General features: G+C 39.8%; 2 protein-coding genes and 1 non-coding gene across 3 annotated transcripts; all 3 read right to left on the reverse strand.

The window, feature by feature from the left end:
• Positions 1 to 18,543: 18,543 nt before the first annotated feature.
• Positions 18,544 to 138,264, reverse strand: SYT16 (synaptotagmin 16). Its single transcript, XM_054567615.1, has 7 exons — positions 138,183 to 138,264; positions 127,858 to 128,037; positions 51,506 to 51,718; positions 45,875 to 46,131; positions 40,162 to 40,602; positions 37,065 to 37,254; positions 18,544 to 18,988 (listed from the first exon to the last, which is right to left on the reverse strand). Exons 1-7 carry the CDS (start codon positions 138,262 to 138,264, stop codon positions 18,675 to 18,677), a joined length of 1,677 nt encoding a protein of 558 aa, XP_054423590.1. The 3' UTR covers positions 18,544 to 18,674.
• A 102,272-nt stretch (positions 138,265 to 240,536) lies between these two features.
• On the reverse strand, positions 240,537 to 257,442 carry SNAPC1 (small nuclear RNA activating complex polypeptide 1). Its single transcript, XM_054567029.1, has 10 exons — positions 257,266 to 257,442; positions 254,872 to 255,031; positions 254,573 to 254,713; positions 253,795 to 253,899; positions 250,139 to 250,297; positions 248,414 to 248,482; positions 247,677 to 247,739; positions 244,506 to 244,653; positions 242,815 to 242,913; positions 240,537 to 240,799 (listed from the first exon to the last, which is right to left on the reverse strand). The coding sequence occupies exons 1-10, from the start codon at positions 257,391 to 257,393 to the stop codon at positions 240,747 to 240,749; spliced, it is 1,125 nt and encodes a 374-aa protein (XP_054423004.1). The 5' UTR covers positions 257,394 to 257,442; the 3' UTR covers positions 240,537 to 240,746.
• LOC129066130 (small nucleolar RNA SNORA24) lies at positions 253,458 to 253,586 on the reverse strand. Its single transcript, XR_008528661.1, has one exon. It is a non-coding gene; the product is annotated as a small nucleolar RNA SNORA24 (small nucleolar RNA).
• Positions 257,443 to 273,332: the final 15,890 nt, after the last annotated feature.

Below are 273,332 nucleotides of genomic sequence, written 5' to 3' on the forward strand. Positions count from 1 at the left end.
CCCCAAATCAAGTCAGGTTATTTGGGGCCACCAGCTGACCACTCTCCAATGGCTGCGGGCAGGGTGGGATCTCCAAACACGTTCCCACCCTCACCCTCAATGAAAGGACTCTTTTCTGAGCCTCCAAGGAAGACACCTGGCTGGAGGAGTCCACACCTACCTTGCGAGCTGAGTCCATTCACCAGGAGATGGGCGCATGCACTTGTTTTGTAAAGGCGCGGGGTTCAGTGCTCCCTCCTGCTTTTGCGTCGCTGTCACTCTTCAGACGGGCGCTGACAGCGACAGCGGGCGGTGGCAGCAGCGCGACAGCGACAACGGCAGCGGCAGCAGCGGCAACTGCAGCACTGTCGGGAGCCCGGGCTGCTGCACGTCGGTCCCTCCAGACTCTGAAGCGCCTCTCGCTCTGGTTCCGAACGCAAGGCGGGAGCGCAGCTGTTCTCGGCTCGCATTGGACCAGAGGGAGCAGATGTTACCCGGTTGCTAGGAGCGTTGCTAGGAGGCGATGACGCCCCTCCAACAGCTCCGGCGCAACTTTCCTGTAGGTCTGGTGCACTGGCAGAGGCTGCTAGAAGCAAGGTTTGAGAGCAAGGACCGACGAAGGTCGGCGAACAGAGTCCCAAACAGGGAGGGTCTTGTCGCCCAACTTGGGTCCAGGAGAGCGAGCAAGGGATCTGAGGTGGGTGAGCACCGCAGCTTCCCGCGCCAGGCTTCTGGTGGGGCTCCTGCAGACTTGGACAAGTGATAGGGGGCATACGTGAGCCTCCCACGGCAGGGTCATTCTCTGTAGGCCCTAGCTGGGTGGGATGTCCCCTGTGTGGGACTGGGTTTGGGGATCGGAGTGGGACAGCACTTTCAGCGGCTGAGCGGCAGGACTTGGTCAGCGCTTTTCAGACCGAGAATTCCACTGGGGCGCTCCGTTGCCTTGGGGCAGGTCCCTGGCAAGGGGAGAGGTAGAGAAGCTGCACGTGTGAGGCACGTGAGATGAAGAGCATAAGATCTTCTTCTGCCTTCTGGGGCGCTCCTCCCCAGAGTGCTCCTGTTGGCGTCGGAGGGTTTGAGCAGTTGATACATTTTAAAGAGGGAAATAATAACTAATCCATGAAAATCAGACCAGAATCTAATTCCTTTTAATGCTGTCTGTGGCTGACTACTGTCATGGATGATATCAAAGATTTCAGAAAAAAACATCTCCCCTGAAAGACTCCCTTTACACAATTAGAAAGTCATTTTCATCCAATGGCTCATTATAGCCTCAGGCTAATATGCAAACTTCCTGAAAACAAAAATACTCAAGAGAAAAGGTACTTTTCACAAAGAAGAAGATAAGTTATGCATGTTTCAGTCATTTACACTTTAGTATAAATTCACTCAAAAGATTATGTCGTCACTGATAGCTCATTCAGGTTATACTTTTATTTTTCACCACTGCTCTTTGTTGTCCTTGTTGTTTTTCAGTGGGATTGTTATTCCTGAGTGGAGAGGATAATGAGAACATCAAAGTGGACAAATTTGGGTAGCCAACAAGCCAAACTGAAGGCAGGAAAATGACAAACCAAGCAGAAAAATTTTGCCCAAACGGTCCTCAGAGAAGGAATCTCATTGAAGAAGGAGATACACTACTTCTCTGGTTCCTTACAGGGTCAGGCCAGGGACTGGGAGAAGAGAGCACCAGTGGGACTCAATTAAAATGGAAAGCCGCTGTCTCTGGAGCCAGAGCAGGGCTGCTGTGCAGTATCAGGTTGTTCCTTGCACATTCTTTCAAACCAAAGGGGCTACGCAGAATGACCCTACTCCTCTCAGAGGCCTTTACTCCCTCCGGCACCCAGGACCAACTTAATATCGACACAAACCTTGGAATTAACAGTTCATTAGCCCTAAGACTTTCCCCTTTGCTCTTCAAGGTCTAGTCATTCTGGACTTTTTCAGTTTCTTTGAATGGGGGAAGTTCTCATTTGTCTCAGGTATCTTGTACATGCTGTTTTTTTCTTCCTTAACATGTCTCCCTTTTACCTGGTTTACTCCCACTCAGCCTTCAAGCCTCTGCTTAAATACCTCTTCCTCACAGTGCCTTTCTTTCCCTTTCAGCCTCCCACTGACTAGATTAGTCTCCTAATTACATTCCCAAATTATCCTACTCATCCCATTTCACAACAGTCACCACACCAGGCTACAAGCTAGTTCCATTTTGTTAACACTCTGTCCCCAGCACCTAGCTCACAGTTCCTGGCACATCGAAGGCAGTCAAGAGCACGTGTAAGTGGGTGGAGCCACCCTTGCCTGACCCCGTGCCCCTGTTTACTCCTTAGCTGTGTGGTTATCAGTCCGTGAACTTACACAGGCCGAGAGGGCAGCAACTACTTGCTATCTTTTTAGTTAATCAAGAGGGGGGAAAAGCCTATTATACCCAAAATTGTTTTCTGCCTTTAATGAGACATTGTGTGGATACAGCAATGTCTTTTCCTTTTCAAAACATCTTGTGAAGAGTGCTACCTGGATTTTCATGGCATTAGGAAATAACCTAAAAGTCCTTTATATATTTTCCTAATTCTCTTCCGTGTGCTCCAGAGTAGGTGTGAGTCCTCTGAGATGAATTGCTTCATCTTTCCTTAAAATACTCTTCTATCTCAGGTGAAAGCAGCCTCCATCATTACATTTTTTATCTTTATGGAGTAAAAAAACTGAATCTCTTTGTGGATCGGCTGGTGAACTTGACCAATATGGGCAGCACTTCTCATCTACTTTACCAGAATAGACGAGGATATATTCTTTTCTGTTGTCAATATAACTCACCAAATAATTGCCAAATCCCCTCTTCACCTAGGACCACCTCAAGAAAAATAACAGATGTTGAAAGACATGAAAGAAAGGTCAAGGTAATCTCAAGATCATAGAGTTGCTTGGTGGCAAGGCCAGAAATAGAACACAGGTATAAGAATTTAATCTTTTTGAAGCATTCATATTTGCAAATTTGATTTTTAAATTCTTCAATTCTCCAGACAAGTGATTAGAGCAAATCTTTCCCTAAACAATTTTGGATTTTAAAGTTAAATATTAAAATACCATACAATCCACCTTAGACTTCATCTAAATTCTAATCTTCTCACCACTGAATCTTGTCCCTCCTCGAGACAGCCACAGATGTGATACTAATCCTGTCTCCTACTCCTTATCTGTTTGCTAAAAAAAAATGTGATGCTTTATTATGTAGTAGAATGAACATTAAAATTCATCAGAGCTCTGAATTGTCAGCCAATCTTCCTCTTGAGTCATGTCTCTGAATGTCCCTGGAGAAACCCTCGGGAAACTGTAAAGAGAGACTAAAATTTACAAGACATAAAATGTAATTTGATTCATCAATAAAATGTTACTCAGGATGGTTCTTCTTTTTAGTTACTACAAAAGACTTCAAGAACCAGAGTCATAAATGACTATGTCCATCCTTTTAACATTTAAGGATGGGTAAGTCTTTGTGGAAGGAATGTCAGAAGGTAGCAATTATTTGTCAAGATTTAGATTCAGCAGATGATTTACTCTGTGATTCATATACTGAAAAATCTGTTTCTTCCGTGAAATTCTACTTTTCCTCAGAACTTTTTATGATTTGCTTTGGTGATTTTAATATGCATATGTCAAATATGTATGTATATACTAGTGCACGTACACAAGTATTCAACTTTGATCAGGTTATCAGTCCAGAAATGTGAAGTCAAATGATCTTTGTTTGCAACAGCACCATGCCCCTCCCCCAGCTGAAGGGCTCTGAGATGACTGGGGTGAACAAACGGAATCCTTTAACAACCCATAATGTTCTAGTGCCACCATGGGTTAGAAAGACCTTAAGCAACAGTGAGCCTGCCATTAGCAAGCTTTCTTTAAATAATCATCACTACTGCAGCATGTAACATAATTTTTTTAAAAAGAAATTGCACATGTGCTAGATACTATCTAGAAGAATCTCACCAACCTGATTTATTTTCCTGTGCATGCAAACTACAGTTCCCACCCTACTTAAATATAGGTCGAGCTATGTGACTAATTCCAACCAATGGAGCATGGATGGTAGTGGAGATGACCACCGCTAAGCCTGGCCCCTTAAATATACACTTGATTCTAAGACCTATTCTTCCTCCTCCATTTTTGGGGCAAAGGGATTCCTGAAGGACTCTGAGATGGCCCTCAATCCCTGAGATGCTGCTAAGAAAGAAAGCTGCATGGACAAAAACAGATTAGTGAGAAATAAACCTTTCTTATAGTGACTCTCTGATATTTAGGGTTGCTTATTAGATAGGTAGCATTAATTACCTCAATTCATACAATTCAAAAATAGGAAAAACCCATTGGTCAGGCATCCTCCTGCAAAACAAAAGGTCACTGGTTTGATTCTAGGCAAGGGTGCATGCCTGGGTTGTGGGTTCGGTCCTCAGGCTAGTGGAGGCCTGTGCAAAAGGCAACTGATGTTCCTCTCCCTCTCTTTCTCCCTCCCTCCCTTTCTCTCTAAAAATAAAAAAGAATAATAATTGTTTTTTAAAAATTAGAAAAATATCTTGACTGGTGTGGCTCAGTGGATTGAGTGCCAGCCTGCAAACAAAAGGGTCACTGGTTTGATTCCCAGTCAGGGCACATGCCTGGGTTGTGGGCCAGGTCCCTAGTGGGGGGTGTGCGAGAGGCAACCACACATTGATGTTTCTCTCCCTCTCTTTCTCCTTCCCTTCCCCTCTCTCTAAAAATAAATAAATACAATCTTAAAAAAAAAAAAAGAAACAGATTTCCCCTAAAACATTTATGGAATTTTCTTTTCTTTTTTGTTTTGTTTTGGGGACATCAGCCACGCATGCTTTCACTGCTGCGGAGGTAGCTGACCATAATAGCCCTGCTCGCTCTACTTCTCCTTCGCTGCATCTGAGCCTCATAAACTTATTAGAACTCGGTACACATAGAGGGAAGAGGACTCTAGACAAGAACCTCTCTGATGAGTAATTACCTCCACTTTTATACAGGAATACCTGTGTTTTGCCTCCTGAGAATCTTCTTCAGATGCAACTTAGTTACTGCAGATGATCTTTACATTTATATAGTTCTTCACTTACCCAATATTCTTAAATTCAACACTTTAGCATTTGAGTTGATATACATTGATTTGTATACATGTTCAACATAAAAGCCTATAGCACCCTTAAACCAAAATAAGTTATATGGATCATAAATGTAATGCTTGTAGTCCTAATATATATGTCTGCAGTTGGTATGATTTGGGAGTTAATGGTTTCTGTATATACTAAAATAAGCAATATCATTCAGGCCCATAAAATTTGCATGTTGATACTGCAAAAACGTATCTTTTTAACATAAAAATTTCACACATATACATATAAGCCATCTGCTTAAACTTTATTGACAAAACCAGTAGCAGCAGTTTTACAAAATTGGAATGATTTTCAATTTTGAACTATCATGAGTTCAGTTGCAGCAGACATTTTGTACAAACTGGGGCTAATGCCTCTTCTATGTTTCTGTTTTAAACAAAAAGCGATTAGAATTTATCCTCATGCATTTAAATATCTAATACAGAAATAGTTTTTAGGCTGCATAAAATATGCTTCCAAAATCATTGTGAGACTGAACATCTGTCTTAAGCATCATCTGTACAAGAAAAACAGTATAATTCTTCTAATCATGAACTTATTCTTGCTCACAGGTAAACAATTTTATATTTTTTAAAATAGTTTCTGAGGGTGATCCTAAAACAAGAGTATCACCAGTAAATATTTCACTGACTTGCGCAGTTAAAACACAAGACCTAACAGTGTAACAGTTGCACACCAAATTGTTATGAAATTTTGAACATTACAAAAGGTTGAAAGGTACTCTAGTTTTTCACCACTAATTTTTTTTCAAATCTTTTCCTATATATTAATTAGTTACCGATTGAAGTAATCTTAGAAATGGGGAGGGTCATTATATTCTATAGCTGTTTGTTCTACAGCTAGAGATACATTCATGCTTCTTAAGCAGAAGACACCATAAGTCATTAACTCATATTGTGAGAAACCCAAGGACACCTACATGGAATGTTCTGAAGATGTTTTAAAGTTTCTAAGATTAGAGTTCAACCCTTGGGAAGAGGAATATTTTTTTGTTTCTTTCTTGAAACTCTGGACCACCCAAGGATTCTCTGTTGGAAATCTTTGGATGAGGACATATTACAGCAGCCAGACCTGAAAATGCCCATGAAACAATGGGAGAGATTTGTGGCAGCTCCTACCTTACAACTAAGTCTGGCCTTGAGCGATGAATTTGACCAGAATGCTGTCCAGTGACTTAGTAATCTAAAGGAAGAGCAGATTTTATATTAAGCCATGTTATGCTAATCTGTCTTCTTAAGTGAAATCCATAGAACTATTGACCATTATTCACAAGCACCAAAAACTCAGGGCCATCTAGTACATACAAATAACTCATTCAAATAAACATGAAATAGAAAAGGAACAGGCTTACAATATTAAGAAATCTTCATCATCCAGCTGTGAGTAGAACAGAAATACAAACACACTCCCTGCTAAGAGCAGTGTGTTCCATGTAGAGTAAAACCTCTTGAATACATGTGTTCAAAACAAATGAATCATTCACATTTATATTTTTAATGCAAGTTCTTCAAGGACACCCATCAAAATTGAGATAAAATGGAGAACCAATAAAATATTTCAAAACAATAGAGTTGCACACAGTATGTATATGGGGAAACATAAATGTGTGAATTTGAACAACTGCTTTGGATGCCATATGAAGACCCCCTCAAAAAAATCAAGAAAGATTTATCTTGCACTGTGAACACAAAATATTGTTATGAAATCTTGGATGTACCTTGAAAGTATTTTTTTATTTTTTGTTTCATCTTTTCATTTATTGGTACTCTTATAAATACCAATAGTAAATGGTATTTGGGGAGAAATGATTATATGCTTGAAGAAAGTCACTTGGAGCAGAGAGATGGAGGAGCCTGATTTCTTAAAAGAAAAAATAATAACATAGATTGGAGGACCTTTTTTGGTGGGCGAAGCATCTTTCCAAATACTGTATCTAAATCGTATTTAATGAGGGGGGGGTGTGAAAAGCTCTTCAAATGAATATTTTCCCTATACTCAAAGTTAAATTGTTCTTTAAAAAGAAGGTCGGTGTTCAATTCAAACATTGGCAAGCCTGCTGAAAGATGGATTTTCAATTTTTTCTGTGTTCAGCATGTCTGAACAAAAGAATTAGAACCTAATACTTTATTTCCTCAGAGGCAGAATGGCTGAAGACCATTCCAAAGTAACTTTTAGTCAAATTACCTACGTCTTGTGAATATAGCTCAATGATTGGCAGATATCTAAAAGTGTCAATTACTTTGATATATCAGCATAAACAAATGATTTGACCTTAAACTAAAAATAATAAAATGTCTTGCCTCTTAAAAACTCTTAATTCCGTGAAGTATTTTTCCATCTGTTACCTTGTCATGCTACATAGTGGGGACTCAGAATGTTTAGTATATTAATGAAGGAATGAATGAATCTTCTTACAACTATCTGGAGAAAATAAGTGAAATAAGTATCACTATTTTCATCCAACAGATGCCAAAATGAATGTTTGGAGCCCTTGTGAGTTGACATTCATTTTAGAGCTCATTAGGGAAAGATCTGGTACTGGAACACAGGGCTCATTAATTTTAATCTAATCCAATATTCTTTCCACAACCACATCGTCACCTCGGCTGTCTCACCAGGTTCCACAAGTTGCTGCAACTACAAAACCAAGGGCAGTCAGTACACATGTAAATAATAGCAAATGTTCACCAGATATTGATCATTAGTCAGGCCTCCCCACTTGCCCAGTGTGATTATCAATGTGATCGCAGCCACACCCACCCACTTGCTCAGTCAGGGGTCAGTGTCACGGGCCACCCTCCGCTCAGAATTCAGAGCTGCCATAGGAGCCAGATGCTCACATACCACTCTTAGTTTGTACATTGACCATGACAGGGCACAATCACAAAGCTTCCTTTCTCTTGGCAGCAGTAGGAAAGGCATATAAACTAGTATCAGAATGTGGTCGTCTATCATGAATCAGTAATAATGCAATTAGCCCTTTTCTTCAATGTATGTTGAAATCATTGCTCAACAACAGAAAACACTACACAGTCACTGATTTGGGGATCACATTCTCACAGCCTTCAGGTCATCCTCTGTTTAGATTCCAATGACAGGTTAACACAAATTATGAAATTGTGATATTTTTCATAAGACTTCTCAGATGTAAAACAAGCCTAATATCAGCTGAAATAGATTCCAGACTGGAAGGTGCTACATTTTATTTGATGAATCATATGAATTAATCCAACTATTTTTCTTGAGAACATGCACATTAACAAAATGTACCTTAGCAACTAGCAATTAGAACTGCAAGTAAAGGTAAATAAACAAACTGGTACAGCCAGACAATGATATTATCATTCAGTGCTAAAAAGAAATGAGCTATCAAACCATGAAGAGATACGGAGGAAACTTAAATGCATATTAGCAAGTGAAAGAAGCCAATCTGGAAAGACTACATACTATATGATTCCAACCATATGACATTCTGGAAAAGGCAAAACCATGGAACAATAAAAAGAGAGACATGTGGACCTAGAATGTGTGTATATTATATAGAATAACATAGATGGAAATATTCTTTCAGTGTACATGTTCCTCACCCATCAGTTTTTATCGGCAGCCTTCAGAGATCTTTTCCCAAATATCAGGTCTTCATAAATAAGAGATGTGGAGTTCTTTACTATGGGCTGTCAATGCGGCAACACTAAAAAACTGTCTTCAGTAAGAATTTCTAGGACATTAAAGATTCTGCTTTAACTCACATGGATTGAGACTTGTTTAAAAGATAATTGAGATATGTTTTATAATATCAAAAATTGCAAGCAATAAATCCATTAGCAAAACTTCTATTTTTGTCTCCTGTTATAAAATTGAAAGTATTAAGAGTTAGATCCAGGCAGGTTTAAAATTGTTTGAGACTGGAAAATAATTATTGGTCAACCTGCTAAGGGAGGGACACTTCCAATGTTGACCTTTACCAATGCCACAGAGATGCCCCAAGTGTGTACAGTGTATAATATCTAAGAAAATTTGATCAAAAAGCACAGAGAAATATGCAGCGTTCATTGTGCACACCATCAGCCCTTTATCTGGCAGCTACTGTCTCCAGTTCACTCTTTCTACAAGTAAAAGGTAGCAATGCCTTTCAACTATTGAAGTGCAGAGCTTACAAGAAATGTGTGTGTCACATTTGTTTGTACACACCTAGCATTCCAGGGTGATTTAATATTCGATTATAAAAATAAAAAAATACTGAACATCTAATTTCTATTTCATGCCATAACTCATTTAATTACTGGAGTGGAATGCTACACTGATTCCTTCAGATGCAAAGGATATCGCTTTATTTTGAAGGGAAGCATAGACTGACAAAAAAGTATACTTCTTAGAGGCAGAGTAGTAACTTCCACTTTTCTTAAATCCTTTCCCCTTTAATGAGGGGTGTTAAGAAGAAGGAGAAACCAAGATAGCCAGAGAGAAAGGTTGGGGGTGGTCAGAGGCAGGTAAAGTGGAGGGAAAAGACAAAAGGAGACTCTGCTGGGCGCACAATACAGCCTGCCAGTGATGTTTTATTGAATTGCACACTTGCAACCTGTATGGTTTAGTGAACCAATGTCACCTTAATAAGTTCAACTTAAAAAATAAAATCAATAAAAATCAATAAAAATAAATTAAATTTTAAAAAAGGAATATTTAGAAACAAAAATGATTGTTAAACTGTTTCACACATCTGCTATTCTACAGTCCCTAGCCCAAAGTCTGTGGCATAATACACTTAATAAATGTCCTTTGAATGAATATATTTTATATAAACTAATGTAATTTAAAAAAGCAAGTAGACACTTTAAGGGGAAAATGAAGTAAACAAATCTAATGTGCAAACATGGTGACAGTAATGGGAAGGCAGCCTCCTCACATCCTCAAAGCAGAATTGGTAGCACTGACATGACGTAAGAACTGCCATGCAGAGTGGAGGCACCTCAAGGCAGCCTCAGTGAGCAACAGAGGGCAGATGGCAACACCGGTGGTGGTTTTATTCTAGGAAGGCCTCAGGCCTGAGGCCTCCATGGCTGCCCCTGCATTTGTTTTGTGATGCCTCAAGCTGTTTTCCAGGTTCCACTGTGGCCCCAAATAGAGCTGTTTCTTGTCTGTGCATCTAGGATGTTGCTTTGGGACCCAAGGGCAACACCAATAGTCAAAGCCCCATGAGAGCGGAAACTCACTGGGAGCATGCAGATGTTCCCAGTCACCTAACCAAAGCCCCGACAGCAACTCCCCAGAGAAAATCTTGTGTGATACAGAGAAAAATCAATGTGGATAAATGTCCGAAGGGGAAGAGGACAGGCCTAGTGTTGCTATTGTTGATTCTGATTGGAGGTAGAATATAAGCTCTTAGGAGGGACATTGTTCACGGCTCTCTTCCTGGGTGCCCTCTCACTCTCCTGTAGACAGAACCCACAGCTCATACGGATGTTCCTGTTTTAAAAGACTTCCAAAGATGGCAATTCTGTGATCTCCCTTGGTGATTCCCCTTCCAATGTGACCGAGGCTTACTTCAAGTCCCAGGCTTCCTAGACATTTTCTTCAATAAATTTAGTCAATAGATTTTTACCTCTTTCCAATAACCCATAACAAGAAGTCAACTTTTTATGCAACATAATTAGACTAATACGTTGGTGAGCACTGCTGGTGTTATTATGATGACTAATGTTTCCATATGTTGTCGCAGCCCCCAAAAAGATGTTACGTGCTGTGCTATCCCAAAAAGCCTGGTGTTAGACACAAGGAAATCCAATGAATACATTTTTAGTTAATTCAAAACAACCTTCACATAACTCTGCTTATATCTTAAACTTTCTTGACCTTGATTTAGGTGGAAGTGCTGACTCTGCCCACATGGTCAAGAAGAGAAAGAAGGCACTGTCCTCTTGCTAAGAACTCCTCACATCCTGAATAACTGTTACCAGAAATCATTTCACAGCCTCCTCAACTTCCCACCAACCACTTTAACTTTCCTACATGCTGAATTATTCCCAACTAAAACCCCTAAGCTAAGAGATTCTTCTCCAATTTCTTCATTTTTCTCCCGAATTCGGAAGCCCGGAACTTGAGGCAGCATACTGACAATTTGGCAATGTTGGGAATATAGCCTTACACTTCCCCATTCCAGAATCACACTTAGTTTAAAAACACGAGTAGTACATGACTGGCTCATGGCACCTGGTTACATGAAACTTGAGGAGGTTAGTAAGTGACCACTTCTTCAGATCAAATGTCCACAAAGCTTTTTCTAAATTCTCAGAAAACTCTCCTTGTAAGGTTTGAATGCTTGAGAAATGAACATGCTTTCTAGTATATCAACAAGTCACTCTTAAAACTTTCCAAAAATAAGTCAGTATCAACTCTGATGAAGCTCACTTCATTAAGAGCTCTTAAGGGAAACAGTCATAAATAATTGACCCTAATTAGAATTTCTCAGTCCAACCAGTTAGATAAGTTTTGATAGTTGCATTACTAGATCCTCTAAAATTTTTGCCTGTAAGGATATAGTACGGACGTATAATATTGCCCTCCAAAAAAAGTGTTGTCTGTTTTAAAAAGGGCATCAGTATAGTGCTACAACATTACAATATATTAGTTTTTTAGAACAAAGTTGAAATACAAACTGAAGTTGCCCTCTTCACCAACTCTTTTTGATGGTAACAAGGTGCTCAGTCCAAGTACAAATAGTAGAGAACACCTGGGCATGAGTAAAGGACTTCCATGTGATTTGTTAAGATGTACACACAAGCACTAAGGTTTTGCATCTCCTCCAAACCAAAGTGGGGGGAGGATAAAAATTTGGTTATTATACCTTTTAAGGGATTTATTAAGACTCAATATCCTCCTTATGCAAGCTTATCTCTTGTCAGGTTGCCCCAATATAGACTTCCTTTTTTCACAAATTCAGACTAGTCTTCCTCTAATGTTACCATTACTTTCACTAGCAGTAGAAACACACTCTAAATACTTTTTTCTCTTTTTTAAGCACAACTGTGAGGGGGAAATATGGAATGCTTACAATAAGCTGCACTCTCTGCTGTTATTTCCTTAATGTATTTTTTAAAACTTTATGAGGTAGATATTATTTCCATTTTACACTTGAAAAAACTGGGACACAAGCTGGATCAGTAGTTTTCTTAAGGCTACACAGCAGATAGCAGAGTTCCACCCAAGCCCAGGCTAAGACCACAGTCCATGTCAACTTCTGTGATTTGTGTTAGATCAGCCTCATATCATCCATCTTTAAGTATTTTCCAGAATTCCACTAGATGTGAAAAAATGATAACTAGTTAGCATGAAATATCTTTTGGATTATTAGTTTACTCTTTTAGAATATATGCTGGTAGATGCTGAAGTTTTCCAATTTATTTATTTGTTCTTAAATTCTTCCATATGCCTACTATATGATCATTTGTTTCTTATAGTTTGCATAGATTTTTTTTCTTTGGAATAAAAGAATGATTTTTTTTTTTTTAGAAGAGTTCTGGCCAAGATGGAGTCGTAGGTAGATACACTCTGCCTCCTCGCATAACCCAAAGAAGGACAACCACCAATTTAAAAACAAAACACAACCAGAATTGCCAGAAAACAGAACTGTATGGAAATCTGAAAACCGAGGAGTTAAAAAAAGAAACATTCATCCAGACTGGTAGGAGGGGCAGAGTCAGGAATCTGGGGTGAAGAGGGTGTGGTTGTGGTGGCTGGCAGACCAGGCAGTGCCACATTCACATGCTGATAAACTAGGAGTAATAATTGGGCAGTGAGATAGGCTAAGCAAGTCAGGGTTCTAGCACCAGCAAGATAAGGCCTCAGAACCTCTGGCTGTAAAAACTCATGGGAGTTGTGGCAGCAGGAGAAACTGCCAGTCTCTTGAAAGCGGGGCAAGTGCAGATCAAGGGGCATTGTTCCCTCTCTGACCCCTCCCCCACATACAGGACCACAACTCAGCAAAGTAGGTTGCCCCACCCTAGCGAATACCTAAGGGTCTGCCACTTACCGTGTAACAGGTGCGCTAAGACAAAGAAATATGGCCTAAATGAAACAGATCAAAATTTCAGAAACAGAACTAAGAAATGATGAGATAGATGACCTATAAGATGCAGAGTTCAAAACACTGGTAATCAGGATGCTCACAGAAATGACTGAGTATAGATGTAAAATGGAGGAAAAAGTGAAGGCTATACAAAATGAAATAAAGCAAAATATACAGGGAATCAACAGTGAAGGGAAGGAAATCAGGACTCAAATCAATGATCTGAACAGAAGCAAGAAATATTCAACCAGTACAGAATGAAGAAACAAGAATCCAGAAACATGAAGAGAGGCTTAGGAACCTCTGGGACAACTTTAAATGCTCCAACATCCGAATCATAGTGGTGCCAGAAGGAGAAGGGGAAGAGCAAGAAATTGAAAACATATTTGAAAAAATAATGAAGGAGAACTTCCCCAACCTGGTGAAGGAAATATACATATAAGTACAGGAAGCTCAGAGAGCCCCAAAGAAGTCGGACTCAAGGAGGAACACACCAAGACACATCATAAGTAAATTACCCAAGATTAAAGATAAGGAGAGAACCCTGGCTGGTGTGGCTCAGTGGACTGAGTGCCAGCCTGCAAACCAAAGGGTCACCAGTTTGATTCCCAGTTTAGAGCACATGCTTGGGTTGTGAGGGCTCACAAGAGGCAACCACACATTGGTATTTCTCTCCCATGCTTCTACCTCCTTTCCCCTCTCTGAAAATAAATAAATAAAATGTTTTTAAAAAATTAGACCACAATTACAAAATAACATTAAAAAATAAAAAGATAAGAAGAGAATCTTAAAAGCAGCAAGAGAAAAGAAGAGGGAATACCTACAAAAGAGTTCCCATAAGACTATCAGCTGATTTCACAAAAGAAACATTACAGGGGAGAAGGGGCTGGAAAGAAGCATTCAAAGTCATGAAAGGCCAGGATCTACATCCAAGATTACTCTATCCAGCAAACTATCATTTAGAATGGAAGGGCAGATAAAGTGCTTCCCAGATAAGGTAAAGTTAAAGGAATTCATCATCACCAAGCCCTTGTTATATAAAATGTTAAAGGGACTTATCTAATAAAAAGAAGAAGATCAAAACTATGAACAGTAAAATGACAACACATTTATAACTATCAACAACTGAACCTAAAAAAAACAGAAACAAAAGCAAAAACAAACTAAGCAAACAACTAGAACAGGAAAAAATTCACAGAACTGGAGATCACATGGAGGGTTATCAGTGGGAAACGGGAGGGGGAAAATAGGGGAAAAGGCACACGGAATAAGAAGCATAATTGGTAGGTACATGATAGTCGGGGGGGCTGTTAAGAACAGTATAGGAAATGGAGAAGTCAAAGAACTTATATGTGCAACCCATGGACATGAACTAAGGCAGGGGATTGCTGAAGGGAATAGGGGTACTGGCTGGAGGGGCCGAAGTGGAGAAGAAAGAATGGGACAACTGTAATAGCAAAATCAATAAAATATACTTTAAAAAAATGATTTTAGAGAGAAGGAAAGAGAGGGAGAGAAACATCAATGCAAGAGAGAAACATTGATCAGTTGCCTCTTGTATGCGCCCCAGCCAGGGACTACACCCACAACCTAACTTGTGCCCTGACAAGAAATCAGGGTAGCAACTTTTCACTTTGCAGGATGACACCCAACAAAGTCATGCTGGCCAGAGCAAAAAAAAAAAGATTTTTTTCTTAATGGCAAAAATACTTTCCACTTCAGGATTACCTATCAGTTGCTTTTGTTGTGAATCAAATAGAATGAAATGTATGTTATTTGGCAATAGTTTCCTCAAAGGTAAGAGGAGGTGATGCCAAATGAGTTTTGTAGTTATTGAAGAATATGCACTCATTAGGTTTTAAGTCATCTCCAAATAATCCTTTTCTACTCAGTTATCTGATTTTAATATACTAAGTCCTCTGCTGCAAAAAGATAGCCAGGCTTGGGGGAAACTCACAATTGAACGTCCACACTGAAGCATCAATGGATTCAATTCATTGGCTATCAGAGAGGCACTTTCATGTAACCTGATAGTAATTTCAACTTAAATAAGGCTTTATTTGAAAAGAAGAGAGTTTTAATTTTTAGATAAGACCACCTAGTACAGACAGGATGTAAAGTACAGTTCCTGGCTTAGGTGTCCACAATTTGTAAAATTTGTGTGAACCTGCCTGTAGCACCTAGCACTGTGGAGGATCTTGATGTTTGAGGTCAATTATTGTCTTTGAAGGAGGAGCAGAGGAAACAAATGACAATGCAGTACTACAATCTCTTTTCCCCTTGAAATTATGGCAAGGATTCTTGCTCAAACATTGTGCAGGTAGAATGCTGACTATAATAAAGCTAACAGCAATACAAGTACTTTTGTTAGGAAGATGAGACCTCTATCACAGTTATGTAACATCAGCCAAAACAGGGTCCCAAACAACTGCTCATTACACTGGGATCCAGTGAAGGAGGGAGGAGAGAGAGCAGGTGCTCAGCTGCCTGGTGAATGGCCCATTTACAAATCCAGCAGTAGTCAGAAGGGTAGCAGGGAGCACGAGAGCCACCACCATGATGGGTAAAACCAGCACTTCGCAATTCAGTTATAAACTGATGCCCTGCAAGAAGGCACGCTAGAAAGCCAGTTTCCATAAACCTAGTGCGTCAACGTCTCTCAACAATCTCATTTAAAAAGCACCTCTTCAGGAAAAATCATGGAGAGAACTACTCATGCAACAAATACTGGTGCTTCCTCAGTTTCAAATGTCCCTATGTGATATTAATTATGAGCTAGATAAATACATAAAAGCAGCTTTTTTACTTCAGAACCAACTAATTATCTTCCATAAATCTTTTGAAAAGCAAATGTACACGTAAAAGCTCGAGTGAAAAACACGTTCAATGCATCATGTCTAGGCTACCAAGAAAATAAGGGAGTTTAAGTGCACAAAATTGAAAGATCTTACTAACCTAGAACTTCAAATTAATGTTCAAAAAAATTCAGCCTCATATTTTAATGTATCTTGTCATTAGCATTTTATATTTATACATCAGCTTTAGGGTGGTTGTTGCTGTATATTCAAGATGTACATACATCCCACCTGCTGAGTAGCACCAATATTGTAAAATTATAAAAATAAAAAATGCTTTTCAGGCATCCCTTCCCTTAAAATGCTGACATTCCTGTAACTGTACGTGATAAACAGACTATTGGGAAGCAGATCAAACACACAAAGATATCTTGACCATTCCAGCAGAAAACCTTAAAAATGGGTGGGTCAAGGCAACAGAAAACAAAGTAGCGGTGATTATTGGGCACCAGGAGATAGGGGATGCACCGAAACATAAGGCAGGGAAATAGGAGGGGGGAAGAAATCTAGGACTGTCTGTACAATATATGCAGATTTTTTCAAATGTAAATTTTAAAGTGAATGCTGCTTTTATGTGATTGCATAAAGGAAGGCATAACAAGGCTGCTCCACTTCCCTTTACACACAAGCGCATAAAGAGAGTAAGGGATGTGAGAAGCCAATTCTTTGTGCCGCTACTTAATCAATTGCACTCAGTTCTACTTATTGACACAGCCACACTGCACAGACCACTCAGCAGTTAATGGATATAATGTTGGAAAAGCACTTTGAGGACTTCCAAAGGAAGACAGGGCAAAAACCCAAAGGAGCAGGGTTTTATTAGTTATTCCCAATTAACTGAGCAGCATTATATGTGAAACTCCCAAGGCCTGAAAATAAATTGAGATAATTTATTTTGCTTATTCTGATTATCCCACATGAAAGCACTTCATTCCAAAGTTGGTATTTGAAATCCTGGTAGGGTTATTCTGTGCCCTACTCTGGTCTTGTCAGGATAACTATTATAGGCTGCAAGGAATAAATACATTCTTCAAGTGCTACAGGCTACATTTGCAATCTGTCAAAATGGAGAGCTGAGAGGGAGTTATGTGTTTTTAACTGTATACATCCATCACTAGCTCTCATCCTTCCCATAGACAGCAAAAAGTCAACAATGACACATAAAAGCTAAAAATAAGTGACTGAGCAATTGCTCAGAAGAGCTGCACATGGGCACAGTGTTTCATATACACACATTCCTTCCATTTTTTAGTACTGCCAATTTAAAGTAACTGAAATTAAGGGCTCAGGCCTAAGAAAAATTAAGTAAACATGCACTACAAAAATATGTAAAAGCCAGTTGGAAGTAAGATTTCATGCTCATAACCATACAACATCACTGTACCAAATGGCACGTGCCCAGATACAGGTAGTAACTAATAAATGTTGCTGTGTCATGAAAAAAAAATGACAACTACAGGCACATCAAATGCTCCAAGAAAAATTTAGTGTCATTCCATACAAGCTGGAAATATTTCTCCACTAACAGGTATTATAGCATCCATAGTTCATTTCTAGGATTCAATCGAATCAACTCTATTAAAGACCTATTGTTTACAATTTACTATGCTCTAATGATTGAAAATAGTGCATAAAAAAGAGTATGGTTTACATGCAGGCATACATTCAAAATATATGTCTGAGTAAATAATTGCATATAAAAAAGTATAATCTAAAAGGAAAGCACTAGATTCAGAAAATAATCAATAAATTCATGACTTAAATAGGCTTTTAGGTTTTCTTCTCATTCTGTAAGAATTTATTCCATGAGAAAGAGAGCATAAAAATTTTGGAAGTTACAAGTTTGAAATCTTATATATTCAAAGGAGACAAGTTGTCTTGCAACAGTTGTTCTTTTTTTAACAATTTTTTAGCTTCAAAATGATTTATCTAACCAAACCTCATAGGAAACCACAATATATAAGTGAGATAAAAAAAGGTATTTAATTAATACAAATTTGTTTGGTAAGTGCAAGTTTATATAACATTTATTTGTTAGGTAAATAAATGAGGGGGTTTTTTGATGAAGAGAAAAACATGAAATAGGATACTACGGGTGGCAGATGCATTCCTCTTCGAGCCTCGGTGTCTGACTCATTTCTGTAGTTTGGGGTTTTTTGTACCATATTAATAAAATTCTGAATCATACACACAAATGGTTGCAAATAGTAACATTTATCAGCTCCCCTGCAATCTCAGGTTACTCTTCAAGCAAACAGAAAAGGGAGCAGGAGAAGCTTCATTCCATAGCCTGAACCAAAACTCGATAACCTATTAACACGAATTAACTCATCACCACTGCTTGCAACTATGGTAGCATTTCCCACATGGTTGACTGTATATGTAGAATTTTTTAAAATTACAATACTTAAATCCAAATCAAACTTTTGAGAAACCCAAAGATCCCCATCCCCCCCACCACACACACACAGAATGTCCTAGGGGTTAGTGGAATTCAATCCCTATTTGAAAGCCTGTCTTTAAAAAGCCTGCCAGCTGTACACTGAGTGATGTTGGGAGCCAACACCTAGGGCCACCAGAGTGGACGTAGCATATAGACACCTGTTGATAAACCTAGGATTCAAGCAAACTATGCCACCTGCAGACCTGCTGGCCTTTGGTCTCCTTCATTTCCTCCCAATGGTCTTGTTCTTCCTCTCCGCTACTGTTTTGGCCCAGGGCAATCCAACCAATCATCTCTTTACGCTTCATAGTACGCCTGTTATAAATGGAAATCATCAATGTGACATCAGAGAGCTGAAAGAGGGCCACCTGGAAAACAAACGTCTCCTTATAGACAGGATTGGGCTGACCACGTCGAATGGATGTCTTGCAGCGGGACATCTCTTGACCCACAGAATTGAGGAGAAAGAGTTTTCCATATGTATCTAAGAAAAAAAGCAATGGAAATGAAAAGACATCAGTGCTTTTTTTTTGCCAGTCTAGTTGTCATATTTACATGGGGAGCAAATTTTTCTTTTAACATACCAACCAGCATTCTTAGGCCTGACACCTGCTATATGACTAACACCTTACATGAATGGGTAAGGAAAGGGATTACCTTGAATGTGTAATGTTACATGCAGCCCACTATTGGGCACCTTGCCATGTTCATTAGAAGCTCTATATGTGCAGGAGTCTGTACATGCATAGGCATAGTGCAGTGGTGTTCGTGGACATGCATAGTTTTTTATCACATTTTATTTATGCAACAAGATAAATATATACATTTTGTTCTACATGTTTTTCTTTCCATAGTCAAAATACTGTTTTATGCCTAAGTTAAAGAGTCTCTTCTTTGTCTCTCTGTGTACATATTCTTTGGACCATATCATCTCTTCAGTGACAACAACCAGATCTGTGTCTCCAGACTAGACTTCTCTCTCAGACTCAAGATCCAACTGAACATCACATTTCTCTTCGTGGACATTGCACACACATCTCACACTCATCATTTTCCCAACTCTTAACAACCTGCCGCTCCAATGTTCCCCATCTCTGTGAATGACAGCGTCAGCCCCTCAGTGTTCCAAATCAGACATCAGGACTACGTTTTTGATAAGACTGACCTCCTCACCCGGGCCCAGCTAATCAATCACCAAGTATTATGGATTCTACCTCCTAAATAGCTCCCAAATTGGCCCACTTTTTTCCATTCCCCATGCCACTGAACTCTCAGTTTCTACCGTAAGCTCAGATCACCAGCATCTCTCACCTGCATGACTGCACGCTTGCGCACCAAACACCGGTCACTGGGTAGAGCGATATTTGTAAAATGCATATCTGATCGTGTTACTCTCACTAATAAGCAAAAACTAAACCTTCAATACTTCCCACTCGCCTCAGGATAAAACTAAATTTCTTGGTAGAGACTACTTACTTGGGCCCTGTTTTTTCATCATCTTTGCCTTTATAGTTGTAAGCCAACTATTTTGAACTACCTTTATCCCTCCAACCCATCTGCTCTCTTATGCCTTCACTTTTGCACTAGCTATCCATGCCCTGATATCCCAAGTGATATCCAGCTCCACATGCCTTCTATTCACTAGTTTGGTTTGGACATTACTTTATCCAGGAATTTTTGCTGACCACTCTCCCTCCCCACCAACCCTCATTCAGATAACCCTCCTGTGGGCTTCATCAAAATCAAGTTTTACAGATTCAAAGATACAGAGATCAGACTGATAGTTGCCAGGGAAGAGAAGGGTTAGAGGAGTAGGTTAAAAAAAAGTGAAGGAATTGAGAGGTACGGATTGGTAGGCGCAAAATAGGCACAGGGATGCAAAGTACAGCATAGGAAATGTAGTCAATAATATTGTAATACCTACGTTTGGTGCCAGGTGGGTACTGGGAATATTGGGGGAAACACTGTGAAGTATGTGATTGTCTGACCACTATGTTATACACCTGAAACTAATTCAAAACAATATTGCATATAAACTGGAATTGAAAAAAGTTATTTTTTTTTAAATCAAGTTTTAACTTACTTCAGAACTTACCACCAAGTATTTCATTGCCTGTTTACTTGTCTGCAAGACTATCAGTATCCCAGTGGTGAAGAGAGGAGTGGCCTTGTTTACCGTTTACCCCAATGCCTGGCCCAGGGTCTAACATGTAGTAGACATTCAATTAGAATGAAATATTTTATAATAAATATTCGTGACTGGCCAGGACACTCAACTTTCTTTTTTCATTTGATCTCAAGCTTTTTTAAACTTGCGAAATACAGCTAAACGCCTTGTTTCATAATCCTTGCACTAGAATGCTATAAAATGGCAACTAACATCATATATTTAGTCATTTATAGAAAGGAAAGAAAATATCCAAATCACTGATATAATCTACTACTTTTGCTAAAATTTCTGAAAGGATTATTACAAAGAACATCATCTCCTAAGACCATTCTATTTTTACTAAATATCATTTATTCATTTCTTGACTTTTTTCTAAACTACAACTTTTACCAACTTATGTGTTCTCTATTCTTTTTAAAAATCCTAAATGTTAAGGCGTTTCACAAATTCTATTTTTCTGTACATCTGTTCAGAAAAAAAAGCTGATTATTGTTTACTGCTCACTTTCCCACATAAAAACCAGTCAAACTTTTAAAAAGTATAAACACCCATGCCTCTGTAATTTACTGTTCTCTACAAAAGCATTGTACGATAGGAAACAAATTACAACCTGCAGTTTTCTTTCTATGTTGATCTTTTTTCTATTCTGGTTTGATGTGTTATTTTATGCACTTATCTGCTGAGAAACACAAGGTGTGAAATTACACTTCAGGTGAGAAAACACTTCTCTGTCTCAGAAACAGGGCTCTCCACTCTTCAAACTGCTCTATGGAAAAGCTATCAGGAAACCTACAATGGGGGAGTGAATTTGCATTTCCGTAGCTGTAAAGGGCTCCCTGATTCCTGAAGGAAAAGTCACTTCAGTCGCCAGACGGCTCTGGGAATTCTGCTGCCCGTACGGGGTGGGAGTTGACTTAATCTGCAAAGACCTGCTCATTTCACAAAGGGCAATTTCAAACTTTATCCTGTCACAAGATTGTTTTCTAATGATGAGAAGGGCCACTTACAACCAAACCTCCACCTCTGAATCTGCATTGTTAAGTGACAAAAAGGAAAGATAATAATTTTATTAAAAATCCAGTCTGAGGACACCTGACTGAAAGAAGGAAATATTGCTGATCATTATAGCTCCAAGGGGAACCTTTATCACACTGGGGAATGATCATCCCAGTAAGTCTGGTCATCATCCATGACCGCACAGAGTTACAAAGTATTTTGCCTGTGATGACAACTTTTAAGATCTATTCTCTTAGTAGCTTTCAAACACACAGTAGAGTTTTGTTAACTACAATCACCATTCTGTTCATTTCATCACCAGGACTTATTTGTCTTACAATTGAAAGTTTGTACCAGTTTGACTATCTTCACCCATTTCACCCCACACAGCTCCCACCTCTGAAAACCACCGATCTGTTCTCTGTACCTATTTTTTTTTAAAAAGATAGCACATATAAGTAAAATCTTACAATATTTGTCTTTCTCTGACTCACCACATTGGATGTTTAGGACACCTGAAATTAATCTTTGTGTGTGGTGTGAAGTAGGGGTCTAATTATTTTTCCACATGGGAAGCACTGTTCATTAAATAGTCCATTATCTGCCAGGGGATTTGCAATACAACATCTGTCAGATATAAAGTTTCTAAGTTTGTCTGTCTTCCCCTAAGCCTCATAAAATTAATTATCACCATTTTATAATATATCTAGGAAGAATCCTTCTATCATCCTTTTTTGTTTTATTTTTTTAATTATTATTATTTTTTTTTTTTTTGCTCAAATACATTTGTCTCCATTTTCCCACGGCCACTTCCCCCTGCTCCACCCCACACCCACCTCCCACCCTCAATCCTTCCCCACTTTGGCTTTGTCCATGGGTCCTTTATACATGTTCCTTGACTTGACCCTTCCCCTTCTTTCTCCTGTTACCCCTTTCCCTCCTTCCCTCTCCTTACTGTCCATTTGTTTTTTTTTCATTGTTGCTGGTTATATTTTTCTTGCTTGTTTGTTTTGTTGATTAGGTTCCACTTATAAGTGAGATCATATGGTATTTGTCTTTTACCCTCTGGCTTATTTTGCTTAGCATAATGCTATCCACTTCCATCCATGCTGTCAGGAAGAGTAGTAGCTCTTTCTTTCTTTCTGCTGTGTAGTATTCCATTGTATAAATGAACCATAGTTTTTTGATCCACTCATTAACTGTTGGGCACTTAGGTTGCTTCCAGCACTTGACTATTGTAAAGTGTGTTGCTATGTACATTGGGGTGCATAGGTTCTTCTGAATTGGTGTTTTGGGATTCTTACGGTATAATCCCAGCAATGGAATCGCTGGGTCAAAAGGCAGTTCCATTTTTAGCTTTTTGGGGAAACTCCAAACTGTTCTTCACAGTGGCTGCACCAGTCTGTATTCCCACCAACAGTGTACTAGGGTTTTCTTTTCTCCGCAGCCTCACTAGCACTTGTTCATTGATTTGTTAATGATGGCCATTCTGATGGGTGTGAAATGGTATCTCACTGTGGTTTTAATTTGCATCTCTCTGATGGCTAGTGATGCTGAGCATCCTTTCATATGTCTCTGGGCCCGGGTATGTCATCCTTGGAGAAGTATTCAGGTCCTTTGCCCATTTTTTAATTGGGTTGTTTTCCTTCCTGGTTTGGAGTTATATGAGTTCTTTCTATATTTTGAAGATCAAATCCTTGTCCAAGGTATCATTGGCAGATATATTTTCCCATACAGTTGGTTCCCTTTTCATTTTGCTAATGTTTTCTTTAGCTGTGCAGAAGCTTCTTATTTTGATGAAGTCTCATTTGTTTATTCTTTCCTTTATGTCCCTTGCTCTAGGGGACATATTGGTGCAAATATTGCTGGGTGGAATATCTGAGTTTCCTGCCTATGTTCTCCTCTAGGACTTTTACGGTGTCACAACTTATATTTAAGTCTTTTATCCATCTTGAGTTTATTTTTGTGTATGGTGTAAGTTGGTGGTCGAATTTCATTTTTTTGCATGTAGCTGCCCAGATCTCCCAATACTATTTGTTGAAGAGATGATTTTTACTCCATTTTATGCTTCTTCCCACTTTGTTGAATATTAACTGACCATAGAGACATGGGTTTGTTTCTGGGCTCTCTATTCTGTTCCATTGATCTATGTGTCTGTTTTATGCCAGTACCAGACTGTTTTGATTACAGTGGCCTTGTAATATATTTTGATATCAGGTATTGTGATCCCTCCTATTTTGTTCTTCTTTCTCAAAATTGCTGCAGCTATTCGGGGTCATTTATGGCTCCATATAAATTTTTGAAGTGTTTGTTCTATTCTGTGAAATACGTCATTGGTATTTTAATAGGGATTGCATTGAATCTATAAATTGTTTGGGGTAGTATTGACATACTGATGATGTTAATTCTTCCAATCCATGAACACAGTATATGCTTCCATTTATTTGTGCCTTCCTTAATTTCTTTCATCAGTGTTGTGTAGTTTTCTGCATACAGGTTTTACCTCCTTGGTTAATTTTTCTTGTTGCTATAGTAAATGGGATTTTTTTCCCTGATTTCTGATTCTGATATTTCATTGTTTGTGTACAAAAATGCCTTTGATCTCTGAATGTTGACTTTTATTCCACTGTTTTGCCAAATTCACTTATTAGGTTGAGTAGTTCTTTGGTGGTGTCTACAGGGTTTTCTATGTACACTATCATGTCATCTGCAAACAATGACAGTTTTACTTCCTCCTTTCCAGTATGGATGCCTTTTATTTCTTTTTCTTGTCTGATCGCTGTGGCTAGGACTACCAATACTATGTTGAATAGAAGTAGTGAAAGTGGACAACCTTGTCTTGTTCCCAATCTTATTGGAAAAGCTTTTAGTTTTTGCCCATTGAGTATGATGTTGGCTGTAGGTTTTTCATATATGGCCTTTATTATATGAGTTATGCCCCCCTTTAATCCCACTTTACTGAGTGTTTTTATCATAAATGAATGCTGTACCTTATCATGTTTTTTCTGCATCTATTGATATGATCAAGTGATTTCTGTATTTCCTTCTGTTTACATGATGTATTACGCTTATTGATTTGCGAATATTGAACCATCCTTGAATCCCTGGGGTGAATTCCACTTGATTATGGTGGATAATCTTTCTAATCTATTGTTGGAGGTGGTTTGCCAATATTTTGTTGAGGATTTTAGCATCTATGTTCATCAGTGATGTTGGCCTGTAGTTTTCTTTCTTTGTTGTGTCTTTATCTAGTTTTTGCATTAGGATGATGCTGGCTTCATAAAAAGAATGTGGGAGTCTTTCCTTCTTGGATTTTTTGGAATAGTCTGAGAAGGACAGGCCTTAGCTCTTCCTTAAATGATTTGTAAAATTCTCCTGTGAAACCACCCGGTCCAGGGCTTTTGTGTGCTGGGAGTTTTTTGATTACTGCTTCAATTTCACCAACTGTTATCGATCTGTTCAGGCTTTCTTCTTTTTCTTCAGTCAGTGTTGGAAGGTTGTACTTTTCCAGAAATTTGTCCATTTCAACCAGGTTTTCAAATTCCTTGGCATATAATTGTTTGTAGTAATTTCTTACAATCCTTTGTATTTCTGTGATACCAGTTGTAATTTCTCCTCTCTCATTTCTGATATTATTTACTTGGGTCTTCTCCCTTTTTTTCTTGATCAGTCTGCTTAGAGGCTTGTCAATTTTGTCTATCTTTGGAAAGAACCAGCTCCTGGATTTGTTGATCCTTTGAATTGCTCTTGTAGTCTCTATGTCATTCAATTCTGCTCTGATCTTAATTATTTCCTTTCTTCTACTCATTCTGGGCTTTGTTTGTTGTTGTTTCTCCATTTCTTAAAGATGTAGGGTTAGGCTGTTTATTTGAAATGTTTCTATCTTTTTTAGGTAGGCCTGTATTGCTATGAACTTCCCTCTCAGGACTGCCTTCACTATGTCCCATAGGTTTTGGACTGTTGTGTGTTCATTTTCATTTGTTTCCAGAAATATTTTGATTTCTTCTTTGATATTATTGACCCATTCATTGTTTAATATCATGCTATTCAGTCTCCATGAGTTTTCATGGTTTTGAATTTTTTCCTTGAGGTTGGTTTCTAGTTTCAAGCCCTTGTATTCTAAGAAAATGCTTGTTATGATTTCAATTTTCTTGAATTTGTTGAGGCTTGTTTCATGTCCCATCATGTGGTCTACTTTTGAAAATGTTCCATGTGAATTTGAAAAGAATTTGCATTTTGCTTCTTTGGGATGAAAGGTTCTCTCTCTCTCTCTCTCTCTCTCTCTCTCTCTCTCTCTCTATATATATATATATATATATCAGTTAAGTACATTTGATCTAACGAGTCATTCAGTTCCACAATATCCTTGTTGATATTTTGTTTGGAAGATCTATCCATTGTTGATGGTGAGGTGTTAAAATCCCCTACTATGAGTGTGTTGCTGTCTATATCTTTCTTGATGTCCTCCAAGATTTTCCTTATATATTTGGGTGTTATGTTGGGTGCATATAAGTTTACAATGGTTGTGTCTTCTTGATGGATTCTTCCTTTGAGTACTACGAAGTGTCCTTCTGTGTCACTTTTTATGGCCTTTGTTTTGAAATCTATTCTGTCTGATACAAGTGTTGCTACTCCAGCTTTTCTTTTCCTGTCCATTTGCTGGGAATATTTTTTTCCATCCCTTTACTTTCAGTCTGTGTAAGTCCTTTGCTCTGACGTGGGTCTCTTGTAGGCAGCATATGTGCAGGTCATGTTTTCTAATCCATTCAGCAACTTTATGTCTTTTGATTGGAGCAGTCAATTGATTTACATTTAAAGTTATTATTGATAGGTACTTATTCATTTTTTTCCCTTTGTACCTGTGTTTCTCTCTTTCTCACTCTTTTTCTTCATCTTCTTAAAGCAGTCCCTTTAGCATATCTTGCAGTGCTGGTTTGGTGGAGGTGTATTCTTTTAGCCTTCTTTTGTCTGAGAAACTCCTTATTTTGCCTTCCATTTTAATTGAGAGCCTTAATGGGTAGAGTAGTCTTGTTTGCAGGCCTTGGTTTTTCATTACTTGGACTCTTTCTTGCCATTCTCTCCTAGCTTGTAGTGTTTCTGTTGAGAAGTCAGCTGCTAGACTTATTGGGGCTCCCTTGCATGTTACTACCTGTTTCTCCCTTGTTGCCTTTAAGATTCTCTGTTTGTCTTTGATATTTGACATTTTAATTATGATATGTCTTGGAGGGGGCCTCTTTGGGTTCCTCTTGAATGGGACCCTCTGTGCTTCCTGGACTTGTGTGACTTTTTCTCTCCTCAAATTAGGGAAGTTTTCCATGATTACTTTTTCAAACAGGTTCTCTAGCCCTTGCTCCTCTTCTTCTCCTTCTGCTCTCCCTGTTATATGGATATTATTATGTTTCAGGTTGTCCTGTATTTCCCTAAATGCCTCTTCATTCTTTTTGAGTCTTTTTTCATTTTCTTCCTCTTTCTGGGAGTTTTTTCTACCTTATCCTCCAGCTCACTGATTGGATCCTTTGCTTCATCTAGCCTGCTTTTGATTCCTTCTACTGTGCTTTTCAATTCAGAAATTGTATTCTTCATTTCCTCTTGTCTCTTATTGATAGTTTCGATGTCCTATTTCATGCTGATATAGTTTGCAGTAAGGTCCTCATAGTTTCCCTGTAGTTTGGCAATTCTCTCTGAGTTTACTGAGTTCATTGAGCTTCCTTAGAACCATTGTTTTGAACTCAATGTCTGACAGTTTACTTGCCTCTATTTCATTTAGTTATCTTTCTGGGGATTCCTCCTCTCCTTTTGATTGGGGGGTGTTTCTTTGTCTTCCCATTGTTCATGAGGCTCTTCTTGTTTTTTTTCTTTGTTTTTTTTTTGCTTATGCTTCTTAAATTGATCTGTCTTGACTTCCTCCTTTGTGGTGTGAACTTCTATGGTAGACCTATGAGATTCAGTGGTGCTGTCAGTCTCCTCGATCTCCTGAACTTGCTACTCAGGAAAGAACTTTCAACACAGCTCTGTGTGGCTGATGTGATGGCCAGAGTTGCAGAAACCCACTGTGACCAGGACATAATCTTGAAGATGGAAACTACAGGCTAAGGATGTTGACAGTTTTGCTTTTTTTCTAGCTGAATTCCCTGCAAAGGCCTTCTATCATCTTTTTAAAAACTAAGTTATTCTAAGCTTTTGCTTGGTAACTGACTCTTGCATATGAATTTTAGAAACAGCTTATCAAGTTTTATTTTATTAATTTAAAATGGCAAAAAATCCCAAACAATTGTTGGGATTTTGACTGGGATTATACTGAATACATGAAGTTGGGAAAAGATATGGAATGTTCTCACCAATGAACATGGTATACGTATCTATTTAGCTTTCTGTTGTATCTTTTTAAAAGTTTTATAATTTTTCCATAATTTTTGTATTCACATTTTATTGTTACCCTTTAGCTTATATATGCATATATGTAAATGTATATATATCATAGATATTTTATTACTGTTTTAAATAGTGATGTTTTAAAACTCTACTTTGTAATTGTTCCCAATGTATTAGAAAAAATTGATTTTATGTAACAAACATCTTAGTTTAAATTTATAGATTTTCTTGTATTTTTTACATAGACAACCATATTATCGACAAATAATGATAGTTTCATTTCTTCCTTTCAAGCTTTAATTTTTCTTATTCTATTGCATTGCCTTCAGCCTCTTGTGTAATATTGAAAAGTGATACTAGTAGGAGCCTTAATTTGTCCTTACTTTGAAGGAATTTCAGGATTAAGAATGATAGTGAGTATATTTTTTCTTAAAATGCCCACTATTGAGGTTAAACATGTTCCCTCTGTACAACCTATCAGCTGTTGATATGCAGTACCATTTTTACATCTCTAAGCTCTTTCCTGTAAAGAGGTGTAAAGCCTTAAAACTACATTTGCCTAAATCTCTTGCCTATAAGACCCCAATTAGTTTCCACTAATGAAAGCTTCTTTTATGAGACTGGAAAGCAGAAGAAAAGATGATTCAACTGTCCAGACACAGCTGCAGGCATGTGTGCAGCATTAAAGACTGCAGAGCAAGGGTTTTGCCCAGGGTGTTCAAGCATCCTCATGAGCATCACCCCTTCCGTGTGCTCAGAGCTCAGACCATGCTGGCATCTTTCCTGGGCTACCTGTATCACTGGATTTCATGTAGAAAGCCTTTCTGACATTTCCTCTTCAGTTCCCCCATGCTTAAACACTATCATAAACAACTTCTGATTCCAAATATCTAGAGTATTTTCTATTTTCCTGACAAAATCTGGCTGACGCATTGATTGGTCATCTGAATTGGAATGTTTCCATGAAAAAACAATTTTTAAAGACTGAGCACTGGCCTAGAAGTTCGGTGCCAGGTTATGAAGAAACTGATATCAGAGGCTGGAACAGTGGAGATCCATAATCCATATTATGTGATGCTAAAAGCCGCCATCTGCTATAACTTGGAAAGACGAGCATATGCCTAATGAGTTTGTTGCTCTCGGGAAACAGATTGAAAAACAGAATGTTAGACGTGAGTATTCGGCATGGCTGCCTTCATTTGGAAGGTGCAGGGAGGTGAAAGGTAAGCTTGGTGAAGAACTGACCAGTGTGCAAGGAGAAGAGAGAATACAGGAATTCAGACTATTTTGTGTTTGGAAAAACTGAGTGTTTCTAGACCTCCCAATATTAAGAGATAAATTTTAAAAGGCTTTGAACAACAAAGGCCCAGTAAACCTTCTCAGGTAAATAATGTTTAGTGATTCAGGTTAAGTATCAAATTGAGGATGTAGGCTTCCCACCAGGTTTGAGTTGACTGGGCCATGGGACTAAGTTCTGAATAATGCAACATGAGAAGAAATAAAGGTTATCTTTGGTCATGGTAACCTTCCCACCAAGCAAGAAGTTTCCTACGCTGCCTCCCCGGCCCTTTCATGGCAACAATAGAGGGCACATTTGAATATAATATTATCCCCTATTAAAGAGCCTGAATGACCCAGTCACAGATTGGAGGAGAGTCACCTGGCTCACTTTGGAAAATAACGCAAAGAAGAAATAAACCTTTGCTGCGTAAGCCACTGAGACTGTAGGATATATTTGTTATTGCATCCTAGCCTAGTCTACACTAATATACCTGCTATTACTCATCTGCTCAGAGTACTTTTTATCAACAATGGATAATGAATTGTATCAAAAGCCTCTTTTGCACCTATTGAGAAAACCATATCGTTTTTCATGAATCAGTTAACATGGTGAACTACACTAGCAGATTTTCCTAATGTTGAATGATCCTGCATTCCTGAGCTAAGCCCAATTTGTTGGTTATTAGTTTGTTGTTTTTTTTTATTAGGATGATTGGTGGGCCCAATATAAACCACAGTGTGTGTGACAGGTTGTAGGGAGGAGGGAGAGGGAGAGATTGAGAAGAAAAATATTAATCTAATGTTATATCTATGTTTTTACATAGCAGTCCATTTACATTGATTATAACCACTGATACATTTTACTTTATTTTTCTTGTTTTGGTTTGTGCTTTCTATGTATTCTGCATTTTCTATGTTTTTAAATATCTTTTTTTGCTTTCTGTTGGATTAATTGAAGTTTTTATTCTAATTTATTCCCTTTGTTGGTTTGAAAGCTGGATTAAAATTTTAACACATACACTTGATGTAATGTGTCAAGTTAATTGATATCCCTTCAGCAACATTAGGACTTTAGAATTCTGTGATTCCCACTCCTTCTCCCATACGTACTGTTATTTCTTCCTAGAATTTCATTTCCACTTTGTGGTTGCACTCCCAGTGTTGTTCATTTGTCCTCCTGTTGCTGTTTTTGATCTATGCAGTCTCCATATGCTTATATTTACCTAATGTTTACCATTTTTTGTTCATTATCCCTTCTTGCACTTCACTTCTTCCAAGTTCAATTTCCTTCTTCCTGAATTATATCAGTTAGGAGCTCTTTCAGTGATAAATCTTTCAAACTTTGTTGAAAATATTTTTATTTTATTTCACTTGCACAGAATTCTAAGTTGAGAAGTTTTCCTCTCAGGACTTGGAGGACATCCTCCCCACGCTCTCTGGCTTCTGTCATTGCATGAAGAGACCTGTCCTCTATCTTACTGTTATCATTCTGTGGGTGACTGAGGTTGTTTATTGTTTTTTCTTCTTATATTGTTATTTTTCTTTTTTCCTTGCTTTTTAAACAGCTTTATTGAGATATAATTCATATGCCACGGGAACTGTGTTTTATCTCCTGATGCTTTTCATGTTTTCTAACTTTGATATGGTTGTAAGAATTCAATGAGTTAATGTAAGGAAAGGAGTACCACTCATGTACTCAAGAAGTTAGTGTCGTGTGCAAATCTTCCTATGAATTGGTCATAATTCTGAGCACAATGGGGTTATTAATAAATATCCATTGTATTTAACTGAAACCTGGACCAGGATTTTTAAAGAAAGTGGGTTACCCCGTATCTTCATTTAGTCCTTTTCTCCCTGCACTTCATTTGTAGAGTGCACCCCTCCATCCCACTTTTATTTACACTAAACATGAGGCAGCTTGATTTGCTTTTTTGTTTTTCTTTCCTCCACTCTCTGCTATTGTGAGTGCCTAACAAGGTCAATATGCTGTATTAACATTTGGGATGTAATTATCACACACAGTCACTTATGCACGTGCTGAGAGGCTCAGGAACTTGTTTTTAACTGGCAGGGACAGCTTAATGATAGTTTGACAAGGCCCATTACTTGTGCATATATATATATACATATATACACAATGCAATAGTAGCACGTTGGAAAAGGAGACGCAGTGGAGATGGGGATGGAGTGAGAGAACCTGCAACAGAGAAGCTAACATTCATTTTAACTAGCACTTGTATCAGTAACACTAGCTTGTTAACCTCATTTAATAGGGAAGAAAATGAAATTCAAGGAGGTTAAATCAAATGTCAAGCCATGCAGTAATTTGGTGGCAGTCACAGGAAAAGGACAGAACAGAGCTGCTAAACTGATCGTGAGCCAAAGTCAGTAGATAATCAAATGTTTCTCATTCTCAGTGGTGACTTTTTCAAAAAAATTTTAAGTGCATGTCAGGATTGCAGATGTCTCCCAGACACTATAAGCTGCTTTTTCATCCTAGACCATTCGCCACCTGCAGACATGGAGACAATCAGATTTGTCATCAGATTTGGAGACTATCTTGTACTATCTTAAGAGCAATCTTGACAACAATATTTCCGAGCACCAACCACGTGTATTAAATGAGATGTTACCTTGAAAGTGCCTGGAATGATTCTTGGTACGTTGTTCCGTGACATGGGCTAAGATTAGTTTATGTTGCTACCTCATTTATATATTGTTTCTGAATAGTATCTATGGGCCAGTTTCAGTAGTTTTCAAATAGCCTACTTTATTTTTCCTAGCCCATCTATGATTTGAAAAAACACGGCAATTTATAACATGATCACTTTCACCAAAAAGATGGATGGATGGATGGATGGATGGATGGATGGATGGATGATAGATCGATAGATAGATAGATAGATAGATAGATAGATAGATAGATAGATAGATAGATAGATTTTATATCTATATCTCAATCTACATTATCTATCAATCTATGTACCTATCAGATAAACAGAGAAAAGGTAGAACTTGGAAATGGAGAAAGTGCCCAGCCACACACTTTTTCTTGGGATGAATTTGGTTTACAGAGGGAATTTCAGAAAACATCCTCTGGTTCAGCTGCTTGGCACCCTGTCTGTCCTGTCCAAGGTTGAGTCAGGGGAGTAGGGTTCAACCTTGATATGTCATCATAATAAAAAACAGTGTAAACAACGCCAACCACAGAAGCCCCTATGTATGGCTAAGAATCTTGTTTTATTTTTAATCTTCCTAACTCAGCTGTACTATTCCAGACCATTTTTTTCTGCCCAGTATTTTATAACTAAAATTGTCAAATGCATTAAAAAATTTGAAATAATTAGTGGACACCCTTATATTCATCACTAGATCCTTCAGTTGTTATGTTTTGCTCCATTTGCGCTTTGGACTAAATGCATGTATTTTCCTAAAATTCATATATTGAAGCCCCATTCCTCAGTGTGATGCCATTTGAAGGTGTGTTGGTACTTGGGGCCTTTGGGAAGTAATTAGGTCATGAGGGTGAGGCCCTCATGAATGGGATTAGTGCCATAAGAGAGACAGGAAAGAGATGATTTTTTATTTCTCTTGTTATGTGAAGACATAGCAAGAAGATGCCTGTTGGAAAACCAGGAAGATGGTTCTCAGTAGGATCGAAATTATCTGGCACCTTGATCTTGGATTTCCTAGCCTCTACAACAGTGAGAAATAAATTTCTGTTGTTTAAGCCACCCAATCTATGGTATTTTTGTGATAGCAGCCTGAGTTAGAACAGTTTGCTTTCTTGCATATCTATGCATCTCTCTAAACATCAATCCATCTCAGCTGTAGCCATCATTGCTCCTTACCCTACATATTTCAGCATGCATTTCATTAACTAGAGTTCACTATTTTATGGTTCTTTTCTATTTCTAGTTAAAATTTACAAACAGTGAAATGCACAAAGCCTAGTACCATTAAGTTTTGACAAATACAAATATTTATTTAACACACGCCTCTTTCAAAATATGATGTGTCTATCACTCCAGAATAGTCCCTCATGTCTGCCCAGTCCATCCTGATAGTACAAATCCTAACCCAACCACTCTTCTACTTTCTGAATTCACTATAGATGAGTTTTGCCTATTTTAGAACTTTATATAAATGAAATTATGCGGTAGGTACTTAATATGTTTTTGAGACTCCTCCATGTTGTTAAGTGTCTCAATTAACATCATTCCTTTTTATTGTTGAACAGTATTCCACAATACAAATACATATATCTTAATTTGTTTATTCATTCACAAGGACACGAGGACTTTTGCAGTTTCTGACATTATGAATAAAGCTGCTATGAACATTCTCACACAGATCTTTTTTAAAAACATAGATAAATGCCTAAGGATGGAACTGCTCGATTTTTCAGTGCATGTTTAGTTGTATAAGAAACTGCCGGGCGTTTTCCCAAAGTCTTTGTTTCATTTTCCACACTTGGTGGAGTTGGTCTTTTTAGTTTTAGCCATTCTGGGTTGGAGGCAGCGGGAGGGGTGCGGTTAGGGGCGGGGCGGGGGCATGGCGATTCCCAGCTCTAGGCGGGCTCCCACCAGCTCCTGCTCATCAGAGTAAAGCCCGCCACTCACTGAGCCTTCTCCCCAAGGATTCACCTCAAAAGTTTGGGGAGGGAGGCTCATATTTCAGAGGCTTATTTATTCTAAGACCCTAATGGAGGAGAGGAACTTCATCTACTATTTGTCCAGCTCTTTGAAGACTAGTTTAAAATACCAGAACAGTCACCTGACTGAATCAAGCTGGAGATTTCAAAGTTATCTTCTGTTTCACGATATATCTTGAGATGGAAAAAATTCTCACATCTAAATCCCAGCCTTTGTCTCTGTTTCCAGCAAAATTTAGAACGGCCAGTATTCCAGGGAAGGAAAGTTCCCAATACGCAGGCTCAGCCTATCTTCCTTCAGCTTCCCTACGAACTATTCTTCACACTATCATTGCCATCCCGTAAGACAGGATTGGTGTCCCCTCTTCACAGACAAAATAAGTGCACCTGTGCCCGGAGTCCCAAGCATAGGATTTGTGACCCACGCACAGATATGTTTCTATACATGTCTCCCCTGGCAGGCACCTCCTTCATGTTGGATGCTGACACGGGGCTTTGGTTCCAAGCCCTGGCCTCCCTCCACCTTCGCCTTGGAGGCCAGTGCGCTTGGCAAGGTCCCTCCACCACCCCCAATCCCCACCCCATTCAGCTCCCCACTAGCATCCTCTCTCCTTCTCTCTGCCCCACCCCACCCCCATTTCTTCCAACTCTGCTCAGTCACCTCATAAAACTCTTGTTCCCTCCCCCTTTCTCTCTCTTGTTCTCCTCCATATGGGAACTAAAAATGTACCCTAAGCCTGCCTGACGACTGCCAAAGTAGTGCTAGTGGCGTAATGAAGTGAGACATAATGAAGAACCAATGCAGCCCACGTGTAAAGCCCTTGAAAGTACCGAGAGGTCCCTTTCAGAATCTCCACAAAGGAACCCTCTACTTTCTCAACCCTTCCTAATTAAGCTGGATTTTCCTCAAGTACCCACATTATACATAAACAAAAAACTTCTGTCTTCCCTATTAGGTTTCTGTTTTAATTACTAGCATCGCAGCAACATTGTCTTCTATTACTTTGATTGCAAAGACACAGTATGACAGTTACATTTTAAGTTAAATTGCAACACTATGTCTATGAAAAATAATGTCGTAAAGGCCAAACTGACTTAAAACTTCTAGAATCAAATCAATTTCTAAATTAGAACTTGCGTTTTTTCCTACTTTGTTTTAAACAAAGAATTTTCCTTTGGAGTATTTTCTTTCATATAAAAATGTATGAAAATACAATAGTATCATCCTCAGTATCACAGCTTTATATGCAGTATGCCAACTTAGAAAGTATCTACTGTTATGATCTCATTTTACAGATGAGGAAACTGAGATTCAGAAAACTTCAGTAACTCACAGCTGGTAAGCGGTAGAGCCTCAATTCACACCTCAGTTTTTGTATCTCCAGCTGATGTTCTCTTAGCCACCATGCTGCCCTCCCTCACCCCTGCATTGCCTGGTATCACCCAGAACACGAATCAAATCTTCCCAGCATGCACTGGAATGAGTCATGACTATGTGATCCACCTCCCCATCATTCTCTATAGCACCACCATGTTCTTCCCCCCAAATAGTTCAGATCTCACCAAACCTCAGGAAGACAGGAAAAGAGACCAGCAAAAACTCTGAAGATAAAGCAGTAAATCCAGATCATTTATAAATCTAGAGCTATTTTAAAAAGCAAAGCTGTATCTAACAAAGAGAGCTTAGTTATACAATTAATAATCAGCATCTATTACACATTTTTTAATAGCTCTCATCTGACTCTGAGTTCAACACAGATTATGGTTTATGCACCTGTCCAGAGTGCTGGGCTTTCCTTAGGAACTTGCTCGAATGGGCTTAATACAGGTGGGCTACCAAGATACCATTGAACAGAGACTCCATGGGATGTAGCACAGTTAAAGGCTAAAAAGAATAAGAGCCCATATTTTGTTGTTGGAGTCCACCTTTTTCTACCAGCTCTGCTGGCTCTTCACATGATGCTAACATGTGATGCCAGAGTCCATTGATTCATGCAGCCTCCCGTGTTGTTATTGATTTCATTCTTATATCAGGAAGATTTTGGTGTCAATGAGGAACAGGCTCACTTGCCCTCCACCCTATCCTCTTTTACTTTACCTTCCTTTATTGAAAGGCTGGAAATTCAACAACAACATTTTTCAGACTCTCTTGCAGCTAGCATTCTGGATATAAATTAGGTTCCTCTGGCTCGATGTACTTATATGAGAGAGCCAGAAGGCACAACTAAAGCAAAAATCATCGTCCTATCTTCCTGACCCCTTTTAAGCTGGTGTTTGTTTTTTTTTTCTTTTGCTGACAAACAAGATCATGAAAGGTAAGCTCATTTTTAGCAGCATCGTTCCAGTGTTCAATCTCCAACTTCTTGGGTACTGAGAGGTAGTTGGCAGGAGCTGCTTTCTTATTCTGATTTCCTGAACCCTGGACTGCCAGTATTGAGTATGTTTTAAGCCCCTTTTTCCAGTGGTGATCTCAGAAGTGGTGAGTCAGTCCTGTATTGCCCAGATCTTCCTCCTTCACATCCTCTTTCATCAACACCATAACCATTAACATTTCTAGTATGCTCACTATGTGTTAGGCACTATGCTAACATTCTATATAAATCATTTCATTTATACACCAAAAGAATCCCATGAGGAAGATACTATTAATATTCTTTTGTTCTAAATGAGCCTACCAAGATTCAGAAAAGACAGGCAAATTGCACAGATCAAAGCAAAACTAGTGGGTAAGTGAATAGACCTGCCTCACTCCAACACCTGAGCTCTGCTTCTTTAAAGGTGTCTGAGGGCCTGGAATCTATTAGCAGATTTTAATTGCCCATACACATTGTGTTGCTGAAAAGACATCATTCCTGTCTCTTAAACAATATACACAAAAAGGTCAGCCTATTTCGTGTCAAGATGTGTCTAGATATCAGAGAAGCCTTCAATCTAATTAAATAGAAAGGCAATTTTAAAACCCAGAGGCATCACTTTGTAAAAACTCTCTAAGCCACACCAAGATCACTTTTATTGTAAAAGTTAAAGAATTAAGGTGAAAGCAGACACAGCCTTGTACTTGCCCCTGGAAGGAGCATGTTCACTTACCAGGAGCTCTGTTCACAGCGAGGTTTCGGAAATGGCTGCCTTTGATCATTTCCACAGATAATCGCCCCGTTGTGGCATTATAGGACAGCCCCACCAACAGCTCTGGCGTCCCTCCATGAGACAGCGACTGCGTGGATGAAGCACTATCACTGTGAGAAACGGCAGATGGGCTGAGCGGAGACTCTCCACTCTGGAGGGGAAGAAAAACAAAGAATCCATTGGCCCACGCTCCACTACTCTCCCTTACAGAAAGCCAATATTATGTTTGGTGAAATTGTGGCCCAATCTCAGTGGCTGCCAAAGATTACTAAGGAAGGGCGCACTCCGTGTGAATGATAATGGGTCTGGGGAGCACAGCAGTGGAGGAGAGCCCTTGCATTATTAGCTGACATCTTTGTTTCAAGAACTGTCTCCGTTCAATATTTCCTCTCAAAGACAAAACGAACCAAGATGTTATTACTAGCATAAATCAAACCATCTAAGATACATAGAGAACTAATGATACATTTAATATAGACCCAAATTCCCTCCTGTGTAATTTGTGCTCCAATGTTTCTGTGGAACCCATCCACTCTGTTCTCTGCAGCTTTGGGATGAATGTAGCAATTCAAAGGGCATTTTGTCTTCACCAGGAAAAAAATAACCATAGGATGCCTACCATTGCATGGAACGTTTGGCCGCTAGTTCTGCTTCTTAACATCAGGGATATGCCAGATGCTATATATTTTTTCCTAAGAAGTAAATTACATTGAAAGCGAGCCCTTTTACAAATTTTTGATACAGAAGGTGACTCATGACTGTGATTGTAGAGACCTTGCAGGCACCAGGAGTGCCGGGGGAGAGCCCACACCTTGTGTTATGTTTATTCACAGGCATGCTTCTCCAAAGCACCCACTTCTATGCACCAGAAGCATCAGGAGGAGGAGAGTGAAGCAGATCCCCAAGCTGATTCTCATTCAGGAACAGGAAGTAGGAATCAGCTCAGCAGGGGAAACCAGCCAGCCCCCTGAGCCACCACCTCCTCCACCAGAAACAAGTGCATTGGACTTTGCTCCAAACCTTTCTCCTGCACATTGAAAATCATTTCCTAAAACTTCTTATCAGAAACTCCAATGAATCAATGCACTGAAAGTCACTGAATATTTTTTACATTTGTGGGAAAACAACCCTGTTTACCAAGCCATGGGCATCTAGAGCCTGGGCTTTCATGGAACACAATTTGTAAACTACAGGGCTGGGTGGTTTAGATAGGTGCCTATAGCGCATGCTGGATGATGATAACCCAACAATGGAATATTTGCTAGGTTTTGGGTGAGGGTCACCCCTGCCCCTCTGCTTCTACAGAAGCATCTACTGTGGCACCTGTTGCTGCATAGCTTGCCCCTCCCATTAATCCCCCAGGCCCTTTTGTGACACCATGATTTTCCCTAAGCTGTGCCCCGCTTCAAATGCCATTTACTGTCTTTGTTCACTTGGGAAACTCAGACTCTCCCAATTCTTAGAAATCTCTCAGACCACAGTCCATACATAGTCCAATGTCTGGCATAGAATCATGCTCAACAAATAACTCGAGAAGAGAAAAATTTTGACCCTCAAAGTTTTTTCCTACTGACTCATTCTCCCCACTCAACTCTGTGCTCCCAGCACACAACACAGAGACTGGCACAGAGAAACAGGGGTGTGACCATACCTATCCCTAAGCTCTATTGTGCAGGTAGGACTCCTGATGTTCCTGCAGCTTCTGTTTTCCCTTGATTTCAGATGTGCTTTACTCAGAGCTTAAGAAGAAAAGAGGGATTGGAAATGAGACGTGATCTGGCTTATATTTTAAAGGCTCATTCTGAGCTCATGTTGGGAAGTGTCTCAGGGGGCAAAGGAAGCAGGGAAAACATGAGGAAGCCATTTCACTTAGCAGACAGTTGGGTTCTGGTAGTATTTTGAGTATGGAGCCAATAGAATTTTAACCTGAGCAACTAAAAAAGATGAAATTGCCTTTTGCCATGATGTAAAGAAAGACTGTAGGTGTTTACAGATTTAGGGAGGCAGAAGTCAGGATTTCAGTCCCAGAGATACTAATTTTGAAAAATCTCTTAAAATGGCAGTGGCCAGATCTCTCACTGCTGCATTCCAGCCTTTCTGGCTCCTTTCCTTGTCCTGAGACCTGAGGAGCTCCTGCCCGCCCCCAACACCTGCACGTGCCCCTCTCTCTCTGCCATCCTTGTCCTCCACATGCCACCAGCTTCTTCCCTGGGTTCCCTGAGTCCTGGATTTCATCAGCACCTCAAAGAAACTTTCTCGGACTCTTCTAAACAAATGACAGCCTCCGTCATTCTCTTCTCTCCTTCCTGCCTTGGTTTCCCTAGTATCACCCTCCTCCTCCTTGGGGATTGTAAGCTCTCCCAGAACATCACCCATTTGGTTCTTTCCTGCATCCCCTTCCTGCCAGACAGTAGGCACTCAGTTGGCCCAAAAGCCCAAGATAGCTACCTGACCTTTTTACATGGTTTTTTAAAAGGTGACACTCGTACTAGATGACACATTACCCATGGCGATAGTGAGCTGCCCATCTTGTAGACACACAAGCTATACAGTCTTTCCTTGACACACCAGGAGATGCAGAGGATGGGGCACACAGAGAAGCTTGGTCCTATAAATGGGAGGCCTTGGAAGTGGCTGGAGTTCTGGGCTACCGTTTGCAGCCTACACAGGCACCCTTGTCAAGGACCTCACCTTGGCAGTTCCATCTCTGAACTTCATCATAATGCCTCTTGGTGGCAGAGCAGGGGACGGGGAATGGGTGGTAGGACCACTGATTAGCTAACTAGAAGGCCTAGCCACCTCTCCTGGTTTTCCCATGCCCTCCACACACTGTGCTCTTTTTCCCTAAAATGGACATACATCAGGTTACAGGGAAGATGGGCACGAAAAACCCACTGAAGCATAAAGTGCAAATCGTGGCTTAGAAGGATGAGGAGTGCCAAATGGAAAATTAAATTAAAGTGCTTGAATTCACAGGCTGAATGCACTAAATCAAGATTTGACAATTCCACATCCTCGCACACACTGCATCATTAACAGCGCCACTTGACATACTCACACTGATGTTACTTCTTGGCTCCAGAACCAGAGTCACTTTCGTTTCCCCTTCTGGGTGCAAGTGGCTGAGATAGAACAGCTTCTCTCCCATCATTCTCTCACGGGTCATCTTGCGGGCAGCGTAGAGGCGGAAGCGGATGGCACAGGCAGCCACATCTCTGGGTTCCAGCTTGGCAAAGGTGACCTTCTCCTTGAAGACAGGGTTGGGCCCTCTCTGGATGCTTGTCCTGCCCCTCTGTTTCTTACTGGGCAGCAGGACCACGTGAACTTGCCAGGAGTTGATGCCACTTCGGTCCTTATCAGGGAGGCCTTGTGCTCTCACAATGGTCACTGTGAGTTTCTGGCTGGCAGCTCTATATTCAAAGATGGCATCCAGATCACCGCATTTTGAGATGGGCTCTGGGACCCCAGATGGCACCTGAAAATTGGCCCCATCCTGCTCCTGTTGCAGACAAGAAAGAAAGATTAGGAATGGAAATGATAATGCCCGACTACATTTTGGCAAGATGGTGCCCCTCTGTGCAACCTCAGAACCCTGTGCTTTCTGATGTTCAGATCCCTCTATAATAGAAAGGTCTGTTTGCTGGTCTATTTATCCATCGGACTGTGACTTTTTTGAGGATACAATGCCTGGCATAGGGGAGCCTTCATGAATGCTTTTGGAACAAGTGAACAAAGCTCTTATATTTTGCAGTATTTTCATCTACACTGCCTCTCAAAAAACATGACTGACCATTACCATTGGAACCAACTGAGATACAAAGTCTAAAATTATTCAACTACACCACTGCCAAGGGGTAACTACCATGAGTCCCAGGAGAAATGGTGAAGCCTGGGACTGCATTTTACAGGCCAGGACCTCCTGAAGACAAGAATCCTAATAAAACTGGGGTCATGGACAGATGATCCCTCAGTAGATATTCAGTCTACATAGGAGAAAAGTTTTGGGCAGAGCCTCTCCAATGTTCATGTGCATTTGCATCAGCCAGGGATTCTGATTCAGTAGGACTGAGGTGGGGTCTGTGAGTCTGCATTTCATAGAAGGCTATGAGGATGTCACACTTGGAATAGCAAGGGTTTAGGGAGGCATTCCCAGCAAACACTTAGTGAACAGCAACACTGGACTTGGAGACAGGACACCTAGGCTGAATATATACATAAATGCCAAACATAAATCATAACTCTACCACTGACTAGCTTTTTGACCCTGGCCCAATAAGCCATCCTTTCAGTACTCTTGCTAGAAAAAAAAATGAGCATTAAGATGTCTACTTGATAAAGTGCTGTTGTGAGGTTTTAATAGATGTGAAAAAATACCTGGCTCAGAACAGACTCTATAAATATCTATTCCCATCAGTAGACTGGTGCTACCTATTTTCAAACAGGCTCCCATTATGAAATATCACCCTTAGACAGCAGTTCACCTGTAGCCAGTCAGATCTGATGACCTCACTGAGAAAACTGAGCTGAACTGCATTTACTGTAATGAACCACCCTCCAACAAACTATAAATAATGTCAACCTAATTTGATTTTTCCTCTGAAGGCATGACTCTTCGCCATAACTAAACTTTGTTCTGATTTCTTATTGTAAATCAGAATCAGTTCTTACTTATGTAATGGAACACCAGACTTTGCTAATTTAAAGATCATATATATATATATATATATATATATATATATATATATATATATATCTCAAAAGTGCACTTGCATCAACATAACTTCCCAACAGAGCTCAAGTAGAAGGGCATGGTTCTCTGGAATGACACAGGCTTGGAAATCCCAGGTCTACCACTTGCTACCTCCCTGACATTGGGCAAGTTATTTAATCCTTTCCACTACATGTTTTCCTCAACAGTAAAATGGAGAGGGTACCTACTTTACAGGGTTGTTGTGAAAATTAAAGGACTTGACATATAGGAGACATCTAGTAAATGCCCTCTCTCTTAAAATTCACATTAGTCTAGCAAGAAAATTTAGGCTTCTTGCAAAATAAGGGGAGCTTCTTCTCTTTTTCTCGGAGCATGCATGCATTCATGTGTGAGTGTTTCTATTCAGAGGTACTTAGTTTCAAGTGATAAAAGTGGTTGCTATAGAGACTTTTGAATACAACTGACTGGTGTAGATATAATATTAGAAGCAAGTCTCCAAGGAGTTAGGCCAACTCAAAACTCAAGTCACAGTCTTCTGTTAAAATTTCCATCTATTTTAGCCTACTCTTGATCATCTCTATATTGCTTGCCAGAGCATACTAATAAGAAATAGCATACCAAGCCCTCCCTTATGCCAGGTACCATAATATATCCTTTATAGATTACAAAAGCCCACTTTTATGCACTTCAGACTTTCTTGGCCTTACTTCTTATCCATCTTCCCCTACAGGCACAGCCTGTCTGGGCTTTAAGTGGCTTCAGCCTGGCAAAACTCGATAAAGTCTCCCCTCCTGCTATGCTATGTGGCTCTCAGCTGCCACCACAGGTTCTCTGTTGATGTCAAGGCTTAGAAAGTTACAGAATACTGCTTGGCACTCATGTATAGAAAGTCCAGTGTATAGGGGGCGTTAATGCCTCATGAACTAAACTTTCCTCACTCGGAAAGATGTCCTGAGATGAGTTTATAAAGCTTCATAGAGTACAGTCCCACAAGATCAAGATCAAGCCGTGAGTCACGCTTAGTGGTGCCAACTTGATCATGCTCATAATGACTTTTGGTTCTTCCCTGCTCACTCCCTTGTCCCTCACTCTTTCCTATGCTTTTTGGGAAATGCACCTAAGAAATATCATCTTTTAAAATATTCACACTAACCTAATGAGGTAGGTGTTTTAATATTTCCCTTTTTATGGGAGGGGGGTGGAATTAAGGCTTAGAAAGGCCAAGTACCTCTAAGGTACTTAGAAAGAAAATTTAGGCTTCTTGCCTAAAGCACTCCCTGCATCCAACATTGTAAGCCCAGCCAGGACTATCTAGGATTTATCAGCATGAATGCTTAAAATCCAAAACCTTACGTTGAACATGATGTCTCCCTTCTTTCCCCCAAACCTTTCACCATAGTTACTTATATGTATAGTAAGTGCATGAGATAAAGAGGGAGTAAGATAGGGAAAGGGAGTTGGAAACACACACTACTTTGAATTTCACACCCTTTTAGGCACCCATTCTTAATATTAGTTAACAGTTTCCAGTTTTATCATCAGCTTCAATGCCAAGGTAAAAATATCCTAGTTAATGACTCTCTCTGCACTTATCCATCAGGCTGTCTCTATGCAGGTAAATGCTCACTGCACCTGCAGGTTTGTGGTAAAGTCCTGGGTAGGGGTGAGGGGGGCTCTGAAATAACTAACAAAGGCACAGCTCCAAGCAAAGACCAGGCTCTGGATGGGGTCAATCCAAGCAGTGTCCCATGAATATGGGGGTCTGTGGCCCCTGCCTGGGTTGATCTGAAATGATTTGTGGAGGCTGGTATTTTCAGAGCAATTAATCATTTCAACACACATTACCTATCACCGGGCAACTAAAGGCGCTCCTCATGCGGGTTCTGTTAATATCACTAATCCATCTGACCTTCCTGCAAGGTAAAAATCTCTTCATTTTTATCCCCATTTGGCAGATTTTAATTAACTTCTCAAGGCCAACCAGTTAATCAGTAGAAGCAGGATGCAAAGTGGGACACCTGCCTCCCTGCGCACTCGGCGCCACCAGCAGCCTCCCCGTTGTCTTCCCCACAGAGCTTTGGGTTTGCAGGAAGAAGTCGATGGCTGTTCCCCGCAGAGAACAGCACATGGCAATCTATCAGCCTAACACACAGTCACACAGCATGACTGGTTTCCTTCCGAGTCAAAATAAACGATTCCTTCAGCTCTAAAAGCCGGGGGGGTTTCTGTAAGATGGGAATACTTGTGCCACATTGTCCAAAACCCATGTAGGTTTAAAGATTTTCTATCCAATTGAAAGCCTTTCTGTTTTAGTAAGATAGTGTTGATGTCATCTGTGTGGCCCAAAGTGAAGAGACCCACAATGTGTTCCCGATGCCAGATACACGGGGGAAGACAGGGTTCTTAACACAGCTAAGAGGCAAATAAATCAATTCTTAAAAGGCGAGCTAAGCCTGCCAAGCAGGCAGTTACAGGAACTGCCTCCGAGCTGCATTTGAGGTTCTACTGTAAGAGCACAAATTACAGTTTTTGTCTTAAAATAGATAGGAGGTTGAATGGAGCACACAGAGATGTCTGGGTATTTTTGGAGTCTGAGAACATTTAGTGCCCTCGACACCAAGTCTTCTATTTAAGCTCCACAAGGCAGGCAAATTCCCAGGCTAATGGTTCAGTGATCAAGGGGATGGAGTATCAGAAGGCAGGTAAACAGTTCTGTTTTGTTTTTCTGGTGGGAGAGCCAAAAAGAATCTTTTTAAATGTTAAATGTTACTATGTGGGATTTGATATGACTCTTAGCAGTAAACTGACAGGGAAGCACTTTTTTTTTTTTTTTTTTTACAAAACTTATAAGGTTAATAGCTTTGGGTGTTTCTATGTGAACGGCTGCTTTTAACAAGCCACACGGCACATATCTGAGTTACCATCTTCTGTCCTTAGCGGGAACACTAGCACACGTGCATGCACGCACACATGCGTGCCTCCGTGTGCTCTCTCCACATGCCCCGGTGCCTTAGCACTGAGGACTTGGAACGTGATTTTCTGTGATTTTTTTTCTTTTCCTTGATGAGCATTTGTGTGTATGACAGTCCAGGCCCTAACAAGAGATTCATCCTATTTATTTTCTTGGTCAGATTGATGCTAATAAAACCTATTCACCCTTCTTCTTCTTCTCTCCCCACAAATTACACTAAAGTTTTATATACTTACATGACATTGTATCAAAACTAATTTCAGTGAAGGTATTAGACACCATTACTTAATGACTTTTAATGTCATAGAATCATTATAGGAGGGATCTAGCGAATAAGGAATAACCATAAATGCCAGTACAATAAAATAGTGTTTGTAAAGTCCTTATCACAGTGCTTAACACGTAGTAATTGCTCAATAAATGGTAGTTTCTAGCATCATCATCTCCAGTCACATTTCTGGTTAATTAGGCATATTCTAGAGTAAGTTTTAATTGAAAAATAAATTTAGAAGGAGCATATTTTATCACAGATTTATGTCAAAAAGCAAAGTCAATGGCCAGAGGGTCGTTCACAGACTAATACCATGACCTTCAATTCTATTAAAAGCCAACAAATACACTGCAAAATCATCATAGTATCTTGTATAATTTCATTTGGAGGGCCATGGTATCTTAGTTTAATTTGCAAATAATTCTCATATTCAAGTAATCATAACTCAAGATATGGGGTAAATAGACTCCAATTAATAGAAACCATAAAGAGAAAAAAACAGTCTCCCTAAAGAGCAAAAACTCCTCTATGTAAAAAAGAAACCTGATTGCTGCTGAGCCCATTCTGCCAGCATTCTGCTTCCTGTTTTTCCATTTTGATAGAAATGTTCTTATGATTCTTTTCTTGGTCCACAGAACAGTCAGACCTTGGTCATCTGAACAAAAATTTATTTAAATAAAGGTTCCTTAGGTCTTTGTATTTCAAAGGCAATGCTTTCTTTCGGGGGCATTTTTTTCTTGAGGGATAGAGGAGGGATGGGAGCAAGAACTAGACATAGCACAAAACTCTGAAGCAAGCATGGAAAACAAATAACTTGCCTCTGGACTCCACACAGAGGAGCTGTCAGTGGCATAGGAGTCTTCGAGCCCCCGGTTATTGAAAGCAGTCTCCGTCTCCAAGCTGCCCTCCGTGGACTGGCGGCGGAGGCTGCGCACCACGCTGGTCTCCTGGGGATGTGCACCCTGGTGCCTGGTATTGCCCGCCTCACACGGGGACTGTGAGGGGGCAGAGATGGGGTCCTCTTCACCGTAAGACAGGTTCTCAGAATAATTCAGGTGGCTGGCTCCATCCAAATCTGAATGTACAATGAGGAAACTATTTCAAATATGTTATTATTTTATACCCTTTTATCTAGAGAAATTGGGCAAGAGCAACTACACCAATCAAGATCACAAAATAACACCTGCAGAAACATAATTCCAATCATATGATGGATAAACTTGTTCCATAAAAGCAAAAAGCCAATTAATTCATTATGTGGGGTAGAAGGTTAAATATTTTCTAATAATATTATTATAAAGGATGTGTGTTTATGTTAGGAGAATAAAGTAAACACATTAGCATTTTGGTAGAGCTAATGACTACAAACAAAACTTTGGGGGTGGATCTAGAAAATAAGAACAGCAATCTATTATGGATGCCATATGGTCTCCTGACTCTACCATTATTTCTTTTCTCTTCCAAGTTCAACATATTACCCTCTGCTCAAAAGGCTTCAGCAGTTTTCTCAAGTAGAAATTTCTCTACTTGATTCATGCAAAGAACACTAGACTTGGATCCAGATGATCTGGGTTTAAGAACTTAAACATTTAATTTGAACCATCTGAACCTTTGTTTTCTTATCTATAAAATGATGATAAAAGTTATCAGAGAGGCACATCAAATATTAATAGTATCTGCCTGGTAGCCACCAGACCTTCCATAAATATTAGCCTTGGTTACTTGTATGGCCCCAATTGGCCTCATGCAACCCAGCAAACTTCATTTTCTACCACCTCCCCACTCTCTGTCACCTGCAGTCTCACTGGCTCATGAAAATGCTTGTTGTGTATTTCTGCTCACAGAAAGTCTCAAGCTCTCCCTCCTGTCCTTTCCTCCCTGCACGTCTAAAGCCTCAACAACAGCTGAATCTTCCTTGGCTCCTTCAAATTCCGTGTTTTTCTCAGACCTCATCCTTCTCCTCCTCTCCTCTTCTTCCTCTCCCTCCCTCCTCCTCTCTCAGTATTCCCTTACTCTGCTCATAGCTCGCCTCTCTTTCAATGTCTAGGTTACTCTCAGATAGTAAGGAAAAGCTGACAGTGTCTTCCCAAGCTGTTGCTTTCCCCTGACTTGACTCGCCCACCCAAAAAGTAGCCAAGGAGGCCTTATCTCTTTGGCCTTGAGGCTCCCCCAGTAGACCCCATCCTAGGATGACAGAAAGTTAGAGATACAGACATAATAAGTGAGTGGATGACAAAGTTTATATCATCAATTCAACTCTTCTTGATACAACGAACAGCTGCCATTGTTTCCGCTGTTAGTCTTAAAGTTTCAGGTGGAACATAACCTCCTTGACAGAACTAAGCCACATATCTCTACCACATAGTCTTTACCAGTGGACTTCGCTAAACCCTCAACTAACCGCAAAGGCTAGGGAGGTAACAAACACTGGAAGCAGCCAAGTATGTAGCGTTATAGACTGATGGTAACGGCGGTTTACCGCACAGCATAGGGCCTACCATGCAAACTTAAATATATTGTCACCTTTGCAAACCGTATGAAAATGTTTTCAGGCAGACTCGATCCTCAGTGCACAAAGTCAGACTCCTGATGTGGGATTTCGCAAAACTGGCAAGCCAGTAAGTTCCCCTCTCTGCCTTATTATTCTTAATAATTCAGTTCAGTCCGCTTGAAAATGCTTCCATAGGATACCATAACATTTTTACATTCACATTTCCAGTTATTTGGCAAATACACTTTTAAAAAGATCACAGAAAGTGACAGAACAAGGGATATTCCATGTGCAAAACCCTACAACATAAAGCAGAATTTTCTTCCAAGGCTCTAATTAGCACATCCACTCCTCACACACACGAACGCTAAAATGTCCTATTAAACAGTGGGTCATCCATCAACATGCTTAGCAGCCAGCAGGATTTCAGCACAAAACCTAACTTTGCCAAGAAATTACTCCCATAGAATTGTCCCATGATTTCAACTCCTACAGTGATAATACCTAGATCAGTAATAAGGGAATTTTCAAAAGCTACATCAAGCCTTGAAAAGCTATTCATAACTGAAAAACATAAGAACTATATTAATATAACAAACCATTTTCCTTGACAGACATTCAAGGATGAATTAGACAAGCAAACCTGGGGTACAAGTCAAGATGCGAGCAGCAAGAAAGAGAAAGGTGATTCACCGTTACGTAAAGTAGTCTTCCCATGCTTTAAATTAAAGAAGATCGTGTCAGCTTAAACACATACAGAACAGTAATTGCCTGTTGTCAGAGAAATGTAACCTGGCTTCATAGAAATATAGGGCATAATTATGTCACATACACCATATTAATTTTAGCAGGGAAATTCTTGAATTTGTTTAGTCCATACCGTACTTTGACAGAATGTAACCAATTACTTTCTTTTGCACTCCCAAACGCCTCTCTCCCACCACCATCCACACACAGATACTTTTGCTTACCATCTACAATGGTCAGTTTTATGTGTCAATGTGGCTAACCTATAGGCCCAAATTGTTCAATCAAACACTAATTTAGGTGTTGCTGTAAAGGTACCTTGTAGATGTGATTAAAGTCCTTAAGCAGTTGACTTTAAGGGAAGGAGATTATCTTACATAATCAGTCCATTAAAAGGCCTTAAAAGGATAACTGAGGGTCCCTGGAAAAGAAGAAATTTCATCTGTGCACTGCAGCTTTGGCTCATACCTGAGAGTTTAAGCCCAGCCTTCCCAACAGCCATTGCTGTGCATTTCAGAACTGTGTGATTCTGTTGCCTAGCCAGTCTCCATCAGTGCATATGCAAATTCCTTGCAATCTCTCTCTCCTCTCTCCCTCTCTCTTTCCTCCCTCTCTCTCTCCTCCCCTCATCTCTCTTCTCTCCTCCTCTCCCTCTCTCTTTCACCCCCCCATATACATATTTTGTTGGATTACCTCCCCAACAAAACTGAGCATAGATTCTGGAAATAATTGAGCTATTTTTAATGACACCAGGAAGGCAATGTCTAGCTTCTTTGTAAAATCCTAAAAATGAAATATTCCACAAGCAAAATTAAGGCTTGACACAAAAGTTGGGGGACGAAACCTCCAATGAGTGAACTATTATTCTGTAGACCACCTTTCATGTCTAAAGATCTGATGCACAGCCTGTGATCCAGATCGCTTAGCCCAAATCCTCTTTGACATTTTCAGGAATGCAGTGACAATTAATGCAAAATAACACTAACTCAGATACATGAGACGAAAGAGAACTTGGCTAGAATACAAAGATAGCATTGTCTTGATTCTAAAATAACCTCACCAATCTAGAATAAAGGATTTCTCTTGGGCTGAATCATGAAACAACCTACCAGTAACTCATTTGTGGTTCAGATTTGACTTGAATTTGGACCTTTAATTTCACCAGTCCAACATTGTGAATGTGTTTTTAAATTAAGAATTGTCTAAAATTAAATTTGATCTTAGAAAATCATGTTTGAAGTAGAGTGAAAAAAATAGCTAAATAGAAAACAGGCAAAAAAATCCTCTTGGGTGCACACTTAATCTCTTCATTATTCTTTATTGCTGAAACAAATTCACTGATCAAAAGATGAACAAAAAGAAATGCCACAGGAAGATCATCATGCAATAAAAATTACATTAGCATTTCCATTACATTTGATAACCTAAAATTTAGCATGTAGTTATTTATTCCTATGAAAATCCTGCCGGTTTTCTTCAAAATCTACAGGTAATTCATTCACTGTAGTGGACTTTTCCCCCTCTCCAGTAGAGAAAAATTTACCTTTTCTACCACCATCTATCAAAAAATTCAGAATCACTGGTTATGACAAAAGATGTTGGCTAATTTCAGGAACAGTAAATGTTAGAGTGGTTGTCAGAAGTCTCGGAATATCAGCCTGTTTTTATAAATCAGAAACTAGACACTTAGACTTCTTGGAAATGGGGCCATTAGCTTCAGAGTTAAACAAGCTACTCCTAGGGAAAGAACTGCTATTACCTGTCATTAGCCAACATTTGCCCTCTCCGAGGACAGAGAGGGATGCTGTGATGTAACATGACAGAGAAAAGCAGGAGAAGTCATAAGGAACTGACAGAGGGTCAGTATTATGCTTTGGTTACATGAGGCATTTATTTTCTGGCTTACCTTGGGCAAAAAAGAATAGCAAAAATTATGTTATGTTGCCCATATCGGTAAGCAAAATTACATGATAAATAGCAAATTATGATATTTTCACTGGAGGAAGGAGCTTTTTGTTAATTCTCCTTTTTTCCCTTTGTACTTTTTCTGCCTGGCTCATCACATAACAAGTGATTTCCTCTCTGTTATCTCCTCTCAATTTTGCACTTTCCTTTTTCTCTTTCCTTTTTCTACCACTGTGTGTTGGAAAACCATGGGAGAGCTACAGCTATGCCCCCCTTGGTTTCACAGACCACAATCCCAAAAGGAAAGAAAGAATAGATTAAAGAATCCAGATCATTAAGACCAGGTGGCTAAGGTGGACAGTACATGTTCTCTAGCTTTTTACCAAATAGACTTCACAGACCCTTCCTTTTCCCAATGCACTGCACCTACTCAGGGTTCTGGGCATAAAAGAGTCAAAGACATTCCTGACCTTCACTCGGGAAAGCACTAAGAAATATCGCTCTGTCATTCGGTGCAAGTGGTGCGGAAGGAGGAGGACTCTTAACAAGACCTTCCCTCCACCACTCGCTACACTTATCCTGCCCAGGAGTGTCCTTCCCTCCCCTTTGTGGAAGGCAAACTCAGTACAAAGATGCTTGAGGGTGGCCTAAGACCTTGCTCTTGCCCCGCAAGTCTCATGTGAAATGGGGGTGGGGATGTTCCAAAACTACAGGGAACGAGGGAGAGGGTGCAGGGCATGTGTTGTTTGAGAGAGGTTATCCAATATTATTATAATACATGTTTTGGTTTGGAAAGTAAAACATACCTATTGTTTTTAATAATACGAACTATTAAAAGAAAGCCTTCAAAAGTCTTCTGAGGCTACCTCGCTATGTGGGACATAGGCTTGATGACTGCAAATGGGAGAAAAGGCACAGAATCTCAATGTTGGCAGGCGGATACATGAAATGTTTGCGCTTAACAGAAAGCAACAAGATATTATAAAGCTTGATAAATAGTGTTCTGGTCATTAGTGTTAAATATGCATAAAGTAGTAACTATGCAGAGGGAGGGAATCCCACAAATCAGGAGTCAAGGCTCAGAACTTCTGATCTCCCCTGCACCCCAGTTCTCTGCAGGATGACCCTCCCACCCCCCCCCCAAAACTTGGAGCAGCCCTTGCTCCACCCCAGCCTCGGGGTCCTGCCCCATTTTCTCTCCCTTTTGGAAGTCTCAGATGCCAGGGCAGAGGTTACATGATGCAAAGACATTCTACCCCTTGGCCATCCCTGGGCTAGATGAAGGAAGGTTTGATGCAAAGAATACCTTCACGGGCGGACACCTGTGCGCTGTCCTCTTTGCTGGCAGAGAGCAAGCGGCGCAGTTTTGGTTTCTGCTCCAAGCCTGTCTGCTTGCCTTTCTCGGGTGCTCTGGAACGGAAACTCTGGGACCGGGACACAGAAATCTCAAATTGTTTGATCACCTCCTCATCAGAGTCAGAAGATGTGCACAGCTCTTCATCATCTCCAAAGCTGTTAACTGGGAGCAAACAAGAGCCATGAGTGTCCTGCAGAGCCCTCAGGAATTCAGAGATCGACAGTCAGAGAAACAGAAGCGCGTGGGCCATTAGTCTGGATCAAGCCGTGCCAAGCTGGACAGAAACAATTTAAAGCAAATTTAACAATTAAAACAAATTTAAATTTGAGTCCAAATCAATAAAACAGGAAAGGAGGGTGCATGAGGGTAATTGGTAGTAGATGGCTAACGCCCAGGAGAAACCAGTGGGATGGCCCTAATCAACACAACGAGCCCTCTTGTTGAGCCGGGCAGCCCTGCTGATTTATGTCGCTGACACGTGCTCATAACTGGGAAGGGGACAGCTATCTGTGCCCGTGCCTTATGTGCAGATCCAGTCAACCATGACAGAAAATATGCTCTTTGCTTCATCTCAGCTATTAAAACACACAGAGCCAAATGATATTTGCAACTGAGATTTTCTAAAAGCTTCCTGGTTTTGAAAAAAGACATCCATATTGAGTGTGTGTGTGTGATCCTATTTCGACTAGAAATGTTCTGATACCCGTCTCAACTCCAACAACCCAACCCAAACAACCCTTGGAATTATTTATGCCACTTTCTCCACATTCCCCACTTCTAAGCACACTGGTCCTCCTTCAGTTTCTCCAACATGCCCGGATCATTCCTGCCTTTGAGTTCTTTGACTTTTTGTTCCTTCTGCCTGAAACCCTCCCTCCCCTGGCTTCTCTTACCATTCAGGTGTCAGCTCAACTCTCACTTGACTCTAATCACTTTCTTGATTACCCTACCTTAAGCAGTTCTCTTTATAGAACTTCTTATCTTTATCTCTCTCTTCTCTCCCAGAACTTTCATAAAAATAAAGACATCACCTGTCTTGTTAACCAATGTGTGCCCATTATATAAAATAATGCCTGTTGCACAGTAAGTGTTTAATACACACTTGTTAAATATTGAATCAATTGGTGAACACCCAGTGTTTTATCCCAACCTCGAAGGCCCCCCAGGCATGCAGTTCCCACCTGGAATACTCTTCAGCCCCCATCCAGCCTAGTCAAGAATCTAGCTCACCTTTCAGGCCTCAGCATGGACATCACTTCTTCCAGAAAGCCCTTCCTTGACCCCTTATATCATGTTCAGGGTTCCTTACATGTGCTATAAAAAACTCTCTGCCCTGCTCTGGCCATGCTTCCTCCAATACTATGACAGAATTCCCTATTTAATTGCCACCACCACCCCTAACCTGTGCACACCAAGAGGGGAAGGGGCACATCAGACCACCCACCTTCATATCCCTCCAGGCTCTATTTCTGTGCCAGGAACATGGCGACTACTCTGTAAGTGTTTTCTGAATGTGAATTGGAAATGATAGATAACGGGAAATTGGTTTTTGAATATCTCCTCCTTCTACCCAAAGTCACATGATGACTTTTCTTCTGGGGAAGAATATGGTGTTGATTCACAGATGGGTCCTAAAGATCACTTCCGAATCAGAAGCTAAGAAAAAATTTAAAAGCCATATTTCAAATGAAAGAAAATACTTTAAACACCAGCCTGGTCAAAACATTTATTCTCTGACTTATTTAAGAATTTATATTTTTGAGGTTCTTTAGGAGACTAGTAATAATAACAAACACTTTTGGAATACTTTTTATGTGCCAGGAATGGTCCTAAGTGCCTCACACATATTATTTCATTTAATCCACACACAATCTCTAATTACTGTTCCCATTTTCCAAGTAAGAAAACTGAGGCAGAAAGAAGTCTACAATGGGCAGAAGGTCACATTGCCAAAAAGCAGCAGAATCAAGACTTGAACCAATACAGACTGTCTCTAGAGGCCACATTTCTAATCCCTATGCTAGAGAACCAGAGAGAGGTGGTGGAGATAAGTCTTGTTCTCTATATTCACATTAACTGGCTGAACCCCAGCAGCCGAGTCCCTTCACCTCTCTGGCCATGCTTCACCTTTTGTGGATCATTTCTAACATCTGGGTCATCTCCCAGGTCTTTTCTAGATTTAAATTTTCTGCTTCCAAACTTCCTGCCTACCCGCGTGAACATTTTATGTTTCTCTCTTTTTTGGAGCAGCTAATCCAAGAATAGAGAGCCCATCACTGTCAGCTCTCTCATCTCTATTGGCTGCGATCGGTGCCATGGGAGGGCCTAAAAAGTTAATTGTCAGAAGAGACTAGATTTCCCATTAATACTCCAATACCATCCCAACAAGTAGCTGTCACAATGAGAAGTCTGCTTGTGTCTCAACATGCTGGGCATTGCACTCTAGAACGGGGCGAACTATCACATATGGGAGACATCCAGAGACTCACTGGAGTAGACTTAAATTCTTTCCACCTGTTGAGGATAGGACCCGCTAAGCACCCGGGAGGGAGTCCGGGGCATATATACACTAGAGGGGCAGCTGAATTAGATATCCGCTTAGTGCTCTTTTCAACTCTGAGATTCCATTCCACTTGTATTGCTGGGCAGGCAGTTTTTAAATTTAACTAATCATAAGTCATCAATTTCAAATTAAGGGAGTTAGCTCATGGGTATTTCCCCACGTATAAAATCAGTAATTAGAATTCATTAATTTACCAGCATGTAGTCCTTGATTTTTTCCAATGAGTCACTGATCACCCACAGAGAAACTCTCCTCACTTAATATAATAATCATAATAGTAATTATAACACCTCCCATTTACTAAACATATACTATGGGCCAGGCACCTTTCTTGGGACTTTGTGCATATTACCCCATTTAATCACCATAACGACACCAGGAAGTAGAGATGATTATTATTATTCCCATTGTAGAGATAGGAAACAGAGGCACAGAGAAGTTAAGGAATTTTATCTACTAGGCAAAAAAGTTAGCAAAGTAACAAAGCTGAGACTTAAACATAGAACCTATATTCTTCACCACTGTGCCTATCATCACACATCATTGTATCAGGACACTGCAGCTGTATGTAGCTTACTTTTCACAGTAAGTTGAGATGGAACGCTGCCACTTCCACCCTGAAATCTGCCAGGAGGCTGCTTTCTTTGTGAGAAGGGAAGAGCAGTGGGGAAAATGGTCAGTCTCCATGGGAGTGAGTACATATAGGCAAGCTGCAGTCTAACTGGCTATTGCTCCTTATGGGATTAAAAATACACCTGCCATGCTATTCTACACCTGGCTACCCAAGGCTCAGGGAATTCTCTGCCTAAAAAAACAAAACAAAACTCTCATTCCTCCTAGAAACCACTGAGCAGCAACAGATGTCAATGGTGATACTACAAATCAATCCCTATACAGCACTTATACATGATAAGAACCACATGCCAAACATTGTTCTAGAACTTTATATATGTTACTCTATTTACTCCTCACAAAACCCTTAATGAAACAGGTACTTTATTATCCCTATTGTATGAATGGGGAAGGTGAGGCCCAGTGAAGTTAGTAATTTGCCACAATCATAACAGTTAATAAATAGTGCAACCAATATTCAAACCCAAGCTGTCTCTCTCCAAAGTCAGTGTTTTGAATGACCATCAGCTGCCTCCAGGAAAAAAACTTCTTAAATCCTGGTGAAAATCTACGTAATCCTGTTTTATCACTAAGAAGACCGAAATCACATTGGTTGGACTGGAAAGGATATTCATAAGCATCCATCTATTCCCTCACTTTCACGAAGAGAAGCCAAAGCCAAAGGAGGCAAAGTGCTTTGCCCACAGTTATACCACATGGTCTCCAGTGTTCCATGTCAAGGGCTTTGCTACATTCTCTTCCAAGCTCTGTTTCCACTGGGCTGATTTTTCAAATTCAAATCTTAACTCTTACCTTTTTGAAAGATCCCAGCTACTCACTTTGTAATGAGTCTATATCAACAACTAAATACATGATGTAGGTTTCATTTGACTTAAATATTTGAAAATCACAAAGTCTCATCTAAGCTGTGGCACTTATTTCAGAGGTAAGATTATACTTCCTATAATACCATGTCAGATACCAAGTTCAAACCCCTTTCAAGCTGAGTGCCTGAAAAACAGCACAGTGGGGATTTGTATTAAAATCCTCACCCCTTCTTCATCCAATTAGCTTGCTAAAATACCAGGGAAAAGTTGCACAATTACTATAGATATGGAAACATCTTGAGGTTGTGATTGGTCATTTCACTCATTCACAAGATGCAGAGAGATCTTAGGTACCACCTAAATGTCAGACTCCTGTAATCCTTCTGATGCACAGCCAGCCAGATTCATCCCTTCTTCACATACTATGGAGATGCCGCCGTGGGCTTCTTACACGGCCAGAAAGCTCATGACTTTGACACTCAGAGAGACCTATTTATAGACCCATCAATATCCAGGCCCTACTCCAATGAAGTCCCTCACTCTAATTTTAATGATTTGTTTCTATTTTAAACAGATAGGGGCAGAGGAAATGATATCTTCGTCTTGCACATTTAAGAGAGGAAGATGGGTCCCCAGCACCATAGAAACTGCCTGTCAAGTGTAACATCAGTTAAAGCTGGAGCGATTGAGGATGTGGAATCTGGAATTAAGTTGCCTGAGTTTGAATCTACTATTTGCTATTTTGAGACCTATGAGAGTTCTTTAATCTTTCTGAACATCACTGTTCTTATTTTGATATTCCTTCTTAAAATTGTTGAGAGGACTAAGCGAGGCAAACCATAAAAAGGCACTTAGCACATGGGTGGCATATGATACGTTACCTATTATTATTATTATTATTATTATTATTATTATTATGCCCCATCATGGCAGTGCCCTGTGTGGAAACCCTTTTATGAAGTTTGCATTTACATGCAAAGGAAAGAATGTGCCTGTTTTTGCAGTGCCTCACTTGAAAACACATCATCAGAGTTGTCGTGGGAGATGGCTGACAAAAATAAGGACTAGACAGGGGAAGATTAATTGATAATGTGGGTTGTGTGACCTTCCCCACCCCACCACTCTTTTTCCCAAGTCTGGAGGTAGGGCACTCTGGCAGAGCTGGCGATGCTGTCTGGATGTGGGCGGTGCCCAACACCTGCTCATTTTGTTGTTCTCTTTAAGACAACAAAACCACCAACTGGCAATACAAGGAGATTATTTCTTAAGCCTGCCTGCTGCTATTTTACAGATAGAGAAAGAATTTCTAAATGATCAGCACAGCTCCAAGATTATTAATTCCTTACCACCCACATAGGAGCAATTAGGTGGAGGGAAGTACTACTCACAGCCTATAGATGGAGAGTGGAGACCGGCAGGGGTGGGTTGTGCATGGCGGTGCCGTTCCGGAGCGCTACTTTTTGCTACAATTGCAGGAAATCCCTTATGTACCATATTTCTCAAATACTCACAGCAAATATCTGCTCGTGGTGGCTGGATAAAGATAGGAATAAGAATAAAATGTTGGTGCCCTAGCTGGTGTGGCTTAGTGGATTGAGTGTTGGCCTGTGACACAAAAGGTCATCGGTTCAATTCCCAGTCAGGGCATGTGCCCAAGGTGTAGGCCAGGTCCCCAGTTGGGGGCACGTGAGAGGCAACCAATCAATATATCTCTCACACATAGATGTTTCTCTCCCTCTCTTCTTCCCTCCTTTCCCCCATCTCTAAAAATAACTAAATAAAATCTTTTAAAAAATAAAGTCTTCAAAAAACAAACAAGAAAAATATAACCAGCAACATTGAAAGGAAAAACAGACAGTAATAAGAGGGAAGGAGGAAGGGGGTAATAGGGAAAAAAAAGGGGAAGGGTCAAATCAAGGAACATGTATAAAGGACCCATGGACAAAGCCAAAGTGGGGAAGGATTGAGGGTGGGAGGTGGGGGTCGGTGGGGCAGGGGAAAGTGGTGGCGGGTAAATGGAGACAAATGTATTTGAACAATAAATAAATAAAGTCTAAAAGAAGAACAAAATGTTGGTTAAAGTGAAAAAGCAGAAGGGAGGTCAAAGGTGACAACTACACCTTTCAGATCCTCAGAAAATGGCCACATTTCTAGAAGCACCATCCAGCCATTCTTGGATTCAGGCAGAATAGGAAAAGATTTTTATAAATCACCCAGTCTTGACTTTTTTCAAACAACACTCTGTGGAAGTCTAGGGTTCCACAAGGGAGCTTCAATGCTGCTGCTCAAATGGAGAAGAGGGCGGCCGCACTGAGCAGGCTGAGCTATGCACCATCTACAATCAGGATTGTTTTACATTAATATGGTTTATATTCTTGTAAGGTTCTGTTGGCAAGTAGAAAAAAATGGAAATCCTGACACTTTTTAAAAGTTTAAATATTTTTTATTATAGCCCAAATCCCTCATTCTATAGAATAGAGCCTAAGAATGAGACTACTTAAGAGACTTATTTACAGTCAGCTAGTTAGTGGCAGAGGAAGAATTAGCATCTGGTTCTCCTGGGCACACCTGTTTTGTCGCCCTACACCTTATATGAAATGTTTTGACAGCTCCATTTCAAATGTAAACAAAGAGGTGACACTTGTAATGGTTAAATATGAATGAGTCAAACAAAATATTTTATAAAAAATAGTAACATACGGATCACTACTGCTAATAGTATCTCAAAGTCAATGAAGCACAGGGCACCTACGATTCAGGCAGACATGAGGTACACAGAGCTCTGGAGAGCCATAGCAGCTGGATAGTGGGAGAAATTTCAGAAAGGAGGGAACCACAAAGAGGGAACCCCAAAACCCGCATGTGAAGTTATTTAGAACACTTGGCTAAAACTTGAACTATGAATGCTTAGAGGAGAATCCAGGGAACCCAAAAAAAGTAACAGCCTGAAGGCTAAAAAAAACCTGAACAGACATTCTGGCTGTATCCTACCTCAGGGAGATCAAGTTAGGAGCTTAAATTTGGCCAAGTTAGAAGGGTCTGGTCAGCACACCAGGTTTTCCATGAAAACCTTAGAAAGATCAACCTTAGAAGTAAGACTAAAAGAAAAAGTGAAACGAGGCCATTAGAACAAAGTATAAAAGCCAACACTGCACAAACACAAAGGAACCAACTAGTAATTTAATTGTGGGCTAAAACAAAAAATAACATTCTTTACAGGAAGATGAAAGAATCCAATGCCTCTTCAACATATCATCCTTCATGTCCAGTGTATAATAAAAAATTACTAGACATACAAAGAAACAAGAAAAATTAAAAAAAGAAAAATGTGAATCATCAATAAAGGAAGCAGTCAACTGCAACTAGCCCCAAGATGACTCAGATGTTAAGTATAGGAGGCAAAATCTTTAAAGCATCTATTATAAACATGCTCAAAGAACCAAAGAGAAAAATGATTTTAAAAAATATACAGTAGGATAATCTCACCAGAAAATAGAAATAGAACTAAATAAATATCTAAAATTGAAAATAAACTCTCCATAATAAAAAATAATACTGGCCTGGTTTTATGGCAGATTGGAGATGGCAATGAACTTTGTGAGATCTCAATATAAAGTAACCAATTGAAGAATATAAATTTGAAAAAAATAAATAAAGCCTCAGTGAACAATGATGGCATGTCAAGCTGTCTAAAGTATGTGTAATTGGAGTGCAAGAAGGAAGAAAAACAAAAAATATGGAAAAATATTTCAAAAATAGTATCTGGGCATCACCAAAACTTAGTGGAAAAAAAACAATTAACATACAAATTCAAAAATTATGGCAGCCTAGTTCAAAAGTTAAACAGCTGGTGCTGGCTGGTGTGCCTCAGTGGACTGAGCCGTGGCCTGTGAACCAAAAGGCCACTGGTTTGATTCCCCACCTGGGTACATACCTGAGCTGTCCCTCAGTGGATGTTTCTCTCACACGTTGACGTTTCTCTCTCTCTCTTTTTCCCTCCCTTCCCCCTCTCTAAAATAAAAAATAAATAAAATCCTTAAAAAAAAAACTTTGACAGCTAAGCATGTCATAGTCAACCAGCTGAAAATCAAAGATGAAGTAAAACAATTGAAAATAGGAAGAGAAAATAAACATTATATAAGGAAGAACAATAACGCAAATGAAATTGACTTCTCTCAGAAAAATGAAAGCCAGAAATTACATGTTTAAGTGCTGAAATAAAAAATTGTTAACAATGAATTCTATTATCTGAGAAAATATCCTTTGAAAATGAATGTAAAAGAAATATATTTTATATAAATGAATAGAAAGTTTATTAGACCTGCACGTCAAAAAGTACTATAGGAATTTCTTCACATGAAAGAGAACTGGTAACAAAATAAATCTCAGATCCAAGGGAAAGACTAAAGAGCAATAACAGTAATGGTACATATGGTAAATACAAAAATGTATTTGATGTTTTCTCCTTTTACCTTTTCTAAAGATAGCTGAAGAAAGTATATATTATTGCCTTGTGGGGTTGATTAAATGTGGAGAAGTAAAATATAAGATGACAGTATCACAAAAGAGAGAAGACATAATGATGTACACTATTATAAAATAAAAATCATTGTTAAGTGGTATAATGCAAACAGTAAATATTGCAAAGTGGTAGAATATTAACTCAAAATGAATTGCAATAAAGTATGGCTATGTACATAATTCCTAGAACAACCACTGAATAAAGAAAATACAAACACAGCTAAAAATTTAATAGAGAAATTAAAATTGAATGCTAAAAACAACAGAAGTAACAGAAGATAAAAATCAGGTGCAACAAATAGAAAACATCAAAATGGCATACCTAAACCCAATAATATTCATACAGTATATACAAATAAAATAAATACCCCATTTGAAAGCAGAGATTATCAAACTGAATAAAATGTAACACTCAACTATAAGATGACTAAAAGATACACAGTTTACATATAAATACAAGATAGGTTAAAAGTAAAAAGGTGTAAAAAGATATGCTACAAAAACTGCAAGCATAAACAACCTGGTGCAGTAATAGTAACATCAAAGTAGAACCAATGCAAGAGTTTTACCAGAGATAAAGAAGGATATTTTACTTAGCATAATACCCTCTAGGTACATCCATAGTATTACAAATAATAAGATTTCACTCTTTTTATGGCCAAGTAATATTCCATTATATATATGAACGATCACATTTTTATCCACTCATCTATTGATGGGCACTTGGGTTGCTTCTATATTATGGCTAATGCAAATAATGCTGCAATAAACATAGAGTACATATATTCTTTCCAATTAGTGTGTTGGGTTTCTTCAGATATAAACCCAGAAGTAGAATTGATGGGTCATAAGGCAATTCTATTTTTAATTTTTTGAGGAACCTCTGTACTTTTTCACACAGTGGCTGCACTAATCTGCATTCTCACCAACAGTGCATGAGGATTCCAATTGGTAGTAACAAAACAGTCATGAGGATGAAAAGTAAAGCATAGGGAACAGAGTCAGTAATATTGTAAAAACTGTTTGGTGCCAGGTGGGTACTGAAAATATCAAGGGAACCACTTTGTAAAGTATATGATTGTCTAACCACTATGTTGTATCTGAAAGTATTACAGACTTATATTGAATGTAAACTATGATTGAAAAATACATTTTTTTAAGAAATAGAAAAGAATGACATTGTAATAATAATAAAGTGATCCATTCATCAAGACACAAAAATCTTAAGAGTGTATGTCCCTATTAACATAACTTCAAAATGCATGATGAAAAAACTAATATAAGTTATAGGAGAAATGGACAAATCCAGAATAAAGTTGAAGATTTTAACACACTCCCTTTTCAATAATTGATAGAGCAACTTAAAAAATTTTGTAAACATATAAACTTGGATTATGACCCAACAAATAGATGATTGTAGTAATGTAAACCTGAAAAGATATTCTGTAGTTTTGGGGTATAGGGTTCTAAAATGTCAACTAATGCCAATATCTATGCTACTCTCATGGCAAGTAAAGAAAACATTTTTAAACCTATTTTATGAAGCCAGCATAATCCTAATACAAACATCTGCAAAGATATCGCAAGCATAGAAAATTATATACCAATATAACCTATGATCATAGTTACAAAAATCCTTGGCAAAATATTGAGAAATGGACTTCAGTAACATAGTAAATGTATTATACATTGTAACCACACAAGGTTTATCCACGAAATGCAAATTGGTTTAAAAATACTAAAATCAATAGATGGAATTCATCAAATTAACAATAAAAAAGAAAAACCAAATAATTATCTCAACAGTAACAGAAAAGTTGTTGCCAATATTTAACATCAATTTCAGATAAAAACAAAAATATCTCAGCTCACTAGAGATGTGCATTAATCTGAAAAAAAAAAAAGGGAATCTACTAAAACTCTATGCTAACATCAATGATGAAACTACTTAGTGAATTTAGTAAAGTCATTATATAAAATCATTTTCTATTTCTATATTCTGGCAATAAGTTGAAACTAAGTTTTTTAAAAATTATGTTTATAATAACATAAAAATATATTAATAGTGAGGAATACATTTAACAAGAAGTATTCAAAACTACTACACTAAAAGCTACGACCTGAGGGAAAGTAGAGAGCATTCAATATTAACATGTTAATCTCTCCAAATCAGTCTACTGATTTACTGCAAATCAAAGTAGATGTTTTAAAGAATTTTACAAGTAGACTCTAAAACATATAAGGAAAATAAAGGATTTAGAATATTCAAAATAATTTATAAACAAGGAAAAAATGGGAGTACCACATACCAAATTTTAAGACTTATTACATGGGTACATTAATCAAGACAATTTTCTATTGGCAAAAAGAATAAATCAATATAATAGAATTAGAGTCCAAAAATAGCTCCATATAAGTATGGTCGTTTTTTTGTAAAAGGTGCCAGAGCAATTCAATGGAGAAATTAAAGTCCTCCAAAAAAATTATGTTTAAGCAAAATGAATATTAATATGGAACATCAATCCATCTCTCACACTGTGTGTGTACGTGTGTGTGTGTGTGTGTGTGTGTGTGTGTGTGTGTGTGTGTGTCTAATTGTAAAACTTTAAACTATAAAACTCCTGGGGGAAAAATGGAGAAATTCTTTCAACCTTAAGATACACAAAAGCATGAACCATAAAAGAAAACACTGATAAATTAGACTTCATCAAAATTTAAAACTTTGAAAGATCATTAAGAAATGAAAAGACGAGCCACAAACTGAAAATATTTACACATGCATGTCAGATAAAAGACTTGTATCCAGAGTATTAAAAAACCTTTTACAACTCAGTAATATATAACAATACAAACAACCCAATACAAATTTTCAAACCAACACTACAAGTGACCTGTAAACAAATAAAAAAGATGTTTAATATCAGTGGTCATCAGGGTAATAAAAGGTAAAACCAGAATGATATGCAAATAAAGTTGTTTTAAAGTGACCATATCAAAGGCAAGTAAGTAAAGTATCTGTAGTGTTTATACATTCCTGATTGAAATGTAAAATGGTAAAACAATTTCAGTAGTTTCTTAAAAATTCAAACATACATTTGACCATATAATCTAGCCACTCCACTGCTAGATATTTTCCCACAGGGGCGGGGGGGAAACACATGTCCACACAATTACTTTCACACGAATGTTCATAGAAGCTTGTATTTGTAATAGCCAAAATCTGGAAGTAACCCAAAAGTGCAGCAACAGGTGAATGGATACACATTGTGATGTATCGATCCAATGGAATACTAGTCAGCAATCAAGAGGAATAAACTATTTATAATTGCAACAATATGGATGAATCTCAAAAGCATTAGCTGAGTGGGGGTAAAAAGGCAAAAAAGAATACATGGTAAAAAAAAATTAAAAAGAGTACCAATTATAGGAGTCCATTTATACGATATTCTAGAAAATTTAAAATAATGTACTTTGATAGAAAACAGACCAGGGTTGCCTAGGGTGGGGTGAGAAAGAGGAATGGATTGCCAAGGGGCATGAGAAAACTTTGGGAGTGATGTAAATGCTTGTTTTCTTAATTCTGGTGGTGGCTTCTCATGTATAAGTCAAATTCGCCAGACTGCACATTTTATATACATGCAGCTTACTATATTTCAATTGTGCCTCAACAAAGTTTTTAAAAGGTGGTTGAAGTAAAGCTATATCTCAGAGCAGACTTGCCTCTCCCCACTGCAGGGCATAAGGACCTCCCCTGTTGACTGAAATATTCTCAGCCTTGAGCCATTTCTGTGCAGTTGAGAAGCCTCCAAGCCAGTGAGGTCTAGAACTTGTCCCCCTACTCTAGCCCTGGAAAAGATGTCCAAGGGCCAGAGTGCCCACCAAATGAAGCACCTCTCTTGTCCCCACTGTGTCTGCCTGGGGAGTTATTCTGGCTTTCTGACTTGCGTTCTGAGTTTCTAGATAAGACTTGAAATGCAACCTTCATTTAGCTCTTGTCTGACCATTCTCTAGCCCCCACAGCCAGCAGCTGCTACCTGAAGACGAAGCTAGCTGACCCTGAAGACGGGCGATGCTGCCACAATCTGGGGTCCCCTCTTCCCTACTCAGCTCGCCACATTTATCACCAGGAGGCAAGTGTTTGCCTGCATCAGCCCCAAACTTTCCTTGCATTTCTGGACAGGAATTTGTAGTTATGCACCACCTGAGGGATCAGCCCTCTATCCAGGGCTACTTTGCCTCTTTAAAATTTTTTCTCTTCCCCACCAGGCCCAACCCATTCGAGGTATGAGAAGAGGCACCATGACAACATTGAGGGGTAGGGTGATTAGCTCTGATGGTGGGGATATTCTGAAGGGACAGGTATTGTGCTCACTGGGCCCTCATTCCTCGCTATTTGGACTCTCTCAAGTACAAATGTTTTCTAAACGGTTGGCTTTGACAATCACTCTAAGCTGTTTCATCATTGCAGCAGAGCTGACCTGGACAAGAGCAAATGCTAAATTGTCAACCTCCCTGTGGCTTTCAAGCTCAGCTCTCTAATTTGTATGCCTCCTACAATGGAATTTCTTGATAGGACCCAAGTGTTGTGTTGTTTTCCTACAATGGTGGCATTTACATACAAATTAATGGCCAAGACTTCAATTCACTCTGCTGAGAAGTGAGGTGACTTGATAATTAAATTTCTGCACATGCAGAGAAAACATAAAACCAGCGTGGTTTTTCTTGCTTTTTTCCCCCAACCCCCAAGAGCTCTCTCCATCAGTCCAAAGAATTCTTACAAGCAAATGTGAATCAACATTTTAATCTACAAATGTTCTGATTATGAAAACAAAAAACAATCCCATTGCCATGGATACTAAAATTCAGGGCCTGAGATGTGTAACCAAGACTGAGAAAGATAACGAACAGATCTTGTGATTTGCAGGTGTTGCTGCTGAATTTCTAGCCGTTCACTTCATTCCCTCGTCTTCCCATTCTATGCTGCAAATCATCCTCAAGTCAGTCTTCAAAGTTTTGTTTTATCTTGCAATAGACCCCAGCCAAGCTACAGAGATAATTACTACAAGACAGTTTCAAGTCTCCTCAACACCAAATCTACAGTAAATATATCCAAATATATCATGACAACTGAAAAGAAACAGACTGAAATACTTATTTAGCTAAGTAACAGCTTTTCAGAAGAAAAATAAAAGCCATATTCCCCAGAAAAAGTCATGTTCAGTGGTGGCTTACATACATCAGAATAGCAGCCCCAAGAGATGCCCTGAAAATCAGGAAAATAAATGGAAATTTTTCTAAAAGTTCCATTTTCCCAAAAGGTTTCTGTGCCTCAGGTGCCTGTTATCATACATGCTGACAAGAGCCCGCAGGTAATAAGACAAATGAATATTAACAAAGAAATTGCTAATCATGCTTCCTTCCTCAGCTTGTTTTGTTGCGAACATGCATACTCACAGCTGTGACTTTCCTTTGACTTACATAATCTAGTCATATTCTCCACTGGGAAAAAAAGGATTCCTGATGAAAATAAATGCATTAAAATTTCATGCGTTGCCACAAAAATTGCCTCCATTTTCAGGCATTGAACCACCTGAACAAGGGTGGCACCACTGAATTCAATATGTTGCCCTGGATATAATACCCTTTGTTCCACCCATATTCTTAACTCATGCAGAGTTTACCTCCTATTTTTGTTCTTACTTACATTTTCTAAATGGGTTTGCGTAGATGTGACCCTTCTAACATTTTTAAGTAATCTGCCATCTTAATTCATTCTTCCCTAGTCTGTCCCCTTAGTGTCTAATATGCTATGAGGAAAAAACAAATGCTTCGATAATCAATTTAAAAAATTAGTTTAAATTTAGTGCCATGGTGTAGTAGTAAGGGTTCTCCAGAAAAAGAGAACCAACAGGAGAATGAATGTATATATATGGATTTGACTCACGTAATTATGGAGGCGGAGAGGTCTCAACATCTGCAGTTGGAAAGCTAGAGACTCAAGAGGGCCACTGTGTAGTTTCAGCCTCACTGAAGGTCTGAGGACCAGGAGAGTCAACAGTGTAATTTCTAGTTGAAGGGCAGGAAAAGGCTGGTGTTCTAGCTCAAGCAGGCAGGCAGGCAAAGTTCCCCCTTACGCAGTTTTTTGTTCTGTTCAGGTCTTCAATTGATTGGGTAAGGCCCAGACACATTAGCAAGGGCTATCTGCTTTACTCAGTCTACTGATTCAAATTTCATTCACAGACACCCTTCCAGACACACCCAGAATAATATTTGGCCAACTATCTTGGCACCATGTGGCTCAGTCAGATTGACATGTAAAATGAACTATAACAAATATCATTCAAATAAAAGCTAAATGCAAAGCAGGAAGAATACCAACAAGAAGCAGATCACATGAAGGTGTTAATCCCAGCTCTGACACTTTCCAGTTGGGTGATATTGGATGATCACTAACCCTGTTTATTCATCTTTAAAGAATTAGGCCAGCTTTTGGCTCCTGCTATGGAAGCCTGAGACCATATAAAAGCCCTCCTGCTACAAACTCATAAAATTAGATGAAATTAGAACTGGTGTTATTCCAAAGCGATAACTAACTTGTTTGCAGGTCCTATAGGGTGATATCTAGGATATTAACAGTCTTGGGTTCATGCAAGCCTGACTGGATTCAGGATCCTAGCATAAGGCTCCTACTTATTCATAAGGGCTGCCCTTTCTTGGAAAAGGGACTAGTAAAATTTCATATAACAGTTTGGACCCAGAGAAGTGGCAAGAAATTTTGCTATCTGTTGGGGCTGTAAATGAAAAAAAAAAACCCTTGAAAAATAAAAACATCAAGTCTTTACTTCTCACAGAGATATATTAACAGCACAGCACATATATCTAAAGGCAAGGACTTAATCAGATAAGTAGTTAAGCACCTATGGAATCCAGGAGACCCAAACAGTACAAAGTGCAAAATTGATCTATAAAAACATCTCCATAACCCAAGGAGGGATTATACCCCTCACTAAGCACAAAAAGACCCCTATTGAAGATGAGCTCACCCCACAAACACACAATATAATACGCAAGAGGGATTAAACTACCATAAGGTGAGAACAATCTAAGAATACACAGTAATTTCAATCATGTGAGAAAGACTTACAAAAATGAGTCATGTATTAGGCCACAGAGGAAGCATCAAAAATACAATTAGACCACATTCTAATTTTGAGACAGAAATAAAACAGTAGACTTTTTAAAAATTATAAAAATGCTTTTGGAAAACAGAAACCACACTTTTAAATAATAGATGGATCAAAGAAGAAACCCTAATTAATAATAAAATATTTATAACTGAAAAATAATGAACACATCACATGTCATAAACTGTGAGGTATATTTAAAATGGGACCTAAAGGAAACTCATGAATTTAAGATATACTAGAAATTAAAAAGATTAAAAATGAATATGATAAATAGCCAATTCAAGATGTTACCAATCAACAGATTAAACCAAAGGACAATACAAGGAAAACATAAAAAAGATAAAAGCAGATATTAATAAAAATACTAAGATAAAGAAAACATTAAAAACAAGAGATGATAAAAAGTCTTCTAAAGAAAAATCCTTGACAAGATTGACAAAGACAATATATTTATAATCATAGTGGACACTTAAAAAGAGAAAAAAAACAAGTTTAAGCAATTTTTAAAAGAAAAAGTAGAAAACAGACTAATAGCCACTAAAATATAAAATATAGGAAAAATTTTATTTTTTAAAAGATTTTATTTATTTTTAGAGAGAGGGGGAGGAAGGGAGAAAAAGAGAAAAACATCAATGTGTGAGAGATACATCAATGAGTTGCCTCTCACACACCCCCAACTGGGTTCCCAGCCCACAACCCAGGCATGTGCCCTGACTGGGAACTGAATCAGCAGCCTTTCAGTATGCAGGCCAGCACTCAATCCACTGAGCCACACCAGCCAGGGCAAAATAGGAAAAAATTTAGAGACCTATCACATCAAGATGGTTTTATATGATTCCTTCCACCTTTGAAAGAACAGACAACTGCTCTTTCATACAAGGTGTTCTAAAAGAAAAAATTTCCTGTGTCCTTTTATAAGGTTGACATAAACTCAAGTAAGTTAATTTATATATCAATCTCTTATGATAGCAGTTGCAAATATCCTAAACTAAATAACAGCAGTCAAAATTTATGATGTATTAAAAACAAACACATCAAGAATAAGAATTTATAGCAGAAAAGCACAGAAGTGTCAGGACAATCTTTTAAGTATAATCTAAACGTAATCTAAATATAATCTTCAATATAACCATGTTAATAGATTAAAGAAGAAAATATAATCATCACAGTAGACTTGGAAAATCATTAAATAAATTTCAACATCCACTCACAGTAAGAACTCTTAGCAAACTAGGAATAGAATAAAACTTTCTCAACCAGAAAAAGAAAATCTATCATGCATCATACTCAAAACTAAACTTTTTAAAGTATAGTTGTTATAGAGGAATATAGACAATAATATTGTGATCAATTTGTAACAGTAATAGATGATTACTAAAATTAGTGGGGTGATCATATTGTAAGGTATAAAAATGTTGAATCACTGTATTGTACACATGTAACTAATATAATGAATATAATATTGTAAATAAATTATCAATTTTAGCATTCTTTAGAAACAATGAAAGACAAGAATTCTTCTATCATCTCTTCCTTGCAGTTTTGTACTAGAGGTCTTGCCAAGTGCTATAAAACAAGAAAAATAAATGAAGAATGTCAATTGGAAAACAGGAAATGAAATTCCTAAAGATGTAACTTCCCATGTTAAAAGAAATCCAAGAAAAACCAAGCTCAACTTTAAGTTATTAAGAGTTTATCGAGGTCTGCCTTTGATCAAGATGGAATAATAAGTACCAAATTTACCCTCACACATGAACCAACTAAACACCTGAACATAAACAATTATTCTCAAGATACTGAACATTACACAACAAAAAACAGGAACACCTGTGAGATTAAGAATGAGCAAACATGCCCCATGATTGCCCAGACTGACTGCCTGGAGAAAGTTTTGAGGCCGCCATTCAGGCAAGGGGAACCCAGGCAAAGCCAGTGGTCTCCCTGAGCTGGGGAGATGGAGCCAGGAGTCCAGGGAGGCCAAGGCTGTGAGAGCTTACCAAAGTAGTATTAAAGGGGAAAGCTGCAGAGAGAGAGAACTGCAGAACTCGGCTGTTTTGAGCACTCAGTTGAATATTGGTGTGTGCGCATGTGAGGAAACTACCATATTTTGCCATGTATAATGAGCACTTTTTGCCCAAATTTTTGAGGGAAAAATAAGGATGTGCATTATACACGGGTAGTACTAATTCCATATCTATATAAACGTCTTTCATTCTTTTATTTATGTTTATGTATTAAAAGCATAACTCTAGAATGCTCTAACAATATTTGTATGCAAAATAATACCCTGGAATACGATAATTGGCTTTGTTTCTATAAATAAATAAATAAATAAATAAATAGATGAATTTAAAAATTAAAACAGAAACTTTTTTTTTCTGAAAGTTTGGGCCAGAACTGTGGGTATGCATTATACACGCCAAAATATGGTACCTAAAGCCATGGAGAGAACCATTAGGAAAGGCTGGAGGTAGCAATACCTGGAGCTCAGTGCCTGGCTCAGCTAGAACAGAAAACCTCCTAATCAATGGGGCATCAGCTAAACTACTCAGAAGGGTTTTATTTCTGTAGGGAAGAGCAATCAGCACTAGATAAAACAGTACTTTGGTCCTACCTAACAAAGCTTAAAACCAAGACCTGAAAAGACCAAATTTTATCCAAGTAACTTAACCACATCTCAGAACAAAGGTCAAGAATATTTATATATCCCGCATGCACTGAGGTAAAATTGAAAGTGTATAACAGCAAATCAAAAATTTCCAGGCATGCAGAGAAGCAGGAAAATATCACCAATAGTGAAGGGAAAAGTCAATCAATTGAAATGGAGTAAGAAATAACACAGATAATAGAATTTGTAGGCAAGGACTTTAAAACAGTAAATATCACTTCATTCCATATATTTAAAAAGCTAGAAGACTGAACATAATAAATAGAAACATGAAAGATTTCAATGGAACTCAGAGATGAAAACTACACCAAGATGCAAAGTATGCTGATTAGGATTAATTGCAGGCTGAGCAATGCAGAAGAAAACACTAATCATCTTGAAAACATAGCAATAGAACCTATCCACAATGAAACCCAGAGAAACATGATCACTGTAAAAACATGAAGAGAGCAGCAGTGAGATCTTTGGGCCACATAAAATACAAGTTAAGTGGAGACACTGAAGGGGTGAGGGGAGCAGAAAAAATATATGAAGAAATCATGGCCAAACATTTCCATATTTGATGAAAATGATAAACCCATCAATTCAAGAAGCTCAGCATATCGTAAGTCTAAGAAATATTCTGAAAACTACCCTAAGGCACCTCATAAGCAAATTGCTGAAAACCAGTCAGAGATAGTCAAGAACAAACGAACACAGTGAGCTCCAGCATACACTATGGATTATAGTTAGTAATACAATTGCTTCATCAATTGTAAAAAATGTGCGTCACCAGTCTGAATATTAATAATAAGAGAAACAGGACAGGAGGAGAGAGTATTTGAGAGCTCTCAGTAGCTTCTGCCCAATTTTTCTGTAAACCTAAAACTGCTCTAAAAATGGACTATTATTTTTTTAAGTAGAGGGAAAAAAGATATTATAAACAAAGAAACATAAATAAGGATGACAGCAGGCTTCTCGTTGTGAAACTCAGTCAAGAAATATTTTTAAAGTGCTGAAAGAAAAAAAAAACTGACAGAATTCTATACCCAGAGAAAATATCTTCCAAAAACAAAGGCAAAATAAAGACTTTTGGGAAAGAATTCATCACCAGCAAAATAAGAAATGTTAAAAAGAAGACCTTCAAAAAGAATAAAAATGATACCAGATATGAACTTGCAGCTACACAGAGAAATGAAGAACACCTGAGATTACTATGTTGGTAAAAACACAGAAAGACTTAGGTTCTTCTTATTTAAATTTCTTTTTAAAGCCGTCCAAGTTTTATATATGTATTGTACTATACCAATGTTAATTTTGACTCCCTGGAGTCTTTCTTTCTCTTTAAGTGATGATATTATGATTTTGTTTTTAAGGCAACCACGCCTCTCCAAATCTCAATCCACAAGGATGGAGTGAGGCTGATGACACAGTTCTTCACTTCATGGTAGGCATACAACTCAAATCTGGCCAATGACAGCCCGCCTCAGGACTTCGTTAGAAATATGGAAAACTACTTCCTCCTAGCTTATCAACCCTGCAGCTGGGCTTGGTAAGTTAGAAGGATATGAACCTGTATCTACCATTGTCTAGAGGATAACCTGCCTGAGAGAGAAGCCAACACAGAATAAATCAGAACGAAGAATGGTGGCTTTTTGATACTAACACCCACTGTGAATAGGAGTCCACCATTCTTATACCCATTACAACCCACTGGGCTTTTCACTTACGTGAGCCAATAAATGTATGTGTGTGTGTGTGCGCGCGTGCGCACCTGCAAGCCCGTTGTGAACTGAGTTTCTGTCACTTGCACCCTGAAGGATGCTAATACATGGGTAAAGTGTAGAGAGCATAACAGGTGAAAACGAAGGGACCTCCATTCTACATCTGCCTCTGTCAAACGTAATTATGAAATCTTGGCCAAAGAACTGTATATCCTGTATGTTGCTCTCTCCTCTGAATTCCTACAGTGAATGCAGTCTGCATAATTCATTAAGCAAATATGTATGTAGTGCCTTGTGATATGCCTTCTCTGACTATATTTCAATATTTATTAACATTTTATTCACTTATATCTTATTTCCCCAATCAGATTATATGTCCTTGATTTCTCTCACACAGCTGATGCTGTTCCCCTGAACTTAAACACACACAAAGCATGTCTTGCATGAGTAGGCTGATCTATGAGGGCCCTTTCTGTTTAAAATAAATGTATGATTTTGTAAGAATACTGTGATCCCAAATGTCAATGACTTTTCTGATTCCACAGCATTTCATTCACATTGACCAAGCCATCCCATGCCTTGCCCCTGAAATACCACGAATCCCCAGAAGCAGAGTCTGCCTTAGGCTTTTAAAGCCCCCAAGCTAAAGTACAGTGCCCTCGATGCTGACAGCTTGCTGGAAGCATTGGCTGAATTAAACTGAATTCCATCTAAATTTCCCTTTATGTCCAGAAATATTTTCCATTACTGAAGACAAGCAGAAGGGAAAAGCAAAGGATTTAGGATCACAAGGCCCCAGTTTTAGCTCTGGTTCTGTCACTTGTTAGCTGTGTACTATTTGCCACTTTTTACTTAATGTCTCTGCGCTGCTATTTCCTCACAAATGAATGGAAATAATAACCCCTGCTTTGCCTTTTAAGGTTGTTGTGAGGAACAAAGCAATAATTTGCAGGCAAAGTACAATGATGGTGAGCAATATTTACTAAGCATTGTGATGTACTCATATAAAACTTATCATAACCTCACTTATTGTATCCTTACTTGACAGACGATGTTAACAAGGCCCAGAAAAGTAAAGTAACGTGTAGGCTCTGTGTGGCTCCTGAATCCATATTACTCCCATCATACCATTCTATTTGGTAAACACAAAGATGTACAAATAACCAGTCCTAAGGGGCTGTGAAAGACAACAGGCTGGTCTTCAAAGCCAAATGGAAAAGGGGAAAATAGAATCAAAATGGGACCTAAAGAATCCCTGTTTATCCCTAGTAGCAGGATTGACAAAATCGTGGAACATGTGTCACTCTAACTCAATCCTCCTGTACCCAAGTCAGAGGGCACTAACTGGTTGTGGCTCTCTTTCCTGATAAGCTTGGCTGTGGCCTCAGAATCTGCAAACTTCACTCCAAATGGCAAAATCCACCCCTCAGAGCTGCCTGCAAGATGAAACTGCTTGTCCTACTTGGGCCCTGAAAAATCACTGCCTCCCTCCTATTTATAGAGTGCAGAGTGGAACCATAGCCAGGCCAGGATGCGGGATGGGAAAAGGAAAGGAAATGGAAGGAAATTCACGTACTAAAAAGTCCATCTGTTTAATAAACAGCATTAACCATACAACATATAAGGCCCAGAGCCTGATGTCAGGCACACATGTGAACACAAGCAAACCTTGGCCCTCAGCTGGTATTTATAATCCCACCAACTCTATCTTTTATGATACCACGCAGGCAGGAAAAGTGAGCTCACTTAAGAAAACAGAAGTAGCCCAGGTGGGTAGACAACTAAAGAGACTGCCAAGTCCCTTTAGAAACCTTGGGAATATGTTTCAGAATTTGGGTTCCCTTAGATTCTAAAAAAGCAATATGTTACACATACCATTTATTATTTAACACTCCAGTGGAGTCTTGGGCAACACCTCCTAATAAAACATTAATAATTAAAACATGAATATGCACTCAGAAGGATAAGCTCTGAATAGCCTCATTCCAGTTCAAGTCACCTCTGATGTTACAAAAACTATTTCTGATGTTTTGAATGTTGGCATTCCAGATAAGGGTTAGTATGCATGTATTAGGATAACGTTGAATGTATCAGTTTACGATAAAAGCTAATTTTGTGTATTTGAGTTCTAGAAAAGATATCCCAAGTCATATTTTGGTATTTAATAAAGATATGAAAAAATTTTATTCAAATTTACTCATAAATTAATACATTTTTAAGATGGAGGAATCTCAAATATACTTAAAAATTCTTGTTTTAGGATAGTAAAGTGCATTTTCAGGATAATACACAGTTATAGGGTCTGGAGATAGCACAGAGTAGGTTAAAAAATTATACAAAAACAAGGAAAACAGTAGAAAACTAAAAGGGCCTTGTAAACAGGGGTCCTGCCATAATTAAGCTGAAGGGACAAAAGCTCATGCCGATATCTTCTCCATTTGATTGGCTGTCTTGTTTTGTTGATGATTTCTTTTGCTGTGTGGAAGCTTTTTTGTTTGACATAGTCCCATTCATTTATTTTTATTTTTATTCCCCTTGACTTTGGGGTAAAATTCATAAAATCCTCTCTGAGACCAAGGTCCATAATTTTAGTACCTATGTTTTCTTTTATGTAATTTTTTGTTTCAGGACTTATATTTAGGTCTTCTATCCATTTTGAGTTAATTTTTGTATATGGGACAAACAGAAGTTTAATTTCATTCTTTTGCATGGAGGTTCCTCAAAAATAAAGAATAGAGACTAGCTACAGAAGGTGCACTTAATATAAGCATGAGAATAAAAGTGGACTCCTCTTGGAATTCTTTAAACAGATAGGTGTATGTATGTGTAACACACCTACACACAAATATATATAATTGTTTAAAAGTGGAACATTAGATGATGACTCTATTGATATGTCTATGTAATAAAATGGTATGTTTTGGAATTAAAAAAAAAAAGAATAGAAGAGAATTACCATATGACCCAGCAACCACTTTTCTGGGTATCTACTCAAAAAATTTGAAAACATTTATTCACAAAGATATATGTACCACTATATTCATTGCAGTATTATTTATGGTGGCCAAGGCATGCAAACAACTGATATATGCTTGGATAAAGAAGATGTGGTGCATATATTCAATGGAATACCTCTCAGCCATAAGAAAAGATGAAATACTGCCATTTACAAAAACATGAATGGATTTTGAGAATATCAAGCTAAGCGAAATAAGTCAGATGGTTTTTCCATGTGATTTCACTCTTATGTGGGATATAAAACTGAAAGCAAAAAAGTGAACTAGCAGGACAAACCAAAAAAAAATGCTCATGGACATAGACAAGAGCATGGAGATTACTTGGGGGGAAGGAGTTTGGAGGGAGGTAGAAGATGGTAAAGGTGGGAATAAATGCTGACAGAAATAGATTTGACTTTGGATGGTAAACACAGAATACAATATACAGGTCATGTATCATAGAACTGTACACTTGAAATCTATACAATGTTATTAACCAATGTCATCCCAATAAATTCTTTTTAAAGATAGAGCTCATGCTCCTGGAAGTCACTTAATGCAGGGAACAATGTCCTCAGAGCATCTGAGACCTGCCTTTGTAACTCAAGAGGCCAAGGTGTCTAAGAAATGCAATGACTTGTCACTTGTTGCTGCACACAGAGGATGTTTGCTTTTCAGCCTTACTTGGCTATCCCCTCACAGGATGCGACACCACTGACAGTGCACCTTACCTAGTCTTCCTTTCAGGACAACGTGGCCTCATGTCTTCCTTCGTCCTCCCTGCTCGTCTCTTGGCACGGGTGTTCCTTAGTGTTCTACCCTGGGCACTTTGCTCAGTTCTCTTCCTGTCCCTGTGTATCTCGAAACACAATTTCAACTACCATGTCTGCAAGGTTGACAAGCAGAACAGCTCCCCCACCCCTCTCTCCTCAGCTCTGCAGGAATGCATTCTACAGGTGCCTCTAGCCAGGCTTTCTCTACAACCCCGCCCCACCCTCCTGCTCCCGTATACTCCTGACCTACGTGTTGTTACCTTTTCCCTTCATTCACATCCTCAAGTCTCCATGCCCAGAATGACCTCTGCTTCTCCCAAATTCCCATTCCCAATTTTAACTTGATTCTTCAAAATGCTTCTGGCTTCACCTTTTTCAGGATCTATTCTCCCACTCCCCAAATCACAAACCTGAGCTTGGGCTTCTTTCCCTCATTCTTGTGACCCCGGGCATCTGCATTTACCCCTACCTATGGAAGCACTTACCAAAGTAATTTTAAACTCTGTTTACTTGCACATGGCCCTCTCTGCAGCAACAGCCTTACAAGCAGGAGCAGCGTCCCTCTCTCTGCATCCTCAGAGCCAAGCCAGCACAGTGTAAGGCCCACAGCACCTACTCAACATATGCTTATTGAATGGAAACAGTAATTAATAATTAGTACTATCTTACTGTAGTGAAAGGAGTTAGAACCCCAAAAGCATCTAACAGGGAAAAGCACCTATCACCATAATCAGGCACAGAGTGAGTGCTTACCACAGATGTGTTAAATAACCCAATTACATATTTCATTAGCATTTATGTGATTCTTCATCCTGTTTTTCCGATACACACAGATTAACTGAGATTTTGTGGTCTGAACTTCAGCCCTAACTCCTTAGGAAGATGCCTTTCAAGTTCCAAATAGCCTACCAAGCAGCTCTTGAGACACACCCATTGGAAAGCAGGGACTGGGTGTACAACAACAAAACATCATTTATTAAATTTAGCTTATATTAATTTTTTTTGGCTAAACCTGTAAATAGCTACCTTACTGTTTAATGCAATTACAAATATTTTCCCTCATTATTTTCTTTAAGTAGTCTATCCTTCCTCTCTTTATCTTTATGAGTTTATTTCTCTTAATTAAGTGGATTCAATATTGTTAAGAGCTATTATAATATGATAAAGAGATGTACAGATCATCTGAACAAAATAGGACAAGTTAAAAAAATCAAAACAGTATATAGCACAGATAAAAACAATTCACATTTTTATTTATTTTTAAATATATTTTATTGATTATTCTATTACAGTTGTCCCAACTTTCTCCCTTTGGCCCCCACTGCCCAGTACCCCCGTTCCCTCCAGCAATAACCCCCGTAGATCATGTCCATGGGTCGTGCATATAAGTTCTTTTGTTTCTCCATTTCCTATACTATTCTTAACATCTCCCTGTCTATTTTGTACCTAGTAATTATGCTTCTTAATCCCTGCACCTTTACCCCCATTCTTCTCCCCGCTCCCAGCTGACAGCCCTCCAAATGATCTCCATATCTATGATTCTGTTCCTATTCTGGTTGTTTGCTTAGTTTGTTTTTTAAGGTTCAGTAGTTGGTAGTTGTGAAGTTGTTGCCTTTTTAATGTTCAACGTTTTGATAATCTTTTTCTTCAATAAGTCCCTTTAACCTTTCATGTAATAATGGCTTGGTGATGATGAACTCCTTTAACTTTGGGGAGCACTTTATCTGCCCTTCCATTATAGATGATAGTTTTGCTGGATAGAGCAACCTAGGTTGCAGATCCTTGTTTTTCATCACTTTGAATACTTCTTGCCAGTCCCTTCTAGCCTGCAAAGTTTCTTTTGAGAAATCAACTAATAGTCTTTTGGGAACACCTTTGTAGGTAACTCTCTGCTTTTGAAATTCTCTCTTAACTTTAGCATATTAATTATGATGTGTCTTGGTGTGGTATTCTTTGGGTCCAACTTGTTTGGGACTCTTGTGCCTTCTGGACTTGTGTGTCTATTTCTTTCACCAAATTAGGGAAGTTTTCTTTCATTATTTTTTCAAATAAGTTTTCAATTTCTTCCTCTTCCTCTTCTCCTTCTGGCATCCCTATGATTCAGATGTTTCTGGGACATTTGGAGATGTCCCAGAGGCTCCTTAACTATCCTCATTTGTTTTTAATTCTTTTTTCTTTTTGCCATTCTGGTTGAATGCTTATTTCTTCCCTATGTTCCAAATCATTGATTTGAGTGCTAGCATCCCCTCCACTGTTGGTTCCCTGTAGATTTTTCTTTATTTCATTTAGTGTAAACTTTCTTTATTCCTGGGTATTTTTTGTGTTGTTGCCATACTCAATAAGTTCTTTGAGCATCCTGATCACTAGTGTTTTAAACTCTGCATTTAATAGGTTGGTTATCTCTGTTTCATTTAATTATTTTTCTGGGGTTCTGTTCTGTTCTTTCATTTGGGCCATATTTCTTTGTCCCCTCATTTTGGCAGCTTCCCTGTGTTTATTTCTGTGTATTAGGTAGAGCTGCTTTGGCTCTCTGTCTTAGTGGTGTGGCCTATAGTAGAAAAGCCACCCGTAAATTGTGAGGGGCACAGCCTTCGATAATCACCAGGGTGGGGCAACCCACTTCACCACCTTGCGGTTCAGTGTTGGGGGAAGACTCAGAGAGCTGACAATGCTGCTACCTGGCTTCTGGAGGTTTGCCCAGCACTCACCCTGTTTCCAGTCACTTCACTTATTCCCTGTAAGCAAATGGTATCCTTCCAGCTGTTACCCTGGTACTGAATCTCAGAGGGGGTGGGTCCTTTAAGAGGAGTCTCCTGAAAACTGGCAGTTTCTTCCATTACCCCAAACCCCACTGTTTTTTTACAGCCAGAAATTATGGGGATTTATCTTCCTAGTGCTGGAACCCTGGCCTGGGCTGTGTGGTCTGGCCTGGGGCTGGATCTCTCATTCCCAATATATCCCTCCCGATTTCTATCCACCACACTCGAGTGTGGGGCTTCCCATTCCAGCGCCACTGCCTCTCCACGCCACACTGTGTCTCCATACCTCTCTGTCTATCTCCGCATCTCCACCCCTCCTACCTGTCTGGATGAATGCAGCTTCTTTAAATCCTTGGTTGTCAGACTTTCATACCACTCCTTTTTGAGATGGTCCTGGGCATTATATGTTTTGAGGTCTAGTTGTAATTTTTTCTGTGGTTCCACGAGAAGGTAAAGTATGTTTACTATGCCTCCTTCTTGACTGGAAATACAATTCATTTTTAAAAATAAGATGCTAAACAACTGGGCTATGTGCCCTTAGAAGTACTTCATGCTGATTTCTGGAATATTGCATCTGTCAGAAAAGCCACAAGATAAACTAAGAATCCTGCAGTCTGCAAGTATGATGTTCGGTCAACTCCACCTTTCACAGTAAAGTTTTTGTAATTTTCTGGAAAAATGACTGTTTAGAACAGTTTGAATTTAAGGGGTGAAAGTTTGGACTGAGAGTATTTGGGCTTTTTAACACAGCCTTATTGAAATACAATTCACCAATTTTAAGTGTACAATTCTAGTTTATAGAGCTATGTAGCCATAACCACAGTTCTAGAATATTTTCATCATCTCAAAAAGAAATTTTGCATCTCTTACCCATCACTGCATTCCCCTCAGCCCTAGGCAGCCATTCATCTACTTTCTGTCTCTTTGGATTGGCCTACTCTAGACATTTCACATAAATGGAGTCCTATAATGTGTGGTCTTTTGTGACTTGGTTCTTTCACTTCATATATTGTCAAGGTTCATCCACATAGTAATATGAATGAGGACTTCATTCCTTTTTATAGCTGTATAGTATTCCACTGTGTAGACATAGCATATTTGTTTATTGACTTGTCGGTTGATGGACAGTTGAGTTGTTTTCTCTTTTTAGCTATTATGAATAAGACTAATGTGAACATTCATGTACAAATTTTTCTGTGGACATATGTTTTCATTTCTCTTGGATAAGTACTTAGCAGTGGAATTGCAGGGTTATGTAACAACTCCATGTTACCAAAGAGGCTACATCATTTTATATTCCAACCAGCAGTGTATGACATTTTCAATTTTTCCAAATTCTCATTAACACTTGTTATTACCTTTTTTATTATAGCCATCCTGGTGAGTGTGAGGTGTTATCTTATTGTGGTTATTGAAGTTCCCTGATGACTAACAATGTTGAGTATCTTTTCATGTGCTTCTTGGCCATTTGTATATCGTCTTTGGGAAAATGTCTACTCAAGTCCTTAGTCCATTTTCTAATTGAGTTGTTGCCTTTATATTATTGAGTTGTGAGAGTTCTTTATATTGAATATATTCTAGATGTAAGTCCCTTATTAGATATATTATTTGCAAGTACTGCTTTCCTTTGTTTAGGTTGTCTTTTCATTTTTTTGGTATCATTTATAGCACAAAAGAGTTTAATTTTTATGAAATCCAATTTGTCTAGTTGTGTGTGTGTGTGTGTGTGTGTGTGTGTGTGTCACTGGTACTTTTAGTGTCCCATCTAATAAGACTTTGTCTAAACCAAAGTCATAAAGACTTACTCCCAGGTTTGTTTCTAAGAGTTTTCGAGTTTTAACTTTTACAGTTATGCCTATGACCCACTGTGAGTTAATATTTTTGTGTGCTGTAAGATCTTGTTTTTCATTGTATATTACTTACGTATTTATAAATGATAGCTTATCTCTACATCTTTCGTTTTCCTACATTACTAACCTGCTCCTTCTCCTCTCCAGCTGGCTCTTGCGTTCACATACTCTCTCTTAATAATGGCTCATGAACTTCTCAAATGATTCAGTTGATGCATGATGGTTAAATTTCTTTCATAATATGTGTCCTTGCTTAGAAAATAAAAAAGTGAGGTATGCTATTCCAGTTTCTATTCTTTAAGCATTGAGGTGTGGAAGGAGGGATATCCCTGGTCAAATGACTACAGTTTGTGCTTAACACATTTATTTGTCATATTGTCCAACATTTTATTTACACTTTTGACCTTCAGGAGGGAAAAGTTCAGATTATTTCATTAATAACAAAACCTGAAGATACATGTTTATCTTTGATTTTATAAATTTCTATATTACCTAGTTTTCAATTGTCCTATGATTTTAGGGATGTACTTTGCCTTTATATTTTTAAAACAAATTAAGTATTTAGCCTTCTAAATTTTTGAGGCATTATATTTTCTGAAATATTATATTTTCCTTGAATTTATTATTCTAACTTAACATCTGAGATTCTTTTAATTTCATGAAATATCCTCCAAAGGTTACTGATACTGTAAGTTGTGATCTAGTGTTAGATTTACATTTAGTAGTGGTGCATTTCTAAAAGTACAGAATTCAAAATAAACCAAATCAGATGCATACACCTGAAATAATTAGGGATAAAAATTTCATCCACCAGAATGACATGCATTAAAAAATGGACTTTAACAAATTCCATTTACCTAAGTAGTCTAGTCCTGTAAAACAATCCCCACTTTCACCTCTTCTCAATTAGTTGTTTTAAATTTTGTTAAATTTACCTTAGTGAGCTTTTTTTTACTTAGATGCTCCTCGATCTATCAATATTATGTTTAATCAGATTTTCAAAACTGAATAAGAGATCTGCCTGCAAACTAAGTAGGTATTTAAAAAAAAGATCGTTATCATTATTTAGTTTCAGTACCCTACATGGATTCATTTTGATGAACTCAAATGAATACTATATTTATACAATGAAATAATACTGTGTTGTGTATTAGGTAAACAAAAGCATCCTAACCTAATCAACATTACAAAATAATAGACTTGAAATTATCACTATATGAAGGAATTTTTAAGTACATGATCCCTGATTCTTCTAAATGTCATAGAATAACAGACCTTTATGATGGTACGCTATTTTAATTCTTAACTTACAGAGAAAGGAATTAAAACCCAGACAGATTAAGATGGTTTTTCCATAGTGAAGGAAATGACAAAAACTATCTTTGCAGCAGCCTACATTTCTATAAACTTTAAATTTTATTAAGATGATCGGTTTCTAGCAATAATGCCAACACTTACCCTCTTTATTTTTAGGCTTCTGCCATCTTTCTTTTATAACTTGACTTCCCTTCCACTTCCCATGCTCCCCTTTCTTTCAGCTTACTGGGTCATCTATCTCATCATTCCTGATTTATTCGTCCAGGCCACTATACCCCCTCCTAACCTCTCAAGCCATTGTCAAGGTAATTCACCTATTATTCTTTACTTCATTAAATTTCCTTCCATTTTTATAGTTAGAAAATTGTGCTGCTGCCCTTTCTAGATGTTAGTGCCTGCAGCCTCTTGCTTTTAGGGGTCAGATGAAGTCTATCTTTCCTATATAGGCATTTTCTCATGTCTCAAATCTCTTAAGTATCAGATAAAGCCTTCTTCTTTGGGCCAAACTCAGATACACACTGACACACAGACACCATCCACTCTTACCTTTCGTGTGAGGCCTGGCTCCTTGGTGTGAAGGGTCACTTAAGTCACCACTTTATCAAGATTTTCAATTTACCCAGAAAGGTGAGTTTGATATTGAGTCATTTATGAGTCATGATGTATGTCCCCTGTCACCACCTATTCATGTAATTTAGAGCAAGTTCACCATGCCCTCTGGGTCTCAGTTTCATGGACTGTAACATAAGGGGACTCTTCTGGTTTCTAAATTACTTTTAGCCCTAAAACACGATCACTTATCTAAGTTACTGGCTCACATTTGCCTTTCTTGTTTTCATGATTAGTAGAAGTAAAAAGATGCCCAAAAGTTCAGCTACCTTTTCATGCAGATTAGTAACTATTTGCCTTTCAAATGAGGTTGAACTATTTTTTTCCACATTTAAAATATACTGTGAACATCATCTCCATTTCTGAATAGCTCCACAGTGTTTTTCTAACTATAGTGTTTGTGCTAAATGTGAATAGACCTGCAAATTAATGCAGTTTAGCTCACTAGAAACCCAGATTAGCAAGTCTCTTTCTCTGAACTCAACCAAACAAGAGTCAGTTTTGAGGACATGATTGTGTTTAATATAGACAGGCCTGCATTTATTTGTGTATTGTGACCTTTTATCTTTCAATACATTGAGTATATTTTCAAAGGGACTTTAAAGCAAACTTTTAAAATATTAAACTAAGTCTAGTTTAATAGTTCAAGAAAATCTATTCTACATAGCTTGTGTGCTTTATAATATTTTATGTAATCCTCACAACAATTCTATGAAACAAGTACTATTATATCTCCCCATTTTATTAATAAGGAAACTGAGGCACAGAGGCAGTAAATTAACATGCCCAAAGTCACGTAGGCCTTAAGTACAGACACTCCGGTTCCAAAGCACATGTTCTTTTACTTGAAATCAAACGATATGGCATCTCTGGTTCTTACTGATAAACAAATGCAAAAAAAAAATTATGGCCTTAATTTTCTTTCTTTGCAGATTCCATGGTTAAATACAAAAGGCCACTGTCTGAAAATCCATTCTAGTTCACCTATGCTTGACTTCAATTAATGATAATACACTCTAGTCACTAACCAAGAAAAAGTTAAAACCATCTTTGAATCTGATCAACAAACGGCAAATGAAATCTCCATAACCATGCTGTAGACAGGTCAAAGCTATATTCTGCCCCATAGCAAGGAAGAGAAACAGGTAGTTCAACCAAAACTGTATGAAAGAGAAAGTGAGAGTAATCAGCAAAGTTATGGCCCACAACTAGACAGGGTTTGGACTGCTGTGGAGTTGGCCTATGGACCTTTCATTTTCCAACAACTTAAGTTGAAGCCACACTTGTCTCAGTACAACTCGTCATTCAAGACCTTTTAAAATGATTTCTACACATGGAATTCATCACTTTTTGGTTGAATTTTCAATATACTATCAACAAGTTCTGTTCACAATCGCTTTCAAAACTAACCTATTTCCCTAGCAGCACAGGATTAAGTGGACAAAGGTACCATTCTATTAAAAGGCATTGATCCCAAAAAAGAAGTCAGAGAAAGATTGGCAAAAATGGCTTTCATCTGAGCAGAAAGAACCATTTCAATTTGGTTTTGATTGAATCTTTCCAATAATTGCCAAACTTTCCTACTGTCCAAACCTCCCTAACAACGCTAAACATTGTTTAGCATTTCTGCACTATCTGCTAATGCCCAGAGGAGGAACAGGGTGAGGGGAGCTGGTGGTGGAGGGTGGTCACCTACCAGCTGCTGTTAAAATCTGTCAACTGGTAAATAGAGCCTACTGATTTGCAAGCAATTCCCCCTTCCCCCAAAATGAGAACTACCATCTGGGAAGTGGGAAGAAGATACCACTTGGCAAAAATTGTTTCAGGAAACATAGGCAACCACAGAAACACACACAAACACACCAATGCGTACACACACACACACACACACAGAAAGAAATGCAATTCCCTCAAGCTGATAAAACTGGCAAACACTCTCTACTGCTCAACTTTTTTTCCAACTACCCTAACATTAAAGGGAGGTGGGAGACTTCCTCCAGAGAGTCAGTGAGGGGCAGAACAACTGGATTCTATTCAAAGTCCCACTGCTGACTCACTACCTGACTTCAAGCAAACCACCTGTTATGAATTTGGGGCAGAGTTTATCAATTTGCAAAGCAGGTGTGAGCATTCTCACCTTCCACAAATCATGAAGCTCATTTAAATGAGGATTTCAAAGAACTGTGCTATTCTGGGAGTAGAATTCCCAAAAGGAAGTGTAACATATCATTTTTAGAGCTCACATGATCTCCATACGCTCATCAAGAATTTCACAATCAAGATAAAACCACCGGTGGGCATCGCTATTTGTTCACACAGGTGCAACGGAACAGCCTGATGTCTGTTCCCAGGGTGAGGTGCGGCTGCCACCAGTGCTGGGAGAAAGTGATGGATGCTCTTTATATTTCCTTTCCACCTCCCATTCACCCAAGACATTGCTCCATAAGGGCCACTTCATTCCTAATTGTGATGTTCAGGCTGGACCTACGGGAGCCACTCTTATTAAAGGTAATCGTGCAAAGCATCACACACTGCTTGAAGCTCTGGCCCCTGAGTGAATTTTCACTGAGGAACAGACATAGCTACATTCACTTTAAAGAAGGAGCTCCAAAAATCATATATTGAAATGTTCTAGATTTGTTTTTTATTGTACCTGGTAAATTCCACTAACTTTCTCCTACTTTTTTTCTTCAGTACACTTCAAAGTACTGTCTATATACTCAGTACTTCCAAGTCCACATTTATAGAATAATTTTTAAGTTCTCTTCTTATTTTTGAGCCCAACCCAAAAATATTAGTCTAGTTTACTTTAAAAAAAAAAAACCCTTTACTTCAGCACTGGTTATAATAATAAGATTTCAGCCTTTCAGATAGTAACACTTTGGTTACTTTTCCTATTCAATCATAAAACCTGTTCTCCTTAATCAGCCCTTTCAAGTTATTTTCGATTTTAATATACATATAAAGCAGTTAACAAATGCTTTATTTATTTTAAAGCAAAATAAAATATCAATTTTATTTTGATAACCATAATTAACCCAGGAATTCATGTACAATATTCTCCAATTTACATAAAAGTCTAAACAAACAGAAGAATGCTATAGGTTAATCATTTACAGAGGCAGCATAACATTGTGGTTGAGCGCCACACTACCTGTGTCCAAATCCTGCTGTGGCACATACCAACTATGTGACTCTGGGTTTAAATACATGCCTCAGTTTCCTCTTTTGTAAAATGGAGTCAATAATAGTACTTATAGAATTATTAGGAGGATTAAATTATTTAATATACTCATAAAGCATTTAGAACTGTTGGATATACAGTAACCTTTCAGGAAATGATATGAATTATAATCCCCATCATCATCAGTATCACTAGAACAAAGTTCAGTATAACCCAGTAATATAACCCACTGTGTCTGAGGCTCTGATCAAAGAGCTGCAAGACAACCAACTGAAGACAGAGGCCAAACATAAATGACTATTCAGGGCATGGTACGGTAGCACAATTCAATTCAGCAACTCCTGCCTTCCAAAGGCCAGCCAGGCCAAGAACGGCACAGTGACGTCCCCTGAATAAAAAGAAGCTCAGATGGAGCACCAGAGCCTTCAGTATTAAGTAGATAAGAATAAAACTCAGAGGTTCCTCCTTCTGCATTTGATACAAGCTCCAGCAGTAACAAAGTTTGCAGTTACGATGAACAGCTTTTCAGAGCTGCTCGGACTGCACAAAGTACAAATTTCCCTCTGAAATAAAGTCTCTTTCCAAGCAACCTGAGGGAGGTAATAAATGGAACAGAAGGCTTGAGTTAAATATGGCTGCCTTGAGACTTCTGAGTTGTGTTTTCAATCCAGTGCCCCAGTCTGATTCAATGAGAAGGTCAAGTAGAGTTAAACTCCCAGCATAACATTGAGCATGCAAGGTCATGAACGCTGTAGGAACCAAAAGACATTCTGAGAGTATTACTACAGTGCAAATAAGTCTGGGTTGAAATACAATGAATGGCAAACTCATGCTTCAATCTAAAAAACATAATAACATAGTGAAAGGAGGATATTACATATTTTTAACAGCCCATGACACATAGGCAGCAATCAATTAGAACAGCCTCCGGACAAAAAAGCTCTTATACCCATCCCTGCCACGTAAACTCAGACCTGAAGCCACAAACAAGAAAATGGGCTCGCTCTCCAGCTCAGGGCACAATTCCCCTTATTGAGCTCTACTTGTGTGGTGGTGAGAGCCATTTCTCTTTCCTGGTCCCACATCAAAACCATTAGGCCTACATTCATTTCAGAAAACACTGCTACTAGAGATGCAACATGGCCAAGGCCGAATTGGGATGTGGAACCATACACTGCATCTTACAGATAAAGTCACATGGACTAGGGGAGGAAAGAGGAGGGGAAAGAGACTCAATATGCTCTCAGGGGAACTTTTCCCCATTTTCTCCACAGTTTTTAATGAAATAACTTACTGGCTAATTTCAGGAAAAGATGAGCTAAAGAAAAAGAGCATTAAATGGATAGGAAAGTTAGTATTACAAATGATAAAAGAGAAAATACGCAATGAAGACACCGCCATCATGAACAATATTTTTGGAGAACACAGAGAATTTAAATGTGTAAAATATTTTACTATATACATGAAATATTTTTTAGTCTCTGGAAGATCAAGTAGGCAAAAAAGTAGTTGAAAATATAAATATGTTTAATAGCTACATGTCCATCAAATGTCATCCCTTAAAAGCAGAAAAGACAACTTATTTTCAAGTGCCAATACAGTGCTTATAATGGATCATATACTTTGGTCATTAAGGAAAGCCTAACCTACTACCAGAAAAAAAAAAGTTACTCATTTTTTCAGTAAGTATAATCTGAGGACTTAATATAAGCCAAGACTGTGCAATGGGTTTGCCATTACTGTAGTAAACAAGACAGATAGGAAGCCTGCCTCCACAGAGCTTAGAAACTACAAAGGAAGAAAAGACTGGGTACTTAACAATATAGTTTGAAATATAATTTGATATGGAAAAAAGACAAGCCAGGGAAGACCCCCACCAATCCATGTGAGATGTTAGGGAAAGGGGCAATTTGCTAATCAAACAAAAGAACAGGGACAAAGAATCCCTCCAAAATTTCAAGGTACATACCTTACATGACATGTAATAATTTATCCCAAGACACATAAAAAAGGAAAAGCTATCCAATTTGTTTTGTGAAGACAACAATGTGTAGTAAATTTGGAGAATCATTGCATATAAACAAATGAGGTTTGTCTCAGGTATTCAAGGATAGGTTGATAATACTAATTAATATATACTTATATTAATTTATAATATAATTATATGTTATATAATAATATAACATATTACTAATATGTTATTATTATATAACATATATAATAATATAACATATAATTATATTAATTAATATATACTTATATATTAATAGAAAATTATATATCTATAATACTTTAGATATAATTTGACACAATAGAAAAATGTAATTTTTGTTTTCTCTTAAAAAGTGATTTGCAAGTGACTATAGGAAGGCTGCAGAATACCAGGTTAACATATGAAAGTCATTTGCTTTCCTATGTACTCACAATGAACAATTGGAATTTAAAATTAAACACACAATACAATTTATATTTGTACTCAAAAAACTGAAATGCTTAGGTGTAAGTATTTCACTGGAAGCACAATTCACAGAAGAAAAAAATGAAAAATTGGATTTCATTAAAAAATAAACACACTTGCTCTGCTAAAGACACTGTAAAGAGAATAAAAGGCAAGTCACAGATTGGGAAAAGATATTTACAAAAGACATATCTGATAACAGATTATTATACAAAGAGTTCTTAAAACAATAAGAAAGTCAACAACCTGATTTAAAAATAGGCAAAAGATGTGGACAGACATCTCACCAAAGAAAACACACAGGTGACAAATAAACATATGAAAAATGCTTAAAAAAAGAGAGAAAAAGAAAAGGAAATATGCTTAACATCATATGTCATCAGGGAACTCATGTTCAAACGAGATACCACTATACACCTAGTCAAAAGGTACAAACTGACTGGTCAGAGAATGGAGCCACTGGAGCTTTCATTCATTGTTGATGGACATGCAAATGGTACGGTCACCCTGGAAGACAGTTTGGTAGCTTCTTAAAAAACTAAACAGCCTAGAATTTTCCAAAATGAATTAATAGCAAATCACTTATCCGAGTTTAAATAACACAAACCCAGATAAACTAAATACACACACATATCCCATAGGCAAACTGCTGAAAAATAAGGTTAAATCTTGAAAGCACTCAAAGAAAAGAACACATTATATAAATGGGAACAGAAGTAAGAATTATGGCAGATTCTTTGTCACAAACTATGTAACCATAGACAATTGAAATGATATCTTTAAAGTGCTGAAAGAAAAAGAAAACTATCGACCACTGAAAATACCTTCCAAAAATGAAATAGAAATATAGACATTTTCAAACAAAGACAGAATTCACTTGCAGCACACCTGTACTATAAGTTCTTCTGAGTGAAGAACTATAATACAGATGGAAACCTAAACAAAGAAATAAAGACTAATAGAAATGACATATGTGAAGGTTAAGTTTAAAAATTCATTTTCTTATTTCTAAGTTTTCAAAAGGATAGGTGTCTAAAGCAGAAATAATAGTAATGTATTTGACATGTTTAGAGACTATGTTAGAACAGAATGTGTGATGATGACAAAGGATAGGAAGGAAGAATTAGAATATACTGTTGTAAGATTCTTAAGCTACATATGAAGTAATAAAATATTTAAATTATAACTTAATAAAAAATTACAATTCTTTCTGTATTTAAAATATTTGCAAAAGTAAAAGGTATGACAACAGAAACACAAAAGTACAGAGGTGGATGTATAAAATTAAAATGCAGGTTCAATTCCTGGTTGGGCACATACAAAAATCAACCAATGAGTGCATAAATAAGTGGAACAAGAAACTGATGTCTCTCTCTCTCTCTTTCTCTCTCCTCCCCAACCCCTTCTTCTCTCTCTCTAAAATCAATAAATATAAACTTCAAATAAATTAAATTAAAATGTTACAAAGTCTGCATTGTTCAGGATGTGAAAAATTTCGAGTAGGCTTAAAAAAGTTAATGATGAATAATATAATCTCTAGTATAACCACGTAAAAATGTATATATTACTAAAAAGCTAATTTAAAAAAGACTTATGCAAGTAATTAATTCAAAGTCAATAAAGGAAATAATGAAGCAAACAATCAAAAAAATAGGATGGGTAGAGCAAACAAAGAGTAAAATGCCTTAACCCCACTTACATCACTAACTACACTAAATGTAAATAAACTGAATACTCCACTTAAAATATAAGTATTGTCATACTAGATAAAAGAAAACCCAAGAGCTACTTTAAATTTTATAAAACTGAAAAGAAAAAAATCTAGCATGTAAATAATAACCAAAAGTAATATGGTACAGTTTTTTTTTTTTTAGTAAGTTTATTGTTGTTTTTGTTTTTGTTTTTTTGAGAGAGAGAGAGAAACATCAATGTGAGAGAGAAACATTGACTAGCTGCCTCTCATATGTACCTGACCAGGGGCTGAATCTGCAACCTAGATATGTGCCCTGACCAGGAATTGAACTATTTTGGTGTACGGGACAATGCTCCAACCAACTGAGGCACACTGGCCAAGGCTGGTACAGTTTTACTAATGTTATTATAATGACATTAAAACTTTAAGAAGTATTACTCAAAATAAGGAAAGTATTTTATAATAATCAAGTATTTTTTATTAGGCAGAGAAAAACCCTAATATAACTTCAAATTATATAAAGAAAAATAGAAAAATTTGTAATCAAATTTAAAATTTTTAATACTAAAACAACTATAACAAATTGAAAATAAATCATATTATACAAAAATTGAACATGATTAACCAAATTATCCTACTATAGATAATATATGTATAAATACACACACTTTCATGACAGGCATTCTTTTCAAATTGTAATGGAATATTTACCAAAAATGGACTATGTATTGGGCCAATAAAGAAAAGAACATAAATATCAAATTTCAAAGGATTGAAATTAAAAGCATATTTCTGACCACAGGGCAGCTAAACTGGAAATCAATAAGCAAACTTGAAGCAATTAGAAAATATGTTGAGCATAATTTTAATGAAAATACAACATCTTAAATTTGTAGGTGGCAGCTAAAGCAGTGTTTTTAAGGAAGCCTAACTTTAAATGCATGTATTAGAAAAGTTATACATCAGAAAAGATCTGACAGAAGAAGAGAACCTGAAAGGTCCATAAGGTATTAAAGAAATTTAATCAATTATTTAATTTCTTTCCACAAAGAAAATTCCTGTTCCAGATAGCTTCCCTGGCAAAATATGCTGAACTGTAAAACAGGGAATAATACCAAACTTACATAATAAGAGAATAAAAAAAGAGTCAGACATTGCCTAAATCATGTGATGAAGCAAGAGTCACCTCAATAGTAAAACCTGAAAAGGGCATTATCAGAAAAGATGACAGGCCAATATCTTTCATGAACAAAGATGTAGAAACCATAAGTAGGACATTTGAAATTCAAATCGCTTTATATATAAGAAGAATAACACATCATAACCAGGTAGCATTTATTACAAGAACACAAAGTTAGTTTAACATTTGAAAATGAACCAATAATTATCCATTCAGTAACAGAATAAAAGAAAGAAAAAATCATATGGTTATTTCATTAAGTGCAGAAGAAGTATGTAATAGAAGTTATCTGTTCTATTGCCAAATAAACTAGGCATGCAAAGAAAGTTCCTTAATCTATGCTGATAGAAGTTAGAGCTGTGGTTACCTTAGGAAACAGGTATAAGGAACCCATCTGGGATCTCTAACTTGATGCAGGTGGTAATTACAAGAGTAGAAACATAAATTCAAACTGCACACTTAAGACTGCTGCATTTCATTTGATAAAATTATACATCAATAAAAGAATAAATAAAAAGAAAAAACACAACAAAACAGACTGACAGACAGAAGAACAAGATAAATGATAAAGGAAACTCTACAGCTTTACAGAAATCAATGGGGAAGGAGGAAGAAACTGTTCAACAATTGGTACTGTGAAAAATATGGCCCATCAGAAAAATCTCCAAGTTAGAACTTCATCTTACACTATATACCAAAATGAACTACTAAGGGATTAAAAACTTAAATATAAAACCAACCTTCCCTCTCCCAACACATACTGTCCCTGAGGGCAAAAATGCTAAAAGAAAATGTAGCTGAATATTCAAAGGACAGACCTACATTTGGTCAATGTTCACTAAGAGCTTCCCACAGGCTAGGCACTACTATAAGTGCTTTGCATACCGCACACAATAAATACTCATAAATAGGAGGTAACAATGGCGCGAAAACTGAGGCCCAGAGAGTCCAAGTAATTGGCCCTAGGGCCACACAGAAAATAATAGGTTGGACCAGAATTCAAATCCAGATTTCTCTGGCTTATTTTCACCATGGCATCATGCTGTTTCAGAGTGATACCTTAGAAAATAGACCTTTCTATAAAAATGATTTGGGATTTTTTTTTTTTTTTTTTTTTTTGGTAAATGATTTGGGATTTTATTCTTGCCTTCTGGAGCAATTCTGAACATAATGGAACAGTCACCTCCCACAAATGACCAACTGACACTGTATAACAGCATGTTTGGTAAGATTTTTTGCAAAATACTGCTAATGTTTTACTGTTTGAGTTCTTAGGAGGGAGTGGATTAGGAAGAAACCTCCCAACAATGAATAAAACCAGTAAGTAGAAGGACACCAACACAGACTGTTAGTAGATACAGGGTTTCGTTTTCTTAGATCACGCAGTTCATACTCCAAGAATGAATAAAATGTCGCCTCTCATGAGTGTGAACCATCACAACTTTTATTTTTCTCAAACCACCTGCATTTGAGAATTTAGGACGCAAGATTCCAGCGAAGACACGTTAGTCGCATCCGTGTGAATTTCCAAACCAGCGGTCACCGCCAAGGGGCGCAAGCTACACGTACCAGCGCGGGGGACACGGGTTCCCAGATCCGCGCAGTGGTCATCTTCGCCGCTGAACCTGTCAGGACCAAATTTCCAGCTCAATTAGAGAGGTCCAGCTTGGTCCTGAGAGGTTTCTGGTGTCCACTTGGAATTGTAGCTCAGCTTGGCGGAGATTCCGCATGTTTGAACAAAGACGCGTTCCGGGTAGACAGAGCCTACCGCAAGTGAGGCTGGGGTCTGCGGTGGGGTCTGCGGTATCGTCTGCGGTATCTCCCCGGAGCCAGGGATGCTGGCTGGTGAAAACAAATTGTGGAGGGGGAAGTGAAAATATGGAAGCTTTCGGGGAGGTGAAAGGGAATTGCCATTATTTCCTGCCCTCCTCTCCCCTTGCAAAATTAGCAAAACTTTGAAGTTGAACCCTCCAAATTCAACTCAACTCAACATTTTCTGGGTGAATATACAGATAAATTTTGGAACTCTCCAAAGATCTGAAAAAAAATAAAGATTTAAAAACAAAAGAGAGGAAGGTATTAGGATTGTAGCCATTCTTCTACAAAAGATATAGAGTGATGGGGATTTCATTTTACACACACACACACAAATACATCCTGTAGTAAACATGAGATCATATGTTAATTTACTTTTATCTATCTACTAGAGAAGGAGGGAAAACCTCTTTAAGAAAATAAAATCTTGAAAATTTTAAAAGGCCTCAGATGCCCTAAACTTCTTTAAACCTACTAAAATAAAAGAATCACAAAATAAAGAAATCTTCAGAATTTAAAATAACTCTAAGATTGTCAAGTCAGTTTCTACAGGAACATTTAAATGTGATATATGAAATGACCCAGATAAAATTATCTGCCATGGCTAATCCAAGTGTATCTCTAACTAATAAATTAAGGGTAAAAAGTAAAAAAAAAAATCCTTAATTTAAAAAAAAAATTCCCTTTATCAATTCCCATAGCTGTTATCCCCAAGGCTGGTTTCTTTCTCTCTCTTTCTTTCTTTGGTTATAGCATTATTTTTTATTTTTATTAAATTTATTGGATCTCATTGGCTAATAAAATTATATAGGTTTCAAGTGCACAACTCTATGATACATCATCTGCATATTGCCTTGTGTGCCCACCGCCCAAAGTCAAATTTCCTTCCATCACCAAGGTTTCAAACACAGCAATAAAAGTCTTTGATGGAATTACATAGACTTAGAACAGGATGTTGGATTGGCACGTTTAAATGATGCCGTTGGAAGCTCATCATCATCAGGGGCCCCAGGAAAGATATCTAGTACCCTCTCCGCTGGGCACACTCCTCCCATAGGGTGGCACAGGGGACATCCCATGACCCTCCTCCAGCTACTGCCTGGATACATAGTCAGCTTGCAAAAAAGACTCACTGTGTTTGCAAATGTATCACGTGAACAAAGAAACGCCTGAGAGCCCAGAGCATTCCTCTGATTCTAAGGCCGATCTTCTGTGACATACCTAACTCTCTGCCTGTTTTGGGGCAGGTTCTCACATTTAATAGATATTGCTACGCCACGTTACAGATGAGATAAAAAGAGAAAGAAGAAGGGAGTGAGAGAGGGAGAGAAACATGGATTGGTTGCCTCTTGTAAGCCCCCGACTGAGGACTTGGCCTGCAACCGGGTATGTGCCCTGACTGGGAATCAAACTGGCAACCTTTCGGTTTGTAGGATGATGCCCAATCCATGGGGCCACACCAGGCAGGGTAAGAGAGGCCTCTTTAGGTCAGGTCATTTGCCAGTGCTCGCTCAGCAAGAAAGTACTTGTCACACACAAGGTTCACTGTGATAATTTAGGAAATGGAACTGACTTGTTCAAGAGGAAAAGGGTACAAGATATCTCCATTTCTGTTTTCTTCCATGCTCTCAGCTTCTTTCAAGTAATAAGTACATGCTAATTCTGTTTGATTGTCTGTTAAAATCTAAGCTTTAAAAAAGTATTTGTAGTGCTACAGTATTATTTCTTCTATTAAAGTTTTAGCCTACTTCTTTCAAATACCTTGTGAAAAGTGAAGAAAAGCTAAAGTTCTTCCATTTCAATAGGTTATATTTTCTCTTAATACAAATCTGAACGCGTCTCATGGCAAATTCAGTCACTCAATTTGTGAACGCTGTCAGGATAAACTGAAAACAGGGTATACAAAATATTAAATTTTAAAAAGTATTCATTCATTTATTTGAAAAATGTTTAGTTATTTCCACCATGAGGCAAGCACTTCTAAATGCAGGGGATACACCTGTGAAAGAAATGAATGGGAAGGGGAAAGTCAAGGAACATATAGCAAGGACTCATGGACAAAACCAAAGGGGAAGAGCTGAGGGAGGGAGGGGGCAAGGGAAAGTGGTGGGGGGTAGGCAGAGACAAATGTATTTACAAAAATAAAAATAAATAAAATAAAATAAAAATCTATTCTGTAACCTGAAAAAAATTTAAAAAATTAAAAAAATAAAAAAGAAATGAATGGAAATGCCTGCCCTCATGGAGACAGATAGACAAGTAAGTAAAAGAGGTTAAAACATGATAAGTGGTGTGGAGAAAAAAAATGCCATTGTAAGGGGTTGGGATGGCTGGAGAGTGCAGAGAGGTACACGTTAAATTCATGTGATCAGGGAAGCCTCTGAGAAGGGCCATTTAAGCAAAGATCTGAGGGAAGTGTCGGAGCCAATGTCCGAGACATTTAGAAGACTGGCAGTCACAGCAGAGAGCTTGTGCAAAAACCCTGAAGCATGAGCACAGCTGGTGTTTCAGAAGAAGATCTGAAGCAGCCAGGGTTCCTGAAGCAGAGTGAGAGAAAGCATTAGTAAGCGGGAAGAGAGGCGGGGCCGTGGGGCTAGACTACCATGAACCTTGTACCACATGAAAGGGTTCTGGCTTGGACTCTAAATGAGATGGAAACTGTAGGGTGGCAAAAGCAGGTTTACTGTTGTGAGTACCCAAAGCACAGAGTTTATTCTTGTGTTATTATTTATTAATTATTGTATTATTTTCCATACAAACAGCTGTAAACCTACTTTTGCCCCACCCTGTATTGACAGCAAAGGAATGCAGTGCTCTAAGTTTTAAAAGGAATGTTAAGCGTGTTGTTGACAAGAAGGCCTCGGAGAGGAAAGGTGGATACAGAGAAATCAGGAGGTAGTTCAGTAATAGAGGAAAGAAAACCGTTGCTTAGAGCACCAAGGTAGCAGGGACAGTGGGAAGAAACACTCTGATTCTAGATATGTTTTTATGGTAAAGCCAACAGGATTTGCTGACAGATTATACATAAAGAAAAAAAAGGAAGGGATGAATGATGACTCCAAGATTTTTGGCCTGAGAAACTGAAAGGATAAAGTTACTATTTAGAAATAGGCAAGATTGTAGAAAAGTACAAGGTTTTGAGATACCGTAATTTGAGAATTAGACATATTAAATTTGAGCTGTCCAATGCATAGCCACATACTTGCAAGCAGGCACTTGGATAATTCAAAAGTAGGTTGTAGATTAATTAGCATATGAATGTTATTTAAAACCTTGAGATTTGATAAAATTTAAAGGAGAGACAAGTCCAAAGACTGAGCCCTGGATGATGATTAGCATTTAGAGGAGACATTAACAATTAAGCAAGGGAGACTAAGAAACTGGCCAGTCAAAAAGAAGGAAGAATTGCACTGGCTGGTGTGGCTCAGTGGATCGCATGCTGGCCTGCAAACCAAAAGGCTGCTGGTTCAATTCTTGAGCAGGGAACATACCTGGGTTGAGGGCCAGGTCCCGAGTTGAGGAAGAGGCAGATAGTTTCTCTCATACATCCGTGTTTCTCACCCTCCCTACCCCTCTTTCTGAAAATAAATAAATAAAATCTTTTTTAAAAAAAAAAGAAAGAGGAGGACGCATTTATGTTGCTACACCAAAAATGTAACCTTTGGATCTGCAAAGAATTATTAATAAAACAGATATTTGATAAATATCTGTTGTCTACAATTTTTTTTAATTCCCACATTTCAAAAATCCCTGGCTACAGAATAGGCAGGCTGAAGGAGCCAGCACGCAAATGTACTTTGGACACATCCACAGAGTCTTCCATTTTGCCTGACGAAGCTACGCCAGAACCTCAGCAAAGAGTTCTTCCTAACTTAATTTGGGAAACATTTATTGTAAATATAACATATGAAAGTCACAGTGCTAAATACAGTGAGGGTGGCATGGATAGGGGAAGATTAATACATGGTCCCTGTTCTGAGGAGTATATACAGTATAACAAGGAAGCTCAAGCATCAGAAAAAGTGAGACATTAATGTAGATGAAATCATAGCAGTTTCAGAAACACATTCGGGGGTCAAATACTTACAGTTTGAAAGGAATTCCATTATAATCAATGACATAACTGTAAACCAAAAATGTCATTGAACTAATTTAAAGACTCAGTTGATAACCAGCAAAAATAAATTCTTTTGCACTAATACTGAATAACAGTGACTTTCTGGTATATACTCGTATACCATTTCTCCCATCTTAGCTAAAAATCTCTTGACAAGGAGACACCTCTTTTGAAAATGACTTAGGGCTGTGCCAGTGAGGGCTGAAATATCATGACTTCATTTCCACGGCTGGGTGCCAAAGGAGAGTTATTGCTCCCTTGATCTTTTGTCCCTGGTGCAAGCTCAGGAGATGTTGCCAGGACCTATCAACTGGCTCTACGTTGTAATGGTCTTACTACTGCCAAGTTGACTGAGATGGGCCTATTTACAGCTGCTACAGATGGCGCTGCTTCAGTAGCCCCTCCTGTACAACGGGAACTCCCTACTTCAATTGCAAAGGCAGGACTCATTATTCCTTGCCCTGTATCTCAGAGAAACAACTAACCACTGCAAGTGAAGGCTGACACAGTCACATTCCCAATTCACTTTCACTTGCCTTTTAAGTCTTCATTAATGCAGGGTGGTCAAGGTCAAGGCAAGTCTTAGGATACTGTCTTTTGCCTGTTTTCCAACACAGTGTCAAAAGAGTTAAGCTGGGGTTTGCTTTGGGATATGCAAGAATAAACACTAAAGCTTGAGTTCCAGCCAGTTGGCAAGCACAGAAATCTTTGACAAATGTAAAGTGAGAAAAAGGAATGTAAAGCTTGTTGTATTGAGTGAGAGTAGGAGCCTGTGGAGCCTGGCCAGCCAGTGGGAAGGACCAGCGTGGGCAATGACAAATGCTTCTCCCAGTGGAAGAGCATTCAAAAGGGGCACTCCATCTCCATGATCTACCCTGAGGGACACTGCCAACTAGAGATTAGCCAGTGGGGCTGGAGGAAAACTTTGGGTAGAGAGTATCCAACCTGCTGTGCCCTTGCTGGGATCTGTGCATGGTTATATAGCGGATCCCCAGCTGGTTCACAAGTGTAAATGAGGCCTTTACATATAGAAAGAGGAATAAGGACAGGTTATTTCCTTACCTCTAAGGCCTTTTGGGAGAATCACCGTGCAATGCTAACAATTATTTGAAATACTTTAAGCTCCCTCCTTGGATTCCTCTCATGTCCTTGACGAATTAGATGGCCAAGAAGCCAGAGACACCACCCTGAATTTCCCCAGTGACTAGTGAGTGAGGCTAGACAAGAAAACCTGAGTGGTTGACTCCTCTGCCTTCTCAGAGACACCAGAATGACAGACTGGCTTGCACTGTTTATGTTGTGATATTAAATGTATAAAAAGTCATGCATTCTTCTATTTTCTCACATTTCAATATTTCTGCTGTGTAGATGAATAAAATGAAGTATGCAAATTATTTGAAAACCCTGGAAGGAAGTACTTTTCAAGACAGTATTCTTTTTAACCAATACACTTACTATTCTTACAGCAAAAAAAAAAAAAAAAGTGTTAAGAAACTTGGAGAGTGTTCTTGACTAGATTCTTCCTACGATGTGTAATCTATAGTTACTTGCAGGATATTTACTGGCTGATCATTTTCCTGAAGGTAATGAGATATAGTGATGACAGCTAAGATTAGGTTTATTTCATTCATTAAGTCATTCATTTTATTCATCGTGTTGTGCTAAATGCCCTTCCACCAAAGAGCCTACACACTTGAAAGCACAAAACCCTGTCATCAAAAAGCCTACAGACTTGTAAAAAAAGAAAGCTAAGTACAATATAAAAACTGTATTATTGAGAAATGCAATGTGCTATTGGAACACAGGAGAGGAAGCAGCAAACTCCCAGGAAAAGGCAGGGCGGGGAAGGAGGTGTGCATATGGGAAATATGATAGAAGCTGGAGAAAGATAGGGAAGGCTTTGGTTATGAACTGAATGTTTGTGTCCCCCACAAAATTCACAGCTGGAAATCCTAACCTGCAATGTGATTATATTAGAAGGTGTGATAACAGCAGTCTTAAAGTTCTTCACCTGGAATAATCTACAAAATCAGTAAGGACTCTTGGCAAGGTCTCTTGGGTGCTTCCCATAAAAAAGCACGTGCCAGTGGTGTTTTCCTGTGAAGTCTGTATTCCCTTTACACTCTTGACCATTTCAAATCAGATTCAGGTCTATAGATTTAGATTCTAACCAAATCTTTTTATGAACAATTCCTGGATGAAACATTTGTAGAGCAACCAAGAGAAAGGAGCAGCTGCCTTTTTAAGACAAAAATATAATTTCCTCATTTTGAAAAAAAATATTTAAGAGCAAATAACTCACATGATGGCATGCAAGTTGCTTCTACCTTTGGTGTAATAGCTCTACTTTATTTAAATGACCAATCTAGAATCCTGTGGTAGGCAAATCTAAAGTGGTCATCTTCTCCCCCATCCCTGCTTCCTAGTGTTCATACCTTTGTATGATGCCCTCCCCTTCAGTATGGATGGGGCCTGGTCATGTGCTTCTAACCAGTAGAATATGATGAAGGTGATGAAATGTCCTGCCCATGATTACATTGCATAATATAAGATTCCTTTGGTCAGCAGGCTCTCGTTGCTAGCTTGATGTACTAAGCAGCCACACTGGGGAAGCTCATGTGGCAGGGAACAGTGAGCAGCCTCTAGGAACTGCAAGCAGCCTGCCAGAGTAAAGGGCGGCCTCCCGAGCCAGATATGGAAGAATGGACTGAGCTAAGAGGCAACAGTTTAGGAGCCAGCACAAATGCAATGCATTTCTTCAACTTTATTTTCCGAGAAGAAACAAACTGCAAATGAATTGGTACAATGATTGACTCTTGACTATTACCATGAGCTCTCTCTTACAAACCTTGTAGATTAATCTAGAGTGAGTGAACTTTGGGCAGTACATGAACCCCCGAATTTTTTTTTTACAGATCATGCATGTATATTTTAAATAAGTAGGTTTATAACTTTCATTTAAGTCTCAAAGGAGCCTGTAACCCTCCCTAAAATTAGATAACACTGCCCCATGTTCTCACTCATTCATTATTTAAACTTCCTACGAAAAACACAAACAACTCATAGATTCTTTTACTGTCTTAAGTACACTATTCGTTATGGTTCTCTGAGTTACAGAGAAAAGAAACCAATTTGAGTCCCCTCAAGAAAAAGTGGGAAAGAGCAAGAGAATCTATTCAAGGGACCTCAAGCCCTGAAGAAATTACCGAGGTAAAGAAAGGGGCTTGAGATAGGACTATGTCTTTTACACACCCCATCTAAATAAACTCCAGTTTATGTGCTCAAAGATGTATTTACATTGCAGAATTACTTGTAATACTGAAAATTTTGAAATAAATTAGATGTTCATAAGAATGGGTACATTAAATCAACATAATAATGGATAAATTGTATGTTAATTAATACAGTGGACTACTATATAACCATTAATGTAAACCAAATCTGCATGTATCTGAATAATTCAAAAGCTTAATATTGAGAAGCAAAAACAAGTTGCATAAAAATATATTCAATATTTTATCATTCGTGTAAAGTTGTAAAACATGCAAAATTATCGTATGTGTAATTTATAAATAAATACTTGCAGGAGAAAGAACGAAAATACAATGAGAATCATAACCCCAAATTTAGATTTATTTTACTCCTTGTAAGGAGAGAAGGGAAAGAAAACAAAGAGATGTTCTCAGGGAACTCTAATTATATCTGTCCTAGATGGTTTCTTTAAAATAAACTGAATTAAATATGGAAAAATGTTAAGATTTAGCAAGTTAAATTGTGGGTTTGTGGGTGTTTGTTATATCATGCTATATTTTTCTATGTTTTTGAAATGTTTGATAAATTTAAAAACTAGGAAATATAAAGGGCACTCAAAACTCCATTGGCAGTGTGGCGTAGACCACCCCTGAGCAGAATTAACAAGACCTCAAAAGGAAGAAGAACTTATCATCACCTCTCAGAGCCTCTCTCCATTGTAAGGCTCTTTCTTAGAAAAGACTCCCCCTCCTCAGGAGCGAACGGTGGAAGAGCGCCGGGGGTGGGGGAAGGGGATTTACCAAAGAAAGACGACTGAAAAGGGGAGAAGAAGAGAAGAGGTTAATATTTCTATGCTATTTCAAAAGATAAACAACACACAAACACATAGGTAAGAATATCCCTCAGGCAAGAAGAAACAAGATAAATGAAAAAAGGTCTTATTAAGCTCTTAGTTCCTACATGGATCCAACTTCTTCACCTTAGGCTGGATAATAATAAGAAAAATACACCTGGCTCCATTATTGTCTAAGTCGCAGGGAAAGGAAAAATCCTGTGTCTTTTTATTACCAAGTAATTCCATTTGTAATACCATTGTTAAAGAAAACCTTCTGGTTCCTTGAAAGTTGTTAAAATGGAATTTAAGCTTATTTGTAGTATCTTAACTCTAATTCCTATAATCCATTCCTAATAATGGTAAGAATGGCATAAAAAATAAACTTTATTTTCTCATTTAAAACCACCTTTAAAAATGTTCTAGCATTTATTATAATAACTCCCTGAAATCAACATAAAAATTGAATCAAAATTTTGACCATGTGTATCAGCCACATGTTCTAACTTCTGTCCACATAGGATTTTTGTCACATGCCTGAAGTTCCCTTTAAAAATGACAAAAATTGCAAAATAAATAACAATGGCAAGAACAAACTCCTTGCCTTAAGGCCAAGGCTTTGAAAACTGTCAGCTTTTAGCACATTCATTAATACCTAGCTTTTCTAAAATGTGCAAGTCAACATATAAGATAATTAGCTTCATAAGCTTTAGAAAACAAATTTTGAAACTTTTTCAGGCTAAACCTTTTTTTCATGGACAATTCCAGATAACTGAAAAACATGATGGAAAATGCTATCAAATGGTGGACTAACAAATGAAGACAAATTTAACCAGAAATAGATTTACTCTCAAGAAAGCACTTGTGCAATGAAAAACCTAAGTGCCGGTAGCACAAATAAAGGAAAGGCAGGTTGAAACAATTTATGTGCAGTGATGCATTCTATAGAAAGGCAATGAAGCCTGTATGATTTATAAATAAACTGCATTATATTCCCTGATACCATTTAGTGTCAACCTCCACAAGCCACCCTAAGAGCATCAACAGAACAAAATACCTTCAATCCATAAAAGCTTGAGGCCAACCAGCAACTAAGTACGCTGTAGGATTTTCCCTTCCATGTCATACTAACCTTGCAGAGTAATCTGATTGAAAATTCAAATTACCACCCTCATTTCAAAGCCTACTGTTCTACTTCTTAAATGCATTGCATGTAGCCAAAGAGTGTTTCTACAGTTCTGTATGACAGTATACTTGGAATACATTAATTCCATTAGCAGGCTATTTCAGGAAAGAGTGAACATATTTTTTGGAAACAAATACATGTACTTAAAAAAACAGCCTCAAAAAAAAAAGTATGAGGTGAAAAACTGAAAACAAAGATGATTTTTAAGTGCAATTAGAACTCCTTCCCATTACATATCAAAGTTGTCACAACTGCTTCTCAGCTGAGAAGTTAGTGTTTCGGATTTGCGTCTTTAAACCAAAAAGCCTATCTTGAGATGGCACCGTAAGGAGTCTATCATAAGCAACTGCTAAACAAAGTGTATCTTAATCATAGGCAACTGCTAAACGAAGTGTATCTATTTTCTCTGTTACATTACTATTGGCAACCAGGTCCTCAGTAAGTGCCCAGAAATGTTTCCATGGTTACAAAAAGCATTCAGCATCCCTCTTGTTTTAGGCCAATTTAGCTGAAAATCTATTGTGGAGAAAAATATGGCACATTAAGGGACCATAAAATCAAGGCACAACGTTATGAAAAGAATTCAAGGTTAAATGGGAAAAGCAGGCTTGACAAGGCTCTTTAAAAAGTGAATATAAATCACTGATTAAAATGCTGCCTTTTCCTAGCGTATCTCCAAATGCATCTATTTATAGACTGCAAAGCAGCCCATGTATTCTGTCTGATATGGTCCCTTGGTAAAAAGGGGAAATAGCATGTGAAGATAATTTAAGACTGTTAACCAGCAGGTTAAATCCCCCCCAAAAAAGTATTTTAACATTCATACAGCTGAGTCCAGTCCCTTATTCTAGTTTCATAGGGTTCTGAGGTATTTAAATATTTTAAAGAAAAAGAGGAATAAGAGCTTTTGTTCATTTGCCATAAGCATTTGAAGTTAAATTAGCGCGCTCCATCACATCAGGCAGCGAGACGGACACTCCCTAGAGGCAACTTGGTAGAGCTCCTCCATCTATAAAGTCATGAGTGGATTGGGACAAAGGGACTGTCTCACTCTGGGTCCCTGCCGCATTTCCAACTCCAGCTGCCACCAAAGAGCAAGGGTGTCGAAAACATTTTTGCAGCTTCTGGAACATATTAAACAAATGGTATAAGCTTTTCAATAATCTCAAGAAGAGTCCCGTGGCTTATCCCTGTGCATACCTGTCCATTCCCCACAGTGCTTTGTACATGGTAGGCATTCAGTAAATACTGATTAACTAAGAAGGGCCACCATATAAAACCTCTCTTTATAGAGAAATGTTTCTCCCCATATTTACCTATACATATGCACCACCTTTTTATCATTTTCTATTGTTCTTATTTTCACTGTGAAATGGAGAGAAGTGGTGGGATTTTAAATATAATGCTGATTTTATTTTTCCAAGATGGCTACAGAACAGGTGAAAGCTATACTTACTTGCTCCTGGGCTTGATCTGGATTTACAGCTAAATTATAGAGCAATCAACCTGAATAATCAAGTAAAGGCTAGCTGCACTGAAGTATTATAACCAAGGATTTACAGAAGAAGCCTCTTAGAGACTGGTAAGAAGGGCAGAACCAAAAGAAAGGGCTGTCCGAACCCCTGCACCCAGGTTTGGTGGTGGCTGAGAAGCTGGAGGGACATTGCAGCTGCAAAACTCCCTCCCCCTACCCCAGGAACATGCGGTCTCAATCCCACTCAGGGATCCCCAACCCAGAGCAACAGAGATGGGAAGAGGAGCCCACATGGCCTCCAGTGGTGAAAAGCAGTGGGGATGCAGTCCTCCTGGGAGACCCAGACCTTACCCTCCCAGGGAAGAGCACTCCTATTGTAACTGCACCAGCCTGGGGAGTGCTCTGCCCAGTCTCCAACTGCTGGCAGACCCACTCTGCCATACTCGGGTTCTACAGAGGAGTCTGCTGGCTGCAACCAGGAGTGACTTTTGGAGACATCTTTTTCTGGCAGAGACTCAGACAGTGAATAAATTGTGTGGCTTTGGAAAAAGGATCAGTCTCCCCTACTTTGGACACACAGCCAGTGCCCCTCCCCGCACCTGTTGAATCACTGGCAGGCCCCATCTGCTGGGTGTTCAGCAGTGCAGGGAGGCAGGAGTGCCGAGCAGAGCTGGGACTTTAGAACCGTGTCTCCTGGGGAAGCTTTTGTCCAGGAACCAGACAGGCTGGGGCTGGAATATATGGCTACATTGTGGAAAGGAGGGAGTCACTCCTTTCTCCCCATGAGCTCAGCACCCCCTACCCCAGAAAGGGGAAGAAGTATCCACCCCTAACCTACAGGCTTGCAGACACCACCCCGACAAAAGACTGTTTGGATCAGCCCTGCCAAGTCCTAGATATCCCACCCTGCTGGGCTCAGCTCCATGGGAGGAAGGGGAGAGCAGCTCAGAGCTGGGACATACAAACTGTGAGGCCCTCAGAAGCAATTGTTTGGGACCTGGATGAAGTGCATGCTTGGCCCCTTTCTGTGGGCTATGTCAGCATCACCCTTCAATAGAAGACTCTTTTGATTTGTCCCCCAGCTTGGAGTAGCTGAGCTGGCTCCTGCAGTGGGGGTGGCTGGCTGTACCCAATCTGAACATGCAGTGAGCCCCTCCATGGGGAATTAGAGTTGGAGACTCTGGCAGAGACTGAGTGGTTTGGCTCTGGAATAGGCACCACTTTCCCCTCATTGGGTGCCTGACTACATGATCCCCATGTAGGGGACCCACTAGCCCTGTCCTCCTTACCCAGGCTACCCCACCCTACCAAGTTCACAACCTGTGGAAGGGAGCTTTGGCTCATGGCCAGCCTAGGCCCACTCTGCAGTCTTTCCTCAGAAGGCTCTGGAGGAAGACCATGGCAACCTCAGGGAGAGGCAGAGTAGCAGCAGGAGGTGAATTTCTGGGAGCCCCTGTCTTTGTATGGATCTGCCCCCAGCTCTCACTTGGAGGAAGCCAACTCTTACACATAGATTGGCCCCTCCTGTGTGCACCGAAGTCCAATAGACACAGCCACATACAGTGAATAGTGTGGTAGCTCCAGACAGGTAGCCCAAGGCCAGACACATGCAATATCTGATGTCAACCTGTACCTGAACTTCGCCCAAATGGACCCGAAGCCAAAATAACCAGTGGTGGGCTTCAAATCAAAAGCCAGAGCTCAACCCAACTAGCCACACAAGTAGCACACCCAAAGGGTGATTCCGGCAGGCACCAGGCCCTGCTAGGAACAACTCTACCTCATGAGAGGGCAATCCCCAAAAAGCATCTCATACACAGTATTGGAGGAGTACCCTTATAGTCAGCCAGCCTGAAGAGTTACCTCCACCCATGAAAGGGCCTAGAAATTCAAGGCTCCACTACAATAAAAGGGTGCACATAATCCACAAGAAACGTTCCTAGAGCACAGAGCTCAGGTGATCCGGAAGATTGTGCCACTGAGCCCAAAGTCACCTTCATCATAAAACCATCATAACAAGTTTGGCAGTCATAGCCAATTGGGATGCTAACCTATGAAGGGTCTGAGATTTTACCCTATTTTCATATTAACAAGATAGCCTGATAGAACTTTATGGACATTGGCAGAAGACACAAGACTTCTGGGTCAAAGACAAAGGATAATGTATTATTCACAGCACAGCAAGCAACATGAGCAACACTGATTCCCTGTCCTCCAAGTACCACAGGGGAAATGCAGAGGCAGGTCAAGCCAGGTCTGCGCATGTAGTGAGTGTATGTGACAGCCAAGGAACACCAAGTTTGGTAAACCCCTACCATTTGCAAGCAAATCTGCCTCAGCTTTGCCCTGAAGAGGGACATATTTGACTGGGCAGCAAAAACAAATCTTTCCTCTGCTTCGGAGGGAGACACTATCTCTGTCTTCCAAGGCTTTGTCATACAAATATCCTTTAAAAGATAATCCAAAATAAACGGTGTTTGCGACTGTGCTTTCAGGGCATACAAAAATGCAAGAGACCAATGGAGAATTATCTCCTAACATGAACTACCACTATACACTTACAAGAATGGCTTTAAGTTTTTTGTACATAACAACACCATAAATTGCTGATGAGGACACAAATGACTGGAAATCTCACAGATTACTTTGGGAATGCAGAATGGTGCTTTGGAAAACAGTGAAATGTTTTTTATAAAGTTAAACATATATTTCCCATATGAACCAGCAATCCCACTCCTAGGTATTTACCTAATTGAAATAAATACTTATATTCACACAAAAAGTTGTTTTACAATGTTATAGCAGCTTTATTCATATTGCTAAAAACTGAAAACGATCCAAAAATCCCTCAACTGATGAATGGCTCAACAAATTGTGGTGCACCCATGCCATGGAGTACTATGCAACGATGAGAAAGAAGAAAATTACTGAAACCCAGAACATGCAGGACTCTCCAATGTATTATGAGTGCATAATGAAAGAAGTCGGATTCAAAAGGCTACAAACTACACAATCCCATTTATATGACCTCCTGGAAAAGACAAATGAAAGCAACAGAAAATACATCAGCAATTGCCAGGAGCTGGATATAGGGAAAAGGACTGACTAAAAAGGGACTTGGGGGAATTTTTTTGAGGTGATGAAACTGTTTTATACCTTGCTGTAGCAGAGGTTACAAGACTAAGTGTGTATGTCAAAACTCAGGACTATACTAAAAAGAATGAATATTACTGTACATAAATTATATCTTTAAAAGGAAAAAAGAGAGAGAAAGAATATGTGTAAATTCGAGTCAGACTTCCTGAGCTCTGCCTCTTTTTTAATGTGAATCTTGGGTATATACTCAAACTCTCTAAGCATCACTTTTCTCAACCATGAATTGAGAATAATAATAGTATTTAAATCTTATGGGTATTAGCTTTCCTGTTGCTGTCCCATAATTAATTAATTATTATTATTATTATTACTTAATCCTCACCTGAGGATATGTTTATTGATCTTAGAGAAGAAGAGAAAAAGAGAGAGAAACATTCATGTTAGAGAGAAACATCAATCAGTTGCCTCTCATGCACACCCAGACCAGGGAGGGAAACCACAACCTTTTAGTGTAAAAGATGATGCTACAATCAGGGACCACCCAGCAAGAGACATTAATTATTATTTGATGTTCTATTATATACCTAACACTGTGCTTGATTTTAAGGATACAGAACTGAATCTATGGCATTGTCCCTGGCTTCCTGGAAGCTACAATCTAGTGAATAAACATCTCCTGAATGGACAAATGAAAACAGCTGTTTCATATTGTTTTTAGGTTATTACAATGCCTTTGAATTATTACAATGATTACAAAAATTGACATGTGTTAAGCATCTATTGAGCCAAATTTATGTTAAATTTTTTAAATATAGTTCAACTCTAGGATGAATTTTCTAAAATATGAATAGACATCTCAAGTCAAATCTAAGAAATCCTATTGGTAGCCCAGATATTTCTAGAATTACCTCTACAGATAATTTTAAAACGCTTGAAACTGCACTTACAGTTTATCAGATTCAGAAAGAATATCAGCCTACCTTGTTTTTACCAACTTATTCTAGCATTTGATATTACTTTAATTTTAGTAAGAGTATCAAAAAGCATAAAAAGGACATGAAACTATTTCTTCATTTTCCAAAACTTTCTATATATGAGTAAAATATTTTCTTAAAAAGATAAAGCTGACTTTCAATCAAGATGGTGGCGTAGGCAGACATGGCTTGCCTCTTCCACAATCACATCAAAATTACAACTAAAATATAGAAAAACCATTACTCAGAACCATCAGAAATCAAGATGAATGGAAGTCTGATAACTACATAGTTAAAAAAAACCACATCCACCCAGACTGGTAGGAGGGGCACAGACACAGAATGGACTGATACATCAACAACGTGTGGTAGATAAAAATTCAGGACTGATATCTCGGGAGCAAGGAGTCCCAGTCCCACACCAGGCCCCCTAGCCCAGGATTTCAGTGCCAGGAAGAAAAGTCACCACAACTTCTGGCTACAAACACCAGCAGTGATTGAATCGGTGGAAGAAACTTCTGGAGCCCCAAGCAGTTCCCCTTAAAGAATGCACACATGGACTCACCTACTCAGACTCACTCCCTCTGAGCTCCAGCACTGACGTATAGCAGCTTGAAAGGACCAGTGGTATACAGAGAGAAACTGAAGTGTCTGGCATCAAGGTGAGCAGAGGCCATTGTCCCTTTTCTAAACCTTTCCCCCACAGAGCCAGCAAGCTGGTGCCATATCTGAGACTCCATCAACCTGGCTAACACCGTTTGACCTTCCTTGTAGATCCACAGAGACTGCCCCACCACCCCATCCAACTTATGGGCTCACCTAAGCTGCTTTTCCATAAGAACAGCTAATCTTGACTCATGCTTCAAAACTTCCTAAATCCTTTCAAACAAGCAAGAGCAGGCCTCAGTGAGCCCCGAGCCTGGCACTAGCAGCAGCCAGCCTAGATTCACAGCTTGGCTTTGCCTGAGAATCTCCAAGCCCAGCACAAGTAGCAGCAATCTCGGACTGCTTTAAGATCAGTCAGGATTGCCCCGGGGAAAACACAGGTGGGTGCTGTCCTTGGCCTGCACCAGCCGGGAAACCCCAGGGCCAGTGTGCCCAGTGAGCAGCTACTGACCACGTCAGAGCACCACCACCCTGCCCCTGCACAGCTGATCCTCCATGGAGAGTGGAAGCTGGTGGTCAACGGTCACAGCCAGTCCTTGCAGCTGACTGACCTGGATAAATCCCTCCTATTGATCTGTCAGTAGCAACCAAAGCTCAACTATAAGAGGGGGATGTACTTAGCCCACATGAAGGGCAGACCTTGAGTACCCAGTTTTGGTGACAGGGGAGGCTGTACCACCAGACCCTACATGACACCTACAACATTAGGCCATACTACCAAGGCATGGAGTCAAAGCAACTCTACCTAATACATAGAAAGAAGAAGAAAAAAAAAAACCCACTGGGTGGGGGGCTACCAAAATGAGGACACAAAGAAACATGGCCCAAATGAAAGAACAGATCAAAACTCCAGAAAAAGACCTAAACAAAATGGAGATAAGCAACCTATCAGATACAGAGTTCAAAACACTGGTTATAAGGATGCTCAAGAAATTTAGTGAGGACCTCAACAGAATAAAAAAAAAAAGATCCAGTCAGAAACGAAGGATACACTAATTGAAATAAAGAACAATTTACAGGGAAACAGCAGTAAAGTAGATGAAGCTGAAAATCAAAGCAATGATATGGAACATAAGGAAGCAAAAAACAACCAATCAGAACAACAAGAAGAAAAAAGAATCCAAAAAAATGTGAGTAGCATAGGCAGCCTCTGGGACAACTTCAAGGGATCTGACATTCACATAATTGGGGTGCCAGAAGGAGAAGAGAAAGAACAAGAAATTGGAAATCTGTTTAAAAAAATAATGAAAGGAAACTTCCCTAATTTGGTGAAGGAAATAGACATGCAAGCCCAGGAAGCACGGAGTCCAAACAAGAGGGATGCAAACAGGCCCACTCCAAGACATATCATAATTAAAATGCCAAAGGTTAAAGATAAAGAGAGAATCTTAAAAGCAGCAAGAGTAAAGCAGTAAAGCAGTTAGTTACCTACAGGGAAGTTCCCACAAGGCTGTCAGCTGATTTCTCAAAAGGAACTTTGTAGGCTACAAGCGATTTGGCAAGAAATATTCAGTCATGAAAAGCAAGGACCTACAGCCAAGATTGCTCTACCCAGCAAAGATATTATTTAGAATCAAAAGACAGGTAAAGAGCTTCTCAGACAAGAAAAAAACTAAAGGAGATCATGTTCACCAAACCATTATTATGTGAAATATTAAAGGGATTTATTTAAGAAAGAGATGATCAAAACTATGAACAATAAAATGCCAAAATAATGCAAATTTATCAACAATTGAATCTAAAAGACAAACTAAGCAAACAAGAACAGAGGCATAATCATGAATACAGAGTGTTTTGATGGTTGCCAGATGGCACAGGCCTATAGGGGAATGGGTAAAGAGGTGCGGGGATTAGGAAGTACAAATAGGAAGTTACAGAGTAGCCCCAGGCACGTAAAGTACAGTATAGGACATGGAGTAGTCAAAGAACTTATATGCATGACCCATGGACATGAACAATGGTGGGGCGATTGCCTGAGGGAGTGGGAGGTACTGGGTTGGGGGACAAGGGGGAAAATCAGTACAAATGTAATAGCATAAATAAAATATAATTTTGTAAAAAAGATAAACCTAAGAGGAATCATGAAAACAGATGAAGAAATTATGAAATATTCCAGAACTGTCTGTTCCCCCAGTAAGAAAGAGAATTACTTCACCTTTATATCACATAAAAGATCCAGTAGTCTGTAGGAACTCTGTATGTATTACAGCCACACATCATATATACACACCCAGCACCTTTCTCTGCATAGCATGTACTGCTCTGTCCTTCAACGAGGTAAAATGTCCTTACTTCTTCAGACTTACAGTATTAGAAGTATGAAACATTTATGCCAGAACATACTATAGCTACTTTTATAGAGTTAATTACAGTCTCACCATATTCATTTTACATTTATTGAAGGCCCATTATATGCTCCGTTCTGACAGGATAAGCTTTATGGGCAATTTGTTTTAAATATGTCCTTTCTATTCAAGGCTAAAAGAAAATCAAGCTATTCTTATTTCAAATTTTCTATCTACTGTCATCTCACATCATGTCTCAGTGAAACATTGTGAGAAGTGTTCTTGGAGTGTTATCAACTAAAAATTTTGCAACAAGTATGGCTTTTTGCACAGGATTTCACACTGAATAATATAGTAACATCTAGAGATTCCTAACCTAGTGAAAAAAAGAGAACAATTTAAAAGATATTTTAAAAAGCATAACATGCACAAGGGGCTTCTCAAACAGAACCCACAGGCTCATTTTCAATGTTTCACTTGCTTGGAACTCTTGTTTTGGAATATGAATCCCACAAATATGGACATTCCAAAATTTACATGTTGAAAATATTCCTAAGGATTACATCACTCAGTAAAAAGCCAGCATATGGAAAGGTATAAGAGGGAGAAAAGTAAAGTCATATGACAACTAAAATAAATAAAAATAAAATGAGTAGAAATATCCTTTGGAAGAACCCAGAGAAAATGATTACTGGCTAGCTTACCTTGCTTTTTTCCATAAACATTTTCTAAAGTACCAGAGAGCTGGCTCTCAAAGCCATGTTGAAGGCCACTCCTTTGCTTTTCAAGGTGATGTTCTTCCTCAGCAATAGAAGAAAGTACATGTGGTGGCTTTTGGTCATCACGGGTCTGATTGGGCCATTGGGATATTATGGAACATGAGTCCTTTGCATGTTGGCTAAGTCTAGGGCTTGAACTTTGGGCAGAGTCCTGCGAATCACTGTTACAACAGGAAAAATGATCCACTTCAAGAAACAAGGAATTTGTGTCCTCTTGACTCCAATCATTGCTTTGTTCTTCATCTTCAAAGTAAGTTTCCTGCATCTGAATATTATCTAAGTCCTGGTCTAGCTTGTCATTCAATTTAGAGTCTTGTTTGCTTAAGTTAACCAGTGAGGCAGATAACACATCCCCTGCTTGCTGGAGAGTTTCATATACCCGAGAGATCCAGGAAGAGAAAGGCTGGAAGAAGTTCTGAGCATCCTGAGACGCCATGGCAAACACCATGGCCAGCAATCTGACGATGTCTAAAAGTCCACTTGTTCAGTTCCTTCAGTACTGTGGAGTTAATATGAACTACAGAAATTAAATTGGAGGTCTCTTAATGGCTGTGAGCATTTCACTCTCAAAACTTCTCAGCTGAAACAGAGGAAAGAAATACTTACACCTGTTAAAGTTACAACCTCGGACCCATCACCAAATGCCTACAATCAATGTCAAAGAGCAACTGGGGACTAAAAGAGATCACCGCTGAAAACTTAAGGCAGCTAAATAAAAAATGACTATGAAAGTTTAAACATAAATTATTTCAATGCGTCTTCACCTCCACAGGCATGTGCAAAACTTCCATTACCAGTAATGGGCTCTATTCATGAGGACTGAGAGAAGCCTATCCCCATAGATGATACCTTACAGTGTGAAAGGAATAAATGAATCTTCATTAAAAAGCAGTTGGATATGACATTTCAAAATACAAGAAGGGTTGGATGCTTCATCTACAAACATGCAGATCCCAGAGAGCAGGCTAATAAGCATCTCTGCTTCATGGCACAAAGATTTATCCCTTCAAAGGAAATGTGTGCCTGGAATAAAAACCTTTTAACAAATCTTAAAGTAGGATTTTATATTTGTATGCAGTTTCTAGAAATTATATCTATTCTTGAGGCACAAACAATCACTGAAAAACTGAGGATGGCAAATGGATTATGCAGCTTACTGGAGACACGTGCCTAGCATTTGGTTGCCTTTGTTTATATTCCAACCTCCCCAAGATACCCCTCCACAAGCTAGGAGACTCCTGAGCCACTTCTTCCATCAGATTCACAACATGAAGGAGGCAGCTCGTGGACACCAACAGAACAACAGGGCACAATGAAGGCTCAAGAGCTAAGTATCCATGCTTTTACACATATATATGCATACAAACATATACATACATATACACATGTATATGTATGTGATATATATTTATATATGGCTCATTATATACTGCTCATTAACAGCTCAAGATGAATGTTATAAATGTCAGTGTAGCCTAAATTCTCTGCTTGTACTTAATTACCCCATCTCTTTTATAACAATAACTTCCTTCTGACCAAATCTACCAGCAATCCTGTAAGTTTCAGGCCTCTTGACCTCAAGCTAGTGCATTTGACATGACTGCCTATATTCTCCTAAAAATTTCTCCTTTGCTTTTGTGAAAACCATGCACATGCACTGATTTATTCAATAAACCAATATTGATTAAATCTCTGTTAAGTGCTGGGTCCGATGCCAGGTAGAAGGCAACCCAGAGGTCTCTGTCCCCATGGAGCCCACATTCCAGTTAAAGGGAAACTGAGCTCTCTGCACTTTCACCTTATGCTGAATAATTAATGCACCTGTCTTTCAAGCTTGTTCTTGTCTCCCCAGCAGCTGCATATATGCATCCACTCATTGTACTCTGGTTTCTCCGCCTCCCCCGTTATACTCATCAGCTGGGAGAGTTGATCCATCTGTAAGTCTCAATGAACACCTGTTTTAAAATTTTATAATATACCTCTCCAACCCTTAGCTCCTTCCTCTTCCCAGGCTTGTATCTCTGGTTATCTAAGTCAACGGTTCTCAGACTTTGCTGTGTCTGTACCACCAGGCGAACTAATAAATAACACAGAGGCCCAGGCTGGTTGAAGGAATGGACCCTGGACCTTTGTATTTCTTTCGTTCCCCAAACAATCCTGACAGCACCAAAGTTTCAGAAAGGCTGATCTAAGAGAATATACACATGGGCGTCTCACTGAACTCTCACATTCAGTTCATCAAAACCTAGCACATCACTTTTGCAACCACAACTGTTCAGCACTCTATACTCAAAACATTCTGGTGGTCGTGAATTTCTCTCTTCAACACTTCCCCATTCCATTCCAAGTTCTGCTAGTTTAGGGTCTGTAAAAACTCTCTTCTATTATGTTTTGTATAGTTGTTGCCTTTCCCTGGTTGGTTTCCATCTCTGGTCCTCCCAGCCTCAACCCATCCTCTAGGTCTGCTTACCACAAACTGACCTGGTATCAGGCTTATTGACTTGTTCTTCCCCTAAAATGAAAGTTCCATGGGGCATAGGGATAGTAGATACTCATAAATAAATTAACAAATCCTATTTAAAATTCTGCCTAGGACAGTGTCTAGCATGAGTATATAGTCAAATTTGTTAAATCAATGAATAAAACCTACACAGAATTGTTGAAAACATCTTCATGCTCCCACACAAATCCCCTGCTTGGTAACATTCAGGACTTGTTTCAGCATTTGTTCCACCTCATTTCACCACCCACAGATTTTTTGTTTGTTTTCTCTCTACAAATATTTTGCTTAAATTAATACACTTCAGGACATCCCAGACCCAGAACATTCTCAGAAACCATTGGATTTAGCTTCTATCCCTGTCTTTTAGGTACTTGAAACTTTTAAATACAGAAATGACATATCTTCCTTAATAATTCAATAATCCTTTTTATTATTTTATCTCACGGGGCGGGGGGGGGGGGAGAGAAAACCCTTTGTTGTCATAGGCAACAGAAAATCTTGGAATTTAAGCCCGCATTTTCTTGTCTACTCTTTGAACTAGAAACAGCCATACTCTCGGTCTCATACCTCCCTGTCTTCTGTAATCTCTGTCCATCAAACCCTCAAGGCAATTTTTAAAAATCTTGTATCACTCACCTAGTTTTAAAAAAAACGTGGTTCCCTATTTCTTATGCTGCAAAATCTGAGCACTGGCAACCATTTATTTACATTTGTTGACACAGAGTTCTTAAAAAATTAGTTTTTGCCCAGACCAGAACGGCTCCGTTGGTTGGGCATGATCCCACAAAGCAAAAGGTCACTGGTCCTATTCCCAGTCAGGGCACATGCACAGGTTGCCAGTTCAGTCCTTAGATGGTGTGAGTATGAGAAGCAACCAACCGATGCTTCCCTCTCACATCAATGTTTCTCTCCCTCTCTCTCCCTCTCTCTCTCCATCCCTACCCCTCTCTCTAAAAACAAGTAAATAAATGAATAAATAAATAAATAAAATTAATTTTAATGCCTCAGATTCACCACAGTCCTCCACTTTCCCTGTTCTGATACTCACCTGCTACACTCATTTCTGTGTAGCCTCCCTACCCATGGAAACATTTGAATTTTCAAATCCTACTGTGTAAGATAAAGTTTACATTCTTTACTAAGGCAAATGAAAAGAGAGATGCTTTACAAAAAATTAATAATCAGCCCAAACAAGAGGAAAGATGCTCAAAAAATTAATGATCAGTGCCATCTAACTGGCCTAGAAGGCCCCTGTGAGTGTCAACTTTTTAATTCCTGAATCCCTGGGCATGAGGAGGCCTGCGGGATGCAACAAGACCAAAGGGCCTTATATCAGTGGCTATTTATCAACCAGTTTAGGGCTATTTCTACATTTTCACAACTCAGAGAGCCCTTTGGTCCTGAATGAACGTGCAGCTGTGCGTGAGCTGTCCCCAGTAATACTGCCCCACAGTGAGGACCAGCCATTTCTCACCACTCATCACTGCACAGCCACACCCGGCGTTTTCCAAGGTGACTGCTCTCCCTAGACTGCCTGGCAAATCTTCATTTTGTGCAATGAAACTCTTACGTCGACTCTTCACCTATAATCACTGGTGTGGCTTCAAGTGCCTTGAATGTGTCTATATGACAAAATGTTCGACTGAGCACAGTAACTATTTTCAATCTTCCTATTCCAATGAACTGTGGACCCGTAAGGGCTGGGAGAGTGTTTATACTTGGCAACTCCAGTAGTCACACAGGGTAGGAACTCAGTATGTTTGCTGAATGAGTGGATGAATGGTATTAATGAAAATGTTTAAAATAAATAGGCCTCATTCTTTCCATTTTCTTCATCTGTAAAGTGAAGTCGACTAACTAGATGACCTCAAACAAAGCAGAAAGAAATTTCTTTCTGCTTTGAAACCCATGAATTTACCAGTGTGGACCAGAAAGCATTATAATATTGAGGCTGGATATATTCAGCAGCAAGTTGCCTTTTCGGGGGTTGAGTCTGTTCTTTTGTCAATAACCACTGTCAGATGATCTCAGAGTGACTAGAAAGAGACCAAAGCTCAGTCTATAACTGAAACAATGTTGTTATATTGCAAAATATTAAAAAAGGAAGAGCACCTACAGCTAGAACCTGAAAAACAACCTAGTTAGCAACACTGGAGACCTTTCATTTTTTGCTAGAGCAGTCTAAAGCCAAAAGGGCTATGCCCTGGCATAGTAACCATGGAGATATCTTTGCTGCTTAGGTAAATTTCAATTTGGTAGAGCATGCCAAGTGTGACACCAGATTTATACCTGGTAACCAGATTTTGGGGGCCTTCTTACAGCTGAGAAGATAAAGTGGCTTCTGGTATTATAATAAGAATAATTTTTTTTAAATGAGCAAAGAAAAATAGACAATAAAAGACAGTTCAAATCCGTGGGCTAAAAGGAAAAATACATATAAGGTTTGTGGTAGTTGAGAAGTCTCATTGTTTGAATTAAAATAGTTCATGACACTTCATTATTATGAGAAATTAAAACAACAAAAAGTATATGTGTATATGTTCATGTGTATATGTTTAACATACAAGCTCCTACCAAAAACATGTCCAGGGAGGGTCCATGACCTCTCCAAGTACTAACTAAACTAGCAATCTAATAAAGAATTAATAACAACTGATAAATAAAGACGGAAATAAAGCCATTGATGTATTCCTAGGGGCCATGTTCTTTAAATCCTGCTTTAATTAGAATAATATTTTAGTTACAGAAGTATTTAATTTAATTAATGTGATTTTAAACATAGAAAACAACTAAACAGTAAACATTAAAGAGTTGTGTTTCTCTAGGGGGAAAAAAAACTATCAAATTCCTGAGCCATATGCTTTATCACATATTTTGATCATCCTCACCAAGGGTAATTATAAACAGAAGTGTTTCATGCCCAGAGTGATAATGCTCATGGTCCTCCGAAGGCTGTTTAGTTGCATCTTTTTGCCCCCGTTTTCCAGCTGATGACAGATGCTTGAAGGGAGGCAGAGAGCTATGACCTAAAAAGAAATACCAGCTTCTAGGTACTATGCCTAGGTAACCAATCCCCTAATCAAAATTATATACAAGTTTGTCTACTAAAGAGCGATAACGTTTAGCATTTTTTTGGGGGGGGGAGGAGAAATTACCTTGGAAATCTACTCTTCTCATTCTCACCCAGGATCTGCAGGGCAGAATACCAGGTTTAAAGTGTCTTCTTGCAACCACCCATTAACTTCCTTATGTCATCTAATACATGTAGGTTGTGTATTATTGATTTCGTAGAGTGGTCGTGGGGCTAATTAAATCTACAATTTTTATGACAATTATCATGCCTTTCAGAGGAAAGTATTTTGCATTACCTAGTATGAACAAGAAGGCTTAGAGAGATGAATAATGCATGGAGTCCAAATAAGAACTATAAAATGGGCTACAATCCATCTTTAACATGATTCAAAAGAGTCTACAGGTGTTTTCTGTTAAGAGCAAATTTGTTATATAGGTAGGAATATGTGCCATTAAGATGAAATAGCTTTCATAGCATTTGACCAAAACATGTTCTAATGTTGGAATCTTAACAAATTTAAAAAGGGACTACTGAGAACTCTTTCTTTCAACAACATAGATGTGATACAGTCACGTTGTCATTGCTGGGGCACGGAGAATCCAACAGGCCTTTTACCACTGAGCTTCAGAAAGTTAATGTAAAGCTAAATGTAAAACTAACCTATAATCAAACTATGCTTTCATCAGTAGACAATGAGAAAAACGAGACAGTGGGAAGAAAAGAAGTAGCAATAGCTTCAGAATCACACAAAAACAACAACAAGGTTCCGTGTTGGACTTTCCCTCAGTTATGCCACAGCAGGGGGCAAATCATGACACCTGGGACACCTAAATGTCTTCGTCTATCATACAGGGAGCACTAGCCCCTGGCTTGCAATTCACTGTGAAAATTACATTACACAATGTTTCTAGAGCTCCCAGAACAGAGCCCAGTACAGAACAGGCACTCAGTGTCCGTTATTATTGCTAAACCAAAATCTGTGACATAAAAGGCGAATATATGTTAAAGTCTTGTAGTCATCTCTGTACTGTGCTAAGAACTCAGAAAAATGGCAGTATTGTTATAGCTAACATTTGCCAAATGCTTTAGAGTATGCAATTCTTTTTGACAACGTATAAAAGAATAAAAATTCTTTGTGAAGGAGATTAGCCCTCCCATTTTACAGTTGAAATAGCTAAGACTCAGAGAAAGTGACCTGCCTCAAGGTTCATACCTAAAAAAAAAAAAAGTGAAGCTAGTATTCCGATTCTCCTTTATTGAATTCCAAATTCTTGATTTTACTGCTATTCTAAATCTTCACAAAATGCCAATAAAACAGAGAAGACACTGGAAATCAAAAAGCGGAGGTATTTCCTTAGCAAGTGGCCGATGTGGGGTTCAAATCTAGGTTTGTCTGACTCCAAAGTCTATTCTCGTTCTGCTCCCACTATCTAAGCTGCCTACTTCACTAATGAAGCTCTTTTAAAAATGAAAACTTGCAATTACTTTTCCAAAATAAGTGTAATAAAGTAAAAAAAATCTAAACTACTTCTTAAGTCAAGGAATGGTTATTTTAAAATATACTTTTCCAACTCTATCCAGAAGACAGCTTTGGATTTCAGCATGATGAGCTCAAAAAGGCTAGGGCCGGCTCAGCAGACGTTTAAATTGCTCAAGGGTTTTGCCGTCATAACAATAGCACCTTTCAAATATTCTCCAGATTTTATAAGACCATTGAGTATTTTGGAACAACTATTATATCCAAGGCAGAATCTTACACATGCTCCACAAATACTCAGTGGTTATATAAACACATAAGGTCTTCAGTGCTCCACAGAGACTATTTAAAGTAGCTTTAATGACACGGTTTCCTTAAGAGACTCTCATTGCCCTTGCACAAAAACCCATTTTCAGTCTCACATATAATAACATTGTAATTGAGAATTTAAGAATGAGCTATATCTAATTAATATTTACCTTTGTAAAGACCCAACAAAAATAAGAAAGAATCTCATTTTGCGTCACCCTGGCTGAAGTGATCACAGCAGGCCCCTGACAAGAGTGCACCTGTGTTCCACTGGTCCCAAATAAAGGAGATTCAGAGATCTCAAATGACATCCACAGTATGAAGAAATGTAATTAGAAGTTAATGTAATGAAATTGAGGAAGGCAAAATGCAGGCACAACTAACAGGAATTACTCTCAGACCAGGAGATTTACCAGATTGTTGGGTTTTATCCCAAGAGAAGAGATAGAAATATCATTTGTATCACTTGACAATGTAAGCTCAAATGTAGAATGAAATAAGGGACAAAAATGGAACAAATGTAATTGTAGCTCTCTGGAGATAGATTAAACAACTTTCTAAATATCACCAATCTTTCAGTGTTTGTTAGATTTTTTATTAATAATGGAAGCAATATTAGCCTTATAAAAATTTGGTTAAAAAGGTGGGGGGGTATCATTTATAATCTCTCCACTCTAATACAACTCTGATTTTTGCACATTTCTTCTATCATTTTCCTTGTAATTTGCAGAGTTGTAATATTATACAGGAAACTTAAGAGTTATCTTTAACAACCCCTTATCCTTTACCTAGAATTCATCACCAAGGCCTACCCATTCTTCCATCTAAATAGCTACTGAATCTACCTGTCTTTTTTCACCTGCACAAGCAATACCTGAATCCAGGTCACCATTATTCCCATCTGAACCACTTCTTAGGTGACCTCCTTGCATTTCATTCCTACCTCATGTTTCCACAGAATAGCATTTGTGATCTTTTTTAAATAGAATTTATTGGGATGACATTGGTTCATAAAAGTATATAGGTTTCTGGGGTACAATTCTATAATACATCATCTGTATATTGTGCGTTCACCACCCCAAGTCTTTGTGATTTTTTAAGACACACATTTGATCAAGTCATTCAAGTAATTGATCAAGTAGTTAAAGTGATTTTAAATTACTTCCCATTGCTTCTGGGATAAAGTCCAAAATCTTCCACAAGACTCAGAAGGTCATGCCTGGTATTCTCATTTTCAGCCACTCTCTATTTGCTCTCTGTTGTTTAGCGGCTCACCTCCTCTTGTCAGTACCCTACTTCACTAGGCTTCACCCACTGGCTGACAAATCCTTCCTCCCTCTAGGCACCCTTCCCTTGTCTCCCAATAACCATTCATTTCCTTTCAGGGCTCAGTTTACACTTCACTTGATAGAATGCTTTGCCAGACAACCAGCCCCACCCTAATTTAGACTCCAATATGTCCCCCTGAAATATTCTGTTACAGTACCTCTTACTTCCTCTTAACATTATTACTATTGTAGATTATTGATGACTTATGTAATTATTCCTTTAATAGCTGCCTTTGCCACTAAACTAGCAGCTCCATGAGATCAGAGAGCAGGTTAATTTTTATCTTTTCCCTGGTGTCAGCAACTAGTTGAGTGACTACCATGGAATAGGCAACCAAGTTTTGAATATCTGAATACACATACACACATTACATCCTGCTTCTTTCATTTAACATTTTTATGCATTTTTAAAGTTTTCAGTCTTTTATGTTTGCCATTTTTAATGATTTAACATTTTAAAAACTAAATTTTCAACAAGGACCTAAATACCTTTTCCCCAATTCAAATCTATGAAGATACCTATTCTTTTACATCTCAAGAAAAAATATTCAGTATTCTCCACTAGAACAAGAATATCATTAAATTATATTAATTCAGACATCATAAAATTGACATTCATAAGGGCTCTGACTACAGCTCAGCTAAATCTGACTTCTGTATTTACTATTAATAATAAAACAAAAAGGTATAACTGGCTAAACAGGATAACAATCATCATCATAAAAATATTTCAGAGGGCTATTCACCTTACAATTATTTTCTTTTTCATTAAGAGGTTATGAGAGGAGGCTAAGGTTTTCTCTTCCATCAGCTCCCAGATCATACTTATGCTGCTGGTCCATTGGCACACTTTGACCAGCACGGTTTTGCTGAGGTATGATTAACAGGTCATAAAACCTACCCATTCTCAGGGTACAGTTCAACACTTTTTAGCAAGTTTATCGAATTGTGCAACCATCATTATAACCCAGTATAAGAACATTTTTATCACCCCAATAAGATCTCTCATGACCATATATATAATTAATCCCCATTCCCACGACAGCCCCAGGCAAACACTAATCTACTTTCTGTTTTTATAATTTGCCTTTTCTGGGAATTATGTATAAATGAAATAATACAGTTTTTAAAAGGTTATGAGACATGGAAATAACACTAGAGGCTAACTTCCTATAAGACCTAGGGATGATTTTTATAAATTTTAAACTATTTTCAAAATATTAAATGAATAAGCTTTTCCCTGTATATGATGTTTCTACTTTTTGAGACTCTCAAAAGGGACCCTTATCTCCCAGTGTTACTGCTATAAATAGCACAGATTGGTGAGGTTAGTCCATTTCTGAAAGATACCCTGCAACCAACAATTACACAAGTTTTAATCAGGTTCCCACTATGTGATAAGGAAAATATAGATCTTTCATCTAATGAAGTTTTCACTTAGAGCCCAAAAACTACTTTAGGACAAATTATTAATCCATTGTACATGTTACCACTAGGTCCTAGGACATGGCCTTACTTTCTTACTTACACTGGCCCCCTTCTGTCTATGAATGAACACATCAATACTCTTAAGGTGGAACTCTCAGCCTAAATCATGCTAGCAAGAGCTCAATATTTTTCCTTCTGTTTTCCTTTCATTTGTTTACACAAGCCTCAAGCTAAGCAGGTATTAAAATTGTTCATTACCAAAATGACTATTGCTGCAAATTTTATCTCCTTCATTAGTGGTTATCAAAATAACTTCTCCTGGGGTCCCTGATGACTGGGCTCTTGCAATAGTAATGCTAATAACATGACAATGTCAATACTTCTGTGTCTGGCAAACATTGATAATCAGAGTCCTCTGGGACCCCATCAAAATCAGCAGACTTAATGGGATGTTTGTGGTTGCAGACATAAGTGGGTTAGGTGGGTGGTACATGCCGTCTCTCAGGTCTGCCCAGCCAAAGCGGCCCCAGTCAAAGAACATTTGAAAACAATCCTACGTTTCCCTTTCCATTGTCAGGGAATTTCACAAAAGAGCGGGGAAGCACTGTTTTCTAAGCACCATAGTGGATCCAAATGTCCTTCACTAATTCTATATCCATGGATGACCTTTTTTATAGCATTATATATAGTTACACCAATTATATATATTCAGTCAAAACAAAATGCAGTTATATTTCCATTGTAAGCCAGTAACACCTGTCTTTTATTTTTTTTATTCTCCTCTTTCAATCCTTCCAATTTCTCACTAAAATGTACAGATGCTTACTTGCTGATGAACAGAAAATACCTCTATGGTCTTCTGTTAGTACAGTCAAGTTCAACTAGGATTTAACTACCATTAACCATAATGGGTGGGATTCTACTTTCTGGTAGCAAAATACTAACAACACATTCCAAAAAATTGCGAGTTTTTATCTGCAATAAAGCAAATACTAGAAAGAAAAATCCCCCAAATGATATGGAAAACAATATTTCATGTTGGCATCCCATTTCTAAACATAACCCCACACAAAATGCACATTTGATTATTTACAGACTCTAAATGGAACCCTTTCCCTGAAATGTTCTTAAAACCAATTATAGTTAGGTCTTGAACTATAAAGCCAACCCATGGGTAGAAATGTAGCCTGACTCTGGTATCTTTCCCACACAGAATAATAAACTCCCAAGTACAGCTTTGGTAAGCATGCTTGTTTATGGGCAGAGGAGTGATGAAGGGATTTGGGAAGATCAAAGACCAAGTTAAAAAAGAAAGAGCTTTGTGCTAAAAAGAAAAGACTTTGAGAGTTTCACCATACTTTCCATAATGTGACTTAAAGTGCCATGATTTGTATTTTGCTTTAATATAATTTAAAAAGAGCCATGGTCAGTGTGGCTCAGTTGATGGGGCACCATCCTGCAAAGCAAATGGTCACCTGTTCAATTCCCAGTTAGAGCACATGCCTGGGCTGGGGGGTCTGTCCCCAGCCAGGGTGTGTGCAAGAGGCAACCAATTAATGTTTCTCTCCCTCCCTTTCTCCCTTCCTTCCCCTGTCGCTAAAAATAAATAAATAAAATATATTTTTAAATTATTTTTAAAAAACATTCAAACAGTTAATGCCCTCGAAGTAAGGTTTTCTCCATCACCCTCTCTTATATCAAATGGCCCACACTTCTGTGGAATGACAACTATGAATTAACACTCAGTTGTCAGTGCTCCCTGGGGAAAAACAAAAAAGAGCAGTTTTTAAGCAGATAGCAATTTTATTTTATAAGACTGTCATTAATTGTTCTTAAGTATTAAGAACTGTTTTTGAGGATTCAAAGTACAGAAACTAAGAAAAACAAGATTCAAAATGTTTTTGGAATTCCTAAATTCACACACTTCAAATAATACCTGTCATCTTGTCATTAAACCTCAGACTTCCTGGAATAACACAGGCTTGAAACTATTGTGAGAGCTTCTGTAAATAAGGCATTTGATGCATTTAAGTGGGTTTTAGATATTTTAATGAAAACCTATAATCACAGACATACTCTTTCTTTTACTTTAATCTGTCAGAAAAATAATGAGATTTCAAACCTATTACTCCAATAACTAGTTTACAGCAGATTACTCAAATAGCTAGTTAAGCATAAAAACTCATAGACATCAATTCAATGCAGAAGCAGTGATCTGTGCTACTAGCTCTTCTACTCAAACAATAAACCTTTTTTTCCTGTTGCCCACACATCAACTATATATTTTTTTTAATTTAAGGCATGTGTCCCTTTAAAATATAATGATCATTATTGTCTTGCTGACAAAAGAAGCACAAAAACCCAATATTCTCTGATAAATGTAACTTATACCACCCATAGTATCCTCTAGGCATGAGATATCTCTGGCAGATATCACAGAGAGAACGACTATTGTTAATGATGTCATTCCTTAGTACATGCAAACAAATGCACAAGCTTTAAACTAATGAGCCATTTCCTCATCTGTCAATGAGGATGACATGTTCATTTCCACTCTATCAAAATCCCTCAAAGCTGCCCCAAAAGTTGGTGAGATAGCTTTACTTCCTCCAGCAAAAGGATGCACGATTAAGGCTTCCTCAGATCATCCTGGGAACCCATGCTGCAGAATTAAATAAGAACTTCAGTTCATGAAGCCATACACATTTACTGGGCACTTCTACCAAGATCTACCAAGGTTCACTGAGGTCTACTTAGAATGCTTGGTCATAAAATTCCATGCTATGGCTATTTAAAATACAAAAAGGCTCAGTTTCTGCCAAAAATTAAGACCAAACTATGTATGTTAGAGATGGATAGATGATAGATAGATAGATAGATAGATAGATAGATAGATAGATAGATAGATAGATAGATAGACAGATGCTCTACAGTCATTGGTAAAGTAACATTAAACCTTTCCATGGTACTTTGTACTTACAGAGAACTTCAGACTGATTTTTATTACTATCCCAGTATCACAAAGGAAGCTAAAAAGCCACAAGAAGAATATGTTTGCAAGGTAACTCATGAAGCACTGTTATGTAAATACCTCAGAAAGTAGACCTGCTTATATTCCAACGGTAACTGTGCCCAGATCTGTCAAATGACCCCACCCTACATCTGTCATCCTTCACAGGGTCCAGGCAACATTTCAAGCCCTTGGACTCTATTCCTCTGTCATCTTTCCAAGCCACTGACTGCACTTTCCAGCGGTGAAAGTGCTCCCTTCTTCCCCTCCCTACCTGGGGAGTGGCAGGGGGTCTGCCCTCCTAACGCATCCTCTGTCCTTTCACATTGTGCCTCTTAGAGAAAAGCTCTGCCTTCTAAATTTTGCCTTTGATATATAAAGAAAACTTTTCAGGGAAAACAAAAAAAAAAACTCTCTCTTTTTATCTCTCAAAGCTAGGCTTGTTTAAAAACTATTATCTTACCATGGAACTTCTATTTTTAATAAATAGTTTTATCTCAAAGTTGAACAATGGCTTCTTTATTCCAAGTGGTATCTACCCTTCCCCCAAAGCAATCACTGCCAATGAATAACCAAGTATTTTACATAAAGAAACCAAATAATGCATGTAACATACCTAGCAGGTGCCTAGCAATAGTAAATGCTAAATAAATGTTAGCAACCAATTATCTTTATCTAACTATTATCATTACCTGTGTTACTAGGAAGAAACAGTTTCCGTTTCTCTCTCTCCTTACCTAAATTTAGGTAGAACAATATGTATAAATTCTTTGAACTTTGAAAAATATGTAGCTTACAGGAAGGTAAGGTATTTTTGTCAGGTAAATTATTTTGCTTAGTAGGTTCAAAAGCTATCACTCCTGCCTCTCTGATATCACCATACACACAAAAAGAATTATTTTATTTCTTAGAACCTCACATATATTAGACTATAATGATTAGGTTTCTGATATTCAGCCATTTTTTAATCTATAAATACAGCAACTTTATATGGTTTGACCTAAGAATAGGATGATATAGTTGATTTTTAAATCATTTTTATCAGGACTCTTTCATTTATAGATTGAGACCTAGGGAAGAAATTGCTAGGGTAACTGTTAAGAATCGAACAGGATTGCACAGTAGGAATTGGGAAAAACCTAGTACAGACTCATCAATTTGCAAGGGAGGACTTAAGGCCCGGAGAGATGAAGTAAGCCTCCTAAAATATCACGGCCAATTAGTGGCAAAACGAAGCTCCGGCTGTCTGCGCTGTGCTTCTCTCCACCACATCGGTCTGCCTTCCCTCCTTCTTTACGTTTGTCAAAATATGTTAAGAACATCACAATTTCACTGAGAAATCAGTGCTGCAAGGATGATAATTAAGGCAAATATCAAAAGTAAGGTAAAATCTGGGATAGGAGCATGTTTTTCAAAGACTTTTGATCAATGATAATTGAACTTTTCAAAGAAGGATTGTCAAAATAAAGGTGTTTGCTTCTTAGACATTATAATTTGGAGATTCTCCTGATTAAACTAGTTTTAAAACCCCCTTTATGACCCTCCTCTGAGTTTTTGAGACATGGATTTTTTTTTCAGTATTTCTTGGGCTAACGGCTTCTGGTTTGTGCTGTATTGTTATTATTTCAACATTATCTTCAACCTTCAACTTATTTACAAGTATAATTCATAATTGTCTCTAAAATACTATAACATGTCAACCTAGACAAAGGGAAATATCTTAAATAGCTCTAACCTTAGTTCTTTGTAGCCTTTATAATTTTAAAAGAAGAAAACATCACCAATTTTAATCTCCCAATCTCAGTAATGAGTACAATGTGTTTGCATGGACACCATGCCTAGAAGCCATTACTGTGACTGGGATAATATTTTGTTAATGCTGCACAGCTATGGGTAAAGTTCTATTATGACTTTTTGCCATCGGCACCATGCTGGTATCTATACAAAATTGATTCATTTAATCTATATCAACTCTGTAAGGGCTGTACTGATAATCCCATTATGCAGATAAGGTAACTAAAGTTTAGAAAGGTTCCATAATTTTCAAAGGTCCCACAGCTAATGACGGTCAGCTACTGAAGGGAGTAGAGCTGAATCGCTATGAATCCTACCTCCATGCCACCTTGTGACCAAACAGAAATCTATACATCCTGCTAACTGATATGCCAAATGTGACAGTAGTGGCTAAATCATTTGCAAGTCCCAGATTTCACATGGCAAATTCTACTTAAAATATGCCAGTCTGTTTTCAAAACATAAAGCCACTGCAACAGCAGTACTGCCAAATCGATTGCCCAGTCTGCAACTTGTACCCCTCCCATCATCATCTCCTATGGTGAATTTTACATAGGTCCACACACTTTTTGATAGTCTTCCCTTCAAAAGTGGAACCTACTTCCCCTTCCATTGAGTGTCAGCTGTACTTAGTGAATGAGCAGGGTATGGTAGAAGTGACAATGTATGACTTCCCAGACCAGCTCATTAAAGGAACCATGGCTTCCTGCTTGCTCTCCTCTCTTGGATCACTCATTCTGGGGAAAGCCAGCTGTCATGTCATAACCACATCAAGCAGCCCTGTGGAGGGTCCCACAAGGGCAGGAAGGGCAGCTTTCTCCCATCCTGGAAGTGAGGCCATCACTCCCAGCCAAGCCTTCAGATGACTGCAGGAGGAATTCCAACTGCAGCCTCATGGAAAACCTCCATCTAGAATCATCCAACTAAGGTGATCCTAAATCCTTGAACTTCAGAAACTGTGAGATAATGAATATTTGTTTTAAACTTGCAAATTTGGGAGTAATCTGTTATGAAGCGATAGAAAATTAATGTACATTTATGCCTAAATTATGTCTTTTCTTATAACGAAGGAAAAAGTTGAACTATCCATGACAGCAAAAGCTACCATATCAATAAGCCAAACATTCTCCTTGGTCCATGTTCACATAGAACATACCCAGGAGGTGAGATGACTAGAGGGTGTTCTCCTCAAGGCTTTGCCCCTGGTCAAAAATACAATGTAAGAACATATATAGTAAGATTGTTCCTCCACCAGTTACATCACGCCCCATACTCCAGGAGAATCAGATTGATTAAAAAATAAATAAACATAAAGAGCAAAACTGTTACCCATAAGATACCAGCACTATCCTGGAACACCCAGCATGTTGTGTGTGATGATAAGCATCGCCCTGTGATCACAAAATTCTATATCACAAAATTCTACACTTCAGCAATTGAAAATAGAACATGTCCTTTAAGAGCAGGAAGCCAGTAATTTCTTTAAATATGTTATTTCCCCCCATCAAACTGAAGGCAGTTAGTTAATGATGTAGTAGATTCAGTGAACTTCAAGAGTAAAAACCTCCATTTGGAAAAGAGGCTGTCGCCCTTGTGAGTGAGGAGTGGGCCTGAAAAAGCTCAGAAGTAGCTAACTGAAGTGCAATGTCAACTCTGTTCCAACATAATGAGACCCAAACACATCAAGCCTCTTGTCGATCACAAAACATTTTTTTTTCCTTCAAGCTTTAGTCAGAGGGAAACTCAACACAGACATCTGAAAAGCTAAGACGGGAAGTGATAGTCAGCTTTTTCTTATCTGCTCTTCAAACTTGAAGCAGAGCATTACTTTCATAAAGCTAATGTACCCTTTAGTGATGTCCATTCATCATGTCCACCACAGTGGCGGCCAAACAGCTCATGTGTGATTTCTTAATGGAGCCCATCCTGGAAAGTGACATGCCCCCCCGACCCACAGCACAGCACGTTGCCGTGCTCAGGAGAATGCGAGGCGTGATGCTTACCCAGCCCTTCGCAGGTCCCAGTCTTGTCTTTGGAGTGCTTTCTTTTCCCTTGTTGTTCCAAGAATGGAGGGCCTCCTATCTTTTCAAAACATAGCTTCTTGTTGATGAAGAGGAACAGGACAGCCAGAAGAACAATAAAGATCCCAACTGCAGACAAGAAGCCAATGGCTTCAGGTGGGACTGGCAAGAGAACACAAAGGGAAAAAAATATTATCATGATTAAAGTGACCCAACTTCAGTTCTAACACATGATCAAATGTATTCAGAATCTTTATGTTTATCAATGAGAGTGGCAAATACTCTACTGACTGGCTGGCATCCCCAGGACTGTGTACAGGGCAAAGGAAAAGGACCTTTAGCAAGTACATCCTGCTACGCTGGCTCCTTATATCTTTGCATGTGTGGTTTCTGCTACCTGGAACACAACTCTTCTCAGTCCTATTCTCAGCCTAATATTCAACCTCAAGCACTCAAACTATAAAAGAGATATCCATCAAATGTATTGAGCTGGAAATGGTTGACCAGTGTCATAAAAGCAAGTCTCTTAATAATACAGCTGCCTAAAGCTTTAAAAATAATCACTTGGGACAAACTTTCAGACATATACATCCATCAATATTAGTGATTGAAACAAAAGTCATTTCCTGGATACACATTTGCAAATCCAGCTATGTAATATGACAATGATGATTATCAGTGATAACAACAAAGTTCTTAAGCCATGCTATCTACATAAGAAATTAGAATTATATTTTGACTGCTAATATTTTAAAATTTTGGAAGATGAAATTCCATCTTCCTCCTTCTCCTTTTCAAAAATTCCTGAGCTTTAAATAATGCTGATTAAGTGTTGTCCAGTATGCCTTAGAGTCCCAGCCACTGTGTCCTCCTATGAGGTGTATACAACAGGGAAACCAGAGCTAGTTTCGGGGGGGAAAAAAAGACTCCTCTAAGGAAATGATATCTGAGCCAAGAAAACATTCAGTAAAAAAATCCAGACATCAGCCAGTACAGAGAAATCGCATGCAGAGCAGGTGTCAGTAACAGTTATCCAAGGGAGTTGGGTATATGTGAAAGCTTATGAAAATGAATCTCCTGAGAGCAGTTTTGATCCTTGGGCAGATTTAATATTTGTATTATTAACATGAAGGAATAATATTCACCCTACCCTACCATCCAGATAAACATAAAAAGGATGAATCAAACCAGTCCTAACTCCATGAAAAGATAAAGAAAATTAATAGCACTGCCTCACGAAATCTATCTGGTGGCAAGCCGATAAAAGAACAAACAGAAATAGCAGGTAAGATAATAGCTTTGTGGTCTGCAAAATGATAATAGTGCCTGCTATCAAAGCCAACATAAACCATGAAAAAAAAAAAGTATGCACATAATAAATTGTTCCCTCGCCCTTCGGAGGCAGCACAGATAGCGGTGCTTTCTGGCCATGGGTGGAGCAGTCACACTGCCTGGAGAAAACCACACTACCACTTCTTATCTGTGTGGTCTTGGGCAGATTATTTTACCTCCCTGTGTTTCAGGTTCCGAAGCAATTAAAGGAGATAACAAATGTAGCACACCAAAGATTAAATGAGGTAACACAGGGAAAATAGTCTGTGTGGTCCCTGGCACAGAGAGAGTTCTTAAGCAGGAGTAACCATCTTCCTCAGTATCACCATCATCATCTCTACCGAGCTGTTAAGCTATCCAGAAGCAGCCATATAAAGGATGGGCGTGTTGGTTATGCACATCTTGTGCTTCAGACCCATCTCCCTCCTTTTCACCAAAACAATTATGTCTGCTTTTTCACCCCTCATTTCTGTATTTTCAACTACTTTCCCTTGTAGATATAGCATCTTCTCATCTGCATTAAAAATGCACCAAGTATCTCCCTTCCTTTAAAAGCCCCTCCTTACCACTGTGTTCTCCTCAACCACAGTCCTCTCTTTCCCCCTACACAGCCAACCACCTCTGGAGTATTTCCTACACTCATCTCCACTTTCTGACCTTCAAAGCCACTAGCATCCTATACCCAGACTCCCACTGGTCTCCATGTGCCCAGTCTTACCCCTTCGAATCCCTTTTCTACACGGTAGCCAGAGGGGTCCTTCCGAAATACTCGTATAAGTCTGATTTGCTCAATTGACCTCCTACAAGTGTCTCTAGTGAGCTGAATTGTGGTCCCCCAAAGGACATGCCTACCCTGAATCTCAGAATGTGACCTTTTTTTGAAATAAAGTTCTTTGCATATGCAATCAGGGTAGGATCTTAAGATGAGATCATCCTGGATAAGAGTGGACCCTAATTCAATAAGTTTCACCATAAAAGACTGAAAAGGAGAAGACACAGAAGAAAGTAATGTGAATACAGGGCAGAGACTGGAGTTATGAAGCTTGTAGATGAGGAAGGCCAAGAGCTGCCAGGTGCCACCAGAATCCAGGAGACAAATATGAAACAGATTCCCCTTCCGAGATTCCAGAGGAACTAACCCTGCTGACACCTTGATAGTGGACTTCTCTCCTTGAAAACTATGAGAAACTAAATTTTTGTTGTTTTAAGCCATCAAGTGTGTGGTAATTTGTCATGGAAACCTTAGGAAATTAATTCACTCTCCAATGGCTTTCCATGACCCATAGGACAAGCTTTGAATGCCTTTTCTTGCTTTAGAAGGCCTTCCATGACCCAGCTACTGATTCCGGCCTTTGTCACTGGTCACTCACTGACATCAAACTCTGTTGTCAGTGTATTTCTCTATTTCTGGTTCCCCAAACATAGCTCACCTCCAGGTCTTTAAAATAGGCCATTTCAACTCTGTGGGACACACACTTACCTCTCTTCTGGCTTCTAACTCTGATACTGTACTTCCTCTGAAAGCCTTTCTTGTTCCTCTTGACCAGGCTGGATGCTTGTGCTGTTTGTTCCCACACACTGAGCCCTTGACAGCTTTTCAAGAGTTTTCAAATGTTAAGTTCTAAACTTCATAAGAACAGGAACTATGCCTCAGTTACTCACTGTACTCTCAACAGCTAGCATAGGGTAGGCACTCAATAAATATTTGATGCTTGAATAAATGTTGAACTCTTCTGTATTACAACATGTCACAAAATGTACCTATCAATGAACATTTTTGGAAAGAAAAGATGTACCTGAAGTGAGTTAGCAACACTAACAACACAGGATATGATTTGCATAAAACCCAGTCTTAGAAAAAAATAGGGTTCATATCATTCATAAGCAGAAATATTTGCACCTAATAACTCCATTCATTAATGAAAGCCAATTTTTATTTTTGAACAAAGTCTGTTTTTTCATTATAAAGAAACACGAGGCTCATCATATAAAATCTGCAAAATATAGTAAAAGACGAAAACAAACATTGTAATTGTAAAGACTTTGTCCACCTCCAGACTTCTGGCCAAGATGGAGATATAGGTAAGTACACTTTGCCTCCTTGCACAACCAAAAGAAGAACAATAACAAATTTAAAAACAAAAAAAATAACCAGAATCACCAGAAAATCGAACTGTTTGGAAGTCCAACAACCAAGGAGTTAAAGAAGAAACATTCGTTCAGATTGGTAGAAGGGGTGGAGATAGGCAGCCGGGGTGGAGAGGATATGTGGCAAGGCAGTGGCTGGTGGAGCAGCCAGCCCCACATTTGCATGTGGAGAAACCATGATGGACAACTAGGGAGCAAGACAAACCATGCAACCCAGGGTTCCAGTGAGGGGAAATAAAGCCTCAAAAGCTCCGGCCGTAAAAACGTGTAGGGGTTGTGGTGGCAGGAGAAACTCCCAGCCTCACAGGAGATTTCACTGGAGAGACCCTCAGGGTCCTAGATTGTATACAAACACACCCACCCTGGAATCAGCACCAGAAGCACCCAGTTTGCTTGTGGACAACAGGGGAAGTGACTGAAAGCAGGGCAAGAGCCAAGCAAGCAACATTGTTCCCTCTTGGACTGCTCCTCCACATACAGCGCTACAACCCAGTGACATGGGTGCCCCAGGCCTGGTGAATACCTAAGGCTCCACCTCTTACAACATAACAGGCACCCTGAGACAAAAGAAAAATATGGCCCAAATGAAAGAACAGATCAAAGCTCCAAAAATAGAACTGAGCAATGAGGAGATAGCTAATCCATCAGATGCAGAGTTCAAAACACTGGTAATCAGGATGCTCACAGAAATGGCTGAGTATGGCCACAAAACAGAAGAAAAAGTGAAGGTTATTCAAGTGAATATACAAAAAATATACAGGGAGTCAACAGTGAAAGGAAGGAAACTGGGACTCAAATCAATGATTTGGAGCAGAAGGCAGAAATAAACATTCAACCAGAACAGAATATAGAAATAAGAATTCGAAAAACTGAGAACAGGCTTAGGAACCTCTAGGACACCTTTAAATGTTGCAACATCCAAATTAGAGGGGTGTCAGAAGGAGAAGAAGAAGACCAAGAAATTGAAAGCTTACTTGAACAAATAGTGAAAGAGAACTTCCGCAATCTGGCCAAGGAAATAGACTTCCAGGAAGTCCAGGAAGCTCAGAGATCCCAAAGAAGTTGGACTCAAGGAAGCACACACCAAGGGGCATCATAATTACATTACTCAAGATTAAAGATAAGGAGGGAATCTTCAAAGCAGCACAAGAAAAGCAGAGAGTAACCTACAAAGGAGTTCCCATAAGACTATCAGCTGATTTCTCAAAAGTAATCTTACAGGCAAGAAGGGGCTGGAAAGAAGTATTCAAAGTCATGAAAGGCAAGGATCTACATCCACGATTACTCTATCCAGCAAAGCTGTCATTTAGAATGGAAGGCAGATAAAGTACTTCCCAGATAAGGTCAAGTGAAAGGAGTTCATCATCACCAAGCCCTTATTATATGAAATGTTAAAGGGACTTATCTAAGAAAAAGAAGATGATCAAAAATATAGACAGTAAAATGACAACAAACTCACAACTATCCACAACTGAACCTAAAAAAAAAAAATAACTAAGTAAACAGCTAGAACAGGAAACAAATCACAGAAATGGAGATCACATAAAGCATTATCAGGGCCGGGGGGTGCGGGAGTGGAGAAGGGAATAAGAAGCATAAATGGTAGATACAAAATAGACAAGGGGAGGTTAATAATAGTATACAAAATGAAGAAACCAAAGAACTTATATGTATGACCCTTGGACATGAACTAAGGGCAGGGGGTAGGGGAGAAAGCTGGTGGAGGGTCATGCAGGGCAGAGTAGAATAAAGGGGAGAAAAAATAGGATAACTGTAATAGCAAAATCAATAAAATATATTTTTAAAAATTTAAAAAAAAAAGACTTTGTGCACTTCCAGTCATTTTGACTTCTCAAGTTGGTGGAGAATACTAGGAATTAAGTACAAATCTGGCTGATGCATAAAGAAAGCTTAGTTTGGCAAGTTTGGTTATTTCAACAGAGTTCATTTTCCTACCAGAATCTGTCAATTCCAATTTCTTCTTTTTCTATGTGTTCGGGAGTACTTAGTGGGAAGTTTGAAGGGGCATATAAGGGGCTGATAGCCAAATGCTTTCTTAAATGTAGGTTAGCTTATGTACTTTCTACATGCATAGAGCATCACAGAATGGTTAAGAAGTTGGCAGTGACCCCAGACTTGTAAGAATTGCTTAACCAGGATTGTATACAAACAGCCCTCTTTAAAATGCCAAAGATAACCCAGCAATTCCACTTCTAGGTATTTCCCAAGAGACCTGAAAATATATGTTCACAAAAAAATGTGCTCATGAATTTCATGATAGTATTATTCATGAGAGCTAGAAAGTAGAAATAACCCAAATGTCCATCAACTGAAAAATGGGTAAACAACATGTGCTATACCCAAACAATGGAATATTATTGTGCAATAAAAAATGAGGTCCTGATACATGCTACAACATGGATGAACTTCAAAAACATAATGCTAAGTGAAAGAAGTAAGTCACAAAAGCCCATATATTATATGATTCCAGTTCTATGAAATGCCCATAACAGGTGAATCCATGGAGACAGAAAGTATATTTTGTTGCCCCCAGGAGCTGAGGGGAGGGAGAAATAAAGAGTGACTACAAATGGGTATCAGTTTCCTTTTGTGAAGTAATGAAATTATTCTGGAGTGGGATAGCAATGGTAGTTGTGCAGTTTTGTGAATATACTAAACCAGTGAATTGTACACTTTAAGAAGGTGTTAATTTTATGGAATATAAATTTTATCTCAAAAAGAGTTTAAATTCTAAGTATATCATTTTAATAAAGATTGGAAGAAAATACGAGATAACATCATTGTTTTCTTAGATTTGGTTTGAAAGTGACTTTCCTCCTGTTAGAACACTCTGTAATTTTATTATTCATTATGTAGAATTAAAAATAAAGTTTAAACATAAGAGGTTAAGACAACTATAATCAGCACAGCTCTACCATCGATGTGTAACACTGAACACAGCAAGCCAACAGCTCTGTCAGAATAAGCCAAAGTGGGTTTGATGCTGCATCTGAATCTAAACAAAATTGGAGAATTTGGCAGGGAAGTTTAAAGTCATTTTGCATGCCATATATACAAATGCTATAGTGAAGAACAAGCATCATATGTATCATTTGCAATAGATGACAAGGGCACATATGTCAAAAAACATAAGTGCCATCTGCAGAATAACTCATTTAATTAGTCCAGTAATTACTAAACTGGAAATCAGATGGCTGTGAAATTCAGTCACATAGTTCAGAATGAAAACTTCCTCAAAGTTAAATATATCTTCCATGTTCCAATGGATAGCCCCATCTGTTGAATATCAAGCCATGGCTCAAGGAGAGGACAGAGCATACACTGACATCAATAGAGGAGCCTCTGCATGTCATGCAGTCACTAGACGTTTGTAGATTTCATTCTACAGTTGGTTGAGAGGTAAAAAAAAAAAAAAAAAAGCCAACCAACTGCCAATTGAAGCCATTTGATTCACAAGAACTAGCAATAAGATGAGAAGTAGAAAATTTACTTAATAAAATGATAATGGGGGAATCAGAACTAAATAAGCAGTGACAACAGAAATAATTAAAAAGTAAACTTATAATTTCTCAGGAATAAACTTTCTTGGCACCACTTTGAGGTACCAAGATATTACCTCCTTAAATACATAACTTAGGGTAGGCACTACCTTGAGGTAAATCTAAAACTCACTCATACATCCTTACCATCTTTGAGTATCTAACCACCTGAAAGTCCCATTTTCATTGATATAATTACAACTGTGTATATCCCTTGAAAAAGCAGCATGACTTTGAAATTGTTTCTATGAAATTTTCAAGCATGGTCATGCAGCAGAAGTTCCTGACTTGAACCTAAGTTTTTTCATCTTAGCATTCCAGGATTGATCTGATGTACAGCATAATGATGATAGACAACAATACTATACTATAAGCTTCAAAGCTGCTAAGAGACTAGACCTTAATTGTTCCACCACAAATAAAAGAAATGATAATTATGTGACATGATAGATGTGTTAGCTAGTGATAGAGTGGTAGTCACATTGCAACACCCAAGTGTATCAAATCAACATGTTCTATACTTTAAACTCATGCAATGTTATATCTCAATAAAAACAGATTTTAAAAAGAATTCAGGATTGCCTGGGAATGTCTACATCCTCCTCCAGGGATTCAGCCACCTGAGGACCTAAGAAGCTCTCCAGGAAGAACAGTGAACAAGGTCAGAGTAAAGGTGACTGAGCAGAGCACAGATGTCTACAACTCAGGTTAACCCAAGCCCAGGCTCCTTTGGTTGCAGGGCTAGGGGGTGACAATAAGACCTATAGCATTAAATAAGAGCAGCTTTTGCAAAACAAGGTCATGTTCTCGAAATCAATTTTGGCACAATAAGAGTTGAGGCCCTTGATGTATAGTTTATATTCGAACTTTCTTTGACACCTCCAAAAGGAACAGAAGGTAAAAAATAAGAAACTTTCAAGTGCTGAATATCAATGTGCCAAGTTCACATACAGCTACATCAATGCTTAAATTCAAAATATATGTACAGTTAGACTCATTTACTTATACCTACCAACATTTACATCAACTACAAAATTAAATGTCACTTAAAAATTAATACAGAACAAGTTAAATTGAGGGCTTTAATTTTCATTTCTTCCTACAGCGATGCTTCTGAAACTCAAAAATAAGAGAACAAAGCCTTTGATGCTTTGCCGTTTATTATTTTGTTAATGTCATAAATTTAGGTTTAGTTAAGCATTATAACCTCAACAACCTTTGTGGACAATCATTTTATTTTAATTTATAGAACTATGAAATATAAAATATATATTTAATGTAAGAAAAATGAGTGGTTCCCTTTAAATGTTCTTCCTAGTAATAGCTAAGAAGGATATGTCAACTGCATATTCAAACAAACTCTTTGGAAGGAAAAAAAACAGACCTTTCAAAAATAGGAAAAAAAATGGTTTAATGAAACCTTAGTGAGATTTTAACATGTTCCAAAATAAAACATAGCAACATATGGAGTCACTAGCAACCAACCATTTCTCAAAATACTTGAGAACACAGCATTTGGGGGTATACAAGGAGTGCTATCTTTCATGTAGCAATATATGTGTGTTGAAATATGTGTCCATCTTCTGAGAAATAACCTAACCTGCCTGCTTTCCATGTTTAAAATATAAATTCTCCCTTAGCATCAACACACACATGTGCACACACACTTCTAAAAGCCAAAAATTGTTAGTAAGTGTGTTCTCCTTTCTCTTAATCCTCAGATAGTTAGCTCAAAAATTAATGATGAAAATAGCTGAAATGCAAAAAGAGGTCCATGGAGGGAATCTTTGAGATTTTCTTCACTTGCCTTAGTTTCTCTGAATACTTTAGTGATTATCCGCTGTCCCCAACCTCTCCACTTTCCTGTATCTTCCCAGACGGGGAAGAAGATAGAAAAGAAGCAAATGGAATTAAATGATGTTGATGGTTTATAAGCTTACAGTCAACAGTTTTGGATTGGTAAATTTTTAATGGCATGCTAAATTGCTGAATTTAATTGAGCGATATATGGGCCTTGTACGATTTATATGTCATTTGCCAAGTAATGTAATATACTATTATATATAATTATGTGATAAAATTAGGAACATATGCCTAATAAAAGCCCATCAGAGAATATACTTAGATGTTTTTGGTAAAATGGCTGTTGAATCAATGTGGCAATTTAGCTTTCAAGTAAAAAAAAAAGAATATTTTTATAAATGAGAGAAATTGAGAGACAAATCTACTTCAGAAAGACAAAATATCTTAGAAGAAAGATATCTTATTTTCTTCAACTCCCCAAAACAAAGGCATTTGGAGAGCATTTGGAGTGAAATATAATTTTGATTTGTTTATAACTTCTTTACTTTCCAACTTGTGGAAGGCTGCCCACACAGACTGAAACTTTAACAAAATTGTTTTTGCCAATCCAATGTCCTCCAAAAAAATGAAAACATTTTTACTTGCAGTCTAAAACAATTAAATATTTTTAATGATTATTATAAAGATTCTTCAAACTTTAACTATTGACTCCAAAGGTAGTATGTAGAGGTTTATGCTCCAGGACTAGGCAGCATATGGAACATCTAAAAATGGAAAAAAGATTCATGGGCAGTTTACATCCCCAGTTTCTCAGACAAAAGAAATATTTCCTTGTGTTCAGAAAGTTATCCATTCACAGATGTACAAGTTTGCCCTGCAACTAAGAATTTGTTGAGAAAACTCAAAATCCACTGACATTTCAGCTAAGAGTGTAAAACCCAACAGTAAAATCCATTCTCCAGTGCTAGCTACTTTTCTAAAGTTCAGACCACGTGACACTATTTAGGTAACAACAAGTAAACAAAATTATTATTGCATTCAAACAAAATCGGTACCTTTTACCTACTCTGGTTCCTTAATAGAAGCTTAGAAACTTCTCTGAGGTTATTTTCTGAAGAAAACCCCCTTCCAAAACAGATCAGATTCTGTTCAATTCTCAAATTTCTCTACTAGAACTGTTTACTGGTTCCTTTTAATTACAAAAAAACAAAAAAACAACAAAACATAAATTGTCTGTTTTACTGTCTGTGCTAATTTCATTTCATTATATTCTTGGAGTAAGCTATTATTTTCCCACTGGTTCCCATGGCATTCTTCATTATCAGCTGCTAATTGTCTAGCGTTCACAGAGGACTGCGAACCAAGTAGGCTGCTGCGTGGGCTGAAGTTCTAGGGGAAGCTGAACAGCACTAGGATTCTGCATTGTTATTATTGTGACACATTAGAAAGTTTCCACCCACTTACGTGCCCACATCACTCGGCTGCACAGCATCCATACCCAGAGGCACTGTACACTGAAGCATGGGAGGCCATCTGCACTAGGCATTCCGCTTGGTGATTATCAAATCACACCCATTAAGGGAACAGTACACGGAGCCAAACTGTGGCAGCCATGAGAGCCAGAGGTCTGGCTCCATATGGCGGGACTGAGTGTTGATCTTAAGCACAACTATGACAGGTCCATCCAAAAGGGTTCCTGTAATCCCAACCTGGAGCACAAGTACCTGGCTCAGCCCAGTTACTCCCCCAAACTTCTCATTTACCCTCCCAGAAAACAAAGCCCGGTTAGAGATTTAAACATTTCTTTTTTTGAATGATACAAAGAGGTTAGAGACTTTTAAGTAGATTTTGAGATGTACTGCTCCTTGAAATTATTCCCAAAAGGAGACTTAGCTATCTGGAGCTAATTACATTTGACCTTATAAATTCAGAATGTGCCAAACAAAAGCTATTAGAAGAGCCAAAACAACAGGCAACATTTCACACATTTAGGTCAAGAGGGAGTTGTGAAAGTCTCTTAATTAGCAAAGCAAACAAGAGCTATAAAAGTGGGACTTTGAGGCACAGAAGGTGGTGCTTTTATTCTTCGTGCTTTGTAGGCACCATGTTGCAAAGATTTGTGAAACATGCCATGTTGCAAAGATTTGTGAAACAAAGCTCTGATTTCATAGCACGCTATGTGCTGATCACTTTTCTCAGGAAAGTGTACCTTTTGACCTGTGTCTCCTCTGGGTATATGCTCTCAGGGTACAGAGCTACCCTCACCAGATCAGAGTCACAAGGAGCTAATTTTTTTTCATGGATTAACCAGGGTCACTCCAATGCAGGAAACCATGAAAGAGGCAGGGTGATATTAGGGGTGGGAAGAGGTAAGCGTCAAGCAGAGCCTCACTCGGTGGTGGTGCACCCTGGTGCGGCCGTCACAGTCCAAATACTATTCCAGGGCTTTAAAAATATAAGAAGAAAATGATATTTATAGTTTACCTCAAGAAACTCAGCCTCTTGAGAACTAGTTCACTCTAATTAAACTAGCCAGTGGTTAAAAGACAGAGAGGCGGAGTAAATACAAAAGAGCCCTGAGTTAGCCCAGCATTGTACCACCTAATTCTATAAACTAGGATGATGTGACGTCCTGAGGGAAGAACTGTGTCTTGACTGCATGATATCTCTGTGCTTTTTTAACGATAATATATGTGATAAATCAGGAGGGCAACTTTTATATTTATAATGATTATTTCTGGTCCAGGAACTAGAACCAACCTTGTATCTATAGACCTACAGTCAACCTTGTATCTTGGGGTGGCTTCACTTAAGATGGAATTACAGGTCAAAGGGTTGCCTGGTGAGCAATGAATAAGAGCAAAAGTAGTTGGATCTTCTTGAGGTCTACTACCACCCATCTACAGGGTAAATGACTCCACCATTTCTCCCAAGGACCCTCTTGCTCAGATCCCAGAATGGCCATTAAAAGCAGAACACCCAAACATTTGGACAGTGCTTGAACCCACACCACTCATCCTTATTCAACTTCTCTTTCTATGTGTCTGAGTCATCGCCAGAACTTTTTGATGTAGGGTTCTCTTCTTATCACTTCAACCACTCTCTCAAAGCTCCACTTCTCTGCTCACCTCTCAGAGATTTTACATTTGGGTCTTATTCCCACTTTAATAATCATTCCTTTAGATACTTTATGTTTTCTCATGGCTTCAGCCATCATTGAGATCTACCAAGCATGTGCGTATAAGCCAAAACTCTAAATGGACACATTTCTCTCTACTAGGATGTCCTGCAGGCATTCCCCCAATAATGAAGTCTAGTAGTTAATGCACTTCCCTCTTCAAAAGTCCTCTGAAACCTCCCGCATGACCACCATTCCATTCTCAGTGCAGTGCTTCAGTCAGACCCTCACAGGCTGGACTTCAACAAAAGCTTCTAAAGTGATGTTGTTCTTCCATCTCCTTGCTCTTGTTTATTTTAGATTTTTTTTAAAACCTAGCTCAATTTTTCCACTATTTAATTTCTTAAAAATATAATTTGGGTCTCTGGCAGACAGGACTTAGCTGGGCTAAGCTACTTTAATACACTTACAGCATAGTGACATTCACATAAAAAATTGCCATTTCCACAGCCATATACGGATGTCTAAACAGTAATATGCAGGATTCATCAACTGAAAATATTAGCTGAAAATGTTCTGTTTTCAAATCAGTTTATATTTTGTAGAGACCTAAGGAAAAGATACTACATTCATTAGGCAAGTACTATCTAAGAAAATAAATCTTTTTTTTTTTCTAGGATAGGCTACACTATCCTAGAACATAAGCAAATTAAACTAAAATTTTTCAGGATAAATGAAAACATCTCATGGCACTGGCCTGCTAACTCCATTGGTTAGAGCATCATCCCAATATACCAAGGTTGTGGGTTTGAGGGTTTGATCCCCGGTCAGGGTACATACAAGAATCAACCAATAAGTACATCGATAAGTAGAACAACAAATCAGTGTGTCTCTCTCCCTCTCTCCCTCTCTTCCTCTCTCTCTCTCTCTCTTTCTCTCTCCCCCCCGTTCTCTCCCTCTCTCTCTCTCTCTCTCATATATATATATATGACATTGTCTCCTATTTTTCTCAAGACATTCTCTCCTATTTTTCTACTTTCAACTACCATCCCAAGTTTAGGAAAGCACTCACTAAAATATCAATTCAAAACCAAAAATATTTGTACATATCTTTGATATGAACACAACCATCTAAGCTCCTGCAGAGATTCTGTTTCAGAATCCTTCTGTGAGTAGAAAGACAGAATAAGAAATTTCTCTCAGCTTATCTAACACCCCTTCCAGCTAAACTTCCATGATTTAAACCTAGTAGAGTCCCATTTTGATAACATCACTGATTTCTCCACTGAAGAGAATAAAGATTGAATAGAGCCTGTTCTTCCGCATAGAATACCAACCTAAGATTATTTCTCTAATAAATCAGCTGTTTACTGACTAGAGTTGATTCCTAACTCAAAGAAGCTGAATAAAAATTTTCAAGGAAGGCTTTATACATTTAAAATTTATCCCACATAAAACAAGACTTGAAGAAGGAGATATAAGAATCAATCGTTGTAAAGTAAGAAAAATTTCAAAGGAGGCCGAGTGACTTAACAAGAAGCTCTCCAACAACTTGATCTAAAAGCATTTCATTTTGACATCTGTAAGCAATGCTTTACCTTATTATTAATAGTTCTAAAATAAAAATGAGACAAATATCTGAAACTTATACTTTATATAATATACTCTGTCAAAATGCAGGATGGTAGTATGCTCTGTCAATTTTTTGAACATCTTTAATATTGATAAACAAATTAGTTTGACTGATGAGTAATATTTCCAAAGAGGCCTTGCCTGGCAAAGGCAAAGAGCCTCTTCTTCCATTGCATGAATTTCACCTGGCTCCAGATATTTTCTGGAGTGTCTGTTGACCTGTCTTTGGGTACCAGCTTTAATAGAAATCATTTCAATTGTCCACAAACTGGAAATTAAAGGCCTTCCCACACTTCACTGAGGCAGAATCATGACAGTTTGCTGTGGGGACAGGGACACATTTGCAGCTCTGGTAATGGTGTCCATTCATCTAAGGAATGGATGGAGGCTGGGAAGGGGGCACTGAGGTTAGCATCAGAGCTGGCTATGAATAAAGAATAGGGAGATTCTGTTTGACTAGGTAGGGAGAAGCCACAGGCCAGCACAAGAGAGAACAGGGCAAAAGGTGTCAAGCAGAAGGCTCTATCTCATGGAGGACAGGGGCATGCTGGAGAAAGGAAGGAGTAAGAGCTTCTCACAACTTCACTAAGGACTACAAGAACCCCAGATTGCAGGGAAGAAGTGGGGGATTAAGAATGCATATTTCAGCCCTGGTTTGTGTGGCTCAGTTGGTTGCTCATCATCCTGAAAACCAAAGGGTCAAGGGTTCAATTCTCTGTCCAGACACAAGCCTGAGTAGCAGGCTTAGTCCCTGGTCAGGGCACATACAAGAGGCAACCAATGGCTGTTTCTCTCTCACAAGAATGTTTCTCTCCCTCTCTCTCTCCCCCTCTTCCATTCTCTCTGAATATCAATAAGTATGTCCTCAGGTGAGAATTTAAAAAAAAAAATACTATTTCAAAAACTAAAAAACTGTCACCCCTTCTTAAAGCAAAGAATAGCCTGAAGCATGAGGACATCATGTAGACCTGAATTATCACTGACTTAGGGATGAGTTGGTGCCTTGAGGTGAAGCTGTGAATGTCAGAGCTCTTGGCAGTCCTGTAATAATGAAATTTTTCACTAAGGGATCCCCAGTGGCCAGTTAGTGACTTGTAAGGTCCCTAGCAGTGGCAAGCCCAAGGCAGGCCACAGGCACAGGGAGGAGAACTGTTCATTGTGCTTTATGACCATGATCGAGCGGAAACCTGTTCAACCTCAGAGAGGCAGGCAATCTTACCTTCAACATCAACAGAAGGGTGCTTGTCTTACAGATCCCAACTAGATTACAAGAAGAAGTATAACCCCTCCTCATTGCTAAAGGCTCCCAGCTCCAAAAAGTTGACAATTCTGCAAGGGTAAGTGACAAACATCTGAGCTAAGGCCTGGGTAGCCCCTCCTTTCTGTGGTGCTTTCAAGGGCCCACGGTGGTTTTGCAGGGAACTGTACTCTGTGCATTGGCCTGAGGGGAAAGCAAAAGCTCCAGCAGAGCCTGTTTGTGATCCTTCCAGCAGAAATGCCCCCAAGGCAAGCATAACTTATAGACCTTGTAAACTACTTCCGGTGGCCGGTGGTACGATACAGGAACAACAGGTCTGCGGAGGATCCCAGGGAAGCTGCCCACCTCTACGTGGGTTACAGAAGGGAAGCCTGGTAGGGAGGAAGCAGAGAAGGGGCCACCAAACAAGATCTGAACCTCCAGGGAAGCTACTCAGAACACAGGCAAGCGTAATAATACTTATTATATTTTTACATTTACATGGCATTTACTATGTGCCAGGCCCTTTATGCTTATTTAAATCTTACAACAGTCCTCTGAGGTGGGAACTATTATTATCATCACTTAACAGATGAGAAAAAAACTAAGATCTGGAGAGTGATTCATTTAAAGTTGGAGGGTACAAAGTGTCAGAGCTATGATTTCACCCTGGCAGTCTAGGATGGATCGAGTCTCCTGTTTTAACCACTCTACTATCCTGCCTCATCATGGTTTTGCTTTGTTGTTTTTGGGGGGTTTTTTTTAGTACTGTTTTGTTTTGCACTGTTTTGTTTTGTTGAGATTAGAATGCAATAGACTGTCAGTAGGGATTCAGGTTGACTGCAAGGAAAGCAGTGACAACCTCATGTCCAGAGTGGATTAAGAATTTAGAAGTGAGACCATGAGGACCTGGCACTCAGCCTGAGCCAGCCGGTGGCAATAGAGACCCCTAAAAATAAAGAGGACGTCACCTCTGAGGTCGAGGTGAAAGAGGGCAAAAATAAGTGTGAACCCTGTAACGAGGGCACTAATGAAAAGTAGCTTTAGCCTAATGCACTTGTTTGTTCTATCTATTCTGTTCATCTTCAGAGATTGCCCCCATCATTATAAAAATTACCATGCACATAAACAGATGACTACATTAAATATGGTAAGAAACAAGCATTGCCAGGAAAGTTAAAAGAAAAAAAAAAAGGAGAAAGACTGCTAATCCTAAAATTGGAAGTTGAAAACCTCCAGATGAATGACAGAAAGCTGGCGCAGGGCACTTTCTCTCTGGGGAGGGCCGTTTCATCACAAGGGACAGAGAGCAAGCACCTGGATAAGGGGTCAGGAGAGATCCTTGGCCCCTGTCTCCTGCTCTCCCCGTATTATTCGTCCTTGGCTGCTATTATAGGTTGAACTCTGTTCCTCCACAATTCAATATTGAAGTCCTAACCCCTAGTACCTCAGAATGTGAGCATATTTGGAGATAAGGTCTTTAAAGAGGTAATTAAGTTAAAATGATGTCTTTCAAGTGAGCCCAAGTCCCCTACAACTGGTGTCCTTAGAGGAAGAGAAAATTCGGGCATATATATACGCACAGAGGGAAGACCGCGTGAAGGTAAAGGAAGTGTACGGCCATCCAGATGTCAGGGAGAGGGACCTCAGAATGAAATTAACCCTGTCCACACCTTGCTCTGTGATTTCCAGCCTCCAAAAGTGTGAGAGAATACATCTTCGTTGTGTAAGCCGCCCAGTCTCTGTTATTGTTATGCCAGCCCTAGCAGACTAACAGAGGTGCCTTCCCTTGAACTACAAATGTACATGAGAGAATTATTAGATGTCTCACCGAATGAACATGCATCTTTCCTAACCCTAAAACAGAGTGACAGAGGAGAAAATGATTAAAGTGCCTGCATGCTTCTGCAGGCTTCTGCAGCCAAGTCTCCAAGGGCCATGATGAATCTCTTAAGAACTACCACCAGGACCCTTTAGATTGTTTCTATGCTCTCCTAGTCCGCGGAATTCATCCTTCTTAGACACACCAAATTCACCCCCACCAAGTGCTGTTTTCACCGTGTCACTCCCCTTCAGCTGGTGTTAATGGTTTCTCATTAACTGCAACATAAAGCCCAAATTCCCTGGCTTGTCTCTCACAGCTACGTGCGGTCCAACCCCAAGCAACCTCTCCAAGCTTATCCCACGGTGCCCCCCAAGGAAAACTTCTAATTCAACAAAATTAGCATCCTTAACTCATGGCCCTGGACAGAGAGGTACTTGCCCACTTCCAGGCGTCTGGTCCTGTAACCCCACCCCCTCCCAGACAATACCTTCCTAGTCAAATGCTGCTCCAAGTCCCCTCTTACATGCCTCCTTCCCAACTAAGCCTGAAGGTGGCTATATTACATTTCCCCACCACTTTCCTGGTAAACATTTAATACCTGGCAAGCTGGGCAGCTCTCTATAATCCACACTTTATTCACTGTGTAGACCTTGAAGGTAAATGTCTAATGTTCCCCGTAACCCGCCCCACCCCGGACCTCTTGCAGCACCTGGCGGGGTCTCTTTGAACAGTGAACGCTAGCGAAGGGGATAAGGAGGAAAACATGGAGAGAGAGCCTGCAGCGGTCCCTGTTCATTTCTTAAAAGTTTCTTTATCCTTAGATAACTGAAAGTGTAAACTAAACGTACACTTTAGATGTGTGTAATCTATTCTGTTCAAGTTTACTCCCTGAAATACTGTACGTGTATGTGGAGGCGGAGGGCCCGGATGCTTAGAAGAGGATTCGAATGAAAGCAGGTATTCCTCACTGGACCACAAGCCCCTTGAAGGCAGGACAGTTGTGTTCATGCTTAACCCCTATTACCTGTGCAAGTGTATATTCCTTCTGTATATATCAGATGGATTCAGGATGATGGATGGAGTCTACGCCTGACTACAGACATGGGACTCTCTGGGGTTTCCCACTGCCGCCGCACAGACACGGCCTCATCCTTACTTTTTCCTCCATTTCTCTGACCCAGCAAACCCAGAAGCCACATCCTATCTGGGAAGTCTGGTATCTAATACAGACCTCCATTTCTCCCACTGAACCAACAATAACAATGACCTACTCGTACTGGAAATTGTCCCGATTCTCCCCAGGTCGGCATGGAAAGGAGAGGAAGGGCTTCCTGCCCATTGAAAGAAGCTGTGTGCCAAGACAATCACTGTGACTGCTCGAGGTCATCAGCGACTTTGTCAGCAAATGCTCTGGTAATTTTAACAAAAGAGCAGAAAGAGGTAGAACATAAATAGTTGGCAACTGTTAAATAAAATTTGAAAGCTCAAAAGTCGTACAGCTCTTATGTCTGCTGTTTTCAAAGGCCTTCCCTTCACGGATTGGCAAGGTAAAAAAGTTAGTCTTCTCCTGAGGCAAAGAACTCCTAAGTCACTTAACTCTTCGTTAAATAAGCAGAGATAAAATTTTCAAACTGTGAGGTATGGTTTCTATTAACACTAAGCAATTATGAATGATAATCGACTTTAAAAATCATGATGGAATACTACTTCAAAGCAAATGTAAACTTAGAAGCTCTTGCAAATGGAATCACAGAGACATCACTGCCACTGGGAAGTCCCCACCCAACCACCAGGGAGGCGAGTGATAGCGTTGCTCCTGGCACAATCATTTCTGCTGGCATTGTTGTCTGTAAATAAGTCCACACCAACCTGGGCAGCTGCTGAGGAGGCTTTTTTAGTGCCTCAAAATTTGCCAATGGAAACAGTTTGTTCAGATTTAACAAAACGAGGATGTGCGGGCAACCCCTGTGACATAAGGTAAAATGCTACTATTTTTAGAACACCTGAATGCAGGCTGAATTGTTACAAGGAAGGAAACATGCCGGGCGTGGCAGCCTGAGGGTGAAGAAAAGATGTGGCATGTGACCCCACTCTCCGCACTGCTCTCTGAACAGACATGGAAGAGAGAAGGAGAGGGGATGGGGCAAGTAGCAGAGGGGAAGGCCAAGGGAAAAGTGTGGAAAAAGAGAAAAAGTGAAAGAAAGGAAGAGAAGGGAAAGGGGGAAGATGGAGAAGGTGCAGCAACATCAGTGTTTCTTCAAATGCAAACCCTCTAGTGAATCTCAGGAGCAATATGATAGGACGCCTACCTGTTTGATACCTCGTATTTCTCTGGCATTGCCACTGGATGATCAGTAAACACACTGTCCACCTTGTGGACCGGGAGTCAGTCACATTCAGTTGATAATACAATACTCTGCTCTGCCCAAATCCCAACAGCCAGAACAAATTTAGAATAATCTGCTATTGTCTTTTTCATTTATACTAAACCGCAGTTACCAATGCTCGTCTCTTTGCTGGGAAATCATGGCAGAAAATACGATTCCTAATGCATTACTATGGAAACCCTAAAACTTCTTCTAGAAAACATCAAAAAAGACAGCACATAACCCCACTCTGACTTTCAATCACGATTCTCTCAAAGGAAGAAACTGAAAATTAGATGGATTCATTCCAAGTTCCCTTTTCCAATCAAACAGATGGGATTTAGATAAGCTCTTAAAGCAAATTGTGATTCATATAATAATATGTAAACTTATCTCAAGTCTCAGAGGCTTTCTCTAAAGAAGACTCCAATAATTAAAATGTTCCCGTAGAACTCAAATTCCATTAAAGCAATATAGTGAAATAAAGGCTCTCTCAGCTAAAATACTTCCAAGCGCTGGCCAAAGGGCCAGAATATTTGTGCCCTTTGCTAAGTTTATTAAAACGCTGATGATTATGAAAAGTGTAATTATAAGAACCTGTATCACAATTTTTTCCCATGTCCTTGTTTAATGTTTTCTAAGTCATTCAAAAACATGTATTTAGAAAACACCTACTGTGTGCTGAACATAATGCAAAAAAACAATCAAGAACAAACTAAACACAACTATCAAAAATGTCCTTCTAAATTTGTTGTTTTGGGTTCATACGTGACACATTCAAATGAAGGTCCTAAGTTCATAGGCTAAGCACTTCCCCAGTGAAAACTCCACGTTAAAGAGGAACCAGCATTCATCATGCTCCTAACGGCGTGCTGACCCTGTGCTGGCAGTGTCACACGGCCAGTTCTATCCCCTGTTAGCCACGAAGGTCTGGCCAGCGGCAACGTCAAGGCTAGGCCAGCACCAGCAACACAGCAGCGAAGTTTTTCTGGGGCAGACAATGGTATCCAACTTTGGCAAAAAAAAAAAGTGACACCAGAATATCATGAAAAGCCATGCATTGTCCACAGATTGGAAAAAAAGAGACGACGTGAGACCAGAAAACAGCCAGAATGAGAGCAGTTGGAGCATCTGGATGGAAAGAAAGAGTGAGAGCCACTATCAGCACAAATCCCCCTCTGTTACTGCAGGGCCCTGGGTCTCTGCTGAACCCAGGCCTCTTAGCTGGAGAGGCAGGACCGCGTCACAGGCAATACCACCCCAACTGCCTGCAAAGGGGAGTAGTGACTCCCCAGGCAAAATGAGGAGGAAAGACAGAATGGACGGACAGTGGGCGAACAAAAATATTCTTTCACTAAATAGTATTGAGTTCATTGCAATAAAATTGCAGTAATTTGCCCAGGCCACAAAGTTTTAAACTCTAGGAGCTACATTTAAAGGCCCATGCTGTTTCTTCACAAGTTACTCTAAGTGAATTAAATACAGCGGAGTCAGCTTCAGACCACAGAGGTTCAGATTGAAAGGAACGTCAGAGGTCAACTAGAACAATTCTATCACTTCACTGGTAAGGAAACTGAGGACTTGTACAAGGCTGGGCAAGCTACTTAGTGGCAGAACCAGGAACAAAGAGGTTGTCTCGGTCCCAGCAATCTGTCCGCTCTGCTGCACCACATGCTCGGGGTCACGTAGTAAAGTCTCCGCTCAGTGAAGGGCTCTGGTCGTCTCCTTGGCATTGGTTGGCATCTGAGGCATATTTTACCCACCAGTGTAGTTCCAAAGCATATCATCTCTTCCTGAAGTTTCTTTTGTATAATCATGCCTCAATTCTGGAGCGAACATGGCAGCTTTAGGATTTAAACATTCATAAAGCGCTCTATGTTTTCAGTCATTAGAGAGATTTTCTCAGGCTGATTCACCAGTTTAAAAAAAGAAAAAAGAAAATTTAAATAACTTGCTGATTTGCAGGGTACTTTTTAAAAGCCTATACATCTAAGTAAATAAGAATGTAAGCCCAGATTGTTTAAAGAAAGAGACAATCAGAAACAATATAGGGTCAAACACTGAAGGAAGCAATTTTACTATGTTGCTTTAAAGGAATTTGAGTTCTACGAGAACATTTTAATTATTGGAGTCTTCTTTAGAGAAAGCCTCTGAGACTTGAGATAAGTTTACATATTATTATAAGTTTATATATATATAAACCAGATATATATATGGTTTAATCAAACCATAATATAGCTATATGATTTTTTTAAAGCTTATACAATGATTAAAGTTATAGGTATGGAAATATCTGATGCATGGTTGAATGAGAAATGTATGCAAGAAAAGTATATGCAGCAAAATTCTATATTTCTACAAAAACAATAGCAATGTGCATAAATGAACACATGCAAATATATGAATATACGTAGACATACACATATATGAACATACACATATATGTGCACTTATATATACATACGCACATACAAAATTGTACAAAAAATGTTAATTTTGGAGGTAGGGGAGTGAAATACAGGTGATTTTTTAAAATTTTCTCCTTATTTTTCTAATTGGAGAAATGTGTGTCCCTGCACACAACCAGCTGCCTTGGCTGCAGAAGGACCACACGGTGGGTGGGGGGTGAGACACACTCTCCTCACAGCACAGGCAAGGAAGGGAGGGGTGAGTGGGGCCTCCCCGCCAAAGAAAGGCCAACTCTGTTTTGTTAGTCCCGGTATCTCTTTTGTTGCATCATCCATGGATCTGTGGATTGACTAGAACAGCTCTTGCACCCTTGGGTTCTCTAGAGAAAATAACTGTCCTATATGTTCCCACATCTAGGGATGGGGGTGGAGGGGTGGGAAAACAGCATGAAAAAGACAGGTTGGGGGGTTCCAACTTTCAGTGATTTCCTCTTGCTATTTCAGGGACCCTGAGTGTACCTCTTGCTCCAGATTTAGTGCCTTGTTTCCAAAGCCAGAATCTTTGTGAAAGGAGACAATGAGAAAAGGAGCTTTGTGGCTGTTCCTGCCGCCTTCTCCCTGCCCTCCTCTCTGACAGGCAGCCTGGTGATTTAACTGTCAAACAAGAAGCAGCACATCTTCTTTCAAGAGGCTCCACAGACCACTTCAGAAACTGACAAAGGAATATAACAAACAAACAAGCGCCTGAAAGCTTTTGTGTTGCCATGGCAACTAGCTTAGCTTTCTAACTCAAACTCACAGGGTAAAAACTATTCCACAAAAAAAAAAAAAAAAAAAAAAAAAATGAAGAATGTAACTTATAAGCTTGATGTTTTTAATGCTTCTGTACATGCCAGAACAGTGTTTCCAGAAACAACCATAACCAAGGCTAACAACCAACCAGGTCAAAACTTCCCTGGACCTGGAAGTCCAGCAGGAGGTTTTTGCTGTTAATGTCGAGTGATCAGAGATGGCCCACTCAGCAGACCATTATGGGACTTACAATCCACCACATAAGGAGGCTTCTATACTCCCTAACATGCAGCCCCCATATATGTGAATCATTGAGTAGCTCAAGTTCATGAATAACTAAGGTCTGGAGTAAAGATGGGGGGAAGTTCAGGAGATAAGCAGGTCTGTCTGTGTGGTCCATACTGTTTTATTTACAGGCTCCTGCCAATGACCAGAAGCCTATCAAAACAGGTAAGGACTGTGAATTCTGCCCTTGGTTTCCGGCATGTGATAGGAAGTGGGAGGCCAGCCCACAGACTTTTCTGAATAGTAATGGTACGAATCCATTGGAGGGATGATAGGAAGATGTCTCAGATACAAAGGAGCCGGGTGTGCTGGTTGGGGACCATGGTCTGTGTCCAACTACTTCAAAATAAAATTTTCTTTTTGCTACCTTCAATGTCATGCTCTCTAGTCCTCCCACATATCCAAAAGATGCAATAGCATGAAGGTCAATTTGATGAAAGGACACTGCTGGTGGGAAGTACAAATTGGTATGATTTTCCTAGAGGGCATCAAACACCATAAAAATTCCAGAGTCTCTGACTCAGCTTTTACACTTAAAGAATGTTTCTAAGGAAATGACCATTGACATAGACACAGATACTGCAAAGGTATTAATTGCAGTGCTGTTCACAAAAGAGGAAAATGGGAAATAACATAAAAGTTGAATAATATAAGAAAGGGGTTAAATTTTAGTACAGCCAAAAAAGGAATTTGCGCCACCCTTAAAATGGCTATAGGAAAATGTTCATACTATACTAAGTCAAAAGTTATAAAACACATGAAATACACTTTAAAAAAATATATTTAGGTGTAGATATATAAATGACTAGGAAGCTATGAACCAAAATAATTAAAATAGTCCTCTCACCCTGACCAGTATGGCTCAGTTGGTTGGGCATCATCCCACAAAGCAAAAGGTAGCTTGTACAATCCCCGGTCAGGGCACATGCCTGGGTTGCTGGTTCAGCCCCAGTTGGGACACCTATGGGAGGTAACTGATCAATGTTTCTCTGTCACTCAATATTTCTCTCCCTCTCATTGTCCCTCCCTTCCCCTCTGTCTAAAAATAAATTTTTTAAAATTTTTTTTAAATAAGGATCTGAGTGACTTCGTTGTAGGTTTTTTTTCATTTATCAAATTGGCTACAATAAAACACTATTATATAATTTTAAAATAATAGAATTTTTTTTAAAAGAGAAAAAGAAATTAAGTACAGAACATATTTTTATTTTATCATGTTCCCAGCATGATATATGTAAAAATAAGGTAACTAATTGATTTTTAATTTATCTTCTCAAATTAAAAATCATGACTTGGACTAAGGTGCTGGAACACGAGCTGTTTTCATTTACTCATTGCCTCCTATTTATAAAGTGTTAAGATGCTGAGGAAATAATGACAATGTAGGGGTGGGGACCACAGAAAGGTTGCAAGGACAAGGGAGTAGCATGAGGTCTACAAGTGTCGGGAATGGTGGCACAACAAAGGTAGGGAGATAGGTGTGTTAGTTCTCTATTGCTGCTGTAACAAATTATCACAAATCAAGTAACTGAAAATCACACAATTTTATTTTCTCACAGTTCTGTAGGTCAGAAGTACAAAACGTGCCTCACAGGGCTAAAACCAAGGTGTCAGAAGGGCTTGCCTCTTTCTGAAGGCACTAGAAGAGGGAGGAATACATTTCCTTGCCTTTTCCTGCTTCTAGAAATAGTTCAGATCCCTCTGGTTAATGGCCTTTTCCTCCATCTTCAAGGCCAACAAAGGCGGGTCAAACCCTGAGGTCATCACCCTGAGGCCCACGTCTGCTTCACTTTTCTACTTGTATGGATTCTTGGGGTTATATTGGTCCTACCTGGATGATCCAGAATACTCTCCCTATATTAAGGCCAGCTGATTAGCAAATTTAATTACCCTTTTTCATGGAACCTAACATATTCCCAGGTTCTAAGAATCAGGATGTGAACATCTTTGGGGGCAGGGCCCGTTATTTTGCCTCCCAAGACCAGTTAGAAAATCATTACAATGACCCCAATGAGAGCCTGAAGAATGGCAACAGAAGTGGTGATGGGGCGAGAAGGCAGTTCCATCAGATATAAGGTTGAAACCTCTAGGATTTGGCTGCCAGTTAGAAATGGGGAGTGAGTTGGAGCCTAGATGCCAGGCTGAGCTGTTGCCACTCTCAGAGACAGGGAACAGGTGACAGGGGCTAGGCGAGGGAGAAAGAACACAGTGTGCATGTAGAACTGGAGGGGCTCCTGGGGCATGGGGGGGAACGTGTCCAGCAGCGTCTGGCTCTATGAGCAGGTGGTCTGGTGGGAGATCTGGACTGGATTCAAAGAAGTGGGAGACAATGAAATCTACGGGATGAAGCAAAGGAGATGACCAGGACGAACTGTCTGCTCTACTATGAATCACATAGAAAGAACAGAAAAGGCTTTCTTTATGGATATCTTCATTTTGTACTTAGCATCCACAGATTGAGAAGCCCTAGGTCAGATGTGAGCACTACAAAGGACAAGAAAGATTATCCTCAAGGTGGAATAATCAAGCTGGCCCCTTCTTGCTCAGTTAAATCCATAGGAAAAAGTGTCTCATGTTTCCAGAAGTTCGAAAGTACTTTTCTAATTCGGCAGGTACAAAAGAGGCATGGAGTGTGAAGCACAGCGTAGGGAATAGAGTCAATGATATTGTAATAACTGTGTACGGTGCCAAGTGGGTACTAGACTTACCGGGGGAATCACTTCATAAGTTGTATCAGTGTCTAACCACTATGCTGGATGCCTAAAACTAATATAATATTGAGTATCAACTGAAATTTTTTTTTTATTTTTAAGTACTTCTCTAAGTTAACCATACCACGTAACTGCCTTATATATAATTAAACCTGGTGAACTGTGTTATATTAGAAATGCTACAGTATATTTCCAGCAGTCTTAACTACTTTTTAAGTTTTAAAAAAGCTATTAAACAACAATTAAAAACACATTTAAAACACCATAAGTTCTAAATCACTCTTCTAACTAATTTGGGGAACACCTCTACTAAGGCACTATCTTTTCAGAAGCGCCCATGGAGAGAAATTTTAAAAACTCATTTGATCTCCCAAAGTCACATTCAAGTTGCCCACATATTGTCCAGGGACACAAATGCTCTAGTGATGCAGTCGTCACATAAACCTAAGATATTTCAGATGTGCCTTCACTGTAAATTCAGGAACCAAAGACAAAGGAAAAATATATTGTTTAAAAAAAGTATTGGCTGTATCAATTTTAGTTTTGTCCACTCACTAATGAAACATACATTCTCCCCTGAAACATTAAAGTCCAGAAAGGGGAATGTGGGTAGCAGTTAGATCCCGAAGGGTCCTGAGAGATAATTCAGTGAATTCAACCCCCTCTTAAATACGAGACCAGTGAGGAACAGAGAGAACGAAGGTCAGATGGGCCCAAGGTCATGTTACCAATGGCAGCGCCAGCCCCAGGATGCCGGGCCCCGCTCTCAGGTTGGAGTTGCTCACCTGGCCCTCTATGAATCTCTCCTCCTCACCTGCCCAGTACCTATGCTCCGCTGCATACAACCACCACCTCTTATCTACTGCTGTCCATCTCTCTGTACGAAATTATGCGTGCCTAGAATTTTCTTTCCTCATTCCATACCCACCACTCACATCTCCAACAATGATTTTCTAGTCTGCCAAACCTGAGAGGTCAGTGAGCAGGCTTGACAAGCAAACTTCACAGAATCTGCTCTGCCAGTTCTTAGAGAGACACACCGAGCGTAGCTGGAAGAGCTTACTACATAAATGATAACCATTCTTTATTAGGACTCTCTGGATCGCTTTCCTTTGGGCCTCGGAAAACATAGAAAAGCAGAATTAAACCAATGCTGAAGAGGCAAAGCAGAAAAAATTTGTAGTACAATGATTTTTCATACACATTTAGCAATGTTATTGCTCCATAGTAGAAAGTACTTTTCCCCCACACTTAAGGTTGTCACTAATGACTACACACACGGGAAGTGTCAGGCTTATGTCTGTTAAATCACCTTGCTTCCTTCAAAAGACAGTGCTTTAGGATGTGCTTTCATCCTTATTTATGTACTTAGCCTCATTACCATGTTCCTGATAACAAGCTCTGTGCTATGCTCTAGCCCCCAAAGGAAGCAGTGCTCAGTTCTTCACCCAGGTTATTAAAAAATATCCAGGCGCTTCCAGTGTGCCTTTGACTACAGCAGTATCCAATGTCTACAAATATGAGCCAGTCTTAGAGAAAAGAAACAAGCTTTGCAGATGAGAACAAAATGTAATTGCCACCATCTGCTCCTGCCAATCCCCAGAAGACTGGCCTTCTCACTTAGAGGTAAAACAATCAGGTGTCCACAAATGCCAGACCATGTTGCCATGGGATTTCTGATGACTATAGATCACTAATCCTCACATGCAACCCCACCTGGCTAGGTATTCGGCCACACAGAATGGAGGCTGTACATAGGCTCACTCAGCTCTAAGCTCTGTGTCAAGGCCAAACTACTTCAAAAATTGACACACACACAGGGGAGCAAATCCATGGTTATATCCCATCTTCCTGCCTATTGCTGGGTGGCAAACAGCTTTCTACCATCTACTTCTCATAGGGTCCCTGTTCATTCCTGTCTCTAGGGATGGGAGAAAAAAGCAAAGCAGTCCATTCGCAGCTCTGGCCAGCTTGTTTTCCCGCTGCCTAGGCCTCCATGCCACCCCCGGCCTCGGCCAGCTCCCACTCGCAACCGCCCTCCTTTTCCTGTCTTGGTCAGATGAGCTTCGATGACCCAGATCCATAAAAATCTCCCAAATTAATTTAAAACAAAATTGTAATAGGTGAAATATCAAATTTTCATCTATTATCGTTCTTATACTATTTTCAAAAAAAAAAATTGTCCTCTTTTCTCAGAACACCAAAGTTAGCACAAGAATCATTCAGCTCACAAGAACAATCAACTCACCCGGCTCTGTGGAACATTCGCAACTGCAGAGTGTGTTAAACCAGTCTTGGTATTTCCTTGAGAAAGTTGATTCAGTAATTGCTTTGAGGTTACCTAAATACGTCCTGAAAATGCACCTCCACTTCCCCTTCTTCTCCTAACTCCACAGAATAGTTTTTTCTAACCCTAGGTCATAATGAATTTTTACCCTCCTTAGAGTTAATAATATGCACTCCAACTGCACAAAACTGCAGTTCCCATCTAAAAAGGGTAAAAGAGAGCTAGTTGTTTTATTTGAGTGTGAGAAGCACCAAAGGAATGTTTGCTAAAGAGGAGGTAGAGAAACTAGTCTGACTCACCATGATAGCTATTAGAACCGTATGCTTTAATAATTAAATAATTTTTTTGTAAATACATAACCACCTGTTTGGTGGCATTATTATTTCTCTCTTTATAAGCAAAATTATCTCCCTGAAATATGTGCTCCAAGTTTTTATTCATTTGCTATCAAACTGTAAGTAATTATTCCCTTTAGGGAACAGATGTAATTTGCTGCCCTGACTAAACTCAGACTCTGGCCATAAATATTTTAGTTAATCATAAAAGTGCTTTGTTTCTCTTATTTGTGTTTACAACCCCTGCAATTAAAAGCGAGTGCAAGATAGCAGCTGGGATTCTGCTGGAAACAAAATGCCTAGTCTCCCATGAATATTGTAACCTGGAATAAAAACACAGTATTTCCCAAGCATTAATCATTCGTTTCTTCACTGAATATATGTATAGAGCTTCAGGCTGAGATGAAGCCAGACTTCCTGGAATTTAAAACCTAGAGGGTCACAGAAAGTTGTAGGTTAAACTGTGAACCCAGGAGCAATAGCTGAGCTGTTACTCTGTGAAAACTAAAAACATGAAGTTATGTGCCATGAAGGGCCATTGTTGTTGACCTGGAACACATTTTTGAATACTCCTGCTTTGTGTAAATTTCCAATAGCCAAGATTTAGAAGAAGCCCAAGTGCCCATCAATAGATGAGTAGATAAAACAACTATGGGACATTTACTCAATAGAATACTACTTGGCCATTAAAAAAAAAGAATAAAATTTTACCCTTTACGACAGCACGGATGGACCTGGAAAATCATCCTAAGTAAAATAAGCCAGTCAGAGAAAGACAAATGTCATATGATTTCACTCATGTGTGGGACCTAATGAGCAAACTGAACAAACAAGAAAAATAGAGAGAGACTCATAGATAGAGAGCAGGCTGACAGGTCTGGAGTGGGGGGTGGGGGTGGGGGTGGGGGTGGGGGGTGGGGGTGGGGGTGGGGGGTGGGGGGATCAAGCGAAAAAGAAAAAGGGCTCATGGACATGAAAAACAGTGTGGTGACTGCAGTCAGGGAGTGAGATGGTGGAGGTGGAAGAGGGTAGAAGGGAAATAAATGGTGGTGGAAAAAATTCAATAAAAAATAAACCATTAAAACAAATACTACTGCTTCATACAAGAGGAGTCATATAATTACAGCTGAGAAATTGTTACAGAATATCTAATTGGCCTATTTTCCCAATGTATGAAAGAAAGAGAACTGATATTTTATTTTCATGCATACTTCAAAAAAAAATAGAAACTCAGAGTTACAGTGTTCCATATCTCTAGGGCAAAGAACCCCTTTGAAATCGATGTGGGCTCTGAATCTTCTCCAAAGGAAAAAAATACACAAACAAAATTGTGTAAATACATTCATAGGATGTATTGATGCTTCCTTAAAATCCATCAAAAAAAAAAAAGAAAGAAAGAAAGAAAAGAAAAGCTCTTTGCGGTTCTCAGACTCCAGGTTAAGAATTTCTCCTTCAGAGGTAATATCTGGCCATGTCTGAGTCCAATTCTCTCATCAACCCAGTACAAAAAAAAAAAATTTCCCCTTTCACATTACAGCTCTTCAAGAGAGTGAAAGGTGATCTCCTCCTGACTGACCTTGATTAGACATCATTTTTACACTTCTTTATTTTCCACTCGTATTTTCCCAAAGCATGCAATCAGAATGTTCTGAGAAATGAAAGGGAATGCCTCAAACTGAGCTGAGTTGCCCATCACTGGGAATGTACAGAAAACGGACCCTCACTTGCTAGAGGAGCTGCAGAGCCGACCCAGGAATCAGCGCGGCACTGGAACAAACAGCCTCTGAAGTCCACTCCGATCTGAGAGTTCGTGATTACGTTGTACACACTCCAATGCCTGTGTGCCTGTGTCCTTTAAAAGGCAGCACTAAGAACTAAACACTGTGCTTCCTGTGAGGCTCAGTCAGGCACAGCACACAGACTTCTTTGATTCTGTGCATTAATTTGAGCAGAATTAATCTATTTATACCCCCAAGATAAGGTCTCGTTAATTTTTGGAAGTCACAACTTGGCTCTTATTGAATTCCAAGTTGATTAAACCCTCTATCATATACACATGTGCTGCTAAGACACATCACCTACCATGGCTGGCAATTCATTTATTCAATTTGTTCACTTAGACAATATATTTGTATTGATAATCTATGGTATCCCAACCAAATTCTAGACATACATCCAAGATTGAGGCACAAAGAGTTCCTGTGCTCATAAATCTACACGGTGGTCTTACACCATCTGAAATCATGACTCTGGTCCTAGAATTGGCAGGTTTTCCATTCTCATGAAATATCCACAAGAACAGAGGATAAAACACCTCCTTTTCCTTGAGAATAAGACATGAACTATATGTGGGACCCACGGAACTTTAAGGTAATTCTTCTGGAACTTCACTTTAAAGGCAAAAAATTCTGACTTATTCAGTTCAAGTGAAGAGCTAGAAGAACATAATCATTGTGTCATAGAACATTAGAAGAAAATAAAACCAAAACATGAAAGACAGCCACAACAAAGCCTAACCTTGAAATCTTCCTAAGGACAGAACACATAATATAAGTGCACAGGAAAACTGCCATTACATACTCCTACAAATCCTGGAAAAGAGTCCTTTCCTTTTCATATATTGATTACAATGAGTCTATGCAGGGCTGAATAGTTTCTGAAGGAATTTTGGAAAGTGTTTGTTTTCCACAATATTGAATGCTGAGAATATAATTAGCTACTTAAATGCAAATGCTAATACATCAGTTGTGTCCACAGTGAACACTCTTTGCACAACACATGATTTGATGTTTGTCTATGCCAAGATTATCTTCCGCAGTCACAAATTAACTGAAACTGGCCACAGGCATTCCTTCCTTACTGCCAAAAGCTCTCTTTTTAGGCTTAACACTCTCCAATATAAACAAAAAGACTCATTGCAGGTGTAAATAGCTGAAAGAAGGGAAAGGGTCGGGGGAGGAGAAGGGAACAAGCAGTTGCAGAACATCTTATGGCAGACACTATCCAAGGCTACCATGCCAGTGACTGCTAGTTGCCCTCAATATCTATTCTCTCCTTCTTCCGTAGGACTAGAACCATCAGTCATGAGCTTGGCACATGGCTGTCCCAAATAAAGATGGCATTTCTTAGCCCCTCCAACAACTCAATCAGACCATATGACTAAGGAGATGCAAAGTGTCACTTATGAGCAACTTTGAGATGTGGTAAAGATAGTGAAGCAACAAGATAGAAGGAGCCTGGTTCCCTGAAGCCAACACAATGTCCCCAAACTAAACTACTGTGGACTTGGCTTAGGTGAGAGAGAAATTAATTTGATTTAGGCACTGTCATTTGGGGTTTTCTATTGCTTGTAGCTGAATTTAGGATATGACAGACTTATTTAACCCACACAATACATCCATTAGATAGGTATTATTGTCCCCTTTCTACACAATAACAAAGAATATCTCTGCAAGGTCCTCATAAGCAAGAGAATCCTATACATGGAAAAGAAAACGTGGTGGGGGATGAGTTGCAAGCAGCACACATTGGTGCCAAAAGACAGACAACAGCACTAAGTAGGTTGTCATGGAAGTTTTTAATATAGAATTTTAGAGTTCAATAAATGTCAAAACCTAGATCTAACTTAGACACTTGATTTAATAATTAAAAGGAAATACACCCTACCTGTGAATGCAAAACATACCACTTGTTTACAAACTAAACTGCTGTTAGTGCCTTTACTCTTAGGTTAAATTACAATAAAGTTTCCTAGGCTTATTTTACAATTTCATTCAAATGGCAACTCGGAGCTTTATGCATCATAGTTAAATATTCTACATATGGTAACATGCAGGCATTATCTTAGCTTAAAGTTCTCAAACACCTCTAAATATTCTCAAAGACCCACAAATTAGTGGGGGTCCTGCAGTGCAATGCACTGGTTTAATCATCTCAACAAATAAGCTTCACCCAAATGATCCCACCCTCTGCCCCCTTTCTTCACTGTATTATTTTTTATCTCTCCAAGGCCCTTAGCACAGTGCTAGGTATAACTCTTATCAAAAAAGACAGCCACAACAAAGCCTAACATGCTTTGCCAAGGGATTGTCTAACACGCAAAAATCACTACTTCAACTTTTATGTCAAAATAATTTCAATGCCTTTATACCCCTTCCCTTCCATCTTGTTTCTTAATGAACAGTGGTCTTTCTTAAACAGCATTGTGTAAGTACTAACTTTGTTTGATTGAGACTTAACTTTCACGGGAAACTCCTCATGTCTCCAAACAACAACAACAAAAGACTGACAGCAATCCCAAAATATATTAATCGGAGTCTTAATGAAGACTGTAGTCTTATAATCATTTTTGTCAATATGGCTTTTGAAGGAAAGTCAAATTCCTATTAATAATGTGTTGGTTTTGAATCTTTACAAAGAAGTGACAGCATGATTTTCAAGAACTTTAGAGCACATACCAAATACTAGATAATTAACTGTGACAGTCAAACACTTTAAGCTGAAAATTCATTTTCATTTCTCTGGCTCAGGCACTTAACTGTACTGTGTCCCAATGATTGCACTAAGCTGTTCAGAGGTTACCGCAAAGTTTTCTTCCAGACCTTTGCCTAGTTTGAGAGGCAAGTTAGCTCAAAATGTTCGCCCTCACTTATTGGCCAAAACACAGGAAGGAAGGAAGGGTCATCTGGTGGTGAGATCAGGAAGAGATTGGGGAAGAGGGGTTTGGGGTCCGTGGAATGGTTGTCTGACTCTGTGTAATAAGCCAGAGCAGTAAAAATTAATGGAACTTATCATCCAAATCAATGTAGTTCAAGCCACATGGCATTTCTTAAGAGAAAAATGAAAAGAGATAGCTGTTTGATTACTGTGATATATTTCCTATGAATGCGTTTGGTACCACAGTTCCAGTAAATTGTAGCTGGTTGGAATATTCTTTCGCTACTCTAATAACTTTCTGCATCACCTAAAAATTCACAGGCATTCCAGAATGAGCAGAAAGCATGTTATACAAATAATCCCTCCCCTTATTTCTAACATTAGTTTCATCGCCACCAATAAGAACTTGTAAAGTATTTCTTTACTTCTTTACACAAGGCACTACTTATGCCCTAAGAGTGATCTTTCTTTTGAAACTGTGTGGTGACAAATAAGTGCCAGATAGTCTCATTTTAGACATAGAACCATGGGCTCACTTTCAAACCAAGGAAAAAACTTATGATTACTTCCTTTGGATAAAACAGCTAGTATGTTATTGAAGCTAAGACTTGAAACCAGATTTGTCCATTCCTAAGAATTTTTCTCTTAACCACGATACTATTACTGATCCTTCCATCTCATTTCCAGTAGGGCATGTGCTTTGGGGTTGTTGCCCCACAGGTGAAAAACAGTTATTTTTCTCTTGCTGGGTTCCCCATGTGACTACTTATAATTTGCAGAGTAGCTGGTTTGGGATAGACAATGTTGAAACAGAAGAGGCCAAACATATGGTCCTTCAATGGCTCTGAGCTCCTAATTCTAGTCAACAAAGCCAGTAGGGCTCAGGGGAGCAGCTCACAACCTGAGGTGACACTAGTCAATATGGAATACAGGCAGCTGAGGAGAGAAGCCAGAGTGAATGTATAAATAGGCAGACATGAAATTAAATATTGACACTGCCTACAGAGCAAAGGTTATGAATACAACAGAAACACAGTAGTTTGCTGATAGAGAGCATGGTACCAGGAAAATGGTTCCCTTGCTTATGATTAGTTACAGACAGCCTCTCAGAGAAGTTCAGGTGTTGTCCGAATGAGGAAGCAGCTAGTGACCTTTGCAATAAAAAGCAATGATGTGGGACCTGTTTCAAAGGGCAAAGTGAGTAGAAGGAAAAGGTTCTAAGATAACCCACTGTTACAGGAACATAGAGATGTGATGATAATGAAGCAACATGGGTTTGACCAATAAGATCTGCAGTGCCTACTGTGCCAGACTCTGTGCTAAATGCTGAGGGAACAAAGATGAATAAGTCACTGGATATTCTCCGGAGGGAGACAAGACACAAACACAGATTTAACTCTCCCATGTTAGCTACTAAACTGAAGTGTGCATGGATGGCAGAGAGAACAGAGGGGAGGTACTCCTGGAGGGGTAAGAAGAGTTTTCTGGAAATAAGGCTGAGATCATTTAGTTGTTTAACCTAGTCACTGAGAGCATGAGTTCTGTAGTTAAACTGGAAAGGTCCAAATCTCAGCTCTACCACTCACTGCTCTGTAAGTTAGGCAGACCACTTAACTTTTCTGGGCCTCAATTTCTTCATCTGTAAAATGGAAGTAAAAAGAGTTCTACTCCATGCAGATGTCCTGAAGACTAAAACTTAGAAGAGAGTCTGGCATATGCAGTAAACCATCAATAAAACTTACCTAGTTGCATTGTTAAATAGAATAATGAACGTTCATTCAACAATTGAATGAATTCCACAAGTTGGGGGTGAGGGGAATTCAAAAGAAGTCTGCCTTGAATATCAAATGGCCCCAATGTCTATGGGATACTCAAGTAAAGGTGTCTAGTAGGCAGCTGTATATACAGGCCTAGAGGCAGGATTCGAGCTAGATAAAAATTGGGGAATCATCAGGGGTTAAAGTCATGGAAATGGATACGATAATCTAAGCAGAGAGAGAGGACAGAGAGGAACTTGGTTAGGACCAAGTTCTGAACAGATCAAACATTTAATACTCAGGATACAAAGAAGAGCCAGCAAAGGAAAATAGAGAGGTAGGAGGAAAATCAGGTGCATGGTAACCAGATTAAGAAAAGGCAAAGGGACCAACATCGGCAAAGGCAAAGAGGTGTGAAACAGCAATGTGTGTATGTGTAAGGTGGGGATGTGGGAGAAATTAATTGGGTTGGCCAAAAAGTGTTTTTGTTTTTTTCTGTAAGATGGCTCTACTAGCACTTAGTTTTTAACTTCATTCAAAACAATCTTGTTAGATTGTGTTTGACAGCTGTCATATCAGCATGCATTTTTTTTTAAACTACCAAATTGGTGAATTTTTGTGTAGCCATTTTAATATTGAAGATGGAAGAAAACGCACATTTTCAGCATATTATGCTTTGTTTTTTCAAGAAAGGTAAAAATGCAACTGAAACACAGAAAAATATTTGCACTGTGTATGGAGAGGGTGCTGTGACTGAGCAAACATGTCAAAAGCGGTTTGCAAAGTTTCATGCTGGAGATTTCTCACTGGACAATGCTCCATGGTTGAGTAGCCCAATTGAAGTTGATAGCAATCGGATCAAGACATTTATTGAGAATAATTAACTTTCTACCACACAGGAGATAGCCGACATACTCAAAATATCCAGATCAATAAAGGTATTGATGAAAATGAAAAATGTGTTTTATTTTAGAGAAAAAACTGAATGAATTTTTTTGGCCAACCCAATACAATGTTAGTGCTACCCAAGCATAAACTGAGAGGCAGGATGGAAATGAAGACGGGGATAAAAGTAAAGCCAAAAGATAACAAACCTTATATGTCAAGTCAAGGACTTTGGATAATGAAGAGGTTTTAACCAGGACAGAGGTCTGACTAGGCATGCGCACTAGACTGCTTGTTCTGGTAGCTCAAGGATGATGTCTATGGGAGGCAGAATAATGGTCCCCAAACATGTTTATGTCCTAATCTCTGGAACTTGTGAATATTTTAGATTCCATGGCAAAGGGACCTCACAGCTGCAAGTGAAATTAAGGTTGCTAATCAGATGACCTTAGAATAGTGAGATTATCCTAGATTATCTAGATGGGTGTCATGTAATCACAAGGGTCCTTAAAAGTGAGTGAGGGAAGCAGAAGGGAGAACCAAAGAAATTGTAGCAGGGAAAGGTCCACAGCCAAGGAATGTGAGCAGCCTCTAGAACCTGGAAAAGGCAAGAAAATTTGCACCAGGAACTTTCAGAAAGAAATTCAGCCTTGCTGACACTTTGTGAGATGCAATTGGGATTTCTGAATTACGGAACTGAAGGATAGTAAATTGGTATACTTTTAAGCCACTAAATTTGTGGTTATCTGTTATACTAGCATCAAGAAGCAAATACAATGTCTTTGAAAGATAAAATACTGGAATCAGAAAAACCGAGGAGGCTGTTGCTGAGGAGAGATGATATAGGTCTCTCTTAGGAAAATAGAGCAGGGTTTGAAAGACAGTGATGCTTCTCTGAGCATCTATTGTGTACTTGTTCTTGAGATTATCAACACATTTCTATCAGACGGACAGATAGGTCTCTTCATAGAACACATATTTCTGCAAAGTTAAGATATATTCACACTGGCGTAAAACCTACCTAATAAATTCAGTTGGAAACTACTGCCAAAGGAAGTTTAAAATAGTGGTCAACCATTGTCATGCTTTTAAGACCGTAGCCAGGATCTGCCTTTTCTTCGATGAATCCTCCCCATATGTTGAGTTTCATTTTGTATTATTTCCAGAAGTTAGAAAAATGTTGTTATAACTGTTCACTCTCTCCTCTACATTTCTCTGACACCTAAAAATGCCTTGTCTTCATGTTCACAAAACTAGTAACGGTCTCTCTCAGAAGCTACCTTCTGCTTCTGTTTTTTTATGCACATAATGCATATTCACTGCAGAAAAATTAGGACACAAACAAGTGAAAGAAGAAAAGGTATATCATTCTAATTTTATCCCCTTGAGATAATCATTTCTTCCCTTTTCAGAGGTATCTTTGATAATGTTTTATTAATATTTATACATATTCATGTATTTTGTTTTTGAAAAAAGAAAAGTCCCCTTCTAAAGTGTCATGCTTTTCTTGCCAGGCAATATATTATGAATCTTTTCATGGACATAATAAACATTTAAAATATAGTGATTAAAGAATACTAGATATTTCAACATAAGAATATATCATAATTGATGGCCTCAGTCCCCTTGTCACTGGATGGTGGTTTGTTTTCCCCTTACCCCGCCCCCATGTCCTCCTCCCCCTCCCATCCCCGTTCAGCCTCTTTTCCAGGTGTTCTCAGCCATCACCACTGGATGCCTTTAGGTCAGCCTTGCTGCAGCATGTGACTCCTATTACCACTGCTCTAGGTGGCCGCCACATCTTCATCTGATTGACCCACTCAGATCTCCCAGACACCTCTTACCAGCATGGCACTGGGTAATATGGAGACAAAGTGTTTAAAAAAGAACAACAAACTTGACCTTTGTCAATAATGTCAATAGAGACCGCCAATATAGATCAGTCTGAAAATTCCTCAGTGCCAAAGCTTTGGTTTCTAAGACTAAAAAACCTCCCAACTTTATTATTGCTTATAGTTTATATTTCTATGTTTATGTATAATTAGGAAAGCCTTGCTACATCATAGTCCTAATTTTTATTTGCAAGGGACAAAAAATGCCAACTCAAGTGGCTTTAAGCAAAAAAAAAAAAAAAGCGGGGGGGTGTTGTTTCAGCTAACTGAAAATCAGATATAATCAGATTCAGATGTTCAGGCAATAGCAGGCAGCTGTGGAACTTCTGGCTCTGATGTCAGTTGTTCTGGCTTTACCTTCAGGTTGAGAGGTTTCCCCTTAAGGTAGCAAGTACTTCCAGATTTCTATCATTATAACTTCAAGTCCAGTAGGAGATGCTTCCTTCCTCAACATCTCTGAAAAAATAAATCTTGGAACTGGCTCTAATTGGACCACTAGGGTCATGTACTTGTGGTCCAGAAAATGGATAGGCTCATTGACATAGTTAGAGCTGGGCTACAGGCCTCCCATACTATATATTAAGTATAGCCAGACATATCAGATGCAATTACCAGAAGGAGGGAAATGGATGCTGTGGAAGCAATACAATAGATGTGCATATAAAGACGGAACTCTCTGGGACAATGACCTCAACTTTTGGGGGTCGCAGACCCCTCTGAGAATCCAATCTAAGCTCTCAATCGAGGAAAGTGAACAAAAGCACACACAAACACATATTTGTCTTACGATACCCTTGTAGATTGAAAATTTATTCTCTTCAATAGGTAGAATATACAAGCAACCTTACGGAGAGTTACGTTTCTCACTCACTTGTCATGCAAAAATTAATGGGTATTTCCTGAATAATAATTGAAATAAATCCAAACTTTACCCTCCCTCAAAATAAATCTGTTCAAAGGTAAATTTCAACAAGAAGATTGAAGTTGTTTGATTTAACTAGAAGTTGAAATTATGAAATGGTTTTGAAATAGAATGCAAATCATGTTTAATATTTAAGCAACTTATTCTGATAGCCACTAGTCCCAAAAAAAGAATGACTCATAAAGACACAAGCCAAGAATCAAAGCTCCATCTTTCACCTTGACAGACAGGCAGGCTTGTATCAAGGAACACAGGAATGCTCCAAGATTTGAGTTGAATTCATGTTGTACCATCTCCTTTGTCCTCAAATAAATGAGATCATCTTTGGCAAAGACTGCATCATTGATGCACTGATGTCATCAGGAAGAGAATTAATAATCCATGCTTTACTGTAAAGTTCTTCCAAGTAGAAGCAACCTTCAAATGAATTCTGCAGTGTTTCCAGAGGTCTACAGATTTCTACCCACAGAAAGATCAGCTGACAAGGCATTGTCACCCAAGGCTCTTCAGCACACTGGAGCAATTTTTCCAGTAATGGAATTCATATAGTGGCAACCTGATCAAAAACAGTCATCTGTCACCCTGACCAGTGTGGCTCAGTGGGTTGGGCATCATTGGTTCAATTCCCAGGCAAAGCACATGCCTGGGTTGCAGGCCAGGTCCCCAGCTGGGAGCATGCAAGCAGCAACCGGCCGATGCTTCTCTTGCACATCGATGTTTCTCTCCCTCTCTTTTTTCCTTCCTTCACCCTCTCTAAAAATAAATTAATAAAATCTTTTTTAAAAAAACCATCAACCATCATGGTTAGCTAGGAAATAAAAACATATACCTAATTAATATACATATAAATATATGTGTGTATACACACACACACATTAAAAAAGAAAACCAATAATTACCTCCTCCCTGCCAAATGTTTCCAAGTGGATTTTTTCTCTAAAAATAAATTCATTAAATTTGTTTAATGAGGTGCTTCAAAAATTTGATGTCTAGAAATTCAAAGAATTTCTGTTATTAGGGAGTTTCATATTGTGGTTCTATTTCATGGCAATATTTTATATATATACACACACACACATACACACACACAAACATATATATGATAGATAGGTAGATAGATAGATAGATAGATAGATAGATAGATAGATAGATAGATAGATAGAACCTTCTTTAAAGCATTTATCTTCTTAAAATAGAAGTTCTATGAGAACAGGGTCTTTGTTCTCTTCGCAGCTATATCCCTCTTGGCCAAAGATCTAAAGCCACATTCATCTGTCAGTTTTATCATGAAAATGGCTGACATTGTGTTCAACATCAGGCTGCCCTTAGTGTCCTATTTATAGAATTCAGAACATGATAGGAATATAGGGGTATTATCTAATGTCTCCCCCAAACCACAAACATATGAAAACAATGAGAAGGTCCAGAAGTAACAGGGCTTTCTTCTAGATTAAGTGATCAGGAGCATAGTAAAAAGAGTGGAAGTAGGGTTGGACCACATCATGTATGATCCTCTAGGTCATGACGAGAATTTGGATCTGATTCTAGATATAAAGGAAGCCATTGGAGGGTTCCGAGCCAGAGTGTAAGAAGGCCTGATTTATAGCTTCAAAGGCTCATTTTGCTGCTGTGCAAAGAATATGCTAGAAGGAGAAAGTGTGGAAGAAGGACCCTCCCTCAGTAGTTCAAGAGAAGGGCGATGGTGGCTTGTACCTGTGTGACAGCGGTGAAGACAGATATATTTTTAAAGGTCGAGCTAAGCCAACAGGTATGGCTGACAGATTGGACATATGTTGAGAGGAAAAGAAGAGAGTCAAGGACAACTCCAAGGATTTGGACTCAGCAGACAGATGGTACCTCTTCACACAACTGGGGAATGCTTTAGGAGGAACAGGTGGCTAGCAGAAATCAAGAGTTTATCTTAAATGTGTTCAATCACAGATGCCTCCTGGACACCCAAGTGAACATGTAATTTGGATAAATGAGTCTAGATTTCAAGCCAAGGCCGGAGATTAAAATGGGGAGCCCTAAGAGTGTGCTAAAATGGTGTGTATGGGACCGAATGAAATTTCTTTGTATAGACACCATGATTCAGCAAAAACATAACATAGGAAGCTTTTGCTTCACCCAAAACAGCGAAAATAGATCTATTTCATCTGTGCTTCATCTGGGTTCAGAGGCCAAGCTTTTCCTTCCAGTCAGACTTTTGCCTGGCAAAAAAACTGCTGGGACCTCAGCCTCAGAAGTCATGAGGCTGCTCCGATCCTGAAGTGGTATAAAAGATATATATCACAGACAGATGAATGCCCTTCCAAACTGAACAAATTGTGACTCCCTATACCATTTCAAAGATGTCAGTAGCTTTTAAAATTTCTAAAAAGAGCTCTTCAAATAAGAAAAGCAGAACAGGCTATCCTGGGAGATATCAGTAATACCATCCACTGGCATGATAATGAGATGTGACTTAACTGACCTCTGCAAAACCTGCTCCAAAACATTAGATTTACCAGTAATTCTGGAGCTTCTCCAATTGTGTGTGGCTTCTTGTCCTTGGCCTTTCAATTTAAAAAGTTTGTAAACAAGACTACTATGTTTGGCAAAACCAGGTGGCTCAGCTGGTTGGAGCATCATCCTATATATTAAAAGGTTGTGGGTTCAATCCCGGGTTGGGCACATGCAGGAGGCAACCGATCAATGCCTCTCTCTCTCTCTCTCTCTCTCTCTCTCTCCCCCTCTCCCCCTGCATCCCTCTCTCAAAAATCAATAAAGAAGCATACCCGTGGGTGAGGATTTAAAAAAACAAAAACAAGTTCGGTCTTTCCTCATGAAGAAGACCTATTTTACCTGGTGTATTTTCAACATGCAGAGACGTAAAGTCCTCCCTTCAGTTTTATTGCCACAAAGCTCTCTTAAGCAAAAAAAAAAAAAAAAAAAAAAAAGCAGCAGCCACCCAAAGAGGATGATTTTGTTTTCTTCTCTGTCATTTTCTGTCAATTCTAAACCCAGTGTAAATAAAGCTCAGTGTTCATAATCATAACAGCAGGGTGTACTTCCTTTTATTTCCACCAACAGAAATTATTTAATTTCAAAACATAAAAATGGCAGTAATGACATATCACCTAGAAATATACATCAGCATCCCATGCCGCCCAACTCTTAATATGTTATATGACATTAATTTTTCCTTAAGAGCAACCTTAAAATAGTAATGAGAAAATAACTTTTTAATTTTTTGACCAGCCCACCAATCTCCTAAAGGCCACAGATTGTGTCTTTTAAAGTGTAAAGGAGCCCTGGCTGGTGTGGCTTAACAGAGTGAGTGCTGGCCTACGAACCGAAAGGTTGCCAGTTCCATTCCCAGTCAGGACACATGCCTGGGCTGCGGGACAGATCCCCATTTGTGGGTGTGCGAGAGGCAACCAAGTGATGTATCTCTTGCACATCAATTTTTCTCTCCCTCTCTGCCTCCCTCCCTTCCCCTCTCTCTAAAAATAAATAAATAAAATCTAAAAAATAAAATAAAATGAAGTGTAAAGGAAGTCCTCCTGCTTCTATGGGGGCAAATTGTATTTCTAGAACCCATCATCCATTCATTCAGTCAGCCATCCTTTCAACAAATATTTAGTGGTCACGTTCTATGTGCTGGGTACTCTGGCTCTGGGCAAACAACAGCAAGGCAGACAAAATCCCTGCCCTCATGAACTCACAGTCTAGTGGTAGAAACAGGCAAACTAGTAAACAAATAAATATACAATATATTTTTAAGAGAGTGACAAGTACTAAGAAGAAATATGTAGTGAGGTAAGAACATAAAGATACATTTAAGCTGTCTGCGGAGTGGGGACAGGGAGTAGGATTTTCAAAAGATGCCACAGTTAAGCCCAGATCTGGAAATGAGGGAGGCCCAAGACTCCAGATTCCCCAAAAGAATTCCTCACTCCCACTTCATGTTTCTATTGCACTTTATATCTCTATTCATTCATTTTGACAAGTATTTCTTGAGTGCCTACCACATCCCAGGCACTGTTCCCAGAGCTCTATTGTAGCTTTAGTTCGTCCTGTTTCTATTTGTTCCTACTAACAGATTGCAGTGATGGGGACTAGGTCTTTGTAGCTCCTTTCGTGCTTTGTATTTTGGGAAATAAAGTGTTTGATGGAGAGATGAATAGATGGATAATTGAACAGACAGTCCAAAGCTCAAGTACTTCCAAGAGTCAATTTTGTTATTTTCCTTGCTGCTCCTCCAGTTAATATTCATCTTCTCTCGAAGAAAACCAAGGTTACACAGACTCCTCCTAGAGAACTCAGCATATTAAATCAGGTTAGGCCTCTTGGGAAATAAAGGATTCAAGTAAAAGGAAATCTTTGATTAAAAATGTAGTTCATTATTCAACACTCTTTGCTAGACAGCAAATATAAAGGCCATAAACCTTGATTTCACTCAATAATTCAAAAAGCTTCCCAAACACAGGGTAATATAAACTGGCTGTTTTGAAATCATACCCAACAAGTGACTCATTGGTCGTTTGGGCACCCAATGCCATACTTGGGTGTGACGCTGTGGGTGTAACAACAGTTCTCAGACATCAAAAGCAAAAGGAAAATAAACTTGGTCATCCTATCCAATTCTCTAACTTTAAAGAAGTCCATATATTCCCCTTTTTCATGCTTAATTTCATGTTTCTCAGTACTTAAAGAAACCTTTTCAAATTAGAAGTTTTGATAGATCCTAGTCTCCCTGGAGGAAATGTGTATCAAGGGAAGTACAAAATATTAGCTTGTTGATCAAAATTAGCTATAAAATGGCATTAAGCTTGAAGACATCACTCCCATCATCAACCTGAAAATACACATGACATTAATGAATTTGCAGTTGAAATTTTGCCAGCCTCCCTTGTAAGGTACGTACCAAATGCCTTCCCAACAATTTTCTGCCTCCATAATCACTTAGCAAATTGCAATAATAACACTCTTGTTTCCCTCTAACTGCACTTTTTGGGCAGTGCAGATAATATTCCTCATGTAAACCCCTGTTTCTGTTGTTTGAAAGATCAAACATCCTTTCACCTGAGAAGCACAGAGGAGCTGGTTTCCCTGGCAACAATGTAATTTGCTTCCAGTTCAATGGAACATCGAGTTCTTTTTCATGGGTTCACTGCACTGAGAGGCCAATCATAGCTCCCAGAGCCCCACTTTCTTTGCAAAGCACTATTAAAAAAAACAGTCTGTTGCTAAGGTGTTTTTGTTATGGTTAAATGAACCTCTTAAATATTGATTTTAATGCTTTCAATTTTTTAAGCTGCTCTGCTTTCAGCTTTTTCTTAAACACATAGGACACAGCTCCTCTGAGCCTCTTATTCATCTGCTGTGGCTCTTTCATTTCAATTATGCAAATCCACTGGCATCTTCTTTTGCCGATTTTTTTCAACTGAAAACAACAATCATTTGAGTAAATGGGGATGGGCTTGGGCGAGAACCTGTTTTTCCAACCCTGGGTTAAATAATCCAGAACTGTAACGAAGTGAATGTCCCCCTGGATTGGCCAAGCTTTGACTTCTAGACCTCAAATACTTAAAGGTACATTGATTGGGGCTGAATTTGTATTAAAGGTAATGACCTTGGACCATTTTGACAAATGCCTAGTTCTGATAGCATATCTTCAAACCTAATTAGGTGCTAGTCTGTGGTCAGTCCATGAAAATTCAACTTCTATGCCCATTTCAGAGGCATCTAATTACCCAGTTGGAGTTCCTGTGAAATATTTGCCATAAAAGAAATCTGTGTGAGTTAATACCTTAGAAATTTTACTCAGAAACATTTGAGTAAATTTAAAGTGCTGCCTGCATAGTTAGTAAATGGGGGAGAAAAACCTCTTCTAAAATAAAATCTGAGTGAAATGGCTTGTTGTTGCCGAAGGACAAGCAGCAGCTCAGGGTAACACATAAAAATGAAGTACCAAAAACAAACGCAGGGAAACAACTAAAAATGGTGAAAAACAGCTTCAGAAATGGGAGCTTATTACCTCATCTCACCAAAACAAGTTTCAAATTTTGGAACACACTCAAAGACAGGGGACATTTTGCAAAAAGTATTAAGATATAATTGAAAAAATTACATAGAGGAGGTGGAATGCCTGTATTTATATGACTATGCATGATAACAAGTAGGAACAGAAATAGCTATCATAATAGAAATCCAGTTGTCAAGTTTGGGGCCAAAATTTCCTATTCTCTAAGCCTGAAAGAGTGAAAGCAAAGAGAAGGTGAAGACTCTCTAATCATGCCACAGTCACTGTCAAAAAGCAACAAAACCAGGGTGATGATACATGGTTCAGCATGAAGTGTGGAACTGGACAAGGCAGATCAAAGAATGATGCAAAGGGAGCATAGAAGAAAGAAAGATACATGTATGAACAACACCAAGGACAGGGATAAATGCTTCTTTAGCCCTTCTTGACTAAAGTCTTCACAAATATTTAGTAAAGAAACATTAATAGTTAACTCCAGGCATTAGAAGTTATCTTACACAGAGTTTGCTTTCAGTTTTACAATAGAGGAGTGAAGTGAGTTAAATGGTGGCTCCCAAAAAGATATGTCCCTATCCTCACACCCAGGACCTGTGAATATCCCTTTACTTAAAATAAACAGGTCTTGGAGCTGGGCAGAAGAGGGCAAAGGGGAAAAAAGTGGGGACAATTATAATAGCATAAACAATAGAGTTAAAAAAAAACAAAATAAAAATAAAAGGCCTTTGTAGGTGTAATGAAATAAAGGACCCCAAAATAGGATAATCCTGAATTCTCCAGGTGAGCTCTAAATCTAATGACAAATGTTCTTCTTAGAAGAGACACAAGGAGAGGAAAGAAAAGCTATGTTAAGACAGAAATGGGGTTGTGCAGCCACAGTGAAGGAACATGTGGAGATCAAATGCTGCAAGAGATAAGGAAGTATCCTCCACCGGGGCCTTCAGAGGGAGCACGGGCCTGCCGGCACCTCCGCTTTGTACTCTGGCCTCCATAAATGTGAAAGAATACATTTCTGCTGGTCTAAGCCACCAAGTTTGTGGCATTATGGTGGTCACAAGAAACCAAACAAGTATATATACCATGTATACAATGCAATAGTAGTTCTTATGGAGCTTTAAAGTTAGCATATGACGTAAAAATTGCATGCAGTCTAAATTACCTTGAAAACTTCATATTATTCTGAAAGTACTCTCAAAATACACAGTATGGTTCATTTTGATTTCAGTGTTTGAAATGGATTGCTGTTTGTTGGTTGAGCACCAGGTGCAGAGGCTGCCTTGAGCTTCAGGAACACTTATCTAAATCAATGCTTTTTAATATAATAGGACATAAATATTACCTGAGGTGCTTTATGAAAAACACAGGTCTCTCCTCAGAAGGTTCTGATTCAATGGGTCTGCACAGATTCAATGAGAATCTGTGTCAAACAAGTGGCAGGTGATCACAACCTGGCACGTTTGTAAATTGCTAATTTAGTCCATACCATGTGCATTTGGGAAGAAAAGAGAGGTAAACAGCAGCCTTTAAAGACCAAAGGCTAGTCTTGTCCTACGGGGGTGTCCCAAGGCCTTACTCAAGGGAGGATTATGAAACAATGAGATCCATGTATTAAGACACAAGGTCTTGGAGAAATCAAGATGGCAGAGGAGTGAATGGAAGTCATACTGACCTCCTCCCAGAATAAATCTGGAATTACAAATAAACTGTGGTGAAATCACCTAGAACAAACAACTGAACAATAGCAAGAGAGGAGCCTTATAACCTCTGACAGTCAGAAGAATCAGCTTTAGCGCAATCTAACTGGTAAGAAGTGTGGTAGAGACTCGAGAAGGCAGGTGGGGTGCCCATGGGCAGCAGGACCTAAAGGATATTGAAATGGCCAGTTGGATACCCCTGAGAAGAGCAGGGTCTAAACCATAAGTGGGGATCTCCAGCCTACAGCACCAGAGCCCAAAAAGTACACAGCTAACAGCCAGCTGCAAAAAGCAGAAGCATTGCTCTCTGCCAGAGACAGAGCCCAAAGAGCCTTTTAAAGGGCCAATGCCTAAGTTTTTATTTGCAGCCACTTACCCTGGGCTCTGGCAAAGGTGGGGGCAGAGTGGGCTAGAGACACCTGAGAGACTGGGGAAGGAGGCTTTGGGGAGAGAACAGAGAGAGTAGCTAGCAGCATCCTGGTGCTGACTCCTCCCCTATACAGCAGCGGCCATCTTGCTCAGGCAGACCACCCCCACTGAGCCACAGCAGTGTGAGAGGACTCAATAACCCCACCCCCAGGAGGGACTCTGCCCCGGCTTGTGGTGTCTAAGCTGCCTGCTGAGTGCAGAGTGACTAGATTAACAGCTGAAGGAAACAGCCACTGGCAGTAGATTCCTGGAAGTCTCAAACAGACTGCCTATTCAGGAGACTGCTGAAAGAAAAAACAGCAGTCTCCTACCATAGAAGTTCACACCACAAAGTCAGGAAATCAAGAGAGATCAATTTAAGAAGCAGAAGCAATAAAGAGTCTCACAAATAATGGGAAAACAAAGAAACACCCCTTAGTCAAGGGAAGAGGAGGAATCCCCACAAAGAAAACTAAATGAAATAGAGGCAGGTAAACTGTCAGACACTGAGTTTAAAACAATAGTTCTAAGGAAGCTCAATGAGCTCAGTGAGCTCAGAGAGAATGACCAAAAACTACAGGGAAACTATGAGGAACTTACTGCAAACTCTATCAGCATGAAAAAGAACATAGAAACTATCAATAAGAGACAAGAGGAAATGAAGAATACAATTTCTGAATTGAAGAACACAGTAGAAGTAACCAAAGCAGGCTAGATGAAACAGAGGACCAAATCAGAGAGCTGGATGATAAGGTAGGAAAAAACTCCTGGAAAGAGCAAGAAAATGAAAAAAGACTCAAAAAGAATGAAGAGGCATTTAGGGAAATGCAGAACAATCTGAAATGTAATAATATCCGTATAACAGGGATACCAGAAGGAGAAGAGGAGCAAGGGATAGAGAACATGTTTGAAAAAGTAATGAGGGAAAACTTCTCTAATTTGAGGAGGGAAAAAGTCACACAAGTCCAGGAAGCACAGAGGGTCCCATTCAAGAGGAACCCAATGAGGCCCACTCCAAGACACATCATCATTAAAATGGCAAATATCAAAGACAAACAGCGAATCCTAAAGGAAGCAAGGGAGAAACAGGTAGTAACATACAAGGGAACCCCAGTATGGCTAGTAGCTGACTTCTCAACAAAAACACCACAAGCCAGAAAAGAATGGCAAGAAATATTCCAAGTCATGAAAAGCAAAGGCCTGCAACCAAGACTGCTCTACCCAGCAAGGCTCTCAATTAAAATGGAAGGTGAAATAAGGAGTTTCCCAGACAAAAGAAGGCTAAAGGAATACACCTCCACCAAACCAGCATTGCAAGACATGCTAAAGGGACTGCTTTATGAAGATGAAGAAAAAGAGTCTATGAATACCCAGCTCCTTTCATAGTCACCAATACTTGACATTACCAGTATTTTTAATACTTGTTAATTAATCTGATTGTGACAATGATGTGTTGTTACTTTATTTTTTGTCAAAACTAAACCTGTTTTTGTATATTTCTTGCCTATTTTTATTATTTTTAAAAAGCTTTAAATGACTTTTTGGTATTATTTATCCACTTTTTGATTAAATGTTTGTAGAATTTTTTCCCTATTAAAAAAACTATTAACCCTTCTTTAGGTGTGTTGCAAATACTTTCCTATTCTATTACTTGTCCTTTAACTTTTTTATAGGTATATTACTGTATAGTCTTAAATGTTTAATATAGTCATATTGACAATATTTTACTTTATAGCTTCTGGGTTTGAATATGTTACTTCAGGGTAAGAAAAATATTAGTTTGTATTTTCTCCTAAAACTCCTTAGATTTTACATATTGATTTTTAACTCACCTAAATATCTTTTTGTATAATGTGTGTAACAGGGCTCTATATTTGTTTTATTTCAAATAATAGTGGTCCATGCACCTTATTTGTTGAATAAGCCTTATTTTCCCCATTGATGTGAAATATCAACTTAATCATATATTACATTGTTAGACAGATATATATGTTTATTTATAGAATGCTCATTTTGTTTCATTGATCTACTTGATTATTTCTGTGCTGGTGTCATGTTATTTTAATTGCTGAAACTTTATAATTTAAATTTGTATAATTTAAATTATACAAATAATGTAAATTTGTATAAATTTATAATTTATAATTTATAATTTAAAATTGGATTTAAATTTTTTAATATTTTATAATGGATTTTGACATTTAAAAAAATAAATAAACATATAAAATCTGCATTTAAAGAAAGAAAGAAAGAAGGAACTCCTACCTTTTGTGACAACATGGGTGGAACTGGAGAATATTATGCTATGTGAAATAAGCCAGTTGGTGAAAGACAAATATCATATGATCCCACCTATAAGTGGAATCTATTCAACAAAATAAACTAACAAACAAAATAAACCACAGGCACGGAAACATGGAGCAGACTGAAAGTGACCAGAGGGGATGGGGAAGGAGGACAATGGTGGAAAGAAGGGGAAGGGACTAGACAAAGAACATGTATGAATGATCCGTGGACATGGACAACAGAGTGGGAATTGACTGTGGGAGTGGGATGGGTGGAGGAGAGCTAAGAGGGAAAGATTGAGACAACTGTAATATAATAAACATGATTTTTTAAAAAAATGCACAAGGCCTTAAAGTCACCATGTACTTGGAAAAAAGGTTACAAAATCAAAACTGCATTGCGCTGAACACTATTCCACCTAAACACAAAAGAAGTCTTTTATACTCTATGTCCTACGCATTGGTCCTAAAAGTCCTAAGATGGCCTGTTATTCTCTGTAGGAACCTATTCATATGCTCACTTTAACAGAGTGGTCTTTAAAAGAGTGAAAAAAGTTATGTAGAAAGGATATTATGATAGCCAGAAAGCTTTCAAGATGGCCCACAGTGATCTCCAACTACCACTACTCATGCCTTTCATACCGTATCAGGGTTATGTGTGTGACCAATAAAACATGGGAAAAGTAACGGCGGGTCACTCCTGAGGCTAGGTCATAAAGGCTATTGCATCCTTGCTCTCACTTTAGGATTGCACACTACAGGGAATGGGAGCAGCTATGTCGTGAGCAGCGCCGTGGAGAAGTGAGGAACTGGGACCTCCAGCCCACAGCCATGTGAGTTCACCTGCTTAGAAATGGATTGATCCTCCATCCTCAGCCAAATCTTCTGATGGCTGTAGTCTCCGCTGACATTCATGAGATACCCTAGGCTAAAACCACACAGCTCGGTCACTCCTGGGTTCCTGGCATCAGAAACTATGAAATAAGAAATGTTTGTTGTTTTTAAGCTGCCAACTTGTGGGATAATTTGTTACATGCTAAAAGATGAATAATACAGATTTCATTTATAAATAATAAAGTAAATTTCCGTTGGTAATAATCATTCATAAGAACAGCATCTCTAGGTATTGCAGAGGTCTTGCTCTGGAAACACGAATGGGTGTTTCACTGTTTCAGCTACAACCCAGAATAAAGCATTCAGATATTTAAAAGCCATTTGTATGCTGAACTTGGCTTCAAGTGTCCATGAACCATGTGGCTATTGAGGGAACTGAGCCACTCTGTCCAGCTCCCCTCCCTCTCAGTGCAGTTCTGTTGGTTGTAAAGACAATGGATGTTTGGGCCTATTTTTGCCTCAGCTAGGCCTTTAGAGCAGAGAAATTCTGCATACCGGTATCCACTGGAAATTCTAGTACAGGATATAGATGCTAAGCATTTAAAACACGAATTCAATTCTAAACCAATTTCTAATTTTCAGAATGTGAGCTCCATAAGACAAGAGGTGCTGTGTGTCTCAGTTGTTACTATGTCCACAGAGCCTCACAGAGCTCCTGACAAAAAATAGGTAGCACATACAAGTAATGGATGGGTAGATGGGTGGATAGATAGACGAATAGCACATCCTAAGCTATTTAGTGAAACTACCTATTCATAATATTTAAATTTTGATGTGGGAGCCAGGGAGAAGGGGAAACTGAAACACTTGTGCTCTCTTCAGCTGAGAACTACTGGAAATTATTTACAAATATTCACTTGGGCCATGTAAATAAGAGAGAGAAACATTGCATTAAGAAAGCTGAAGCGTGAAAGAAGAATCTTAAATGTCAACTCAGTGAGAGATCCCTTTTCACCAATAGGCTGCAGGAGTACACAGTTCTAGAAAAAATAATTAGGTAAGAAAGTTTATTGTGTGGCCTGCTGATGTATTGCTTCTCCTTCACCCCTGACCACAACTACTTCTTCCTCTTCCCTGAGGAACTTGGCTATTTCAAACTATCCATAATACACTTTTAGTCAAGTGTTTTACAAATTTGTTAGGGTAGCACTAGATGTGGTAATAGATAAACCCAAATTCTCAGTGACTTAACACAACAGAAGTCCAAATGCAGCAGAAGGTAAAGGTGGAAAGGAGTAGTTCCACACAATTATTCAGGGGCCTAGACTGATGAAGACCCTGTTGTCATCAGCTCTTGACTTCCAAGGAGACCCTGGGTATGGACAGCCAGCATGTATAGAAAGAGGGCAAGCAGGCAACGGCACAGAAGGCTGTCCTAGGCTAGGCCTGGAAGCAGCTCACATCACTCCCATCCACAACCTTCTGGCTAGAACTCAGTCACATGGCCCTAGGCAGAGACAAGAGGGCCTGGGAAACAGAGTTCCTGCCTGGAGAGTCTCTTCGCAGCAACAACTCCACACTATAAAGTGAGAGCATGAATTGTTTTGGACATCCCTACTCATAAAACTCATTCACACAAGGGTGTTAACATTTGATAAAAGCTTAAAACTTTCCCAAAAAGACTTGTTAGCAGAATTCAAGACTATAAGCTAAAGGAATGACTTGGATGGAATTTTAGGCATCTGAGAATAGTATTGAGTTTCACTCACTTTTATGGCCCTTGGGCATAAATCAGTGCTGCTACATTTTCCATATTAGGTTATTGAAGAAACAAAGGAGAAATGTAAGAGAGAACTTTCGAAGTAGATGATAAGCAAATACACGCTACTCTACTTTGACTCCAACTATAATAGAAACAATTAGATGGCTTCACAAGTCTTAGGCCACCTCAGAAAATGTGTTCATGATTATTCCTTCATCTCCGGTAAGTGAATTTTAATATCTCCCTCTTTCAATAATTGCTTTGTTTCTGACCTCCCAGTGGTCCCACGTGTTCAAGGGAATTATGATTAGGAACCGCTAATTATAGTAATGAGAAATAGGAAAGAAAAGACAAAGGGAAAAATTCACAAATATAATACATGTGACAAAAGTGGGCCAAGGCCCCAGTGAGAGGAGTGGGGCGCGTCAACGAGCGTTCCCAAAGCCTTGACTTGTTCCATCTATTCATGCACCAGCACGCAAAGGGCACACAGATCTTCTCTTTCCTGGTACTAGTTCTTTACCTGAAATCATTACAACTCATGGTGGCCGGCCAGCCACTCAAATAACCACCCAGCAAACAGGAAAGAGTATGTTTTAGTGAGAGATGTGCTCCAACCGTGTACCTCCAAACAGATACAGGGCAGCTGCTTATGTTCTTAAGCCAGAGATAAAAATTAGCTCCACATATTACATTTCCAAGACACAAGAATTAAACCAGAGAAAGTTGGCCCTCAAGGCACTGCATACAAGTTTGACCTAAGTACAATTATTAAGAAACATGTACCTCCCGACATCCTGGCAACTCAAAAACTGACTCTCCATTGGCTCCCAGGTCGAGGGAATCTCAGCTTTGCATTTCGCATTATACTGGGCTGGCCTCAGTGAAGCCCTAGAAGGAGCGGGCACCTGCCCTCTGTGACGTGCTGCAGTGTAAGGAAGCTGACCACCCTAAGGAAAGGGACTCCAAGGAGAGTGCAGAGGAGTGAAGGAAACAAGCCAAATTCTGACCTCCTTAGACTAGACAGTCCTAAGTCAAGCCCCAGATGCAGCATAACTGAGGCATCCATAGTGGAAAACTCCACAGAATTGGGAGACCCTGGGAAAAGCCAGGGAGAGCTGGTTCCACTGGGACCAGGAAACTGTCAGTGAATGCCAGGTGGCAGAGGGGGATTAAGCTAAATATCCAGTGTGGGCAGTACCCACAAGCAAAGCTTGGTTTTGGTCTCCTATGACTGGGATTTCTCAGAAATAGATGAAAAGCAGGGTCAGTGTCTCTCTGGAATTATTGGCAAAACTTCCCTCATTGGCAATAACCTAGGAGTACAGGAGGAAGCCCACAGGGTCTTCAGGAGAATGTTGATCTACAGGAAAAAAAAAATCCCAATGTCTTCTGTACCCCAGCAGTGACTACCTCTATGCCAGTCTGATACCCCATAGCTGGTGGCTAGCACAAAGTCAACTTTATCTGCTAATGCTTGTGAATTGATCTAAACAACTATAGCAAAGACCTGGCTGGGGCAAAGGCTAGCAAGTGTTTCTAAAATTACCTGTAATTTACTTCCTATAGTCTCAATCTACTCATCCAACAGTTTCCATTCAACTCCAAAAAATATGGATATTTAGAAAATATTTATTTAGCACCTACTCTATGCCAGGCATGTTCTAAGCAAAAGGATGTGTTAGTCCAATAGGCAGAGTCACTGTTTTCAAGGAACTTCCATGATGGTGAGAAAAAAAAACCCATCTACCTCCTGCCTTATTCATAATGAAGAAAGATCAACTCCCCTCTCCACAATTTACTATTTCATGAAAGGAGGTAAACACAGTACGTTTAATGAGGACTCACTATGGGACAGAGCAAGTGGCACAAAATGAATAAAATGTGATTCACAGTCTAGTGGGGAAGACCACCCACCCATAAAAGGTTACAGTACAGCCAGGTGTTACGGGTTTAATGCCCCCACCTTCAAAAAAGACAGCCAATATCCTAACCTCCACTACAAAATGGACCTTATTTGGAAATAGGGTTGTTCCAAACAGAAGTATTTAAGATGAGGTCATCCTAGAGTAGTTAAGATGAGGTCCCTAATCCAATGTGACCGGTGTCCTTTCAAGAAAAGGGCCTGGTTAGAGGCAGAGGACTGCATGACTGCAAAGGCAGCGATTGGAGTAAGCAACCACAAGCGAAGGAACACTGGAAACTGCCAGCAAGCCAGCAGAAGTCAGGTTGCAGAAGGGGCATGGCCCTGTGACACCTTGATTTCAAACTTCTGGCCTCTGGTACTATGGGACAATAAATTCCTGTTGTTTTAAGCCACCCAGTTTGTGGCACTTTGTTATAGCAGCCTTAGGAAATTAATACACCAGGGAAGTGTTAAGCATAGCTAAGGACAGAATATGACAGAAATGCAGAAAATGTCCCTGTGATGGGTGGAGAAAGCCTTGGAATATAAACAGGACTTTTGCTAGACACAGGGGGGGAAGTCAAGACCCGGAGGTCCTTTCAGGCTTTGCTAAGGAGGAAAAGACAAGGTCTGTTGAGAGAGTGGCAAGTAATTTGGTGGAGCTGCCAGATCAGAAAGCATTTAATAAGCCCTAGGCACCATCCTAAGCAATATACAGAGGATGCATGGAGGTAGTGGACTATGGGCATGAGTGTAAGTGGTAGATGATGCAACTGGAAAGTAAACTTAGATCCAAATTATGTTGGCATGGAAGACGATAGGAAACCTTTAAGTAACTACAAACAGATGAACAATATGGATACGGTGGATTTTTTGGTACGTTATCTTTGGCAACAGGATGCTTAATACTTGAAGAGTAGTGTGTCAAGTGGTCTCCAAACAGATCATGAAGACCTCAATTAAAGCGTGTGTGATATTGTGATATAAGAAGATATATATATATATAGTCCTGGCACAGAATTTCTAAAACTCTTGAAATTTCCCAAGTGACTGGGGAGAGAGGGGCATCTTTTCTTATTCATAATAAGCCCCTTTCGACCACACCTAAGTTAATGCCAGGAAGGTGACTCTTGGAAGGTAGAGGCTGGCAGCAAGGCAGTGGGAATGGTGGGGGGAGGGGAGGAACAGAATTATTAAGAGGTAGAACAGATATCTGGGTGTGGAGGGTACAGAAGATATGAAAGATAGTCAAGACTAGTTAAGGTCACAGACTTTGCTCCCAGAAGGCAGAGTTCACATTCTGTTCCAGCCACTTACCAGCTGTTTGACCTTGGACAAGTTACTTAATTTCCTTTGCCTAGTGTGCTCACCTATAAAATGGAGAGAGTAGCCACATAGGATGGTTGGGAGAATGAAGTGGGTTAATATACAGCCCTGGGACATACTGAGTGCTTTGTACGTATTCACTACAGCAGCAATGATATGTATACAGGGAATTCTCAGGCCAGGAAAATGAGGATCAGAAGAACATTTCATAAAACAGAAAGCTGCCTGAGAGCACACAAGAGGAAAAGATTAGTGCTTAATGAAGACAAACTGATAGCAGAGTAGATGAAGCAAAGCCACACAGGTTAGACAGGGAAGGTTAGATCAGGTTAAACTGAAGGGGCACGAGGTGGCAGACAAGAGGAACTGCTATCACAGCCCTGTCGAGGGAGAAGCAGAGCAAGACCACACAGCCTGTCAAGATCACACCATGGAACCTACGCCGCAGTGCACAGAGACTGGGGAAGCAGCCCTTCCCACCAAGGCGCTCACGTGGGTACCTGGCATCCACCCCGCCTTCCTGTGCCAACCCTCCTCCCATTCCCTTGAGGAATTTCCTTACCTCCACTGAATTAGTCCTAGAGACTTAAATCAAGAGGCTTTGCCTTCTCCTGTCCAGGAGGTGGGTACCTAGCTCAAGCCAGGCCAAAAAGACCCTCCCTCCACAGAATCGAGGTGGGAGGAGAATGATGAAAAGATGGTGGCTGGTGCCTAGAACCATGGAGCACTCCTGCCTGAAGACCTTCAGTGTTACCTCGTTCCCGCCCTCTCTGAGCTGCTGCTTCTATCCTGTGAGCGTTCCTCTACTGCTCCAGGAAAGTCCCTCTTGATTTAAAGTAACCAGGCCCAGTATCTATTGCTAACCACCCATGATCCCTAACACCCTGATACAACTTCAACAAATGGTCCCTCCTGACCATTTGCTTTCAGAACAGAGGTACCAACAAGAAAATGGCAGAAAGCTGGAGGACGTCGCTCACTGCCTAGCAACCAGAATCATGGCTCCCTGTGGCTGGCCAAAGGCATGATGATGGAACCAGCTTCTTCTTTCTCTCTGAGAAATGTGAAGCCTCATTGCATATCCTGTATTCAACAGATATGTGATATGGGACAACAGAAGTTATAATATGACCTAGTTTTCCTACTACATCAGTCATTTATTAATCCCTTTTTTAGTTTTGTGGACATCAAAAAAAAGGGGTGCTGTTTCCAGAAATGAGTTCTCTCTCCTGAACACTGTTCCATGCTGGGAGCTTTGCTGACTCTGGTTTCCCTCATCAGTACCTGGTGTTAACAACAAAGGGACCTTCTCAGATCAGATCAGCCTGTCCCTGTACTCTGAGCCCCATTGTTCCCTAGGGCTTTGTTCAGCTAAGATCAGGTTTCTAACCAACAGGCTTTCCACACTGCCTAAGGCAAATCTGTATTTCCACTGGAATCAGCGTTCTGATTCTTTCAAGTTCTCTTTCTATCAGTATGGTTTCGATATTCTTAATGCTACAATTGAAATTAAGACATTCTCTCCCTTACTCTTTTTGTACCTTTCAAATTCATTCACTCTACCAGTTCACACAGTACTTTCCAAGTGTTAGAACTAAAGGTAGGCAGATTGTTATATAAAGGTAGGAAGTGAATGTTAATTCATTTTGTATCCCATGCCTAGCAGAGCACCTGGCACATGATAAAAGTCCCAGAAAAGTTTTTTGTCAAAGTGCTTTATCAACAGCTATATGCAAAGTAGATTTCAAGGGCCTGTCACAAGGTCCTACTCAAATCTCAGGTATTAGGGTATGTGGAGCAAGTGGAACCCCAGGATCATACTGCCTGGCCCAAAATCCCAGCTCCACCCCTTCTGACTATGTGACCTAGGTTAGCTAATGCTCCTTGGAAAGCCTTACTTCTCTTTGTAGAATGGAATTAGAATATCTGCCTCACAAACTCATGAAAAGAATCAAATAAGAAAATGCTTGAAAACTATTTGGTACAATACCTGGCTTATAGTATTTAATAAATGTGCCTCTATCTAGTACAAATTTTATAAATCACAAATTCTGATGTGCAAGAAACATAACTTTATTTCCTATAACTTGGTTTAATTTCTGACTTAGAGCCCCCCTTCTGTCTGATATGAATAATAATTCCAGTAAAATAGAAAAATGTTCCCCTTTGTCCCTATCTCCTCTGAAGTTGTCCCTAAGTTCCAGACCAGGCCACAGTGGAGATGGGAATGAGAGCGAGGGCCTCTTTTGCAGGATAGAGCTCATCCCCCGTGGTCCGTCACACAGGAAGTGAGCAGTGCTTTCCTGAAGCACTCCCTGGGCCTAGTGATCCACTGAGATGTTGGCATACCAGGGGCAGAGGCTGCCCATGTCACATCTTCCCAACACATGTCCTCCTATGCTGTCTGAAAGACTCAGGCAGACTCTCACAGGGTGTCTATACCCCATTGGAGGGAGCCATAGAGCATCTGCAGAGATCTCCAAGGCTTCCTCCAGCCTAGACACACCTAGCAACTGGTTCTATATGCAACAGTACCATGAGAGAAACTGAAATTCCTCCATGGGACCCATCTCATGAACCTACCCAGCATGCCAGGCATGGACCCTCCCTATTGTCATATCCCTAATCAAAGGAGGAGCAAGAATTATGTCCCCACAACCCCAGGACTCAGCTTGAAGTAGGAATCAAGAACAGGACACAAAAAGGCATGGGGGATGGAGGAGAGAGGACCAGGGGCGAGGAGGAAGAAGGGGAAAGGAGAGAGGAGGGGTGAAGGAGCAGAGAGGGGTGAGGGGAGGGAGAAAGGGAGAGAAGCGACAGAGGGGGGAGCTCTCTCTCACTTCTTCTCTACCACTCTTCTCTCTCTGTCCCTGGTCAGAGCTCTTTACTCCTACAGAAGAGGACAGGTGAGGGGAGATGGGAGGGGGGAGGTCAGGGGGGAACTCAAAGAGAGAGAATTGTTCTGACTCATCACATTTACTTCCTCAACCCATTTTGCATTTAGAAGTTAAGAATTGCCACATTTTCTGCAATTTGCTTCTGGCAACCCCTCTGGGGGTACATGGTGACTAGGAGTAGTTAGAGAAAGGATGATGACTCCAAACCATTCACCTCTGACACATTTCAGACAAAAGCATCATAACAATGGGACTTGAGTCCAGATGTTGAAACCCTCTTCGATCTGAGTACCTGCAGGGAAGCCACAGCACGGGAGACGGGAGACGGAGGTTCCTGGGCCGTTAAGAAAGCCAGCCAGGCCTCAGGAGGGGAGAAGCCCCGAGAGCTTCGGGCCCCAGGGGATTCAGGATGACGGTCCCTGATCCAAGTGTGCCTCTGGGTTTCAAGCGGCTTTTATTTTCCCTTTATCTTCCAGATGGCTCCTGCCTGCCTCCCTTATCTTGTCAATACTGAGGGTTTTTTCCATAGTTTCTTGACTTGGGAAGGAAGTCAGCTGTGTGACTCTTTTGCTGTGCACTCACTCCCTCAATCACATATTCCAGGGCTGTTGTGAGCTGCTATTTATTTTTCATCCACAGATGGCTTCATAAAAGCCATTCTCCTTATTTGCAAAAAAAGTCCAAGTGGTAGCTGGATATTCATTTAAGATGCAAATCAGGTTATGCAGGTGGCATGAAATAACAGCAGGCTTGAAGAACCACGACGCGCAGCGGAACTGACACAAACACCCCACGCTGCTTGAGGGACGCAGGCCTTCTCCTGTCTGCCTCCTCCAGGTCCACGCCCCACCGCAGCGCTGTTTCCCTCTTACCTGGAGACAGGACTGAGCGAATCTAAACAGAATGCTCTCCCTTAAATTCCTCTTCATGGCACATCCACGTCCTAGACCAAGGGCCAGCAAACTTTTTCTGGAAAGGGTCAAATAGGAAATATTTTCGGTTTTGCAAGCCATACGGTCACTGTTGCAGCTCCTGGAGCCTGCTGGTATAGTGGGACGGCAGCCACAGACAATACTAAATGAATGGGCACGGCTGTGTTCCACTAAAACTTGATAGATGCTGACGTTTGAATTTCATGAAATATTATTCTGTTGATTTTGTTCTGGTCATTTGAGACTGTAAAAGCTATTCTTTGCTCCTAAGCCACACAAAGCAGGCAGGGCACCAGGTCTGGCCCACTGGCCATAATTTGTTGCCTCTGACTTAGATCATAATATAATAAGATAAATCTCAATTCTAACAAACTAATTCTGGTCCCAAATGATACATGAAAGAAAACTTTATTAATCCATCTCTTTTTGAATATGTGATTCTCTTTTAAAAGAGAAGGGGTCTCTATTGGCAGTATTTTAATGGCCTATATTGAATGAGCCTATACTCAGTCAAAGAAATTGTATTCCTTTGCAGAGTCTACAGCCCAGAATTTTGGTTTGCTCACTCCAGCCTTACCACCACCACTTATTTTCAGTTTGAATTAGTAAGTTGCCCATATCCAAGAATTTTGTTCCAGAACAACTGTTAAGGACATGCTGCTCATGGTTGACAATGTCTCTGAGCCCCCACTGGTCACCGCCAGGCTGCCATTTCAGAAGCATAGCCCAAGGATCCTTCCTACCAAAAAACTGAGGGCGGGGGGCAAGAGTCCTGCTCCACACTTGGATTTCCTCCATGAATAATGAGTTTTGATTTGAAGAGTTCCAAAAAAAAAAAAGGAATAAAGTTTGGCAGGTGCTGTATTGGGGTCGTGGGAGGTGGCACGGGTAGAGCAGAGGGCTAGGAATGGACATGCAGAGATGAAGCAGGGAATTATAAAACTTCCCTTACATTTCAGTTGGTGCCTTTAGTCCTTCAGGAGCCCAGGGAGCCTGTAGGCCTTACAGGAAGACCTCTATCCAGTGTGGTCCCCGCAATGCCAGGGCCAGAAGCCTGAGGCCAGCCTCACTAAGAGAAGGCTGGCACGAAGCCAGAGAACAACTGACAATTTCTCACTGGTGTTTGACCATTCCATCTCCTACCAGGCCCAAAAATGGCCTAGAAGAGGCCAGCCCAGACTCAGATGTGTAAGGACCGAGGCCGAAGAACAAACTGAAGTCAAAACAAGGTGCCTCGGTGTGGGCGGAGGGTAATTGTGGGCCACAATAGCCCTGTGCCCACTGTAGGGTTGGATGTAGACCCCAGATGGTTAGCTCAACCTCTGAGGAAAAAAGTGGTAGAAAGGGGGGGTTTTACAAATTAACCATTTACCTAAAAATCTAAGACAGACTAAATATATCTTGAAATTGACAAGATTAGATATTTTCTGAAATTAGGAGAAATTGGGGGGCAAAATGCAAATTAAGAGTAGAAGCAAAAGACAAGAGTAAAAATAAGTAGCACTATAATAGCAGTAATATAGTTATAATAATGATACAATAGTAGTCAAAGTAATAGTAGTAGTAATACAGTTGTACAGCAGCAGTAAAAGTACAGTAGTAGGTAGTAGTGGTGGTAGTAATAAAAGTACTAAATAGCAGCTAACATTCATTGAGTACTTTCAATGTGCCAGGTTTTGTTCTAAGTATTTTACATAACAGTGCTTATTTAATCCTTACAACAATCCTATGACACAGGTATTCATCCCTACTTTACAGATAAGGAAACTGAGACACAAGAAAAAGATAAAAGCTTGAATAAAGAAAGTCTCAATGAATATTTGTCGAGTGGATAAATGGGTTCATTTATAAAATCGGACATAGTGGTTCTCACACCAAATCAGAAGGATGTGAGCATCCCAAAGTCACTCACAAAGCTTTTTAGTGCTCTGGATTTAGAAACCAAAGGGAAAAGGAAAAAATCCTTTAAAATACTATTAGGACCACAGAAGTAAGGATTGGTAACTATCACAGGCTAACTTGTTATCTTATCTTTTCTATCTTATTTCCTCCATCCCTTACATTAGTTCACAATGGATTCCTTTATTTTTCCTCTGACATAATGTTATTAGTCCTCGCAGCTTCCCAAATGAAGCTTCTAAAAGCCAGGGTTTTTCCTGCTCTTCTGCACTAGGAGCAGTGGGTAAGTCTGAGGAGGAAGGAAGCCCGCAGGGAGGAGATGTCATTAGGCCCAGATGGGCCAGTGATCGAAGGGTGTTGGAGCCCACAGCGCCTCTTGGTCCAGACACAGGCCCCCTCTCGTCAATGGCCCCATCCCTTTAGTGATTTCATACCCTGTCACTTGATTGCTTTTCCTCCATGCCAAAGTATATATTTACTTTATCATTGAAGTGATCTCAAGTTTTTTTTAAGTATATAAAAGTATATATTTACTTTATCATTGAAGTGATCTCCAGTTTGTTTTTCTTTAAATGGTGGTTTCCTACTCATCCACAGGGAAGGTTAGCAGTCCCAATTAGGAAACAAATGGAAGGGAATCTTCCCTGTGCTCAGAATCCAAGCCTCCCTTTCTGAGATTGTGGACAAGCACTGGGCCCTGGGTGATCCCGCCACCTAGCGGCACACTCGTTCTTCTGGGAGCATCCCTCCACCGAAAATGAGGGTGCCCAGCCATCAGTTAAATTATTCCATCTCACAGCCTATGAATTTCAATAAATATACCATCTGTTCACCTTCTGTGTGGGAGTTCAATCATCTTCTTGGCAGCAGTATTATTCTACAGCAATTACCTATGTCTTTATCACCCCTCGTTGAGCTGCAGTAGCATCTATGTAAAGAGGACACGTTTTAAACAACAGTCTCTGTAGATAAGTCTCTATGGTTAGAGCACGGAACAATATCTACACTTCATTGTGTGTTGGGTGGCAGACGGTAGGGGAAGCAAAACGTTATGAAATGGGCAGGCTTTTCTTAAGCCAGGGCAGAGAACCGAGCCTTCAATTTCAAGCTGCCAGCTCTTGATCTGTTGAAGTAACAAGGCTGGAAAAAGGAAAAGACCATGCAGGAGAGAGGAGCCTCCTGCTGACAGACATGCAATCAGGAGGTGTGGGACCGACCTGCAGTTCTGCTAACCCGCTTTGTGACTCTGTGCACCCCCAAGTATTCTCTCTGGGCCTCAGTTTCCTCTTCTGTAGAATGAGGAGGTTGGGGTGAGTGACCACTGAATTAACCTCCCTTTAGCTCGGAAATTGTCAGGTTCTAGTGGCTAGAACATTGGAGCATACGGTGCAGCCCACGCCCAGATGCACCGCTGACTTGCTGGGCTCCACTGAGTTGCTAAGTAAAATTATAGCTAGCTAGGGGAAAAAAAGCTCACAACCACCAAAGTCATTTGAATTTCTTTTTAATTTAGATATAATTAGCACATAACTTCATTTTTTTTCAGGTGAGTGCTTTTTTAAAATTTGGGTTATTATTAATGATATTTTCTTGCACAGTATATGAGAAAAGGAAACAAAGGCTTCGAGGGGCTAATTTGTTCATAGTTACCCCTAGAAAAATGGGGAAGCTGGGGTTAACACATGCCATTTGGTTCCAAAGTACAAGCTCCAAATGCAGTGCCCTATCAGAAGGCTTCACGAAAGAGCAGACTTTTAGGACAAACTGTTTATCCAAAGAAAGAATGGGAGGCATTTTAGAGGAAAGCATAGCAATATCTCAGAAACACCCAGCATTAACTTTTTATTGGTTCAATGTAATCACATATCCAAACAAACTGACTATGGCCCTAATAGTGCTATGTGTTCCTCAAAGCCCATTTATTTTCTTTCTGGGCACATAAGAACACTAAGTTATCAGCATCCCTTGTAGTTAGAGTGGGAACAAGAGATTGGGCGCTGACCAATGGGACATGGGCAGAAATTCTGTATACCATCTGCATGTGACCACAAGACCCTGTGTGTTTTACATTCTTTCCCTGCTGGGAGTGAAGGTGTCAGTACGGCAGCACCACATGATTAGAAAGCCTCAATCCCTACGTCGTCCCATTCAGGGAAGCCCGACAGAAGGCTGCTCCACCTGCACTGGACTGTGGAGACTGGAAAACAAACATTGAAGAACCTTTATTTTGTATCCTCCTAGGATTTGGGGGTTGTACTGCTTTTTAAATTTTGATTATTATTAATGATATTTTCTTGTAAAAAGTAGTCAGTAGACCACAGGTTAGTAAACTGGCCAATGGGAGTAGTAATGGCACCTTATTTTTGGCCTGCCCAGTATCCACTCCCTTTCTTCTGCATCCAATCCCAATGACCCTTCTTCTAGCACCTTGATTTTCCTGAACTTCAGTCCACATGGTTTGAAAGGGATTCCACCACCCATTCTCTGCTCCAAGGCCTGTCAGCATATTCCAGCCCTACATCAGCCCAGTGCAAGGCAAGCTTGGAACTTTTTGCTGAAATTATTGTGAAAGAGAAACTCTTCTTCTACTGAGAAGTCTAAGTGGGATGATATAAGTCTGGATCTGCAGGGAGGTCCCAGTGCCAGAGAGCCTGCCTAGAATCCAGTTAGTTTGTTGGTCAACAGAACTATGAGAGGCGCAGGGAGTCGGGAGCCAGAGGAGTAGAGAGGGAGAGAGGGGGAAGCAGGAGGAAACAGAGAAGGGCCAAGAGAGGAAGGGGCGTAAGGTATGAAGGATAGAGGGATGGACAGAAGGAGCAGAGGCAGAGGGGGCAAAGGGGTGAGAGTGGAAGGGAAAAGAAGAGAGAGGGGGGGTTGGAGAGAGAAATTGTCAGGGACGCAGAGAAATTAGGCAGGTACAGGGAGCAGGGGTGGGGGAGAGTGGGGGGAGGGGCAGAGTCCGAGAGAGAAGGCCAAGGAAAAGAAGGAAAGGAAGAGGAGAGAAAGGGAGACGAGGAGAGGGTTAATGGTTGGGAGGTGCGGGGTGCTAAGGAGAAGGAGCAGACGTGCAGAAGGAGAGGCAGGGAAAGAGAAAGGGGGAAAGAAAGGAGAGAGAGAAAGGAAGGGAAGGAGGGTGGGAAGGAAGCGATATCCTTATTTGAGTTCCTGGGTCCAGCCCTACCTAGTCAGCCTTATCCCTGGATTCCTCTATTATCTGAGTGAAAATCTCTTTTGCATTTATGCATTTTAATTGGGGTCCTGCCACATGCTAGAGATTTTTTTTTCATATTTTCCAAAACATCTTTAAAAATAGATGAAAGCAACTTATAAGTGTCAAAACATGGACACATGATTATGTGAGACGTTCAGCAGACACTAACTGACTACTTTCTACCAGAATCAGAATTTCCAATATGAAAAGCATCTCTATCAATTTATCCTTTTAGTCTTTTCCAACTGACTTCTTCAGCCCTCTCCTAGCCTGGGATTACATTCTATTAGGATGTATGGCTGGATTCTTTTCCCTCCCCCTCCATTAATCTTGTTCTCTGTTCTAATAAGCTGTCTTGTCTTTATCACCTTTCCCAGTGCAACCTTCCTTGTTTCTGTCTTTCACATAATGGCTTAGAATTGTGTAAGGGTCCCTAGTGCCAGCCCCTTCAGTCCCAGGTCTACTCTCAGCACTGCAATCGCAGCTACTAAGGCACGTCAACTGGATCCCAAGGGCTGTCAGCTTGAGCTGCCGCTGCTCAGATCGCCCAACATGAGTAAACAGCGATCTGAGATCCACTGTTCTGAATCTCCTAACGGCACATTCTCAAGAGCAGAAGCAAGAAACAACTGGGTTGAAATGCAAGTCAATGCTCAAATTTTCAAGGGCCTAAATAAATAATAAATAAAGAGGTAAAAATGTGGTTGGCACAAAGTGCAGGCGCAAGAGAGACAGACACAGAGACAGAGAGAGAGACTGTGTGAGTGCGCAGGGACCCATGTCTGGAAAGAGGGACAGAAGATAAGTCAAAGGGCCCAGTTCTCAAGTGCTCATCAGGAAGTGAAACACTCTGGCTTTCTCTAGAGCCAGAAGACAATAAAGTGATTAGTGGAATTTTAAAAGGCAAAAGAAGGACAGTAATGTAGCTGAAGCCAAAGGAGCAGTTGTACAAGTTGGGGGCAAAGGTCACCTCCTCTCTGAGGTGGAGTCGCCAACAGAGAGTCCCTGCAAACCAAGGACTTATTTATTTTCCGAGCATATTTCATATGAATTCAAGTAAAATGATATATGTGACATCTGGGCACAAGGTCTTGTTCAAAGAGAAAATTCCACCCAGCCAAGCTAATTGTCCTCACTCACCAGCCACCGCCCCACCCAACCCTCTAACCGTCCAGTCACAGAACACAGCCAGGAGGCTGTTCAGTACAATCCCAGAGGCTTGGGGTATTTTTTTCTGCTATTCTTATGCATAATTTACTAACATACACAATTTCTGTCAACAGTAGTCTCGGTTTTTCATGTATCAGTGAATTTCAAGGCTCTATAAAAATCTGGATCCAGATTTAAAAAAACACTATAGACAAAGAACGTAGTGTTTTTCTGAAAAGAAATGAAAATTGTATTTCTATAGAAGGTTAAGTCTGAGTTGTTGTTGCTGTTGTTGTTTTGGAGTATTATTAAAAAAACACTCCTTCCTTCATCTGGAACTCCCCACTCAGGGACCCCAGGGACAAATGTAGCTCCCCCACTTTGGACATGGCAAGGAGCCTAAATCCTTGTTCCTCTTACTGAAGTGTGAAATGAGATGGGCAACTTGAAAAGAAACCCAAAGGACCTTCTGCTCTCTCATTCCCTGCTTCTCGTTCCCAGCTCTGGCACCGGCCCAGGCCCCTCCTTTCATCCAGAGCAGCAGTCCTCCCACTCACCCCTCAGCCCAGACTACCCACAGCCGCGAGGCCCCCAGGCCCTCTACACCTCCTCCGAAGGTACCCGCCCAGCCTGGTAACGCCTGAAACTAAACGTAGGAGAGAGAAGCCTCACCCATTCTCCCCCAACCCAGGGCAGGGCGATATCCCGCCTATTCTTGATCTTTCCCCGCTTGTAAAAGGGTTACCCTCAGTCCCCACAGGCTGGCCTGAGCTGAATGTCCGTGGTGGCTGCAACCCCTTTTGCTCTGCAGGGGCTCCCAGAACCTGCCCCCTGGACCTCCTGGGGTGAATGTGATCCTAATGCCTGTACCAAAGCCGGCAAAAACTCAAATGTGAGCGATAACAATAGGTGTTGTTATACTGAGAGCTGTCAGCTTTAGCCCCATGAATCCAGCTTTTTAGGAAAAAATAGGTAGAAATAAGATCCATCTATTAAGCCATGTGTGATATAAAACTGAAAGCAACAAACAAACAAGAAAAATAATTGACAGATACAAACAGCAGTATCGTAGGGGGGTGGGGGAGGTAGAAAAGGGTAAAAGGGGTCAAGTATATGGTGAAAGGAGGAGACCTGCCTTTGGGCAGTAAACACACAATGCAATACACAGATGATGTATTATAGAACTGTACACTTGAAGCTTATATGATCTTATTAACCAATGTCACCCCAATAAATTTAATAAAAATTTTTAAAAGATACCATAAAACATGGATTTCATCTTAGTTTCAAATATGCTTGCTTTGTCAGGCCTCAATGGACCATTAATAAGCATTAGCCTTGCTGCCAGTTGCAAGGACCCATTTCTCCACAGAAGTCAACACCAGGCCAAATTTACCTTCAATGTCCAGGATGACTTTTGGCCATCGCCCAGAAACCTCAATAATAATAGTAACTTTTAGTAGCAGCCATCCCTATCTGCCATGCGTTTTACATAAATAAATTTAATCATCACAAAAACACTCTGTAGACGGTACTGTTATCTTCCCTCATTTTATAGGTAAAGAAATGACGGCAAGGAGTAGGTAAATCACTCACTCCAGGTCACACAATCAGGTGAGTCAAGATTTGAATCCAGATCTCTGGTCCCAGAGCCCATGATCATAAGCACTCTATTCCACTACCTCGCGGTGCCATTTAAAATAAGGTGTCTTGTTACGCAATATTAGACAGATAATGCCTATCTAATGCCACTTTCTGAAACAACAGCACCTAAAAAGAAAAGAAAGCTGGGTGTGACCAACCCAAAGAAATCAGTAGAGATTATTTTGCTCAAATCCTGCATGGAAGAAACCATTCCATTATGTTTATGGCCCTGTGTCAAAAGAGGACAGTTTGACTTTATTTCCTGGAGTCCGCCAGTTTTTAGTGGGTCCCAAGTGGGAAATCTGCTGGAGACTTTTCAATGTTGCACAAAGCCGCCAATCACTTTTATTGACTTTCTGCCCTACAAACAGTGGGAAGAGTGACTTCATCCCCCAATCAGCATAACAGATCTTGACATTGAATGAGCAAAAGCTTCTTGCACTCAAGAAAAGCAATTATTTTTCGAAAAAAAAGAAAAAGTCAGCTTCTCAGGCATAACGAACCCACCTATTAATCTTGTCCTGCTACTCTTGTTAATTCTGAAAAAAGGAAAGTAGTCACGCCTTGTTGCTCTCAAATTTTAAAATGATGTACCTCATCAACAACAAAGAACTTTTCAACTTTGTCTTTCAATTGGTCAAGGTTTTCGGGAAGCAACTACTTAGGCACCAACAATGGAGAGGAGAAGCTATTTAGTTATCACTTTAATTGTTGTAGGGTATCTAAGTATCATTGACTGAAGCACTTTAAAGAACCCTTTAGTAATTACAAAATACACTTCTTTAACTACTTGAAAATTTATGTCTAATAAAGGAAAGCAATAATAAATTGACTTTTAATCACTAACCATCCTTAATCTTAACATAGGCAGCCTGAGGAGTTCTCCTTTTAATGTTTTTACAAGACAGTCATGGATGAATGAACCGCCAGGTAGCACATCAACCCCAGATCACTAGTTCTGCTTATACATTTCCTTCCAACAATTAGTGCCAATCTGCCCCCTGTTACTGAAAAAGCATCTACAGACTTCAATTTGAAGAACAGGTAGGTGCAGAAAGAGAAAAGCACTTGATAGGTCAATAGCTGTAGAAGATACAATAGTCATATAGAAATTCAAAGAATGCTTTGAAAATTTGGAAAAATAGTGATATTGAAATTAAACACAAATTAATGATCAAGTCATTTGTATTTAATAGTGCAGTCCTGCACTGTCTTGGCTTCCCCTATGTTAATTCTATTTTTATATTGGGGAATAGAACATGACACAATGTCTACTATATGAGAGCGATTGAATTATACTTGTATTTTTAAAAGGACCACTTTGGCTATCATGTTGAGAAGCAATTGGAGAAAAGCAATATCAGAGTTTAGAAGAGTTTAGAACAAAAACAGGCCAGAATCTATTGCAGTAACTCAACATGGTGACATACCAAGAGGATGAAAATGTAAATAGCAGGAAGTGAATGGAGTGGGGGAAAGACAGTAGTATGGTCGGATATCAGTGATGCATTGGATGTGGGCATGTGGAAGAAGGAGTGAAGATTTCTGGTTTAATGGATGGTAGTGATGTATAATTAAAGAGAGAATACTAGTGATGAAAAGAGTTTGCGGATGAGGATGACAAACATTTTTGGACCTGTTGAATTTGAGGTGCTCATGAGACATTCAAATGGACATGAGATAAAAGAGATTGGATATGCATTGTAATCCCTAATGCCTAGGCAACAAATATTTGCCAATCTACTATCTACCAGACACTGGACTAGATTCTGGGGATGGAGCAGTGAAAAAGTTAGACATCACTCCTGCCCTTGTGCAACTTGGAGTCTAGGTGAAGAGAAGGGCATTAAACAAGTAATCACCGGAATGAATAATAAATGGAAGCCATGAAAAGGATGTAGTTCCGGATGAGTATGGGTCAATTACATCAAATGATGCTAGGAGACAGAGAAGGATACTATTGGATTTGGTAACATGAGGTCACTGTAATCTTGACAAGAGCTGTTTCAATAGAATACCAAAGACAGAAGCCAGATTCCAGTGAGTTGAAAAGAAAACCGTAAAGTGGGGAAGCAGAGACAGTGACTGTAGTACATTTTTTTCAAAAGGTTTCACTGAGAAGGGGAGAAGCAAAATGGGGGAGTAAGTAGAAAGGAGACATTGCTCAAGGAAGAGCTATTTAAGATGGATGATTGTAAGCATAGTTTTATGTTACTGGGAATATTCCAGCAGAAAGGGAGAAAGAGGGAGGGGACTCTGTGTGAGCCAAGTCAGTAACACCAGAAAAAATATATATATATTAAAAGCACAAGGATTATTCTTTGGAGAGGCAGTGACGCAAGGGAGCGTGGGGGGTGAGAGTGGGTTTCTGAGGGGCAAATAATGTTGCTTCCTGACCTGGGTACTAGTTAAATAAGTGTGTTCGTTTTGTTAAAATGTATCAAGAGATAAACTTATGCATGCTCTTTCCTGTGTGTACACCATATGTCAATGGTCTGGTTTTGTTTTTTAAGCGGATTGGAAAGGAGGAAACAAAAAAACATAATTTTTGATGATAGCATTATCTACATAGAAAACCCTGACTAATTTATAAACTATTATAAACAAAAGGAAATTTCAGCAAAGTGACGGAACATAAGAAAAATGTGTAAGTCCACTGCACCACAATAAAAAAATAGAAGACATATTTTTAAATGCATCACTTATAATAGAAACAAAAACTATAAAATACCTTACAAGGAATAAACAAGATACATGCTCAACCTGGATACAGAAAATTTTGACACTTTATTGAAAGATATTAAAAGAAAACCAAGTAGAGCACTATTTCTGTTAATGAATAAGAAGGTTTGATTTTGTAATGATGTCAATTCTCCCTGAAACTGATGTAAAGATTTGATGAAACTCCAACCGAAACCCCAACTGGATTCTGTGGAACTTTATAAACTGATTCTAAAACATGTATGAAATAGTAAAGGATCCACGAAAGCTAATACACTGCTAACAAAGAAAAGATGGAAGCACTTGCCCTTCCACGTGCCGGGACTTACAAAGCTAGGTAACTACCTGCAGAGTAACTAGGACAGCAGGACAGCAGCACAGAGATGATCTGAACAGAGAGCCTAATAACTGCTCATCCCAAGGAACTTTGTTACATCTGTCTCACAAACTGAGGCACTATAAGGGGCACTATTTATCCATGACTATGTCAGGCCAACAACCATACACCATTACTGAACTGGGCAGATGAGGATGCATCCTCAGTATAGCTATGAAAAAGCTGGAAAAGAACACGTAGAAGCAGCTTTGTTGGGAATGAAGCTACTTCATCAGCAGGTACAGGTGGAAAATGGAGTGTGGATGAAGATAGGAGAGGGCTGTTAGATTTGATGATGGGTATGTGGCCTGCCTCACTACTTTTATCTTCTCAATAAATTTTGAGGCAAAGTCTCTGCTGAAGGTAAATGGGAAAGGAGCAGCACAGGGAGAGAGGGGTGTGAGGAGACAGGGCACGTGTTCTGGAGAGCAGCAGAATAAACACACTAAGCAGGTAAAGTAGGATTGCCGAGCAGTGTCAAGGGTTAATTTTAGATTTACATCATGAATTTGTAGATTAATGAGCACAATTGTGCATTTTTCTCCCACAACATTTAGCTGCTTAAATAACCATAATGAGCAACTGTAATCTACACTGTATTAAAAAAAAAAAAGGAATATAAGGAGAAAAGGAGGGTCATGGAAAATGTGGTGAGGCCATGGATTAGAGGTCTGCTGGGGTGACCTTAATAAAGAGAGTGAGCTGGGAAGATGGGGTGAGTGTCAGAGAGCGGGCTCCTCAAAACTAAGATGCTGGTGATGGTGCCATTTTTTGGTGATAAAAGGTCAAGGGATCATAGAAATGGGAGATCAGGGAATAATATAACTTAGGTGAGACACTCATGGATCACAGAAAGTTAGAGCTGAGGTCAGAGAGGTAAAGTGACTTGCCAAAAGTGATGAGGGAGCATGTGTGTTGAGCTCTTACTGCTCCCACGAGCAGAAGTCTCCAGCTGAAAGGCGGTCCTTACTTCTCAGCAGTTGCCATCTCTCGGTCACTCATTTTATGAACTTGGAGGCAAGAAAAGGCACATCACTCTTTTTTGGTTGAAGTCATTATGGGAGCCAACCAGGAAAACAATCAAATCACTAAGTGTTTGCTATGTGCGAACACCATGGGAGCTGCTTCAGTGATATTCTGAGGTGGGAGAGGTCTGACCTCTTCCCTAGAGGCACATTGAGTCTGTATATTGGGAGAAATGGATTCACATGAAGATTCACAGCAGGATGTGGTAGGAGGGAGGTACCCAGCTTTGTGTGTAAAAGACTGTTAGTAATTTACAGTGGTAACCCCAACGGGTGGCCTGGGCGGCTTGAGCCAACACTCTCACCATCCTAAATAAACATTACGAATTAAGTGAGCTTGCTACACAGACATGTTTCTAGAGAAATATGTTAGCAGATCCTAGACTGCCATTCAAGCCCCTCTCACTTAGCATCTCTACACCTTTTACTACCGGTGGGCTGAAATCTTTCTAATGTTCTTCTAGATTTTTCCACATCACAGGAAGAGGGAGAGCTTCAAGTCCATTTTGGAGTCTGTGTTCATACAAAGGGAGCAGGGGCTGAAAAAAAGAATCAGAAATTCAAAGTATTTCAAAGCCCGGGTTTTGCTGTGAATCTGGTTGATATTTCTTATTTTTCTTCTTTCTCAAATCAAAGCCCTTAGAAGTCAGCAAGCCAGTGTGAGAAACGTGAGTTTGTCTCGAGTGTGACCATGTAGCCATTGAGATTGATTTCATGGTCAGGGACACCTGAAAATCAGACCAATTAGGCCTTAGTCACATCCCTGCATTTGGGACTCTTGCAAACGAGAGCTGCCTGCCGAGTTCTCTTCTGTGTCTGTGGTTGCAGGGCTACATCTCAGCTCTCTTTGAAATGAGATTTCCAGATCAACTCTGGAGTTCCCACAAATGGGTATTTATATAACCAAGCAAAAAAGAACCAAGAAATATCTGCCTTTGGCTTGTGGCTTTTTAGGAGAAATGGTTGACACTTCTTTTATTCATTATACAGAGAATGGTTTAAAGATTATATAATTGCCTTCATTTTCCATGTAATAATAATCGCTGACTTTGTTTATGAAGAGGTGAACAAGAACTACATCTCATTTCCTTTTAAAATTGCTGCTGTAGCTATCGTGCTCTTATTTTGGCTATTTGGTTTTCCTGGGACCCCTAGAAAAGAGTGAGTGAAATGAAGTGGTGTTTATTCATTCCCGGGGCCTTACTCAGGCCTGGCGTATTTATGAGTTTGCCTACGTGCCTAGAATATTCTGTTCTTATCACTCTTCCAGGTCAGAAACACCCAGGGATTAGGCCTCTTCTACTCAGTTTCCCATAACCTAGTCAACTCCGAAATATTTCCGCTATGTTTCTACCCAGCTGTAAGCCTCAGTTCCCTCTGAGTGCTCCTGAGAGAGTAAGTATTCCCACTCAAATCATGAAGACCACGGAACCCGCCCTTGCGGGAACCATGTGACCACTCATGCACAGAGTTGCCTGGGGACAAAGGCTGGGCACTCAACTCTGGGCAGGAATGAGGAAGCCCACGAACCCTGTGCCCAGGCCTTCCGGTCCCCAGCCTGACTCTGGGGGCCCACCACTCTTTAGCCAGGGCTGAGAAGGGAGAAAATGGAAATGACTTCTAAGCTCTAATCCCCTGGGAACTTTTTCAACCCACAGGCACTCAGGCTATATCCAAGACTCAGTCATTTTGGGGTTATGTCTCAGGAACATGTATTTTGTAAAGCTCCAAAAGGGATTCATATACACAGGGAAGACTGCAATTTTTGTCCTACCTTCTTAGTACCAGGAAGTGGAGCCCCCAGGCTTCACAAAAGATCACTGTTTCTGCTTCCCTCCTTGACTTCAGACCAAAATGGCAGAGAGAGAGAGAGAGAGAGAGAGAGAGAGAGTGTGTGTGTGTGTGTGAGTGTGTGTGTGTGTGTGTGTGTGTGAGAGAGAGAACCCTTTCTCCTTGAGATACGGGTGAAAATGCCAACAAGATATCAAACAATACATGCCATTCAGATAAAAGACTGAACAATACACTCCACGCATGTGGGGCTCCTGACTTCCTGGTAGAAAAAAACACCCGAGGGCCCTGCTAAAGAAAATCCATTGCCCACCCCCACAACATACACATATATACTCACACTCATACACAGTTAATACAGACTTTTATTGGCACATTTTGAGACAATGCAATAGAAGCAACAGAGTAGTTTGCTGAGTGGAAGAAGCTAAGGAATCTAATGAGAACCCACAACACACACACAAACATACAAACAGACCACAAAGCCAAGAAGAAAAGAAGGCTTGCTTCAGTTCTGTCTGAATAACCGATAGGTGAACTCCAAAAGCAAGCTACCTGATTCCTCCAGCTGTAGCAGAGGCACAAGATATTTCTGTTCCTAAGCAACAGACAGCTGCCTTTATTTCCCACCATTGCTCAGGCTGGAATAATTCAATTCCCTTACAGTTCACCCCCTGCTCCCTACCTACCTGCAGAACAGAAGCTTGAAATGGTGCCCCGCCCTTTATCGGCTGCTATCTAACACGCACACCATAATTTTCTGAAAGACTTGGTCCTGTTCTTTTTGGGTGCAGGGAAAGGAACATAATCTAGAATGCCATCTGTCATCCTGAAATAGCCAGTAGTGGCACTATTTTTACCCAACAATTATCAAACAAGTGGAGTCATTTGAAGGAGTCACAGCTGTTCCTGGATGTTATCTCAGTACAAATATGACACCGTGTCTGCTGATTTTGTTTTGTGCTCTGTGTCGTATGTGTACTGAGGCAGCGATAATTTCTCACCCTCCCATTAGAGCACAAGTCAAAGTGTGTATGTCCTCCACAACTGAGTCACTCAGGCAAACGAAACAACCTCTCATTATCTTGATTACATGGTCAGGATTTCACTAAACACGATTCTCATTTAGAAAGGGGATGCAATGAATTCCATATTTCAGAGTGAGTCTTAGGAAGCTCTTTTATTTCACAGAAAGGATCCAGTCTATTCCTGACTAAATCTGACCTAGAAGACTGACTGGTACTCATGATTTTTAGCTATGCTAGCTCTTCAAACAAAAAAGCAAAATTTTGCAAAATGAATCCTATTTTCCCCTTGCTAACCTTCACTATAAAATTACAAAGGTGTCCTACTGAAATAAATGTTTCTTGTGAACTGAGCACACACATTCATTCGCACGTGCATGTGTTCGCACTCACACACACACAGGTAACTCTACCAAACATTTGCATTCTTTTTGCCTGTCTACACTCAACCCCCTTCTTATGTATGGGGAATTCCCAACCTAACGAGGCAGTGCTCACCTCTCTCAGTGAGCGTGAAAATGCCAGACTTGCTTTCCCAGCTTCCCTTGCACTTGGGACAAAGGCACCAGACCTAAGCACCACCAATCAGATGAACCCACCCAAGAGTTACAGAGATCACCCAGGACTCCCTCTGGGCACAGAGGTGCTTCAGGGAATACAGAGTTCCATGCTGCGTTCAATAGTGATGGCACCCGGGTGTGGGCTGCAACCTCAAAGCCCGGCAGTAACAGGAGCGCCCCAACCAGGTCTGCAGGCTGACTCGGGCTCTGCCCCTGGCTCTCCAGCCCACCCAGAGACCCTGTGAACCCCACGAAACCCTTTCGATGACCTACTTGCTGCTTAAATCAGCTAACACTTGTTGATTGTTACAACCAAAAACTCTATATCGAAAGTCTTGGGGGGAAGGCAGAGACAAATGTATTTAAAAAGTAAATAAATTAATTAAAAAAAAAAAATTTAAAAAAAAAAAAATAAAAGAAAGTCTTTATTCAGTTTTTTAACCATGCGAAGACTAACAATATGCTTGGAGTTTTTGTTATCCTTCAAAATTTTCCAGCTCTTTCCCAACTCCTGAGTTTCTAGATTTTATTTTATATGCACCCAATCCACAAAAATTGCAATAATCCTCCAAAATTTCCTGATTCCTCATTTTCGACCCGGAATAAAAGTAGGAAATAAAAATGATAGGAAGGAGATGCAGGTTCACACAGCTACTTTCTTATATGAGTAGTCCCTGGGGAATCAAGAAGGATTAACTCTCTACATGCTGAAACCACAACACTGTGTGTAGGCAGGCCTCATCACTTCTGAGCAGCTCCTCTTGAACTTTAATGTGCCTAGGGGTCTCATGGGGATTGTGTCAAAATGCAAACTCTGAACCAGTGGGTCTGCGATTCTACAGCTCTCCCAAGCTCCCAGGTGGCGCCAGGCTGCTAGTCCACCACTGCACTTTGCATAGCAAGGCAGCCAAGCACTCAGGCACTACTCCTAAGTCACCAAAATAAAACTGCCTCAGGCCAAAAAAATTTTAAAAAAAAAAACACCCTCAATGTGTTCTCCATTTTCTGGAGCTCATCTCCTCCACATTTCTTTTAAATTTATATTTAGAATAACTAGGCTCTAAAGTGACAATACATTCCATCATTTGGCACACAACTCATACCAAATGGAAAATTTCTTACGTGCAAAGCACTAGAAAATATCAAACAAATTAGATCTTGCTTCATTGGTTCTGAAAATGTTAAATCCTATAAAACTACAAGGACCACATTGGCTTTTACTTTGGATCCTACAGAGTAAATGGAATTAGAGATGTCTACTACTTTATGGTTCCCAAGATTCTCATTTATGTGAACTTAAATGTGGGTGGAGGTGGAAGAGGGTAAAAGGGAGATAAAGAGTAATGGGGGGGAAAATACAGGCCCAACTGTTGTGACTTAGTGGATTGGGTTGTCCTACAAATCTGGTTCGATTCCTGACCTGGGCAGGTGCCAGGGTCGTGGACCAGGTCCCTGGTTGGGGGTGTGTGGGAGGCAACCAACTGATGTTTCTTTCCTGCTCTTTCTCCCTCCTTTCCCCTCTCTCTAAAAATAAGTAAATAAAAAAATTTTAAAGGAAAAAGAAAAAATACAATACAAAATGAATTATTAAAAACATTTTTTAAATAAAATAAAGGCTTATCTTTGATGCATAGCAGTCCTTGGACACAACGGTGTGGGGCACAAAAAAAAGAAATATTCTCTGTACCTCATCCTCATGTAAAAATACAGTTTGCATGTATTTTCTTATCTCACTTTCCTTTCATGCACTTGATGGAATATTCCGCAGCAATGACCTCCAAAGGGGAAGGCCTGTTTCTTTTCAATATCAACAAAATTGTCTTACAACACGCTGTGCAATTAAAGTCCATATATGATCTTCTATAGAGCTCAGATACCACTTCAGAAACTTTTACCCCCAAAATCGGCCCTTTCCGAGCATTAATTAATGGAGTTTCTGGAGGCAAAATGTATTCTGTTTTATTTATATCACTGGTACTCCTCATTAAACATGTCTGAAATTCCACAATACGTAAGGAAATTAAGAGAATGCCAACAATCCTTTTTCTATACCTCTAGATATGACCATAGTCTGTTTTTATTTCCCCGAAGGCCACAGGATAAGAAAGAACATCTTACTTCTAGCCATTCTAATATGAATTTTACCTTTTTTTTTTTTTTGTATTATAACGGATACTTTAGATTGATGGCCAAAAATAGGAAATGGTTAATAAATTATGAGCATTTTAGCACTTTTATTGTGAATATTAATTGTTTGTATGTTATGAATGGATTCTCTGCTCTTGTTGCCCTCTTCGTACTGTCTCTATTCAGCTGAGAAAAGGATTTTAGCATAAAAAAACACATCTAAGTTGTACTATGAGTAAATGTTATTCAGAAAAAGAGATTTGTTTTCTGGTGGAGAGCCCACAAAATGTCCATGGCCAATGGGGCTGGACAGGACGGACAAGCGCAGAGGAGCAACGGCCAGGGCTCTGGTGAGAAGAGCACAGATCAGGAAGGAACGGGGCTCGTTAAGGCGAAGCCGTGCAAACCCGGCACTGAAAACAAGGCGCTGGAGACGAGCCGGGAGACACGGCTGACCCGCCTCTGGACCCCAAATTCGCTCGTGGTTGGCTGTGAGCATAGCAGGTTCTGTTCAGATAATGGGATAATCCTATGTTTGGGGTATAATTTCAGAGTTATATTCTTTCAGCTAAGGACTCTAAGTTTGCAACAGCAACCACTAGAGCCCACTGAAATCACATGCTCAAATATCACAGGTTTTTACAATTCACATGGTCTCTTCTCCCAGGAAAGATCTGGTTACAGTCAATATTTTAGCCCATTTTTGGTAAAACATTAGGCCCTCCTTAAGAAATAATTACCTTTCATGAGAACATCAAACAGATAAAACTAATACATTTGCTAATATAACTCTTTATGAATAGAATGTTTTAGTATGATTCTCTTCTATATTATATACAAAATCAGATTCTGTAAACTTAATTGCATAACAGAAATGATGAATGAAGCATTTTTACCAAGATATAAGCAAATAGTATAAACCTAAACTCTGTTTTTAGAGATTGAATTACACATCTAAGCAGACAGGGTTATCTCCTCTTCCTGAACATGGAAGCAAGGCAGATCCTGCACTGTGATGAGGGCAGTTAAGCCACAGTTGCTGTTTCCCAAACCTTAGCACAAAGAGTAGAGGGAGTTCGAAGTGGGATGCACCCCTGGCCTCAGCAGCCCAACTCCCTAATGCTCGGCCTCTCTTCTTGCTACCATGGAAAAGAGTGAACGAGAAATTTTTTGCTTTTTCTTAAATTTTTTATTTTGTTATTTTTAGAGAGAGGGAAGAGAAGGAGAAAGAGAGAGAAATATCAATATGTTGCCTCTCGTACACACCCTGACCAGGGACCAAACCCACAACCCAAGCATGTTAAGAAATTTTTGCTCTTGAGAAAAAATTGAAAGAGACAGGGAAGACAGTACGGGTTTTGCGCTGCTGAGATCCAGTTAATTTAAGGGGAACTTGTGCAGGGATATCTCCTGTACATGATTGAAAGCGAGGCTGACCTTCAAATTGGCTTCATTAAAAATTTTTAATTTTCAATAAGACAGCTATAGGTATGAAGATGTATTGTGTTCATAGGGAAAACCATAAATAACCCAGACATAGTTTGTGTCTATAACCCAGAGAATAGTTTGTGATTATGCATTTGGTAATTCATTATGCATCAATGAACACTATGGAACAGTGCATAAAATGTTTATAATTGGATTTAAAATCAGGATATGGAACTGTATATATAGTGTGATTACAACTATTAATAACAAATACTATTTATTGAACACTTTTCATATTTTATTTCCAGTTCATGCCACAATATTCCAAGGGAGGTAAAATCATCCATTTTACAGGTAAGAAAATGCAACTTAATAAAGACTCTTGTTCAAGGTAAAGAAAAGAATAAAAAATTAAAAAGTGATACTTAATTGTAGAATCATTCCACTACCAAAACTGCTTAAAATTTTCATAAGGAAAAAAACTTGAAAGAAATGTGCCAAGACAGTAACATTGTTTATATAATGGCATTGTATTATATTTATTTTATTTATTGTCTATAATTTGGCATTATTATTGTAATGTTATATGGAAAAAATTGGTTAAAGAATCTAATTTTGACCATAATGTAGTAATAAGGATCAAATTTATTCTTCTGCCTTAAACCAAAACACTAAACCAAGTATGCTAGAAAAACATAGGAAAACAGGCAAAACCCAAACAAAGCCAGAATTTAGTCTTGCTGAGTTGCATAAGAAGAGTGTGGAAATCGAGGAAACCAAAGTGACCAGAATTTGGGGGGTAAAGTACTACAAAAGAGAGCTTTATAGAGACTTCCGGAAATTTGCAGGGTTTCCTTTGAGTCTTTGCCTGAGTGCTGAACAGCACATGAGGGTGAAGGGACTGCCAAAGGCAAAGAAAGAACTGCAAGAAAGGTACAGTTAAAAAAAAAAATCCCTAAAGCTCACCTATGCTGAGAATAACGTGTCTTCCCACCAGCCAGTACGTAAAATGTTAACACAGAGAATGAAGTAGAATCCTTAGACGTATACTGCCTCAATAGTGTGGTCAAATTAGCAGTACATTAAAAATTCACCTATACCTACCTAACACAGTTTAAAAGCAAGCCTCAACAGGATTAGACTAATTCAAACTGATTTAACTGCATTCCAAAACAAAGCCAAAAACATTTAAAGAACTAAAACAAACCACTACCCAACAATATACAATTCACAATGTTTGGTACCCAAACAAAAATTACCAGACAAGTAAAACGACATAACCAGGGGAGAGATCAACAAATAGGAACAGACAGAGTAATGACAGAGATCATAGAATTATTAGACAAGGATGTTAAAGCAGCCATTATCAATGTACAGTGAGTCCTTGATTAACATCATTAACAGGTTCTTGGAACTATGGCAAAATGACATATAATGAAACTAATTTCACCATAGACTAATTGACATAACAAGAGTTAAGTTCCTATGGCATCTCATCAATGTTATAATCAAATGATGCTGAATAGAACAATATTATTCAAGGACCTACTATAATCCATATGAGCATGATGATGATAGAAATGGAAGATAAAAAGAACTGAAATAAAATTTATGAAGGTGAATAATATAATGCTTGGGATGAAAAATATACTAGATAAGATTGAAGACATAGCAATACTACAAGAAAGAAAAAAAGAAAAAAAGGAAGGAAGGAAGGAAGGGGGAAGGGGGAAGAAAGAAGGAGGGAGGGGAGAAGAGAGGGAGAAGAAGGGAGGGAAAGGAAAAGAAAGAAGAAAAGAAGAAGGAAGGAAGGAAGGATTCAAATGACCTTGTATCTATTAAAGAAATTGAATTTGTAGTTTAAAATACAGAAACCTCCAGGACCAGATGGCTTCACTAGGAAATTCTACCAAATATTTAAAGAAAAATAATACCAGTTTTGCACAAACACTTCAATAAAAATAGAATATAAGTAACACTCATTTTCATGAGGCCATAATTATCTTGATACCAAAACTGGGCAAAAGGAATAAGAAAACTTAGATCAATATTTTTCATGAACAAGAACATAAGCACAAAAATTCTTAAAATTTTATCCAGAGAAATCCAACAACACATTTTTTTAAAAAAATAATACATAAGACCAAGTGGGCTTTCAAAAAATGGGTCAACATTCAAAATTAATCAATGTAATTCAACGTAGTAAACAAACTAAAGAAAAACCCTATGATCTCAATAGATGCAGAAAATCAATTCACAAACTTCAACATCCATTCTTGATCAAAATTCCCAGCAAGCTAAAATAAAAGGCAACTGCCTCAACCTGATGAAGGGCAGCTATGAAAAACCTACAGGGAACATCAGACTTCCTGGTAAAAACACTGAATGCTTTCCCTCTAAGATAAGGACCAAGGCCATTCTCTTATATTGTACAATCTTCTGTCACGTTACTCCCTGAGTAGTTCACATTTTTCATGTTAGTATACATAGTAGTGTTTTTCATTGTAAATATATTGTATTTAATTGTTAGTATATAGAAAAATTGCTTTTCACATATTTAATGTTGCATCCTGTGAAATTGCTAGACTCTTATTAGTTCTAGTAGCTTGTATGTAGATTCCACCAACTGATAAACTGATAAACAAACTGTGGTATATTCCTACAAGAGAATGTTCCTCCATGTAAAAGGGAACAAAACACAGATACACAAAAGGACAGTGATGAATCTCTGAAGCATTACGTACAGTGAGAGGAGCCTGTGACAAAATGCAGCATACTATCTGATTCCATCTATAGGACATTGCAGAATGGACATAATTACAGGGATGGAAAACGAATTTCTGGCGGCCAGGGGCCAGGGAGTGGAGATGGGACTGTCTGCACAGGAGCACAAGCAAAATTTGGGGGTAAGGAAAATGTTCTCTATTATGAATGCGGTGACTTTTACAAAACTGTGCATTTGTCGAAACATATACAATGGTGCACTTAAAACTGGTGAATTTTATCGCATGTAAATTATACTTCAATAAAGCTATAACAATATAACAATACAGAACAATATAACAAGATCAAACTGAAAGTAAAAAGCACCTGTAATTGAACTATCCTGATACTACCAAGGTTGAGACTTCTATGCATAAATTTTGCAACTTAATTTTGCAAATTGTTTTGTAACCCATTTTTTTCCCACCTATCATATCCTGGACATGTCTATAAAACAACAACATGACTTCCAGTAGCTTTAAAATCATCCATGATATACATGCAAAATAGTTTATTCAGGTTCTTTCCCGGGGTTTGTTGCTATGAGCAGTGTTGTGATAAATCTCATTATGAAGAATCCCGAAGTCCGATCACCATTTTCTATATTTCTGGTTTGCTCCTCCTAGAACTCTCACTCTAACCACTCTTGCCTCTTCCGGGATTACTTCCCCTCGATCACCTGTTCAGTGTCTCTCACCCTCCTCCTGATTTGCTTCCTGCTTTCCCAGCTTACGATGCCATTGGCAGCCACTACGCTTCTCCCCGTACACTCCCTGCACTCACTCGCATCTCCTTGCAGCATCAGGACCATGTAGCAAAACCACACCCTGCTAAAATCCAACTCTGTCCAGCCTGCTGACTCTGCCTGTCTCGCATCTGACCAAGGCTGGAGAAGACCACTCCATCGGCTCAGCGGCCTTGCATTGTATTCATGGCCACAATCCCCTGGGGGACCCTCAGTGCTGTCCCACAGTCTTCCCTGTACTTCCCCAGTCCCACTTCTCTCCTTCTCCCAGCCTGACGCCTCTCAAACTACCTGCTGTGAAAAGCCAGACGGTTTTATGTCCTATCCGTTATAGACCAATATTTGCATAAAATACAATAAAAATGTTACAGCCATGTCAACTGCTATAAAAGTTTCTAAATGTTTACTCTCGCTTTCTGCACTCATCCCGCAGGTCAGTAACCAAGAGCTCACAAGCTGGCCGCTCCTGTTCTGCACTCGCACCTCCTCTCTCCTAAGCCACCACACCTCCTGCCCCTCCCCTTTCACTCGGCTGCCTCGTTTCCTCTTTCACGGAAGGGTCCAACCTTCTACATACCCTTTCTCTCCCTTTACTACAGATGAATGTCCACGTTCCCATCTAAGGCCCAACCCTCCATTACACACTGGGTCCCAGCCCCTCCCATCCACACAAAGACACTGTCCCATCAACCCTTCTTTCTCATCAAATGATTCTCTATTGAGTCATTCCCATCAGCCTATATGCTCTTATTTTCCCCATCATAAATGGGGATCCTTTCGTGCTATTCCATTTTCTCCTTTTCTCAGCCTACCCTAATCAGGCCCGCCCACCACTGCCTTACACTGCTTTCTCAAGGTCAAAGAAAACGACTTTGTAAAATTCCACGGTCAACCGTCAGCCTTTGAAGCAGACACTTGTGATGGTCTGTCTGCCTCGGTCCCCCAGCCCACCTGTGATTTTGACCACAGCCGCGGTACAAAGTTCCAGCTTTTTTTTTTTTTAATTAGGAGCAATTACTTTGTTTCCAGGCTTTTATACTAGAAAACATGCCACAGTGAATATCCATTTTCATATGTAACGCTGGTGAGTTTACTTTTATTAGATTTCACTTCAAAACGTTGTCCATTCTAAGCACCTTTAAAGATTTCCTAAATTTCTACTTGATGTCCTTTTTCTGTTCCAAGAGGATCATTTTTTTACTAATTTTTTAATTGAATTTATTGGGGTGATTGGTTAATAAAATTACATAGATTTCAGGTGTACAATTCTACGAAACATCATCTGTATATTGTATCGTGTGTTCACCACCCAAAGTCAAGTCTCCACCCAACGCTATTTATTTCCCCTTTACCTTCTTCTACCTCCTCTAATCCCCCGTTCCCCTCTGGCAATCACCATACTGTTGTCTGTGCCCATTAGTCTCCCTCCTCCTCCTCCTCCTCCTCCTCCTCCTCCACCTCCTCCTGTCCCCCCTTCCTGTTCTTCTTCTTCTTCTCCTTCCTCTTCTCCTCCTCCTCCTCCTCCTCCTTCTCCTCCTCCTCCTCCTTCTTCTTTCTCGTCTTCTTTTTTCTTCTTTCTTTCCCCTTCTTAATTTAACTCTTCACCTTTCTCACCCAGCCCCCAACCTCACTACAGCACCTTCAGTAGCACCCACCTTACCTCTCTCTGCTTTTCTGCCTCGAGGAGCCTGCAAAGCACAGAAGTACAGGGGAGTTAACACTCCCGAGAAAACCCTCACCCAGTGGGGCACCAGATACCTGTCCCAGCCTTCCATCCTTTGATATTCTGGTGGCACTCTGTACCCTTCTCAGGCATCTCAGTGGAGCCAACTCCATGATGTAGAGCAGCCACCTAACAGACACTTCCTTCAATGGCTTTCATCCTCCACGCCCTCACCTCCTCCATTCTCTCATTCCTACTCCTTGCATTGCCTCCCAAATAAATACCTGCACTAAAGGCCTTGTCCACAGGCTCTGCTTTTAAAGGAACCCACAGTAAGGCCGTCCTTATCTAGCTTACCAACCACATTTGGTATAGTTGCTCATTCTCTCTCCCTTGAAACAAAGTTTTACTTGGCCTCTCAGATATCAACGTTTCTGGCTCCTCCTTCACAGATTGCTCCTTCTCAGTCCCTGCTAGTCCTCCTTCCTGATCTCTGGGTACTCGGCTACTCCTTTTCTAGGCTCACTCCTTCGGGGACAGGAGCTAGTAACACGGCTTTAAATATCACCCAAATGCTGATGACTCCCAAATTCCTGTAACTGAGACCAGGTCTTTCCCCTGAACTCCAAACTCCGACATCCAACTGCCTATTAAATACCTCTGCCAGAATGGTTCATAGACATCTCAGACTTCGTATTTCCAAAACTAGATTCCTGATCTCCCCACCAACCCTCAGCTGCCCAAAGTTCCTTCCACTGTCTTCTCTCTGAATTCATGGCAATTCCTTCCTACCAGTTGCTCAGGCCAAAGTCCTTAGAACAATCCTTGGCATCTCTTTGTCTCATACCCCATGTTCAGCCTATCGGTGAATCCTGTCCATTCAATCCTCAAAATAATATATATGTCCTATTGGAGACGTCGGAGTGGCGGCAGGGCGGATGTCTAAAATCTAACTAGATACCCACCACTCCCCCCCACAAATCAAGTTACCATCAACGTCGACCTGCGTTCTACCTGACTGGTGTCAGCCCTCATCCGCCTTCCATCAGTTCTCAAACAAGCAGCCAGGGCAACTCTGTTACAACGCATGTTAGATCTCATTAGTTCCGTTATCGACATCCTCCAGGGCTTCAGTTCTCCCTTGAAGTAAAATCCAAAGCCCTCACACTCGCGCTCTCCGAGCTGCACCACCCTGCCCGCCTCTCCTGACTCACCCCCTTCCCCCTCCCTTCACCGATCCCACTCCTGGCGCACTGGCCTCCCTGCTCTTCTACAGCCACACCAGGCACGTTTCTGGCTCCACCTTCTCATATGCCTTCGAGGACTTTAGGTATAGCACGTTAGTGGGAAGATAAAAAATTCATGTGTTATTTGATATGTGAGTTGTGAGAGCCTTTTTCTTTTCCCGAGCTGTGTCACTTTTAGACTTAATCAAACCATTCAGGTTTATTGCAAAAGGACTGGATCCCCTTTCATGAAATCTGTTGGATTCTGCCCCAAAAACACTGTGAAGTAGGAAAACCTTGCCTGGATATTATAACTAATAAATAAATAACATAATTACCACTCTATTTGTATGGTAAACTATTTTGCATAATAGTTTTCAGTAACTTAATAATCATCCTACTATATACACATTTACATGTGTAGTTCCCTGCAAAATTATCATTTATTAACCCACCAATAGGCATAATCTTGTTCCTTTAACTGTCTTTAGGAAATTAACTTGGATTCAAATAGCACTGAATAGAGCTTGGCCATATCTGTGTCTGCCTCTTGATTTGAAGGACTTTATTTTCGATTTGTAGTTAATGAATTATAAAAAAGAAAAGCTTTTTAGACACCAAGCAAAGAATCAATAAACTTATCTGGGTCCTTTCAAAAGGAGAACATTTATTCAATACAGCATTCATAGTTCTTATAACCTTGCCTCCTCCATTTCCTATAAAAGCAAGTGTGATGAGAGAAAAAAATCCAAGAGTCTTCCACTTAAGAAGCAAGTGCTAGAATTACCACTACTATGAGACAAACAAAAGTAAGATCCTGAGCTCCTTTCTATACAAGTGAGGTCAGGGGTGGGAGGCATTTGCTGTGTATGCCAGGGCTAGCAAAGAAAAAATAAGCAAGTGTTTACAAAATTTGGGTAGACTCCTAAAGAACTGGTTGCTCTATGTGCTTGAGTTTCCAAATTTGCAAAACTGCAGTCTTCCCATTGTTGTGCATAAAAACCTGACCCTGACCTGGCTGGTGTGGTTCAGTGGACTGAGCTGCAGCCTGCTAACCAGAAGGTCGCCAGTTCGATTCCCAGCCAGGACACGGCCTGGGTTGCGGGCCGGCTCGCCAGTTGGGGGCGTGCAAGAGGCAACCAATCTATATTTCTCTCACACATCATTGTGTCTCTCCCTCCCTTTCTCCCTTCTTCCCCTCTCTTTAAAAATAAATAAAATCTTTAATAAAAAAAAAAAAAACCTGACCCTGAGCATAGCAGCAGAGACAAGACACCCAGTCTATGAAGAGCCCAGTAATTCAAGGGTTCAAAATGGTTTCAGTTCTGCTGCCTGTACAGCTGCTTTTGGTTGGGGCCAATAAAGAATAACAAAAAGTCAAATTCCACACTTTAAATCATCAGTAATTCAACAGGCAACAAAACTCTGTGCTTACAGTATCAACTTGACTCAAAAAAAAAAAAAACCTAATTAGCTTTCTTTCAAGTAAAAACATGGCTTGCATTTTTAAATAATCCTTCAGAGCAACTGTCATCTTCATAACAGCCAGTTCAGCCCTAACTTAGCCCTGTCACAGAGTCAAAAAGAAGACATAATGTTGGCCCCAAGAGAAATCAGAAGAACATTCAGATTCACTAATTATCATCAACACATGCAGGGGCAAACAGAAGGGCTGGAGGCATTTCTCATTCAAACCAAAGCAATAGGTTTTTGTCAAGTGCATCTGATGTGGAGAACACCAAAGGGATAAACATGAGAGCGTTTCTTTCTTCCAAGTGTTTACAATTTAGTTACTGGGTAGACATAATAAAATTAGAAAAAAATTAAGATAATCGGTTAAAATTAAAGAATTTCCAATTAAGCAGACTCAGATACCCTACAAGGCTTTTAAATTAAAAATTGCTTATCTTGGAATTCCCCATTGCTTGCAATTATGTGCTATTGGATATGAAAGCAATGACAGGATAAAGTCATTCTTTTTTTCCTGTTACCAAACCAGGTTAGCTGGGCAGCGGCCAGGCATTCTCTGTAACACGACACAGAAGCCAGGAGCACAGCTGTAAGCACACACCCCAGCACAGTGATTGCTAAGAGTGGATCTCCGGGGTTTTTCTAACTTGAATTACATATGGTCCCCTGCGAAAGGACCTCCGATAGTTCTGGGAGGCCAAACTGCTCTCTCCAGACAAGCCTAGGAAAATTTGGTCACATCCTACAGTGACGATTATTCAGCCCAGAGAGATGCCAGGGGATTTCTGCCCCCATTTCAGCAGATTCTCAAGCCAATTTGGTCCCTACTCCCCAAATCGAGTTCCAAATGACAGGGAATGATCAGGCTAACCTAATCCCCCTGCCTTCTTCTCACCTGGGTGACTGTTCCACTAATAATCTCTCGTTTTTCACATCTTCAGTCTCTCCCCCTCCACTGGCTTTTCTCTCCGAGCCTATAAATGCAGTCAGACCTTCCTGTCTTAACTCTCCTATTAGAATGCTGAGCTGCCCTCCCCTCTCCCTACCTTCCCCAGACAGAGCAGCCATGTTCACTAGCTCTGCCTCTTCCTCTCCCTTTGTACCTTAAGTACTCTAATCCGGAGGCTTCAGCCCCCTTGACATCACTCAGCTGACACTGACTTGCAAGTCACCAGCCACCCTGTCCCTGTCCTTCTGAAGACCTTTGCTCACTCCTCACCCTGTTTGATCTCTAGGCTGTAAGACATTACACTGTTGTCTTCGCCTTCTATGACCACACTCTTCCCAGGGCTTCCCTCCTGACCCTCTTTCCTGGTCTCATTTGTGATGCTCTAGTCATCCACCTACTCATAAACACGCGTACCCCTAAGCCTTAGCCTTACCTCTTTTTCTTGCTCCCCTCACTCTCGCCATGATCTCTTACTGGTGTGGCTTCCCTGAATCCTATTCACTGATGTCTCCCAAAACTGTCAATTGTTTCCCAAGCTCCAGGCTCATATTTCCAATAGGCTACCTTGCTTATCTATCCAGAATTTCCACATGCATCTTAAATGTGCCCCAAAACAAGTCATCTGGGGTTTTTTAATTTTTATTGATTGATTTTAGAAAGAGAAAAGAAGGTAGAGACAAAAAGGAAGAAGAGGGAGGAGGAGAGAGAAAGAGACATCAATTTGATGTTCCACTTATTTATTCATTCATTGGCTGCTTCTTGTATGTGCCCTGACCGCAGATTAAACCCACAACTTGGTGTATCTGGATGACACTCCACCCAGCCGAGCTCACTGACCAGAACTACTGTCATCTTGACCTCCGAATGTGCTTCTTCTCCTACCTCCTATTTCAAATAATGAGATTTTCATCCAACTAACTGTCTATGAAAAAAATCAGATAACCTTTTCCTTCTCCTTCACTCATATATCTAATCTAAGATAAAGCCCTGGATTCTATTTTCAAAATGTCTCTTACATCTGTTATGTTCCTTGCATGTTGCCTGAGTTCAGCCCCTGAACATGTCTTGCTTGGCGTGGTCCACCAATTGCTAACTCACCTCCTTCCCCTTCTCTCCTCCTTCTTTCCTCCCCTCTCCTCTTCCATGTGTGTCCCACACCACTCCCTCCCATGTTAAATACAGTTCCTTGAGCAGGAGAGATTCAGGTACAAGTGTAGTTAGACCTGAGGGACTGGCACATTTCCCTAAGTAAGCCCCTGGGAATCTAATGCAACAGCAAGTGGACTGTGACTTGCTGGGCTAAAAATAAATAAAATTTTCTTAGTATATTAAATGAGGTCCTCTGGGATTGGGCTCCAACCCAGCTCACCTGAACTCACTCATTCCCCCAAGTAATTCCTACACAGGCACCACACTGAGCCACAAGGCATCCTGCCATGAAGCTGGCAGTGTGGGGACCCCAGGCCCGGGCTCAGGCAACTCCCACCGCCTGGAGCATGCTGTGCGTCCCTTCTTCCACACCACGCGCATGCTCTCTGCTATCGCCAGGCCCAGCTCAGAGGTCGTCCCCTGGGGCTAACTGCTCCTGCCCTGTCAATGGAGTACTAGCACTTCCTTCAGCACTTCTATGCAACTCCGGATGTTGCATAGCACTTAGTACCCCATTTACATTATGTGGTTGTGGCTGCAAGGTCCTCTTCATATTACAAGATGCCAGCGCAATACTTAGTTTATGGTAAAAACTCGATAAACAAACATCAATTCCACAGCTAGGGTTGGCACCAAACATTATGGAACAGGGTGATGTACTGAAATGTGAATTTGTCCTTTCTTCCTGCTGACGTTGCTATTATCAGCATTTTTTTTTCTTCTCCCTCCTGAGAAGCCAGACAACTGTATGTTTGGAGTTCTGGACTCCTTGGCCAGAGTCACAGAGATTTTTATTGGTCTTTGTGTATTGCAGGGTCATTGGTAGAAGCTCCCATCCAGACAGAGAAGGAAGGCCTCTGCCATAAGGGGAAGAACATGGAAGAACATGCCCCAGACAGAAAAGAAATGAGTCTGAAGGACTGTACTTGGCCAGAAACCCAGGCCCCATTCTCACTGTGCCTGGATTGGCGGGGGGTGGGGAGAGTGCTTCAGAAAGCGTGCAATGGAGGGACACTATGTGCCAGAGTGATCAGGGGTATGAACAGCCTGGGATGGGGGGTGGGAGCGGGGGGATCATCTGACTCGGCCTTGGTGCTGCAGCATATCAGACTGCGCAACTGTCACGATGGAGCAGACTGGGCCCCACCCCACATCGGCGGTACTGCCTTAGCCTGGCATTCTTATATGATCCCATGAAGTGGGTAAATGTACCTCAGTAATGACTGAGGTTGAATTTTCCTTCTGGCTGGGCAACAAAGTCAATGTAATTTAGAAAAATAAGGGCATATGCCCTAAAACAATATTGTGATCTAAAATTAATGCCAACTACACAATGCTCTTTCAGACCCCCAGGAAAATTACAGGATCTCTCAGAGCATTCTGGAAACAGCTTTGGAACGTAACAGTCCATTCTTATTTTGAACACACATTATCTAATATGCCAAGATACCATTACACAGGCAATAAAATTTCTTGCACAAATATATCTGTTTAAAACTATTAGAAAGTCTTCTTGTAGCATGTGCTGTGACATAGCTCTTCATATTATACTGGTTCACAAAGCCAGAGGCCAAAAAAACCCAGGGGGAACAACTCCAGCTTTGCAGGCGACTGGGTACTACTAAGAAGGAAGCTGACATTTGGGGACGCACAGTTCTCATGCATGGCCACAAGGTGGCAGAGTGACTCCGTCCGCCAGAAGCACATCCTCGACATCTAACCGTTCAGGAACCCAAGGCTTGTTACAGAATCCAGGAGACAGTTAACATAGGATAGTTAGAAAGCCTGTTTCTAGAGGACTTTTCAGCAGGGGTGTTTGGTCTTATATTCCCATTTTGTAGATAGAAGCTGGCTTTGTAAGAGCCTTACTGAGACAGGAGTAGTTTTCAGATACCAAGGCACGGCTCAGCCTTCAAGGATCAGCTTCCCATGCTCAGTGGAGGATCGATATCTGTAATGAGGCCTGGCCCTGCTCACTAGCAGTTACCACTGCATAGAAGTTTAATTTGAAATCCCTTCTATCTCATGGGCCTCCGAAGAGGAAGAAAGGAAAGACAAGCCCAATGTCAAACATTTCATCAAAGGCCGATGAGCCCACCGTCTTCAAACCTCTCCCCTCACCCATCAATATGCGTTAGCACACCTTCAGCAGGGTAAACTGCAAAATCCACAGGCAGCAACCAGAAAACTGCCATGGATTCGTGCGAGAAAATAAACCCCTAATTTAATATTAATTTGAGGCTACAAGAAAGTTTATTCAAAGAAGTGTAGAAAATCCTAATGGAAGAAATAAGGACAGACATAAATTAATGCAGAGCGATATTACCTATGACTAAGTGGCCAACAAGCTCATTTCCTGCCCCTCTCCACCCCCCACATAATTCTGTCAGCAGCAGTACACTCTATAGTTAAATCCCCTTTTTCTTAAAGTAGCTGAGTGAGTTCCATTGTCTGCAATAAAAACCCTGAAGATTACAGAAGACAAGGAAATGAATGAATTGCTAAGTCACTCTATAGAAAAAAAGATAATCAATAGAGAGAAGAGAGGAAAATAAGAAGAGGGTGGCTAAGGAATGGCTAATGAATTTTAGAATGGGCTACCTAACATTCAGTTTTAAGCTGTTTGTGTTACTGCAATGGAACACTATGCGAGAGAGAGAGAAAGAGAGAGAGAGAGAGAGAGAGAGAGAGAGAGAGAAAGGAAGAAAGAAAGAAAGAAAGAAAGAAAGAAAGAAAGAAAGAAAGAAAGAAAGAAAGAAAGAAAGAAAGAAAGCTACTACCCTTCAAGACAGCATGGCTAGAACTGGAGAGCATTATGCTAAGTGAAATAAGCCAGGAGGTGAAAGACAAATACCATATGATCTCACCTATATGATCTCAACAACAAACAAGTAAGAAAACTATAACCAGCAACACTGAAAGAAAAAACAGACAGTAACAAGAGGGGAGGAGGGAGAGGGGATAATGGGGAAAAGAAGGGGAAGGGTCAAGTCAAGGGACATGTATAAAGGACCCATGGACAAAGCCAAAGTGGGGAAAGGTTGAGGGTGGGAGTTTGGGGTGGGTAGGGCAGCGGACAGTGGTGGCAAGAAAATGGAGACAAATATATTTGAACAATTAAAAAAAAAAAAAGAAAAGCTGTTTGTGTTACTAAAACATAAACCTCTTCAATCACCCCAAACTATCAATTGGTCTTCTACATACTCAAATGCCTTTCAAGTGAATGGATTGTACCTGTCTGTGTAAGTTAAGAAAAATGGATTCAGTTCCTCGTCTGGGTCAGTGCACTTTAGACACAAGAGCAGTCATCAGAGTAAAAGGGCAGAGATCAGGAGAGACTTAGAATCAGGAACAGAGTGTTAGAAGAGACTATGATAAATCAAGCTCCAGGGATTTGATATCTATGATTTGTATGAAGGAGGATGTGGGAGCACCGAACTTGAGCTGACCTCTGAGTTACACAAGGAGAGGCTGCTTCTAATCCTATGCTTCTCAAACTTGGCCGGCATTGGAATCGCAGGGAGGAGCCACTCAAGCAGAAAGCCAAGCTCCGTGAGTTTCTCAGTAGATCCGGTCCCAGCAATGCATCTTTGGTTAACATTAGAATATTTCTTTTTTCCAAGCCCTAAACCAAAATGTCGCTCATTCAAGTCCCAGTCAAGGCATGTGCCTGGGTTGCAGGCCAGATCCCTGGTTGGTCCCAAGCATGCAAGAGGCAACTGATCATGTCTCTCTGGCATATCGACATTTCTCTCCCTCCCTTTCTCCCTCCTTTCCCTTCTCTCTAAAAATAAATAAGGAAAGTCTTTTTTAAAAAAAGAATATTTCTTTTCTGAGCAAGGCAATTATCATTTCAGGCTTTACTGACCCAATGCTATCTAAAGTTTTAAAAAGGCATGTGATACTTTAAACAAAAATCTAGTTGAAGAAGATGCTGAAAGTTTCATGGGGTGCATGGCAAACAGACTCTAAGATGACCTCCAATTGTCTCCACCACCTAGTATTAATGTTCTTATTTAATCCCTTCCTTTTGACTTGAGGCAGGCTCTATAACTTGCTTCTAACCAATGAAATATGGCAAAGGTAATGAGATCTCAGTTCCGTGATTCTATCACATAAGATTTTAATACCTGTCTTGCTGGGAGACTCTGTTCCTTGCTAGCTTTGAAGAAGGAAGTGGTCCTGCGGGTGAGGTTCGTGCATGCAGGACCCGACGGTGGCCTCCAGCCCACCGCCAGCAAAAACAGCAGTTCCTCAGAGGCCTGCAAGGCTCTGAACTCTGCAACACCATGAGTTGGGAAGTGGACTCTTCCCCAGCCAAACCTCAGACCTTCAGATGAGAACCCAGCCCTGGCTGACACCTTACTCCCAGCCTTGCAGACTCCTGACTCTAGAAGCCCCGCCCAGACTCCTGGCTTCCAGAGCTGTGAGGGACAAATATGTGTTGTTAAAAGCCTCTAGGTTTGCAGTCATTTGTTTTGCAGCAATAGCTAACAAATACCTGGGGAGCATAAAGAAAATAACCGTGTAACTATAATTATGATTGTAATCATCACCACTAAATCTAACTGATTTAATGCTAATGGACTATTTAGGAAAGAGTTACAATGCACCTCTAAAATGCCTGAGGACAAACGGTAAGGGCTGAGAGGTTGTCTACGCCCTCCTCCCTGCGGAGGGGCAGGCGAGGGCTGGTTAAAGGCAGCCCAGCTGCTGATGACTCTACAAACCTGAGATCCACAGAGCTGGTGTGTCTAAGCCAAAATTCAAAGGAATAGTGAAACAGAAGGCAAACACAGACTGGCAGATAGGAGAGTTAGAGCAAGAGCTGGGAGGCAAGGCAAGCAGGGACTGTCAAGCTGGGCAGTGGGGCCCTGGAGGGGCAGTTCAGTTGGTTAGAGCATCATCCTGATCCCTCAAGATTGAAGGTTCAATCTCAGATCAGGGTACCTACAAGAAGCAACCATGAATGCATAAAGAAGTGGAAAAACAACTTGTGTGTGTGCGCTCACTTTCTCTCTCTCTCTCTCTCTCTTTCTCTCTCTCAATAAATTTTAAAAAATTTAATGCTTGCCAAGTGACTCAGTTAGTTGGAGCGTCGTCCCATACACCAGAAGGTTGTGGGGTTTAATGCCCTGTCAGGGCACATACCTAGGAGGCAGGTTTGATGCTCAGTCGGGGCACATATGGAGGCAACCAATCGATGTTTCTCCATGTTTCTCTCTCTCCCCTTCTCTCTCTCTGTCTCCCCCCTCTTCTCTCTCTAAAATCAATAACTAAATTTGGAAAGAAAAAAAAAAGACAGGCAGTGGGAGCGCCTTGCAGGGCAGGACTGTGAGGCAGACAAAGGCTACTCTCAGAACCCAAATGGCCAAGGTCAGGACTATCAGACGCAAGGCAGATGAGGTCATTATATATGGACATTACTAGAAGATTAAACCTTTTTAAAGCTCGATAATGGGAAAACCAGCAATTTCCTCAGGTTTATCAACACTGTTAGGACTTTTACAGGACTTCAGAGCCAAGAGGGTATCAGACTCTGGGGAGGCACCCTGAAGCATAATCTACCCAGCGCTGCAGCCACATCAGTCACGCCCAAGAGAGGGACAGGCAGCACAGCCCAAAGAGATCACCGGGAGCAAATCAGCAGAGGGATCCCAGAATCCCCCTGGATCTTCAGTGAAAGAGGAGCTGTGGTAGCCCCTCTGAGAGCCCACCACTGACCTCCCCCTGGGTTGTCAAAGTTGTACGTGTGCACAGGCTCCGCAGGCGCACATGCTCACTGTCCACGCTGCCACACACCTGGGCACAGCAAGAAGCACCGGGAAAGGGCACGTCATGCTGAACACTTCTATTTAAATTCTGAGTTCTGCGCCTGGGGCAATTTCACCCAGATCCTCATCCCCAGAGTCTTACTTTGCTGAACAGGTCATTTGGTCCTGATTTTATATTTTTCACAGATAAAAATGGAATCAATGACCGAGGACCCCCGTGTCTGAAAGTCAGATTGTTCTTGTAACATTAGGCACACACTATAGGAAGGATCTTGTAGGGATGAGGAGACAAGCGCTAACTTAATGTCTACTCTGTGCATCACCTCACTTAATTCTTGCAACTCAGCATGGAACGAGCCAAAGCCTCCAGGAAGTTAAACAATTTACCCGATATCAGCCGGCCTGTGAGTGGCGGGACCAGAATTCAGAACTCGGGCACCTCTGAAACCAAGCCTGTGCTTTCTTCCACCACCCCACACTGAGTTCATCAATCTCTTGAAATTTCTATTGAGGTAAGTCAATTGAAAACCTAATTGTGGTTGGAAATAGATTACATATAAAATGACATGTAAATATACTAGTATATAAGCCAGGGGAATTTTTACATAGGGTATAAAAAATATTTTTGTATCTCTTAACCTTTGCTCCATTATAAATGTAACTATAAAATCTGATTTACTGCTGTCCTAAAATTAGAACTCTTAAGAATATTGTACATTGGCAATAAGAAAATCTATTGTAAAGGGATGATATCTGTGCATAAATCTAAACTGCTTAAATCAGATGTGCATAATCCCTTAATAGAAGGATGATGCTGCACATAAGAATTTTATTTGCAATATGTGCTTCAGATACTTCCTTAACTGATTAGAAAGAGCTGTCAGTGAGTTTTACCATCATTTTAAAATACAGATAATCATTGCTAAGTGGCACAATGGGCATCTTTTTATCAATGCATACTGCTAAGTAATAGTAGTTAATTACTAAATGATAGCCAAGTGGCCTAGAAGAACAAATGTCATCCTAACCTACCATACCTAGGAGGAGGTTTAGTGCTCCCAGGAGATCTGGCCCAATTCTATTATAAAACAGAAAATCAGCTCAGGCAAGAAAAAGCTTTGCTGGGCTTCCTCAATCAAAGAAGCCATCCTGAAATGAAAGCATATGGAATTCTACTCAAACAGGATGACATTAGTCATTCTGACTTTCAAAATGTTTTACTAGGATAACAGCTAATAAGTAAATCAGTCCAGATTACTGTCTCCAAACTCACATTTATGGTTTTCTTCAAGAATTTAATCCTTGGTTTAATAACAGGAGGAGGAGTTTGGAAAACAAAACAAGAACAAGCAGCTTCTCAGAACCTTTCTTCTACACAGTTCATAATTACCCAGGCTTAGTCAGCTTGGCAGACTGAAAACAAGTGTACAACCCATGTATGTCAGATCAATGTGCTTCTCAGAATTCAGGTTGCTATTCTACAATACTAACAACAAAAGAGAGGAAAAAAGAAAACAAAAAAAAAAAGGAAAAAGAGATGGTTATAATAGCATGATGTCTTCTTGCATTTGCTTTCAAAATAGCTCCTCCCAAAAAAGTGGGAAAGAGGCATTATAAGATTGGCAAAAATGTTCATTGTCAAACCTGGGTTACCTGAGTACAGGGGGTTTTGTTATGTTATTTTCTCTTCTTTTGTGTGCATATGAAATTCTCTGCCATACCAGTTTTGCTGACGTTATCATCTCAAACCAGAATTAGGAGTCTTCCAACATTGCTCTCTTTCTCTACAATACTTTCTTTCAGGTAGTAAACGCAATAGTGGGAGAGACCACAATGCCTAGGGCTGCAGATTGGCACCCAAGTGCTGTCATGTTTTTTCCAAATTTACAAAAGAGTTGAAGAATAATATACAGAACTCCTAGATTCACCAAATGTTAAAATTTGCCACATTTTCTTTACTTCTTTCTTTCTTGTATAACACGTATATACATATAAATGCACACATTTATACATACATTTTTTCCCCTAAACATAAGATTTAGTTGCAGACATCATGTCTTCTTACTCCTAAATTCCTCAGTTTCCCCTACAAAGAAAGATATTTCCCTCAAAACTGCAATAAAAATAGCACATTTAGGGAATCTAACATTGTTGCAAGGCTATTATTCAATATCCAATCCATATTCAAATTTCATCGATTATCATAATACTGTTTTTTGTAGCACTTTCCCCTGTTAGTTTCCTTCAATCTGGAACAATGCCTCTGCCATCTTTCATGACACTAACTTCTGTGCAATGTCTCTCAATTTGGGTTTGTCAATTTTCCTCCTAATTAGGTCCAGGTGATACATTTTTGGCACAAGTGTCATGGTGTTCTTCTCAGCGCTTCGTATCAGGAAGCACAGGATATCAGCTGCCCCATTACTAGCAATGCTAACTCTGCGTGGTTCAGGTAGTGTACCCCAGGATTCTCCACTGGGAAACTCCCATTCCCCCCTTTGCAATTAATAAGTGATCTGCGGGGAACTTCTCCAGGGATGTAAGTATTCTGATTGTCTCCCAGTTTTCACACAATAGTTAAGCATCCATGGATGATTCGTGCTTCAATCAATTATTACTATGATGGTTGCATAGCAGTAATTTTCAAACTAAGCCTGCCTATATTTTTTAGGTGGCATCATATGTATGTTTTTTAATAATTATGATTGAAAATAATTTTATTCAAGAATTTGAGTCCATTCTCAACCAAAGTCAAGCAACTTTCTTTTAAATCCTAAATATTCTAAGTCCTAAACATCTCAACTAACTGGCAGAGGTTCATAACCTTTACCTGCTTGGGGCCTAAATTTGATTTTTCCCTCCCCTGCTCTCCCCTCCTTCCACCCTCCAGCAATAAGCACAAAGTAGACATTGTTGATGGGGTCGGAAGGGTAGGGAGAAAGGAAACTGCAGGCTGCTGACCAGTAAATAGAAGGGAGGGACCAGCCACTGGTGGAGGTTACCTGTGGGTTGGCCACAATCAGCTTGAGGATAGACCAGGAAAATGACATCAGATCAAACAGTAAGCCAGAAGCAACCAGATAGGGACCAGAAATTTCAATTATGACGCCAATTATTTATCCACAACAGCTCCAAAGACCCACCCGCCCAAGCATTGCATGAGGTTTCTGGGGCACAATATAGTTACACATTTCTGCCATTGCCCATACCTGCCTGGCTGCCTCCTGAGAAATTATTCTTATCAGTCTGTTGAACAGACTACAATGAGTTCAACAATAAAGACTCATGGGGAGAAGTATTAATAATGCAACAAATGACATATATGGAAGAAAACAAGAAAAATACTTCATTATGATCTGGAAACACAAAATTATCTAAAATACCTGCCACAGAGGAAGTCATGAAGCATAGTGCAGATACTTAATACCACCACTTTACATAATAAACTGGCTGCTTGTACAAACAAGGTTTTTTCCTATGAGTCTCTCATCATGTTTCTATTATAATTCCTCCTCATTTTTTCAACTGTTTAAAGATCTTATAAGCCTGAGTTAAAGAAATAAAAATATGAATAGTTCAAGGGGAATTTAGCTTGAGGATTTCAAAGTTCCATTTCTTAACTCCCTGAAACAAAGTTGAGGTGCTCAAATCCTCCATTCCTCCGGTGGAATCTGCCCTTAAACAGCATGTTTTTCTGACATAAGGACATTTTCTCTCTATTGATGACACTCTTTTTTGTGAGCATTGTAAGTTCCCAGACAGATATTTTTAAAATACCTTTGTATTTTATATACATTTACATACCACATTTATAAGGAAAGTCCTTCTGGATTTGTTCCAAAGACGACTGGAGTAGAGGATTCACACTTTGCCTGGCTTTAGAACCGATTATTCTCTCAAGGGAAGTTTCTTAAAATGGAGAAAGCTGTGAGTTCCGGCCCACAGCAATACGGTGCCCGGGTCCGAGGTGTCTCACCGCGGCCAGGTACTCGACGCGGGGAGGCAGGACAGGACTGCAGTCTGTGAGCCCGCCTGCCCCTCACCTGCCATCCCCCGCTTCAGAGGGAAGGAGGGCAGCGGCACCGTAGCTTCAGTAGCACCGGGAACTTTGTGAGGAGTGAAAACCCTATAACCCAGGTTATAACTCAGACTTAATGAATCAGAGACTCTGGGGGGGGACCTGGCAATCTGAATTTTTTAAAAGATTTTATTTATTTTCAGACAGAGGGGAAGGGAGAGAAAAAGACAGGGAGAGAAATGTCGATGTGCCAGGGAAACATCGATCATTTGCCTTCCATACACCCCCACCAGGAGACCAGGCCCACAACCCAGGTATGTGCCCTGACAAGGGACTCGAACCGGCAACCTTTTGGTTTTGGTTTGCGCCACACGCCCATCCCACTGAGCCACACCAGTCAGGGCAGGCAATCGGTTTTTAACAAACTCCAGGTGATTATAATACACATTGAAGTCTGAGAGTTACTCCAATTAAAAACAAAACAAAAACAAAACAAAACCTAAGTCCAGCATATTGTTTATGCTCTTGGAGTAATTCTAACAGGCAGCCAGGCTGAGGACCAGAGCTAACCAAGGAACTCCATGCCGGGGAGGAGCCCTGGGCTCCAGAGTTTCAGGGTCACCTCCATGCTGGGGACTGTGGGACTTTAAGGTGCAGGCATGCTCAGGATTTGTGGAGAATTTTCTCAAGACGCCGGATGAGATTATGTCCCTTCTCTTCATTTCCATAGTGGGGACACATAGTTACTTCTGAATAAGAACAAAAATAAACTAATTACCCCTACACTCTGGAAACCTTTCAAAGTTCCACCTCCATCCCAGCTGAAAACGAACACAATCAAGACTGAGCCTAAAAATCAACTCAAGAGCTAAGCTGCTTGAATATCACCATAATTTTTTTTCCATAAACAAACAAAAACCAATGGAATAAAGTTTGATTCTTCAGTACAGTTGAATATACTGCATAAGGCAGGAGAAGAAACAATTGCCTAGATAAATCGGTAAAGAGCATGAACCTTTTTCTAGGAAACTAAATGTATCCTCTTTACCCAAAATATAAGAAAATGAATAATAGAATACTGTCCCACTGTGTCAAGCCTATAAATATGCCAAACCGCTTTGCCTTTGTTTTTCTTAAGAAATACAGGAACAGACCAAATCTAATTATCTTCCTCTTTGCTGAGTCTTACTTTGTTAATAAAAGCTTAAACCCATTATTTCATTTTCTAGACCAAAAAAAAGTTAAGCCAGACTACATCTTTTACAAACGAGCAAATGGGAAATTTAGTCCAGATGAGCCGATTTTATTATAAACAGGTGATCTACCTTTATTTAATTTGAAAAGGGGGAGACCATGTTGGTATCTCCATACATATAAAATGATGGCAAAGAGGGAAGGGAGAGCAGCCACCTGTCACGGAGGGCCAGCTCTGTGCCCGTCACTGTGCAAGAGACGTGACAGGTTTGTCCTGACTTCCAGTGAATTTCAGAGGTTTAAAATACAGGTCTGTTTAGCTTTAAAAACCCATGCTTTCTGCACCATACTAAAGCTGTGTTCTTGGCTGGGAGAGTAGATGGTTTAAAAGAAAAATAGCAATAAATTATTGCAGAAAAGTTGACCCCCATCTTTGTCCCTTCTCACCTCGCAAAAAGGCCTACCAAAGGGTGTCTCGAATCAATACACCATTCATTCAGTGTGTTTCTAATACATGTACTATGGGCTTTGAACAGAGCACCTTCTATTGTACATTCTAGGCATGCAGCAGGTGTGACTAGTAGTTCTACTCTGATCTCCCTTTGAGACTCCACTAATAATATATGTATAATATAATAATAATAATAATAATATTTAGCTTCCCATGCATCTCACTTTCATAGACGTGACTCCATTTCCAAAAGCACGGAGCCAATAAAGCAGTGGTGCCAAAACGCCAAAAGCAGGCCAACTCAATGCGTTCCAACTCTTCCATTCAGTAGTTTTAACCTAACATGTCCACACGCCAATCACATTCACTGCCCATAGAGACCAAATGCGGTCTCTGGCCGGCCCTCGGCTTTCCGCCGGGAACATGGCCCGAGTGGGGCCACAGGGCCTCCCAGCAGTCCAGGTACCCTTATCCCCAGAAGGCGAGCCCGCAAATCCAAGCCAGAACTCGAGGCGAACCTTGAACTCACAGCGCCAAGAGCTAGCGGCGCCTTGGTGGCAGGGCTCCCCAAAGGCTGGCTCTGGGCCTGAAGGCAATGCCCCCAAAGGGCTGCGATGGCAGGCCCCTCTGCCCCACCGCATCGCTGCGTCCCCTCCGTCTCCGCGCGGCGCACGCCCTTCTGCCACATCCCTCCCGAGCGGGCTGCCAAGACCACCTGCGCCTCCGAAGTCCTGCCTGGTAGCGAAGGGCGATGGGCAGAGGAGCAAGGGCCCGTCCGGGGGCGAAGGGAGACCGCAGCCGCTGGTCCCGAGAGCCCGGCATCAAGACAAGCGTCGCAAAGAGGAGAACTTCCCACCCCTGGTCCCTGAGGCCTCCCACCCGGGGCCTCCACAGCACGAGCGCACTTACTGTCAGTAGCCATGGTTCGGCGGGGGGCTGCGGAGCGGCCGCCGGCGGCTGGGGGACCCTGCGCGAAGCCCAGCCAGGCGCGCGCTCCTCGCCAGGCCCCGCGCGCTCGGGGGCCGCGCCGCGCACAGCCCCTCCCGCCGCGCGCCCCCGCCGCGCCGCCCCGCGCCCCGCTGCTGCCTCCCCACCGCCGCCCCGCCGGGGCCCTGTGAGCTCAGCCCCGCGGGCAGAGCCGGCTGAGCTGCCGGCGCCCGGCAGCTGACCCACCACAACCCCGCCTCGCACCATCCGCACCCCTCACCACCCCTCCCCCAATACAGTGAATGCAGCAACTTGGAAGCGCTCCCGGGCACACCAGGGTCACCTCTCCAGGCTACCTTTTCCACTGTATTCCCGGCTACATTCTAGTTTCCCTGTCACCTTTTCCAATTTCCACCTCATTCTTGCCTCGAGCTTCCTACCTGTGGCTTGGGACGCACTAGTCAGTGCTCAACCCCAGCTGAAAGGAGCAAAACGTGAAAGAGTTGAGAGCGGAAAGCAACACTGGGCCAGGTGACAGACATTAGCGCGTGCGGGAACTTTTCAGAAACCGGCCCAACACACCATCCTCATAGGTTCCAAGGGTCCTGTGTCCCCCATATTACCAGTGGGAAAATACATAGTAGGTTCTCAACACATATGTGCTGGGTGGGTGCTATGTGGCTAGAGACCTGCGTGAGTAAATGAATGAATGGCCAGCTGACAGACTGGGTGCCAACCGGATGAACAACTAGTTGGCATATGACCAGGGGCCCAACTACAGCCTTGCCAGTGAGCCAGGAGTGGCCGCTGGAATCAGTGGGTCAGCCTGGATGAGTGGACCAGACCATTTTGTGCCTCACAAGCCACCTGCGTTTCACAGGGGCTCTGAGTTGAAATTGTCTATGCAAGTTGACTGCATCTTCTTGAAGTCCAGAGACCGACTGCTGATCGACTCTGGATGCATCAGGGAGATTGGTCCACGACACCCCCAGGTTCCTTATGAAAAGAATCAAATGGTTCAAACACGTGTCCTAAAGCATGTGGCAGGGTATTTACTTCTTGTAGATACAACCTGATGCACTCAGGGATGTATATTCAATCCACTCAGTGGGGGGCATGCCAGCCTGGGCCAGGCACTGAGAAGACACCGGAGTAGGTGCCATCAGAAGCAGCTCCCACTCAGCTGGGCACACACACGAGTCACAACCAGAGAACCAACACAGGCATCCTTTCTGATGAGGTCACAGAGCCCAAGTCAGGCAGCCGTGTTTATTCTGAGTGGACTCCCCATCCAGGGTCAGGACATCTGGAGTGGGACTAGGGGCATCGGTGTGTCATTGTTTGTTTTTCATCTTTGTGTGTTTAGCACAGGTGATTATGAAGCACCCCCTAGTTAACGACCACAGGAATCTGGCCCATTTGTCTTTCACAACAACCTATGGTGACAGGCCCCAAAGCCAAAAGATTTGAAATGGGTTTGACAGGAAAAGGGGGGGAAAAAAGAATTAAAAATTATCCTGGAGTTTTGAACCTATTTGAAGCTCAGAAAGGACGAGGTTAAGTTGGTTTGCGGGTAAAGATGGTGAGTTGGGATTGGACTCATTTGAGAATCAGTAGAACATGTGAGAGGCTCTTTATTTATTAATCAAACCTACTTTTCTAAGTGAGAAAGAGGAAAAACAGTAAGTCAAAGTCTAAGTTCAATAACTGTTCTCTGAATGACCCGTTAGATAGCAGGTTTATTAGCCCGAAGCCAGATGTTAGATGAGAAGGGGCTGAGGAGTAAAGTAGATTTTAAAGATGCGAAGACCCCAAGTACAGATAATTCTCTCAAAAAGTTTGGCAGGGAAGGGAATGAAAGGGGATGGAGAGCTTCAGGGGAGAGCGGGATTGGGGTAAAACTGAGTTTTTGTCTGTTTTGTTTTTTTTTTAGGATAGAGGATTTTTCAGCAGGAAAGATATTTCTGTCTGCCTATTCCAGTATATAAAAGGAAAAAATGTCACTTTTCAATAACTAAATTAACTTTCTGGCCCAAGTCCCCATTCTACCTGTTGTTAGGAATTCGATTTTAGTCAATTCAGGGTAAACGACATCCATTCAGATTTTCCTGAGGCAATTCAGAGTTTTCCTTCCCCACTTTTTGCTTGGGGTTGCGTCCCACTTTGGAGGAAAGGGTCAGGGAGCAGCAGGGATGTGAGGAGGTATCTGGCCCTCAGGCACTGTGTACGCACTCTGATGGACCTCTCATGTCTGGGTCTTTGAGCTCATCATACATCCTCACGCGCGGATGGCCTCCAGTTATCAGTCTGTGAGTGTGACATCCACGGCTCTGACCTCTCGCCCACGCCCAAAGCCTCCCAACGTCTGACTTTTTCCCCTTGACTTTCCCATGGGGAATTATGGTTATTTGTCCATGTCATTCTCGGGAAGTCTGTGAGTTCCCAGGCCTTTTCTAACAGGCCACACATCCATTCCTTTTCTACCATTCCCTTCACGTGGTGGCTAAACTGCATGCATCACCAGCAAACAAGATGTTGAATGTGATTTGAGAGAAAGTTTCCCTCTAGTTCTCAATTTCTCTAATCCATCTGGAAGTTCTAAGCATATGGTCTTATGTAAAGAATCAGACATGTGTCCTAAAGCATATGGCCTAAGATCTCTTATGTGAAAAATTAAGGAGGTTAGGCTGGTTTGAGGGTAAAGATGGGAGGTTGCCCCACCACCCAGTCCTTGCCAATGGGACTTTTCTCTAAGAAAGGGAGTGGGTATGGAAGGTTTCAACTGCATGTAACTGCATAAGAATGGCCTACACAGTAAGAACTTATCTCATATAACATGGAAAACAAAGGTGGGTGGACCCATGGTTGGTTTAGCATCTCAGTAACATCCAGGAAGACTCAGGCTCTTCCCATCTTCCTACTCTGCCATCTGCAGTTTGTCAGCAGGTCCTCCTCATGATCACAATGAGGCTGCTGTGGCACAAAACCTCATATCCTCACATGAAAATATTCCAAAATCAGGGGAGGGGGTATACCTTCTTATCTCTCTCTTTTTATTAATGGAGACAATCTTTATAAAAGCCCTAGGAAGCCTTCTCCATCGATTCTAGCTGCAATGGAGGTTGGGAAAGCAAGTGTTTGTTCTTTCAAGCTTCTATGACATGAGGTGGGTTCTGCCAGCAAGAAAGAAGGGGGTAGGGAAGGGCGTCCATCATCAATGCCTGCCTTTATCTTCTCACACTCTGCAGAATCTCCCCTCGTAGGTCTCCTTCATGAGACTTCCTTTCTCCATGGCCCAGGAAATCTATCTCCTAAGGGGGTGGAAAACTGACTCTTAAAAGATCCTGTATTCTTGCAAATCTTTTTATCTTTTACCGGAACCAGTAGCTTTTAAAATGCAAAAGCCAAGATTTTGGTTGCTATGGTTCTCCGCGCAATCTAAGGCTGTAGATGCCTGGGAGACCCAGAGGTAAATGAAACTACAGAACAGGAATGAAAAATACAGGTCAGTATCAAGCTAGAATGTCAGTAGCTCCAAGGGAAGAAGAAGGAGCCATTGGAGAGGAAGGCTATAAAGTATAGAGAGGCAGGAATGGGCATCTAAGAAAAGAGTGGCTGGCATCGCCAGTAGGCAAAGTTTCTTTCACCTTAAAGAGAAAGACCCATTTTCAGTCTCAGGAACTTAAGTTGAGATAAAGAAAATAATGACCCAAAAGCATTTTGCAGCTGGAAGAGGGAGGTTGAGGGATCTCAGGCATGCTATGTGGTCCCCCAGTTCTCCCTAATGTGGAATACATGCTCAGTTGCCAAGGAGGAAAGAAACAGAGATGAGGTTGAGGGCTTAGGACAGTGGGAAAGATTTTAAGCTGCACCTGTTAGGGAGGTGAGAAGGAATTCAAGGAATCCAGCCCCAGTGAGGGTCCACCTGGAATTAGACCTCAGGAGCTCGGGCAGCAAGGCGGCCATGTGGAAGTTTTCTCCACCATTGCTGGGAAAGCGGGTAATGGGAGGAGATGGGACTTGGAGGAAGGCCAAATGGGGAGGGATTCTAAGTCCCTGTGTCCTCACCACGGCCAGAAGCAGGGCTGGGAGTCAGGGGTGGGGTGGTTGGGGGGATAGGTGAAGCCACAGCAGGAGTGAGGAGGGTCTGGGAGGGTATGGAGGGGCCCAGGGCCTGGGGACCCTGAGGATGGCAAGTAGGAAGCCGGGCTTGGATGGTCTAGGGGAGCGTTAGCTTTGGGGGCTATGTACACAGGACAGAGAAAAGACAGGACTGAGCAATTGCTTATCAAATGTTTTAGCTAGGATAAAAATTGATGGTCGCCAGAGGGGAACCAACTCAATCTCCTTTCCAAACTGCCAGTTGGTGGTTACGAGGATGTAACGTACAGCATAGGAAATATAATCAATAACTACATATGGTGCCAAGTGGGTAATAGACTTAGTGGGTGATCACTTCATGAGGTATATAGATGTCTAATCACTATGTTGTTCACCTGGACCTAATATAATATTGTATACCAACTGTAACTGAAAATTAAATTTTTTTGAAAAGCAAAAAATAATGTTTAAATAAAATAAAATGTCTTAGCTAAGTAACTTATGATTATTGCAGGGCTGTTACTTGCCACAATTGTGATTCAGACGTCATCATCCACATTGCTTGAGTTCATTTCCAGGGTAAGGGCAAATATCTCTTATACATACTGTGAGGAAATTACCATATAGACTCTCTGGCCCTTGGCCGATGACTACATCCTGTTGATTTTATCAGCCCTCAGGCAATAACAAGAAATGAGGGCAGGAAAGGGTGCAGGCTGAAGCCACACACTGAGTGGGCCTGCGTCACCACAGAGACTATTTTTGGTTGAAATGGCTATTGCTTTGTCTCTTTGGTAGAGTAGGTAAAAATAGAAAACTTATTTTAACTATGACATGTGCATGTAGGTGGCGAGCTACCATTTTTTCTGATAAGAGTTTTTGATTGATCTGTATAAGACTTGCCTTTGATTTTCATTCAGCCTCTGTGTCTGTTCTAAGCTTCTGAACACAAATACTTCAGAACATTTCAATATGGCATGGATTACAATAATAAACAAAGAAAGTTTTTCCAAATTCTTCCATTAGGTATTATGATACTAAATTATGATCATAGAGCACTTGGGTGACTTAAACGAGTTAATAAACTCCCAAAGAACACTGAGTGGAATGCTGGTAACCTAGGAGACCCTCAGGGCACAAACCCAGTGAAGGAGATTCAGTCACTTCTGGTTGGGAAGGAGGCTATGGTCTCATTCTTTTCTGCAGTAAAACCTGCAGGGCAGGCAACTCTTGACAGGAAAGAGCCATGTTTGTACACTTGGCCCTGAGTGCACACTGCGTCCACAGAACAGGACAGGCGATCTCAGGCAGGAAGCCTGAGTCTCACTGAGCAGAGGAGTCAGACGACGGAAACTGGGCTGTCAGGGTGGTTGGAAATCAAGATGGGAAATCCCTGCGAGCAGCAATTACAGAGAGGTCTCCCCAAAATGTGGATGTGAAACCCCTTCGGATCTCAGGCTGCAGGCAAGACAAGAACTCCATCGATTCGTGGTAGGAAAATGGAGACAACTGTGCTTGAACAATAAATTTAAAAAAAAAAAAGAAAAAGAAAGAAAAAGAAAAAAACCTTTCTGAGCATATTAAGGTCCATACTTTTGAAGACTTTTTATTAGGATATTGTTTCTAATGACAATAAAATAGAAAATCATAAATCCTAAAATAATTTTTTTTTTAAAAAAGGAACTCCATTGAAGAAATAAACTGCTTCCAAGTGGACAGTGCTGAGCAGATATTTCAGCAGCTGCCCACTCAGGGGCCTTCAGAGTTCAAACTTCAAGCCCTGCCAGGATATAGTGATATGACAAACACTTTAGGCTTTACATGAAAACTGAAGAAGGGCCACATCCTTAAAAGTGAAGGGTACATGCCAGGACTAAGGTATTTGCCATAAAACTAAAGACAAAACCAAAACAGATTCAGCTAACAATGAAACCTCTACAAGTTCAAGATGCTGTGTCAGTAATTTAACCATCTCCTAGAACAACACTCACCATCCTTCGGACAGAAATAATAGAGTCCAGCGTCTCTGATATGTATCATCATATAATAAAAAAACTACAAAACATAGAATACAGAGTACAGATAATGTGTTGTAGAACTGTGCACCTGAAACTTGTATAATTTTGTTAATCAGTGTCACCCCAATAAATTCAATAAAAAGGAGAAAAAAGAAACAAAAAACAAGGACAATGAATATTTTTTAAGTTACAAATTTTAAGAAATTACTAGGTGGGGAAAAACAGGAAAATGTGACCCCCGGTCTATAGAAAAAAAAATCATTCAACAGAAAAACATGTACTGACAACCCCAGTACTGGAACAGGCAAAGACTTCAAACAACTAGATAAGGATATTTAACAATCCTTAGTAAAAGATGGATATAATGGGTAAAGAAAGGGAGACTTTCAGCAGAGATATGAAAACCATAAAAAAGAACCAGGGGGAACATCCTAAAATTGAGAAATCTTACACCTAAATTTTAAAAATTATTGGATAAGATGAACAGCAGGGTGAATACAGGAGAAGAAAGGATTTGTGAGCTTGAAAACAAGCGGAAAGGAACCATCCAGCCTGAAGGACAGAGAAAAATTAAATGGGTGGGGGGAGTCACAGTGACCTGTGGGACAGTATGTAATTAAAATCCTAAAAAGAGAAGCGTGAGACACGTGCATAAAAACACACGAGAGACTGAGAAATAGACCACAATAGACACATCATATCAAACTACTGAAAACCAAAAATAAAGAAAAAAAATATTTTTTAAAGGCAGCCAGAAAAAAGGGGGCATATCATGTACATGGGAGTAATGGGAGAATCAAAACTTTCATCAGAAGCAATGAAGGCTGAAGACAATAGAACAATTTATAAAGTGCTGAAAGAAGGAGCTGTCAACCTCGAGTTCTAAATCCAGCAAAAACATCTTTCAAACATGCAGGTGAAATAAAGACATTTACAGACAAACAAAAGCTCATAGAATTTGTCTCCACCAGAGCTGAGCTACAAGAAATTTAATATTAAAAGAAATTCTACAGACTGAAGAGAAATTATTCCAAAATGCAAGCACAGGTTTGCATGAAGGAAAGAAGAGCACAGGAAAAGATTCATATGTGGGTAAATATTACTTTTTCTTTGTTTAAAGCAAGAAAAATGTATCATGAGGTTTATACCATAAAGAAGTAAAACATAACACTATCACAAGAGACAAGAGGAGGCTTAAATGAAATTATATGAAGTGAAGGACATACATCCCTAACTTAGTACATAGTAACCCCAGATTGCTAGGGCAGTCTGGTCCCTAGCAATTTCTCTTAACCACTGCTCAATGCTGCTGTTCGTCAAATGAACATTTTTGCCACTGCTTGATTCCTCCACAAATTTGCAATATTGACAATAGTGGATGGTATCGCTATCCTTTTAATCAAATAATAATTGCGAAACTGGAAAAGCAGGCATTCAGGTTGCCTGTCACCTACCAGACCCAGTCAGCAGGGACAGGGATCGAATCTTTATGGGCGCTTTATTTAGATAGCTGGCGATCTGAGAAGATGGCCAGTTTGTACCCTAGTAGTCCACCTTACCTTTCCTTTCAAGTCAGCCTTTTTTATAAGGGGGAAAATGTGTAGGTAAGGGGTCTGGAATTCAGGAAAGAGGTTAATCAGATAAAAGCTGCAGTCTAGCAATTTCCCTAACATCTTTCATCCACTGACTGGTGATTTTCTTTATCTGTATCCTGTGTCCTGTGTCTTGTGTTGTGGATAATTTTCTTTATCTGTGTCCTGGGCAGCAGGACGTCTTTCCCTGGAACACAATGGCTCGGATATGACCTTGGTTGCTAACGGTCTCCTCTGGTGCACAAGGTCAATCGCTTGTGGTCTCCTGGAGTTGGGGTGGGGGTGGGGCGTACCTGCAGTTCCTGAAAAAACAGCTTTTTACATGCATTAACTACTAGGTTTATGAACTATTACCTTAAACTAAAACTTTCCAATTCTTGAGTCCTTCATCAGTTGGATGGAGAAATCTATGAGACGTCAAAGACCTGTCCTGCTCACAGCCTCTTCAAAGTTGCCAGGATTGGGTCCTTCCATATAATTTGCTGTGCCAGTGGCTTGCAGCCATATGGCCATGCTGTACCAGCCATAATTGACTATACCAGGGATCTATGTCTTAGTTAAGGACAGCCATCCTCTGGGTGGACATAAAGGAGACCAGAATCACCCAATAATCTGTGTCCAATCAGGGGGACAGCTCTGTTTTGGATTATGACTAGTAATCAGACGTCTTCCAGAGACAAAAGCAGCAGAGGTAGGAATGTGCAGAAAGGAACTAGAAAGCACATGAAGAAGAGTATGCATATTTGGACTACATAGCAATGGACATCCATTTCAAGATAAGGCCATAACCCAGCCATCGGAGCTGCAGGGTATACTATATAACAAAGATCTACTTTTTCAGCTTTCCAAGAACTGTGCCTCTTATGAGGCGATGGTCTTCTTGTCCTCTATATTCTTAAAATAAGTCTCCAGCATTTAAGATAATGTGCCTTTGTTCCTTGCAACCTCAAGGAGCCTGTCCAAACTTACCTTAAAAAAAAAAAATCCAGACCTACAAGACTCAGAACATTAACCCAAATAATTCAGACATAAAAAATACAATGTAAAAAGGGGTTGTACAGCCTGAGGCACTGGCACTACTTTAATACAGAGAATTTTTTTAATGTGCTATGACAATTACTACATGGTTGGTCAAAGATAAATGAAAATGTGAATAGTTAAGCACCCACAGAGTCCTCTCAATGCCATTTAAAAAGAGAGAATTCTTCAGACATTTAATTCAAGAAACAAGGGTACATTGGGAAGGCATTAATAACTCTGCATATTTTCCTGGGCTCTTTACATCAGAGCCAAAGTAATTTTCTGCTCATAAAATTAATTTTTAAAGTTACCTCAGTTAAAGATATTTTACATCTCTATATATGTAAGAATCTTTTTGTCATAACCAAAATAGGCTATTAGGAAGAAGATATACAAGGTCTGTCCATAAGGTATCAAGCCATGTAATATGAAAAACAGAGACACATTGAAGATACAAGAAACATTGTACATAGGACAATGATGCCTCAGTCCCGTTCAAAGTAGGCACCTTGGGACCTCTCACGGTTCTCCCAATCACCATCAACCCCCTGTTGTATTTTCCAGAATCTCATCGACGGTCTGAAATTGCATCCCTTTCAAAGGTGATTTTAGTTTTGGGAAAAGCCAGAAGTTGCAGGGCACCAAATCTGGGCAGTAGGGGGGCTGAGTCACCTGGGTGATCTGATCTTTCACTAAAAAATTCTGCGTGCAACATGATGCATGAACAGGCACATTGTCATGATGAAGTGCCAATCACCAGTTGCCCATAGCTGCAGGCTTCTGAATCAAACAATTTCTGTAGAGGAATGTTCAAGCTTAATGCAAAATTTGACCCGTATTTGTTGCTGTACTCCAGTCATTTTGAATGTGACAGCCACAAAGTACACATGCTCACTCAATGGCATCTACCACCCCCACTGACTAGTACAGTGAGGTCATCATTGTTCACACATGCGCATTCTAGTCCACTCTCCTGGGCTGCCAGGTTACCATTCTCATTATATTAACAATGGCTGGACTTTTTAGACAGACCTTGTATATTGTACCTAATTCAACTTGAAAAATGGAAAACCAGGTGCTCCTTCTTGTCAATTCGGCTGCAAGAGCTTTGTCTCATATCAATCTGAGGATCTTTGTAAACACATATGCTTTCAATTATTATAACCTAAAAAAATCACCTCAAAAATCACTTGAGATTCCTCATAAGAGACTTTGCTTGGGGTGACAGGTACACAACGCAGTGCGCAGATGATGTTCTATTGAGTCGTAGACTTGGAAACCTCTATGGTTTTGTGAACCGGTGTCACCCCAGCAAATTCAGTTTTTAAACATCCATGTGAGGCACTAATAATCACCCTGGTTTCTTGGCATCCAAGTCCATTTTTAAAAACTTACACTTTCCAGTGGTAATTATTTTGAAATTTAGCATCCATATCTTTGCATTTTTAAGCATTATGCAGTTAATATTTTTGACAAGTCAGTAATATAATTTTGTATCATCTTGAATTTACAGCTGAGAAAAGGATTTAAAAAATTGTTTTAAGGATACACAGTGAATCCGTGGCCAAACTAGGATACAGATTTTTAACTTTCTAGTATCTAGGTAAGAAAATTACAAGTATTCAAATCATTTAGATAAATGAATTTTCAATGCATTTCCCTATTATATCACTGTTCTAGAAATCCCTGTATAACAAGCAGTCCCCAACTTTTTTGGCACAAGGGACCAGTTTTCGTGGAAGACAGATGGGGAGTGTGGGAATGGTTTTGGGATGATTCAAGCACATTACATTTAAGCTCACCTCCTGCTGTGTAGCCGGTTCCTAACGGGCCGGACCGCTACCAGCCCACAGCCCAGAGGCTGGGGATCCCTGCTGCGTAAGACAGTCTTTGCCTAAAAGTTGGTTCATTATCCCTCCTTTGGCAGTAGAAAATACCTTGCAGGTGTACAACTGTGTTTGTTTCAGGGAAGGGGCACTTTAATGGGGTGTTAAAGAGATTGGCAGTGTTTCCCCACATTGAATGTATCCATAGTTAGGAACCCCTGAAGCAACGAGAGGTTATAAACCCAGATGGGAGCTTAGGTGTGTTTACACAACATAAACCCATAGCAGTACCAGAAAAGAAAACAAAGACAACACACAAGGATTTCTCAACAGAACTGCACATTTTCAGGGTAGTTTTCTTCTGAAAAAATCAATTACAATACTTTATTTTCAAAGTGAAAAATATTCCCCCTATAAGCATCCATACAAGCTCCATTTTCGTAATGGTCCCACTTCTTTTATTCATGGCTTGCTTTTTAGATGCTCCAAGTAAAACTGGCATGTAACATTATAAACTACTATAATTCCAATTCTCTACTTTGAACAGTACTTTCATATATTAAAATTTCCAAAAGTGGTATGATTTTAAAATGAAGTTTGTAAACATTGTCACAATGCCTCTTCCCTTACAAAACATTAATTTAGTAATTATTTAATATTAAAGTCATGTATTTATGACTTGGTGCAGCGATGTTATTACAATTAACCTGAAAATGCAAATAGCTTTATTTAACCGGTATGTATTTGAACACAGTTTAATTCTGAAAACCTGTTAAAATTTTAATTCTGAAAACTGTTGAAGAGTTAAATTAGAAAAAATTATTAACTCCGTTCAGTAAGATTAGATTTCACATTTAAAGCAAAGCTATCAGGTGATCCACACTGTATTTTTATAGTACATTCATGGAAATGTTGCTCTCAGCTAAAGCACTACAGATGTAACCATGTAACAACTCACATCTACTTAGTATAATTTTGTTACTTTTATCTTTCTACATTTTCTGTTACGATTCAGGCTATATTCAACTGACAATTACGAAGCTAACCAGTGTACAGTCCCTTGCAAATACTGTTAGTGGGAATGTAAATTGGCAGTTTTTGGAGTTCAATTTGGCAATAATTATCAAAATTGTATGTGTGCGTACATACACACACACACTACTTGATGAGCAAATTCATGTGCACATTTATCCAACAGAAACACCAACCTAAGTGAGCCAAGATGTACACAAAAAGTCAACCCAACACTGTTGGAAATAGTGAAAAAATGAAATGAACCCATTGGTGCAGAAGAGGTAACAAGCAGGGCTTGACACTGCGATCCTTAGAAAGGCCTGCCTGTGAGGTTGCCTCTTGGCTGGTGTCTCGGAGCTTGGCTGGCAAACAGTTCCCTACACCGATCCAAAGCTTTCCCCAAGGTCCCAAAGCTGGGTATACGAAGGCATCATGGAACTGACGTACTACAGTACATAACTGAGACTCATCCGGTTTTAAAATAAACGTGCTTTATTGTCTAAGCCATTTGGAAATGGCTTAATGCTTACGGTCAAAATTATTCCTCTGGATTTGTTTCTGTTGGTTTATATAAAATGGCAATGAAATTATAGGCCAGAGTCTGTTGTTGTACCCACAGAGGCACCATTACTAACTTAGTGAAATGTGGAGAGGCATCCTGCGGTACAGGTTCTTCATTGTACATGTGAAATGATAACATGTATTTTATAAGTACTGTTATGAAAAAATAAGAGAGCTTCTCACTGTGTTAGCTGTACAATATTTGTGAACTTTAATGATCAGACAAGTTCTAGCAAATAACCTGGTATGTAAGTTATTTGACCAATAAAGGATCCATACCTCCAAGCACCCCAGCCCTAGAATATTTAAATCCCAGAAGCTCTGCCCAATGTCCACATGTCATTCATGGAAAACAATTTTGTTTAGTAGCTAGTGTGATGACAAAGATCCTAATGAATTAAAAGTTTTATTTGGGCTAGTGTTAATAGTTTGATTTTAAAAGGTTGTAGGTATCACACATTGTCACTCAAGGGACATGTGCAGAATTCCTGAATACACAATGCTGGAAACAGCATGGAGTCCAATCAACTGTAAGACGCGCTGAGCCCACGTGATATGGAGACGGTGTGTTACTGGCAGCAATTTAAACGGCATGGCTCAAGCAATCTCCACTTAAATGTCGAAAATGAGAAATTAACAGTGGCACATTCAGGAAGCTACAGAATTTTCTTCTGAGCACCAACTATTCTGTAACCACAGACACATTCTGGAATTTACATTACCACTCTTAAAGATTTTAGCAGAAATAACCAGTATTTAAATGTTCTACTTAATATATTTACTAATCATGTTATATGTTTATATTTGACAGATGCTTACATATATCTATATACATACATAAATATTAGGCCAAAGGAGCTTTAAAGCAAGCACCAAAAAATATATAATTGATTACAAAAGTGGAAACTGAGCTTCCTAAGCTATCAATCACATAAGTTACTGACCATGGGAGTTTCATATATTAAAAATAAAGCAAATAAGGAAAAAATTTTAGTGCACTTAACCATACAATATATAAAATAGTTAATATACATCATAAATCCATTAACAGACTGTAGATACAAAATAATTAGCCATTTACATGTAATAAACATTAATATTTCAAGAAAAAAGTTTTTAAATATTTCAAAACTGCACTAGCACAGTATATCACACAAGTAGGAAATATTAAAAATTTTCAAATAACAATATTCTATTACATTCTAAATCAAAATTTTCTCTCCATTTATGCAAATTTTATAAAAGAAAGTGTTAAAAATAAATTTGAGTAAATTCTTAAGTTTTTGTACCTTTATTCTAGAACTATGTTAAAGTATTGCCATTGCAAAGAAATAACCTACAGTTTCCCAGAAGTATTTTTAATAATGGCAGTCTTCTGTTCAATACAAAAAATATAAATCTTTTCTTCTGTCAGGAAGTTCAAAATTACAAACTCTATACCAGGCTCTTTTTTCTGAGTTTTCTTTTCCTCTTGGGTGCAGTGACCTCTGAAGACATAAAATTAAGAAGTCCGTCAGGTCTATAAAAATAATACTTAATTGATAACAGACATTTACACTATATAGATGTTTGATATTAAGTAAGAATGCCGCCACAGCAATGCTCCAACAAGAAATCTTCAACCCAACATATACATGATTTTTTTCTCAAAATGGTATTACAGTTGAAAACTTACTAACAGAGACTCTAGTTATCCTAAATCCTACTTAATAATAAGCTACTTTGAAGTTGTTTCATATGGGTATGCCCTCCCTATATTGAGCGTAGACCAAGTGCACAAGACCTGAACGGTATCTGGGCCAGTGGAAAGAGAGATAAAGTGCCTACTATTTCAATTTCATTTCAATTAAACCTGAAAATGTAACCCAAAACACCTATACCATGCATCTTTTTGGCTACCACAGCAGACGCCAGAACCGACACACACACAGGTGTCCACATAGAAACAGCTGTATACCTAGTAGTTACTGGTTATTAAAAACAAAGAAGAGAAGATGCAAAAACATGAAAATTATGGAAAATGTAAAGAAAAGAAATATTCCCCACTAATGGAAAACAAAAAGGGAGCAACAGGAAAAGGAGTAAGTAAAGACAAACTAAAAATTAAGAAACAGGAACCAGACTCCTGGAAGAGCGCAGCAGCCCCAGGGGCGAACGGCAGCGGACAGCAGGGCTCGGGCCTGGAAGAGGCTTTGCAACGATGAACCTGATAAAATGCCTCATGTGTCTGAATACACCCAGAGGAGATTTACAGTTGAGGAAGAGTCTGGGGGTAAATCAGTGATACATATATATAAAAAAATAAATTAATAAGGCAAAAAGAAATTATGAACTCTGTAGGGAAAATAATAAAATCAGAGTGATTAAGGAAGAATCATAGCATATTACATGGTCCTACTGCCAATAATGTTTTGTAAATGCTGAATACCAATACAACAAAAATAATAATTATATTGGGAGGGTGGGGCTGGAAAACATTTAGGTGTTTGGGTGGGAAGCGAAGAATGTAAAAGAATTAAATCCTCACCTTCCTCCATGGGGAGTCAATTGATAATCCAAAGAATTGAAATATGAAGAAATGGCAATATAAACATGTTGTTTAGAGACACAGAGGTAAATACCACAACAATTAGTAAAGGGTTAAAAGTGGTTCCCTCTGGGGAGTAATAAATGGGAGTCGGAAGACTGGCTTCTTATAATGAGTATTTATTTGAACTGTTAAATTATGTGCCTATGTAATTATGATTAATGAAAACCAAATTTTTTAAAGTAACAATATGATGATTTTGGAATAGGACTTGCCAGCTACTCATAGAGGTGTGTGCGGTTACTAGTTTACACACAGTAAAAGCCAGCAAGGGAGACAGGAGAGACGCTAGTCTGAAACTCACCACAAGATTGTAAAGGACTATTTTATGTTGACATAAGCAAACACAGAAGCACTCAGGTTTCTGAAGGAACAAATACTCCCTTTTAGTCGTCTATTCTTTGTTTTCCATATGCTTTTATAGCACCCGGATTCTCTTTACCATAATGTATTGGCTTATTTTCCTCCCACACTAAACTGTAAGGTCATTGGGAGCACAGACTGATAAGATTCATTCAACAAATATTTACTTAGGTCCACTCTGGGCGAGTCACTGTGCTCAGATCTACAATTACTGTGATTAAAATAAAATGGTTCTTAAATTCTTGTAGTATATATCTTTATATCCCTTTGCCTAGCTAGGTGCTTGAAACTAAGAGGCACCAAATAAATGCTTGCTGAATGAATATAGAGCCCAAATGGGGGGAAAAAAGTCAACAGGCATCATTCTTAATACATATTATATTCACTATCATTGATGGGTTACCAATCACTACCCTTAGGTGTCTTCATTAACAGTGCGATTAATGTGAAAATTCTCCAATGTGTCTAAGATAAAAACCTGACAAGAACACACAGCCAGCCACCATGCTTTTCCAGCTTTCCCTCAGTTCTCTGACAAAATTTCATCCCTACCTGTTTCACTATGACTTCCGTTCTCCTCATCCTCTTCTGTGATTACAGGCATGCTCAGACTCAAGCATTTACCTTCCTTATGTGTATTCTGTATGTCTTCTGAAAACAGATGGAAAAATGATTTCATATGAAAACAAATAATGTTAACCCTTGAGAAAAACAATATACAAATAAAGTCATTGTTACAACAATATAAAAATTAGATGTTTAAACTAAAATCTAAAACAGAAATACACATTTGAAAATGTCTGTTTTTAAGTATTAGGTTGGCCAGAAAATTTGGTTTTCTTCCGATAAGATGGCTCTAGTAGCATTTAGTTGTCTTTAACTATATTTGAAACAATTTTGTTAAAGTCTATTGTGACAGTTGTCATATCAGTGTGCATTTAAAAAAAAATCATCAAAATAGGTGAATTTTTGTATAGCCATTTTAATACTGAAGATGGAAGAAAACACGCAACATTTTTGGCATATTATGCTTTACTATTTCGCTTTGGCTGGTGTGACTCAGTGGACTGAGCGCTGGCCTGTGGACCAAATAGTCGCAGGTTCAATTCCCAGTCAGGGCACATGTCTAGGTTGCAGGCCAGGTCCCCATTTGGGGGTTCGTGAGAGGCAACCACACTTGATGTTTTTCTCCCTCTCTTACTCCCTCCCTTCCCCTCTATCTAGAAATAAAAAACAAAATAAAATAAAAACCTTTTAAAAAATAAAAAATTAATAAAAAAGATATGCTTTACTATTTGAAGAAACGTAAAAATGTAAGTTAAACGCAAAAGATTTGTGCAGTGTATGGAGAAGGTGCTGTGACTAACTGAATGTATCAAAAGTGGTTTGCGAAGCTTTGTGCTGGAGATTTCTCGCTGGACGAGGCTCCAAGGTTGGGTACAGCAGTTGAAGTTGATGGTGATCAAATCAAGACAGTAACTGAAAGCAATCAATGTTACACCATGTGGGAGATAGCTGACATACTCAAAATACCCAAATCAATAAAGGTATTGGTGAAAATGAACAAGACATCTTTTATCTTACAGAAAAATCCCTATGAACTTTTTGGCCAACCCAGTATTTTCAGTTTGTTCCTACCTACCTACCATGCTATTCCTGGTAGTAGCTAGGAGTATGTTTTATATTGGGCATTAAATATTTACTAATGTTTCTACTGTTCCTTTTTTGTATATATAACTTTTAAACTTTAACTTTTAAAATATCAATCATTTCTTTAAGAATCAAATACCAAAGGCAATTTTATAGATACACTATTTCAAAAGAAAAGCAGGAATAGCTTAATTAGTATAGCTAGATGGCAATATGGTTTATAGAATGTTACCACTTACCATACCTCATTCTACACGTTTGTTTCAAACACAAAAATTACTAATAAAGTATGATCTGGAAAATTCTCGGCTGATTCTATTACTAACTAGCCATATCACTTTGAACAGATTATACTAATTAATCTGTCTGGGCATAAATTTCATAATCTATGAAATGATGATTTTGATGACTTCTAAGATCCCTTTCTGCAGTAAAATTCTATGAATCTAAGATCATTAATTTATTTTTAATACTAAATCTCACAAGATTCTCAAATACTATCTAATCCTTTTTAATAACAAAAAATCAGTGAGGGAAGATGTAAATAAGACCCGTTCTCCCTCACTGAGTCTCAAAAAGACTTTAAAGGTTACCTCTTTTTCTGGAAGACATCTTTCTTCCTACTGATTGCAGTGTTTCTTTGTTTTTCTTCCTTGTCGCTTTGGCCCGCCCTCGACCAGATGCAGAATCAGAGTCAGAGGAGTCAAGTTTGACCTGACGATGCCTTCTTGACTTGGAAGCCTTAAGAGGTAGAAATTCAATTAACCACAGTGAATTACCAAATGAATCCAACTGATAAAGACAAAATACAAAACCAAAGATAAGAAAAGAGTTACAAAAACTCAGGGTCCAGCAGAAAGAATGCCACTGAGTGTGGCTGATAGGGTATGTGAATGTCTCACACGAGATGGACAACAATTAGAACATTTCCCCTAAAACGTCACATGGTGTGCTTGAGTGTATATTGCTGTGTTACAGAATTACATGCTTATGATTTTGTAATAAAAGATTTTTATGTAATAAAAAAGAAGCGTTATTTGTGCCCGACCCTGCGTTTGTCGTAAGTACTTTACCATTACTCTGGCTTGCTTAATACCTGTCACATGTGTATACTCCTTTAGCTTTACAACGGAGGACGTTCCTGCAGCTATCGTCACCACCTACTCAAACTGGGTCAACACGTCGTTGCAGCTGCACAGCCGAGAAATGGAGGCATAAAGGACAAGTACTGTGTTTTACTGCCTAATAACCTATTCCCCCTTTCTTCTAGTATTTTATTTTCCTTAGTTACCACCATGTGTCCCGAGGGGAATTACGTTAAGCCTGGCTCCAGCAATGGCCATATGGCCCTGATCTAGTCAAAATGAGTTTCACGACCTATAGTGCATAGTTGCAGGGGTAGGCAAATGATCTGCATCGTAACTGATAAAACTCAATTGTAGAATTCTGTTAAACTATCAGGAAATAAAGTTCTCCCTTTCCATCGAACCTGCAGCTGGCAACATGCAAGGCTGGTTGCCAAGGCAAGGTGCCGTGAACAGCACCTGAAGACAGTGAAGGCAACATGAAAGGCGAGATGCGGCGGGACAGTCCAAGGACTTTTCAGTGACCGCACTCAATGCTTAAGCAGAGTCCTGGTTAACACAACAGTTTTCAGTTAATGTCACGTATACAATGCAAGTAGGTATTAATAATTGTTTAAGAGCTACCATGCTTTGCATGTTAATTGTACCTCAATATAGGAAAAAAACCCCCACAGCTATGCAATAATACACACTTATAACAACTTATGGGGGTTACAATTTAAGTAAATGATTTTTAAAAATTATTTCATAATGTCTTAAGGCATCAGTGACCACTATATAACATGGAAAGAGTTCTGGTTTCAAAGAATGTGGAATTAATTCATTGCTCTTAGGGCTTTTATTCAACAATGTTTTGTACTCAATTTATTGTGGTATACAAATATATAACACTTAACTAATCTACAATCACTTTTCTTTTTTTTTTTATTTTTATTTATACAACCAGAAAATAATAGTAATTTTCCAAAGAAACACTGTAATTTTCCAGAATGTACATTCTGACATTCATGGAAAAATCCAGGGAAAAAAATGAGATTAATCACATAAACTTATCAATGCCCCCTCTTGAAATGCCATTAAAATCAGAGTAAAGGAACAAACTCACAAAACAAAGATAATAAGAAACAAAGCATCTGTTAAAAACAATTTTGGAAGTGGGGAAGTGAATGATAGCTGACAACGGAATGAAGAAAGCTGAAACGTAATTGCCCATGTGGAGGAAGTTACTAAAAGCAAGCTGATCCAAGTGGATCAGGAAACTGAAGTCATCAGAAATGGGACTAAAAAAATGGGTAGATATGTTGAAAATCCACTTACAAATTACAGTCCCATTTCTCAGCCTCAAAACTCAACAACTGACTTCCTCCTGCAGAAAATAGGAGGTTTGCTCTGGAGAGCCTAAACCAAGGAAGCTGGCAGCCTGAGAAAGCTGGCGGCCTGAGGAAGCTGGCCCAGCTGAGGAGGAGAACGGAGCCTCCTACTGAGAAAAGGGAGGTTAAGTGAAACATGCGCTGGGAACGTTAAGCCTCTTGGCTGATTCTCGCGGTAGGCTTCCCAAGCACTGGCAGCTGGGCCGCTTTAGCACTTTCCTCCCCCAGAGAGGGAATGAAGAGATCCAAAAAGAAGAACTATTTAAAATTAAAAAGCTGTATCTTCACATGACCACTCTTAAATATGATCCGAGGATCTTCAAACATTTGAAAAGGCCACCAAAACAGGAATTCCAGGGGAAAAGGAGGAAACAAACAAACTAACATCCACAAAGAGATAAGGTAGTGCGTCCAGAGAAGAAAACATATAAAGAGTATTTTTAAGCCCTGGCTGTTGTGGCTCAGTGGACTGAGTGCTGGCCCGAGAACCAAAAGGTCATTGGTTCAGTTCCCAGTCAGGGCACATGCCTGGGTTGCAGGCCAGGTCCCCAGTAGGGGGCATGCAAAGGGCAACCTAGCGATGTGTCTATCGCACATTGATGTTTCTCTCCCTCTCTTTCGTCCTCCCTTCCTCCCTCTAAAAATAAATAAATAAAATATTTTTAAAAAGGAAAAAAATGTTTTTAAGGAGAAAAAGATTCAGAGAACAAGAAAATAATATTAGTAACAAAAAAAATGTCAGGAGAAATTAAAAAATTCAATATAATGTTCAGAAGATAAAGTTTAATCTCCCTGAAAGTAAAGAGATTAAAAACAGAAAAAATAATAAAAGTTCGAGAACAGAAAAAGAGCAAAAATGCAGCAAAGAACTCTATCAAAGAAACAATACAAAAAATTCCTCCAAACTGAAGACTATCAAATCAAAGGACGCCCACAATGATGAAAAAAGACCTATATCAAGTTATATTATCATGAATTTTCAGAACTTCAAGGATAAACAGAAAATCCTAAAACCTTCCATGAATAGGAAAACAAAAGGTGGAAGACAATAAAGAACAACTGGCATCAAAATTCCAGGTAAATGCCAGAAGTAGTTAAAAGAGAGAAAGTTAAAGACAGTTGCCTCTTGAGGTTAGGAATACAGAGATAGGAAGTGATGTAGCAGGAAATTATTGGGTTATACCAGCTATATAGTATTACTAGACTTTCTATAAACTAGGTACATGTATCATTTTGATGAAAAATAAAAAAGTAATTTAAAAAAACACCAAATCTATTTCTAAATTACCTTACTAAAGAAATAACTTACCTGAACAACAACTGAAAAGGCCTTTGATTTTATTTTTGCTAGTGTTTCTGCCCTGTCACATCTCTAAAAGTAAAAATATACAGGAAGGAAAAAAAGTTAGAATACATAAACATTAAGTGAAATTATGATTGCCCACAGAGATAAGATTTTAGACAGAGGTGGGGGCAAGAAAGTAACATCTACTGGACACATGGTGAGTAAAGACACATAAACACGTACCACATTCTCATAGCAGGTGCCCTGATTCCATCCCCATAGCTACGGATTCTTTTCATTCAGGTTTTAAGGAGGATCACATGAAAAAATCCCTGGGGATGAAACCATTCCCTCCTCACCAGTCTATGGCCAAAGACTGCCAGCCCCTTATCTCATCCACTAAGTTAACTGAAACCCCTGAGGCAAGAAGCTCCGTACCAGTTGGAAGGCTGACAGGAAGTGAGGAAAGACACACTACGGAACCCTTCCTCCGCCCCTGCAGGCACTCAAGGCACCTCCCGCACCATCCCGCCCTCCCGCTACTGAAAACTGTTGATGCCCTACTCCCAGTCTACACCGGCCGTAGTCTCACACTAGGTTTCCTGTAAAAACAGACTAGCTCCTCACAGAACCCCATGTTTCCGTTTTCTAAGATACTGGCCAAGGATCACAATGCTTAGTATACAGAATCAAGCCACACATAAAATAAAAAGAAGCTAATCAAACTACTACCCTGTAAGCAATCAGTGAATTTTTCTGACCTCTGATTCTTGTGAATTTCCTTCCCCCTTTTCTTCTCCATCTTTAGCTTTTGATTTTAAGGATGAATTCTGAAAGAGAAAAAATTTTATATATACAGATTAACAATTCAGATTAAAAATTAATTGCAAATCAATTTCATAATAATGAAAATCATTTACTTAATTACTGAGAAACTAAAGATCATTCCATGTTTTTGCAGTATGGTTCACCACCTGACATTAAGATCATGGTTAGGTGTCAAAACATTTCTAAAATTCATCAACAAAATGCCTAAATCCCCCTACTGAAGGATAATATACACTTTAAGTGGTAAAGAAAATTGGTTTATTCTCCTTTCCTTCAGCTTTTCAGAAGTCTTAGTAATGCTCATTAAAGATAGTTTATTAAAAGAGAGTACTGCCCTGGCCAAGTGCTCAGCCTGGTTGGAGCGCTGTCCCGTGTGCCAAAGCGTTGCAGATTTGGTCCTAAGTCAGGGCATGTACCTAGGTTGCGCCCTGGCCGGGACATATACGGGAGGCAACCAATCTATGTTTCTCTCTCACATTGGTATTTCTCCCTCTCTCTCTCTCTTCCTTTCTCTCTCTAGAAGCAGTCAATATATCCTTAAGTGAGGATTTAAAATAATATTTAATAATAAAACATAAAATAAAAGAGAGTACATATTCAAACATTCTAAAATGTGCTACCTCATTAAAGTGAATGTGGGTACAGGAAGCAAAGTATTTCCTTCTCCTCAAGACTGCCATCTCCTCATTACTTTCCCTGTGTATGTTTTCCTAAAATTAATCTGAGCCAGCTCTCTTTATATAATGGAAAGCCAAAAAGTGGCAAGGCAACCAATCTTTCTGAAAAACAATATGTAAGATAGTATCTATCTAGCATTGGAGAAAACACTAAAACAGTATCACTCACACAGTAATTAGAAGTTGCTTATTTTTACTTTGTTTTTTAGAGGTATCTACTAAAATGAGATGGAGTAGTGGTTTCAAGGGTAAATTTAGCAAGGCTGGCCTTTAGGTTTCCAGAGTAAAACAGTTTCTCCAGCAGAAAAGGTTAATGTGGAATATAGGTAGCTCTAGCCTCAGTATTTACATGAGAAAACTGAATTGCAGCCTTGTGCTTATGAGACCTGTAAATGGGTAATAAGCCTCGGCTGGGAGAACCCCAATGGGAGAAGCCACAGTCCAGCTAGTTATCTGCAGCCACGCAGCAAAGTGGGACCAGTGCTGCCAAACCTCTGACTTTTCAGAGAAGCTCACTGTCTGGAATTTTACATGAAGTCTACAAATATTTAAATGTTAGTAATTAATTCAAAATTTTAAAACAATATTACAGTCAATGTTGTGCCAAACAAAACATATCTATGTGCAGGATTTGGCCCAAAGACTGCCGTGTATCCTCTGGAGAAATGCCAAATTATAAAGATTGCAATAAATCTGTGGTGTACCAAGATGACTCATTCCTCTATAACTGTATTTGATTATACATGGTAAAACTGTCAGTAATTATCATTATTTGAGTATATATACAATATATATAAAATCGATTATACGGTTAAATAACATCACATAGCTAACAAGTGTAAAGAAAAGTAAAGCCCCCTAAATCCTGGCTCCAGAGGAACGTTGCCACTCGGCTCGGCTGCCTCGCAACACTGTCACCCATATCTGGCCACATGCATAGTGCAAATGCCGAGGTCAGGTATCAAACAAGCAGTCACATACCTTCCTGTCTTTGAGCCACTGCTGATGCTCCAAAACTATGTTCTTAATATTATCAAAAAAATCATCCTTTATCAAGCTGAGGGCTTTGTCTGGATTGGATTTATCAGCTGAAATTACATGTTTCATGTTCTGATAATGGTCATGAACATTCAGCATTTCCTAAAGGCGAAAAGATGAGTCTTTTACCTCAGTTTTATAGAAGAAACTTATAGGCACAACCAACACAAAATAAAATGACATTCCCAAGTGACTGCTGATAAGGAATAACATGCTACAGTATATTGAAAAGGATATAACTATGTAAACAAAATAGTACAGCTTTATTAAAAAAGCATAAGCTGCTTCCAGAGGTATTCATTCATTCAATTCAATTTAACAAACATTAAATAATTTACAGTTTGGAAAAAGACTAATTACTTAACGAAGGATTACATTCCTGGGTATAACAAAAATGATTTATAATATAAAATATCATTAAATATCACTACTGATAACTAAGATCACATTTTTATTTTATATCATTTCGAGTATATTTACATAGTTCTTTGTGCTCAGCTGGAAGTTCCTGTATAGTGTCTCCACTTAATCCTCCAGAGATGTGCTGACGACTTTCACAAGTTTCAAAGCCTGTGTGCCTGTACCCATAAGCTTCATCACTACTTCAGTGTTAAAATGCAGGATTAAAATAGAGGGGATTTATGACACCATCTGCGGCATTACTTATTAATTAGACCGTCCTCCCCCAGAAACTTCCAACCAAATGAGATCTATGAGGTAAGGAAAGAAACAGCACATTGCAGGCAGACACAGAAATGACACAGAACTAGCATCGGGACTTGGCCCAAAGGTCAGCGGGGAACTACCAGCTCTTCTTTCACAGACGGCCACTGCAACATCTGGGCCATCCCTAAGTTAGGCTCCTGAACTCACTTCTGGCAGATTTTGGTGGAATTAACAGAATTTGTTCAAGGAATCAGAAGATGCTCAGTAGTGATAGTGCTCACAAATGGAGGATCGTCAAAGGGAAAGAGTGTCCAGACATGCGGAGCCCCTGACTTTTTACAGTTTACAATGTGCTGTGCTCCCACTATTTTACTACATGCGATACAATACAGGGGAAGACCACTCGTTGGACCTGGTTTTGGCCCGAGTTCTGTCACTTGCCAGACTGTGATCTTGAGCAAATCCCTCAATGTGAGAATCATGTTCCTCATGTGTATGAAATGAAGTAATGCCACCTAACACACTGTAAAAATATTAAGTGAGCTTCTACAAGTGAGTGTTCTGCCTAATGTAAAGCATTATACAAAATTAAGCATTAAGAAATAATAGGAAGTGCCTAGACTTTGTGATCTTACAGAGTTGGACATTTAAATCCAGTGTCTGCACCTTAGTTTCTGCAGATTTCCAAACCTCAGGTTCTTTTTTTTTAAAAAAAGGAAACTAGCCTCAGTTTCCTTGTTTTTAAAATTAGGAAAATACCACCTCCTCTGCAAGATTACTATGGTGATTAGTGAGGTGACATACATAAAACATATAACATAGTTCCTGGCACATGTTGAAAACTCACCACATAATTATTATAACTGTATAAATGAAAAAAATGACTTAGAAATGAAATAATTAGCTGAAGGTCATATTTAAGTAGCAGTTAGGATTAAAAATCAGATGTTTTAATTGAATACCTTATTCTCTTCATTTTATTATACCTCCTTAACCACAAAACTAGAACTAATGAGCAGCAGAAAAATGACCAGAATTCAGGTGTGCTGATATGAAGACAAAAGCATTTGCAAGCAGTAGATGCAAAGTAGAAAAGTACCAAATTTAAGGATCATCAACGAGTATGGGTCAAAGGCTCTACAAGGACAGGACAAATAGAATCGGCAGAGGTACTGAGAGAAAAGGCTCTCAGAGCAGACCTGTGGCAAGCCAAAGGTCAAGATAAAGTCGGGACGACTTCATATAATCCACTCTATTCCTAGAAGTTTCTAAGAATAGGCATTTCCTAGCCTGGCCCTTCGGATCCTTCTCTCCAATCACCCTAAAAGCATAGGCGTTTGTGCCCTGGCTGGGGCTCAGTTGGCTGGAGCACAGTCCCAAACACCAAAATGCTGTAGGTTTGATCCCCGGTCAGGGCATATTCAGGAGGCAGCCAATCAATGTTTCTCTCTCACATCAATGTCTGTCTCTCTCTTCCCCACCTCCCTTCCTCTCTCCCTCAAAATCAATAAACATAAAAAAATAATAATAATAAAGAAGAGGCCTCTGTGCATCACCCCAGCTCTGTTCTCTTAGATATTCCTAGTTTGCAGTGAGTTTTAAAATAAGGAAAGTAAAAGGGAACTTTAATAACACGTATTGTTAAAAAAAATAAAAAATAAAGTCACTCTAAATTCCTGTTTTATGATCTAGCCAAAAAATCAAATACAAATGGTGGTTTCAGCCCTGGCTGGTGTGACCCAGTGGATTGAGTGCTAGCCTGTGAGCCACAGTGTCGCCGGTTCAGTTCCCAGTCAGTGCACAAGCCTGGGTTGCGGGCAGGGACCCCAGCTGGGGGCGCATGAAAGGCAACCACACATTAATGTTTCTCTCTCCCTACCTTCCCCTGTCTCTGAAAATAAATAAATCTTACCAAACCCCCCAAAAACCCCCCCAAAAAACCCCCAAAAAAACGGTGGTTTCAGTATCTGAATCTAAATATCCTGAGTCCAAGTTCAGTCTTCCACATCTTTTACCTCCCGCCCTCCGATGAATCAAGCATTTTATTTAATTACAAGGAAGCACTCGTTTATTTTCTACTTAAAAAAATAACAGTCAGCCCAAGCCGATGTGGCTCCATTAGTTGGGCATCATCCTACAAAATGAAAGGTCACTGGTTCGATTCCCACTTAGGGAACATGCCTGGGTTCCAGGTTCGGTCCCTCGTCTGGGCAAGTATGAGAGACAACCTATCGATGTTTCTCTCCCTCTCTTTCTCCCTCCCTTCCCCTCTCTCTAAAAACAAATAAAATCTAATTTAAAAACAAATTACATTCAGGCTTATACTGAAAAATACTGCCTAGATAGTTTCCAGAACGTTATTTTGGTTCCATAACATTATTTGCCACTCAGTCCTGGAGCTATTGAGATCTGAAATCATGCTTGCCCTGTGCACTGCAAGAAGCTAAACGAGACCACCTATGCCACGGAATTCCTCAATCCCTTGTTATGTTTTCTATCACCCATGGAAACAATTAGGTCAACTTTAGAGAAACATTTGAAAAATAGTTAGATCTTTGAGCAATAACTCAGCACCCTCCAGACTTTTAAAAGTGAAGAATGTTACTTGTGCGAGTCAGAATCTGATACCAATTAAATGGTGACAGCTTTGCCAATAAACAAGAATACGCTTTTCCATGGATGCGAGGGGAGACTGCTACAGTTCACAGGTCCCAGACACATGGAACTCCTCTACATCTTTGTTTCTGTGTTTCAAGATTTATTTGATAAATTTTGATATATTTAGAGTGTAATATTTCTGATAGAGAAAATAATATGCATGATATGATTGGTTAAAATCATTTAAAAATTTGCAGTATCCAGTAGAGTAAGGTATAACCTCAATATATAATTAACAACTTTTTTTTATTTCAAAAGAATAAAGGCAAATTTACCTCTAACACATCAGAAGTGATAAGTTTCATTACACGATCATTAGGGTCCTTAAATTCTTCTGTAACTTCCACTCGCTGAATTTTTTTCTTCATTCTACACGATAGCTATATGATAACGAAGGTCTTTTAAAGTACATATTTTTTAAGTACGGAAGTAAGTATGACAGCAACAAAAATTGTCTATCAGTAAACATGGATGAAACAAAGGTAGTACTAACTGTATATGTATTAAATACTCTGTTTTTCAAAAGCTATTAGACTTTTAAGATAACACTTAAGATAACCCACATGCTTACAAATTCAGATGAGATTCAGAGAAGTTCCGTATTTGTCAGCTGATGGCAGAACCAGAACTAGAATCTAATGCTCTTCTAATCTAGTGTCTCAACTATCATAGATTGAAGAAGTTTCTTATTTTATTGCTGCAAGTTTCAACTTTTCACCTACTGACATTAAAATTCCTTGGTCCTCTTTCAAGAGCACCCTCTCTGCTGTTTGAATAAAAAAGTGAATAAACGCAGATGCTTACTGTAAAGTCCTCTTCTAACAATCTGCTTAATAGATACCACTTGGATACAGACAGAATTTAAAAGCAGAGACTGAATTTTGTTTGCAACAAAAAGTACTCAGAAAGCGTTTTCTCCTTCTTTCAAGAAGCCTTTCTACAAGTATTGGATACTATATAATAGTCTTTCCACATTATGGAGACTGAGATACTTTATGGACAATGAAGTATAATTTCTCATTTTGAAGAAACAATCTTTTTTAGGTAACATACCAATTTGGGCATTGCTGTAAAGTGGAATGCTTTGTCCAGTCGCAGCTTCCTAAAAATATAGGCTGCATCATAATGTTGTGCATTTATCAAGTCTTGCTGAAATTTTAAAACTTCATCCCAATCCTTGAGGGCAACTCTTATCTGCAAACAAGGGAAGTAAAAAAGTTGTAACTAAATGTAAATCTTCACAAATGTTTTATAATTTTGAAACATGGGCATTTCTATGTAAGTCAGTTTGTTGTAAAAATATTGTACCCATTTTGTGTTTCTGCTGGGGGGAAACAGCTCATCAGTATTACCTTTTGTTTTGGTTGACACAGTTGGGTGTTATATAATCCATACAGCAGATACAAAGCACCAACTCTGATCTGGAAGGTGTATGGAGGTAAAAAATATCGCCAAGCCAAAGCTAAAGCTTCTTTTGTAAACGAGTTCTTTTCTAAATTTCTCATTCTACCACTAGAAAACAAAGAGAAAATTACTTATTACATTAAATAAGTAATGAACAAAAATTAGAAGATGTATAGTCTAGCAACTGCTAGAAATTGGATGGGCATTCTACATCTCATTTCTTCCTGATTCAAGCACAAAGACCTAATCTTCAGTCATGTTTCTTCCACTGAGGCATAGGCATATACTAGGTAAACAGGAAGCATCTACATAAAGCATCAACTTGACTTGCTGAACTGGGGGGCAAAAGGGGAGGCGTTAAAATTATTCCCAGTTAAGAATTTAAAACATTTAATATATTAAAATAACCATGGTTATGTTACAAAATAAAATATACAAGCTACATGCATTTTAACATATAATGGATATTTTCCTCAATATTCTCAGGGATTCACACTAAACCTCATTTGTCTTTGGGACAGCTAGATAAAAAAGTTAGAGACTACAATACAATGTAATCCACCCCTCCTCTCGATTCTTCAGGGCAAAGCTCACCAAAGTACAGAAGGATAGGAAAGCAGACTCCTCTATATTCCCAATGCTTGATCTCTCCAAATAATGATTAATACAGTAAAAGAATGCAAAATACCGACTGTAAATACAGGCAACCAAAGCAACTTCTAAAGAATATTCCCCATTCTTCAAGTGGCTCCACCTTTTTCCCCCTCTTAGTTTTTCCTCATTAGCTAAAAATTGAGGTAACCCCAGCAAAATGTTTCTGAACTACCACTTTTCCCAACAGGTTGCAGTGAAAGATCATGGGTTTTGGAAACAGGAAAACATATAGGCTTCAATTTCTGCCCTACTACCCACTGGCCATGTGGTCAGGGAGAAATTACTTAACCCCCTTAAGCTTTAATTTCCTCATCTATACAACATCTATTATACTTGCTTTTCAGAGTTGTTCTATGGATTAAATACATTAAACTATAAATACATTACATTTAAGAGCCATTTAAAAAATTAGTTTCTCTCCTATAATTAATTATACAACAAACAGCTCTCCATCCTCCATCCCCTGCAATGTACAAACTACATAGGTAATTTTACATCAACAGAGAGAAAAAACAGAACTTCTACATTTTATTCAACAAAGTTTTAACTACAAGAACTCATTCATTCATCAATTATTAGCCTTTCCAATATTACATGTACTATGCAAATGGATACCGGATTCATCCAGTCGCTGTCCTCACAGAGTTCCATCTAATGGAGGGAAAATTTAAAAATAATAGCAATACTGAACATTTACTGAGCACTTAGAGTGCACTTAACATATATTAATTATCTCATTTAATCATCAGAACTACTGAGGTACTACCACTGTCCCTCTTTTACAGATTCGGAAACTCAGGTAAGTAACTTAACAAAAGGCAAAATCAGTGGACTCAGATTCAAATTCAGGCAACTGGGCTCCACAATCTGTGCTCTTAAATACTAACACTGTCTTTTGATCTACACACTTACAACAAAATGTGGGAAGTCGAGAGTTAAAATAAGCATAATGTATAGGGGAGAGAAAGAGCAGTACTCCTCACTTCGTCTAGAAGGGCAAGGAAGGCTTCCCTGAGGAACTGTCGTTTGACCTTAAACCTGAGTGAAAAACCAAGGGGCCAAGCAAAGGGAGTTGGGGGAAAGCCCCAGGCTAAGCGAAAGGCAGCAGAGGGTTAGAGCAAGAAAGCGAATGCACGGAGAGTGGTAGAGGAAGCTGCAGAGAAGGGCTGAGGCCAATCACAGTCGGTCTAGCCAAACGTGTTAGGAAATTTGAGCTCTGAAGGTTGGTAAACAAGGGATTGACCTGATGAAATTTGCACCTTTGAAAGAGAGCTCTGGTTGTTACAGGTAAAACGAATTCTCGCGTGCGTTTTGTCTCTGCTTAGCTATTCCTCTTGTCTTGAAATATGGGGTTCCAGGAGCAACAAGACTGGAGGGCAGACAATGGTGTCCTAGGTCAGGCTGGGCAGTGAAGATGGAGAGTTTAGAAGGGCAGCCAGGCAGAAATACATGTTCAGCCACAAAAGGATGCAACCGAAACCAATGAAATCGCCCAGGGAAAGCGTCTAGCCTGAGCAAAGAAGGCAGCCCAGGAATGATGGAGGTAGCCTTCAGAGACTGCCATTTCCCTAACCCTTCAGAGGTGCGGGGAGGCGGGAAAAGGGGGCGTGGGGCTGGATGTGCAACTACGTACGCCGCGTACGAGCAGACTTGGGCAGAGAGGCGGGTAGCGGCCGAGAAACACCCACCAGAAGATGGTCCCGAACTTCATGCTTCTCCAGAGCTCCGTGAAATCCTCGAAGCGAACGCTGTCCGTCTCCTGGAAGCGGCTGAGCAGCGCCTCGCAGTCGGCCTGCAGGCCTGGAGGAGTCCCCATGCCTGCAAAGCCCGTACGCTCCACGAACTGTTCCGCCCCCCGCGGTCGCCGAGGAAACGTAGCGCGGACACCCCACCTCCGACGACGTGACACACACGCGCTCCGTGACGTGTTTCCGGCAGCTTTAGCTCCACCTCCAGCCCGACCCGTTCTGAGCAGTCGCTTTGCTTTCTGCGCATACAGTTCACTTCTGTTAATTGAAGGACTGAGATCAGCCCTTTTAATTTCTTTGAAAAGATTTATGTTTCAAGTGTCGCGTGAGCCCAAGAAGGAATTTAGGTCTGCATTAGACTAGCTTATGAAAATTGGCTTTGCCCTTACTATCCTCTTCTTTAAAGAGGAAGAATGGCGAGAAAGTCAGCATTTACAGCTAGGAAAGAACAGTTCAGACCCTCAACGCTCCCCCTGGTGGAAAGGGGATCTAAAGAGGGTTTACTAGAACATGAACTGGATTCATTCTCTTCAATCTACACCCACATAATAGGGAGCTTACTCAGAGACCTAGCCGTCTCCTGCAATCATTTTTTTTTTTTTTTAGAATTGTTATAAAAATGTATTTGAGGCGAACAGGATACACCTGGAAGCAAGATCTCAACAGATAAATGCTTCCCGCTACCACTCTTGAAGAGCTGTTTTGTAAACATCTACCCACCACCACCCACCCGCCCCTACTCTACAATCTAGCATAGTGCTTAGCAGAAAGTATTTACCTTATGTATACTTTTTATTTGGCTAAATTGGCTTTCTCTACACATTCCACCTCTTAGCCTATCCCTGGAACTAGATATGGAGTAGTACTTTGTATTTTTCACCATTTCTCTGATTGCAGGGCATGCTGGTTTTATAATTTAGGAGGGGTATCCTGATATAACAGAAAAGCATGGGACTTTGTCTGTAAATGGAGGTTCAACTCACTTCACTGATCATTGATCTATTTTTTTAATTTTATGTAATCGTTTAGATATACAGAATAATTTACATAACGTAGGCAATAAAAAGCATAGCAGAAATGTATCTGTGTGCGCTCTACCTGCGTGGAAACCAGAACATTACTAACACTGCCACATTAATGTGTGAATTCCTCCTTTAAACTCTCACCCTGCCTCTACCACTACCTTAATAACAACTATCTCATTTTGTTCTTCATTATCTTGTATATACTATATTACACTTGTATGGCTACCTAAACAATACATTGTTTCATTTTGGATGGTTTTGAGTTTTATGAAAATGATATTGCAATGTATAAAACATATTCTTTGAAATGCTCATTAAATTTAGTAATGTTTCTAAGATTCATTCATGTTATTAGTCATAGCTGTTGTTCATTCATTTTCATTCCTGCCTAATATTCCCTTGTGTGAATATACAGTTTATCCATTATCTTTTCAATGCAAATGAATGTGGATTCCAGATTTTGCTATTATAAATAATGCTATTAAAACTTTGGTACATGCTTCCTCTTATTTGTAGGATCCTAACCAGATGAAGCATGTGGGGCCCAATAAAATTTGAATTTCAGATCAAATTTTAAATTATGTATTATTTATCTTAAATACTGTTTAACTGACCATCCTTTACTTTTGTTTGCTAAACATGGCAATCCTACTTACACGTAACAGCAGTCTAGAGTGTATATACCTATGAGTGGACTTGCTGGATAATAGGTGCAAATATAAAACTTAAGAAGATAATGTTAAATTGTTTTTCGAAATGGTTGAATTGATTTACATTTCATTGTCAGTGAATGAACGTTTCCAATTCAGCTATATCATTTCAGAACCTTGGTATCTAATTGGGGTATTAATAAGCATTTCTCTGATTATTAATATGGTTGTACATCTTCTCAAATTCTAATTTTTATTCATATTTCCTCTGTGAAATGCTTGTTTATATATTTGGTTCATTATTCAATTGAGTTGTTTGCCTTTCTCATATTGTAAGATCACATTATGTATCCTAAAAACTAAAGTGATACTTCTTTTATGCATTACAAATATCTTTTCCCCATTTGTAACTTGTTTTTATTTACTATGTTTATGGTGATTTTTGATATACAGAAAATCTTATTTTTTATGTCATCAATTTTTAAATCTTTTCTGATAAGGACTTTTGTATGTTAGGGCCACAAATATTTTCTATTACATTATTAGTTAAGCAATACCAATAGTATAGCTAATAAACCTTGACTGCTCAGTGGCTTAACACAAATTAATTTTATTTTTCTTTCATATTAAGTTCACTTAAGGGCAAGATAGGGTGGGAAGTGTTCTGCTCCAAAAAGTCACCTGGGGACCCAGACAAATAAAGACTTAAAATCTTCAGCTATCGCCTTGCCAGGCCACCCTGATTATAGACATCTAACCTGTGACATGGGAGGAAAGAGAATGCGAAAGACTGCATGAGAGAATTATATGGGCGATGTCTGGAAATGGTCACACGCAAAGGACAGTCTGCTGACCTCTGCTGGTCTACAAACTGTCAATTACCTCTCCATCACAGACTAATACAGAAAGTGAAAATAAGTGTTTCTAAATTTTTAATAGCAATTTGACAAAGTAAATGTTTGTTGAATCTAATAATAAAAAATGGGCCTGTATTTGGTGTTATTTTTTTAATTTATTTTTTGAATTGTTTTATTTCTTGATTTTAAAGAAAGAAGTGGGAGAGAGAAACATTGACTTGTTGCTCCACTTATTTATGCATTCATGGTTTGCTTCGTGTATGTGCCCTGACTGGGGATCAAACCTGCAACCTTGGCATATCAGGACGATGCTCTAACCAACTGAGCTACCTGGCCAGGGTGTTGGTGTAAATTTTTAAATTTCAATTTTTCTGGTTATTTTTATTTTTGTTTACAAAAGTATTTATCCATGATAAATTGGGAAGAAATTGTACATTACCACAGATAGTTTGAGAAGCACTGGTGTACACTACCTGTATTTCAGTCCACATTCCATCATCCAGAACTCATTAATGTGGCACCATTAAGAGGCAAAGAGACCTGGAAAATGTAGTCCCTATCTGGGCATCTCTTCCCAACAACAACTTCAACCTATGAAAAAGGTGCACAATCTCTGTTGAACTGCCAACATCACTGCCACAATTTTCTTCCAAGATCTTAAAGTACTGCCTTTTACTTTTAACCTTCTGTATCCATCTAAAAATGATTTCTATGGATGGTATGAGATAAGGATTCTATTTCACTTTTTTGCATATATAAACCATGTATGTGTATGTATATGTATTTTGTATCATTTCCCAGCATCTGAGATTGCATCGTCCATCCTTTCCCTGGCGATCACATCTGTCACATATCAAGTGCGCAGGACTAACTGAAGCCAGGACACAACTATATGGCTCTGTACCTGTTGTTAAAATACCAAAATATCTCCATTATTGTTAGTACATAGTTACTGCCCTGAGCCTCCTTACTACCCTCCACATCACCACTTGGGCCCTCCACGCCCTCCCCTGGGGTCCCCAAACAGCCCCACAATCCAAAAATAAAATGTAAGCAAGGCACAGGAAAAGGCCTCCAGGACCCCACTCCAGTTTCAGTCTGTATCTGGGGTTACAGATGATCTGTTTGCTTCCAGAGGCTAATTTACATTTTGCTACATTAATACCATACTCTAATTACTACAGCTTTAAAAATATCTAGAAAAGAAAGTTCTCTCATCTTATTTTTCTTCAGGAGTAACAACTATTCTTCAACTTTCGCTTTTTCATAGAAATTTTTATTATTTTATTTTATTGTTTGTACTCCCATTGTCCCACGTCTCCCCGCTGTGCTGCCCTCTGCCCAGCCCATCCCCCACTTCAATAAAGCAGTCCCCTCACCATTTCCCATGCCCATGGGTCCCTCGTATATGTTCTCTGACTAATCCCTTCACCTTCTTTCTATCATAGAAATTCTTAAATCAACTTGTCAAATGTCTCTAACAGTGCCGCTTGGATTTGATTGATTGCATTAAATCTGTGAGTCAAGTTGGGACAGAATAACACCTTTATTATATTGAGTCTTCCTATCCATACATTTAAGTCATCCTTAATGTCTTTCATAAAGTTTTATAACTGTTCTCCATAAACTTTTTAAATTAATTTTTATTCTATTTTTTCCATTACCATGTATCCCCCTTACAAGCTCTTCCGCCTCCAACCACCCTATCCCCGCCTCCATAAACTTTTTACATGTTTTTTGTTAGACTTATTCCTACATACCTTGTTTTACTGCAGCTATTGTATTTTGTATATTTCACATCCTTACACTTCTGCTTGATTACAATATATAAAAATGTCATTGAATTTTATATATTGATCTAATATCCAGTGCCCTTCCTAAATTTGTGTTAATTTAATAGTCTTTCTATAGATTCTTATAGGTTCTATATATAGATGATAATAGCAGCTATTAATAATGATAGTTTGCTTTTTCCTTTATAATCCTTATTTCTTTCTTTCTCCTCTTACTATTTTCCCTGGCTGAGACCTTTTATACTATATGAAATATAAACATAAAAGCATGGGTGTGTGTCTATTTACTAATATGCCACCAGTACCTAAAAGTGTTTGGTACACAGAAGATGCTCAGTGACAAGTATAGTGATTTTCTCATTTAAGTTTACTGTTCAATTTCACAATTCGAATCTGGCTCTTATTAGTTTTTATGTTTATATTCTGTATTTGGCCAGCCATTGTTATCATACAGTCCTTTACATCTTTAAACATGGTTTCCTTTGGTTCTTTGAATGATTTTTAATGGCTGCTTTAAGCCTTTTTCTGTTAAGTCCACCATCTAGACCATCTGATATGGAATTTCTCTTGCCTGCTTTTTTTTTTTCTTGTGGATGGAGTAAACTTTCTTGTTTCTTTTCATGGCTCATAGTATTTTTGTTTAAAACTGAAAATTTCAGATAACTTATTGTACAACTTTGAATACTGATTGCTCCCCCCTTTCCCACGGGGCTTGTCGTTTCGTTGTTTGTTTAATGGCGTGGCTTAACTATTGTAGTGAAGTCTGTTTCCCCCAGAGTGTGCAGCCTGCTAAGTAGCTCTCAGAAAGCACAGCCCCGCTGTCCACAGTCGCCTGGAACGGCAGTGGTGTTAGCAGGGCTCTCTTTGGCTCTTTCCCTGATCTCTGTCCAGCTGTCTGCTTCCGCTGGTATCACAGCCAGCTACTACAGGCTCCGCTAACTGCTAGCTGATTGCTCTATTACTTTAACAATATCCTGGGGCATGAATTGCTCTAGTCTAATTCAATTATATTTAGAAGGTCCCTATGACTTTGATCAAATTGTTTTAAATCCTAGCTCTCAAAGTTTTACCGCTATATATACACGCCCCGCCCCCACCAGAGGTTTAGCCTTTCCCCTGGGAAGCAGGAAAGACAGTGGCCTGGATCTAACTAAAGGTCACAAGGCGTGGACCTCTAGCAGGTTAACATAACATCTTGACCTAATTTATGTTTCTGAGCCACAAAATGGAAGAATCCCTTGGCTACTTTCCTATGACACCAGACAGAGGGACACAGGAGCAGGCCTCAGAACTGGCCTCAAGACCTAAAGAAATGATTTCTTACCCTTACCTCCAATCAATCAACTCCCAGCACAACCTCGACACACCCCCCCGGCCCCCGCCCTGCCATGGTACCGTGGACTTTCACCCCATATATTCTGTAACCTACATACCTTTGTAGGGTCAGGTCTTTAGAGCATAAGCTCCCCGCCTTCGTATTGGCCAATTCAATACGAAACGATTTATTCTTTCTATGCTGCCAGCTCCTATTTGTGCATTTCTTTGTGCCAACGTGCACAGGCAGACAGATTCAAGAAAAATACACTGGGGTCCCTGTACCAGGGTCCTTTACAGAGATAGTCTTTGAGTCCAGTGTTGAGGTGTGTTCTGATCCCACGAGGGCTCTCTTAGTTGCCCCTCTCTGGCTCCCTGGCTCTCTGGCAAACCAGCTGGCCTGCAGTTTACCTTGTGCTGTCAAGGACCTGCCTACCCTCCTCTTTTTAATTACTTACCATTAGAATATTCGTTGCTTTCAAGAGGACCTAAGTTTGAATTTTCTCACACTCTTCCCAATAAAGTCAGTTCCTCTGGAGAGAGCTTCGCAGGTCTCTGTCCTAATGGACCTTCTTTGCCTCTGGGGAAAATCTCTGAGCCACTGCTCTAGAGCTGGGGACGGGGACAGTGGCCCACTTCTCTCAGGGGGCAGGGCTCTGGGAGGGCGCAGGACCTTCTGTTCTCCTCAAGCTACTTCTGCTGGCATTGAACTCCCATCTTTCGTGTGTGAGCTGGGGTGAGAGCGACTCGGGTCCAGCACTCTTGGCCTCCTGCGCCTGAAATAGGGCCTCCGTTCTGTGACTAGCATCTGAAGGGAAGCAAGGCGTTCCCGGTCTCTGCAGTCTCCAGGCTATACTCACCTGGAGTTTAGACTTTGCAACGTGAAGCTAAGGTGAATGAAAGGTGCTGGCATCCTGGCCCTGCCAGGGAGACACCTTAGCCCTTTACAAACATCTAGGGGAACAGGGAGCCCCATTGCCTTGGCCACATTTGCCCAGAATGGAACTTCTGTCACGCTGAGCAGGGTAGGAGAGGCAACAGGTCATGGCTCAAGTGCCACTGATTCTTGCTGTTCTTACCAAGAGTTAGTAGATTTTCTCAAATAAATGTTTCTTCATATGCTGTATTCCCTTTAGAAAATCTAAAGAAACCTGAAATGATTGTTTTAAAATTTTTTTCCCAGTTACAGTTGTTTCATTGGGAAATAGTAAATCCCTGGAGCTGCTGATACTGTCCTTTTCCTAGGGGTGCCTGCGAAGGCATACTACGGTCCTCTAGTTGCTCACCGTCTAATATAGAATAACTCACCTCAAGGAGATAATCATAATTTTATTTTGATAAATACTAAGAAAGAGGTGAGCATGCTGTGACACAGGAACACCTAGGAGAAGCTCCTAACTGGTCCCTGAGAGGAAAAGCTTCCTAAACTAGAACTGAGTTGCGAAAATTATGGAAATAATTAGAGAGATGGAGATGAGATAGAAAGAGTGCTACAGACACAGAAGAAAAGCAAAGTGCAAAGGCACAAAGAGGTGAGAGAGCAAGTTAGGTGGTTGGGTATGTCCCTGGAGCATGAGGCGCAAGCAGGAGAGTAGGCAGGAGAGCCCAGGGCCTGGCATGCTCTGTGCTGGGAGATTTCTCCCTGGATTTCCCAGTGTTCCTGCACATTCTGAGTTCTGAGCAAAGGATGGCTGAATGTAAGTCCTAAAGATAAAACACTCTGAAGGGATTTAGAGACTTCTCTTCCCTCCAGCCATCCCAGGGTGATGAAAAAAAAAAAGTAAAATAAAATAAGGGTCTTCCTCTTCCCCTCCCCAGAACGGAGTTGTTCGTGTTCCACGGCAGTGCTCTGTGGAGGGGGATGGGCAGGTGCACCAGCTGCTCTCTACAAGCTCACAGCCTCATAACATGGGGTTTCCTCTCCTGTGGTCAAACCCACCTGCACATATAGGTGAGTATCTGGCCCTCGCTGTGTAACCCGCGGGGGCATGGGGAGCCAGCATTCATGTGCTCTGTGGGTAGTAAACGGTCTGTACTCTGTTCCAGAGGTCTGGTGTTTCTGTCAGTGTGTGTAAGTACAAAAATCTCAGAACCTGCACAGTTTTGGACTTCACACCAAACACGAAAGCATTTGAACTCTCCTCGGAAGATAATCAATAGCTACTAATTTTTTTAAAAAATGTTAATAAAAGCAATCATTCTCCCTATAAGATACTACAAAGATACAGAAATGCATTATGTAGGAAGTAAAAGTCCTTGGCATGCCACCTCCCAAGGACAATTACTGTTTGACATTGTTAGAAAGGAAAGCCCCAAAGAGCATCGCTTTGTGCTAAAAGCCCATGATTCCAAACCTAGATTTAATATCTCACCTAATTACACATTCAGCCTCTCCAGGAAGTGGAATTTTAAGCCAATCAGTCTGGAAATTCCTAACCTACACTAGCGAGGCAATCTGCCTGGTAAGCGCCCCTGCCTCCTCCTGGTCTGAAATAATCCGCTCTCCGCTACGCGATTGAATTTTGTTTTTAAGAATATTCATTATACTATTCCCATTGAGGGAATATTAAGTATGGAAATAACATAATCACAGTCTTGTTTTAGAAAGATCAGTTTGGCCACAGGGCAGTGTGATAGGGATGGGACCGGTAATAGGGGAGGCCGAGGAAACACCGAGGCAAGAACTGATAAGGCAGGTAGTCTTCAGTGGACGTGAGGAGAAGGGGGTGATTAAAGAATACCTAGAAACAGAAACGAAAGAGCTGTGGTGAAAAAAGAGACCACATGCTAAACCAGACAAGCTCGCAGGAGGTCTGCAGGACAGGCCTTACAAACTCAAGAGACTGAAAGCAACCACAGGGGTTGGCCTGACAAAACGTAAAAACCCCGAACCAAAGGCGGTCACAGCCACATAGCCACACCCTAGACCTGAAGCTTCCTTGACAAAGATCAATCTTTACCTCAGGTGAGCCTGCCTACTGTCCTTTTGTGTCTAAGATAACATACGTTTTAAAATGTCAGAGTAATCTCCTGTTCCAGACCCCTCAGGCCACGATCTCCCACCAGAACACCAGGCCACAGACTCCCTCATTGTTACCTTGTTCCCTGCAAAACCTCTCTGTGTGCTCCAAATGTTCATTATCCTGTACCCACCAATGTAAAAAAGAAGAAGAAGAAGAAGGAGGAGGAGGAGGAGGAGGAGGAGGAGGAGGAGGAGGAGGAGGAGGAGGAGGAGGAGGAGGAGGGGGAGGAGGGGGAGGAGGAGGAGGAGGAGGAGGAGGAGGAGGAGGAGGAGGAGGAGGAGGAGGAGGAGGAGGAGAAGAAGAAGGAAAGGGTATCTCTCTCTTTTACTTTTTATTCAGGCCCAGACATTTTCCCACTTGGCTTTCTCCTGTTCGCTTGCTTAATCTGTCACTAACAGAGGTAAACCTCCTTGTGTCTTCTCCTTTGATTCTAATGTAGAAAAGAAGCTGCAAAACTGCCATTCTCTGGAGCATTTTCTCAATTTGTTGAGACTTTGTTTCCCTGTAATTGTCATCAGTTGGGATCAAATAAACCCATAAAAATTCTCTACAGGTTTGGACATTTCTTACGTTGACAGAATGTTGCCGCACTGATTTCGATGATACTAAATCATTATTGTTACATGTTTAGGTGTAGTAATATAGTATTGTGGCTACGTCAAAACATAATCTTTAGAGATATACACTGAATTATTTACAAGTTCGGTTATATGATGTCTGAAAATTTTTTCAAAATAATGGGGGGGAGAGCGAGGGGAGGAATGTGTAAAGGCGCAGGTGAACACAGCCGTGAGCGGCTGACTGTTGAAGCTGGTGCTGCGGCTGGTGCTGTGATAGGATAGATGCCCAGATGTCTCAGGAATGAGGGGCTTATTCTCTGGGCTGCTGGGATCGCAGCGGAAGGTGGTCCTCAACTCAGTCCTCTTTGGGGATTATCTCAGCTGAAGAAAACTCCCTTACTTAAGGTCACGTCTTTTCTGGGAGGCAGCCCACCTCCGGTGGGGGATCGGTGTGGGAGTGGAAAAGCCCCCGCCCTCCTTGTAACTTGGGACGACTCTCAGGGGCTATCCCAGTCCAGAGCTCCCCACGTGGCTGCTGAGGCCCACTTCTGCTTCTTCCCTGTCACGTGTTGTTTCTTAAAGCAATCCCTAATGAACGACCTGCCGCCTTCATCTCTGAGTCCGCTTCCTGGGGACCCAAACGGCAGACCCCTTGGCATCATTACAGTATTTCCTTTACTTTAGTGCATGTGCAAAAGTTTCCCTAATGAAACTTTTCTTTTTCCATCACCATTATCCCCGCCCCCCGTACCCTCTTCCGCCGTCACCCACCCCTTCCCCTCCTGCAATTACTCACTGTACTGTTGACCATGTTCTTTTTTTAGTTTTGCTCAACCTCTCCACCTCCACTCCCAGCCCTCCCTTCCAGAGCTGTCAGCCTGCTCTCTCTGAGTCTGTTTCTATTTTGCTCTTTAGTTCAGTTTGCTCATGAGATTCCACATATTAGTGAAGTCATTTAGTACTTGACTTTCTCTGACTGGCTTAGCTTACTTAGCCTAATGTTCTCCATCCACAATGAAACTTTAAAGAAAGAACTAGGTCAGACTGGACGTGGTGAATAAGGGCATGACTTTTTTCCCCCCCAACAAGAAAAACGTCTAGAGCTCTGATTTGGGGGTCTGGGTGGTGTCATTGTCGAGGTAAGAGGAGGCCCCATTTGGAGCTAGTTATTGAGAGGCCAAATTTGAGGTGCCTGTAGGGAGCAATCCGACCTGGATATAGGTTATCAAGGTAGAGACCATCATGAAAAGGAGGGGGCAATGGTGACTTAGAACAACTTAAATTGCCAACAAAAATTCTTTTTAGACTTCAATTGTTTGCCCAATGAATGCCTGACTACCCCGCAGAGAATTAACCACACTCTCAATGGCAGGTGTTATATTTTAGAACATTTGTGTCACAATGTTACTTCTTAGAGTGATATTGTTTTAGCCTGTTTAAGCTGCTACAACAAATTATAATAGACTGGGTGGCTAGTAAACAACAAAAATTTATTCCTCACTGTTCCGGAGACTGGCCTTCCAAGATCAGAGTGTTAGCCCACTCAGGTACCAGTGAGAGCCCTGTTCCAGAATGCAGATTGCAGACTTCTGATTGTATCCTCACATGGCCAAAGGGGAGATGGAACTTTCTGGAGTCTCTTTTATAAGGGTCTAAGTCCCAGTCATGAGGGCTCCACCCAAATGACCTCATCACCTCCCAAAGGTCCCCACTTTCTAATACTAAGCATCCTGGGCATTAGGTTTCAACATAGAATTTGAGGGGGGACAGATATTCAGAACAAGGCAAACATCTTGAACTCACCCAGCTCTCAGTAATTTTCATTGAATGAATTGATTTTATTGGGAGAGCTTGAAAATGACTGACAAGAGATAAACTCTGCAATGTCCTAAATTAAGTTAGAGCAGGCTGGAGAGTGGAGGAGAGAGGAAACTAAAGCACTCAGTTAACATCTGTGGGCCAAAACTAACAAAATACTGTTCGGGAAGGAGAGTGATAATGGTGGAAAGGAGGGGAAGGGACTGGTTCAAGGACATGTATGAATGACCCATGGACATGGACAACACTGTGGGATTGACTACGGGAGTCGGAGGTGGGTTGGGTAAAGGAGGGCAAAGGGGGGAAAATTGGGACATGTAATAGAATAACAATAAAAAAACCTTAAAACCATTCACACTCCTGAATGTTGAAACTCTGAGCATCCTGCTTTATGCATGAACTTTCAGACTCTTGCCCACAGCTAATCAAGAAGCAGTAAATCTTTCTTCCTTATAAACTAGGCAATTATCCTAGAACTGCCCCTGCTCCATCTTTTCCCACCCCCTTCCCTGCAGTCAATGTAAATTCTTTCCAAACAACTTCCATTTTTGTTCCCCAGACATTGTATACAGGAGCCCTGCTGCTCCAAGTGGTTGAGACAGTATGTCTCAAGACTTGGTCCTTTTTCTGGACGGGCATGTGGCTCCATAAACTCTTTCATTCACAAGTTTTGGGCTGTGAAGGTTTTTGTTTAACATGGTCCTGTTTTCCCCATTCAGCAACTCCGATCACAATTCTTCTCTGGTCCCTATGTCACATGAATTCCTCTCCCACCTCAAATCATGTGTGAGTTGTCCTCATGCAAAGAGAGGGGAAGGTTTTAAAAACAGTTGAGGATGAAATCAGATGGGATGCATGCTCTGAAGGAACTATGAATTTAGTAGGGGAGATGAGACAAAAACAAATGATCATAGAAGGTAAAAAATAAAAAAGGAGCAGTAAAGAAAGCTAAAGGTGAACTGACACGGAAGTAGTCTGGGGTGGCAAATATTTGCCGTTGAATTTGGCAAGAAAAAAAAGGCAAGTTCACTATGCTGGCTCCTCTCTGATTTGCAGTGTTAGTAGTTCACGCTGGTTGGGCTTTTGCTTAAATATTCTACCAGCAGACTACAGAGTGAAGCAATGGCGAGCTCCACAGCTTGTCCAGTGCTCCTATTAGAGTTTGTCATTGCAGCTATGCACAGGAACGTTAAAACCTTTTTCAAAGACCAAATATTATCCAGAAATATTTGGAAAGGATCTCTGCATGAACAGTGTTTAATGTTTTAATATTTCAAAAATCTCTAAAAATAGATTTGACTTAACAGAGTCTGGTTTATTTGCCAGGCTATATATGATATTTTCTCAATGTTTTAAAATGTATTACCCTTTGCGATAAACATTGCACCCACCCCCTCCCCCAGCCTGTTCTTCTCTATGGAGAATCACTAGTTTATATTGATTTATTAAGCATTCATAAGACCAAAAGAGTTGCAACACTCTCTTCTTAAATGGCATCTTTCTAATTAAAAACAAACACACCATGACCAAGGCTACCGATCAGTTTTATTAGGAAAAAAAATTAAAATGCCTTGACCACTTTTTAAAAAATAGACCATTTTCTAAGAAATTCTATTGGAAAAACCACAAACAATGAATTTTCCTGAAGAATATAATTTACAATAAAATGTAAACTGTAGTCAGCTATGGCTATACAGAGGCGAGGTTATTTATTCTAAACAATACCTGCTTTTGTACTTTACAACAAACTGCGCAACCCTAACATACTAATCACAGCAGAATAAATTGAGAGCACCAAGCTTTTCCGTATTCTGTACTCACCGCCCTTTTGTCCATCAAGATTATCTTCTCTCAAAGGACTCTCAGTAGCTGGCTTCAATAAGGTGCAGGCACACAACAAATTTAAAAAAAAACAGAAGCAAAACAAAAACAAAAACAAAAACATCTGGGGCAGCTAACATTTCCATTTACTTTAGTCTGAGACACCTCAAAGTGCTTTATTTAAAATAAACTAAGTTTTTGAATGCCTTGAGAATATATTTAAACAGATCAGATTTGTAGATAACTATTTTTTTTAAAAAACTGGTATATAAGTAATCAAAGTCCAACCCGTTAGGAGACCTCAGATATATTTTCCTGTTCTACAAAGCACAGCTTCACACCCCTACGTATTAGATTGGAAATTTGGCAGACAGCTCTACACCACCACCTGTATCGTTCGGCACCATGCCCTACTCCCTACGCCCCCATCCAAAGAAAAAGTTTGGGGAACGGCTGGGCCCCAGAGTTGGAGAAGTCACCACGACAGCAAAGGGTAGTAGCGACCCTCTTGCACCGCCGACCCCTCAGGGGCCGACCTCCCTACATGCGATCTCACACGTACGCGCGAGTACGTGGGAGCCCGGAGCAGACGGGGCGGACTCACGCCAGCCCCTAAGGGTTGAGGGCGGGGCCCGGCTGCGGCGCTGCGACCCCGCACGTATCAGGGCGTGGCCTGCAGCGCCGTGGGCGGGACTCGGGGAAGAGTCTCCCAGCGGCTTAAATTCCGTATCCTGTAGTAGTACCAGCGGCACCGGAGACAAAAGGGGTGCCAGGTCCCTTCCGCATCCGTGGTATTTTCCCTGATGAGGGTCTGGTCGCTACCGCTCTCAGGCACCTGCCTTTCTTCTCCTTCGCGAAATGGAGCCAAGACAAGGGAATAAAGGACATAAAATAATGCAAGGAGATCGGGTGTCTGAGCAGCGTCTTGGGTAAAACCGTCCACTACAGGTAAGAATAAAAGTTATGTCCAAACCTCTGAAGGGTGTGAACACAACAAAGCTCCAGAAGGCATTCAATTTTGTGGTAAGGTGTAGCTTTTATCTTACAGGTAGACTATTTCGTTTCATGAAACGACTATTCTGTAAAATGACCTGAGAGAACAGGTTCAGCGCTATTTAAAGGGATTTAATATGAGCAAAATGGTAAGTGTCAGACTTAAAAAACAACACCTGAGTAAAAAATTTTCTTTACATTTTTGTTGGTTCCAGCTAGCAATGTTTGCAAAGGTCTTATTTAACCAAACCCAATTGTTTAAAAAAAGAAACCCATATTCTTTGCAATGTTTTTGATATTGCTGTAATAGAAACTTGAATTTTAGAATTTTGTTAGATTCTGCAAAGCCAGTAACTTTAAGTTCATCCTTTGTGTTTTAAAGGTTATAGGGGGAAATCAAGATATGCAATGAAACAAATAAAAAAGTGGAAAAAATGCGATAGTTGAGGTTAAACAAACTTAATAGAAAATAAACATGTCTATTGTGCCATAAAGTCAAACAGCTCTGGGAGAACCATACCATATTCAAACAGCATTTTAATTTATCTTCTGTTCATACATCACCTCATTTACCTGATGTCGTCTCCATACCAGACACCCAAATCTGCAGTTAATACTAAAACCCAGCTAAATAGCACTTCAAAACACCACTTTCATTAATTTCCATTTATGTCTTGCCATTCCTCTTAGGACATCTCCTCAATGTTCTGTATGGTTTATCTTCAAAACACCCACCCTCGGTTCCCTACACCTCGACTGTTTTCTCCTGTCTGCTATTTCAATAGTTAATGGGGGGGAAAATGTTCTACTGGACTGGCTAGCACTGCAAGGTGGTTAGCACCACTGGCTACGGTGTTACTGATGACCTGCTGAAAAACTGCCTTAGGTTACCTCTCCAAGCTATTTTCTCATCTACAGGAGGAGATACAAGAAGTACTAATCCATAGGTGTGGTTTGTTGTTTTAAGATTGTGTGGTAACATGCAAAATGCTTAGTCGAAGTCTACCACATAGTACGTTAAGAGGTGTTAGAGTCATTTTAATCCCTAATCTTTGTGCCACTTCACCCGTCAGTGGAAGACTACCTGGGAAACTATTTCCAGTTCCAAGGTTAATAGTGAGGCTTAGAACAAATGAACAAGGTACACCAAACTCCTTTGGTGTACCTTCCTCAAGTGCGAAGATAATAAAATGGCCATTCATTCACTGCAGCACCAGAGAAGGGAGGGACAAGAATATTGAGGGGAGAAGAGCTATTATAAAATTATAATTGTTAGGGTAGGATTATACTTCTTGGATAAAGGTATTATTACAAAAGTTTGTGATAGTGTCAGAGACCACACTGCTGGGAAGGAAAGGTAGGTTCTGCTATTTCAGTTTCAAGCACTCCAGGGAGTTTGTTTTTTAATGACCCAGAGGTGGATACTTGGTTTCTTCCAGCTCTCCTTTAAAGTGGCTTTCTCTTCTAAACCACTGCTTTAACAAGTCACTTTCCCAGACTCCCAGACATTACATAATCTGACCATTTACTAATATTTGAAAACTGTAAACGTCTCGTTTTCAATTCAAGGTAATTTGCTATCAGGATTTTTGATATTTTAACCTGAGAATATTAAGCAATGACGTTATTCTAAAATACCACCTCCAGTACTATCTGTAATTAAATACACATGCAATTTGGATCATAGTTTTTATAGTGAAATATAACATGCCCCCCAAAATCTTGCATCAAGTTTTAGTACTGTAAACTTTGTTCCCAAATTTTCATGTAACTGTAATCACATTTTCTTCATTCTAAGGTAAAAACAGCCCCTCAAGATCCATGGCTTACTTTGTTCGGGATATTTTGTTCCTGCAGTATCAGGCTATATAGTACCTAAGATTCTGGCACTATCTATATACTTTGTCCATAAAAATAATCTGCAGTTACCTCTAGGTATAGGGATTCACAGTGACTTCTCTGTTTTTTTATATCTTTTGGTGCTGTTTTTGTTTTAAAAATGAGAATGTTTTGCTTTTATAATTGGCAAAGAAATATAGCAATTTCATAAAAATATAAGATAAAGCTATTTTTAAAAACTTAAATATGCAGTATCATTAAAACAAAACGTTAGTTCTGGTTCATATTAAAGCCAGAACACCTAAGTTCCCATC

Source organism: Pteronotus mesoamericanus, unplaced genomic scaffold, assembly GCF_021234165.1.
Source record: "Pteronotus mesoamericanus isolate MK-2021 breed Mesoamerican mustached bat unplaced genomic scaffold, CSHL_Meso_final contig_182, whole genome shotgun sequence".
In the NCBI taxonomy this organism is placed as follows: domain Eukaryota; kingdom Metazoa; phylum Chordata; class Mammalia; order Chiroptera; family Mormoopidae; genus Pteronotus; species Pteronotus mesoamericanus.

Bases quoted from the DNA above. Each gene is read 5' to 3' on its own strand.
- SYT16 (XM_054567615.1), bottom strand. From the start codon at position 138,264: ATGCCTAGTGCAGATGGCCTCCCATGCTTCAGTGTACAGTGCCTCTGG. The intron at 128,038-138,182 runs GTAAGTGGGTGG...TTCTCTTGCCAG, and splicing joins CAGCCGAGTGATGTGGGCAC to TCCCACCTGAAGCCATTGGC. The intron at 40,603-45,874 runs GCAAGTTATTTG...TGTCTGCAACAG, and splicing joins CCTCTGTGTGGAGTCCAGAG to GAGCAGGATGGGGCCAATTT.
- SNAPC1 (XM_054567029.1), bottom strand. From the start codon at position 257,393: ATGGGGACTCCTCCAGGCCTGCAGGCCGACTGCGAGGCGCTGCTCAGC. The intron at 255,032-257,265 runs GTGGGTGTTTCT...TTTGTTTTCTAG, and splicing joins AAGTTCGGGACCATCTTCTG to TGGTAGAATGAGAAATTTAG. The intron at 247,740-248,413 runs GTCAGAAAAATT...TTTTACTTTTAG, and splicing joins GAAATTCACAAGAATCAGAG to AGATGTGACAGGGCAGAAAC.